At 34.8% G+C, this 288,358-nt stretch overlaps 2 protein-coding genes across 3 annotated transcripts; both read left to right on the forward strand.

Moving 5' to 3' along the window:
• Positions 1-39,193: 39,193 nt before the first annotated feature.
• Positions 39,194-241,514, forward strand: LOC145673391 (pickpocket protein 28-like). The gene is made up of 11 exons (XM_081743049.1): positions 39,194-39,268; positions 180,607-180,797; positions 181,851-182,054; positions 198,925-199,093; positions 200,376-200,521; positions 207,189-207,303; positions 211,235-211,517; positions 217,513-217,563; positions 226,107-226,260; positions 229,842-229,942; positions 238,557-241,514. The coding sequence occupies exons 2-11, from the start codon at positions 180,616-180,618 to the stop codon at positions 238,712-238,714; spliced, it is 1,563 nt and encodes a 520-aa protein (XP_081599175.1). The 5' UTR covers positions 39,194-39,268; positions 180,607-180,615; the 3' UTR covers positions 238,715-241,514.
• LOC145673389 (glutamate receptor 1-like) lies at positions 39,229-73,812 on the forward strand. Of its 2 annotated transcripts, none has more exons than XM_081743048.1 (2): positions 39,229-39,377; positions 70,378-73,812. In XM_081743048.1, exon 2 carries the CDS (start codon positions 70,380-70,382, stop codon positions 72,309-72,311), a length of 1,932 nt encoding a protein of 643 aa, XP_081599174.1. In that variant the 5' UTR covers positions 39,229-39,377; positions 70,378-70,379; the 3' UTR covers positions 72,312-73,812. The 2 variants fall into 2 exon arrangements, with proteins under 2 accessions (XP_081599174.1, XP_081599173.1); XM_081743047.1 differs by lacking the exon at positions 39,229-39,377 and adding an exon at positions 54,630-54,789.
• Positions 241,515-288,358: the final 46,844 nt, after the last annotated feature.

Genomic DNA, 288,358 nt, shown 5'->3' on the forward strand with positions numbered 1-288,358 from the left:
CGGCCCGCCATCTAGGAATTTTAAAACTAAACATATGCCAATCGTTTGTGCTACGTTTGTGCCGGAATGTAATGAAAGAAATTTCGTTTGTACCACTTCCGGTGCGAAGTTATAAGGGTTTCAAAGTGGGGGGCTGGAGAAACGGAAGCCTCCAACCTTGGAATTTCGAAACAAAAACTTAGCAAATCGTTTGTGCTAGGTTTGTGCCTGAATGTACTGCCAAAATTTTCGTTTGTACAACTTTCGGTACGAAGTTATACTAGTTTTAAAATAAGGGGCTGGGGAAACGGCAGCCCCCCACCTAGAAATTTAGAAACGAAACCTATGCCAATCGTTTGTGAGACGTTTGTGCCGGAATGTACCGCAAAAATTTTCGTTTGTACCACTTCCGGTACGAAGTTATAAGGGTTTTAAAGTTAGAGGCTGGGGAAACGGCACCCCCCACCTAGAAATTTCAAAACTAAATCTATGCCAATCGTTTGTGCTACGTTTGTGCCAAAATGAACCGCAAAAATTTTCGTTTGTACCACTCCCGGTAGGAAGTAACAAGAGTTTTAAAGTGGGGGCTGGGGAAACGGCAGCCCCCCACCTAGGAATTTGGAAACGAAACCTATGCCAATCGTTTGTGGGAAGTTTGTGCCGGAATGTACCGCAAAAATTTTCGTTTGTACCACTTCCGGTACGAAGTTATAAGGGTTTTAAAGTTAGGGGCTGGGGAAACGGCACCCCCCACCTAGAAATTTCAAAACTAAATCTATGCCAATCGTTTGTGCTACGTTTGTGCCAAAATGAACCGCAAAAATTTTCGTTTGTACCACTTCCGGTAGGAAGTTACAAGAGTTTTAAAGTGGGGGCTGGGGAAACGGCAGCTCCCCACCTAGGTATTTCCAAACAAAACCATGCCAATCGTTTGTGCTACGTTTTTGCCGGAATGTACCGCAAAAATTTTCGTTTGTACCACTTGCGGTAAAAACATATAAGGGTTTCAAAGTGGGAGGAATGGACAAACGGCAGCCTTCAAATTTGGAATTTCGAAACAAAACCTATGGCAATCGTTTGTGCTACGTTTGTGCCGAAATGTACCGCAAAAATTTTCGTTTGTACCACTTCCGGTACGAAGTTATAAGGGTTTTAAAGTGGGGGGCTGGGGAAACGGCAGCCCCCCACCTAGGTATTTCGAAACAAAACCATGCCAATCGTTTGTGCTAGGTTTGTGCCTGAATGTACTGCCAAAATTTTCGTTTGTACAACTTCCGGTACGAAGTTATACTAGTTTTAAAATAAGGGGCTAGGGAAACGGCAGCCCCCCACCTAGAAATTTAGAAACGAAACCTATGCCAATCGTTTGTGAGACGTTTGTGCCGGAATGTTCCGCAAAAATTTTCGTTTGTACCACTTCCGGTACGAAGTTATAAGGGTTTTAAAGTTAGGGGCTGGGGAAACATCAGCCTTCCATTTAGGAATTTAGAAACGAAACCTACGCCAATCGTTTGTGCGACTTTTGTGCCGGAATGTACCGCAAAAATTTTCGTTTGTACCACTTCCGGTACTAACTTATAAGGGTTTCAAAGTGGGAGGAATGGACAAACGGCAGCCTCCAAATTTGGAATTTCGAAACAAAACCTATGGCAATCGTTTGTGCTACGTTTGTGCCGAAATGTAACGCAAAAATTTTCGTTTGTACCACTTCCGGTACGAAGTTATAATAGTTTTAAAGTCAGAGCCTGGGGAAACATCAGCCTTCCATTTAGGAATTTAGAAACGAAACCTACGCCAATCATTTGTGCGACTTTTGTGCCGGAATGTACCGCAAAAATTTTCGTTTGTACCACTTCCGGTACTAACTTATAAGGGTTTCAAAGTGGAGGTAATGGAGAAACGGCAACCTCCAAATTTGGAATTTCGAAACAAAACCTATTGCAATTGTTTGTGCTACACTTGTACCGAAATGAACCCCAAAATATTTGTTTGTACAACTTCCGGTACGAAGTTATAAGGGTTTTAGAGTGGGGGGGCTGGAGAAACGGAAGCATCCAACCTTGGAATTTCGAAACAAAAACTATGCCAATCGTTTCTGCAACGTTTGTGCCGGAATGTACCGCAAAAATTTTCGTTTGTACTACTCCAGGTACGAAGTTACAAGGGCTTTAAAGTGGGAAGCTGGGGAAACGACAGCCCGGCACCTAAGAATTTCAAAACTAAACCTATGCCAATCGTTTGAGCTACGTTTCTGCCGGAATGTACCGCAAAAATTTTCGTTTGTAACACTTCCGGTACGAAGTTAAAAGGGTTTTGATGTGGGTGCTGGAGAAACGGCAGCCCTCCACCTAGGAATTTCAAAAAAAAAAAACCTATGCCAATCGTTTGTGCTACGTTTGTGCCGGAATGTACCGCAAAAATTTTCGTTTGTACCACTTCCGGTACGAAGTTATAAGGGTTTTGAAGTGGGGGGCTGACGAAACGGCAGCCCCGCTCCTAAAAATTTCAAAACAAAACCTATGCCAATCGTTTGTGCTATTTTTCTGCCGGAATGAACCGCAAAAATTTTTGTTTGTAGCACTTCCGGTACGAAGTTAGAAGGGTTATAAAGTGGGGGGCTGAGGAAACGGCAGCCCCCCTCCTAAAAATTTTAAAACAAAACTTACGGAAATCGTTTGTGCTACGTTTGTGCCGGAATGTACCGCAAAAATTTTTGTTTGTACCACTTCCGGTACGAAATTATGAGTTTTGAAGTGAGGGGCTGGGACACGGCTGCCTCTCACGTAGGAAGTTCAAAACAAAACTTATGTCAATCGTTTGTGCTAGGTATGTGCCTGAAAGTACCGAAAAAATTTTCGTTTGTACCACTTCCGGTACGAAGTTATAAGGGTTTTAAAGTAGGGGGCTAGAGAAACGGGAACCCCCTAAAGTGAAATTTCGAAACAAAACCTATGTCAATCGTTTGTGCTACGTTTGTGCCGGAATGTAGCGCAAAAATTTTCGTTTGTAACACTTCCGGTACGAAGTTAAAAGGGTTTTGATATGGGTGCTGGGGAAACGGCAGCCCCCCACCTAGGAATTTCAAAGAAAACCTATGCCAATCGGTTGTGCTACATTTGTGCCGGAATGTACCGCAAAAATTTTCGTTTGTACTACTTCCGGTACGAAATTATAAGGGTTTTGAAGTGGGGGGCTGAGGAAAGGGCAGCCCCCTCCTAAAAATTTCAAAACAAAACCTATGCCAATCGATTGTGCTATTTTTCTGCCGGAATGAACCGAAAAAAGTTTTGTTTGCACCACTTCCGGTACGAAGTTAGAAGGGTTTTGAAGTGGGGGGCTGAGGAAACGGCAGCCCCCCTCCTAAAAATTTTAAAACAAAACTTACAGGAATCGTTTGTGCTACGTTTGTGCCGGAATGTACCGCAAAAATTTTTGTTTCTACCACTCCCAGTACGAAGTTATAAGGGTTTTGAAGTGGGGGGCTTTAGAAACGAAAGCCCTTCTCTTAAAAATTTCAAAAGAAAACCTATGGAAATCGTTTGTGCAACGTTTGTGCCCGTATGTACCGCAAAATTTTTTGTTTGTACCACTTCCGTAACGAAATTATAAGCGTTTTGAAGTGGGGGGCTGGGACACGGCAGCCTCTCACCTAGGAAGTTCAAAACAAAACTTATGTCAATCGTTTGTGCTACGTTTTTGCCGGAATGTACCGAAAGAAATTTTCGTTCGTACCACTTCCGGTAAAGCTTATAAAAGTTTCAAAGTGGGGGGAATGGAGAAACGGCAGCCTCCAAATTTGGAATTTCGAAACAAAACCTATGGCAATCGTTTGTCCTACGTTGGTGCCGAAATGTAACGCAAAAATTTTCGTTTGTACCACTTCCGGTACGAAGTTATAAGGGTTTTAAAATGTGGTGCTGGAGAAACGGAAGACTACAACCTTGGAATTTCGAAACAGAAACTATGCCAATCGTTTGTGCTACGTTTGTGCCGGAATGTACCGCAATAAATTTTCGTTTGTACCACATCCGGTACGAAATTATAAGAGTTTTGAAGTGGGGGGCTGGGACACGGCAGCCTCTCACCTAGGAAGTTCAAAACAAAACCTATGTCAATCGTTTGTGCTACGTTTGTGCCGGAATGTACCGCAAAAATTTTCGTTTGTAACACTTCCGGTACGAAGTTTTAAAGGTTTTGTTGTGGAGGCTGGGGAAACGGCAGCCCCCCCACCTAGGAATTTCAAAAAAAACCTATGCCAATCATTTTTGCTACGTTTGTGCCGGAAAGTACCGCAAAAATTTTCGTGTCTACCACTTCCGGTACGAAGTTATAAGGGCTTTGAAGTAGGTGGCTGAGGAAACGGCAGAACCCCCTCCTACAAATTTCAAAACAAAACCTATGCCAATCGTTTGTGCTAGGTTTGTGCCTGAATGTACTGCGAAAACTTTCGTTTGTACTACCTCCGGTACGATGTTATAAGGGTTTTAAAGTGGGGAGCTGGAAAAACGGCGGCCCGCCATCTAGGAATTTTAAAACTAAACATATGCCAATCGTTTGTGCTACGTTTGTGCCGGAATGTAATGAAAGAAATTTCGTTTGTACCACTTCCGGTGCGAAGTTATAAGGGTTTTAAAGTGGGGGCTGGAGAAACGGAAGCCTCCAACCTTGGAATTTCGAAACAAAAACTTAGCAAATCGTTTGTGCTAGGTTTGTGCCTGAATGTACTGCCAAAATTTTCGTTTGTACAACTTTCGGTACGAAGTTATACTAGTTTTAAAATAAGGGGCTGGGGAAACGGCAGCCCCCCACCTAGAAATTTAGAAACGAAACCTATGCCAATCGTTTGTGAGACGTTTGTGCCGGAATGTACCGCAAAAATTTTCGTTTGTACCACTTCCGGTACGAAGTTATAAGGGTTTTAAAGTTAGAGGCTGGGGAAACGGCACCCCCCACCTAGAAATTTCAAAACTAAATCTATGCCAATCGTTTGTGCTACGTTTGTGCCAAAATGAACCGCAAAAATTTTCGTTTGTACCACTCCCGGTAGGAAGTAACAAGAGTTTTAAAGTGGGGGCTGGGGAAACGGCAGCCCCCCACCTAGAAATTTGGAAACGAAACCTATGCCAATCGTTTGTGGGAAGTTTGTGCCGGAATGTACCGCAAAAATTTTCGTTTGTACCACTTCCGGTACGAAGTTATAAGGGTTTTAAAGTTAGGGGCTGGGGAAACGGCACCCCCCACCTAGAAATTTCAAAACTAAATCTATGCCAATCGTTTGTGCTACGTTTGTGCCAAAATGAACCGCAAAAATTTTCGTTTGTACCACTTCCGGTAGGAAGTTACAAGAGTTTTAAAGTGGGGGCTGGGGAAACGGCAGCTCCCCACCTAGGTATTTCCAAACAAAACCATGCCAATCGTTTGTGCTACGTTTTTGCCGGAATGTACCGCAAAAATTTTCGTTTGTACCACTTGCGGTAAAAACATATAAGGGTTTCAAAGTGGGAGGAATGGACAAACGGCAGCCTTCAAATTTGGAATTTCGAAACAAAACCTATGGCAATCGTTTGTGCTACGTTTGTGCCGAAATGTACCGCAAAAATTTTCGTTTGTACCACTTCCGGTACGAAGTTATAAGGGTTTTAAAGTGGGGGGCTGGGGAAACGGCAGCCCCCCACCTAGGTATTTCGAAACAAAACCATGCCAATCGTTTGTGCTAGGTTTGTGCCTGAATGTACTGCCAAAATTTTCGTTTGTACAACTTCCGGTACGAAGTTATACTAGTTTTAAAATAAGGGGCTGGGGAAACGGCAGCCCCCCACCTAGAAATTTAGAAACGAAACCTATGCCAATCGTTTGTGAGACGTTTGTGCCGGAATGTACCGCAAAAATTTTCGTTTGTACCACTTCCGGTACGAAGTTATAAGGGTTTTAAAGTTAGGGGCTGGGGAAACGGCACCCCCCACCTAGAAATTTCAAAACTAAATCTATGCCAATCGTTTGTGCTAGGTATGTGCCTGAATGTACTGCAAAAATTTTCGTGTGTACAACTTCCGGTACGAAGTTATAATAGTATTAAAACAAGGGGCTGGGGAAACGACAGCCCCCCACCTAGAAATTTGGAAACGAAACCTATGCCAATCGTTTGTGGGAAGTTTGTGCCGGAATGTACCGCAAAAATTTTCGTTTGTACCACTTCCGGTACGAAGTTATAAGGGTTTTAAAGTTAGGGGCTGGGGAAACGGCACCCCCCACCTAGAAATTTCAAAACTAAATCTATGCCAATCGTTTGTGCTACGTTTGTGCCAAAATGACCCGCAAAAATTTTCGTTTGTACCACTCCCGGTAGGAAGTTACAAGAGTTTTAAAGTGGGGGCTGGGGAAACGGCAGCTCCCCACCTAGGTATTTCCAAGCAAAACCATGCCAATCGTTTGTGCTACGTTTTTGCCGGAATGTACCGCAAAAATTTTCGTTTGTACCACTTGCGGTAAAAACATATAAGGGTTTCAAAGTGGGAGGAATGGACAATCGGCAGCCTTCAAATTTGGAATTTCGAAACAAAACCTATGGCAATCGTTTGTGCTACGTTTGTGCCGAAATGTACCGCAAAAATTTTCGTTCGTACCACTTCCGGTACAAAGTTATAAGGGTTTTAAAGTGGGGTGCTGGGGAAACGGCAGACCCCCACCTAGGTATTTCGAAACAAAACCATGCCAAGCGTTTTTGCTACGTTTTTAGTAGAGTACATATGTAGGTTCTAGGACACTTTTCCCCCTTCCACCCCTAACTAATAAAAATTATGAAACCGCCACTGTGCACTTTAACACAGAGGGATAACCCAAAGTGAGATTGAATATGCTTTTATGACATTTAAAATCATAAAAACTTATATCTAAGAACTTACAACTTATAGTGCTGTCTTTGATTGAAAAAATATTTTTTGTTTGGTATAAATCGGATCATAAATAACTGAATTATAAAAGTTTAAAGTTTAGTATGTTGTATACTACAGATATATGTATATAAACTCCCGCTCAATCGCACATACACATTTACAATATCAGCTGTCGAGCACACATATACATATATAGCAAAGAAAAAGGAGGAAGTTAAACTTGTACGCTTGCCAATTTTTTTCTCTCTCTTATTCTTTCTCTCTTTCTTTCCCATCAGTTCTGAACGACAGAGAGGTTTATGCAATAGAAACAGAGAGAGAATGATTAACGGCGCAGTATGGCTCGCTTCCTATATAGTTAACATTGAAATTAACAGCTAAACATAGCTCGGGCGCTGTATTCTTCGCTAAACTTTTCTCTCCTAACGATCAGAATTCGAGCGAAAAATACAGCGCTGTTACACGGTGGACTTTGGCTGTGATCATCCTTGTCGACAGAGCCACTATTTAGTTCCAAAACGTGCCACATGCACGCGCTAGTTTTCCATATACAAAATGTATTTCTCACATCTTTTTTCTCTCTCTTTCTCCCATACATCTCTAGAGTTGAAGCATTCAGTGATATCAGATTTCGATAACTGAGTTGTATCTGTATATCCAAAGGTCCTAGCTTTTATGGTATTACCATAAAAACACTTATACACTTAGAACATACTTAAAATTACAAGTTCGGATACTGATAATGGAATCTTCTGTTAACCTCGTTCTCTATAGGAAACAATGACTTCTTAAACTCTGTCCACTGATCATAATTCAAGCTGACCGTTAATATCAAAAACTACTTGAACTTCGGTTTGCACATTTTTCACAATTACATTGAAGTTATTAGTAAGAATAAACTTTTTTTGAGGATCCATTTCTAACCACTCCATTTTTTACTTCTAACGACATATTTTTGTTCATTTTTGTTCATTTTTTTGGATTTACATACAGAACTCAACAGTTGGATAGTTTTCTCTTAGACCAGTGTATTTGATTTTTATTTCATCTTTAACGATCTCATCAATCATTTTATTTGTTAAGTGTTTTGTAAATCTAGGTGGAAGAAAAACCTTGAACTTCTCACACTCAACTAATATGCTCTTTCCATACTTAGTTTTAATCTTTTCCATTTTCATAATCTTATATTCTGTATTTAATTCTAATTCTCTTAATCCAATAACCTGTTTTTGTTTAAGACTTCCAAGCTTGTTTAAAAAATCAACGTGTTTTGTCATCGTATTTATTATATAGAAAATCAATGAACATTCTTCAATTTTTATCTTCACCAAAAAATATTTAATCATTTTTATCAATTTCGTTTTATAAAAAAACTTCCATAAAACAATCGTTGATGAAAACAGTTTGAGGATGCAAGGGTATCTTTTCGATACCCTTTAAAGTCGCCTATGGCTAACTGATAAAGAGCCAGTGATACTGATCCTTAGATCCTTGAATTGTTTTTGATATTTTGTTAACTATCTAAAACTCTTCTACCACTTTCTCATTCTTGGGATCATATGTAAAGTTCTTTCGCCCAATTAAAATCGCATAACATATAGTATCAGCAGCCACAGCTTCTGCAAAGTCTACAACAATCTTTATGTTTGTTCTCTCATTTACCGATACATTCTTCCTCTTACTACAATTAATCACATACATTGGTCTGTTATCTATAAACTCTTTAGGGTCATAGTACATTTCGGTGTTGCCACACGTTATTCTCTTAAATGCAGTATAATCTTCATACATCTTAAAATAATCCTTGTTAGCAATATCTAAGTTTCTTGATTCTTTTGGAAATACCTCATTCCTCCCATTCTTAAGATAGATATTCTTTACCTTACAATGATCAAACTTACTTGCATCTGCTGTTTGTTTGCCATTTCTATCAGTTTGGAACATTACAACTACGAAATCAGGCATATCAAATTGTCTAGAATTAAATTGAGTAGTAACATCAAACTTCAAGAAAGAAAATGTAACAGTCTTTTGAACACATTGATAAGTATGGAATGAAAATACGATTTTTGGGCTCTTTAAGAATATTCAACTTTAACTTGTTTTCATAATTAGATTCGTATTCAACAATAGGCATTCTTATCTCCATACTTTTTATTGTTATTTTTCCATCATGACGAGCTGCTCCTGATCCAGTCCATTTGTACAAGACATCGTTATTGTTGTTAGCTTTTGTAAATGTTATTCTCAATCCACCTTTCCACATAACCTCTTTATAATCACTTAAAAAGCCTGGAATTAATCTTAATGGATACAAAACACTAAAGTCCTTTCTTAGACCAAGTTTATCATCTGTTTCAAATCCTGCTTGTTTTAAATATTCAACTTCTGGTTTGGAAATCTTTAATGTTCCGACAGCTGTAGATGTTATTCCTGGTAGCTCAATCTTATCTATAACAACTCCATGCTTTCTAACCTCAATTTGAGAAAAGATGAATGGGAAGAAGTTATCTACAAGTTTTATAGTATCATTTGCACCAAATGTTCCTCCAACTGATGCACCAACAACTTCAAAAGTCATATGACAATCTGCTTTGTGTGGATGTATGAACCCATCACCCACATTGAAATCAAACTCAATATCTTTGTTAGCTTCATTCAAATTATTAAATGTTCTTGTGTTAGCTTTAAAACTCTGTAACTCGTAACTCTCAACACTATCCATTTATTATAAAGAAAATCTTGAAACAATGTCTTTATGGGATATGCCCATAAAAGAATCATTGGCCCTTCACATGTGAAGGGCATATTAACAATCAAAAACTTATAATCCCCATCCCAACTTAACCTTAGCATTCATAGCAGTACCAACCCCAAAAGCAGCTAATCGTTCACCAATTGACGCATCACTACTAAATGCTCTTTTCCATGCTTTAGTTTCTAGTTCCTTATCCGCAATATGTCTTGACTCTGTATCTTTATTGTCTCTGTAGTATATATCGTGTTCTTTACAAGCCTCATCTAATGGGTTAATGCCTTTATCACCTCTTTCTAATCTTTCTTGTAGCTTAGTTCCCGGACCACAATATGAAAATCCTGGAATATGTAATTCAACTGGAAGTTTATTAATCAAATCATTTACTAACCCTTTCCCAAGCTTCTCATCATTCCAGAATCGTGGTGGTAATGTATTTAAGATCTTAATCTAATAACCTATACCTTTTGGATCATTAGGAATAAACTGTGAAAGCTTATTATTAATCATACTCACTATACCTACTTTCTCATTGTAAAAGTTATTATTGCCAGCCTTTTCTTCTCCATCTATAACAATTAGCCTATCTATAAGCTTTCTCACATCATCCATCCATATATATTCTTTAGGTATCTCTGTATATTGTTTAATTCCTTCACCAGTCCTTTTAGGTGTCGTGTTCTTTTTAGGAGTTGGGGGTAAAGTTGGTTTAATATAATTATCCCAAATAGGCTTGATAATATTAATGTACTTTGAACCTCTACTAGATGCTACCTTTTTATCTCGATTATATTTTTGGAAGGAAGCATCTGAGTCTATTATTATTTCCTTGTACTGTTCAAAATCATCATCATCATAATCTTCAATGGTTTTACTAGTATTTGTCGTTAACAATTCCCATAGACCTTCTGTTCCTTTATAAGTTTTACCATTAATTATCAAATCATCACCATTCACTTTAACTTCCAAATTTCCTATCTTGTTTATTATTTTTCCATCTTCTTCTACAGTTCTTATTCCAAACACAGTATCATTTCTTTTACTATCATATTTCGTTGCAATCTTACCAAATGATTGTGCTGTTGTTAAAGGTTCTACTCCTTCCACTTTGTCTTTAATTTGTTTTCTCATTTGTTTTATTTCTCCCGTTATAGGCGTATCACTACTACTTGGGGAACTATCATAAGCTATCTTTTTAGGTGTTTCTAGTAGACTAGGATCTATTGAAGCCGTCTTATGTACAACTGGAACAAGCTCAGTTATTAGATTTTTATTTTGATCTGCTACTTCTTTGATCTCACTTCCCAAGTTTTGAATAGCATCAATTACAGATTGCTCTTGTGTTTTAAATTTATCGTATATACCTGCTCTTTCTTTCTTCCAAGATTTGAAGCCCTTTATCAAGAACTCCTTTAACTTGATATTCTGATTAATTTCTTTCTCATCCATTTATTATATAGCAAACGAACAAACGTCAATAAACGTCAAAGAACGCAATAAACGTGAAGAAACGTCCAACGTTAAAACATCAAACGTTAAAACGTAAAACGTGAAAAAACGTCAAACGTTTAAGAAGTGTTTTATTTGGTTCGAGTTGGAAGTATGTGCACGCTGAAAATGAAGCAACAAAAGAGCCATTAGAAACGCTTTGAAATATGTCGATATTTAAACTTGTTATCAAGAGTTATTAACACTATTAGACGAAGAAGGCAATGTATGGTTCAAAGGTAAAGACGTTGCCACAATGTTAGAGTATACAGATACAAAACAAGCACTGACTAAACACATAGACGAAGATGATAAAACACAACTGTCACATATAAAGGGGGTTGTACAGGAAACGCTACCTGTTAATTCACAGCCTCATACAATCTTCATCAACGAATCTGGTCTGTATTCCTTAGTGTTATCATCAAAGAAGCCCAAAGCTAAAGAGTTTAAGAGATGGATAACAACCGAAGTACTACCATCAATCAGACGAACAGGACAATACAAACTAGATCAACCCAACGACATGCTTCAGCTAGTGTCAAGTTTCAAGAACATGTTAGCAATCCAATCAGATACGATCAACACATTAAGCCACAACTTGTTTAAACGCGAAAGCCTACTTCAAGCCGTAGAGCCCAAGATAGTACCCGACACTCACAATGAGCTCAAGTTACACAAGTTTGTTTTAATCAAGAAGAACTACAAGGATGACGATGATTCAGACGACGAGACAAACCGACGCAACATTGAATTTGAATACTACGCCATTAGAGTCCAAGAACAAAACTTACAATCAAGACTCGACTTAGCACGCAAACGTTACCCACAAATGGAAATCATAATGCAAGTAACAGACCCCAACTCAATCAATCTATTCAATAGGGTTAAAGAGCGCTTACAAGACAAGATAAAAACAAAACAAATGCACTTATCACTTGGTTCAACATTGAGCGAGTCAGATCTAATGATGGAGATACTTAAAGTTCACAAGAACAAGCTTAATCAAGTTGAAGACAGTGCCCAAGACCGTAGCGATGAAGAATAATTCTCATACACAATTGGCTTTATGAACATGTCATCAAGCCTATTAATGAATACGAAGAACGATAGACTCTTATTCAAACGTTTAAGAAGTGTTTTATCTTGTTCCTATACTTACCATTGTTTACCTTCCTTTTCATATCAATTACTATAAAACCATAATCTTCTTGCCAACATTTTGAACATATCTCTTTAAATTTATCATAAGACATATCTCCCCCAACAAACTCATTATACACATGTTTAAGATTAGTATCATCTTGCCTGAATATACATAGGAAGTTGACGTTATCTCTTATAAGCTGTTTAGGTACTTTTGAATATGTTTGTGCAAGATAGAAACAATCTAAATGTCTATGCCTACCTCTTGTAAAGTAATTTCTAACAGTATCTTGATTCTCTAAAATGTAATCATCAAACACAACGACAGAGTATTTTTCACATTCATCAATAGGTACAATAGAATCATTACCGCTTAAGAACGTTGCTATATGCTTATTGAACTTTAGTTCTGCCTTTTTAAATCGATCTTTTAACTGCTCATACTTTGGTTGATTCATGCAATAGAATATATGTAGAAGTAATTATTGTTTAACCAACCTGGCTGTAATAAGAAGTTAAATAGCAAAAAAGTTTTACCACACGCCGACGGACCCACGATAAGGCATCGAACATCATCAGGTATAAGTTCTCCATTTCTTTTCTTAGCTGTTGTTTCTTTTATCATCTCTTTCACATCCCAATTAATAGTTTTCTTACTCATTTATTATAGAGAAAATCATCACCTTTTATGATCTTATTTGTCTTAGAGTATTCACAACCTAGAAACACCATCCAAGATCATGTAGACGAAGAAGATAAGAAAAATTTTTCAGAAGAGCGGCAATTCACCGCCCCACGTTGGGGTCCACCAGCACTGGACCCCTTTCAAACAATTTGAGGATGAACTGTAGGGTGAGCGTTTTGCTCACCCCTAAAATCTCTATATGCCTGTTGATGAAGGTTGTGTGAGGTTGTTCATTTGGAAGGGTGTCAGTAATGCGGACGCCATTTGTAGTTTTCAGGTCTTCAAATCTACTCGTCTCTTTTATGATCTTATATCTTTAAGTTGTTCTCTGATCTTAAGCAACGTATCTTATATATATTCGTTATCCATTTCACCATTTAGTGTTATTATCATCTCTAACTGTTCTTTAAATGAGTTAATACAAGTGACAATGGTTTTATATTCGTCTTTTCTTTTGCTTATGTTTAACTTAGAAGACAAACCTGTTATTATAGCACTTCCAGTTGCAAGAGACGTTGTTAATATTGAGTAAATTGTTACAGGTATAAAAATATTAATAAACCCAGTTGTTGCAGAAAGTATAACCGACAACGTGATCAAAGTGTAGTATGCATATTTAACAATTTGTAGTTTTCCTATTTTTCTTCTTTAAACTGTATTCTAACTTTTGAATGACATCTTCTATTAACTTGATTACTTTCTCTCTTGGAATATCTCTAGGTAAATCAAACTCATTCATTTATTATATAATGAATGGCTAAGGTATTTAAGCTAACGAGTGATACTTCTGTTTTAAAGAAGAAACTCCATTACGAATTAGACAACAGGAACAACTATTTAAGTATAGGACTAGTTGGGTTTTACAGTACATACCTAACTCCAAACATAACAACAACAAAAAACAGTTTCTCATATGGTGATAGACAAGTTTTTATACCAGAAGGGTAATACAACTTAAACAGTCTTAATGAATATTTAAAATCTCAATCCATCAACATAACATTATCAGAAGATCATTTAAGAAATAGAGTTAAAATTGAAACTGATAGTAATGATGTTACAATTGGGAGTATAGGCACTGTTCTCGGGTTTAATGTTTTTGAAGTTTTAGAAAAGAACAAAACCCATATTGGAAGTAAGTTGCCAAAGTTTCATCCGTTTGATACTATAAATGTTCACTGTAATATAGCAGATGGCATGTTTGTTAAAGATACAGAATACACACATAGAGAAACAGGAATTATTGCATCATTCAAAACAGATGCTGAGTTCAAACATAGTATTATTTACGAGCCTACTTATCCATTATTTTTCCCTATATCCAGACAAGGTTGACAATTTTGAGATAAGGATAACAAATCAGAATGATTCCTTAATTGATTTTGGTGGAGCAACAACAACTGTACTTTTGCAAACCAAGATTTTCTCTTAGATAAATAGGAAGATGTGTTCTATTAAAGGTTGTATGTTTAGTGTTCCTTATAACGAACTAAAGGATCTAAATATTGATCATGTATTAACAAAGAAACAACTTAACGATAAATCTAAGAAAATTAAAGAAGGTAAAGGAATGGATTTAACTTTAACTACTGCACAAATGAAAAAGATTAAGAAAGAGCATATTGGCGGTTTTATCTTTACAATTCCAGCCATTCTAGCAGCTTTAGGAGCAGTTGGCTCATTAGCAGGTGGTGCAGCAGCGATTACTAAAACTGTACTTGATGCTAAGAAGAATAAACAAGAACTTGAAGAACAAAAAAGACACAATATGGCTATGGAAGAAAAGCAGGGGGCGGGTAAACCAAAGAAGTCAAAAAACTAAAACCATTGACCAACTTCGATATAGAGAGGTTGGCTAAAGAATTAAAGATAAAACGATTTAGAGGTGTATTTATGAGTGATGAACTTCCACAAAAACCCCATGTACATGAGTGTGGTGTAGTTAACCTTGATAAATCAGAAAACATTGGTACTCATTGGATATGCTATTGGAAAGATAACAACATAAAGTACGTGTTCGATTCTTATGGTGGTGTGCCTCCTAAACAACTGGTACAATATCTTGGTACCGAAAACTTCTTTTACAATGACGAACGAATACAAGACTTTAACTCAGTTATATGTGGTCATCTTTGTGTTAAGGTTTTAAATCTTCTAAATCAAGGGTATTCTTTTAGTGATGTTATGTATATGATTAAAAATGATTAAGTGCTTTTATGGGTTGTATCCATAAAAGTTTCTCTTTAAGATAAATATGGAAGCTATACACAATAGATTTTTAGATTATTTTGAGAAGCATGAGGATGAACTAGATGCACTAGATAAATATTATTTTTATCAGTATTTTCAGGATGTTAGCGAGATAGACTTAAAAGATAAAAACAACGTATATAATGTTATTGATCTATGGAAAAGTTTAATACCAAAATTTTTGTACACGGAAGAAGATTTGGAAAAGTTACGCCCAATAATTACCTTAAAGGACTTGTTGTCAAATTATAGCTCTAGACCATTAGAGTGTAGTAATTGTGGTAGTAAGTCATTAACAAAAGGTATGAGTAGTTACATTTGTGATGATTGCTCTGTAGAGAGTGGTTGGGTTTACAGTAGTTGTGAAGAAACGAAAGCTGCTTGTATAAGAAAACCATGGTATGATACTATAAAAAGATTTAAGTTACAGCTATCTCGTTTGCAAGCTTTACAGGATAGAATTATTCCCGAAGAGGTGCTCAAGGTGTTAAATGATGAACTTAGAGATATACCAAGAGGTTTAATATCAACAAAAGATGTTCTGGAAGTACTAAAGAAAAACAAATATACAAAATATTATGATGATGTCTATTTAATACACTATCACCTTACCGATCAAAAACCATTAAAATTACAACATATGGAGGAAACACTTATAAATGAGTTCGAAAACTTACACGAGGTCTTTAGGGAGCTGTATCCGAAAAGAGTATTGTTTATTAACTTGAAATGTGTATTGTACCATTTGTTGAAAAAGCACGATGTTCATGTTGATATTGATTTTAAACACTCACCTAAACAAATAGAGATGTTAAAGAAATGTTTTGAAAAATTAGGATGGGCATTTTCTGTATAATAAATAAGTATGGATATATTTGGTAATGTTAAAGATAGAAAAGATAATGTTGATATTAGTGAAGAAAAATTAAAATTGTTGGAGAATTTAAATGATGTTGTTAGCATAAGTCAACTTAGGTCAATAGAAGCTCAATTAGAGAACGATAGAAAACGATTTGAAGATGCATTAGAAACGTTACAAGACACATACGTTAAGAAAGAAGATTTTCAAAAGATTAGGATGGATACTACTAAATTGGTTATGCAGAAAGAAACCATGCCTCTACTATATCGATTAAGAGCTAAAAACGTTAAGGAGCCAATCTTTAGAATATTTAATCTCTCTAACGGTTACAAATTTCTCTATAATGGGAAAATAATGCACATGGACTTAAGTTTGGATAAATACTTTCTAGATATATATTTGGGTGATACTTTGATTGAAAATATACCTTTTGACTTTAAGAAGAACGATATAATTACGATTAAACCAAATAAAAATTCTGCTATGGAAGAAGGACAATTATTGTTTGTTGTAATGTACATAGAAAGAGAGCTTTCCTAAAGACGTTTGCTATATAATAAATATGGATATCTTTGGTAATGTTAAAATGACATCAGAGTTAGATAATAATACAGTTGTGAGAAAAGATATTGCTATGTTAAAAGAAGAGCTTAACTTCATCAAACGGAGTTATGTTATAGAGATTCATAGTCGATTGATATCAGAAAATGTTGAAACTCCGTTCTTTTTAATACAAAATCTATCTATCGCATACAAATTTCTTTATAAAGGTAGGTTAATGCATATAGAATCATCTTACAATACGTATTATATAGATATATATTTAAATGATTCTCTAGTTGAAACTTTTCCATTGCACTTTAATACAAATGATAAATTAGCAGTTAGACCATCTAAAGGTTCTGATCTGAAACATGGTAAATTACTATTGCTTCTTATGCATGTAGAAATAGAAGACGAAGATAGTGATGATGATGGTGAGAATGTTGATAGCATAATATTAAACAGCGATAGTTATTGATTTTCTATATAATAAACAGGATGTATTGTGTTAAGTGTAAGAAATTGACAGATACGAAGAAAGATACTATTAGAATTGAACAAACAAAGAATGGAAGATATCTAAAGAAAGGTATTTGTTCTGTATGTGGTGTTACTAAAACTCAATTCGTTAAAAAGTCCGATTGACTAGAAGAAGGTAAAGGTGTTAGAGAAGACATTATAGAAGAAATTCACAAACCATCTAGAAAAAACTTTGACAGATTAAGTGTAGTTATAAAAGGTATCGATGATCTTTGGCAAGCTGATCTTGTAGAAATGGATAGTGGTGTGTTAAAAGGTGTTTCCAAAATAAATAAAGGTTATAAGTATCTGCTAACAATTATAGATGTGTTCTCGAAATATGCGTTTGCTGTTCGTGTTAAAGATAAGAGTGGTAAGAATGTTACAGAAGCATTCGAATCCATATTAAGAACGAGAAAACCTAGTAACTTACAAACTGATCAAGGTAAAGAGTTTTACAATAAAGAGTTTAAGAAGTTGGTGGATGAAAATAAGATTAATCACTACTCAACCTATAGTGGTAAGAAAGCTTCTGTTGTTGAGAGATTTAATCGAACACTTAAGCAGAACATGTGGAAAAGATTCACAACACAAGGGAATTACAAATGGATAGAGATATTACCAACACTAGTTAAAGAGTATAATCATCAAATTCATAGAACAATTGGTTTAAAGCCTATAGAAGTTAATAAGAAGAATGAGCAAACAATATTGGAGAAAGTGTATCAAAAAGAATATAAGCGTGTTAAGCCCAAATACAAGTTAGGTGATCATGTTCGTATAAGTAAATCGAAAGGGTTATTTGAGAAAGGATATACACCTAATTGGTCAACAGAAGTATTTGTTATTAGCGAAGTTATTCCATCTAATCCACCTACCTATAGAATTAAAGATTTAGAAGAAGAGGATGTGCAAGGTAGATTTTACGAACCAGAACTATTAAAGACGAAACACAAAGATAAATACTTAGTAGAAAAGGTGTTGAGAAAGAAAGGTGACAAAGTATATGTTAAATGGTTAGGTTTTGATGATTCGCATAATAGTTGGGTAGATAAAAGTAATGTTGTAGTGTAAATATAAATGATTGTCTTTTATGGTTATTATGCCATAAAAGGTTGGTTTAAATAAGATAAGGGGGTAACGAAACGATACCCCCATAACATATATTTCCAGGGTCGGTATTCCGGCTGTGGAAATTATCAAAAAATAACCGACCCCCAGAATTCTGGGAGTCGCTCCAAAAAACAAAGTTACATACAAACAAATCAAGGTCCCGTTTTCCAGGACATTGTCAAGTGCACATCCTCATACAATCTTCATCAACGAGTCTGGTCTGTATTCCTTAGTGTAGTGTAAATATAAATGTTTAAATGAGATAAGGGTATCGAAACGCTACCCCTCATAGCATATATTTCCAGGGACCGAATTCGGTCCGATGAAATTATCGAAAATTAACAACACAAAAGAATTATTGGAATACTACAATGAAAAATTAGCTTCCTATAATTGTAGGAGGCTAAATTTAACGTATTATATAGAACCAAAAGGTACAAACAATGATCAAAGATTTACAATAACAAACTAAGTGGACCGAATTCGGGCTACTTTGAAAATTCATAAGAACTCATAGCATATATTTCCAGGGACCGAATTCGGGCCGATGAAATTATCAAAGAAAACCAGCTTCCCAGTTTTCCGGGGAGCTACAAAACCCTATATTTCCAGGGCCAGAATTCCAGCTGTAGAAATTATTAGAAATTAACAACATAATGGAAAAAAGCAATGGAGCACTTTTGTTCTGTTGCTCTACATAAAAATTAGCTGGAGCAGATATGCTCCGGCAAAAAATAAAGATTTTCTATATAATAAATATGAGTACTATGGATAGTTCTCTTAGTTTAAACGATATTTGCTACGAACAGATTAAAGACAATTATTGGTATGGTCTGTTTGGAGATTTTAAATTGATTATAGATAAGAACACTGGATACTTTAACGCTACCAAGTTGTGTCAGAGTGGTGGTAAAAGGTTTGATCATTGGTTAGAAAATAAACGATCTAAGAGACGAGTTGAATATTATGAGAAAAAGCATGGCTCCCGGAAAACCGGGAACCATCATCAGCCATTATATGAGATTAGACTTGGCGGTACGGAAGCCAATAATGAAATATCAGGTACATATGTTTACAAAAAGAACTATTACAATAAAAAAGGCGATGGGGACGATTCTACCAACCGCTCTATGTACACAATCAAAGGTGGAGAAAGAGAGACAAATATAAAGTTAACAGGAACATATGTAAGAAAAGAACTAATATTAAGTATTTCGTTTTGGATCTCGAATGAGTTTTACGATAAGTGTTATAATATTATAGAAGATTACTTCACACAAGACTTTAAGCAGATTCAAGAAGATCAAGAAGAGTTGCAAAGAAGAGTAGAATAAATAGAACAACAAATGAATGAATTACGTATAAACAATTAGAAATTAGAAACTGAAAATCAACACCTTAAATCAATCGCAGCTGAACATACAGAAGATCCAGGGAAAGTACACAAACTAAGTTATTATTAAAAAGAACCTCACGGCTGGTCAGCTTCAAGACATAGTAGACAAGTACGACACAGACAAACACGATCAGGTTAGGCGTTACGAGTCATACAAATATTGGGTTGGAAGGGTTCAGCAGCGAAACATCAAAGCAAGACTTCAGTGTCTCAAAGAAAAGTACCCAAGCATGTCAGTGTTATCAGAAACCAAAGACCCAAACTCAGTCAACCTCCTAAACAAAGTCAAAGAAAAATACAGCTGTGTTGTTTCGTATGGTTGTCACGTGGATATTGAAGGAGAAGACGACGATGAGTTTGTTGTTGATTTGTTTTTGAGTATAAGAGACAATTAACAATAAGTTGTGTGTTTAGATATTTGTAAAGGTAACAACTTTTATGGTTTTCTATATAACAAATATGGAGGCACATTTTGATTTATTACATGATAGACTTAAACTAATTCATCATGATCTTAAACTCTTAGCAGCACTACTAGAGAAGCAAATACTGTTAAAGGAAAAAGAGTTATTAGTAATGCAACAAAAAACATCTGATTTGAGTAGTGATGATGAATATAAATATGGTAGTGATGATTATGATGATGATGATGATGATGATGATGATGATGAGTAAGTTTACAAAAATGATTCAGTTTTAAATGTGTATATGTGACTTTGATGGGTCTTCCCATGAAAGTTCTAGACTAACACAACGAGGAAACATATGTAGGCAATGGCAGACGCGTGCAGATGTTTAAACGATGTGTTAGAAAAAATGAAAGTGAACTGAAATAACCCGGTGAAGATAAAAATTGAAGATTTTCTATATAATAAATAAGATGAATAATTATAGTAAATTTACTGTAGTAGAGTTAAGACGACAATGTAAAGAGAGGGGAATCAGAAGATATTCCCGATTAAGAAAAGCAGAACTGATAGACCTTCTTAAACAACATGATGATGAACAAAGCAGAAGGCAGATTAGAGATATATTCCCCTTTAAACAAGAAGTAATTGAAGAACCGAAGCCAGCACGTATACCCATCAAAGTAGAATTAGAAGAAACAGCACTCAAGAAGCGTTTACAAACCATTAAAGTCGAAAACACAGGAGGATATAAAGACCCAATAAAATTTTTAGATACAAGTGGAAGAGTTGCTATTAACAAAATCAAAGAGGAATTAAAATTTCACCCTGTTAAAGTTAATCTTGTTTTCATTTGTGACTATATTAAAGATAAAGAAATACAAGAGCACAATTTCAAAACATCAAACGAGAGAATATTAGAATCAACTGACTTAAGTGAATATATATCTTATGCCAAACAAAGACTTCGTAGAGAAATGGAAGAATTTCAAGGCCGAGGATCAGGATGGACGTTACATCAAATTAAACACCTAGAAATCAGATTAAATAAGTATGTACCATTAAGATATTGAACTTCCAAAGCAGATTAAAGATAAGAAAGCAGTGATAAATATTCAAAATATAGATAATAAATGTTTCTTATATTCTATTGCAAGTTATTTAAAACCTATTGATAGAACCGTTTCAAAAAATCCTCAAAGATCCTCTCATTATAAACAACTTGTTAATGAACTACAAAGGAAATATTGTGATGGTATTGAGTTTCCTGTACAGTTAAAAGATATTCCAAAATTTGAAAGAAGAAGTAATATCTCCATCAATGTTTACGGCTATGACAAGAATTATAATTTGTATCCACTTCAAATCACAAAAAATAAGCAGGAAACTCATATCAATTTATTACATGTAAAAGATGAAAAAAATAGTCATTTTTGTTGGGTAAAAGACTTATCACGATTAATAAGAAGTCAAGTGACAAAACATGAGGAAAAACTATACTTCTGCGACAGATGTTTAACGAGACACTTTCGAAATGAGAAGCAGTTGCAAAACCATGAGCTATATTGTAAAGAGCATGAGGCTGTTAGAATAGAACTTCCAAAACCATACGACAATCAAATAAAGTTTCAAAACTATAATCGATCATTAAGAGTTCCATTTACGATAATTGCTGACTTTGAATGCATCTTATGTAAGTTAAAAATAGAGCATAATTGTAGTAAAACAGTAAAATATCAAAAGCATAAGCCAATGAGTTTTTGTTACTATGTCAAGTATTCAAATGGAGACTACAAAGCCCCTGTTAGTTATATAGGTCCAGATGCTGCGAAAGTATTTATTGAAATGTTACAAAAAGAAGCAATAGAAATTATGGAAATATATAACAGAGTAGTTAATATGACCCCGCTTAGTGAGGAGGAAATAGAAGTTTATAACAGTTCGGATACTTGTCATATATGTGAGAAAAACTTGAATGACTTACCACCAGCTGTTGAGAAAAAAATAAATATACTGAAGAAGAAAATACAGTTCTACAAGGATAAAGATGATATGAGTGAAAAATTAGAAGAATGGAAGCATGACTTAAAAAAATGTTTGTATAAAATAAATAAAAATAAAGCAAACGTAAGAGATCATGATCATTTAACTGGAAAGTTTAGAGGTGCAGCTCACAGTTATTGCAATTTAAACTATAAAAATCCCAACTTTGTTCCTGTATTTCTTCACAACTTAACTGGCTATGATACGCATTTGTTTATTAAGGAGTTAGCTTATGATACACAGAAAATTAAACTGATCGCTAATAATGAGGAAAGGTACATAACATATGAAAAATATGTAAAAGCAGGACCAGAAAAAGATGGAATAAATTTAAGATTTGTTGATTTATTTAGATTTATGTCAAAGAGTTTAGCAGAGCTAACAAAGAATTTAAAGCCAGAACAATTTCGAGAAACATTAAAGTTTTTCCCGATTGATAAACTTGATCTAGTTAATACTAAAGGTGATTATCCATTTGATTATGTTGATTCATTTGAAAAATTGAAAGAACCTGTTCCATTATCTCCAGACAAATTTACAAACAGATTAACAGGAGAAAAAATGAGTCCTGAACGTCATAAGCTTCATGTACGAGTTGGTAAAGAATTCAATCTAGAGTTATTGGAGGACTTAACTGAACATTATAACAAAACAGATGTCCTCCAATTAACAGATATATTTGAAAACTAGAGATGTGTGTTTAAAGGCATATGGATTAGATCCTGCTTGGTATTATACAGCACCAGGTCTATCGTGGGATGCAATGTTAAAGATGACTAAAATTAACTTAGAAATGTTAACTGATTATGATAAAATACTAATGTTAGAAAAGGGTATACGAGGGGGAATCTCACAATGCAGTAAAAGATATGTAAAAGCTAACAACAAATATATGCAAGATTATAATAGGAATGAGTGTTCAACATATCTAGCATATTTAGACGCAAACAACTTATATGGATGGGCGATGAGTCAATACATGTCTTATAAAGACTTTAAGTGGGTTAAACCATATATAGATATAAAGAACATTCCAGATGACTCAGAAACTGGCTACATATTAGAAGTAGATTTAGAATATCCAAAGCATTTACATAACAAGCATTCTGATTTACCATTAGCTCCAGAGAACATGTGTCCACCCGGCTCAAAACAATCGAAATTATTAACAACGCTTTACAATAAGGAAAGATATGTAATTCACTATAGAAACTTAAAACTTTATATGTCACTTGGAATGAGATTGAAGAAAGTGCATAGGGTATTAAAGTTTAAACAATCAAACTGGCTAAAGAAATACATTGATTTAAATACGGAGATGAGGACGCAAGCTAAAAATGAGTTTGAAAAAGATTTTTATAAGCTCATGAATAACTCGGTATTCGGAAAAACAATGGAAAATATTAGAAAGAGGCAGCCCATACAATTAGAATGTGATCCTAAGAGGGTAGAAGCATTAATTGCTAAACCTAACTTTGATTACAGAACAATATTTAGTGAGAACTTGTGTGCTATACATATGACAAAAGAGCGATTAACGTTTAATAAGCCAATATATGTTGGTATGAGTGTATTAGAACTATCAAAACTGTTAATGTATGATTTTCATTATAACACGATGAAGCCGAAATATGGAAACAATATAGATTTATGTTATATGGACACCGATAGCTTTATATATGAGATTGAGACTGAAGACTTTTACAAAGATATAGCAGAAATAATTGACCAGTTTGACCAGTGACAATTGACCAGTGATAATTGACCAGTGAATACAAGGAAAAAAACATATGGACTACCACTAATAAACAAAAAAAGTAATAGGTAAGATGAAAGATGAGAATAAAGGTAAGATAATGACAGAGTTTATTGGATTGAGATCAAAGATGTATGCTCATAGAGTAGAAAATAAAGAAAAGAAAAAAGCTAAAGGAGTAAATAAATGCCTAGTTCCCAAGGAGTTGCAATTTGATGATTATAAAGAAAGCTTATTTAAAAATGTTAAAACGTATAAGAACATAAACCTCATTAGAAGCTATAAGCACGATATATATAGCATAACCGTTCATAAGCTGGCACTAGATTCCTCGGACGATAAAAGATATATAGCGCGAGATGGTATAAATACGTTAGCTTGGGGGCATTATAAGATAGAAGAAAAGTAGATATAATTATATGTAGTGTAGTTTTACTTATAAGTTTTAGATGTAAGTTTTTATGATTTAAATGTCATAAAAGCATATTCAATCTCACTTTGGGGTATCCTTCTGTGTTAAAGTACAATGGTCAGGGGTGGCTTCATTAATTTTTCGGGCAGTTAGGGGGTGGAGAGGGAAAGTGGGGCAGAACCTACATATCTCCCATACTGTTTTGCCGGAATGTACCGCAAAAATTTTCGTTTGTACCACTTCCGGTAAAAACTTATAAGGGTTTCAAAGTGGGGGAAATGGAGAAACGGCAGCCTCCAAATTTGGAATTTCGAAACAAAACCTATGGCAATCGTTTGTGCTACGTTTGTGCCGAAATGTACCGCAAAAATTTTCGTTTGTACTACTTCGGGTACGAAGTTATAAGGGCTTTAAAGTGGGGAGCTGGGGAAACGGCAGCCAGCCACCTAGGAATTTCAAAACTAAACCTATGCCAGTCGTTTGTGCTAGGTTTGTGCCTGAATGTACTGCAAAAATTTTCGTTTGTACTACTTCCGGTACGAAGGTATAAGGGTTTTAAAGTGGGGAGCTGGAGAAACGGCAGCCCGCCATCTAAAAATTTCAAAACTAAACATATGCCAATCGTTTGTGCTACGTTTGTGCCGGAATGTACCGAAAGAAATTTCGTTTGTACCACTTCCGGTACGAACTTATAACGGTTTCAAAGTGGAGGGAATGGAGAAACGGCAGCCTCCAAACTTGGAATTTCGAAACAATACCTATGGCAATCGTTTGTGCTACGTTTGTGCCGGAATGTACCGAAAGAAATTTCGTTTGTACCACTTTCGGTACGAAGTTATAAGGGTTTTAAAGTGGGGGGGCTGGAGAAACGGAAGCCTCCAACCTTGGAATTTCCAAACCAAAACTATGCCAATCGGTTGTGCTACGTTTGTGCCGGAATGTACCAGTAAAATTTTCGTATGTACTACTTCCGGTACGAAGTTATAAGGGTTTTAAAGTGAGGGGGCTGGAGAAACGGCAGCCTCCAAACTTGGAATTTCGAAACAATACCTATGGCAATCGTTTGTGCTACCTTTGTGCCGGAATGTACCGAAAGAAATTTCGTTTGTACCACTTCCGGTAGGAAGTTATAAGGGTTTTAAAGTGGGGGGCTGGAGAAACGGAAGCCTCCAACCTTGGAATTTCGAAAGAAAAACTATGCCAATCGTTTGTGCTAGGTTTGTGCCTGAATGTACTGCAAAAATTTTCCTTTGTACAACTTCCGGTACGAAGTTATAATAGTTTTAAAATAAGGGGCTGGGGAAACGGCAGCCCCCCACCTAGAAATTAAGAAACGAAACCTATGCCAATCGTTTGTGCTACGTTTGTGTCAAAATGAACCGCAAAAATTTTCGTTTGTACCACTTCCGGTAGGAAGTTACAAGAATTTTAAAGTGGGGGCTGGGGAAACGGCAGCCCCCACCTAGGTATTTCGAAACAAAACCATGCCAATCGTTTGTGCTACGTTTTTGCCGGAATGTACCGCAAAAATTTTCGTTTCTACCACTTGCGGTAAAAACTTATAACGGTTTCAAAGTGGAGGGAATGGAGAAACGGCAGCCTCCAAATTTGGAATTTCGAAACAAAACCTATGGCAATCGTTTGTGCTACGTTTGTGCCGAAATGTACCGCAAAAATTTTCGTTTGTACCACTTCCGGTTCGAAGTTATAAGGGTTTTAAAGAGGGGTGCTGGAGAAACGGAAGCCTCCAACCTTGGAATTTCGAAACTAAAACTATGCCAATCGTTTGTGCTACGTTTGTGCCGGAATGTACCGCAAAAATTTTCGTTTGTACCACTTCCGGTACGAAGTTATAAGGGCTTTAAAGTGGGGAGCTGGGGAAACGGCAGCCCGCCACCTAGAAATTTCAAAACTAAACTTATGCCAATCGTTTGTGCTAGGTTTGTGCCGGAATGTTCCGCAAAAATTTTCGTTTGTACCACATCCGGTACGAAGTTATAAGGGTTTTAAAGTGGGAGGCTGGAGAAACGGGAACCCCCTAAAGTGAAATTTCGAAACAAAACCTATGTCAATCGTTTGTGCTACGTTGGTGCCGGAATGTACCGCAAAAATTTTCGTTTGTAACACTTCCGGTACGAAGTTATAAGGGATTTAAAGTGGGGAGCTGAGGAAACGGCAGCCCGCCATCTAGGAATTTCAAAACTAAACATATGCCAATCGTTTGTGCTACGTTTGTGCGGGAATGTACCGAAAGAAATTTCGTTTGTACCACTTCCGGTACGAAGTTATAAGGGTTTTAAAGTGGGGGGGCTGGAGAAACGGCAGCCTCCACACTTGGAATTTCGAAACAATACCTATGGCAATCGTTTGTGCTACGTTTGTGCCGGAATGTACCGAAAGACATTTCGTTTGTACCACTTCCGGTACGAAGTTATAAAGGTCTTAAAGTGGGGGGCTGGAGAAACGGAAGCCTCCAACCTTGGAATTTCGAAACAAAAACTATGCCAATCGGTTGTGTTACGTTTGTGCCGGAATGTACTGCAAAAATTTTCGTTTGTACTACTTCCGGTACGAAGTTATAAGGGTTTTAAAGTGGGTAGCTTGGGAAACGGCAGCCCGCCATCTAGGAATTTCAAAACTAAACATATGCGAACCGTTTGTGCTACGTTTGTGCCGGAATATACCGAAAAAAATTTCGTTTGTACCACTTCCGGTACGAAGTTATAAGGGTTTTAAAGTAGGGGGCTGGAGAAACGGAAGCCTTCAACCTTGGAATTTCGAAACAAAAACTATGCCAATTGGTTGTGTTACGTTTGTGCCGGAATGTACCGGTAATATTTTCGTTTGTACTACTTCCGGTACGAAGTTATAAGGGTTTTAAAGTGAGGGGGCTGGAGAAACGGCAGCCTCCAAACTTGGAATTTCGAAACATTACCTATGGCAATCGTGTGTGCTACGTTTGTGCCGGAATGTACCGATAGAAATTTCGTTTGTGCCGGAATGTACCGAAAGAAATTTCGTTTGTACCACTTCCGGTACGAAGTTATAAGGGTTTTAAAGTGGGGGGCTGGAGAAACGGAAGACTCCAACCTTGGAATTTCGAAACAAAAACTATGCCAATCGTTTTTGCTAGGTTTGTGCCTGAATGTACTGCAAAAATTTTTCGTTTGTACTGCTTCCGGTACGAAGTTATAAGGGTTTTAAAGTGGGGAGCTGGGGAAACGGCAGCCCGCCATCTAGGAATTTCAAAACTAAACATATGCCAATCGTTTGTGCTACATTTGTGCCGGAATGTACCGAAAGAAATTTCGTTTGTACCACTTCCGGTACGAAGTTATAAGGGTTTTAAAGTGGGGGGGCTGGAAAAACGGCAGCCTCCAAACTTGGAATTTCGAAACAATACCTATGGCAATCGTTTGTGCTACGTTTGTTCCGCAATGTACCGAAAGAAATTTCGTTTGTACCACTTCCGGTACGAAGTTACAAGAGTTTTAAAGTGGGGAGTTGGGGAAACGGCAGCCCCCCACCTAGGTATTTCTTAACAAAATCTATGCCATTCGTTTGTGCTAGGTTTGTGCCTGAATGTACTGCAGAAGTTTTCGTTTGTACTACTTCCGGTACGAAGTTATAAGGGTTTTAAGGTGGGGAGCTGGGGAAACGGCAGCCCGCCATCTAGGAATTTTAAAACTAAAAATATGCCAATCGTTTGTGCTACGTTTGTGCCGGAATGTACCGAAAGAAATTTCGTTTGTACCACTTCCGGTATGAAGTTATAAGGGTTTTAAAGTGGGGGGCTGGAGAAACGGCAGCCTCCAAACTTGGAATTTCGAAACAATACCTATGGTAATCGTTTGTGCTACGTTTGTGCCGCAATGTACCGAAAGAAATTTCGTTGGTTCCACTTCGGGTACGAAGTTACAAGAGTTTTAAAGTGGGAAGCTGGGGAAACGGCAGCCCCCCACCTAGGTATTTCTTAACAAAATCTATGCTATTCGTTTGTGCTAGGTTTGTGCCTGAATGTACTGCAAAAATTTTCGTTTTTACTACTTCCGGTACGAAGTTATAAGGGTTTTAAAGTGGGGAACTGGGGAAACGGCAGCCCGCCATCTAGGAATTTGAAAACTAAACATATGCCAATCGTTTGTGCTACGTTTGTGCCGGAATGTACCGAAAGAAATTTCGTTTGTACCACTTCCGGTACGAAGTTATAAGGGTTTTAAAGTGGGGGGCTGGAGAAACGGCAGCCTCCAAACTTGGAATTTCGAAACAATACCTATGCCGATCGTTTGTGCTACGTTTGTGCCGGAATATACCGAAAGAAATTTCGTTTGTACCACTTCCGGTACGAAGTTATAAGGGTTTTAAAGTGGAGGGCTGGAGAAACGGAAGCCTCCAACCTTCGAATTTCGAAACAAAAACTATGCCAATCGGTTGTGCTACGTTTGTGATGAAATGTACCGGTAAAATTTTCGTTTGTACTACTTCCGGTACGAAGTTATAAGGGTTTTAAGGTGGGAAGCTGGGGAAACGGCAGCCCCCCCCACCTAGGAATTTCGAAACGAAACCTATGGAAATCGTTTGTGCAACGTTTGTGAGGGAATGTACCGCAAAAATTTTTGTTTGTACCACTTCCGGTACGAAGTTATAAGGGTTTTAAAGTGAGGGGGCTGGAGAAACGGCAGCCTCCAAACTTGGAACTTCGAAACAATACCTATGGCAATCGTTTGTGCTACGTTTTTGCCGGAATGTACCGAAAGAAATTTCGTTTGTACCACTTCCGGTACGAAGTTATAAGAGTTTTAAAGTGGGGGAGCTGGAGAAACGGAAGCCTCCAACCTTGGAATTTCGAAACAAAAACTATGCCAGTCGGTTGTGCTACGTTTGTGCCGAAATGTACCGGTAAAATTTTCGTTTGTACTACTTCCGGTACGAAGTTATAAGGGTTTTAAAGTGGGGAGCTGGGGAAACGGCAGCCCGCCACCTAGGAATTTCAAAACAAAATCTATTGCAATCGTTTGTGCTACGTTTGTGTTGGAATGTATCGCAAACATTTTTGTTTGTATCACTTCGAGTTAAAAGTATGATAGTTTTAACTAGGGGGCTGCCGTTTTCAGAACCCCCCACCTTGGAGTTTCGAGATAAGGCTATGTCAATCGTTTGTGTTATGTTTTTACCGGAATGTACCGCAAAAGAATTTGCGTGCCTGAAGTTGGCCCCCCACCTCTCCCAAATTACACCAAACTTTGCACATCGTTAATGCATCGTTAGTGCACGTTAGTGCATTTAGAACTAACGTTATTGCTATCAGCGTTTACGAGATATTGAAGATTTTGGTGGGGGACCAACTTCATATGAAGTTAGCCCCCCACCCATCTTTTATGCAGACAGATTTTCACTAAACTTAGCGCATCGTTAGTGCATCGTTAGTGCACTTAAACACACTAAGCACTACCGTAAGTGCTACCATATTTTGGGATTATTCAAGATTTTCGGTGGGGGGGCCAACCTCAGAAATATCAAATTCTATACAAATAGAGGTAGAAACATGGGGTTGAAGGTAATCGTTAGTGCACTTAAACACACTAAGCACTACCGTAATTCCTACCATATTTTGGGATTATTCAAGATTTTCGGTGGGGGGCCCAACTTCAGAAATATCAAATTCCATACAAAGTGTCAGTATTTTCAGGAATCAGTAACGAATGCACTAATTACTTTGTTAGTGCTTGAAGAGGGCGCAAATTCACGCTGACCACCAAAGATATTTTACTTGTAGCACCTACACTAATTAAGCACTAACGTTAGGGGTTGGTGCACGAAGAAGCACTAACGATGCACTAAGGATTGTACTGGAAATGATCATTAGTGCTTTTTAATTTGGCAGAAATTGGACACAGTGAAAAACTCCCCTTAAATTTCTTATGTGAGTTTCCTGAGATGTAACTGGGCATAACTACACTAATAGTGAAGCACTAACGAAAACGGCTCTAATTTTTTCGTTATTGGTTGAAGTGGGGCGCCAAGTTCATGAAAGCTTCCAAAGGTTTTTTTACTTGTAGGACCTACATTAATGAAGAACTAACGTTAGGTGTTAATGCACTAAGAAGCACTAACGATTTCAGTAGAAGAGGTCATTAGTGCTTTTGATTTTGGCGGAAATTTGACGCAATGAAAAATTCCACATAAATCTCTTATGGGATTTTTGTGACATATAATTGGCCATATCTACATCAATAGTTAAGCATTAACGGAACTATGAGTGTTTTGCAGAAGCGCTAACGATACATTAACGAATGGACTTATCTTTCGTTACTGCTTGAAGTGGGAACCAAGTTCACGCTGGCCCGCAAAGGTTTCTTACTTGTAGCACCTACACTAATGAAGCACGAAACTTAGGTGTTGGTGCACTAGGAAGCACTAATGTTACAAGGAAATTATCGTGAACTCAGCCCCCACTACAAGCACCAACGAAAAAATTAGTTTTATACGTTAGTGCATTGTTAGTACTTCTAGAAGATACAAGTAGTTTCGTTAGTGTTTCACCATTAGTGTATAAATGGCCAATTATAAGTCTCAAAACTCCCATTAGAAACACATGGGGAATTATTCATTGTATCAAATTCCCATCGCATTCAAAAGCACTAATTACCTCTGTTAGTGCAATTGTTAGTGCATCGTAATTGCTTCTTAGAGCACAAACACCTAACGTTAGTGCTTCATTAGTGTAGGTGTTACAAGTTAAAAAACTATGGGGAAGTCAGCGTGAATTTCGCACCGACACTTTAAGCACTAACGGAAAAAAGTCCAATTCGTTAGTGCTTCTATAAAGCACTAACAATTACGTTAGTGCTTCACTATTAGTGTAGTTATGGCCAATTACATATCACGAGACTCACAAGAAATTTAGGCAAATTTTTCATTGAACCAAATTTCCGCCAAATTCAAAATCACTAATGATCTCTTCTAGAGCGATCGTTAGTGCATTGTTAGTGCTTCTTAGCGCATCTACACCTAAGGTTAGTGCTTCATTAGTAAATGTGCTACAATTAAAATACCTTTGAGGCCAGAGTGAACTTAGCGCCCCCACTTCAAGCATTAACTAAAAACTTAGTGCCATTCGTTAGTGCATTGGTAGTGCTTCTGGAAAACACTAACAATTTAGTTAGAACTTCAATATTAGTTTAGTTATGGCCAATTACATGTAACGAAACACATAATAAATTTATGGGAAATCTTTCATTGCATCAAATTTCCGTCAAATTCAAGAGTACTAATGATCTATTCTAGTGCAATCGTTAGTGCATCGTTAGTACTTCTAGAAAACACTAACAGTTTCGTTTGCCCTTCAATATTGGTGTAGTTATGGACAATTACGTCACTAAACTCCTATAAGACATTTATTGGGAAGAGGCCGCGGTGGCTCAGTGGTAGAGCGTTCACCTCTGGTGCTAGGGGTCTCGGGTTCAAACCCTGCTCCCGCCAAGTGAACTTTGTGGTGGACAAACACCGTGTGCGTGGGTTTTCTCGGGGTTCTCCCGTTTCCTCCCACTTTCTTCATTCCACCATTTCATTCATTACTCATTATCACCGTCTCCTTTAGCCTAACCGGCATAACCGTGGGACGTAAAACTCAAAATTTCATTTCATTTCATTTATTGGGAATTTTTAATTGCATAATTTTTCCGCCATATTCAAAAGCACTAATGATATCTTCTAGTGCAATTGTTAGTGGTTCTTTGTGCACCAACCCCTAACGTTAGTACTTCATTAGTGTAGGTGCTACAGGTACAATATCTTTGGAGGGCACGGTGAACTTGCGTCAACTTCAAGCACTAACAAAAAATTAATGCCATTCATTAGTGTATCGTTAGTGCTTCTAGAAAGCACTAAATGTTTGTATGGAATTTGATATTTCTCAACTTGGCCTCACCAAAAATCTTGAATAAATCCCAAAATATGGTAATGCTAACCTTAATGCTTAGTGCATTTAAGTGCACTAACGATGCAATAACGATTGTCTTTAACTGCGTGTTTCTACCTCTATTTGTATAGAATTTGATATTTCTGAAGTTGGCCCCCAACCTAAAATCTTGAATAAATCCCAAAATATTGTAGCACTAACGTCAGTGTTTAGTATTTTAAGTGCACTAACGATGCACTAACGATTGCCGTTAACCCTATGTTCCTATCTCTATTTGTATAGAATTTGAAATTACTGAAGTTGCCCATCCCACCGAAAATCTTGAATGAATTCCAAAATATGGTAGCTGCAACGATAGTCCTTAGTGCTTTTAAGTGCACTAACGATTGCCGTTAACTCAATGTTTCTATCTCTATTTGTATAGAATTTGATGTTTCTGAAGTTTGCCCCCACATTAAAACTATTTAACTTCGTACCGGAAGTGGTACAAACGAAAATTTTTGCGGTACATTCCGGCACAAACATAGCACAAACGATTGGCATAGGATTTGTTTCGAAATTCCAAGTAGGGAGGCTGCCGTTTCCCCAGCCCCCCACTTTAAAACTATTATAACTTCGTACCGGAAGTGGTACAAACGAAAATTTTTGCGGTACATTCCGGCACAAACGTAGCACAAACGATTGGCATAAATTTAATTTTGAAATTCCTAGGTGGGGGTGCCGTTTCCCCAGCCCCTCACTTTAAAACCCTTATAACTTCGTACCGGAAGTAGTACAAACGAAAATGTTTGCGGTACATGCCGGCACAAACGATTGGCATAGTTTTTGTTTCGAAATTCCAAGGTTGGAGGCTTCCGTTTCTCCAGCTCCCCCACTTTAAAACCCTTATAACTTCGTACCGGAAGTGATACAAACGAAAATTTTTGCGGTACATTCCGGCACAAACGTAGCACAAACGACTGGCATAGGTTTTGTTTTGAAATTCCTAGGTGGGGGACTGCCGTTTCACTAGCCACCCACTTCAAAACCCTTATAACTTCGTACCGGAAGTGGTACAAACAAAATTTTTGCGGTACATTCCGGCACAAACGTAGCACAAACGAATGGCATAGGTTTTGTTTTGAAATTTTTAGGAGGGGGCTGCCGTTTCCCCAGGCCCCCACTTCAAAACTATTATAACATCGTACCGGAAGTGGTACAAATGAAAATTTTTGCGGTACACTAAGGCGCAAATTTAGCACAAACGATTGGCATAGGTTTCGTTTCGAAATTCCTAGGTGGGGGGCTGCCGTTTCCGCAGCCCCCACTTCAAAACCCTTTAAAATTCGTACCGGAAGTGGTACAAACGAAAATTTTTGCGGTACATTGCGGCACAAACGTAGCACAAACGACTGGCATAGGTTTTGTTTTGAAATTCCTAGGTGGGGGACTGCCGTTTCACTAGCCACCCACTTCAAAACCCTTATAACTTCGTACCGGAAGTGGTACAAACAAAATTTTTGCGGTACATTCCGGCACAAACGTAGCACAAACGATTGGCATAGGTTTTGTGTTGAAATTTTTAGGAGGGGGCTGCCGTTTCCCCAGGCCCCCACTTCAAAACCCTTATAAATTCGTACCGGAAGTGGTACAAACGAAATTTTTTGCGGTACATTCCGGCACAAACGTAGCACAAACTATTTGCATAGGTTCATTTTGAAATTCCTAGGTGGGGGCTGCCGTGTCTCAGCCCCCCCCCCCCCTTCAAAGCTCTTATAATTGCGTACCGGATATGGTACAAACGAAAATTTTTGCGGTACATTCCGGCACAAACCCAGCACAAACGATTGGCATAGATTTTTTTTCGAAACTCCAAGGGGGGGGGGGCTGGCGAAATGCACATATGAAACATGAATTTTTGGATTTCATATCTGCCGTGTCGCGACAAAACGCTGTAACTTGAGTTACATTGTTTTTTCGCTATAAGCACTTTTGAATTTCCCCCCACCGATATTTATGTTCACCAGACCCAGCAATGAGCTGAGTCAAATACTTTTGAAAGTATACCAAAGAGAATTTCGATGTAAGTAGGAAATTAGCCTTTCTGTAGCGACTTTACGGCTCTTTTTCTCAAAACTGCTCCGCCAAAGTTACAGCGTTTTGTCGCGACAGGGCAGAATAATTTTCTTTATATCGATATGGATCATCACTGGATTGTTTCTCGAATTTGAAATAGCGTGTGTTGAAATTGTGCGTTTCAACAATTTTGGACATACCTTGCTCTGAAACTATGAACTTTTCCCCACAGGTTCGTAAGAATTTTTATCTTATTTCGATACGAGAGATCCCTTTTTAGAGTTTGTTAAGGGAAGATTTGGGGGAGTTTTAACCTTCTCCTCCACCCATTTAAGAAGATAATATGGAAAAATAATAATTTACTATATTAAGCTATCTACCTAGGTATACATAAATGGTACCTGTCCCCAAATAATACGAGTTTCAGCACTTGAACACCCTTCTTGTTGAACTACTGTAGCCCATTGCATTATATGTTTCATATAACATTGACGGAGCTATCTGTAATTAAATAAATGAACCTTTCGGTGTTTCATCTGTGTTTGATTTATTTTAACTGACATATCAAACGCGCTGGCTGCACATGTTTTGTAGTTTAAATGAGTGAAGAGTACAACTGTAAATCAATCCGTTTGAAATGTCAGTTAAGGTAAATAAAACACAGATGAAATAACATTCTTTTAAAAATAAAACATTTCTTTATGAAAAATGCTTAAAAGTGCACATTGTCTTCAGTAGAAGATAATCGGACCCAATGAATTAAACATAGGAAATATGATTGAATCGTTTTTACTATGTCCGTGATGTGGGTGTAGCAAATATACATGCAGTGGCGCCGCCTTGTGCAGTTCGCAAGAGCACGTGAACCAACAAATAGTGTGCGCTGTTTGTTGCTCCTTAAGATATTTAATAATATTTAGTATATTATTATATTGTCGTTTCATTTCTACTCTTCTCTTATTTACCCCTTGCGTATATGCATTCCATCATCACACCAAGTTCACAACACAGCAGCGAGCGTGATAGACTCCTCTGTGTGTAATACAGAAGAGAAACACGGGCAGCTGAGGGGAGAAACTGCGGTCTCGACGTTCAAATCAAAATTTTCACGAGCAGCGTTGACAGCTGTAGTTGACTTATTTCCAGTAGTGTGGCGCTTTAAACAGAATCAAAGAATGAACTGCAATTTAAAATAGAAGAAGACAGTAATAGTATATAACTCATTCTTTCAATCAGTTATCTACATTTCTTTTTACGTATCTCAATTTCTTGTAAAGAAAATACACTAATGGAACAAACAAAATTACGGCTTTCCGAGGTCCTACCAAGGAGAATGGGATGTTTAGAAACCTTCCCCAGACATTCTTACATTAACGCAGAACAAAATTAAACGCAGAAATTAACGCAGAACTTAATTTATTTTCAAGACTTTTTTAAATGTGTATAATCTCTGATTTTTCTTTAGGTTACGGTTTTCCTACCTAAATAAACTAAACGTTTGTAAGAAAAGCGAATAGCTTATCAGAACATACCGTACTTGGTAACATTGCTACAATGATTTCTGTATTGTGAGAACCTGGAGGAAATTTCGGAACTGATTTTTTTTTTTTAAACATATATCGTTAACACATGCAAAGTAGAAAAAAACAAGTATTGGTATTTACAGTAACGTACGTTCAGCTGTAACACTTCTAAAAAACGCGGGAAGTGTTTTCTTTGGAGGAGAGGGGACGGAACTTACTTTCTAGATTGTACTTTATGCGCAGAAACATTATTCTCTCAGTGTATTTCAAAGTGGAAAAAGTGAAAACGTGTTGTGTGGTGGTATACTGATTGATTTATAAATGTTTTGCTAAAATCTATTATTTCTTTTCAATAATTTCCATCAGCTATGTACTGCTAGAATTTTTGGTAGATATAGCCTCCTCTCTACCGTTTCTAAGCTATACCTTATATTCATCTTTATACCTCCACTATATCTCTCAATTAAAGTAAATATATGCTGAACTATAAAGATATTAAGGTGGGTATACTCCGTATACTCCCGTATACCCTCCTACATAGGTTTGTAGTGTTAGATTTTCTAAATATTTTCTCAATACTAGTGAATCTAAGGCCTTTTCGATACGGAAGTATTTTTCGGAAGATTTCTGGTAAGAAAAATCTTATCATACCCTATTTTGTAGAGGATTCTGTTGAGTGATTGCATACTCTTGTATATCTTTTAGTCCACTGACGAATTGTGAAAGTTTAGAAAGAAGTTAGAAGATAATCGACCAAAGTTAACCATTATCTGGAGATGAAAACTAAACTGTGTCGAAATTTAAAAGTTAATTGAAACAATAAATGGTTGATAGATTTTGAATTGAAAATATCATTGTCTTGCTTTTCTCGCGTCTTAAATGAAGGAGATTAACAATAGACCTGAATTGTGTAATATATTTGGGATATCTGATTGAAAATGTAAAGAAATATGAGAACTGTAATAAACACATTAAAATTATGCTGTATTGAACTGATGTGAGCACCAGGAGCGCACCTACACGGAGAATCTACCGGGTTGGAATCCCCCCTCAAAACTTCTTAACACGATATACGTTTGTACACTTTCATATTAAAACTATAATTGTTTAATAGAGAAATGACTGATGTAGCCTAAAGATTTCATCTATACTCTTTCTTTTCTGTAAAAATAAGTCTAATTCTATATTTTTTCTTAGAAGATAGATGGCGAAACTTAAAAATTAGATACCATTTCTTGGCTATAGAATTACATTGGATCAGTCGTACATAGATGTAATGTCTTATAGTATTGGACTCTCCAAACTTTGGACTCATCCAACAAAATTTTCTGAGTGCGTGCCTGATAAGTGCGTCAAATATTCTACCACGATTCGTTGGCATGATCTATTAAGTTTCATAATAATTTTGTAGAAAAAGAAGTCATATTCGCTCACTTTTGATTGATTGCATCAGATTTTGGGGTGTTTGATTATGCTGTAAGTTTCCATTAGGAGTCCGATGATTCCAGTAGCTCTGGTGTTTTCCGCGGTTTGGTTGATTTCATGTAGTGTCGTGTCATCCTCATTTGTATAATGACTAGTGTATGTCTTTGGTGGACTGTCCCCAAGTTCAATTCCAGGTGGAACACCATCAAACATATTACAGTAATCACCTTTTTAAACTGTAAATCTCGTCTTATATAGCCTAACCTTTAACAGAGAACGTAAATACAAAATAGATAGTCATGAAGTGTCTTGAAACAACAATGCAAAAGTACATGGACATAGCGTTAGTAATTAAAGATGTCTCTGCAACTATCATAATAATTTGATACATTGTATGTTTCGTGTATACTGTTAACAGTTCACAAAACAGCATACATGGCAATTCAAATATACGAGATAGCAAAAGTTTGCAGTCTAATGGAGGTTCCATTTAGTACATTGTGAAATTGATACTGAGTCTGTAGAAAGAGAATGTCATACAACAAAATTCGTGAAAATCATAGTAGATAATCCGACGTTGATTTCAGAAACTGAAAGTTGTTTTTACCATATTAGATAATATAAAAGCATTTAAAGGAGTACCTCACTCAAAGTAATCTCAGTTCATTAACTATAGTATCAACAGACAAAAACATTGAAAAACAAAACTTCACAAGAGTTATTGACAAGTTGATTGCCTAGAAGAACATTAGAAATGATTACTTTCATTGATTACTGATATATGGTTATTTTCATTAATTTTTATAGTTTTTTCTTATTTACAATACTGAAACAATTCTAGAACGGAACTCTCTAACGACTGTGAACTACTGGTAAATTATGTCACGAGACGCCACTCTATACAGGGTGTTTCAAAACAACACCGACAACGTTTGGGAGATAATTCCTGACACCAAGATAAGACGAAAAGTATAGACCAACCTGAGTGCACAAATGCTTCCTTTAGGAGTCACAGGCTGCCCAGAAACATGGAAAAATGAACTTTAAAGATCCATAGCTCCAAAACTATTGGACATACCGTAGTTGGGTCAAGACTTTACTTAGGCAGCCTATAATTCCGAAAGGAAGCATTTGTGCACGCAGGGTTGTCTGTACTTTTCGTCTTATCTTGGTGTCAGGAATCACCTCCCAAATTTTGTCGGTGTTGTTTTGAGACACCCTGTCTATGATTATTTGGACCAATAGGCATATGTATGTAATATTTTAACCCCGTAATATGTCTTACATGTCAAAATGCCATGTGTCTATTCCTGTATAAAGAAAAGAAGCCATCTTTCTAAGTTAATTATTTCTTATTGATTGTAATGAAAATAATAGGATACACGTAGAACGGAAGTAAGAAATCGATATTGCAAGACAAACATCTCTGAACCGGGTACGAAGTGACGACAAACAATTGAGACAATGGGTAATGATATGTTGGAACTTACACTCACACCAAGAATAATTGACTGTATAAACACAATATTTGTCACAATTTAATTAGTCTTTCGTAAATAACTTTTTCGTTACTCTAGTATTCAACTATATCAATAGTAGTAACTTTAAATTAGAGATCTTCAGGTGAAAATGCTCTCAACTGATAGAAGCTTACTGTTCAAGTGTACTCTTTTCATGGATAGGAGCTGCTAAAACTCATAATATTTTATGGACAAAAGTATTCTTTGAAATGAAGGTAATAGTTTTAATGTTAAAAGTCATATAATATATTGCATTATTACATCAAACAATGAGACAAATGTAGCATTGATGTAAAACACAGAATTTCTCTTTCCCTTTTTCTCTTTCTCTCTCTATCTCTCTCTCTGGGTGTGTGTGTGTGTGTGTATGTGTGTCTGTCTTCAATATGTTGCAAGGTATACAAAGGTTGTCTCTGATTTATGATAACTAAAGCAAACATGCATTATTTTACGTAATATCATGCCACCACTACCAGTGAAGTTCAATTTGATTACCGTGAGTTTAAGCTATCGCACTTCAGTGAAGTTTCTGTTGGAGCAAGGTTATAGTCATATCAAGCTTAGTCCACTCTCATTAGTAAGTTTTTCAAACTGTCCAAGGTTCGATGTTGTCTGAATCAAAATACACTTTTTGAACAACCCAAAGGCACATTTACACATTGCCAAGGCACCAGGTGACTTAACAGGTTTGTAGCTGTATGGGATGACGTATTCCCGTTTCAATCTTCATATCTCTGAAAAGTTGGCCGGTGAAAGTAGATGTATGGCTTGACACTTTATGCTGATGCAGTCGTACCTTACGAGAATCTACACCATAAAGACCTGGAGCTTCTGTAGAAAATAGGGTGGTCAAGATACTCGTCCGATAACACTGCTTGACAGTGATTTTTTTTGCCTGAAACTAGGTATTTCTTATAGTTTTGGCGCTCCTTAGTCTTAGTCCTGCATTCTCAAATTCAGAAATAATGTTGATAATAGTATTAGCCATTCAAAAACACATATTATAAAAAAGTTAAGGCTTTTTACTTAGGAAGCTTTCGCTCTTAACCTAATTAAATTAGATTCATAGTTAGTACATATCTTGTAATCTTTGTAAATGATTAGAGCTTTTACATGATATCGCAGAACGATATATGATTATCCGTAATTTGGAGGAAATCCTGGAAAATTCTAGAAATTATACAGAAAAACATGTTATTTAGTAATCTGTGCATCCCTGGTAGAGCTCCGGTGTTGTATACTTACACCAAATGTACTAAACATTATTACGTATTTTGGACTATATTTCTGCGAAGTTTCATTTGAGTACAGTTTATAGTTTTAAAGATAGGATTTTTTCGGATTATATTACGGCATTTTAAAGTATCAGAAGTGTACTTAATAAGCTCCTGATCGTAGCTTAAGTATCATAGGTTCATGATTTCGGAGATCATGATTTTTAGAATAATGCAGGATTTTCAAATGATATCCCATGAATGACAATTCCCTAAATTTACCTTTTGAAAGGTCTATTTTAATTTAGGTATCATTATCAAAGCCCGGTGTTAGTTGTCCGCACGAGAGGTACTCCAAAAGAATCCTACATGTCCTACACTATATGTTTGTTCACTTGCATTGGACTGTCAGAATTTATAAAGAAGTATGTAATAAGCTTTCGAACCAAGAACAATATTTTTATAGCAAATATGGCTTTTCAGAAAGAGAGAGAAAGAAAGAGAGAGGGAGAGAGGAGAAAGGTAAGTAGGGAAAAGTACTTTTTCTTATGCAAAAAAAAAAAAACATATAGGTCTAAGTTCACATATGTCTAAGTTCATATTGAACAATATAAAATTAATATAGTATGATTTTATCAAGTCATTGTAATTACAAATACTGCTAAATATTGATGTAGCAAGCTTTCCTTGTATTCGAAGCATCATTCGTAAGTAGTTAAATTGTAATACTGTTACTTAACTTAAGGAAGTTAACTGTATTTTACTTAAAAAAGCGTCGTGCATGAAATGTATAATATTTGTGTAATACAGTTTACAAATGCAGAAGACAATCCCTTTTAGAATCAGCTGACCAACACGTGATCAGAATAAGATATTTTCATTCAACTGGTATTTGTATACCATCATTAACATTGTAAATATCTGTTATGCAACCCATGTTACACATTAGATTATCTTTTTTGAATATATGGAAACATGAAACGAACCATTCTGTGTGTCATTACAGCATTTTAGTTATAACGTTTTATTATGCTATTGAAATTTTCTGTTACATAATTTTGTTTTTAATCTACTTTCTCATTAATGATGTTGACAAGCTGGATCTTACTAGTATACTAACTTGCGTGGAAAGGATGAAGAAAATTGTGGCCCAAAAGTAGGTATACAATCCCGTACTGATCAACTCATTGCTTTTAATATCATTTCTTATTGTTATCCATCAGGTGGACTTAGTTTCTTTATTATTTGTCCTTAAAGCCTTTTTACTTATATCTTAAGCTCGGAACAGCCGAAGCAAATAAACTCATACGCTAGAATGTTATACTTGATCAATGTAGGGGTATATCTACTTTTGGGCCACTCTGTATATAATTGTGTGAACCGGAAAACACAAGTTGCTATAAAGATATATATATAACAAATAAAGAGTGAGGTGATATACACAGGATGGGAGTATGTATCGTGATTTGGATTTTGAATTTACAAAGAAAAAAATATAGGTGTTTAATTTTTATTTTTATTTTGAGAGCTCCTCTGTGGCTAAGAAGTTAGCGTACGCGCCTTTGGCGCAGGAGACCTGCGTTCGATTCCCAGCGGGAGCTCATGTGGTTCGGATTCCACGTTAATCAGTAGGTTCACGTCTCGTATAGCCTCACTGCTGAAAAGGGACATTACTCAAAATTAACTTAACTCTTTTTATTTTGGTAATCAGTTACGTAAAACAAATTAAATGCGGTGAAAAAATTATTTTAATATTGAACTGTATAGTAGTGAAATAATTTTATATAACATTTCATTACAAACAACTGACAATCATCCAACTAAACAATTATTTCTACAATAAATACCAATTTAATGTAATCAATTCAATTTATTGATAACAACACGTCAACTAATTATTCAAGACAATGCGACATTATGTTCATACCGAGAAACTGTATAATAATTTGGAAATAATTTATAACTTTACTATTCAAGAATTAAATCCATAACACTTTCATGCAAATGACAGTGGGTTATATTTCGAATCTTAAAGATTTAAAGAGATAAAAATAAGACAATTATAATTAAGGAATAATTTATGGTTGAAGACAATTAAAAGGAAGTTCATTGGGGCCGTCATTATATTATTAATAAGAATAATGGGAACCGGTAAAAACCCCCACAGCCAAAACACCCACACTCAAGAAATGTCAAAACGCCCACAGAAACGGTCATAACTCCCACACAAATGGACAAAACAGCCACACATAGCAACGGTCACAATCCCCACATAAATGGACAAAACCCCCACACAAATGGACAAAACTCCCACATGCAGAAATTGTCACAACTACCACACAAATGGAAAACCCCCCACACAATCGGTCAAATCTCCCACACTCTGAAATGATCCTGGTTGTATTTCTTGCCCTTGTACTTTTTAATAATATTTTTTATTCCACTTAAACTGATATTGCAACTATTCTTCTTTCACTGTTTTGTAATGACAGAAGCACTAAATTGGGCGTCTTAGAGAGCCGCAACAAAGACGTGCAATTACGATAATTTCAGAGTGTGGGGGTTTTGTCCATTTGTGTGGGGGTTTTGTCCATTTATGTGGGGATTGTGACCGTTGCTATGTGTGGCTGTTTTGTCCATTTGTGTGGGAGTTTTGACCGATTTTGTGGGCGTTTTGACATTTCTTGAGTGTGGGGGTTTTGGCTGTGGGGGTTTTGACCGTTCGTGCGTTTGGGAGATTTGTCCATTTGTGTGGGAGCTATGACCGATCGTGTGGTCGTTTTGACATTTCTTGAGTGTGGAGGTTTTGGCTGTGGGGGTTTTGACTGTTCGTGTGTTTGGGGGATTTGTTCATTTGTGTGGGAGTTACGACCGATCGTGTGGGCGTTTTGACATTTCTTTAGTGTGGGGGTTTTGACCTAGACCCAGAATAATTATGTAAAATCTTCAATATTGACGTGAGATAAAATCAATTTCTAGATCGCAGCCTATACGAATGACATATCTGTGACAACACATTATTACCAGTACAGTATATATGAGTAAATGTATCAAGATAACACATTATTTAATATACTTTCTCAGGTGATATAAAATGATATAAAATCCATCGCAATAATTTTAAGAGTTTGTTGAAGAATTATTTAACTATCCAGTTGTTTGTAAGCTGAATTGATAGCTGCACATTCTTCACGAAGGTAACATTTTTGAGTTTCCTTATGGTTGGAAGTAGTAGCAGTGTGTTATGCCAAAAAAGTTTAAAGACTCAGAAAACATGGCTTTTCCAAATCTAAATTCCACCGTCGTTTATTATCCTGAACATCTAGTCTGGTATCCACTGTAACAAAATACACTATAATTCTGTTCCTATAACAATAATAGAAGGCAATGCTTATTACTCAATATCAATGTTAATGCCTGAATCATCTATTTTTAAAAAGCAGTACATATAATGCTGACATTTTTGACTTTGAGTATGTTGTAATCTCTTGACTCTATATCATTTTACCTCATTTCTTTTATAAAACAATAATGTATATTCTATGTATATATTTTCTTCGAGCAATCTGAAAATATAAAGCAACCATATAGTAGCTACGTAAATCTTACTCAAAATCTATGTAATATAATTGAACAAAGTACTCAATAATTCAAATAAATTGATTACCAGAAGGGCCGTGAAATACAATGTAAATTAATTTGATTATTTGAATTAATAATATAACTTTAAGGCATGAATATTTAATAAACATGTGTAATTATAAAATACCACAGTAGAGTAAACTGGTACAAACCATTTTTCATGTTGCTGTTGCGAAAAATACTTTGTTGGATGTCGAAGGAACTGGCGGAAAGCAGAGTACATGATTTTATTAAGGCTCAGGATTCAACAGCTGTTGTTGACATTATTTGTCTGCGTAGTAACGAACCCAGAATTTACATATTCTATGCACTTCTAATAAACTGATTTAATCTAACGCGTAAGATTAAAACTTAACCTAAACAGGTTGTTTCCCGTATTTTAATCAACTCATACGCCCAAATGCAGAATAATTAATTATTTAGACCTGCTCTTTCAATTTAAAACATTTCTGAATTTCAAATGTAAATTATTTGTAACTCGTTCATCAATATCTGAAATTACTCTTCTATAAAGGCTATTTAAGTATCAATGCTACTTTAGGAATCTCATTTTCAGGTTTCCCTGTAGTATTATTTTTTAAATATTATATTTCGTTGCAAACTTCATATATTAATAATAATTATTTAATTTTTCCAGGTTTTCGTTTAAGTCAATTAGTTAATCATGTCATTATTTAACTAGGTTATATGTGAGCGTAATAATACTAATGGTGAAGTTTATTACCGGATTTGTTTGCTTGATACTAATGATAAAATTTAAGAAGGTATATGAACAACAGTAATACAAAATGATTTTATTAAAGGGTTTCGTAAAACATAGTATGTTTCTGGAGCATAAAATAAGGTAACTTATTAAGGTATAAGGTACACGTAAAGAAGGAAAAAAGTAAAGTAGGAAAGTCAGAACGATTGAAAAACTTGAAGTATATTTCATACGTTGCATTTCGTCACATTATTCCAATTTATCAACGTTTGTGTGCGTTGTACAGGATACACATAGGGTATACCTGTAAGGAGTCTCAATGCAAGAAATATTCATCTTTAGCATTTTTACCAGCTTTTTAATTATTTTAGTTTCTGATTGGTTTAACTTTACGTTTTCTTTGGTTGTTTTGCATTCCAGACACTTCACAAGTTTACTCGTGTTCAGGGGCGTAGCCACGGGAGGCCCATTGGGGCCAGGCTCCACAAGTGAGTTCTTGTCCCCCCAAATGACCAGGTTATAAAACATCATCGTAAGATTACCTCGCTTGTCATTTAAAAATAACAAAATTTACATATAATTAATAATTTACGGTAAAATAGTATGGAAAATACTGTTTTAGCATACCAATCGAAAAATAGTGTGGTATCCAGGGGCGTCGTTAAGGGGGGTAAGGATGGAGCTTCGCCCCCAAAGTTCTCAATTTCTTAACAAGTTGGCAAATTAAAATACCTCATTGGCAATTTGAAGAATGCCGCTTTGTTCGTGCTGCAAATCATTATCAGTTCTTTTATAGACTTGGCATAAATTTTGTGTAGTTTCCTATCTTGAAATAAATTGATATATTCGTTGAAAGCTTCTTTACTTGTTGCAAGTGATCAGTGCCAGATTTACATATAAGCTAAACAAGCTATAGCTTAGGGGCCCCGAAAACCTAAAGAAAACTGGATATCCATTTCCAATGTATAAGAAAATCAATCAATAAAATAAAATTTACATATACGTAGGACGTAGCAACAATGCTCCCTGTTGTTTAGGCTACTATGATGTAAGTAATGGTGCCCCTTCTGCTAGCCTGCTTCCTAAAATATCATTAGTTTATCCATTTCTGTATATAGTGTGCCTACGTTCACCTGGATACGTAAAGGGTCCCATTACCTTCAACAGTTTAGATCCCCACTAAACCTAAATTCGACTCTGCAACTGATCACACTTCACTTCTGTTCATTTGATATTCCTAAACATTTTGAAGAATCTTTAATGAAAAATTTGGAAATTGTACCACTGACAAAAGCTGAATAGAGGTGGCATGCAAAATTAAAACAAAGACAGACAGAGAAGTGTTTCGGTTGCAGGTAGAGCATTGGATGCAAAAGCATTTGATACAAGAGCGTATACAAGACAACGCGCAGATTGTGGAGATTAATAAGAGAATAATAAGAATTAATAGAATAATAAGAGAATAATAAAATAAGAACAAGGCAGTGACTGGTTGGTATAAACTTTTACTGTGTATAGTATGTAAATTTGACAAATTTAAGAGTTTTTCCCAATAGTAAAATATCAAAGGGAAGTAGATATTGATACCAGAGAGAATATATTGTGTAACCGTGTCTGCTTTGTGTATGAATAGACCTTTCCCTTTGAACAAAAAGTGATCATATTAATACGGAGGAAAACAATAGATTATTTCAGTTGTTTTGCAGTAAGACTCTATTTACAGGGCTTTTCGACTAGGGAGAATTGAACAAAATGTGTTTTGGGAATGGTATCACAGTTGATTTCTGGGGGTGTTGTTCGGTGGGGAGAGAAGCTACAATGGATGTCAAGCAATGCCGTGCCTTGTGGTTGGGCGACCGACCCGGGTGCAGATGTAAAGGGGCACAAACTTCGGGAGGAAAATGCATGTGCGTACACATGTATAAAATGCAAGGAAAAAAGTAATTAAAAGTGCACAAAATCAAGAGAAAGCAGGGTTTAATTTTGAAAATTTTCTACCGCTTCGCGCCAAGCTTGGTGGCGCTTCGCGGCTAGTCTGTCCATCTTTCACCCATATGTACGGGAACACCGTCGTATACTCTCTCCCCGGGCGCTGAGTTACCACGGCACGAAACTGGAGTAAAGTCATTTCGTCGCTTCCGCTGGGAACCTAAGTGCAAGATTCCAAAAGTCACATTTCGGGGTTCAAAACAATACGTCTGCTGGGTGAAAGTATAGACCGGTGTGTGTTTCACTTCATTTTCATATACAGTAAATGTGTTGCCTTTCCTACCTTATTTTTAATCACGTAATTGCTTCTTTCGAAAGTTAAACAAAAAAAAATGCAATTCTTCCTTCTTCCGCATTTGTAAGTCAAAGCATTACATATACCACTGTATGTTACTTATGTAGCTCACAGGGCCGCAACTATGGAGGAGGAAGCGAGGCACGTGCCCCGGGCGCGTGGTTGGAGGGGCGCCTAAAAGGGAGGTTATATATTAGTATTTTTCCTGTCGGTATTTAATATATTTCATCAGAGTGCGAAATCATGAAATCGAAGTGGGAGGAGACAAGAACTGAAGAGTTAAAAAGAAAAACACACATTTATGCTTTAAAGTTTCGATATAGAAAGTTCACGTATTTGGGCATCCAAAAGTAGTAAACTATACAAAGTTAGATATTACTAGTATACCGCTGATCACTAGTTCATCTAATAATTAAGGGAAATACACTTTGACTACATATGAATTACGGTAATTACTTTGGAAACTTCTGACATTATTTCAGTGTATTATCCCCCCAGCAAGGATTTAGTGAGGGAATTTTGTCCAAAAATATTCAGTGGGTGGAATTCCCGTGTTTCCCAAGGATTTCGCACCCTGTTTTTCACAATTTCACGATTTCAATTCGATAATAAATAATGAATTTAATGTAGAATCAAATCTCATATTATAATGCATTTTCCTCTTCTCTAAGTACATACATTATTCATTTTGGTAGAAAATCATTCTTCAAAGACATTGTCTCAGGCTTTCTCCCACTTCTTTGCCAGAGCCTTTTTCCGTACCCTACCCAACAAGATCCGGCGTTTTACGAAACGTCCTTAAAATATGAAGTAGATGAGCTAAGGAGGTATTTGTGTGCAGGTTAGCCTGGTCTCTCACTGAAACCCTCAATTGAATGTTTATGAAAATTATATGTCCCAAAAATTATATGTCACAAGCAATAAATATAACCTACCTTATTCTAAGTTTTTAAATGTATTTCTGCAACAGATTATAGCTTTAGAGATTCTTGTAAGGATTGGGTGACGCAGATTATCTAACCTAGCCATAAGTTGTCAAATTAGCAGTTGTGCATCGTGCATGGTGATAATGATCCTGAGTTGAGGTGTAAAATTGCACTCGAAAGTGGAGCAAGGGCTGTTCGTATTCGTACCTCAGACGAGGATGGAATGGGACGAATATGAAAATAAGGTTGCTGCAATAGATTTCCACAGCGTAGGTAAAAGTGAGACTAAGATTTTCGAAACACTTTTCATTTTTTTAATAAGACTTGGCAATTTTTAAAATCAAGACTCGGTAATGTAAGTTTCATCTCCCCCCCCCCCCTTCTTCAATCTTGTAATGTTCGCTACACCGCTGATGGTATCTCTTCCTTATACCGATCGGAAAGTAGCATGGTATACTTTTTTTTGTGACAGCAGATTACACAATTTACTGCGATTTATATTTGACAGTTAGATGACAAACGTTTTAAGGTACTATAAATACTACCATAAAACATTGGTACTAAATTAATTTGTAAGTACATTATATTTTTATATGCTCTTTTTCGTGTTTAATAAAACATTTTTTATCATATGGAAAATTAGGTGAAAAGTCAAGTTTTTATTTGATTTTCCAGTTTGGATTTCATTCGTTTTTAAAAAATGCTACTTGATGTAAAACAGGAAGTAAGATATAGTTGTTAATAAAATAATTATGTTTGTTTAGTCACGAATAATAAATAAATATATTTATTAGGAAACCTTAAAAAAATTAAGTGTAATTTCAAAGAAAATCAATCTCATGTAGATAGGTTCTGTGTACAAAGGCTTAAACTGAAATAGTTACGGACAGAGGTATAACATTTGGTCCGGGACAGTAGTTCTGGGTTAAATATAATAAAAACTATCTGGAATATAATTTATGGAGAAAAAGTAAAATAATAATAATAATAATGATAATAATAATAATAATAATAATAATAATAATAATAATAATAATAATAATAATAATAATAATAATAATAATAATAATAAGCTAAAAAGCAGTGGTTTTAGTTTTCCGGAAGGAAACCAAAATTTTCCGGTTTTCTTCAGGCCTTAAAAACACGGGCTGCAACACATTTTTTTTTTTTTTTGGCTTGGCTCCCCTTCAAAAACAACGGACCCCTCCTACATTAACCTGTTGGCTACACCCCTGCTCGTGTTCATTTTCAATCTATGTCCGTGCTTATTTAATGTCGGAATTACTAGTTGTTACTATTCTCTTCTCATCATTACGCCTCTATACTTTACGAATATCACTACATTTTCCTTCTAATGATTGTAAAACAGGTCAATGTACTTTTTTTGAAGTTTAAAGACAATTTCGCAGTCTATTTGACATAAAACAAACTTCAGTGACATTTCTACTCGTCTGTATCGCAGAAAATGTGAACATTGAATGCGTTTAGTGATTTAGAGGCAGACCATGATACGAAAGTTTTAATCTATATATTCTGTTTGGGTGGTCATGAAAGATGTCGCAGCTTGTTTGACAGTTTTTGAATCGCTATCTTAAGATACCCTAACATCTCCATAATTTTCCATTCAAGCATAAACTTTTCAAATAAAATTTCACAACTCTAAAGATCTACTTAAGCAGGTGCACTAAATTCAAGTCCCCACGTGATTCTGACCCCATGAAAATCCCCATCCTTCATAACCTTGTTGTTGCGTGAGAGTGGAAACAAAAGTTTAATCAATCGACAATCTTGTACGGTGAATATACAACGTATTCATAAAAAATATTATAATATTTAAAATTGTTATTATTGGTATTATTGTTGGTAATATGGGTATCACGAAATATACCAATTAAAACATTAATTAAAACATTAAACCGTATTTAAATTAAATTGATCACATTTGAAAGAAAAACTGAAATATTTTTACTATACCTCATAAACACTAAATGCGGGCCGCATGAGTGTCGATGCAGACATCAAGACGTGATTCCCATTCACACCACACACGCTCCAACATATCTGATGAAATGGGCTGTACGGTAGCATTGATACGAACTTGCAGTTCTTGCAGGTTTTGAGGCAATGGAGGTCAATAGACCCAATCCTCTACATAACTGCATAAAAAGAAGTCACAGACCCTACAAGTCAGGCGACCTCGGCAGCCACTTGTAGAAGATATTATCGTCATTTTCAGCACGTCCAATTCATCTTCCGGGAAGCGGCTCATTCAGATGTTCCCAAACAGGTGAATGTCAGTGATGAGGTACTTCATCTTGTTGGAAAATAAAGTCATGACCTTCTTCTTGTTAGAATTGTAGAAATAACCAATTACTGAGCACATAAACACAAATGTACTCATCAAATAGTGAGCACAAGGTAAACATCAGTTAATTTACGTTTTCTGTGATTGATCCCTTCGGTTACTCACATTGTTGTTCATTGTTGACATACACAATTTTTCTTTCAAATATGACCAATTTCACTCAAGTACCACGTAATACCTCTTTAAAGTATGGTAGGATTTTTATGAGAAAACTTTATTATACATGCCTTATATGTATCTTATACAACGTAAAGTCAAACTTATGACCTTTCCAAAGCAGAGTGAGAGAGATAACCAGTAGATGGACTGATGTATCATGAATCATTTGATGCTTCAGCTGATAACCAAGGGTATTTCTTCAGTTGATCCAATTTTCTTCAATAGATCCGATTTATTTATTCTGTTTAATTTTAGCAATAGTGGATAGACAAATCCTACTTCTTCAAGTAGATTGTTAAGGAGCTGTCCACGAGAATTAGCACTACTCTCGCAATGCCTCTACATGGCAACACCGTGTGCGTGGGTTTTCTCGGAGTTCTCCCGTTTCCTCCCACTTTATTCCACCATTTCATTCATTACTCATCACCGTCTCTTTTAGCTTAACCGGCATAACCGTGGGACGTAAAACTCAAAGATTTCATTTTTCAATACAAACAATGAAGATTTGAAAGATAAAACAAGCAAAGTTGTATGGCATCATCAGAAGCACTAACTCCAAAGCACAAGGACAGCGGCTGATACAGTTCTAGACCCACTAGGTCATTAAATAAGCTTGGGGTGATTATTTTTATTTCAAAATTCGAACATATTGATGTATTTTGAAAAGTTGCCAGGACGCATTTTTCAGAAAATATAATAGTAGACGTTTGATAACCCTACCTATCTGCATTTTCTGAGTACTAATCTGAGAAGAAAATTATTATACGAATATTTCTTCTACGTCATCTTGCAAGCATAGTTTATTATTACTATTATTATTATTACTATTATTATTATTATTATTATTATTATTATTATTATTATTATTATTATTATTATTATTATTATTTCATAGTTAGGTTAGTAGTTTGTTTGGCGAGTGATGATTGTAGACAGCAAAACCATGAAATATAGGAAACAGAAAGGATCTGGCATTCGTCATCCTTCTGAAATACTTTAACATTTATTGTTTCTGAAGAAAATTGCTCGCTCATCTTGAAATAATTTCTATTAGTTCTCAGCAAAGGAATGAAACCAGAAGTCTTAGTAAATACAGGACAAGTAATACAATAGAAATCCTCCATGAAATAGCAAAGAAGCTTCAGGAAACGTGTTAAAATAAATTTGAATCTTAATATCTTCAAAACTACTATCCGTACATCTGAGGAAGCAGGATCCATGTTTGAAATATGTAGCTTGGTTTATTTGGTTTACTAAAAATGCGCATTTCACAATCATTCAACGGTAGCGCAAGTAATTTCCTCAAACCGTATGGAATTCTTGATATTAAGTGAAGTAAAAATGAATAAAATTGAGGATCGATGGATCAAGTAACTACGAAAAAGCAACATATTTGTGCTGAGTAATTTAAAATTTGTGCCAAGGTGCCTATTTTTCCAAGAGTTTGGGTCCAACCAACAAATTTACCATTATGTTCCCCAAATGTACCTTTCACCACACAAATTTATCATGTTGTCTTCTAAATGTATTTTATTTTCCTAATTTACCATTCTTTTCCCAGATGTACCTTAAACCCCATAAATTTATCATTTGTCTTCCAAATGCACATTTAATCCCAAATTTACGATTTTGTCCACCAAATGTACCTTTCAGCCCATAAATTTATCAGCTTTTCTTACAAGTATATCTTTATTCCAAATTTAACATTCTGTTCCCCAAATGTACCTTTCAGCCCATAAATTTATCATTTTTTTCTTACAAATATTTCTTTTCCCCAAATTTACATTTCTCTTCCCCAAATGTACCTTTCAGCCCAAAAATGTATAATTTTGTATTCCAAATGTACTTTTATTCCCAAAATTTACCATTCTGTTCCCCAGATTCACCTTTCATGCCCAAATTTGCCATTCTGCGCCTAAATAAATCTTTCTTTCTCCAAATTTGCCATTCTCCAGTTTGTATCAGTTCCAGTGAAAAAATGTCCCACAACTATTATCATAGACGCAACCTGGGCCTTAAAATCCGCTTGTGGGCTCCCTGATTATTACTTTTTCTAATACTTAAAACATGACATAGAATGTACATAAAACTACGAGAATAATACCAGAAAAGTTTGAAGGAAGATGGTGTTTAGTTGCTACTTTTTAAATCATTTTCAGTGTGTAGCCCAAGCGTTTTGGGGTGAAAATTGTATCCGCATAAGAAAAACAAAGTAGCATGGTCTTGCGAAAGCTAAGCACAGCGATACCAAGATTTCGTGTTGGAGTGAAGTTTTTGTGTGTATAAAAATCAATTTTGATACTAGATCAGTTAATATGTTATTGTTATAGACAAAATCCGTATGCGAATGTTTTATTGCAGTTCTTCCATTTTTTAACCAAATTTAATTGATTTCACATTATGTGTCACTATCATTCACTTTCTTCCAGTCGCTATTGTGAGACATTTAAATCAATGGCTTCAGCGGACCCTCACGAAAAGATCTAAATAATATCTACTAAGCAACTTCTCTGCACAACAATGCTTCCCTTAGTTTTATATTTAAAGACACCATCTACTATTTAACAGAGCAGTAAGTCTGTTTCTGAATTTCAAGATGGTGATAATGCTAAACTTTAAATTGAACAAAGTAAATATTTGATCCCAAAAGATGGACATTTCAGAAACTATATTGTTTTCCTGAAATTAGGAAAAACTGCCTTTGGTCTTTCACCTACCAAATTTATCACCTATGTCAAAACATAAAGTCAATAATGCAGAAAATGGTTTGTAGATCGTGCTTATTTATTAAAATAGTTCAATGCATAGAAGTAAAGGAAAAGTTTTTTATCTCCAAGTATGACTTATGATTTTTCATAAAGTAATTTTTTCCTATTTCTGCAGTACTACGAACTTACTTTTTAAATTAATACATGGTTTATATTTGAAATAAGACTTTCTCGGTGCTGCAAACAGGCTCATAATCAAGAAGATTTTAGAGAGAGTACACATTTATTGGTTTCCAGATCACTGAACAATCAACGGCTTAAAAAATCAATACATTCAAATCCATGCATGTATATCAATGTTTTGAAACACAACCTAAGGAAATGTGCTAATAAAATAAAAGTAATTATTACTGATTTCGCTTGACCTTTCTCTAGAAGAGGCTTAAGCTCCGTTATACATGTTCCAAACTTATTAATAAAAAATAAGATGGTATGTATTGGTTAATCATTTTATACCGAACGTTTTAGATACAACGAGCAGTGCTTTTAAATCAGAAACGTTTGGAGATAAAAGGATAAAACAAATTATATAGGAAAGTATTATAGGGTCCATTGTATTGAGTGTTCTATTTGACTCACAGGGTTCCTATTATGAGATCTCGCAGGGTCGCTCGGAAGTCTTAAAGATCAACTTGTGTACATAATTTCTTACATCATTGAAAAGATCAAGAACAAAAAACATTCTCTAGGAGAAAAAAGTGCTATGAAGCATCGTTTACGAAATGGCCACCGCTAACTTGTGAGCTCATATGCAGTCCCATACAAACATTCAGTACTTTTAAATCAAAAACGGTTGGAGATAAAAGAGTGAAACAAGAAAGGTTGTTAAATATCATAGAACGCATCTAGTAAAATGATCTGCTTGAGCCATAAATTCCTCTATCATGAGCTCTTAGTAAGCCACTTGAAAATTTTAATAATAAGGTACACTATTTAATACATTATTGAAAAGACAATGGAAAAATAACTTTCGTAGGAAAATGTTTTTCGTGTGGGTCACCCTTCATGAAATTATCTCCATTAATTGTGAATTTTCTCATAATCAGATAAACTCCATAATAATAATTTAAATACTGTTTATTACCTTAACGGTATTCCACGTGAAAAAGCTTTCTGCTACAAAAAATGTTTGATTAACCATTATCCTTTTAATATGATATAAAATTACATATCTCGCTATTCAAAATTTTCGGAACCAATGATAGGGACCCTGTAGGTAAAGCAGAACGTTCTATTCGATACTCCTATTACAGTTTCCTTCTTAGTTTTCGTTTTAGTCTTTTATATCATTTATAAATGGAAATATCAATTTCACCAATAATGTTGAAAATGTCAGTAAACTTTTATTATGTAGGCAAGATTAACTCAGATTTACAACAAAAGATTTATGGACTGAGTGAACATCGTTAGGGAAAGTATGTGCATAATACAAATGAACTTTCTCTTGTCTTTAGAATCAATACAACTAATCTAAGAGATAGATTTATTAAATTAATCAAGTGGATAGATGAACATGTTTAATAATAATAATGTAATTTTTTCCTGTCTACCCTCGTGTCAATGCTCGTGAAGAGTAGGAATTTACTGACGTAATTTCCACTATGAGACTTTTCGGCAATACAATGAATCTTCAATAGTTGGTTATTAAATGGCATTCTTTAATTGATTGCAACAATTAAATATTATTTTTATTGAACCTTATAGACTATTTTCCTTGGAGACACTAGCACATATTCGAAATATCATTACTACTTATCTTCATTGCATGAGAACTGTCACGTCTTCGAGATATTATCGTTGTCACAGAAACACCATATGATTATATATATTACTATATGTGGTGTAGTATCAATATTATACGTGTTTGCCAAGGGTTCATGTGATATATGTTATCAGGTTTCTTTCGTAAAACAATTCTCTCTTTCCTCCTTTCTGTGAGAGTCCTAAGCCAGGCTGATTGTCTCTTGTTAAGTCCCACAACTGCGACGGAAAGACTTGCCAAACGTCTTGAGAAAGATTTTCCAGCAATTTACACAGGTAATAAAAACTGTACAAAGTAAAATAATAATAAATATGATAAATTAGTAGATTGTACAGTACGTTTAGAAAAAATAAAAATACAATCTGAAATATCAAGGAAATTCAAAGTCAGATAAGAAGTTTTTCCAATGGTAAAACGAAAGCTTAAGTATTCTGGTGAACAAGGGCAAAGTTTGGAAAAATGGAGGAAATGTACAATCTAAAATAATAATGCGGATAAATTATATATGTAAGAAACGTATGAAAATTTGTAATTGCATCGGATAAATTGTGTGAATACATAGTTATAAACTCAACTAAGTAAGATTTGTATTTAACCGCTTTCTTCCATACACGAATGATACCAGTGTCTAACTACGTTCTTCCTATTAAATGTCGCAAATCTTAATCTATACTGAAAAGGAAAAATAATATAGGAAATTTTGGAGCAGGACAAGATTTGAACTGAAAACACCGTTGCTAGATGTATTAATTCATTATTATTCAAGCAACGAGCTTTTCTGATTCTATCAACGCACTTGTAATACAAATTATATATGTATGCTTAACAGGAATCAGAAGACGTAATATTCCAATTTGCTTTTTTTACAATTATCCTATCAATATATATTTGAGTCCCAATATCGTGTTATTAAATACAAAAATTTAATTTATCGCCGGATATGTTGATTACTTACTCCCTTGTTAACATTGCAAATTTATTTTGTTTGTCAATATAAAAATTAAGGATTCAGTATATAAATTAAATTCAAAATGGTGTTTAACGTAATTCGGGAAATTCTTAGAGAAATAATTTTTGTTGTACTTAGAATATTTTATAATTAAATAGAATAGAACATTTTATTGTAATTAGAATATAGAATATTGGTTCACATTCGAAACGACGCCTCAGTGTATCAGTTTATTTTTGCATTGGTAGTTTGTAGAAAGGTTGAATAAGAAGTGCAAATAAATTTACAGCAAAGAAATTGAAAAGTATTGGGTTGTAGACCAGTCGAGTGCGTTTAATATATAATTATTTTAATGCCTCAAGACTCTATAAGAGGCTACACACACATCTATCTATCTATCTACCTATATATATATATATATATATATATATATATATATATATATATATATATATATATATATATATATATATATATATATATATAGGGCGTTTCAAAAGAACACAGACAGTGTTTTGAAATCTTTGAAATCTTTGAGTTTTACGTCCCACATGTTTATGCCGGTTAGGCTAAAGGAGACGGTGATTATGAGAAATGAATGAAATGATGGAATGAAGAAAGTGGGAGGAAACGGGAGAACCCCGAGAAAACCCACGACAGACAGTGTATGGGAGACGATTTCTGACACCAAGATAAGACAAAAAGTATAGACCAACCTGAGTACACAAAAGCTTCCTTTCCGAATTATACGTAGGCTGCCAAAAACACGAAAAAATGAACTTTAAAGGCCAATAGCTCCAAAACTATGGTTGGAAGTAGTAGCAAAGTGTTATGCCAATAAAGTTTAAAGATTCAGAAAACATGGCTTTTCCAAATCTAAATGCCACCGTCATTTTTTATCTTGAACATCCAGTCTGGTATCCACTGTAACAAAATTCACTATAATTCTGTTCCTATAATAACAACAGAAGGCAATGCTTATTACTCAATATCAATTTTAATGCCTGAATCATCTATTTTTAGAAAGCAGTACATAGAATGCTGACATCTTTGACTTTGAGTATGCTGTAATTTCTTGACTCTATATCATCTTACCTCATATCTTTTATAAAACAATAATGTATATTCTATGTATATATTTCCTTCGAGCTATCTGAAAATATAAAGCAACCATATAGTAGTTATGTAAATCTTACTCAAAATCTATGTAATATAATTGAACAAAGTACTCAATAATTCAAATAAATTGATTACCAGAAAGGCCGTGAATACAATGTAAATTAATTTGATTATTTGAATTAGTAATACAACTTTAAGACATGAATATTTAATATAGATGTGTGATTATAAAATACCACAGTAGAGTAAACTGGTACATACCAATTTTGATGTTGCTGTTGCGAAAAATGCCTTGTTGGATGTCGAAGTAATTGGCGGAAAGCAGAGTACATGTTTTTATTAAGACTCAGGATTCAACAGCTGTTGTTGATATTATTTGTGTGCATAATAACGAACCCAGGATTTACATATTCTATGCACTTCTAATAAACTGATTTAATCTAAGATTAAAAATTAACCTAACAAGTTGTTTCCGGTATTTTAATGAACTCATACGCCCAAATGCAGAATAATTAATTATTTAGGCTTGCTCTTTCAATTTAAAATATTTCTAAATTTCAAATGTAAACTATTTGAAACTCACTCATCAATATCTGAAATTACTATTCTATAAAGTCTATTTAAGTATCAATGCTATCTTAGGAATCTCATTTTCAGGTTTTCCTGTAGTATTATTTTTTAAACATTAAATTTTGTTGCATGTTGCAAATTTCATATATTAATAATAATTATTTAATTTTTCCAGGTTTTCGTTTAAGTCAATTAGTTAATCATGTCATTATTTAACTAGGTTATATGTGAGCGTAATAATACTAATGATGAAGTTTATTACCGGATCTGTTTGCTTGATACTAATAATAAAATTTAAGAAGGTCTATGAACAACAGTAATACAAAATGATTTTATTAAAGGGTTTCGTAAAACATAGTATGTTTCTAGAGCATAAAATGAGGTAACTTATTAAGATACACCTAAAGAAGGAAATAATAAAGCAGGAAAGTCAGAACCATTGAAAACTTGAAGTATATTTCATACATTGCATTACGTCACATTCCAATTTATCAACTTTTGTGTGCGTTGTACAGGATACACATACCTCTAAGGAATCTTAATGCAAGAAATATTCATACTTTGGCATTTTTACCTGCTTTTTAATTATTTTAGTTTCTCGTTGGTTTAACTTTGCGTTTGTTTTGTATTCCAGACATTTCACAAGTTTACTCCTGTTCGTTTTCAATGTATGTCCGTGCTTATTTAATGTCGGAATTACTAGTTGTTACTATCCTCTTCTCATCATTACGCCTCTATACTTTATGGATATCACTACATTTTCCTTCTAATGATTGTAAAACAGGTCAATGTACTTTCCTTGAAGTTTAAAGACAATTTTGCAGTCTATTTGATATAAAACAAACTTCAGTGACATTTCTACTCGTCTGTATCGCAGAAAATGTGAACATTGAATGCGTTTAGTGATTTAGAGGCAGACGATGATACGAACGTTTTAATCTATATATTCTGTTTGGGTGGTCATGAAAGATGTCTCAGCTTGTCTGACAGTTTTTGAATCGCTATCTTAAGATGCCCTAACATCTCCTTAATTTTCCATTCAAGCATAAACTTTTCAATTAAGATTTCACAACCCCAAAGATCTAGTTAAGCAAGTGCACTAAATTCAAGTCCCCACTTGATTCTGACCCCATGGAAATTGCCATCCTTCATAAACTTGTTGTTGCATGAGAGTGGAAACAAAATTTCAATCAATCGAAAATCTTGTACGGTGAATATACAATGTATTCATAAAAAATATTATAATATTTGAAATTGTAATTATGTGTATTATTATTGGTAATATTGATATTACGACGTATACCAATTAAACCATTAATTAAAACATTAAACTGTATTTAAATTAAATTGATCATATTAGAAAGAAAAACTGAAATATTTTTACTATACCTCATAAACATTAAATGCAGGCCCCATGAGTGGCGATGCAGACATCAAGACGTAATTCCCATTCACACCACACACGCTCCCACATATCTGATGAAATGGACTGTACAGCAGCATTGATACGAACTTGCAATTCTTGCAGATTTTGAGGCAATGGAGGTCCATAGAACCAATCCTTTACAAAACTGCATAAAAAGAAGTCACAGACCCTACAAGTCAGGCGACCTCGGTGGCCACTTGTAGAAGACATTATCATCATTTTCAGCACGTCCAATTCAGTTCCTGGAAGCGGCTCATTCAGATGATCCCGAACACGTAAATGCCAGTGAGGAGGTACTTCATCTTGTTGGAAAATAAAGTCATGGTCTTCTTCTTGTTCCAATTGTAGAAATAACCAATTACTGAGCACATAAATACAAGTGTACTCACCAACTAGTGAGCACAAGGTAAACATGAGTTAATTTACGTTTTCTGTGATTGATCCCTTCGGTTACTGACATTGTTGTCCATTGTTGACATACACAATTTTTCTTTCAAATATGACCAATTTCATTCAAATACCACGTAATACCTCTTTAAAGTATGGTAACATTTTTATGAGCAAGATTTATTATATATACCTTATATGTATCTTATACAACGTAAAGTCAAACTTTTGGTCTTTCCAAAGCAGAGTGAGAGAGATATTCAGTAGAAGGTATGATGTATCATGAATCATTTGATGCTTCACCTGATAACCAAGGGTATTTCTTCAGTTGATCCAATTGTCTTCAATAGGTCCGATTTATTTATTCTGTTTAATTTTAGCAATAGTGGATAGACAAATCCTACTTCTTCAAATAAGTTGTTAAGGGGCAGTCCACGAGAATTATCACTACTTTTGCAATGCCTCTACATGGCAACCCCGAACTCAATACAAACGCAAACATCGTGTGCGTGGGTTTTCGCTGGGTTCTCCCGTATCCTCCCAATTTATTCCACCATTTCATTCATTACTCTTCATCACATTCTCCTTTAGCATAACCAGCATAACCGTGGGACGTAAAACTCAAAGATTTCATTTTTCAATACAAAATTTGAACATATTGATGTATTTCGAAAAGTCGCCCGGACGCATTTTTCACGAAATATAAAAGTAGACGTTTGATAACCCTACCTATCTGCATTTTCTGAGTACTAACCTGAGAAGAAAATTATTATACAACAAACATTTTGAATATTTCATCTACGTCGTCTTGCAAGCATAGTTTATTATTATTATTATTATTATTATTATTATTATTATTATTATTATTATTATTATTATTATTATTATTATTATTATTATTATTATTATTATTTCATAGTTACGTTAGTAGTTCGTTTGGCGAGTGATGATTGTAGACAGCAAAACCATGAAATATAGAAAACAGAAAGGATCTGACATTCGTCATCCTGATGAAATACTTGAACATTTATTCTTTGTAAAGAAAATTGCTCACTCATTTTGAAAGAATTTCTATTAGTTCTCAGCAAAGGAATGAAACCAGAAGTCTTAGTAAACACAGGACAAGTAATACAATAGAAATCCTCCATGAAATATTATAGCAAAGAAGCTTCAGAAAACCTATTGAAATAAACTTGAAGCTTAATATCTTCAAAACTACCATCCGTACATCTGATGTATGATCCCTGTTTGAAATATGTAGCCTGGTCTACTTAAAATGCGAATTTCAGAATCATACAACGGTAGCGCAAGTAATTTCCTCAAACCGTATGGAATTCTTGATATTAAGTGAAGTAAAAATGAGTAAATTTAAGGATCGATGATTAAGTAATTACAAAAAACCACATATTTGTGCCGAGTAATTTAAAATTTGTGCTATGGTGCCTATTTTTCCAAGAGCTTGGGTCCAACCACCAAATTTACCACTATGTTCCCCAAATGTACCTTTCACCGCACAAATTTATCATTTTGTCTTCTAAATGTATTTTACTTTCCTAATTTACCATTCTTTCCACAGATGTACCGTCTACCCCATAAATTTATCATTTGTCTTCCAAATGCACCTTTAACCCCAAATTTACGATTTTGTTCCCCAAATGCCTTTCAGCCCATAAATTTATCAGTTTTCTTACAAGTATACCTTTATTCCAAATTTACCATTCTGTTCCCTGAATGTATCTTTCAGTCAATAAATTTATATTTTCTTTTACGAATATACCTTTATTCCCAAATTTACCATTCTGTTCCCCAAATGTACCTTTCAGCCCATAAATTTGTCATTTTTTTCTTACAAATATTCCTTTATTCCAAATTTACATTTCTGTTCCCCAAATGTACCTTTCAGACCATAAATTTATCATTTTGTCTTCCAAATGCACTTTAACCCCTTTAACATTCTGTTCCCCAAATGTACCTTTCAGCCCCAAAATTTATCATTTTGTCTTCCAAATGTATTTTTATTCCCAAAATTTACCATTCTGTTCCCCAGATGCACCTTACATGCCCAAATTTACCATTCTGCGCCCAAATAAATCTTTCTTTCTCCAAATTTGCCATTCTCCAGTTTGTATCATTTCCAGTGAAAAAAAATGTCCCACAACTATTATCATAGGCGTAACCTGGGCCTTAAAATCCGCTTATGGGCTCCCTGATTATTACTTTCTCTAATACTTAAAACATGATATAGAATTTACATAAAACTACGAGAATAATACCAGAAGAATTTGAAGGAAGATGGTGTTTAGTTGCTACTTTTTCAATCATTTTCAGTGTGTATCCCAAGCGTTTTGGGGTGAAAATTGTATCCGTATAAACTAAAACAAAGTAGCATGGTCTTGCGAAAGCCAAACAGAGCGATACCAGAATTTCCTGTTGGAGTGAAGTTTTTGTGGGTAGAAAAATCAATTTTAATACTTGATCAGTTAATGTGTTATTGTTATGACAAAAATCCGTATGCGAATGTTTTATTGCAGTTCTTCCATTCTTTTAGCCACTTTTAATTGATTAAACATTATGTGTCACTATCATTCACTTTCTTCCAGTCGCTATTGTGAGACATTTAAATCAGTGGCTTCAGCGGACCCTCACGAAAAGACCTAAATAATATCTAGTAAGCAACTTTTCGGCAAAGGAATGCTTCCCTTAGTTTAATATTTAAAGATACAATCTACTATTTAACAGCGCAGTAAGTCTGTTTCTGAATTTCAAGATGGTGATAACAATTTTTTTTTTCCTGACATTAGGAATAACTGCCTCTGGCCTTTCACCTACCAAATTTATCACCTATGTCAAAATATAGTCAATAATGCAAAAAATGGTTTGTAGATCGTGCTTATTTATTAAAATAGCTCCATACATAGAAGTAAAGGATAAAGTTTTTAATCTCTAAGTATGACTTATGATTTTTCATAAAGTGATTTTTTCCTATTTCTTCAGTACTACGAGCTTACTTTTTAAATTAATACATGGTATATATTTCAAATTAGACTTTCTCGGTCCTGCAAACAGGCTCATAATCAAGAAGATTTTAGAGAGAGAACACATTAATTGGTTTCCAGAGCACTGAACTATTAACGGCTTAAAAAACCAATACATTCTAATACATTCTTGTATAACAATGTTTTGAAACGCAACCCAAGGAAATGTGCTGCTTAAGCTCCGTTATACATGTTCCAAACTTATTAATAAAAAATAAGATGGTATGTATTGGTTAATCATTTTATACCGAACGTTTTAAATGAAACGAACAGTGCTTTTAAATCAGAAACGTTTGGAGATAAAAGGATAAAACAAATTATATAGGAAAGTATCATAGGGTCCATTGTATTGAGTGCTCTATTTGACTCACAGGGTTTCTATTATGAGATCCCGCAGGGTCGCTCGAAAGTCTTAAAGAGCAACTTGTGTACATAATTTCTTACATCATTGAAAAGATCAAGAAAGAACAAACAACTTTTTCTAGGAGAAAAAAGTGCTATGAAGCATCGCTTACGAAATGGCCACCGCTAACTTGTGAGCTCTTATACAGTCCCATACAAACATTCAATACCTTTAAACCAAAAACGGTTGGAGATAAAAGAATGAAACAAGAAAGGTTGTTAAATTTCATAGGACGCATCAAGTAAAATGATCTGCTTGATCCATAAATTCCTTTATCATGGGCTCATAGTAAGCCACTTGAAAATTTTAATAATAAGGTACACTATTTAATACATTATTGAAAAGAAAATGGAAAAACAACTTTTGTAAGAAAACGTTTTTCGTGTGATTCACCCTTCACTAAATTATCTCTATTAATTGTGAATTTTCCCATAATCAGATAAACTCCATAATAATAATAATTTAAATAGTGTTAACGGTATTCCACGTGAAAAAACTTTCTGCTACAAAAATTGTTTGTTTAACCATTATCCTTTTAATATTATATAAAATTACATATCTCGCTATTCAAAATTTTCGGAACCAATGATAGGGACCCTGAAGGTAAAGCAGAACGATCTATTCGATACTCCGATTACAGTTTCCTTCTTAGTTTTCGTTTTAGCTTTTTATATAATTTATAAATGGAAATATCAATTTCACCAATAATGTTGAAAATGTCAGTAAACTTTTATTATGTGAGCAAGATTAACTCAGATTTACAACAAAAGATTTATGCACTGAGTGAAAAGCGTTCGGGAAAGTATGTGCATAATACAAATGAACTTTCTCTTGTCTTTAGAATCAATACAACTAATCTGAGAGATAGATTTATCAAATTAATCAAGTGGATAGATGAAAATAGATAATAATAATAATAATATTTACCGCAGCGGGGAGTAAATTTTTCCTGTCTACCCTCGTGTCAATGCTCGTGAAGAGTAGGAATTTACTGACGTAATTTCCACTATGAGACTTTCAGCAATACAATGAATCTTCAATAGTTGGTTATTAAATGGCATTCTTTAATTGATTGCAACATTTAAATATTACTTTTCTTGAACCTTATAGACTATTTTTCTTGGAGACACTAGCACATGTTCGAAATATCATTACTATTTAGCTTGGGGGTTCGAGATTACATGGCGCCGACAGAGGATGATCCACCTCGAGCCCGGTTTAATACAATTATTATTTTTTTTACAAATGTTATTTTGTAGTTCTTTTTAGTGTGAAACAAATTTTAAATGAGTGTAGACATTTCTGATAACGACAATCTTATTATTTACAATGTTTAAGCTGTGTAACAATTAGTTTAACACGGGCGAAATCGGACAATATGTCTGCGCCATTTTGGTTTAATAACTTAGGTCAGCGTTTTCCAACCGGTGTGCCGCGAATGGACCGCTGGTGTGCCGCGAGGAAATCGAAATAACATTATTAATTCTATAGCAACCAAATTGCAAGACATACAAAAAAATGTATATTTTTGTATTTCACATTACTATGAATTTCTATCATGGAAAAAATTACTGTAATTGTAATATATTATTCTACATCTTTTACTGTGCAGCGGACAGTATTTCGTCTCGCACACAGTTCCACGATTAGCTGCTATGTTACGCTTCAATTGAGGGTCATACTAACACCGAGAAATGGAAGCACTTGTATGGTACGCGTCAAATGAACGTTCGTAGAACACTCATTCGCACGTGAATGACAGAAGAACACTTCCTTCAACAGGTGTGTTTTTAGTTCGACGCATCGCAAGGTGTGTGATTGCAATAATATGCACCGGTTTTGGTTAAAACAGCAAAGTTAAAAGTACAAGACATTTGTTCGTTCGTTATTTAATGATCTTCGTTCTTAGTGAAAGGTTGAATACAGTTTTCGAAAAAGAAAACGTATTTTTAAATACCTGAGTCCTATATTTCATTGTAATTGTTTTCTATTTTAAAATTAGAATAAAAATAAGCATAATGAATTAGCATAGGGGAAAACCAGTGATCGAGCTTTCATCTCTGTGAGAAGATAATCAGTAATCACACACACAAACACACACACACACACATATATATATATATATATATATATATATATATATATATATATATATCATGGTATTTCATATTTGAAAATAATAATAATAATAATATATATGAGTGTGCCGCGAGAATTCAAGTTACACCCGTAGTGTGCCGCAAGTTGAAAAAGGTTGGGAAACGCTGACTTAGGTTATTACCAAGACAATATATAGTGTATATCAATTCGTTTAATTCAATTTTCTACTTCTTATCAATTTAAAATGTAATAGTCGGCATGGCTAATGATTGCGGCATTTAATCAATATATAACCACAAATGTAGTTTTAGAAATCAGAAAATAATAGGCCTATTCATTGCATTATTTTCTTCATTGCATGAGAACTGTCAACTCTTCGAGATATTATCATTGTCACAGAAATCCATATGGTTATATATATATATATATATATATATATATATATTACTATATGTGGTGTAATATCATTATTATAAGCTTTTGCAGATGGTTCATGTGATATATGTTGGTTTCATGTTGGTTGGGTTCATGTCAGGTTTCTTTCGTAAAACAATTCTCTCTTTCCTCCCTTTTGTGAGAGTTCTAAGCCAGACTGATCGTCTTTTGTTAAGTCCCACAACTGCGACGGAAAGACTTGCCAAACGTCTTGAGAAAGATTTCCCAGCAATTTACACAGGTAATAAAAACTGTACAAAGTAAAATAATAATAATAATAATAATAATAATAATAATAATAATAATAATAATAATAATAATAATAATAATAATAATAATAATAATAATAATAATAATAAATATGATAAATTAGTAGATTAAGTTTAGATAGTAAGTTTAGAAAAAAATAAAAATACAATCTGAAACATAAAGGAAATTCAAATTCAGATAAGAAGTTCTTTCAATGATAGAACGAAAGTTTAAGTGTTCTGGTGAACAAGAGCAAAAATTTGGAAAAATGGAGGAAATATACAATCTAAAGTAATAATGTGGATAAATTATATATCTAAGAAACGTATGAAAATTTGTAATTGTATTGGATAAATTGTGTGAATACATAGTTGTAAACTCAAGTAAGTAAGATTCGTATTTAACCGCTTTCTTCCACACACGAATCAAAGCAGTGACTAACTCTGTTCTTCCTATTAATTTGCTAATTAAGGCTACGCTACAAATAGGTATGGTGTGGTTGAAACATTTGTTTGTAAGAATGACGCTGTAGTGACTAAAAAAAGATGAAATTTTATTTGAATGGTAACGCATATCTGTATGGCTGAGTATGATTTGATGCGAAAACAGAACGAACGTTATACGAAAGAAGTTGTCGATTAGTGCAGTTGCTGGAACTTACAAACGTGTGAATTTGCTAATCTGCGTCGCCACAGAAACTTTTATGCAATGCGTGCTGGTTATTCAGAAAGCATTTCGGGGATATACGTACACACGGTTTCGTCCCTCAAGTTCACAATATGACATGAGTGCTAATAGTTAATCAAAATGTAACTGTGGCCATCCGCATTAACTCAGTGCACCAATTCTCTATCCATGAAGTTTGCCTTCCAAACAGCATTGGGTAGGTCAAGTGTACGCCCGAACCGTTGTCCGGTCGGACATTGAAATTTTGAAGTTAGCCCACAAGACCCCTTCAGGGAGGCCACTGGGATCAGAGGGATTACATCATTCGATATGCCTTATGATATTTACGTATTTAAATTTTGTTCCATTCATTTACCTTCCATGGTTTTCATACTACGGGTACTGGAGTTTCCGAACTATATCATGGCGGCCATTTTGAAACTGGTGCACATTATGAAACATCTTTTGGTACAGCGCTACTTAGTTTTCCAAGACCTTTCGAATGAGGTATTACTCGACCCATGTTTCCATTTGACATTTCAAAGTTACCCCCCGTTACCCCCATTTACGGGGGGTGGAGAGGGGTACTTTTGGCGGAATTTGTTTTCCCCCTTAGCAGTATATAAAATGTACTTCAAAAATTTCTTCTATGTTTTATCATTTTTCAGATATTTCCGTGGATTGATTAAAATGGCCCACCCTATATCTATCTATCTATCTATCTATCTATCTATCTATATATATATATATAGGGTGTTTCAAAACAATACAGACAGTGTTTGGGAGATGATTCCTGACACCAAGATAAGACAAAAAGTATAGACCAACCTGGGTGCACAAATGCTTCCTTTCTGAGTTATACGTAGGCTGTCGAAAACACGAAAAAGGGAACTTTAAAGGTCCATAGCTCCAAAACTATGGGACCTACCGTAGTCGGGTCAGGACTTCACTTAGGAACTAATATGTACGCTATCCAAAATTACATGTTTCACAATCCTAAGGTAGTCACACAACAATTTTTATAGAGAGTGTTTGGCTACGGGCATATAATTTGAAGTACTCACCAACTACCTTTATAAACATTATCGTGGAAGAACCGCAGGAATCTGAAACTTGGATATTTGGATAGGGCACATACTAATTCCTAAGTGAAGTCTTGACCCGACTACGGTAAATTCCATAGTTCTGGAACCTTGGATCTTTAAATTCACTTTTCCATGTTTTCGGCAGCCTCTAACTCCGAAAGGAAGCATTTGTGCACCGAGGTTGGTCTATATTTTTTTGTCTTATTTTGGTGTCAGGAATCACCTCTCAAACGTTGTCGGTGTTGTTTTCAAACACCCTATATATATATATATATATATATATATATATATATATATATATATATATATATATATATATATATATATATATATATATATATATTTCGCGGGTGTGCGTTCGCAACACGAACTTAGCTTGTATAAGGGTACCCATATATATATATATATATATATATATATATATATATATATATATATATATATATATATATATATATATATATATATATATATATATGGATACCCTTATATAAGGTAATTTCGTGTTGCGATACGCACACCCGCGAAATGTATTCTATGTGGCAGCGAACATGCATTAGTGGAATGGTAGCTCCCTACGAGAACGTTAACCCATGCCGACTTGACGACACAGTCATGAAATCACGTTTGAGTTGAGTTGATTTTGAGTTTAACGTCCCTTTCACCAGCGAGGCTACATGAGACAGAACCTACTAATTAACGTGGAATCCGAACCACGTGAGCTCCCGCTGGAAATTGAACCCGGGTCTTGCACGCCAGTGGTGTGTACGCTAAGCGCTTAGCCACGAATGAGCTCAAAAAATGACGTTTCCATATTATAATATAATTTAGAAAGTCAAATCGTGATAAGGGAGAAACCAGAAGAGACATAGAAACGAAACTTTGCACGAGGAAACTAGAGAAAAGAGGACACTTGCCCGTGTGTTGATGAACATCACCAGATGAAAAGTGTTGCCAACCCAAGAGAAAGTTATGTTTTTGTAAATCGAATTTCTAAATTGGATATCATCTTTGGAAGCAAGAATGAAAATAAAAACAAGAGAGATTGTTTTGTTAGATTAGAGTTTCAAACTTTTCGAGAAATAACGTGAAACATGTGTTAAATGCAAACGCCGTTGGCGCACACAGGGAGTAAGGTGCTAACGTTTTGTATACTTTAAATTAAAAATTGACAAAAACTGTTTACACTGACTCCAAGTGTATAAGGGTACGTTGAACATTGTTGCTATCAACAGAAGAGAAAAGTTGAGTTTGGAAAAGGTACAATAACTCGGAGAAGGTCTCTAGTGCAGAATTGTTTAAAACCCATAATGCAAGGCGGTAGAGCATGAGGAGCAGTACTTTGGTTATGTGAAATAGATAAGTCACGTACTGACTGAGATATTCGATATCATGTTAAAGCTGAGACGTGTGGTTTGTAAAAGATGACAACGCTGCGTAGCCAACGGCATTTGCATTTAATATGCGTTTCACGTTATTTATCGAAATATTTGAAACACTGATCTGCGTGTACCACTTCCTTTGTCTTTATTTTCATAGTTACTTCCAATGATGATATTCAATTTAGGTCATTCAGTGGTAGAGCGTTCACCTCCGGTGCTTGGGGTCCCTGGTTCGATCCCAGCTCGCGCCATGTGAACTTTATGGTGGACAAACACGGTGCTCGTGGTTTTTCTAGGAGTTCTCCCGTTTCTTCCCACTTTCTTCATTCCACCATTTCATTCATTTCTCATTATCACCGTCTCCTTTAGCCTAACCGGCATAACCGTGGGACGTAAAACTTAAAGATTTCATTTCATTTAATTTTCAATTTAGGTCATTCGATTTACAAAAACAAAACTTTTACTTGGGTTGGCAGCACTGTCCATCCGGTGATATTCGTCAATACACGGGTAGGTCTTTTCTCTACTTGCTTCGTGCAAAGTTTCGTTTCTCTGTTTCTTTTGCTTTTTTTTTCGTTATCACGGTTGGACATCCTAAATTATATTATAATGTGGAAATGTCATTTCATGACTTTGTCGTCAAGTAGGCGCCAATTACCGTTCTTGTAGGGATCTGCCATTGCACTAAGGCGTGTTTACGGCCACATAGAATACATTTCGCGAGTGTGCGTATGGTAACAAGAAATACCTTACCTAAGGGACACCCTAATATATATAGCTCCATGTACTGAAAGGAGCTTCCGATGTGCTATTTGGTTGATTGGATTAGGTTAGCGTCCCTTTCAGAACAAATGCCATATGAGAAGTGGACCTACAGTTTGAGATGAAATATGAACAACTGAAATATTTCAAGTTCTAAAGTTCTTCCTCCGGGAATCGTTTTCTGAACTCCGTACATTAAGAACGCGCGCCTAGCCACTAGACGAGATGGCAGGGCCGGTCTGAAAATTTGTAAATGATTGTTTCATTAATAAAAAAAATATTTATTTGAACCAAAAAATTTCTATCATATAAGCCTTTTTGTTTTGAGAAATCCAACTGCCCATGACAACGAATAAACAGGGTTTAGTTCAAGATGTAAAATGTTATCAAAATTGATACAAAAATTCCCAAATTTTGTTTTTACTTTTCTAAGCTTTCTTCTAATTCTATTTATGCAAAAATGTGTGTGAGCAGATAAAGTTTCATAATTTATTTAAGACTTTGAAAATTGATTAGAGCACAGTTATAGGACAGGTGGTGAATGTTTTCCTGAGTGTGCTAAAGACAAAAAAACAAAAATCTATGTCAATCATAGTATCGTAGTTTTAATAGAAAAGTGATACAACTTTAAATCGTCGACTTTTCAGAAGAATGAGTTGAATAGTGGCACTGTTGAAGGTTAATATGGGTGAACAAATGATATAATTGCTCCCTGCTGGATGGAGGAAAGATGTATATCTTCACCTGCAATTTTTACAAAACCCTTTAAAATCTTTTAAAATTTATATTTCAATGTACGTCATTTTCCAATTGTGCCACTTTTCTCTTAAACATTACATACTAATATATACGTAACATTTTTAAATTAGGTATTTAATAGCATCTGAGGTTCATACACTGCTTTTCCAATGATAACCGACGGAATTTAGTTAGTCCTGTAAATATATTAGTAATTTTTTCTTTGTAGCGTTAAAACTTTATTGTATGCAAAAGACTTATTGTACTGGTAACATTTAACGATAGTACAAATATTGTTATTATATTTAGTACACTAAATTTGCTGTATAGAGTATATTAAAAGTCAAGCAAAAACGTTCTCAGGTAACTTGTTGCATTATGTATACACAACTATGCATTATTTAGGAAGTTATAAATATTATCTAATTAACATATTCTTAATAAATTGTGTAAATGTCTATCAGACCTCTTACATACAAACGAAGTAAACTTAAACATTAGCGTAAAAAATTAGGTGTTTCATTTCAATAAGACAATAAATTAATTTTATTTTATAGGGATGGATATACTGACGATTATAATCCTTGTTATAGTCCACCCATTGGTGAAGTCGGAAGAAAACAATATTAATGATATCTTCAATCTTCAAGACAAATATGCAATCTGCCGTGAAGCATTTGTCGACCAAGTAGTTGATATTTCTTCTACATACTATCATAACCGTGGTTTGGTTGTAATTGCCAGAAATAATCAATACATTACATCTACAGAAGAAAATATCATTCTACACATTCAAAATAAGATTATGACACCCATGATATTAGTAGATATTCAAGGCATATCTCTGTCTAACCTTGAGAGAAGTGTATTGATGTGTGATGATACTGTTGGGAAGGTAAATGCTTTTATAATCTTCATCAAAGATGCCATTGCTTTAGAGAATTGCATCAATAAAATGAAGACTCTTCATTGCTTTAACTCAAAGGCACAATTCTTGGCTATTTTTCAAGATGGTTTTCCCGATAAACAAACCATTGAACGAATATTTCACATAGCTTGGATTAAAAACAAAATTCTAAACTTGCACATAATTGCACACAATAACACACTTTCTTCTAAATACGCTGTAAAGAAATGCACTATAATAATAATAGATCAAAATCCATTTTATCACAGTTCTTCTGAAACGAATTTGAGTAAATATAGAATTATCGATTCCAAATTGGCAGAAAAACAAAAGTTATTTGAAGATAAAACCAGAAACATGTATGGCCATCCAATAAGAATTACGTGGGGTGAATCAATTCCTTATATAACAAGGTCCCATGAAAATTCAAAACTGTTCGAAGGTAATTTTGGAGAAATGTTGGAAACTCTAGGAAAACATATGAATTTTACGATTGTTCCTGAGATACACAGAACTCAAGATATTTTTGGAGTGTACAACCCTCAAAACAACACATGGAGTGGTGGCATAGGAGATGTACTAAGTAGTCGTGTAGATGTTGCTCCAAATTTTTTCACCATTACACTGAGACGAACCAAATTTGTTGATTTCACAATACCAATTATGATAGAACAATTGGCATTTGGTGTTCCACGGGCTGAATTTTTACCATTATGGAAGAATTTAAAACAGCCATTTCCAAATGCGTTGTGGGTTTTACTAGCTATTGCATTTATATTTGCTTCGGCATTTTGTATAACGCATAATCATTTATCAAAACGAAATAATGTTCCTAATGCTGAGTTTTTCAATATCATAATGATATTTTCAATAATTCTTTCCATATCTTTACCAAAACTTCCTAATTCACAGAGGTTGAGACTCTTCGTAATATTATGGTCATATTTTATATTAATCTTGGATACATTATATCGAGGATCATTAATAAGCTATATGACACAACCACAACGTTCGGATGAACTGAACACGATTGAAGATATTGCTAAATCACAACTAAAAATATATATGTTTCCTGCATCTCGGACCATGATTAAACAGTCAGAGAACGTATTCTTAAAATCCCTTTCAACAGAAACTATGATGACGAATAATTTCAGTAATATAGGATTTGTAGGTATGCAATCGCGAAAATTAGGGATTTTAGGTGAGAAAAGCTTAATAGAGTATATGAGGAAAAGTTTATTTGTGGATAAAAATGGACATCCGATTTGTCACATGGCAAAAGAAACATTGAACCTAATTTTGAACTCTTTTGTGGTTCCGAAAAGCTCTCCCTATCTTCCAACATGGAACACTATTATTAGACGCTCAAAAGAAGCTGGTCTCTTAGACAAATGGTTCAACGATTTCGTTTGGAAATCATCTCCTAAATTTCTGTTAACAGAGAAAATACTCACTGTTCTGACAATCAAGCATCTCCAGTCAGCGTTTTATATTGTGATTAGTGGACTTACGCTAAGTATTATTATATTCTTCTTAGAGCTTATGATATTTTCCAAAAACAATGAGGTGTTGCTACGTTAATTATGGAAGTTTCAATTTTCTTCTTTATATTTAATTTCTTGGTAAATATATTAGTTCTACTATTTTTGGAAAATTTTACTCTTCAATAGGAATTCCAACAGGGTCTCCTCAAGCCCCTTAAGGTAGGTCTTATTCAAGAAAATCCAACAAAATGCTATAAGCCAGTTGTTCTATTTAATAGTAGTTACTTAGTCAATTTGACATAGTGGTAGAGAAACTAGTTCATAAATAACTAATAAAATAGTTTACTGGGTTCGGAGACTCCCTTTGGTATTACGTGGAATTATTTCATAAGAATATTATAAAAAAATGTGATTTACGTGTCAGACTAATGTCTAGTCTTAATATCAAAGGTAATTTCATCTTCCATATCTCAGAACTAAATAAAGTATGTACTTTGTCATACTGACCTACTAAGCAACACTTTTGTACTAATATTACCGACTAACTAGTAAGTCTGTTTTTATGAGTCGTAATAGTTAATAAAGAATGTTATAGCTTTCTGTAAAGGAAGCGAAATAAATCTTGTGTTTTGTGTACAAGAACACGTGCACACTTATGAACTAAGTAAATTGTGAAATACTCTTTTTACCTTTAGTTATATAAAACTATTACTGAGTGGGTTCAAGAAGTTTCCTCCCTTTGGGATGACTTGTAACTTAAAATAACTTGGAATTCCTAGGATTGTACTTTATAACAAAATAAAGACATGATCAAATTTTGAAGAGAAGAGACTGAAGTCAGAATAACTATTGTTTGAGAATATAGACAAATTTCGTTTGTTCACTACTTATGGCAGTCATTTCATATTGGTGATGTTTGACGTAGGAGGGCGCTTTTATTATTCGAGAAAATGACAGTGAATAATGGGATGGGATAGGAAAATGAAATAAAACAAGTGTTGGCAGTTTAATAGTACTTATGCATACAGGAGTACCGTATTTGAAAAATTATTAATTACACTATTGACTTTCTTGTTTGCCTGCCACCACTGGCTTTTATCAACATTAGTTTCCTCCCAATTCTTTCTACTTTCCGTGCGGTTTACAGAGAAGCGAAACACCAAACTCTGACTTCACAGAACATTCAGTTGGAAATCATTAGACGCGTATGCACGTTACCTTTTAGATTTATGGAATGTTCGATATTATATATGATGAAAAATAAGATCATGTCCGTCACCTTTACACATAACCACTATGTTTAATATATAGACAATATATACAAAATGTTTTACAAGATATCGTCATTTTAAGTGCATAATGTTGAAAACTGTAAATATATATCGAAAGATGCCTTGAGAATAGTAACCTTTAAAGAATAACATATTAATTTAAAGAATTAAAATTACTATGTTGTATATTAGAGCACACAATAAATATCACATTCCTATGAGTCAATTGAATAGTACAATCTAACGTTTATAAGATTTTAATTAAACCTGTAAAATATTTGCTGCTGAACACTTCTCATCTTATTATAGACTATTATTATATGTAAAGAATGTTGATGAATAAAATATAGTATGAAATGTGTTATTGCTACAATTCATTCTACTCAGATAATGCCATATGGTTTATAAATAAACAGAAGTTCTTCTAAGTTTCTTTTTTCTGTTACCAAAGTGGATCAATAACGTTTCCAATACATTTCGCTTGCAGTATTCTTGGACTATTTCAGTATTCTACTATGGACGCAACTATCTTGATCTCTAGAAATCTATTTAACTATAATAAAATCAGAATTTTTTTGTCGTCATATCTTATCACCATTAATATTTTTATATAACATAAAAATTAAGTGTTATTGCTTATGGTAATTTATTATTAATATTTTGTAACGTGTGTGTAAATGAAATTGCAGATACTGATATTACTAGTTTGTACACTAAAATCTCTTTTACATAAATATGCATGTATACATTTAAATGTTTTCACAATCCAAGATTCTGGAGCGTAAAAATCCGTAACACGCAAATTTGCACGTAAAAAGTATGTCAAACAGTTGTTATATAACTTTCCAACTAAACGTTTAATTTCATATTTACTCAAACTCCAAAATAATAATAAAAATTAGTAATTGGTAAACTTCTAACAATTCTATCGCTACAAAATAATCAAGAAATTTCTCAAAGAAAAAAAGCTGGCTAAATATTAAATTGAAAAACTTAAACACACACAAAAACTATATTTTCGTCCTTAATAATTTACACAAATACTTTATATTCCTACAGTTAACACGTCATTCTATCTTCAATCAGCGTCTGAAATAACTCAATACACATACAGAACATATAGAATTTAGTTCATATTAAAATATAATAAAATTTGTATTACTAAATTTAATTATTTCAATACATATTCTGAAAATAAATTTATCAACATGAGGACATTAAAAATTTAAACCTCTGTTAGTAGTATAACTTCTGACGAGAAACAAAGCTTAATTCCATAAAGTACAAAACAATATCTCAAGGTGGAAGTAATTGGTGATTGTCATTAGTCCAAAGATATAAACTAGTCAACTTTATAAAAATAAGATATATATATTTTTTAAAATTATTGTTATTATTAAGTATTCTACTTGTTAGTAGGTTCTGAGACTAATAAGGTTGTTTTCTTAGGTTCGGGCCAGAAAATGTTTCTTACATGTTTTGCAATTTTCAGCTTTCTCTTGTAACTCATATTTTCATTTATTTTTCAAATCATCGATCGGTTGTGTTCTTCTTCTTCCTACTCCTCGCTTTCCTTCCATCTTTCCCCCTAATGGTGGTATGAACAAAACTTCTTGTTCCTGCAAAATGTGTTCAATCCAATTGGCCTTTCTACGAAAAACGGTGGTTATAAGCGTCCTGTTTTCTCCTATCCATTTTTAAACATCTTCGTTTGTTATTCTGTCCGTCCATTTTATCTTCTCCAACTTCCTCCAACACTACATTTCAAAGCTCTCTAAATATTTCTTCTCTAACTTTCGTAATATCGAAGTCTCAGAATCACACAAACAAATACTGGTATTGCTTATTAGTTTACTATTGTAAACGTACTTCTCAACTAATGAGAACAGAGGTGATCTATACATTATCAATTGAAAACACTTATTCTTTTGAATGTTACTTTAATGTAAGTACTTCTTACATTATAAGCTTGATTATCCTGCAAGGTAAACTTTCAACAATACTTATAAATCTTGATTATTTATTTCCAATGTTCGTATGACATAGATTTTCAATACATCTTTCATATCTTCCATGAATCATAGTTAAAAGACTATCAACCTGGCAACTACTGCGTAACTCGACACGTGTCTTTACTCATCACGATCGCAGCTAACAAAGACAGCCTATTCTAACAACTCCTTACTTTTCACTAACTGAGCATAGCAATATGACTTCTGTCTTGAGATTTAGATTGTCGTCACTCAGATATTTCTATCTCAGTGGGGATAAATGTGACCATCGTAAGTCAACTAATATTTTCAACACAAATGGTTTATTAGTGCATCGTCAGACCCCCATTTACGCTCAGGCTACATTGTAGCAAATTTCCAGGAACATTACATTAAAACCACCGATATTGAAGTATAATATGTATAGAATACGAAGCTGCTAACGAGAGAAAAATTTAGGGATTATCTATACTTAAAAGAACAGTTTTCAGTTTACGTCCCGCGGTTATTTAAAAGAACGTTAGTACCATAAGACAATTGACTTCTCGTTACGACCCTTCTGGCGCTAGAACGAACTAAGTCTGTTGATTATGGGCTGCTAGCGTAATCCGTGCATTTGGTTCTGTGCTTTCTGCCTTGATACTGGTGACTCAATCAAAGCGAACATGGCGATATTATTGATGTCTGCACTGAAGCTACTGACAAGGAGACTTACGAAAGTGTCACTCACCGATTTGAATGAAACTTTGCACACTTGTGGAACATCGAAAAATAATCGACACGTATTTTGTTTTTGTTTGTTGCGAGAATGGTGAAGATTTAAGGGTGGAAACCACCCATTGAAAGTTAGGTGTGGTCTCTAAGCATAGACCAAAAACAACCATTTAATTTAGAAGAAAACATACTGTCAGAGGGGTTTTAGGACAGCTGATTCAGAATCTGACATCAAAATTACAAAATTCAAAATGGCTGATCCAATATAGTGATTACAATTACAAAATGTCTGCTGGTTTGAAATTCTCTGTAGTTAGCCAAGAACAATCACAGTTGGCAGAGATTATTGCGAGCAGGTTGCAGACCAATTTGAAATCCCTTTCTGTACTCATTTTAATAGGATGCTTGATTAAAGTAAGTCTCTACATCTCTCATTATAGCGTTTACAGAGACACAAACAGTAGAAAGTCCAGCACAATCAATAAATTTATGACTCATAGCTACACCATACAGCCTTTAATTTCTGAAAATGGTGTTCTGTTATCACCGTTTTTAATTATTTTGCAGGAAAAGAATGGAACATTTGGCCCTATCGTCTAAAACAAGCTCTTTTAATCTAAAAATGTCCTTGTGAAAGCATCAAATTTAGGAAAATTAACATCAGGTCTTGTGGAATCATGATTTCAATGGGCTTTTCTCCCAGCGTCTAATGCAAAGTCCATTTTGTTATTGGGGCCCGCGGTGGCTCAGTGGTAGAGCATCCACCTCTGGTGCATGGGTTCCAGGGTTCGATCCCAGCTCGCGCCAAGTGCACTTTTGGTGGACAAACACCGTGTGCGTGGGATTCACCAGGGTTCTCCCGTTTCCTCCCACTTTCTTCATTCCACCATTTCATTCATTTCTCATCATCACCGTCTCCTTTATCCCGCCATCTTCTTTATCGTGGGACGTAAAATTCAAACATTTCATTCCATTCTTTTTTCATTTTGTTATTAGACTCGTGGAGTGATCACAATTAGTCAACTGTTTTACGAACGAAAGAGTACCTCAAAATAGAAACGGTTCGACACTAATAACTGGTAGGATTCAGGCTCTTGATGTGTTCGTCTTTATCTCGTGGAAAAACTTAAGACATTTTACTGATGTTGTTCTCTATAACATAAATTTACATCTCCGTAATAATATAATTTAAATCCAAATCACTGATTCATAATCAGTTTTCTGCTCCTAGATTTGCAAATCTTATTAGATATGCGTGATACAAAAACAGTTATTTGGAAGAAGATTGTGTTGCATTTTGAGATTTGTCACAGTTATTGCTGTAATAAGGTGAGCTTGATGTAAACAATGTTTATGTATAGTTATGCCAACTTTTTTTTTTTCGAAATGTTATTACTGTGAAGCGTTTTACAATGCTTATGCCAACTTTTCTTTTACGAAATATCATTACTGTGAAGCGTTTTCTCAATAAATTCATAATTATAACAATTAAGAGTATGTGAAGTTCTGACAAAGTGAGAGGCGAGGGTCTCGCTATACATAAGCTCCCAGAATAGGGAGAGGTACAGAGACTCACTTTAATCAAGCATTCCGTTAAAATAAAGGAGTTTCAAATCAATAGAAAGGGATTTCAAACCGGTCTGCAACCTTCTCGTAGTAACCCCTGCCAACTATAATTGTTCTTGGCTAGGTGCAGAGAATTTCAAACCAGAAGATATTTTGTAATTGTAATCACTATATTGGATCCGCCATTTTGAATTTTGTAATTTTGACGTCAGATTCTGAATCATCTGTCCTAAAACGCCCCGGGCAATATGGTTACTTCTATTTTAAATGGTTGTTTTCTGTCTATGCTTGGAGATCACCCCTATAAGGTTGTTTCTACCCTTAAGTCTTCACCATTGCCGAAACAAAAAAATACGTGTCGATTATTTTTCGATGTTCTACAAGTATGCAAAGTTACATTCAAATCGGTGAGTGACACTTCTGTAAGTCTCCTTGTGAGAAACAAAAACTTTTCTTGGACTCAAGGGTGTAAAGTAACTAAACTACGTGTCTACCTATACCATAATGTACAGAAGACTAACTAATTGATATAAAAGAATAGTTCCAAAACCTGATGTGAGTCCTAGAAACTATGGTACTAGAAACTGGCATTATATATTTCAGTCACAGGGATATTCAAAATATTTTCTTAAGTCCAAGGGAGAGGATCGGAAAATTTTCTAGGGTTTAGGGGCGTAAAATGCCTAAATATGCGCCTGGTCATCGCAAAAGGCCTTTTTCTTATTTTGTTTGAAGTAATATTGAATAAATACTGAATATTAGTTCAAGTGTTGTATGCCACTCCAAAATTGCATACTTTTGAAAGGTACCTTAAGGTATGTAAGTTTCAAAGAAAATCAGAAAAAAATATAAATAACTGATACATGGAATACGGGCATTAATTGCTATTCAAATTATTTACCTACATATTTCCTTACCTACTAATCTACGTATTTCCCAATCTCATTTACATTAGTTTATATTGTAGCATATACCGCTTGAAGGTCGGGGATGTAACGAGAGGCCCACCAAAAGTGTGGGAGAACTATGACAATTGTAATTAAATAAAATTCATAATTTAAATTGCTAAATAATGGTAGGAACGGGAATGAGGTAGAGCAAAAGGATAAAACATTTAAGCAACTTATAATGGTTTTGTCTCTCCGCAATCGTTGTTGAGTTGATTTTGAGTTTAATGTCCCTTTCAGCAGCGAGGCTATATAAGACGGAACCTATTGATTAACGTAGAATCTGAACTACATGAGTTCCCACCGGGAATCGAACCCGGGTCTCCCACGTCAAAGGCGCGTGTGCTAACCGCTTAGCCACGAGCTATCGCTGTTGAAGTTGTTTCTTCTAGTACAATGGTAGACGGTGCAATCCCAAGAACTCTGGGACAGATGATATTAAGTTGAATATGACGTTTACGGAAAAGAGCAGCTTCTGCCTGAGGCTGATGGTTTTGAGCTGGAACTCTTTGATCAATCCTCTTCGAATCATCGAACACAAAGTCTCTATCAAGCTATCTCAATTTATTTTGTTCCAACTGTCCCTCTGACGTCATGAATGACCACGGAAAGGTAACTCCCACAAAATGGCAAGGAAGGCTTCAATTACTCAGAATTGACACAAACAATATCTCGATTTCCTCATGCCGCAGATACAACACAGAAAGTCGAGACCTACTCAGCTGCAAACATATGTAAAACGGCGCGGACTCAATAGAATCAAAGTACTTACTCCAAGTACTCTCTTCTTCCTGGTGGTTGTGTTGTGTGGCAGGTAAATGCTAGAAGCGTACATTGTCAGGATATCGCCTTATGACTACGAGGGCCAGCCAGGCCAATTTTATTGAGAAAGCAACTGACCTCAACAAAAAATGAACTAAAAGGAGCGCTTTTAAAGCAATTACAAAGTAAAGAGGAAAGATGACAGAGGGTAAGGTGCAACCTAGTTTATTACAATTATTCTACATACAAAGATATCCTTGTAGAAATGCAATCAACAGAGAACTTAATTTATTTCTTTGATATTGACAATTACCGACGTCCTGGTAACTGATCGGTGTCAAGAAACGCTCGAAGGTGAAGAACTCCATCTACGAAGGTTGTTAAGTTCTTGAAAGATGAATGATAATTTTCATCTTGAATAAATTTTGTAGGTCCTAACTTCTTATTCCTCAACATCATCCGCCTCCAAAAAAAGTAGAGACGAAAGGGGTCAAATCCTTGGTGACCGCTGATGTTTTGACGGCAAAGATCTGTTGAAGCTTGGAGAAAAAAAAGATAAATTGTCTGTAGGGAAGGATACTGTAAGATAAAACTCCTTACCACAGGGCCTGAGAGAAATGCTTGGAAAACCGGTAACTAATGTCCAAGCTGCCAGTAGATAGTGTAAGCGTGTTTTATCAGTTGATGGATGCATTATCGAAAAACATATCAGGCTGCAGCTGACGTCAGTAGAACTCGTAAACAGTAATCATGGCAGATAGTGTGTGAACGGTGGTGTAGAACTAAGTTGGTCAAAATCGTCAATAGCAATTCCTTAAAGAAAAAAGAAGGTAAGTTCACAGTTTCAAGGTTTTAAAATAAATAAAAAATAAAATAAAATAAAATAAAGAGCCAAATCGCTATTATATATCACAGTGTCTTAACAACCACAGTCATTTATAATAATCCAGAATAATGATGGTGAGACCAATACAACTGATGACAGTCTATTAAGCTGTTTATAAGAAAACGGAATGAAAGGGTAAGCTGCCAAATATATTACAAATTTATGCAATAGAACCAAATAGAAACCACATTTGAAAAAAAAAAAAACAGAAGGCAAAGATAATTTGCAAACCAATAAAATGTACGAATAAAATTAATATATATATATATATATATATATATATATATAGGAATCGAACCGAACGGTATATCTGCAAGAGCAGAAAATGTAGAATAATACCAGATAAGGTACCAGAGTGACCAAGGTTCTAACCAATGATTTAATACTAAAATCAAAATAAATAATACACGTGAGTCACAAGCTCAAGCGATGAAATGTAGGTCACTAAATCCGAATAATCGCTGTGATGTCCGCAACTAAACCACAAACAAAAACCTAAAGAAAGAAAAAAAAAGGTAGTACCTGAAAAAAAATAAAACAAGACGAGCAAAAACTCCAAGAAACAAGATAAGGTATGCATAAACGAACCCAACTAAAGAATCGAACAATCGAAAATAATCATACAATAACCAAAACAATAACAAAAAAGGGGGATTTTAAACTACCCAAAAGAATAAAAGGTCTATACAATACAGAAGGGTTTAGAAAGTAATTATTTTTGAAAATGAATTAAACTTGTTTCACATTTCTGCAAAACAAGAAAGGCACCGTAGAAGCTTACGTTGAATAATCCGGCGCCCTCTCCTCGCCGAAAAAAAAAAAACTACAAGGGACGTGATGAGAGAATACATTACACTAGACAAAAATTGGTCAACTTGAGAATCAGAGTAACAGAACAATATAATGATAAAAGCAAAATTAAATTTCCAAATTTAAATATTAAAGAACAAGAGTAAATTCCTTGAAAATTAATTAAATTAACAGCAGAAATATGACTGAATGACTGCAAAATTTAATGATAACTTTAAAAAGCAAACATTGAACAAAATAAAGAATTAAATAATATTTTTAAGAAATAAAAACACAAAGAATATCAAAAATGGAAGCCAAAATAGCAAGTAATTAATAAAAATCAAAGCATAAATGTATGTGCAACCGTCGACATAAGGCTTGAAAAATATAAATACATTCGTCAAAGTTAGAAAATTATATATATAAAACCATAGTGCATAAAGTCAAGTCTAATAAGGGAAAAAACCGACAAATCAAATAAGTCAAAAATCAGAGTTACCAGAATTTGGCCGAATCCTGACAAAGTTACAAAATCTAGGTTCTTGACAATAGCTATCATAAGTAAAAAGAATATGAAGATTAAATAAAAGTAGTCTCTTCCGGATAAAACATACAATAATATCCATATTGAGGTAAGAGTCAACCCCAGTAAACATGAATACACATTTCGAAAAATACCTAGCTTAAGGTGATATAAGATGTTCAAAAAAATTCAAGGTAGAATAAATAGAATGGTGCACCCTAAATATGCATGCAGAAAAAAGTAAACAGAAAATATATGACCTCAAAATTTTCAGAGGAAATGAAATTAATATTAATATAAGTGGCGTTATAAAGTTACGCAGAAGTGTAGGTACCAACTAACTAACTAATTAACTCTATGGCCTAACGAACCCGGAGGTTCGATGCCGCGTTCGCAAAAGCTCTCCACTGACTTCTATCCATAGCTAACTGCATTTACTTATTTAGTTTTCTCTGCATTTACTTCTAAATCCATGTCCCTGCAAAAGTTTAATAAGATCTCTCCATTTATTTCTATTGTTCTCCTATCATCCCGTATTACCTTTACATCATCAGCATATGCCATAACCTGGTGAATACCGTTCAACTCTAGGCCCTGGTTGCTATCTTTGATTTTCCTTATAGCGTATTTCAGAACGAAGTTAAATAATAATGGCGACAACGCATCTCCTTGTCTCAGGCCATTTTCGACATGAAAGCTCGTGGACAAATATTTTCCTATCCGGACTTTACTCTGAGATTCTTTTAAACATATCTTAATTAATCTAATTAGCTTTCTCGGTATTCCAAGTTCTGTAAGAACGTTGTATAATGTTTCTCTCCTAACCGGGTCGTACGCCTTTCTAAAATCAATAAATAGTTGATGTATCGGGGTATTGTATTCCCACCTTTTTTGGAGTATTTGGCGAATGGTAAATATTTGGTCGATAGTTGATCGATTCCGTCTAAATCCGCACTGATAATCTCCAATAATTTGATCTGTGTATGGGGTCAGTCTTGCTAATAGAATATTTGAAAGGATTTTATAGGATGCTGACAGAAGAGAAATACCTGGATAATTATTACAGTAAGTTTTGTCCCGTTTCTTGTGAATTGGAACAATGATTGATTCTTTTCACTCTTGTGGCAATTCTTCCTTGTTCCAGATAAGGAGAATGAGTTTGTGTATCTTGTTCCACAATTTTTCGCCTCCAGCTAAAATTAACTCAGCCGGAATTTCATCTACACCCGGAGATTTGTGTTTCTTTAATTTCTTTATAGCGGTTTCTACTTCTATTTGGTTGGGTTCTGGAATATACGTTTCTGCGGTGTGTATCTCCTTTTCTCCACGCACACTAGTTTTTGGTAAGCAAATCGTCAAAGAAAACTTTCCATCTATTTAAGATGCTATCCGTATCAGTGAGAACTGTACCGTCAGATTTCTTTAATATATAAGCACGAAATTGATAGCCTTTTTTAAATTCGTTGATTCCCTTATACATGTCCCGGATGTTTTAATTTTACTATTATCTTCAAGTCCCTTAATTTTAGCTTTCAGAAAATCGCGTTTCTTTGTTCTAAAAGTTTTGGAAGTTTCCCGCCTGATATCTGCGAAATTTTGTGTAGTTATTTCATTCGGATTTTGTAGCCAGCGTAATTTTACCTGATCTTCTCTGCTAGTTTTATGCATTCCTGGTCGAACCATGATTTGTTCCTACGAATTTCCGCGTGTCCCAATTTTTCTTTTGCTGAAATTTTAATGCTATCTCTAATTTCAATCCAGGTATCCTCAACACTAGTGCACTCCGAATCTTCTAAAGGCGAGAATCTATTTGAGACTTCAATATGGTATTTCTCTCTTACCTGACTCTCTTCTAATTTCTTTAAATTGAATCTCTCTGTTTTCGGACAATGAATATTACCTTTATTCAACGATAGCCTCTCTCGTATTATCGCTGCTACCAGGTAGTGGTCAGTGTCACAATCAGCCCTTCTAAACGGCCGGACATCAATTATGCTAGATTGCCTTCTTCTATCTACTAAAACGTGATCAATTTGATTATGTGTTTTTCCGTCTGGTGATGTCCAAGTGTATTTATGAACGTCGCGATGTGGGAATTTTGTACTCTTCACGATTAGGTTTTTGGATGTTGCAAAGTTCACGAGTCTAACACCGTTGTCATTACTTTCCTTATGCAGACTTTCGTTCCCTATAATCGGTTTGAAAGTATCCTCTCGTCCTACCTTCGCATTGAAATCCCCTAATAGAATTTTCATATGGTATCGCGGGAGTTGGTCAAATATCCGTTCCACTTCTTCGTAAAAACTTTTTTTTTATCGTCATCCATATCTTCAGTTGGGGCATATACATTTAAAACAATAATATCACACCAATATCGGCCCTTTAGAGTAATAAAAGAAAGTTTGTCAGTAACAAATTCAATCCGTTTAATTGCTGGTAATATACGTTTATGAACGAAAAACCCTGTTCCTAACTGGTGATTTTTATTTCCTTTCCCGTAAAAGAACGTAAAATTTCAGAATTCACATATCCATTTCCTTCCCACCTAACTTCCTGATCTCCTACTAGGTCCATCCTGTATTTCTCTAACTCACTCGTTACGGATTTTAAGGCGCCTGCCTCCTAATAAAGACTCCTAATATTCCATGTTCCAAATCTCATGTCCATTTTCTTTTGTTGAGGTCGTGCCAAGTTACCAGTCCTTGTCCGAGGCTTTTGTGAATATTTCTGAACAAGTTTTTTTTTTTTTTTTTTTTTTTTTTTTTTTTTTTTTTTTTTTACAGGATGAGGAGTTAGTCCTACCCAAACCCTCAAGCTGGAGGACCACTCCTAGTCGGCTGTCCGCGACTGCTTATTCAGTATATTCGCAGCTAACCTCTATATCTAGAGGCCTTCTCCTCGATCCGCAACCTGAGGACGCGCCATACCGTGGTGACAGGAACCCACGTTACACGGGAAGTGTAGGCACCACCAATTAAAAAAAAAATCATCCAATAATGAAAAAATATCTATACCCTTACACATAATCTCATATTTCTCGGGCTACGGTAGCTATGTGGTAAAGAGTTCACCTTTGGTGCATGGGGTTCTTGGTTCAATTTCAGCTCGCGCCAAGTGAACTTTGTGGTGGACAAACACCGTGTGAGTGGGTTTTCTCAGGATTCTTCCATGTCCTGCCACTTTCTTCATTCCACCATTTTCTTCATTTCTCATCATCACCGTCTCCTTTAGCCTAGCCGGCACCATCGTGGGACGTAAAATTTAAAGATTTCATTTCTCATTTTCTGATATTTCTCCATGCAAGAAAAACACAAAACATCCTCAAAACATCGTAAATCATCAATGATTATCTATATTCAGATTACTCAGATATCATTATCATGATAATTCGAAGATATGTACACTTATCCCAGCTCATATGTTCCCTCAACATTTACTAAATCTGATCATTTGTTTGTTTACAAATTTGTCTCTTTTTTTTTTAAGTTATGGTTTTCATTTGATTCTATTTCATAAATTTATATATATATATATATATTTCATTTTTCTAGTAGCATAACCTTTTATCCCGTTTCCTTTTAAACAACTTAATAGACAATTACCTGTTGAATTGGTCTCACCACCATCATTTTGGAGTATTATAAGTAACTGTATTTGTTAAGACACTGTGATATAGTAATAGTAGTTTGATTTTTTACTGTTTGTTGGAAACTTTGAAACTGTGAACTTACCTTTTACCTTTTTCTTTAAGGATTTGTTATTGACGATTTTTATTAACTTAATTATTTAGAAGCATTAAAAATACCATTGAAAAATGCTGTTATGCTTTGCTATTGAAATGATATTAACCATATTCAATTAGAATTTTGGTAATATTGATTTTTGGATCAAAAGACCCAACATATTTCAATCAAAAATGTTCTTGTACGCCTTATATGTGGAGAATTACATATAGTGGAGCCGAACCCAAACTATCAGTTAATTCAGTATAATGTGCTAATACCGTAGAAAATAAGAAAACTCGACTTAGGGGCCGTTCAAAAATTTTGTGGCACCTGACACCAAACCTAATTATTGGTCAAGACCGCATTTGTTTTTCCTAGAATACTTGTTTATTTTATATATTTATAGACATTGTTTCACAAATTAGATTTTTTAGTATGTGTTTTGAGTGTAGAGATTTCTTCATCCAAGTTGTCCTAAACACATATGAATCCATTATTTCAATCATATGTACAGGCATGGGTGAAGTGCTCTTGCCTTAACTCGAACTCCGTCGCGGGCCGCTAGCTAATTCTTGCAGCTAGGACACACATCACCAGAATAAGTGTATTTATTGACGAACAAGTTAATATAAAAATAATATATCAAATAAATAACGGAGGTCTAACCTGGGCAAACAATATGTTAACATAAATGAATTTTATACGAAATTTAGGTTATATAGAAATATTACACGTGAGTTTAATCAACGAAATGGTAAAAGGAAAATATATTTTTGTAACTTTTATAAAGTAATCAAAAGTGAACTTATGGAACATGAATAGTCCTCAAATACAAACAACTTAACAATTAAATGATATTCCTTGGTTCTGACCGTAAAATAGAACTGGAAATTAATAGTAATCTATTCAACAAATTCTATCACAGCAACAAACCTACCCTTATTCATATAAGGCTGCCGATACAATTAACTTCTGTTTCTTACAGTATACAATTACAGTTTCTATATTAAAGCTTTCATTAATTTCCATAAATTAACAGCTTTTATATTAATAAAAATTGACCACTAACCTTCAGCAAATGAAGTATACAGCATAAACAGTTGACGTAAAGAGGATTAATAACCTTATAATTTTGATACCTCATGAATGATACTTGTTTCCCGGTGGGAGCTCATGTGGTTCCGATTCCACGTTAATCAGTAGATCCCGTCTCATATACAGGGGACCTCACTGCTCGCTGTAGCCTCGCTGCTGAAAGGGACCTTCAACTTGAAAAGGGAAAGAAAAAAAAGAAAAAAGAAAACTCTGTAACAAATAAAATGCATGGAGATAGTCGTGATTGGGAACCCTTCACCCCTGGTGGGGATATTCATGAAGCTATAGGCTTATGTCTAATTATATTTGAATATATTATCCATTTCTTAAGTTCGAACATACTAGATTCGATCGAAATGAGAAAACTTTTTATCGGACTTCTGAAGAAAATAAAATAAAATAAAATAAATACATGACCGTGTTTATTATATATGGAATTCCCAGTCACGACCCCCTTTTCAGTTTTATTAAAAAATAGAAGAAGTAAAGAAGAGAAAAGAAAGTTGGAATAAGAAGAAAAATAGGGAAAGTAAGAAGATGAAAAAAAGGGAACTGATACTGGATATTTTTGAGAAATATGGTAAAGGAAAGTGAATAATTATCGAATTGGGATCATTTCCAATAGCTATTGGGTGAATATTTGGTATTAAGGTAATCGAAGGTAGACACATGTCAACCCATACTTCTCAGACCTAGATCCATTTAACTCCAACTACCGAATTATCCCAATCTAGCTCTGAGATAGATGAGAAAGTTTAATTTAACAGTTTATTAAATATTTCCAAAATTCTTGACTAATATCCAATATTTGAAAAATAAACGACGAAGTTGATGGCATGTTAGAATCGACCACAGAAAAAAAATATATCAGAGTAACACATCTATTTGTCGAAGATTTTGATTCTTGAAGTTCTCCTATGATGATCATTCGTTCAGGTTACTTCGGTCCTTTTTGCTTCCTTCATAGAGCCAACTTAAATTAAGTTAGTATTGACATTAGCAGCATATGGACTTTACCTCTATTAAGAAAATAGGCATTCTTTATTTCAGTGGATATTTCGATTGCTACTTGACCTAGCAAGCTGTAATTTTCAGAACAGTAAGATTTCATGCTATCTTATATGAATGTATACTCATCTGAACCGAAAACCATGTCCACGGGATGTAATTTGAGAATAAATGGCCAAAATCAAACAACTTACAAGGGAACCTTCCGAAAATGATAGTTGCAGTGAAAGATGTGGCCTATGCCAATTGAAAAAGCTGTAACAGAGATGTTCATTCCCAAAAAATTAGCTGCCCATAGCAATAGGTTCAAGACGTATAAGGGGTGGAAGTTCGGGAAACAGCAAAATTCTACAAGGGGGGAAAAGTGCAAATTCCGCAAAAAAGGAGAGACGGCAAAATACAATGCTGACAAGTGATGTATAGAAAGAGAATTGCCACAATAGGGAACAAATGAAGGCTACCAGTGGGGTTAACAGTGTTGCCAACTGCAATGAAAAGTACATGTTTTGCAAAGAGCACTATATGAAGTGAGTGAAATATTCAGTGTCAACCTGTCATGTAGAGCATAAGATCTGGAGTGTATAATCAGTGGTACAATCTAACAAAAGAAAATATAAAAAACAGAAGTACGAAAAATACGGAAAAGACAGAGTTGGCCATTATGCGCCACATTTGATCACGAGCTGTGCATATTAGAATGAACAAAACAAGAAGCACCGACTATGCAGGAAACCGACGTATTTAGAATCGAAAAGAAAAACGAGTTCTAAAGTTGGCAACACTGGCCATGAACATCTAGACAAGTCTAATATAGTTAGGCTACTCGCTTCACAAAAGGAAAATTCCGGCAACAGGCATCACTCGGAATGCATCAATGTTAGAGTGATTGAGGCAATGTCAAATCGGGGAACATGATATGGTTGGGTTGAGCCAACAACCGATAATAGAAGTAGTGAACATTATGTGATGGTTGGGTCGCCACCAAAGATTCCGACATCTCTAGAGTACTGTTTCGAGACATTCACAGGCGATCATTGTACCATGTGTGACGGATTGGCAGTATTCCGCTGTGCTTACTGCAAATGTATCTTCTGTTTGGACGATTGTCTCATCGAACAATTGCACGTACAATGTTGACGAGCATGTACAAATGATGTGAAGGCTAATGCCTGTTGCCGGAATTTTCTTTTTATGAAGCGAGTGGCCTAACTATATTAGAATTGTCTGGATTTTCATGGCCAGTGCTACCAACTTTGGAACTCGTTTTTCTTTTCGACTCTAGGTACGTCGGTTTCCTGCATAGTTGGTGCTTTCTTTGTTTTGTTCATTCTAATATGCACAGCTCGTGATCAAATGTGGCGCATTATGGCCAACTCCGTCTTTTCCGTCTTTTTCGTACTTCTGTTTTTTTCTATTCTCTTTTTTTAGATGGTACCACTGATTATACACGTCATATCTTATGTTCTACATGACAGATTGACACTGAATATTGCGCTCACTTCATATAGTGCTCTTTGCAAAACATGTACTTTTCATTGCAGTTGGCAACACTGTTAACCCCAATGGTGGCCTTCATTTGTTCCCTATTGTGGCAATTCTCTTTCTATACATCACTTGTCAACATTGTATTTTTCCGTCCCCCCTTTTTTTAATTTTTGCGGAATTTGCACTTTTCCCCCCTTGTAGAATTTTGCTGTTTCTCGAACTTCCAACCCTTATATTTCTTGAACCTATTGCTATGGGCAGCTAATTTTTGGGGAGTGAACATCTCTGTTACAGCTCTTTCAATTGGCATAGGTTACATCTTTCACTGCAACTATCATTTTCGGAAGGTTCCCTTGTTAGATCACTAAGTCATGCGATGTCGTAATGTCAACAAACAATTGACTACCGAAAACGGGCACGATGGCACTGTAGTAGAGGCATAATTTACCGTGTACTGAAATATATACTTGTACTTATGAATCAGAAATCTAATATTTACTCTCGTTTAGTGTGCTTTGAGTTAGACAACTGGTATTAAACTGACGCATATTTAATACACTGTCCATGCAGTAAAATCACGCACTCATACAGAACTACGAACTACACACCACTATAAATACTACACATAAATACTATTAACTAAACAAGCACCATTTAATTACATGCGTATTGAGGAAAAATACTCCCTTGTTGGTATATAGAGTTGGCTCTATTAAACTTTATGGGGCAAAATGAGAAGAGTTAACCCTAGGTCTAACTGACCTGACCTTTACAACAGGTTTACTAAAGATTGATGCCCTGGGGGCACCTTAACGAGGTTTATTAAGGGACCCTTCCCCTGGAAGGGGAAAAGGCCCTAATACAAACAATAACTAACCCATCCCCCGCTAGAAATGGTTCAATTTGGAAAGGGAAATAGGAGCCTTTTAGTTAACTTAAGCTGCCATTCTGATGATTAGTGTCACACTACGAAACCTACCATGTACATGCACTTACTGAATAATAATAAAAAAAATCACACTATCAGATACACGAATAAAATGCACAAAACAGGTCGTATTTCCCTAATCCGTAACTGAGTTTTAAAATATCAAAAATCTTACAAACTGTCTATGCTTCGGCTTGAATGACGAGCAATATGGCGTCTGAAAAGCTGGTTCCTATTTCTCCTTTATTTTACAGTTCACTTAACGAAAAATGGAAGTTTGTCAGCTCCTAAATCATCATACGGCGTTTACTATGGCAGAGAAACTAAAATTTTACCTTATTTTTCTGGAAGTTAGGTTTCTTCCGGTAAATATGTCCTAGTAACTATTACGAGCAGTTCTTGTTAACTCCTCTGTGTTGGGAATGAAAACATTGCGCCGAAAACAACAGGGGTAGGAGAATTCCCCCAATCAGGACGAAAACTTTAGCCGCGGAAATTACAAAACAAATAGAAATTTGTCAAATCCAGATATAACCGGATATGAAAGTGACTATGGACTAGTGAGAGAGAGTGAGGGAAAGTTTAGGTACCTGGCCAAAATCTACATTGGTCTGAAATTAAGAAAATTTATATCCAATGACGGAACTATGTTTCGGTATGACGTCAGAATGGTAAACCTTGTAACTATTCAACTTGTATATGCGAAAATGGGATTTACAATTAATCAAAATATAAATAAATATATTATTCAGTTAAAATATGATTACTAACGAAACCTTTCGATTCATTACATTTAATTTGAAGTAAGGAAAATAAATAAATTGTGTAATTAAACCGAAATCGAAGTAAAAAAAATTGCTAGGTACAGGGTGCGTAAAAAATGTTACCATTACTTTCAACTGTAATGGTACATTACAAACTCAAAATCAACTCAACGACTGATACTTTTGAATATTTTCTGTAAATATAATAATACTGCACACTTCTTTTAAAAGGTAATAATACTCCTAACTCCTTTCACTATTACAAAACCTTGAAACGGTTATAAATTCTTTGAAACTCATGGTGCTATAGAAAAAGCCAATATTTACTCACTCGTATACTTGCGATATTCCTGCTTCCACTATGAGTGGTGTCGAAGTCATTCAGAGATTGCCAATTGGAAACATGGTTCCAACATTCGCCAGATACAGTACTACTAAAATGATAAGCAGGTTGCATAAGAACCCAAAACTTTCTATACGACATCAATACGGTATACATGAAATAATTCTTTAATATCTCTAAGCTTACAAGATCAATTTACCTGCTGAACTGCGTAATCAGTTCAGAAATGTTTGTTTTTCTTCTGATAATTGTGAGTAAATATCGAGTTATAATTATAAAAGATTATATTTTTCGTAAAAATAAATTCTTTCGGCTGAAATCTGTTATGAAGTTTCAATTTGTACATAATCGGTTTCAACTTTTTGCATTAAATTGTTTGTAGTAATATTTTAATCATCTTTTTCCTAGAGTACTGAGCTCAGTTTTATGATACGGATCCATGACCCTGCCACGTGTAACTCTGCATGTTTCAGAAAAACATATATGCCTGAGTTAAACAGATAACTTACTATAATAATAACAATAAAGAAAATAAATAATAAATTGCGAAAATTATTGACTGAAGTTCAGTAGTGCACAGGTAGAGAATATAGAAACACTACATGTTGTACAAATAAATTGTGTGTGTCATCAGTAGGGTGACCAGACATACTGATTTTTGCAGTACAGTACTGTTTTTCAAAGAGCTGTCTTGCGTGTTGTGAAGATGCCTAGAAAATTGAGAAATGTCTTATTTTTTTTAAAATATCCTGTGAAATGTCCTGAATTAACTTATTTGCAATATTTTAATATTTCATTGTTTATTCACAACCTTTTGAATCACAGGCACACTTTTCCTGAGTGATGAACTGCTATGTTTTTTAACACTCCTCAAGTGATTAGGAAAGAAAACAATCATGAAACCATTACTTTGCAATACATTGTTTTTATTGAGAATGAATTTTCGAGATATTGGTAAATTAGGAAAGGTTTCTTTTTCAACTTGCAACAATGATGCTAACCAAGTTAACTAGAAGTACCCTCGTCCTGGTCTAAATTTTCTCTTCATTCCTTAAAATAGTCCCATGAAATCGATTTTAAAACAGTTTTTAGCCCTACACAAAGCTTCACTGTACGTTCATAAAAATAAACTACTTTGCCATTCATCAAAGCATCTGGAATTGTGTTGAATTCTTTCAGTACTTTTCTTTTTAACCAAAAAAAAAAAAAAAGGTTAAGGTTAAATGAAATAAGGACATGCGTATTGGCGATGCAGTAAACTGTCATATACTATCATATTTGTGTCCTACTTTCGCTTGTCAGAATCTCTTCACCTTTGTCGTCAGTTCAGTTAATTTTCAGAGAGACCTCATAAGTGTATTAGGTCTCTCTGTTCATATTAGTTTTGAGTCTGCCTATAGCTAACAATAAATAATCTTCTTTTTCACCTCAACCATAGGTTGATGGGCAACATGGAAATTTTAAAACTTTTCTCTCCTTTGGGAGAGCTGTTTTATTCTTTGATAAGGTCTCTTAATAAATAATAATAAAAACAATAAATAATAAAAACAATAAATTTATGGGGATAATGGTGCCATAGTTTCTGTAGTTTTTTGTTGCTCTCGTTAGACATCAGAAAATAATATGTCTAATGAAGACAGTGATAAGTTGTCGAAACTAACGAAGGAGTTGTTTCTTTGTTTGTAGATATACTATCAACTAATGAAATCAGTACGTGCTTAAAATATTACCTATAAATGTCCTATAAATTCATAGAAAGCTACAAAATGGTTTTGTTGAGCCACTATTGACTTTCCAGTGTGATTGAAAAGGCAGAGCTAATTAATCAGTAAGATTTTATCAATTAATAAAAAAATTATACTGAATTAAAAGAGGAATAGTAGTTTAGGAAATATTTATCAGGTGAAACCCAGTTTACTTTTTGTTTCAGTTTGCTTCGCTTTGGATAGTTCCATTGTTTTTATTAGACTTGTTACTCAGGTGCTTCGATCAACAGTTCTGGAGATTTTTCCATGTTTTGTTTGCGCTCAGAAAGCTTAAATTTACTATATGTTTTTTATTGAACATTACGCGTAAGCCAAAGAGGTTTCTTGGAAACTTTTTTTTTTATTATTTTTAATAAAAGTAAGTGTTGTTTAATAACTGTAAGTAATAATTTTTTAAATAAAAGTAAGTAAAAAAATAAAGTCTGTTTCCTTGTTAAGCGATTACTCATAGTAGACATATAGACTTAACAGTGTAAGCCCTACATGTTACACACACACACACGCTGTCTTTTACGTTAGAATTTTTTCCAATGGGATGTATAACTAGTTTTCTCATGTAATGCTTTCCTCTTCGTGCAAGTTTTATCACATGTTTACTTTCCTTCGTTTCAGGACTAAACTAGGGAAACATTTTTTCAATATATAGTGTATCAAGGATTCATCCAACGCATTTTAGGATTTAGGATTTAGATTTCTGGGCTTTCGGCATCTAAGGCCATTTAGCCCGTCACGTTTTGAGGGATGACGTCCCTCTGCGAGCACACCATCCAAGGAAAGAGAAGGAAGAAAGGATTGGGAAAAGAAGGAAGCGGCCTGGGGCATATATGTGAAGTACCATCACGGCATTTGCCTGGTGTGAATGAGGAAAACCTCATTCAGGGTGGCTGGCCTGAAAAAGCGTTTAACACTTTTTCGATCAAGTGCCCCCACCGGGAATCGAACCTGGGACCGCTCGCACCAAAGGCGAGAGCGTTAGCGATTACGCTACGCGGGGCCAATCCAACACATTTTAATGTAATTTATCATCATCTCTTGTTTAGAGGTAACTAGGTAATGTGACGGGTTAAATAGCTTTGGTTTTTCTCTCACACTGAAGAAGTCGATTGTGATTACAAGAAAATGTTTGTAGATTTCTACAAATTTTCAGGATGCTCACAAGTAATGTCTATTACATAATATGTGTTCAACAGTATTTACAAGTCAAGTTCAATTTGTATTTTAGTGAAATGTAGAATGAAATATAATATTCTATATAATAAGTAGCATATTTTTAGTAATAGCTTATAGTATAAGGCATAAAAGTAAGTACCTCCTCCTGTATAAGTGATGTGTAGTATATTTTTCTTTTTTAATCTAGTGACGTTAAAGTGTTTTGGTAACTCTGAAACTACTTTACTCATATTTTTGGTGGCCGTGACGTGTTTATTATTATTATTATTATTATTATTATTATTATTATTATTATTATTATTATTATTATTATTATTATTATTATTATTATTATTATTATTATTATTATTTTTAATTTTTTAATCTTAGTTTCCTATTCCCTTTTGTCATTTTGACATGTTTGATTGCAATCACATACTACCTCGTATGCGTTCGTATTTACTTTCTCATCCACATTAATTCCTGTAGTATGTTAACGATTTCTCAACTCTTATTGGGGATTTAAAGCCATCTTTAGCTCAGATTTGTATGTTATTCTTAGCTGTCTAAATGATAAGCCTGACCATAACCGGAATAAAATCCTTTTAATTTTAAATGTTTGTAATTTTTATTTTTATTTTTTCAATTTCTTAATGTTTGTGAGTCCTGATTATATATTCCTAGTGCTTTTTTCTTCAATGTGACATTGACTTCTTGTAGCTATTTTGAGCTTCTAGTTTGTATATATATTCCGTCTTTTTTCCTTAATTATTTTAAATACTACGTTGTAAATTCTTAACAAGAATCTTATCCACATGACTTAACTCTGAGCTAGATTTAAATACAAGATATACCAAGATAGATCATTGAAGCTAAATTTAGTTATTCTGTGGAAAGGTCTTTCCCTCTCTCTTTATTGTGCGACAGTCAGATTGGTTTAAAAGGAACTTAAAATTTGAATTTTAAAGTTAAAGAGATTTTTTCAGTTATAGCATTCTTCTTCTTCTTCTTCTTGTTATTATTATTATTATTATTATTATTATTATTATTATTATTATTATTATTATTATTATTATTATTATTATTATTATTATTATTGTTATTATTATTATTATTATTATTATTATTATTTTCTTGATATTTTTTCAGATATAAATATGTTCTCGGATTGCGCAATTATAATAAATCATATTATATATTTTTGTCGAGAGAATGAATGTTATTTCTAGTTATGTAATTTTTGAAGACGTGACACTCTTTTTCGAACATAATTGTATAGCAGTGCTACGTATAATTAGATATGAAAGGGCTCAAAATTAAATGATTTTATAAAATATCTACACACTTTTTTCCTGGGAACTTTTTTCTTTGTTGTCAAAGTTTTGTTTTTCTTTTTCTTTCTTTCTTTCTTTCTTTCTTTCTTTCTTTCTTTCTTTCTTTCTTTTTTTTAAAGTAAAATGAAAACTGAAAATTAAAGAACATTAGCATTCCATAGGAAGGAAAAAATAAATCATATATGCAGTTGGTTATCCAATTCGAGCGAATAGTTTGCAGAGCAATGTTTAACGATAAAAATATTTCTGTAAAAGGATTAAATATTTTCAGTTAGAAATTTACTGAGAAGTTATGTTATATGGAATAATCATTTAAATTAAATACAAACTAAAACTAGATGTAGTTTCTTATTTTAAGAGCTACGGCAATGTTTTATGTAGGAACATAGTTCAGACAAGTATTTCTTTCGCATCTTTACAATTTCAAAGAGAAAGTTATGTTTACTATACTTCCTACTTTTATTATTTTATTAGTAATGACAGAATGTGAATATAAAGAACATTTACTATCATGGTAGGCCTACACATATTCAAAACATCAGTTCGTTCCTTTAATTTTTCAAACAGAACTCATATTAGGTTTTTCATACAATAGAAGCTCATAGGAAAGTGTTTTTCGAGCTGAGGACGTGATGGATATGTATTTTCAAACCTAAACAGAAAAATGCTTTAGTTCTGTTTGTCTAAAGTTACATGCAAATTGGCGTTTAATTAATCCGCAAATCCGAAACGACAACTTTTGTAACTTCAGGTACTGATAAGGTGGTTCTTCCTCTAGGATCAACAACATTTAAATTGTTTTGACACAGGCTTGCATTCATACCTGTCATCGACCGCATGATTTACTTCCATGTATGTCTCCTTCCCTACAACTTGTGTTATTTGATTTATGTATTTTAATTCCAGCCTTTCTCCAGATAATTGTCCCTCTGTCATTCTCTACATAGCGAATAGTGTGATTCCTCCATGTCTCATAATGTGTTAATCATCATTTCTCTTCTTTTCTGAATAGTCTCTTCTTTTCTTCTTATATCATTTCCAACATTCTTTCATTTGATACTTTTCCATTCATTTATTTTCACCACATCCTTCTATAGAACCTTACTTCAAAGTTTCCTGTTCTCCGTTTTTCATCTTCATCTACAGTCCATATCTTACATCTCTAAAACACCTCACTTAATACATATACTTTCATTAGTCTGTTCTTCCATTGGTGTACATGTTACCGGTTGAGAGCTTTCGTTTTTTTTTTTTTTCGAATTCATTCATCACCTTGGCTATTCTGAATTTTTTTTATCTTTTTTGTATCTATTATTACTTGTTATTAACTAACTAACTAACTCTATGACCTAAGAAATCCGGAGATTCAATGCTGCGTTCACAAAAGCTCTCCACTGACTTCTATCCTTAGCCAACTGGATCCAATTTCTACTTTGTACCTCCACTTCTGCGAGATCCATCTTAATATTATCTTCCCGTCTACGTCTAGGTCTTCCTAATGGTCGTTTTCCGATTGGTCTTCCTGTTAATACTTTGAAAGCGCTCCTACTTTCTTCCATTCTAGCTACATGACCTGCCCACCTGAGCCTCCTAGATTTGATGACTCTAACAATGTTTGGTAAATCGTATAATTTCTGTAGTTCCTCGTTATAATATTTCCGCCATTCCTCATTCCCGTTCCTCTTGGGTCCGAATATTCGTCTCAGTATCTTGTTCTCAAATACTTTCAGTCTACGTTCTTCCCTCAGAGTAAGCGACCATGTTTCGCAACCATACAGAACAACAGGCATGATTATCGTTTTATATATTTTAAGCTTCAAATTCCTCCAGAGAATTCTCGACGACAAGAGATTTTTTACTCAATAATAACACAAATTCCCTGCTTTCAATTGACATTTAATTTCTTCGTGAATATGGTTTTCGTCTTTTAATATTGATTCTAGATATTTGAAAGTGTCCACTTTATCAAAAGTATTATTTGATATTTTAACGCATCCATAATTTGCCGTATTACGATCCCGACGAACTTCCATGTATTTAGTTTTCTCTGCATTTACTTCTAAACCCATGTCTCTGCAAGCGTTTAATAAGACCTCTGCATTTCTTTCTATTGTTCTCTTATCATCCCCTATTAAATTTACATCATCAGCGTACGCCGTAACCTAGTGAATACCATTCAACTCTAGGCCTTGGTAGCTATCTTTGATTTTCCTTATAGCGTATTCCAGGACAAAGTTGAATAATAATGGCGACAGCGCGTCTCCTTGTTTCAGGCTATTCTCCACGTGAAAGCTCGTGGACAAAAATTTTCCTACCCGGACTTTATTTTGGGATTCATTTAAACATGTCTTAATTAATCTAATTAGCTTTCTCGGTATTTCAAATTCTGTAAGAATGTCATACAATGTTCCTCTCCTAAGCGAGTCGCAAACCTTCCTAAAATCAATAAATAGTTGATGTACCGGGGTATTGTATTCCCACTTCTTTTTGAGTATTTGGCGAATGGTAAATATTTGGTCGATAGTTGATCGATTTCGTCTAAATGCACACTGATAATCTCCAATAATTTCATCTGCATATAGGATCAGTCTTGCTAGTAGAATCTTTGAAAGGATTTTATAGGATGTTGACAGAAGAGAAATGCCTTGATAATTATTACAGTCAGTTTTATCGCCCTTCTTGTAAATTGGAACAATGATTGATTCTTTCCACTCTTGTGGCAATTCTTCCTTGTTCCAGATAAGGAGAATGAGTTTGTGTAGCTTGTTCCACAATTTTTTGCCTCCAGCTAAAATTAACTCAGCCGGAATTTCGTATAGATCCACAGATTTGTGTTCCTTTAATTTCTTTATAGCGATTTCTACTTCTATCCGGCTAGGTTCTGGGATGTATGGTTCTGCGATGTGTATTTACCTTTCTCCACGCACATTTGTTTTTGGCAGCGTGTTAAGCAAATCGACAAAGAAATCTTTCTATCTATTCAAGATGCTATCTGTATCAGAGAGAACTGTTCCGTCAGCTTTCTTTAATATATAAGCACGAGGTTGATAGCCTTTCTTAAATTCGTTGATCCCCTTGTACATATCCCGAATATTTTTATTTTTACTACTATCTTCAAGTTCCTTAACTTTAGCTTTCGAAACATCGCGTTTCTTGTTCTAAAAGATTTGAAAGTTTCTCGCCTGATGTCTACGAAATTTTGTGTAGTTATTTCATTCGAATTTTGTATCCAACGTAATTTTGCTTCTTTCCTCTTCTCTGCTAATTTAGTGCATTCTTGGTCGAACCATGGTTTGTTTCTACATATTTCCGCGTGTCCCAGTTTTTCTTTTGCTGAAATTTTAATGTTATCTTTAATTTCAACCCAAGTGTCCTCAACACTAGTGCACTCCAATTCTTCTAAAACTGAGAATCTATTCGAAACTTCAATCTGGTATTTCTCTCTTACTTGGCTCTCTTCTAATTTTTTTAAAAAATTAAATCTCAATCTCTCTCTTATATCGCTACTATCAGGTAGTGATCAGTGTCACAATCAGCCCCTCTAAACGACCGAACGTCAATTATGCTAGATTGTCTTCTTCTATCTACTAAAACGTGATCAATTTGATTGTATGTTCTTTTCCGTCTGGTGAGGTTGAAGTGTATTTATGAACGTCGCGGTGTGAAAATGTTGTACTCTTCTCAGTAAGGGTTTTGGATGTTGCAAAGTTCACGAGTCTAATACCGTTGTCATTTTTTCCTTATATAGACTTTCGAGCTCCCTCGTAACTAAGCAGTTAGCTTACGCGCCTTTGGCGTGGGAGACCCGGGTTCGATTCCCGGCGGGAGCTCATGTGGTTTGGATTCCACGTTAATCAGCAGGTCCACGTCGCATATAGCCTCGCTGCTGAAAGGGAAGCTAAACTAAAATCAACTCAACTCAATTCGTTTCCTATAATCGGTTTGAAAATACCCTCTCGTCTACCTTCGCATTGAAATCCCCTAATAGAATTTTCATATGGCTGGAGTTGGTCAAATATCCGTTCCACTTCCTCGTAAAAATTGTCTTTTATATCATCATCTGTACTTCTCAAATGCTTATTGATCATTCAGACACTCAAGATGATTAAGCAACCAAAATAATATTACTGATAATTGGGTTCCATAAAATTAGAGGCGAGTAAGGTAAAACTCATCTTTACTTGCTCTATATCAATATTTTGTTGCTTATAATTTCGATGACTTGATTAATTTTGCCATACTCCTCACTGCACTTAAAAAGAATGAATTAGGATTTTTTAGGTATTAGAAAAGGTAAAAGGAAACAATTTCCTACGTGACATACAGCAAGTGTTGCATTCTGAACTGAGAACTTCATTTTATGAACTGGTAATATATTTGTTCAATGTACAAATCTGTAAAAAATGTGGGACACTAGGAATAGTTTAATATATAGCTATTAGCTTGAAATTAAATTCAATAATTTTTCTTATTATATACGTGTGTGAGCCGTTAATCTTCCTGGGTTATCAGTTTGGTATGATGTCTGTCAGTGGACTTGTTGGATTTTTTTTTTTTTTTTTTTTTTTTTTTTGTTTTCAAGGAACAGTGATAGGTATAGAGTACCTAAACTTGTTGCAGGTAAAAAATGTGCTACCTATTGGTCAACTGTATCTAGATGATTTTTTTTTTTTTTTTTTTTTTAATAAGATGGAGCACCGCAACATTACCATCGAGATGTACGGCAATTTCTGCATGAAACATTCGTTGAGAGGTGGATAGGCCAACGAGGAAGTGTCGAGTATCTACCCAGATCTCCCGATCTAACACCGTTAGACTTCTTTCTATGAGGAATTCTGAATGCCATGAGAGAGGCTATTGAGACTGCCTGTGAATTCGTTCCAATATAAACCGTATCACATGTTTGTCAGTCTGTTCCACATCTCTGCTGACGACGATGTATTCCTGCCAATGTAGGAGATTTTGAGCATATTCCACATTAGAACATCATCAGTAATGTTTTGAACATATTTATGGCTTTTAAAAAAATCATATTCTGTTCATTTTGTTTCGACTTCAGACACTATAAACCCCTTTGTGGGACACACTTATATAGCAATCTGTATTTCTGTAGTTATTATGAAGCACGTATATAATAGAATAGTAACATATCTGCATTCTATAAATTACTTTTTAAAACAGTATAGTTTTATTTTTTTAAAAAAGTGTTTTGAGTGCTCTAACTGATATACTAGTAGAAATACAAGAGAAAACTGTTACGTATTAAATTAAACTTCAATAAAAAATAAAAATACATACTCTGATCAGAAAAATATTAATTATTTAAAAGTAATAATTTCAGAGTCATTATGGATGGAGTTATAAGAGTATCTGAAAAACAATTAATTTGCATCAGGACTATTTATTAATGTGAAGAACTCTTTGATACGCTCAAGCATAACATATTGCTACAAAAGCTAGATAATAGAGATTCAGAGGCACATCTGATTGTTGGTTTAAAAAGTATCTGATAAGTCACAATATGTCTTAAACAAATGGGAACTTTATCATTGGTTATACATAAATTTCTTATTTTTACATTTTGAAAAATCAAATTATATAATTTTTCACAAGCTGTTGTCAAAACTAATTTTGATCAATAAAATTGGTATTACGAGGTTGGAGGTGAAAAAAGTTGAATGTACAACATATTTATGGATAGTAACAGATCAGCTTCTGACTTGGGAACCGCATATTAAAAGTTTAGAAAAGAAGACGGCTCCTGTATTAAGTATTATGTTTAGCTTTAGAACAGACCTAACTACCAATTTAAAAAGATTTGTGTATAATACGTACATACAAAGTCATCTGATATATTTGTATATTATTTGAAAACACAATAATAAATCGAAAATACAAACACGTTTCATATTACAAAAGAAAGCCATGAGAGCAATGTATGGTTGTCCTATGTACTAGTCAAGTAAGAGTTTGTTTATGGAATCAATTATACTGCCATCCAATTTATTAATAAAAGTTAATTCTTATATGTACGTGTATAATGTACGTAAACGTAATATACATACTAATATACTTCTAATAAAGAGGAACGATGTCCATAGTTACACTACGAGGGAAAAAAAAAAGAATGAAATTGACATAGATAATACAAACTTCTAGTATAGTGTTAAGTATAATATCACTTAGACTTATAAAAGACTGTCCAAACTTATGAGGATATAATATCAATTCAATTACTCATTAAACAAATTAAAAATATATTTTTGAATCTGGGTAAAATGTTTGGATGTTGGGTAAAATTTATATTATAAAATTGAAAGTGGGTATGATTGTAACTCTTAATCTCTTGGACCACCCGACCAATCCCGATCAAATTTTACATATAGGTTAGGTTCCGGCCTAGGATGGATTTTATTATTTCACTTTGACGGTGCAACGTAGGGAAGGGAAAGGACGGGGAGATATAGAAAAATCAATATATATAAATATGAAAGTGACTTAATAATTCTTGAATCATCCGACCAGTCTCAACCCAAATTTTCAATATAGATAAGGCTCTGAACTGGGAAGTTCTTTATATTTTCACTTTGACGGTAGAACTTAGGAGAGGTGGAGGAAAGTAGGGATAGGGATATATATATATATATATATATATATATAAACCTTAATAACTCTTGAACCACCCGACCGATCTCGATCAAATTTTCAAAATGCCTGAGTTTCTGACCTGGAATGGTTTTTACTAGTTTACTTGACGGTGCAACGTAGGGAAGGAGAAGGAGATATATATATATTTAAAAAAAATGAAAATGAAAGTGACTCTCTTTGTGACTTGATCACCCTTGAACCACCCGACTGATCTCGATCAAATTTTCCACATACATGAGGTTCGGACCTGGGATGGTTTCTATTATATCTCTTTGACGTAACTTAGGAGGAGAGGGGGGGAAGAGACATTTAAAAATGATAGAAAATGACCGATATTAATGCCGAATCTATAATTTTCGGGGCCCCTGAGATAAACAGTGATACTTCCGATGCTGTTTAAATCCAATCTCAGCCCCGCAGCTTTGAGGAGGAAGGAGGAGGAGATATATAAAAATAAAAATGATAAAAAATGATCGATGTCAGAGAGAGCTTCAGTAATAGTAAAAAGTGACTGACTAACGGAGCACATTATTATTATTATTATTATTATTATTATTATTATTATTATTATTATTATTATTATTATTATTATTATTATTATTATTATTATTATTATTTAATTAATTAACCCAGCGAAGCGAGTAATTGATGATCGTAAAGTTTACAAAATGGACAAGTAAGACGTTGAGATATTGTCACAAAAATACAAAATATATTACAAGATAGAAATATTTAGTTCTTTAACCCTGCAATACGCGCGCGGGCTACTATTGTAGCCCAGCGTTTTTGTTTTCCTTGCCGTAAAGTAGTTCGAGATGCTAACAGAAAGGGTGTCTGTGTACCTTTCTATCAACTATCATTCTATGTGTTTAGTGTGTGGTCGAACGTAAAATCGAAAGGGGCTTATTGTTATTCTGCTTGAAAGTTTCGTGGGCTACATCTGAAGCCCGCGCGACTATCGCCGTCATGAGTGTTTCAAAACGTCGAAAGTTTTTTCATCATAATTTGAGTGCTACTCAGATGGTCAATGAGTTTGCAAAATGCCAGTTCTGAGGATGAATGTTTTCTAGATGTCGGTAGTGATGGAGAAGAACATTTTGAACCCGATGAACTGCATTTGTCGGACACAGAAGTAGTGAAAATTCAGAAGATGTGACTGAGAATTTCGGGCAGCAGGAATCACTGATACCTGTTGATGATAGTGGTAGTAAAGACAGTCGTAAAGTAAATCATTATGTAGCAAAAGAGAATTTCAAATGAAAAAAAAAAAAAAAACACTACTACTCGTAATATTCACACTCATGCTCATAATATTGTGCTTGCTGTCCAGGATCTAAAGATGAGGCTAAGTCTGCGTTGTCGCATCTTGAATGTCTAGAACTGCTTTTAGATACAAACATGTTCCGACTTATAGTTGATTGTACCAATATTTACATTGACCGTGTTAGAAAGAGATTTGTACGTCGCCGTGATGCAAAACTTACAGGTGAGACTGAAATACGTACCCTTCTTGCCAATTTTATGCTTCTGATGAGTGGTCAATGCTTGAAGGAAAGTGTGCATTACCACTCAATTACTTGTGTGCAGAACATGCTTTGAAGAACATGAATAGGAAAACAGAAAAAAGAAAAAATATGAGTGTAAATAGCATATGTATAATTATGCAAAATCGTAATTAAACTTTTGATAGCAATAAATCATAAAAAAATATTTCTCTGAAAAGGTATATGTTTTGTCGATAATATGTTTATCTGTAAGCTTTGTTTGTAAAATTTTTGTAAAATTATACATATTTTTAAAAGAATTCCGACATATATGTTTACGATGAAGAAAAGTTCAAAATGCGTCAGATTGGTGCATTTATTGCTAAATATAAATAACTTCTACAGTCCTATTCGTGTATTACCGGTACTTTTGAAAAATGAATGGTGTTAATCTTCTGTGTATATGCATAGCTTTCAAAATAAGCATATTTCTCAAATTGTATGTAAAACCCTTAAAACAGTTTATAAATATATTTCTCTACAAGAAATATAAAAATATCAACAAAGCAAGGCAATATAAAAAGAAAAACAACTGGGCTACAGTGGTAGTCCGCGCGACTATCCATGTCACAAAAATCCACGCGCGTATTGCGGGGTTAATGTGAGCTAGTGCTCTTTTAGGAAAACCAAATTGTCATTCTTTACTTTTCATATTTTCGATACCTGTCAATATATCACAGAAATTTTGAATTAAAAAAAATCTCTTAATTAACTGAACAAATAGGAAGTATGGGAAATTTCGATGCTATCAATTTTTCTTCAAAAAATAGTTGTCAAATATAAAGTAGAGGGAATTTGAATATCCAACTTCCATTGGGTACTTTTGCTTCCTTGTCCCTCTCCCTTTTAACTTGTTATTTTACTGAACCTACTAATGAATTTAAATTTTGTTACAATACATCATCTGTAGATTCCTACTTTCTGTTGAATTAATTTTATGTAATTAGAAGTCGAATATAATGTGACTATTCTATATTCCTTTCTTTTAATAAACTTTAAACTTAAGAAAAGTATAAAGGTGTTCAGTATTCAGTCATGGAACTTCAGAGAAATCACTATTAGAGTTTCACTATGAATCCTCGAACTATCGAATGTCCATAAATTATCTTTGCAGCTTTAGACTTCAATAACTTTAAAACTATATTAGATAATAACAAATGGTTTTCAACATTTTACAAGATAACTTATATATATATATATATATTAATTTTCCAAGTGACGTAGATTTAACAAAAAATGTGGACACCATAGGAGAAAGCTCTATGTCATAGGTTTCGAATCATACCGCAAATCATCACTACGTTTCTGTCAGGAAATGGAAGAGGAATTAGGAAGACATTCCTGTGAAAATTATGTATGAAGACAGATGCCAGTCTAATGGAGTTTTGCGCATTTGTATTGTTCAAATGTCGTCTTTAACATCGCCGACTGCCCTGCATCCTGGATGTTCTATGGAAAGCTTGTAGGGAGGAGTGGGGCAGAATTCCCATGCTTGTCTTGCGTCAGAGCTTGCTGCAATGAAAATTAAAATGTCGTGTGATAGTCCAGAACATGATTGGTGGAGATCCAATAGAACATGATTGGTGGTGGTGGCGCGTCAAAAATGTTGGGATACAAAGTGAACAACCTTCTGTATTTAATGAGTTTAAGTGTTTTGATGGTGTTACGGTTCCTTCCTTTTTAATCAGCGATTGTGTCTACGACATTGAAGAACCGTATATTTAAAAATCTTTCAGTATTAATATTTATCTGGTTAAGGAATTCCACATGAAATAAAAACACGATGAAATATGTATTCTACATATGATTGAATAAACCTTGTTCTTCCGATGAAGGATAAACAGATCGTCATTCGAAATATTTAGCAACAATTGATGAAATTAATCATTTTAGTGTTATTTGGGAATATAAGAGTTGGCAATATTAAAGGTAATTAAATATTATTATTATTGAATTTGCTTTAATAGTACTTATAGCTTACATAATTTATATTGTTTTCTAAAAACGAAACATTTTACATACCACGTTGAATACAATACCGGGAGTGACGGACAAAACAGGACGGACCTATCCGTTGCAGTGGATTCTTGAAAAATTTAGAGGTTCTGTATTCATGGGAGATATTAGAAGCTATGATTCTGGAAAGATATTAGAGAATATAGTTACCAGAGATGATATAACTACAATGACTACGTAACTTTTCTGTAACTGGATACTAAAATTATCACATTGTATCAATGTACTACCTTCACTCATATACGTAATTTGAATCAACATTTTTACGCTAAAATAAATTTTTAAAAAATCTGCATGTTACACTTCAGATTTTTGGACATAATTGGGGACAATCATATGCGGAGACTGAATTTCTGAACTTCACAAATCCATAGAGACCCGTTAATCTAATAATTTTTCATTTTAGCTGGCATAATGGCGCAACCGGGTATGAAATGTCTTAAATTTGGTTACTAATTTTTCAAATTAATTTGGTTAAATTAATTTCACTTAAATTTTGTTTCTTGTTTGTATATAAGGCTGCACATTTCCCATGTATTTCATAGTGTCTGATGAAGTCAAAGTGTTAGTTGGCGAAACTGTAACACGTATGTAGTTTTTTATGTGAATATATTGTTTTGCTCAGCAAATAGTTTGTTTGTGCTTAACTAATTTTTCAGTTTTCTGCTTGATATAGCCTTGAATGGAGGTAACTAACAATTTCAAAATTCACATTCAAAATTCAGACTTCTTTGTTGTAGATTCTAAAGATTCGGTAACGATAGCTTTTGGAGTAAGATAAATGATTAAATTCTATTTGAATAATAATAATAATAATAATAATAATAATAATAATAATAATAATAATAATAATAATAATAATAATAATAATAATAATAATTATTATTATTATTATTATTATTATTATTATTATTATTATTATTATTATTATTATTATTATAATTATTATTATTATTATTATTATTATTATTATTATTATTATTATTATTATTATTATTATTATTATTATTATTATTATTATTATTATTATTATTATTATTATAGAAAATACTTTAAACACTCGGAACGAAAGTATTGACTGCTCTGTTTTATTGAATAGGGTTTCGAAGTATCTACAATTGAGCTTTTTAGTGAAGCAACATTGCCATATATATTTATTGAACATAAGACTATGATATTTCTATATTTTTAAAGAAGCTAGTAATTCTAACTTTACTTAAACTTTACTTAAAAAGAAAATAAGAAAAATGTCATTATATGTGAAGATTTTAATGTTAATTTCAAAATCGACACACGAAACTTTCAATATTTATTAACGTCCATTTTATTTACTTCTCACAATTCATTAATTACAAAGAATAACCAGAGTTTCTGAATCACTAATTGATTAAATAATTATATCTGGAACTGAGAATAACTTTGTGTTAAATAATATCTATATGAGTTTATCGGATCATGAAGATCAATACTTAAATTTAAAATTAAGATGTTCCAAAACAAAAGGTCAATTATCTTGCAATTGGTACTTGCCTGTATTTAATGAGTTTAATTCTTATTTTAATTCTGTGGCTTGGGTCTTACAGGATCAATGTCACTTTTTGGGAAAAATGAGACACTCTTCAATTTTAACATTTGTAAATGGATGTTTTCTTGTGGAAGAAGAGCAAATGTCAACACTAAATAGTTTGGAATATATAACATTCACATTAACATTTGCTTTCCTTGCACAAGAAAATATCCATTTATATTCGTTAAAATTTGACGAACATCTCATTTTTGCCAAAACGTGAAATTGGTCCCTGTAGACTCAAGCCACAGAATTATCTGCTTAGAAGTTAGCTGTATAGCGAGATGTATTCAGTGTTTGATGTGGCCAAAAAGTTCGTTATATTTATTTATTATTTTGATGTGGCTTTTTCCTTAAGATCAGTAAAAAACGAACAACTTAAATATAAAAATAAATGGTTTGTAAAGTAAATAGAATTAAGTAAAGACGTGCATTTTATGAATATCAGAAACATCATTACTGTTCTCCTGATATGAATGTACACATTATAACACCAAAATATTAAATGTCGTTAAATATTAAAACACAGTCAATAAACTCACTGAAAAAAGATGTGGACGATAGCGATAGCGAAGAATATTTTATTAGATATTTCATTAGATCAATAATTAAATTATAAACAGTGACAAAACATGTATTACATTAGACAATAAGCGTATTCCTGTTTATAGAAGAATGCTATTTGTAGAAAAGGTAAAGCAGTTTGAAATGAAAAGTATTATTAGAAATCCATAAAATGCAAATACTTGCTATGTAGATAATATGCCTCTATCAAAAAACAAAAAGTTCTTGTTTTCGAATCAAGCCAATGTTGCATCTTTGTAATGATTCATTTACGCAGGACAATAATTGTAAAGCTGTTATATAAGATAGGTAGCAAATATGTATACAAAACTTATTTCTACAGAACCAATTTCTACAGAATCTGTATTCTACAAATTATTTTAAAAAAATCATGTGGAAAGGTTTAGTTATTTTTTAAATAAATATATATTTTTTATGGTCTTTCCCCCTATGACTTTAGGAAAGAAAATAGTACTCTAACAGTTATCTTCTGTTTGTTAAAGAATGTGATTTGATGTTATTTATTGAAGTTTAGCATCCATTTTCAGGACCGAGTCTATATGAGAATCTAGTTTATACTGGAATCCAAACCATTATAATGTGATTAAATTACAATGTTCTTCCACAAGGAATCCAACCCAGGACCCCGTGCGAAAAGGCGCGCACTGACCATTACACTAATGGTGAGGGTATGAAATATGGTGTCGTTCTTAGTAAGCAAGTAATTCTTATTATAGTAAATCATAATATGTTGCTGGGCACATTACTCACATAGCACAAGAATATTTTTTGATAGTTGGATAAAAAATTATTTGCAGAACAGACAAGTTTATACAGTCAGAAACAATATTAAATATAGGTTGGTGGTATAAGAAATGATAGCTCCAACCTATACTTAATGTTGTTTCTGACTGTACAGACATGAGAACTTACGAAGAACATCCTAACTCATATAGTAGTACTGTGCAGCATCTCTACCATGTGCAGCTGCCATTTATTACCTTAGAAAGCTCAGACAAAACGTTAATTAACAGAAACATTTGGGATATATGAATTGACAAGTCGTGCCGAGGTTTTTGAAATCAAATTTGATAGAGATAAAGATATTGGGATTGGACCTGGGTTTCTTTTTAATGAAGCAGGACACATGTAAAATTGAAACAGATTGTGATACTAAGGGGAAAAAAATGGTACAGAAAAGAAACAGCTTTCGGGATAGAAGATAGCTTACTTGCACTTATTTGAAGATTTTTGTTTCTTTTTTTTTTTCAGTCGGTTGTCGTTTTTTTTATTTTTATTTTTTTCTTGTTGACTGATGGTAAAAAAGGTGCGACTTGAAATCTAGCGCGGTTTATGTATCAATATGAATGTTTTTGCGGCGATGAGCTTTTGCTAAGATTGGGATGCTAATGATATTGATGAAACGTGATTGTGAATACTAGATGACATGATAAATGGATAATGCTTTCTTATTTTTACTTTTATTTTTTTTAATTAGAGCAAAATACTGACTTCTAAAACTTGTATCTGTGATTCCGCGCGACTATAAGTTCGTTGATTTAAAATCTAAATTTTTTTTGGTAAGGCATTTTTCCCAGTTTTGTTTAACGTCTCTGAGGTTATCTGAGGCCATTTTCTGGTTGATTGATGATTTCTTGCGTTCAGGATGAAATGTGCAGAGAACATAGATTTACTGAGAATAAGGTACTGAAGAAGTATGAACAAAGGAAACAATTTGCAGTTTTATTGATTAACAAATGCACATGTAGAAACAAGCAAACAAAAAATGGAAAAGCATTTATGTCTGAAAAGTAAATAAACTAGTAAATGAACTAAAAAAAGTAAATAAAATGAAATAAATGCAACTTTAGCATTGACTTGACGATGATAAATCAAAGTTTGTAATTTTAAATGAATAGAAATTATAATTTTCACTAACGAGTAAGTCTAATTTAATATATAATATCTCAAAATTTGTAATAAAAATAATACATAATGTATCGTGAATACATAACATCTTTACATCTCTTCACAGTACTAATGCAATCCGTAAATCAAATTACAGGAAACTAGTATACTTTTCCGTGTGTACATAAATTATTTCTTTTATTTACCTACATCCTGTGCCAAGTTTCCTTTATTCCAATGGCATTTAAATTTTTTCACATGGTAAAAGGGTAAATGAATGAAGTGAAACTTTGTTTTTAATCATAAAAAACATAGAAGCTGGATTATCGGTAACGAATGAAAAGTAAATAGATTTAAATTAAATGAGAAAAAGGAAACAGGCTATTACTCACCGCAAAAAATATGTAGCAGAATTTTCTTCTACATTGAGGGTGGCCTGCCAGTTGACCTGCTGAAAAGGAAAGCAATGTTGCAATTTTCACCCTCTTGCTTACTGATTCTTCAGTAGTCTTCGCAGAAAGACAGACTTATCTAGTTTTTTTTTTTCGTTACTTTTGTTTTCGTTGCATCCTCCTCCTTCCGTCTCCTTTAGTTTGAAGGGCATAATTGTGGGACGTTAAACTGAAATATTTTATTTAATTTGAATTCAATTTGGATATGTTGTAATGAAGAGAAAAAAGAAATCAATCATTAGTTTTATGAAATGTGCTTATGTTACTCTTAAATATAGCATATTGTTAATTTTATGTAACTTCCATATCAATAACGCTTGTACGAACCAAACATGTTAAGTAGTTCACCCCTGCCCCCACCCCCCGCAAGGCAGTGCCGCAAAAGTCTGATGAGAAAAAAAATACAATCTTTTTTTGCCACTCCCAGAAATCCGTCCTTGACCGCTCCTGTCCATACTATTATACTGAATTCCTTTAATGATTGTTGTGTTATTATTATTATTATTATTATTATTATTATATAATGTATCCATCAATAATAAAAGTTTAGCGATGGCAACAACGTATTACTTCGACACCGAACACGTGCCGTTTATGGCTTATTTGGAGTGTTATTTATGAGAGCGGTTAGGGTAAATATTCTGATTGAGTACAAAGGAAGCCGGTTGGGGACCAATAGAACGTCTCGACTATATCAGGTAGCGCTTTCGGAAGATGCTACTTCCTTCTTCAGCCTGTGGTAGATTCCAAGAAAGATTAAAAAAAAAATGAAGGAAGGGTAAAAATGGTTAAGGGTTTATCCTTGCTACATTTTCTTTTTTTTCTTTTTTCTTTTTTTTGGGGGGTTGGGGGGTCAGGAAACAAGAGATTATTCATTGTTATACTTAGATACTTGGTGAAAAATCTTTCGTATGATGGACAAAGCTCAATTATTAACAAGGAATATCCTTGAGTCTGAGATCGCGACCAAACGAAATTGTTTGTGGCCCGTGAAACTACAGTCTACTTAATAACAAATGGAGGCGGGGATTCAAGCCATGGAATTGCATCATGCGGAAAAAAGTCACACAAATTGCAACAATCTCCAGCGGAGATCAACATCGCATAACTGTAGTGTGTAATGTGTACCATTTGATTGTTACAGCACGAATAATGAATAAAGAGGGCCATGAGTATCTCAAAGAAGGAAAGTCAAGGTCTTATTGTTGGTACAAAACCATATCGCCTAACGGAACTATATGTGTTGCACGTCACAAAATGGACATCTTCATGGTCATAAAATAGACATCTCTACGCTTACAAAATGGTCGAAACAAACTGTCTTCTTTCACCGTGAGCAACAAATATACAATGATGAGTCCATTGATTATAGAAAGTAGCTTCGGCAAATTCTTTGGGAGTTTTAGAGCATCCAGGAAGATCACATAGGTTACCACTCATTCGAAATGCATACATAGTCACTCTTGCATAACGTGGTGATAAAAACTTACAAAATATGTAACCGAAAGTATTTTATGCAACTGAATGCAAAAAAGTGTATGGTGCAGTTTTCCAATCAAATGATAATCACTAATAACATAGCAACAAATTATGCGAAATTATGTGTTGTTTGGTTCCAGGAGGAATGAATTGCAAGGTCACACAGTTTCCAACAGTGATCCAAATTATCATGATTTATATACGCAGGTCAAGTGTTCAGAAGAAGCAGCTTATTGTCATAAACTATGGATTATATCAGCTGTGTTTATATTATAAGTGCATTTCTGGTAGCCCCATTTTATCACTCTTACTGACTGTAATATACTTATTTCCTAATGTATGTGTAAATTGGTTAACACGAGACAAAATGAGAAACGGTGGAGAACTTCTTACCTCACACAGGAAAATAATAACAAATTGCAAGCTAATTTCCCATTCAAGCTAACAATGAGCATAATAGTATAAGAGTGGGCTAGGACATGCATGTTTGTTAATCGTGCCACAAATGTCTTGTTGCCAGGAGTAGCCAGGTTGCCTTTATGCATTTCCTCTTCGAATCATGATTGGGTTGAATTGAAGACACATTATTTCCTGCTAATTTTTAGCATTAGTTGTACCTTACAACATCTAACCATAAAGATAATATTTAGGCCTACTTTTCAGTAGTTGTGATTCTTAGTTGGTTGGTTATATTGTAGTTAGTTATATTGTTATATCTTTTCAGCAACGAAGCCATATGAGCTGTGAGCCCACGTGTTCACCTGAACCACCGTAACACGTTCAAATTTCAATACTCTTCAACCAGGAATCTATCCCTTAACCACATGCACCAAAAGCGAATGTAATTGTAGAAACAGGTCGTTCCTTGTTGACTTCTGCAGTCAGTTATGCTGCCTTATCACCAATGTTCTATTCGACAATTCTCTTTCAATTATAAACAATTCCTGTAAATAAAGTTTGGGTTCTGTCCATTATTTTTCATCTCTGATGAACTTCTACTCCCAGTCGTGTGTGCTTGGACACACTGTTGCTCTAAATACCTACCTAATACACCTAACACACTGGCAGTCTTGGATAAATTTGTTTTAAATTAACCACAGATTCACAATTTGCTCCTTGTGATAATCGGAGCGATTTCCCATACTGCACTACCAACATTTGGGCTATTACATACAAGAATCCTTACAACTTATTGTGTATTATTCACTATCACTTAACGAAGCACTAATTCACGACAGCCGCAGTGCGCGAATTCTGAGTGTTAATAACTCAAAACTCTTCTTTTTTCTGGGGTAGGGGGGGGGCTCATGTCCCACGATTATGCATGAAAGCTCAGAGAGACGGTGATGATGAGATACATGATAATGAGAAAATGACGAAAGAGATACGAAAACGGGAGAAACCCGAGAAAACCCACACACATGGCGTATAAGGTTTCATTTCACAAATTCCAGTTAGTGAGGAGCTGGGATCGAACCAGAGCCTTCATACGCAGGAAGTGAGCACTCTACCACTGAACCACGTGACCCCACTAACTCAAAATGTGGCAGTCCATTTGTACAAACATACATACAAACACACACACACTCACACACGCATATATATAGGGATGTTCATTTATTATGTAGCCAGAATCCACTGGTGAAATCCTCACACCTAAACAATAAAAATATTCCGTATGAACATAAAGCGAAAAACGCGTTGTTTCAAAGTTACTAGATGCCGAAATCGAGAAAATTGTAACTTTGTGGCTGCCTAGCTCGAAAAGTATGAGAGATATCAAAGGCGATTAAATAACTGTTAGAGGAACTAGTATATTCTATATTTAAATGCCTATGTTTCAGAGTTGAGTTGTACCAGTGCACATGATTTTAGAGAGAGAGATTGAAGAGCGGAGCTTATACCGCAGCTTCCTCTTTAAAATCCATTGCGCCTATGTGTCCCAACTCTGAAACATGGTTATTTAGATAGACAGTGTACTAGTTTCTCTAATATTTCTTTTACCGCGTTTGATATCTCTTATAACTTCCGAACTAGGCAGCCTCAATGTTACAATTTTCTCGATTTCCTCATCTCGTAACTTCGAAACAACGCGTTTTTCGCCTTATGTTCATATGGACTTTTTTAATGTTTAGGTGTGAGGATTTCACCAGTGGATTTTGGCTACATAATAAATGAACGCCCTGTATATATATATATATATATATCGAATCTATCTAATCTAATCTAATCTAATATAAATAAAATAAAGAGTTTGTCTGTGTACGGTCTGGGAACCAGACGAGTGGACCGAGAATTACCTAATTTTGGTCACGGGTATCTTGGTCCAGGTCCGAGATTAAAACGAAGCTTTTTTTTTTTTTAAATCGAACAAGGGGTTCTCAGGGGGGTGTTTACCGGGACATGTAAAAGTAATCCAAAATGACCAATATTAGTGTCAAATCCGAAGTTTTCGCGGTCGTTGAGATCAATGGTGACACTTCCATTAGCGATGACTTGCAAATCCAGCTACCATTGTGTGGTCCCGCGTAGCGTAGTCGCTAACTTTCTCGCCTTCGGTGCGAGAGGTCCCGGGTTCGATTCCCGGTGGGAGCACTCGGTCAAAACAGCGTAAAATCCTTTTTCAGGCCAGCCACCCTGAATGAGGTTTTTCTGGGTTTTCCTCATTCACACAAGACAAATGCCGGGGTGGTACCTAACTTATAGGTCCCAGGCCGCTTCCTTCCTTTCCCAATCCTTTCTTCCTTCCCTTTCCCCAAATGGTGTGATCGCTGAGGGACGCCATCCCTCAAACGTGACGGGCTAAATGGCCATAGATGCCGAAAGCCCAGAAATCTAAATCCTAAATCCTAAATAAGCTATCATTGTATGCGGACCGGGAGTCATCTGCGGAGGACAGGGGGGAGGGGGTACGGAGACATGTAAAAATACTCCAAAATGATCGATATTAGTGTCAAATCCGTAGTTTTCGTGGTCGCTCAGATCAATGGTGATACTCTCACAGGCGTTGACTTCCAACTACAGCCCCCATGCGTATTGGTATTTCAGCTAATATATATATGCAGGACATTCGGAAACAAAACCAAAGAACTTTGGGAAATGAAACCTTATACGAAAACATCGGGAAAGTACAAACAGACGAAAATGAGTTAAAAAATACGACGTTTTCAAGATATAACTCACCTAAGATTGGTCGAAACGATGTGAAAAATTTCATAACCTGGGAACGAAATGTTAGATAAAGATTGGATCAGAGAACAGATTATTTTGTGCTTAGCTTCCATTAACCAGTCAGTAGATATGAAATGTGCCAGTTTCAGTCTCTGTCCTATCATTATTTGTTTCTAGGAGACCTTATGAACCTCTTTCTACGAGGTTTAAGGATAAGCATACTGTCTCTCATGTCTCACATGGACTGGTGCATTAACGGAATCTAGACTCGAAGTAAACACTAACTTCTTTTATTCATCCTTCATCAAATGTTTAGTTCTTGAGTTATGACCTTTCATTTGGTCGTCCCAACCAGTTTTCTCAGGCTGTAGCTTCGAAATAGCGCATTTGTTCATTCATATTAGTACATAAGTTTTCGTGACACTCAGAGGCATCCCACATATAATTCTATCCATAACTTTTCTGAAATTTATTAGATAAACAGCTAACACCTTGTGACCAGACTAATACACTTATTCATTATAGCTAACATTAATTTTAATTTTTAAAAATAAGTGTATTACTATGATTAGAAAGAGTGAGTTATGTTTTTTTTTTAATGATTTTGTGTGAAGATTCATTTCCAAAGTTTTTGGTGTTGTTAGCGAACGCTGAATGTATGTATATATAGACATGTGGTTTTAAAAAGGGAACTTTGAAAAGGAAATTACTTAGTGGAAAATAGTGAAAGTATAATGGCAACAACACAAAGGAAGTATAAATGCTTTCGCTATATGCTTCATCAGGTAGGAGGAAAGCAGAAACGAAAAGAAAAATTAAAGTTCAGAACTAAGACTGTACTTTGATAGAGTTCAGTGGAGAAAGTTAAAGTGAATGAGGATAATGGATAAATCAGTAAGAGTGTAGGAGAGCGAAGGTGGAATTAATAAAGTGAAAACCAACTGAAAAGGTAAAATTAATAATCAATAATAAAATTTGAAAGCAATTAAAAATTACGATAGTAAAAATGAAAAATATTGAAATATAGTATTAACTAAAATAAATCATAAGACACAAAGAAACACAAAGAAAAGTAATGTAAATAACAATAGTAAAAATAATAAATTTCCTTATTTCTTCTCCTTGGTACTGTTGGCAATTTATCAAAAGAGCCTTAAGTATACTATTTAGTGTTATGTATGTTTTCACACTTTTCTCTTTCCTTCATGAATTTCTTATGAGGTTCTGGGCCATCAAAAAAATTGTCGAAAAATAAATAATTACTACTAGACAGTATAGAGAATCACCAAATAGTCGTTTGAATTTCGTCCAATAGATGTCAACCGCTGGAGGATATTTGCTGCCATCAAGCGGCAATATGTGCAACTTCTGCTACCTTTGTTTCAATAGTAGAAATGGCATATAGATAGGTACTGTTAGTAACCGTTACTCGTGAAGATGTTAATTTTACTGGCTCCGTTAATGAACTCGCCGTGATAATCACTATAACACTCTATTGCAGAAAGCAGAATTCACAAATTCGCTTTCTTTCAAGAGTTATCGTGTAGATGAATGAATGGATGTAAGTCACCGTTACTCGTTAGGATATTAACGGATTGAATTCATTAGCAAACTCAGCCAACATGATCATTTTAGCTTTCTATTGCGAAAAAAGAATTTTAAAAAATCTCTTCCATTCAATAGTTAGAGATTGAAGTAACGGCCGTGCTTAGGGACCTACTAACATTATGATATTCCACTATTGTGACCCTAATAAATTCAATTCATCGAATCTGGGCATGGGGATAAACCTTGACCTTCTATACAAGTGTGTGGAATATTATGGTATGCAGGCGTTTTGTTCCCGAGCTATGGGCCATCAAATTTGAGGTTTCAAGTTTTCACGAACAGGAAAACAATTACCAAACTCATCCGATCTAAATCAAATTTGACTTGGTGACAACGAGATAGGTACTTGTCAAACGTGAAAGGATTGGTGGAATTATAATGGAAAACCCGTAATGGGTAGGTGATACAATATTGTCCATTACAAACTCACATGATCTGGGATTGAACTAGGGACTTTCCGCACCCAGGAGGGACCATTTCGTCACTCAGTCACGTGTCTCTCACATCAAGCGCTGGGTGTTCACAGCAATGACTGCTATGCGTTGGGAACCACTAAAGAGTGATACCGACCAACGTATAAACACCTTTGAAACCTGAATAGCTGATCACCGTACAATGCTTGAAGTCTTCTGTAAATACTTGGGAGTTAATGCGTTTGCTTAGAAAAAAAAATAAATAAATAAAAAAATCACCCTTTGTTTCATGCAGACATTAACAATGTTGTCTATCATCTTAATTACTGGTCTCTCAACTCGTCCATGTATAATGACATACAGCTTATAAACATAATACGACAAGTAAATACGTATGAATAATTAGTAATCAGCAGAATTATTATATTAGCAGATTAATAAATCCTTTTCGAGGGTAACTATATTTTTTACCTTTTTTTATTTCCAAAAGAAGTCTCACCACATTACATTTCAATAATCGTTACTTCACACATATCTATTTATTATTTCTACCTAGCAACCTCAAGACATTTCTTTTTTTTTTCTTTTCGCATAGCTGCTCAACTATGACGCCTCTGATCCTTTACATAAAACAGGTACAGATTGACAATGACAGGGGCGTACAGACAATGACAGTACAACGATACCGTTGTATATGTCGCCATGGACGGGAATTCCGCAGTAGCTTTACTACGAAGGAAAGAACCCTGGATTAATCATTACAGAACATTCACTTTTGGAATAGACCTCGTATTAAATAACGTTACATTGCCACGAATATTTACTTCTCATACCATATTACAATGTTATATTCTTTTATATTTACAATTATTCATATATCCATATATATATAAAAAGTCGATGGATCTATTCAATAGGGTTCTGCAAATTTACTAGTTAACTATTCCTTTCTGCAATATGCGAAAACATCCATGTACAATCGATATTGTTTACAAATAAAGATCATTATCATATTAAAGGTTAACAAAATCAGAAGGCAATATAGCATGCAAACATACTAGCGATCACTATTTAGTACATTAGTAATTGAGGTTGATAATACACATATCAAAGGAAACACATAACGTTAACACATATGTTGATATAAGTTGAATAATTACGATCATAAACATGAAGTTCAAGATAAAATAACATAAAATAAGATACAATAAACCGATTCACATATCCATAAAGTATGTTCATCTTTCCTCAACGCAGATTCAATCCATTTCACATCAATACAATCTATCCTAGGTCACGGTGTCTCATAACTTCCATTAGATCACATTGTATACCACATTCTTGGGTACTTTCTCGATATTGTGTAGGTGTGTGTTCTCTGGCACCAAAGTTATTTCTATTACGAAAGAAATTAGATCTATTGCCTACATTACTATTATTATTTGCACTATTCCAACGATTTTGCCTGGCCATAAAATTTCGTCTATTATTATAAAATCGAGTACCACTGTTTCTAGACTGAGTTTGAGTTCCATTGGTGCTATTAGATCTCCTGTTAAATTGAGCACCATCTGTCTTTTCATTTCTCATATTTACATTTCTGATTGTTAGCTGATTTGGATTACTTTGGTTACGATTGTAGTTTCCTGGTCCACGATTGTTATTATTATTACTATTACAATTCAGTACCTGAAATTGGTTCTCAAAATGTTGGACTAGCATGATCAAATGGTTGAAACTAACGCATTGAGTTGATAATAAAACCTGCTGTAACTTGAACGGTAGTAAAATACGTATAGAAGCTATAATTCTGGATTCTGGCTGTAACGGATTTATATTTTTCAACTCGTTATATGTACTCACTACAAAGTCTGTTACAGATCTATCAATTCGGGAGTTATAAGGTCGATTTCTAATCACCGCGTCTCTATTTGCGAGCATAAAATCATTCTCATAATTTGCAAGTAAAGCTCTTTTGAAATCGGCATAATTACTTATTCTATTACGTACGGCTTCGTACCAAGTGTAACATGGTGGAAGCAGAACATGGGGCAATAATTTCAGGTATTTAGATTGATCGATTCCCATTAGATTACACTCATCTTCAAAACGTTTTAAGAAAGAGCTGGCCGTCATTTCATTACATTTCCCACTGAATTTGGTCATCGCCTTGATTTCACTTACTTTAAAACAAACCTTAGACTCCCCAATATCTCGTTTCCGTTGCCGTTTAACATACCGTACTGCTGGCATTCGTGGATCCTGTCTCCTTTCATGTATGTGCCTTCGTGAGCTTACTCCGGCTGTTTCATTAGCATCTTGTACTATATTATCTTCAGACGAATAAACTGAAGGAGATGTAGAATCACACTCAATAATTGGGATTTCTCGTTGATGAAGCGTCTCCTCATTATTAGAAGGAACTGAGGCATTACTCCTGTTACTTAGCCTTTGTTGCATCGATCTGATTTCCTCCTGCATATCCTGTATCAAACAACTATGGTTGTGAATTTTAGATATATTATCCTTTATTTGAGTCGCTTGTTGTGTAGTAACAGACTCCAAAACTTCTATTTGTAGACTATGATTATTAATTTTAGAAGGCGTGTCTTTCATTTGTGATGCTTGTTGAGTTATAGCGGATTCCAAAACTTCTATAGATCTTTTCAAAGTATTGATATCTTGTGACGATTTATCAGCAAACTGTTGAAATTTTTCATCTAATTTCTCATCAATTTCCTGAGAAATTTGCTGTATTTGTTGATTTGTATTTTGTTTAATTTCATCAACTTTCAGTGCAATAATTTCATCAACTTTCAGTGCAATATCGTTAGATATTTGTTGTACCTGCTGATCAATTTTCATCGAAACATCATTAGTTTGTTGATCAACTTTCACTGCAACATCATTAATTTGTTGTATCAAGTTATCGTCCCTCGATTGCATGGATTGACTTAATTGTTGGATCATATCTAAGATCTGCTTAGTATTTATTATTTCAGACCTAGGTTCTTCTGAGTTACAAATTACGGACATATCTTCACTGCGTATACTAGTCATAGTTGACTGACGTATAATTTTTCTCCCACTACGCAAAAAGGTACATTCAATATTCATACGTCCCTTTTTATAAAAAAATAAGACCCTATCTTTACTCTACTTCAAGATTTGTACAGGGTCCCGGGTTTCGTTGCACCAAAAAGATATAATGACATACAGCTTATAAACATAATACGACAAGTAAATACGTATGAATAATTAGTAATCAGCAGAATTATTATATTAGCAGATTAATAAATCCTTTTCGAGGGTAACTATATTTTTTACCTTTTTTTATTTCCAAAAGAAGTCTCACCACATTACATTTCAATAATCGTTACTTCACACATATCTATTTATTATTTCTACCTAGCAACCTCAAGACATTTCTTTTTTTTTTCTTTTCGCATAGCTGCTCAACTATGACGCCTCTGATCCTTTACATAAAACAGGTACAGATTGACAATGACAGGGGCGTACAGACAATGACAGTACAACGATACCGTTGTACATGGTAAGCGTTTGCCACTTACTACTTCCTGTATTACTCCTTTAAATATCTTAAAATTGGTAGTCCTAGTTTGATACGAGCATCCCTCGTATTACTACCTTATATCTTTAAAAATAAATCATAGCAGTTTGAACGCTTGTATTAACGTCTCATTCAATGTACTAACAAATTAGTAGTAAAATACGAGGACTGTTTGAGTTAATGATGATTAAGCTTTATTGACGACGTCACCACCAAGACTATTTGAACCTGTCACAAAAGGACTAGTAATCGATACATGCATTTTTTTTTCAAAAGAACCGCCAACACAATAACAATAACAAAAGACATGATTTCGACAATATAGCCAAAAGCGAACACAATTTCAGTAAAATTAAAATCAAATCAAATGTAGAAACTTTTCAAGTATTAAACAGTGGATGTAAAAAAGCTATAAGGATAAGTAAGAACATATAAAACGTATATATATATATATATATATATATATATATGTGTGTGTGTGTGTACAGTATATATACAGTATATATATATATATATATATATATATATATATATATATATATATATATATATATATATATTTAAAGAATGAAACGAACCAAATTAATCCCGGTCGTTAACAGCAGATTATTGTCCAAAACCTGACTAATATTATTAGTAAATCTTAAACGAAGAACGTTTGAATTAGAACCGAACTTCTCAATTTTTTAGGTATACTGAAAGGAATGCCTGTTCTTCACATGAGTAAAATATGTTAAGGAAAATATGTGAATCTCCTCCTCCCTTTGGATATCATTTTGCACATTTTATGTTTTCAGCCTCCATGCTGGTGGAGGCTGAACTTGGATTTAAACGGCATCGAAATGTCACTATTCATCTTAGGATCCCGAAATTTATGTGCTCGACACCTATATCGATCGTTTTCGATTATCTTTTCATGGGGCACTTTCCCATCCAAATCTGTAGAAATGCTAGTTGTGTCCTGCACCTACAATAGTTTTTCAGATTATAAGCCATATGTGTACAAACCGTGTCTAGGCATTCTTGGGAGGTAGGTAATTCCTGACACCAAGATAAGACAAAAAGTATAACAAACCTGGGTGCACGAATGCTTCCTTTTGGAGTTATAGCCTGCCGAAAACATGAAAAAATGAACATTAAAAAATGAACAAAACTATGGGACCTACCGCAGTCAGGTCAAGATTTCACTTAGGAACTAGTATTGTGCCCTATCCAGATATGAATGTTTCAGAATCCTGTGGTACTTAAGCAACAATTTTTATAGAGGTAGTTTGTAAGTACTTCAAATTATAAGTCTGTAGTCAAACTCTCTCTATAAAAATTGTTGTGTAAGTACCTTAGGAATCTGAAACATGGATTTTTGGGTAGGGCGCATATTAGTTTCTTACCGAAGTCTTGAGCCGACTACAGTAAGCCCTATAGTTTTGGAGCTATGGACTTTTACAATTCATTTTTTCATGTTTTCGGCAGCCTATAAGGAAGCATTTGTATACCCAGGTTGGTCTATAGTTTTTGTCTTATCTTGGTGTCAGGAATCAGCTCCAAAACGTTGTCGCTGTTGTTTTGAAACACCCTGTATATATATATATATATATATATATATATATATATATATATATATATATATATATAGAGAGAGAGAGAGAGAGAGAGAGAGAGTTAATACATTAATTATTGACTATTTACTTATTTTTGAAAACCGAAAATATTGTCAAACAACACCGAAAAAATACTATTGACATATTCGCTAAATACTTCATCAGATAGGAAGTGAAAAAATCAGAGAGGAAGAAAAGAGAAGAAAAATTGAATTTAAAATTTAAAAATAGCGGTGAAACAATCAGGTGACTACCATAAAATATTGAGATCAAATGACAGTGTATAACGATTATATATGCCACAGTTGGAATATTTACTTATTTCAAGATTTATCGTAGTATATACTTATATATAATATTGTTGCTACTTACTACAATGAATGTTCAATGATTAGACACTATTTTCGATCACTTAATGCACTATATTTCAAAATAATTATTAATTGTTTGACAGCAATTCAATACGCTTCTTGATTATATGGCGTCCTGCTGCATTATATATTGACAATTATTTATAAACCACTGATTACTCTAATGAACCACTCACTATATTCCTAATGAAAATGCAAATCATTCCCACAATGCAACGAAAGTGATTCTGCGACACTACCGGCTAGAGTTGTAACTAACTGCATCGTCTGCTACTGGCTGCTAAGTGTATCATTGGCTAATTCTATCAGGCTCACTCGCTCGGAATGATTTGATTCGTTCTTGCTTTTAGTAGTTCGTGGTACCAAACTTCCTTACGTGGCAGCGCCACCGTCTCCACAGTTTCAGTGGGAAGAGCAGTTGAAACCTCTTGTACTATATTGTTACTCTATTTAATAAACAAATCTTTGCTAACGAAAACTGTTACAATAGCAACCGGATTACTGTCCTTACAACAAGTAAACAACATGTGTATCTAGTGACAGAAACATAAAACATTTAGAAATCATGATTATCCATGATATTTTTATAATATTTCTTCTTCTTCTTCCAATTTGTAGCTATTGCCAGATAAAATAGCACTTTTGCCCTGAATATTAAATACGATGAAAGATGTAAATACATGTTATTGTTGTGAGTGTTACCATAATAAAGATAGAGAGAGTTTAGTGGAGGAACTGTATCTGTTCTGTTATTTGCCTATTACATTTATCTTTCAACAATAGCCTGAAGCCCCTCTCGTCTGCATTCTTCCACCAGGGACAATATCCAATATTATCTGCGAGCTATTCAATCGTAAAAGAAGTCCATTCAAGATTTAGAATTTAAAAAAAAAAAAAAAAAACTGTCAAAGAACACCCTTATTCCGAACTTCCTTTCTAAATACAATCCATCCTAACGAAAGTTATGAATCTAACTTATCTTACACTTACTATCTCACTTGAAACAAAATAACTTCTTTCTTCCAACCTGAAAGTCATTGCTAAAAGCTTCATAACCAGTGATGTCCATTTTAAGTTCCGGGTTTCTCACAGAAACCTCTGTCTCCTATCTGAGATCAGATTGCGTATGTAGTGGTTTAGCATTGATGATGTGCATTTAAATTGCTACTGTTTCAATCTCAAACAGGTATCTGTGGTCAAGGGCAGTGATGCTGTGGACACGATGGAATTTAGTTCTCGTTTGTGATATCAGGAAATAGAATCAAAAATATAATTTATCCCCAAAAGAGAGGAGGAGGAAGATATTTTTAGCACATTGTGCTATTTTATACGAGGGTAATAAGGTGGGTCATTCTTGTATATTAATGCGTTAGGCGGTTAAATGGCACACATGAATACATAATTGACCAGAATGATAGAAGTAAACAGAAGCTAAAAGAGGTCGGCAAGCGCAGTGACGTAACTAGGAGGGGTAAACGGGAGTTGTGACGCGGGCGCCGGATCGGGAGGGCGCAAAATTGGGCAAATATTTGGTGGAGCGTTTTGGTTTGATTGGTCAGGGGGCGCTAAGGCGAGTTCTTGCCCCGGGCGACAACTAGCGTAGTTGTGTCGCTGGGGAAAAGACTAGAACACCACCAAATTTGTCAACTTTTGTACTTACAGGAAGGAAGAAGCTAGAGAATGGTTGTGAAGTCAAGTTTTATTTTTTATAATGTTTTTATTTGTATTTTTGTATGGCAGAAACTATATTAGTGTCCTTAAACAATTAATACTTTTCTGAGCACAGTATTATAAAAATTAAGATACGTCGTAACAATAACTTAACGTTATCTTAATCTGATGTTAACTAGCAGAAATGTTTTCTTAACATTAAATTAATATTGTTGTATAATTTTAATTGTTTTTAATGTGTAGCAATCAGGCATTGTTATATTTTACTGTTTCATTTTAAATGTTTAGTATAACTATTTTTTTTACAATCATTAATATTTTCACTTTTCTTTATTATTATTATTATTATTATTATTATTATTATTATTATTATTATTATTATTATTATTATTATTATTATTATTATTATTATTATTATTATTATTCCACATATCAGTTAATTTTGAAGTTTCTCCTCAATTCCATGTTCTACCGTATAATTTAATGTTATGAAGATATTTCTGCTAATTAACGTCTGATGAAGATAACGTTAAGTTATTGAAACTGTTACGACTTATTTTAATTTTAATAAATAACTACATACTCTGGTCAGAAAAGTATTAAATATTTACGTAATAGATTCAGAGTCAAAATGGATGAAGTTAGTGTGTTTAGGGTTTTTTTTTTCTTTGAGGAACAAAAGTAATGCTATTTTTGTTTTATTAGTAATATTTACGCTTAAGGATTAGTGGATCTAAAGAAAGCGGGAACAGTACTGCTTTTGCTCCTTGGACTCAGTTGTTGTTGGCTAGGCTGCAATTTTTAGTGACGAATGTTTGTCTTGTATTTCCTTGACGTAATTCTTGTTTAATCTTTCTCTTTAAGTGATGAGAGCCTAAGGTAATTGTGTAGTGTTTTGATTTCAATAGTAGAACCTTTCTGGATAGTTCATATTCAAAATATTTGTGTCCGAGCAACGTTCATAATTCTTTATGCTTTTAATATCAAAAGTAGGGTAACCACATACTAGAGAAGGTATCGAAATTGTTTTATAGTTGTGAAGTTTGTTCTTAATGCTGAGTTTCCCACCTTCTGTATACTTTTCAGTGTCAAGAGTAGTCCTTTTAGCTTTCTTGTTAACCTCTTTTATGTGTGTTTTAAAATTTAACCTCAGCTACTTCGTTTTTATGTACGAGGGGTGTCCGAGAAGTATCTTTTTTTTTAAAAAAAAAAGGTTTGTTTAAGCCAAAAAATATTTTTTACATGAAAGAGCACACCTTCAACTATCTTTCGACATAATTTCCACCAATGTTGAAACACTTATCATAATGGGTGATCAATTTATCCAAACTTTCCTCAAAGAAACATCCCACCAATGAAGACAACCATAACTCCAGATCATGTTTTCCACTCCACACAAGATAACCACACCTCAACCGTACTGGCGTCAGTAAAGAGGCAATGAACCAGTGAAACTAGCGCGCATGCGCGGAGAACCGATACTAGCGCTGCGGTGGCGTTAAATAAAAACGGTGGGTACTTGCCGGACAATGGGGGGGATTATTCGTTGAGGAGAGGAGAGCTTGGATAAATTAGTCATTTGCTATGACAAGTGTTTGAACATTGGTGGAAACTATGTCGAAAAATAGTTTAAGGTGTGCTCTTACATGTTAAAATAAATTAGGCTTGAATGAACCTGTTTTAGTATTTTTTTTTTCAAAACGGTACTTAATTCCCAGACACGCCTCGTATACTGTTTTTCGTTAGCTGATTGGTTAATTACTACGGTCAATGATGTATTGCCATGTGGGATTATAAACACAATGAACTATGTGGATACGAACTATTTATGGAATTCGTTTACTGCAATATGAGGAACAGTAGTGTAATTTCATAACATGAGTAGCGTTTTAGAAGGAAAAAAATCAAAGGTGAAATATATACCAAATGATATATATACCACATGAGCTGAGGAAAATTGTATGAGTAAGTGTAAATCCACATAAGTTTTAGAGAAATTTGAGTAAAAACTATTTTTGCTGAAAAAAGAAATAACTTAAAAATTTATGCTGTACAAGTACAACGCCACCTTCAAAGATAAAACATACTGAAATATTCGCTAATCAAGATTTTCATTATGTCACTAGTAAGAGGACAGTACACAGTATGTTTCTTGAGTTATAACTCAAAATTATGAGTAAGTCTTAAACTTCAAGTTTTGTATAAATATAATATTGTCTAGAAATACGATCAGTCAATAGATTACACGAATATGAACATGGATGAGGATAAATTCTTGTATGCAGATTTTTTTTTTTAAAGAAAAGCAACTTTATTTCTAAAAAAAAAAATTATACAACTTACATTATTAATCTGAATTAGCAATTTCACAACATTCATTCAACAAACGGTAAAAATCCACGATGCTGTAACATAAAATTTGTATACATTAGTAAATTACGAAAAGATGACTAACTTACTAACTGTATAGTATATGGAACTCGGAGATTCAATGCCACGTTTCCAAAAGCTCTCCATTTACTTCTGTTCTTAGTCAATTAGATCCAGTTTCTACATTGTATTGCTATTTCTGCGAGATCCATCTTAATATTGTCCTCCCATCTGCGCCTAGATCTTCCTAACGGACGTTTTCCGATTGGGTTTCCAGTTAAAACTCTGAAAGCGTTTCTACTTTCTTCCATTCTGGTTACATGACCTGCCCACCTAAGCCTCCTAGACTTGATGACCCTAACAATGTTTGGTAATGGTATAAATAATGCAATTCTTCCTTATGAAGTTTCCGCTATCCTCCATTTCCGTTACTCTTAGAACGGTTCTTCTTAAATTATTGAGCCATTAAAATACCAACTCTGTTGAATAAAAAAATCCATTTATTTATCTCTTGTAGTCCTGACAACGACATTCCAAAATTCTATTATTTAAAACATATAAAACATGTGAACATCTTTTTATATCGATGTATAATTAACATATTTCTTTTTCTTTTTCTTCTTCTTCGACTTATATAATCAGCCTAGTACATATTTTAAAATATCTTACGCCCTAATAAATAAGGATTTAGAAGTAGTAAAAATATACAAATATACAACGTACTGTTGTATATTATGGTGCTCGACGGACTTTTCTTTTTATTTATTTATTCAATAAAAAGAAAAAGAATTCTGGACCGTTTACCTTTACATGTTAATCATTCGAGTTTTCGAATGCACCTCATATACTTGAAAATTACAATTCATATAAATATACATATATATCATATTTAATTTTATAACAATATTATCATATTTATTTTAACTTTTTTCATCATCTTCATTTGTTTATACGTTTCAACGACAATAAGGCACATTCGAAATTTGATTTGCAAGTTATTTGATTTTAAGTCCTCTTTTTTTCTCTCTCTCTCTCTCTTTGGGTCTATTAAATGATTGTTACAATTTAATAATTATTTCCTTAGGCATCATGAAGAAGCTTTTGGAAAAGATGTATGTGATATTTATATAGTTGTTCTTTGAACGTAAAATGATCGGATATAAGATATAGTTAAACAAAATATAGATTAAGATTGAAATATGATAATAATCAGAACATAACATAATAATTAACGTCTTCTTTACATCGTTTCGTTTCGTTTGTAGTGGCGGTTTTGAGTGAACGAAGTTCCGGGCATGTGCCCTTGTCTTCCATCTGTTTTGAATTGTCTTTCTGACTTTTGATTTCACTCGTATTATCGTTGGAGAACCGCAACTATTGCTGGCTCTGTTGTCTTATTTGTATTGTTGTTGTTTTACGGCGGGCGCGGCATTCTGTAGACTCGTCGTCGCGGGTCTCCAGTGCCTATGTTTGCCACTAGCTGGTTGTCGTGTTGTTGTACTGCATGCCAGAATCGTCTGGATAGTACGTCTCTTGTTTCACTGTGAAGTGGTAGTTCCAGGTCTTCGTGGATTTGGCTTTCCTCGTAAAAAAAAAAAATACGAATAACAAACGAAATCATAATGATATTTCAAGTGAAATAAAGCAAAAATCATTTGAATACGGTTTTCTCAGACGCCGTAACTTTAGTTTAAGTCACATGACCAACGACTTCATTTAAGTTGCATTGAAAGTCATAAACAGAAATACGGTATTGTGCATTATTTACTTCTACAGTTCTTCGTTTCTTTGAGAATTTTCGCCATCTATGAGATTTCTACGAAGTCCCCATCGAACGAAATTAGATCTAACGCTTACATGCTTCTTAGGTGTACGTAATCGTACTACTTTAGGATTAGGTTGATTTACACAATCACTATTACTGTTACTACTAAGGTTCGGTTCGGTTATCTTACCGGTAAAATTAGGTTCGGTTCTCATTCGTTTTGCTGGTGGCAAGGTATCGTGTCTGTACCTATTCTTTCTACAATATTCACGGTAATCTGTCCTACCACAGTTTCTCTTCCTATTGTAATTAGGTTCGGTTACGTTACCGTTACTCGTTAATTTAACATCATCTTGTACATTGGGATCACACTTTAATCTCACATGAATGTATCGAATTTGGTTTCGATTAAGGTTCGTTTGGTTCAGGTTATTACTGTATTGCACGATCGATGGATTTTCAAACTTTTCCAATATCACACTTGGATGATGGAAACCAACGCACTATATCACGTTCAGTGAAAGCATCATCGGATTGTCTGTTAACATCATTTTGGTCTTTTCGTTGACAGATTCAACTCAATCGGCCAATCACTACAAACATTGGTGGGAACACACGTTTTCTTTCTGAATTTCACGAATACTGGAATCAACTTTCTTCCTGCTACATGAACCAAAGTCGTGTACATATCATTAAATGATTCTATTACCATTACTTCATCTTCAGAATTAGTATCATGGCATGATATATACTCAACATGATACTGTGAGTTCAAGTAATCAATAGCATTCACTAGACGAAAACGATCGTAACTTTTCGCACATTGATACATACCAAAATAATCATTACACGCAGCATCCATAAGACAATCAAAAATATTCGACTGAAAAGAAAAGTTAGGATAGTCTGTTCCAACCAGTACGGCAGTATGCTTTTGTAAAAACTCCGTAAATTTCACTAATGTAAATTCAAAATTTGCTTTCTCCGTTGTTTCTATAATGTCTACAGAGTCCTGAACCTCGTTGAATCTCTGTACTATCTTGCCCATTTCTTCATCGTAACGCTCAAATCTAACTGTAATTTGCTGATTCATTTGACTTGACTGTCTTGGTATTTGGTCCCATTTGCCATCGTTACATTGCTGTAATTGCTCTAACTTTTCGTCAAAATGTTGTGCTTGCTCTCTAATTTGTTGATTCATCTTTTGGTCTAACCTTTCAAATTGTTGATTCATTTTTCGGCATAATTTTTCAAACTGTTCATCGCTTCGTCTAGCTTGATCTCGAGCTTGATCCTTAATCTGTTGATTCACCTTTTGGTCTAATTTCTCAAACTGTTCGTCACTTTGTCGAGCTTGTTCTTCAAACTGTTTGTCACTTCGTCAAGTTTGTTCCTTAATTTGTTCCGATATTACCTTTAAAACATCCATTATGTTTCTGGAAAATTCATGTTAGTATCTTGGCTATCCGTAGCACTCATGATATTTCGAGATATTATTTTGCCACTTCTTAAGATGGTACAATTAATATCAGGCTCAATGTTGCTCGTTTTTACTTTTACTTCTAAACGATACAACCTATTCTTGGGTTTCCGGCACCAATTTTAGAACGGTTTTTCTTTAAATTATTGAGCCATTAAAATACCAACTCCGTTGAATAAAAAAATCCATTTATTTTGAAAGAAAACGTAAAAAAAAAAAAAAGTTTTAAACGAAGAAAAGAGCAATGTAGAGGAGTCGCTAAAATTAATTCTCTTTGAACGAGGGCGATTACGAAACATCACCTACTAATTGAAATCCAGATTATTCTCCAATAAAGTAAATTCCAATAAACTTTCTTGTTATTGTTCGTCCCTCAATGCATACTCATCTCATTGTTAATTATCCCATATCGGACTCCCGAAGAAAACTCATCGAAACAACTTATTGACCGTGCCAATAGCGACTACTCTCAGTCATGACTCCGTTTTCTTTCATTCAGAAATAGAAAAGAAAGAGAAGAAAGTAGAAGGGTAAAAGAAGGAGGTAGAAAAAGAAGAAAGAAAAAGAAATAGGGTATTGTAATAAGAAACAGATTACTGGATAATTCCGGAAATATAGTAAGGATTCGAGAAAGTCCTTGAAAGATGAATCATTCTAAATGTTATTAACGACTAATCAATTTTGGAATGCTTCGGAATAGACACATGTTCCCTCATACCACCCAGACCTAGCTCCAGGCACCACGATCGTGGGGTTGCCCAGACCTAGACCTGGAAATGAGAAAAGTGAAATCATTCTTTGTACTGTTATTCTAACCGGTGATTGATAACCATCCAGCATCTGAACTCTGTTCTCTAGGATCAACCACACATATGAATTAGCCAAGAAAGAAAAAAAAAATCAAACTTATAAATTCAATATAAATTTATGTATCGTATCAATAAGAGTCTCAACTTTCTGGAAGAAAGATGTCGTATTTAGGCTTCTCCTGCTATTTTTGTTTCACTCCTAGAGCCGATTTAAACCATTAGTAGCGGTCCTTCATGACCTAGGTTATTTACCTTAACACATCTATTAAAACATGTCACATATATTACAGATGTTAATATGACAAAGGATATCACTAAAATTACCTAAATTAAATCTATCATGCATTCACACGCTCACTATATGTTTAAAGGAAAATCAACTAGCTACAAGGGTACAAATAGTTTATTACATTCATAGTGAAAAGAAAAGACAAAACAAGTAATTATGAAGAAAATATTAAAAGCACAAGTTCTTGGTGATATATTAATAGAGTACATAGTGTTATATTTTAGTAAATTTTTGTATATTCAATCATATTGGTAAATGGAAAGAAAAGAGAAAAAAATATAATTACATGTATCATATCTTAGGCATGCTAAAGCAAAATTATGATTTGCGACATACGCAAAAAAGACACTTATTTCACTTTAAAAAAAAAATTGGACAAAGAGGAAAGAAAAGAGAAAAAAAAAACTTTTAGATGTATTAGAACTTATATGAGTCTCTACCTCACATTGATCAATAAAATATTAATAATTTTGAGCGTTCAAATCACAAATCACGCACTAGTCGTAGTGTTCAAAACATTTCGCTCCATTTAACTTAGTTTGTGTTTATATATATATATATAAATATATATCTAGTGGTTTACAAAAACCATTCATCGACTATATTTGGTTTGTAACTCTTAACAGTTTATATCTGCAATCGCACACTGCTACGTTTATACCCCTCTAGGGATTTCGAGAAAATCACTTACACCAGAGGATGTTTCTCCTCTTAGACGGTCTATTTCCAACCTTATTAATTGAATAATTTCAAGTTATTTATCCAACACTGGGACACGTCACGAGACCTTTCCTTTAGATCACTTTTATATATCTGTATACATGGTTCGGATTTAAAAAAAAAGAAAAACAATCTTCCACAGGTGTACGGAGTATGATGGTTCAAATTGAGGATGAAAAAAAACTGGTCAAGTCACAGGATACATATGCAGGTGAGAAGGATTCAAGGTGCACTTTCCACAATGATTTTAGGTTAGTAGTTCAGGGATAATATTCGTTATGATGTGGGTTACGTTTAGACCTGCCGTTACTTCTCAATACATGCCATTACATAATTACAGAGGTTATCATTTACATTGATTCAGAAGAAAAGGAAAATTACTTGAGTGCACGGCGGTATTCTTGACAAAATCTACATTCTTAAATTCGTCGGAAAACTCACTGGTAAACTATAGCAACCAATACACGTTTAGGGGGACAGACACGAGCGCTCTTACATATATTCATAATACATTTAATATCATACTTTTACTTTAAAATCATATTTACATACTAATTACATATACATTTCGACGTATTCATTTCTCTCTCTATACATATATATTTATAATAAATGCGCACACATTTAAATTAATCACCCCAACAATAATTTTTGAAAAGGTTGCAACATTGTCCAAGAAAACAAATGACTTCCAACATTACATTTGGAAAAGAATTGAATTTTTTATTTGATACCGCGCGTCTATAACTTTTTAACTTTTATATAATCAATTCGTGCTTAAATAATGAAAAAAAAAACTTTGTGAGGTAGGCACGTGACACAGAGCATTTCTAAAGATATAACTAGATAAACCAAAATACAATTTCTGGGCCCAGGTTAACTACAAGGTAATCGAAAACCAAAACAGAAAGGAAAGTGACCAATGGATTAAAAAAAACTTAAAGGGACGACGGTGAAAAAACGTAATTGAAGTGTCGTCAAATATGGAGTCTTTATTCATTTCGGCGATAGGTCAAAATGTGATGGAGGACCCAATCATTATCTACTTTATCCATGAATCGTGTCTTGCAACGTCTCAGCTGGTAATTTCAGATCAGAGTTATACGTTAAATAAATCGTAAGCAACAAGTTCAAAAAAATCGGGGGGGGGGGGAGGTTGAAATTAAAAAAAAATTCTAGAGAAGAAGTAGAAGTATAGGTAAAAAGAAAAGAGACAGAACACTACAACTACGAAAGATAAGTGGTCGAATTTAAATATATAACAACTCATAGCCAAAATATTCTCTTTCATGCCAAAAAGGGTTCGGCTTACCAAATAAATAGCCGAAAAGGCTGTCTGCGAAGATGAGACAAGTCTGTGTCCACGATGGGATTTTCGGAAAGACAAAGGCTTTAGGGAAATCCCACCACTCACCGTATCCGGTCAACACCCTTGCAGACCCCGGAAATCCTCCGGAAGGTTAGAGACGGCGTTAATTTAGAATTTCAAAAGAAAAAAAAATTATCCGACCTCTCGAAACTAAAAGATTCCAGAATAGTAATGAAACTAGAGTAATAGCTAAGATATCCCTAATGAGAATTTGCCAAAATAAAAAAAAATTAAATAAACTGAATTTCGGATCGGTGATTTCTATGGCCAAACCTCACCGATAGCTCCCCTTCGCAGAATGCGCTAAATTCTGAGGCATCGATTAATTTCCATCACTATCTAGTTTGGAAACTAAGAAAAGAAAAAGAAAATATTCAAGGGGGGAGAGGTCGATGCCCGGGTACGGTAAATAAATTTCAATAATTAATCGTTTTGATTCTGTAACCCTATCAGAGCTGTCGCCTCCATGAACATCGTAAGCTAGCCCGAGTAGGTGACGTGAAAAAAAAAATCTCACGGAGCAGGATATTCTATTTTTAAAACCGACCAGAAAATATAATTCACTACAGCCCTGTGGTATAACTACTACTGTCTTTCCATGAATTTATTATTCAATATGTCTAGTCAGCGATTATATGATGCTACCCATGCTATCAGATGGTATTACTATGGTTGATTATTACTATAACGAATTAAACTACAAAGTATTACCATAGTCCGACTATATATCGTCCTCCGGTCCACGTGATATTATGGTGCAGGGGTCAGAACCTGAGATGTTTGTAGCTACACGTATCTATTCAATATATATATATACATCAACACGTGACGAAGTATTTACTGGGCTACTATATATTTAACTATATGGGTGTCCTATCTTCTATATTCATTTACTACAATATTCAAATACTTTCATATTCATATTCGTATTAATATTCATATTATATTCATATCATCATTCTTTTCATTTATTACGACGCTATATTTTACAAACACCCTGTCTCCTCTATCTACGCCCAGCCTATATACACATTTCATCATAACACTTTAAAATCTATAATCACTACAAACATTTCCCATTCCGATCACCGCACGACAACCTCACTCGAACTCAAGACTCTTTCACCACACACACAATACTATGTAATACCTGGTAGCTTTATTAGGAACGAAAAAAAAAATCCCACGTATGTTCACTGAAAATAGAATTATCTGCGATAATATTTAATGTTTATGAAATTCTGCAGCAACAATGAAATTATTCTGCAGCCACAAAGAAAAAATGAACATTTAATATAATTTCAAAGCGAAGAACTAGCATCATATCGCCCGACTTCTGTTAAAAAAATTACGTATTGTTAGTTACTTAGATATTTCGATTTCTAGACTAAGCAGAATGTTGAAATTTTCAGGATATATTAATTTTGGGTCACTTGACCTAACTGTACATCCATATAGGCTGTGAATTATACCTTCTAGGTTTTATTTCGAAAAGAAAGGTCAATTTCACGGAAACTAAATCACTAAGAATATCGACATGCGAATGGCGGTTAGTACTGACTTTTGACACTAGGGGCTAGCGACGATATAATCAACCCTTGAACAACTGAATGTGACCTTGTACGCGGAATTACTGTACTATATTACGTTCACTTTTAAATATTGTATATGAGTTCACTTAATGACGGAATAATAAAAAATTTATCGCATAGTAAATACTACACTGTCCATATTTAATTATCTCACACACTCTTTCATCGCTTAACTACCACTACCACTGATACTACATTACAAATATACACATACTACTCAAACTACAAGACACATCATGCCAATACACACCAACATCACTATCATTAATACATGTTATACTAATAAATATACACAGAAAACATTCATATTTTACCATTTTAAATCGGCTCGAAAGGAAAAGGAAAGAAAGGGACAGGGCCAACTGGCCCTTGTATTCACTGAATCACATTCTTAAGAGTTTAATCAATGCCCCGAGGGGACGTATCGAAGTATTAACTAACAATAGGACCCCTGCCCTGAAGGGGCAGGAACCCGGAACAAACTACATGTTCAACTCATCCCGCTGGAAGCCGTACTCCCAATTTGGGAGTCAGATAGGAGCCCTTACTGTAAATTTACACGTGCATTGTGATTACTATACTAACTACAACAAAACTAAATGCCACCATGTATGTTAAAAAAAAAAATCACTCGCTACCTACATAAACAAATCTATAATGGACAGGTCTTGTAACCCTCAATTAGCAGGAAAATTGGAAGGTGAAAAATATCAGGGGAAAACACTGATCTTCAGAACCGGTTTTAGGAAAAGGAAAACGGAAATCACACTACTTCGGAATCCTGTCCATAGCGATCGGTGGATGCAATCATGGCGTCACTATATTGCAATTACTATTTCAGCTTTTTAGTCCAGTTTTACTATGAAATTTAATAGTTCATAGCTCCTCAAGACTTCCAGTGGTTATACATGTTAATAAAATCCCAAATATTACCTTGTTTGCAGCTTTTCTAGCTCCTTTTCGACTTTTTAAGCTAGACGATCAGAATCTAGTGTCTTCAGTAACACTTCCCGGCATGGAATGGAAATAATTGCGCCCTAATATCATAGCGTGGGTTTATCATCCAATCAAAACAAAGCATTTTTGGCGGTGGGGCTTTGAAACGAATAAAATTTGGTAAAATCTGGATTAAACTAGTTTTTAGAGGGACCTAGGTATCTAAAAGAGAGGTGAAGGGTGGTCCTGAAAATTCTGTCGAATTTTAGATTGGTTATTTAATCTGAAAGTTCCGTCCAATAGTGGACCTATGTTTTCAAATAGCACTGACACCGTAAGAATTGTAATAATCCATTTACACATCCATATACAAGACTTATAACTGATTTAGATATAAATAAAGATATTGATTCCCAAAACTATAATTCCTAATGAATTTTTTTTACAGTTTTTTTTCATGTTAATTTGAAATAGAATAACGAACAATATTACGAATTATATGAACAGCCAGAAATTTTTTGTTAAACGTCAGGTACAGTCGGTGCAAAAAATTTCGGGCACCCTCCTATTAAAAACATCATCACATTAGACTGTAATGGCATATTAGAGTTCCCCGGCGTCGTTAAAAAAAATTTGTTTGAATAACAAAATTTTGTTGAACAGAATTAACATGTATTAATACTAATAAACTAACTACTCACTCATACTCTCATACACTCAAATGAGACAGTGTAACATTCACTTTGGGTATTGAGATAGAAGTTCCCGTTTTTTGTCGTCGGTACAGTTGAAAAGCTTAAGATTCTGGAAATTGTTAGTTCACCTTTTAGGTCGCAGGAAAACACGAGGTAACCAGTTAGCAATGTTCCCATCGAAAGTGAGAAAATGTTCGATGTCCCTCAGTGAAACCTTGGAACTCATGCTAACATAAGCAGGGGAATAGTTACTGGGAATTAACATATTATCCTGTACAATCGGGGTCGTCACCGGATTTACCACCGACGACGTCGTAGCGGTGTTATAATTACCCATATAATTAAAAGGGATTCTGTTGGTCGTATTAACTATGTTGGGCTCCATCCCCGGACCAATCGCACCCGTGAACAACGACTCAGAATGGCACCCATCTCCTCTTCCCGGCAACACGCTATGTGATTGTAGACCTCCATGTAAGGAGGGAGCACTCACGCTAGGGACCGTAGTCGTCACAACACTCGACTGATTCGGCACACTATTGGAATTAAACCATGACTTTGGTTCTGACCGATGCATGGGGTAGTGCGTCGCAATATCCCGTGCATCAACTGACACTAAATTTTCTTTTCCTGCGCTACAGGTAGTTGTTATAGCCGGTAATATTTCTGAGGAATCGCTACCGGGGAAAGGATAGGTTATCTCTGATTTTCCGCGACTAGGTTTCGTTATTTCTTTTTGAATATTTACTATTTCGTTCTGAATTTTCGAAATTTTTTGATCAGTTTCTTCCAGTTTGGTTTCCAATGATAAATCTGACAAGGTTGACTTTAAACTATCAATTTCGGCCTGCTGTGTTTCTAGTTTATTGTTGATTTTATGCAATTTGGTATCTATTTGTTCAATTTCAGAATTTACATTATCTAATTTACGCTCAGTCTCCTGCTGAAGTTGCTTTAGAGACTGCTGAGCCTCGCATCTGACCAAATCAATTTCAGTAGACGTTTGCTCCCTAAATGTGGTTATTGAGGAAGCAAAGTCCGAACATATGTTGTCGATTTTCTGGGTTAGTACCTCGAATCGAGATTCGGTTTCTCGTTTCGAGGTATCAAATTTCTCATTTATTTCGCGTCTCATCTCCAGGCTATTTTCATTTATTTCGCGTCTCATCTCCCGGCTATTCTCATTCATTTCATACCTCATCTGTTGATTATCCCGATCTATTTTCTGTAACATCTGTTGTAATGAAAGGAAGAGAGCGTCATTATTAGATGACACAGTCTTCCTTTGCTCTTCTTTGGTTTTATCACCACTTGAATCCCCATCTTTTTCATCATCATCGAGGTCAGATATCTCCACTGGAGATATTTGGCCTCGGTTCTTCGGGGTACTATACCCTCGCTCACCGTCTGAATCGGGATGTTCATTTTCTTTCTCAGAGGATAAGCTCATGGGTTCACGCGACTGGTGGAGTTTCCCCTCACATTCTTTACAATATTTAACTATCTCACCAGCCCGGACCTTTTCTGCATTTTCAGCAGTATCCTCTAAATTGATACAACTGAAATGAATCCATTTCAGCCCACACTCGTGACACCTCACTAGCCTGCGGGAGACGCGAGCTCTTTTCTCTTTACTTTCTAATGTACATTGTGTACATGAGACTTCCACGTTTTCGTGTGATACAACCTCTCTATTGGTTGCCATAGTTTCCATACAAAAAGACACAATATAAACACATGCAATTATATACTTATAGACTAACAATACTTATTATTCAGGTACTGTTCATAAATTAAAGGACTCCTATCTAATTCCCTCCTTGGGTCAACTTCCAGCATTTTCAAATTTTAGAATTCACTTTGACAAATTCCTTCATTCCCCCTTTCTACAGAGAGAGACAAAGATAGCAGAACAGCCAATGACTATGATTATTTAATCTCACTGTGACTTTTTTTAATTATTCACCTTTTGTGGCCAAGTCAATATGTGCTCGATCCTAACCAGCGTTTAATAAATAATTTCAGATTCGTTACCAGGGAAAACAATTGTTTCCATGGTAACTGTCCGATGTCAACGGTCGCCAATTGAAAGAAAACGTAAAAAAAAATAGTTTTAAACGAAGAAAAGAGCAATGTAGAGGAGTCGCTAAAATTAATTCTCTTTGAACAAGGGCGATTACGAAACATCACCTACTAATTGAAATCCAGATTATTCTCCAATAAAGTAAATTCCAATAAACTTTCTTGTTATTGTTCGTCCCTCAATGCATACTCATCTCATTGTTAATTATCCCATATCGGACTCACGAAGAAAACTCATCGAAACAACTTATTGACCGTGCCAATAGCGACTACTCTCAGTCATGACTCCGTTTTCTTTCATTCAGAAATAGAAAAGAAAGAGAAGAAAGTAGAAGGGTAAAAGAAGGAGGTAGAAAAAGAAGAAAGAAAAAGAAATAGGGTATTGTAATAAGAAACAGATTACTGGATAATTCCGGGAATATAGTAAGGATTCGAGAAAGTCCTTGAAAGATGAATCATTCTAAATGTTATTAACGACTAATCAATTTTGGAATGCTTCGGAATAGACACATGTTCCCTCATACCACCCAGACCTAGCTCCAGGCACCACGATCGTGGGGTTGCCCAGACCTAGACCTGGAAATGAGAAAAGTGAAATCATTCTTTGTACTGTTATTCTAACCGGTGATTGATAACCATCCAGCATCTGAACTCTGTTCTCTAGGATCAACCACACATACGAATTAGCCAAGAAAGAAAAAAAAATCAAACTTATAAACTCAATATAAATTTATGTATCGTATCAATAAGAGTCTCAACTTTCTGGAAGAAAGATGTCGTATTTAGGCTTCTCCTGCTATTTTTGTTTCACTCCTAGAGCCGATTTAAACCATTAGTAGCGGTCCTTCATGACCTAGGTTATTTACCTTAACACATCTATTAAAACATGTCACATATATTACAGATGTTAATATGACAAAGGATATCACTAAAATTACCTAAATTAAATCTATCATGCATTCACACGCTCACTATATGTTTAAAGGAAAATCAACTAGCTACAAGGGTACAAATAGTTTATTACATTCATAGTGAAAAGAAAAGACAAAACAAGTAATTATGAAGAAAATATTAAAAGCACAAGTTCTTGGTGATATATTAATAGAGTACATAGTGTTATATTTTAGTAAATTTTTGTATATTCAATCATATTGATAAATGGAAAGAAAAGAAAAAAAAATATAATTACATGTATCATATCTTAGGCATGCTAAAGCAAAATTATGATTTGCGACATACGCAAAAAAGACACTTATTTCACTTTTAAAAAAATTGGACAAAGAGGAAAGAAAAGAGAAAAAAAAACTTTTAGATGTATTAGAACTTATATGAGTCTCTACCTCACATTGATCAATAAAATATTAATAATTTTGAGCGTTCAAATCACAAATCACGCACTAGTCGTAGTGTTCAAAACATTTCGCTCCATTTAACTTAGTTTGTGTTTATATATATATATCTATATATATATATATATATATATATATATATATATATATATATATATATATATAGTGGTTTACAAAAACCATTCATCGACAATATTTGGTTTGTAACTCTTAACAGTTTATATCTGCAATCGCACACTGCTACGTTTATACCCCTCTAGGGATTTCGAGAAAATCACTTACACCAGAGGATGTTTCTCCTCTTAGACGGTCTATTTCCAACCTTATTAATTGAATAATTTCAAGTTATTTATCCAACACTGGGACACGTCACGAGACCTTTCCTTTAGATCACTTTTATATATCTGTATACATGGTTCGGATTAAAAAAAAAGAAAAACAATCTTCCACAGGTGTACGGAGTATGATGGTTCAAATTGAGGATGAAAAAAAAACTGGTCAAGTCACAGGATACATATGCAGGTGAGAAGGATTCAAGGTGCACTTTCCACAATGATTTTAGGTTAGTAGTTCAGGGATAATATTCGTTATGATGTGGGTTACGTTTAGACCTGCCGTTACTTTTCAATACATGCCATTACATAATTACAGAGGTTATCATTTACATTGATTCAGAAGAAAAGGAAAATTACTTGAGTGCACGGCGGTATTCTTGACAAAATCTACATTCTTAAATTCGTCGGAAAACTCACTGGTAAACTATAGCAACCAATACACGTTTAGGGGGACAGACACGAGCGCTCTTACATATATTCATAATACATTTAATATCATACTTTTACTTTAAAATCATATTTACATACTAATTACATATACATTTCGACGTATTCATTTCTCTCTCTATACATATATATTTATAATAAATGCGCACACATTTAAATTAATCACCCCAACAATAATTTTTGAAAAGGTTGCAACATTGTCCAAGAAAACAAATGACTTCCAACATTACATTTGGAAAAGAATTGAATTTTTTATTTGATACCGCGCGTCTATAACTTTTTAACTTTTATATAATCAATTCGTGCTTAAATAATGAAAAAAAAAACTTTGTGAGGTAGGCACGTGACACAGAGCATTTCTAAAGATATAACTAGATAAACCAAAATACAATTTCTGGGCCCAGGTTAACTACAAGGTAATCGAAAACCAAAACAGAAAGGAAAGTGACCAATGGATTAAAAAAAACTTAAAGGGACGACGGTGAAAAAACGTAATTGAAGTGTCGTCAAATATGGAGTCTTTATTCATTTCGGCGATAGGTCAAAATGTGATGGAGGACCCAATCATTATCTACTTTATCCATGAATCGTGTCTTGCAACGTCTCAGCTGGTAATTTCAGATCAGAGTTATACGTTAAATAAATCGTAAGCAACAAGTTCAAAAAAATCGGGGGGGAGGTTGAAATTAAAAGAAAATTCTAGAGAAGAAGTAGAAGTATAGGTAAAAAGAAAAGAGACAGAACACTACAACTACGAAAGATAAGTGGTCGAATTTAAATATATAACAACTCATAGCCAAAATATTCTCTTTCATGCCAAAAAGGGTTCGGCTTACCAAATAAATAGCCGAAAAGGCTGTCTGCGAAGATGAGACAAGTCTGTGTCCACGATGGGATTTTCGGAAAGACAAAGGCTTTAGGGAAATCCCACCACTCACCGTATCCGGTCAACACCCTTGCAGACCCCGGAAATCCTCCGGAAGGTTAGAGACGGCGTTAATTTAGAATTTCAAAAGAAAAAAAAATTATCCGACCTCTCGAAACTAAAAGATTCCAGAATAGTAATGAAACTAGAGTAATAGCTAAGATATCCCTAATGAGAATTTGCCAAAATAAAAAAAAAATTAAATAAACTGAATTTCGGATCGGTGATTTCTATGGCCAAACCTCACCGATAGCTCCCCTTCGCAGAATGCGCTAAATTCTGAGGCATCGATTAATTTCCATCACTATCTAGTTTGGAAACTAAGAAAAGAAAAAGAAAATATTCAAGGGGGGAGAGGTCGATGCCCGGGTACGGTAAATAAATTTCAATAATTAATCGTTTTGATTCTGTAACCCTATCAGAGCTGTCGCCTCCATGAACATCGTAAGCTAGCCCGAGTAGGTGACGTGAAAAAAAATCTCACGGAGCAGGATATTCTATTTTTAAAACCGACCAGAAAATATAATTCACTACAGCCCTGTGGTATAACTACTACTGTCTTTCCATGAATTTATTATTCAATATGTCTAGTCAGCGATTATATGATGCTACCCATGCTATCAGATGGTATTACTATGGTTGATTATTACTATAACGAATTAAACTACAAAGTATTACCATAGTCCGACTATATATCGTCCTCCGGTCCACGTGATATTATGGTGCAGGGGTCAGAACCTGAGATGTTTGTAGCTACACGTATCTATTCAATATATATATATATACATCAACACGTGACGAAGTATTCACTGGGCTACTATATATTTAACTATATGGGTGTCGTATCTTCTATATTCATTTACTACAATATTCATATACTTTCATATTCATATTCGTATTAATATTCATATTATATTCATATCATCATTCTTTTCATTTATTACGACGCTATATTTTACAAACACCCTGTCTCCTCTATCTACGCCCAGCCTATATACACATTTCATCATGACACTTTAAAATCTATAATCACTACAAACATTTCCCATTCCGATCACCGCACGACAACCTCACTCGAACTCAAGACTCTTTCACCACACACACAATACTATGTAATACCTGGTAGCTTTATTAAGAACGAAAAAAAATCCCACGTATGTTCACTGAAAATAGAATTATCTGCGATAATATTTAATGTTTATGAAATTCTGCAGCAACAATGAAATTATTCTGCAGCCACAAAAAAAATGAACATTTAATATAATTTCAAAGCGAAGAACTAGCATCATATCGCCCGACTTCTGTTAAAAAAATTACGTATTGTTTAGTTACTTAGATATTTCGATTTCTAGACTAAGCAGAATGTTGAAATTTTCAGGATATATTAATTTTGGGTCACTTGACCTAACTGTACATCCATATAGGCTGTGAATTATACCTTCTAGGTTTTATTTCAAAAAGAAAGGTCAATTTCACGGAAACTAAATCACTAAGAATATCGACATGCGAATGGCGGTTAGTACTGACTTTTGACACTAGGGGCTAGCGACGATATAATCAACCCTTGAACAACTGAATGTGACCTTGTACGCGGAATTACTGTACTATATTACGTTCACTTTTAAATATTGTATATGAGTTCACTTAATGACGGAATAATAAAAAATTTATCGCATAGTAAATACTAAACTGTCCATATTTAATTATCTCACACACTCTTTCATCGCTTAACTACCACTACCACTGATACTACATTACAAATATACACATACTACTCAAACTACAAGACACATCATGCCAATACACACCAACATCACTATCATTAATACATGTTATACTAATAAATATACACAGAAAACATTCATATTTTACCATTTTAAATCGGCTCGAAAGGAAAAGGAAAGAAAGGGACAGGGCCAACTGGCCCTTGTATTCACTGAATCACATTCTTAAGAGTTTAATCAATGCCCCGAGGGGACGTATCGAAGTATTAACTAACAATAGGACCCCTGCCCTGAAGGGGCAGGAACCCGGAACAAACTACATGTTCAACTCATCCCGCTGGAAGCCGTACTCCCAATTTGGGAGTCAGATAGGAGCCCTTACTGTAAATTTACACGTGCATTGTGATTACTATACTAACTACAACAAAATTAAATGCCGCCATGTATGTTAAAAAAAAATCACTCGCTACCTACATAAACAAATCTATAATGGACAGGTCTTGTAACCCTCAATTAGCAGGAAAATTGGAAGGTGAAAAATATCAGGGGAAAACACTGATCTTCAGAACCGGTTTTAGGAAAAGGAAAACGGAAATCACACTACTTCGGAATCCTGTCCATAGCGATCGGTGGATGCAATCATGGCGTCACTATATTGCAATTACTATTTCAGCTTTTTAGTCCAGTTTTACTATGAAATTTAATAGTTCATGGCTCCTCAAGACTTCCAGTGGTTATACATGTTAATAAAATCCCAAATATTACCTTGTTTGCAGCTTTTCTAGCTCCTTTTCGACTTTTTAAGCTAGACGATCAGAATCTAGTGTCTTCAGTAACACTTCCCGGCATGGAATGGAAATAATTGCGCCCTAATATCATAGCGTGGGTTTATCATCCAATCAAAACAAAGCATTTTTGGCGGTGGGGCTTTGAAACGAATAAAATTTGGTAAAATCTGGATTAAACTAGTTTTTAGAGGGACCTAGGTATCTAAAAGAGAGGTGAAGGGTGGTCCTGAAAATTCTGTCGAATTTTAGATTGGTTATTTAATCTGAAAGTTCCGTCCAATAGTGGACCTATGTTTTCAAATAGCACTGACACCGTAAGAATTGTAATAATCCATTTACACATCCATATACAAGACTTATAACTGATTTAGATATAAATAAAGATATTGATTCCCAAAACTATAATTCCTAATGATTTTTTTACAGTTTTTTCATGTTAATTTGAAATAGAATAACGAACAATATTACGAATTATATGAACAGCCAGAAATTTTTTGTTAAACGTCAGGTACAGTCGGTGCAAAAAATTTCGGGCACCCTCCTATTAAAAACATCATCACATTAGACTGTAATGGCATATTACAATTTATCTCTTGTTGTCCTGACAACGACATTCCAAAATCCTATTATTTAAAACAAAATATATGAATATCTTTTTATATCGATACATAATTAACATATTTCTTTTTCTTCTTCGACTTACATAATCAGCCTAGTACATATTTTAAAATATCTTACGGCCTAATAAATAAGGATTTAGAAGTAGTAAAAATATACAAATATACAACGTACTGTTGCACTCTTGTGTTCGAATATTCGTCTCAGGATATTATTCTCAAGTACTTTCAGTCTGTGTTATTCCCTCACAGTAAGCGACCATACTTCGCAACCATACAACACAACAGGCATAATTATCGATCTATGTAATTTAAGCTTCAAATTCCTTGACAGAATTTTCGATGACAAAAGATATACAGTAATACGAAACAATTATGAAAAGGAGAGAGGTAAAAAAGGGGAAAAGAGGCGAAAATTTTGAGGAAAGCGAAATTTTATTGGTTTAAAATGTATAACGTTAGTTGACAATAATAATGGATAGTTATTATTTTAATGTAACAGGTTCTTTGTTGTACAGTCAGAGACAGAAGTTTATAATTTCGTAAATAACTTGAGAATGGAAGGATAATTTGAGTTTAGTTTTCAGTAAATTAAAAAAGAATGTAATTTTCTGTACCTTTCAGCCATACCACAATTGTACGTTCGAGCCATACCACAGTTATTTCCAAAACAAATTTTACCAAACGGAAAGAACTTTTGTCGCTGACTGTACATGTAATAAAAAAAGCAATTATTGAATAGGTAGTTTTATCTATCATTGCTTTTTTTCTAATAATAACATTAAACATGCAAGGGGTTGGAGGAAAAATAACTTTTTAAGGAGTGTTCTTTTTTTCCTACGGCCTGTATGCCGGGGAAATTTCGAGCCTTTTTCAACATTTAATCTTTAAAAGATAAAAAAAGTACGTTTCACTTTTCTTTTTCTATTACAACACGTAAAAGCATTTAATTACTGCGTTCTGAAGATAAAATATGATAAGTTTCAGATTCTATAATAATTAGAGATGCAAGGGCTCGGAAAAATCCGGCTTTTTTGGAAAGAAAAACTCGGTTTTTTCTGCTTGGTAAATTTTGGGCTTTTTTCAAAATTCTGCTTTAAATTGATAAAGCAGACTTTGTTTCGCTTCTCTATAACACAAAAAGTCATTTAATTAGTGGTTGATGCTGACAATAATATAAAACCTCGAAAATAAACGATGAATTTTGAAAAGATATTTCAAACAATTTTACTTCAACATATTTACATTACGAATTTCAAAGGATTAACCAATGTATATAATAAGAATTTTTAAACATCCTATATACAAAAATAAGCAGAGTTGGCAAGAACCATGATTGTTTTTGAAAATGCCAAAAACCCTTTTTTTTTGGGGGGGGGGATGTTTAAACCAGGTTTTTTTGGTTTAAACCAGGTTTTTTGATTTAGATATTTTGCTTTATGTATTTATATTACATATTCACAGAAATAAGTTTTTGTTTCGCCTTGGTGTTGTTATGCAACAGCGGGGTTATGATGGAAGAAGTCCCATAAGCTTAAAGAAGTCCGGTCAGTAAATTTCTTAAATTGAGAAACTCCCGCCCTAGCCATCGGGAAAATCCCGTCATTACTTGAAATGTAAAACATTAACGGGGAAATCCTGTTATTGCTTTGCATGTAAAATTTAAAGGTCAACGTATCATAATCAGTACGCTAAACCTGAGGTATTAAATTAAAAATTTAGTACGTAGATAAAATTGGAAGTCCAGTCCAAGCTAATGTGGGAAGCTACGTAGGCAATCGATAAATTTAAAACAACAGGCATTTAGGCATGCGGAAATATACAATTTGGTTTCGTTTCGTATGTTTAGGCTTAACATCCTTACGTAATACCGAGGTTATCAAGGAGAAGACTTTCGCTTAAAGTGACATCCGAACCCCTACTTGGTTTACGCATGAAAGAAGGGTTGTGGTTCGACGGAGAATTGAACATGGGACATCTTGATTAAAAGGTGAAAGGGAAATAAAACTATTGCAGGTGGTTTGATATGTGGAAATGCCACCATGAAGTTCACACGATTCGCATTTTTCTTCTTTTTTTTATTTTTTTGGTTTAAACCAGTTATTAAAAAAAAGTTGGTGTAAACCAGCCAACCCTAAAAGTAAAGACTTCTTTTTAAAAAGTACACAAATAACTAGCAAAATTGTATGTATTATTTTTACTTCAAAATATTCCATACCCTCTTTTTGAAACAAAATAAAATTAAAATAAAACATAAGAGAAATACTTAGATTTATATAATACACTTAAAGGCTGCACATCTAGAGCTTTTGGTTCTGTACATTCTTGAAATTCTACAGTTAAGTTCTATATAACCATCATCACGGTTTATCCAATCCTCAAGTTTTCTTAATTTTTAACAAGAGGGATTCAACATATCATTACGGAAACCCCCCCTTCCCCCCCCAAGGACTACGGAATATATTTAAGTTAAGCTAAGTACAACTGCACAACAAATATGACTGAGTGGCTTGCTTTTGCGCTTCTATCGGTAAGTCAGGGATTCAACCCAGCATTCGACCATTCTGACAAAGCTTTTCTTCATTTCATGTGTGAATGTAGAAATAGTGCGTGTACTGTGAGTTGGCCGACTTCCTTTCTTATTGTTTTTAAATCGTTATTATTACTAATTACCAGCAGTGACGGTTTTGCAAAGGTTAGGGAGGCGTTTTTTTGGACTGAAGCCTGTTCCTCAAAGTTACGGAATGTCTGCAAAAAACGAAATATCTATTAGTTATGCCTTTACTCATAAACTTTAAGCTCCCGTCAAATAATCACGAATGTTTAGAAAAACTAAACATTAGTAAGAAAAACCCTTCCCAAAATACTTTTCTAAATCCGCCACTGATTCTCAGTATAAAATGATCTTTAAGGTTGTATCCGGAAGATTATTGCTAAACATATAAACGAAACGAAATATTAGTTATGCCTGTACTCATAAACTTCAAGCACCTTCCAAATAAAATTAGGACTTCCAGAAAACGAAACAATCAGAGAAACCCCTCCTAAAGTACTTCTCTAAATCCGCTACTGATTATTTGTATAAATTGGTATTCAAGGTTGTGTCTGGAAAATTATTGCTAAATCACGGCACAGCTACAATATAACAGAAATGTGGAAGTACGGTTTGACGGATATATTGAAAACGCACCGTACGCTTTGACGGATATATTGAAAACGTACCGTACGCTCTGACGGATATATAGAAAAACGTAAGTTTAACTTTTGCGCTAGGAGCTAGAGTACTAAGCTCTTAGAAATGAAACACGGATGACAAATTAAAATGATCTAGAGAAGAAAAAAAAATGTCGATAACTCAAAAGTTAAAATACAGTTAAATAGCCTCTAAAATTGCCCATCAAATACTACATTCTTCACGTTAGCTTTAATTCGTAAAACATGTGCTCCATCCATCTTGATGGTGAATTTCAGAGCGAAATATGGCATTTAGGTCATGGAATTCTTATCTAAGTATAGAATATACTATAAGAAAGCTATTTAGATAGAAAAATCATGAAAATGAAAAAAGCCAAAATTTCCAAAATTCTCGTTTTTTTCCCAAAAAAGCCGGCTTTTTATGTGAAAAAAAACATCGATTCAAAAAAGCCGGCTTTTTTGCATCTCTAATAATAATAGATCATCCGATAGGAAAGATAAAAAGCAAACTGATAGATGCAATGGATTTTCAAGTTCCAACGAATTGATTTTATAGAGCTATTAGGGAAACGTTCTACGACATAAATGTTTTAGTGAAAATTAATCAGTGTTAATAATAACTGTTCTGAAAACCCATACAGTGTTAGACTTAGTGGAACAGAATTATTAAACTTTGCTCTTAGGTACTCTCACGTTCAAAATTATTGTAGCATGTCTATAAATATGTTGTTATAGGAACATAATTTGATAACGAATTCGCCTGGTATTTCTTATAATGTTAGTATGTGTATAATCGACAAAGATATGTATGTGGCAAATTTCATGTCAAAAGAGTCGTAAATAACAACAAAACGAAAATAAAACTTTCTTTTCCATTTAGCAACATTTTGTTTTACTCATTCTAATTTTCGTATTTATAATTCTTTTCCTATAAAATTTACCACAAATATACATTTCCCGATTATATACATAGTAACAGTATTAAAAGTACCCTGCAAAGTCATTATCAAATTAAATTCTTACAAGAAGATATTTATAGATATGGGACAATCAGTTTGGACATGAGTGTACATATTAACTCAAAATGCTACCATGTACTCCTAACTTGCATTCGTTTTTAGGTCATTAGCTTCACAATATTACGGTTCTCTCTTGAATCACTTTCATGTGCAGACGCTATGCTAGCCAGATTGACTAATTTTTTGATTTCATTATTGTATTTCTTCGAACTTTGTAAAGAGAAAAATCGACACCAAAATGTTTCATGGCACATTTCCGTAATTCTATTCACTACTTTCGAGCTTTTATATAAACAAATCTGTTGCCTTAGTTTCTGTGATTTCTTTTAATCCACCGCTGTAAGTTATTTAAACGTACTTACAGGCTTGGAAAATAATGAAAAAAATATCACTTACCCTTTGTGCACCCAGAGCGTTGAAAATGTTAATTGATTTTTAAAAAATATTTTATACAATTTTTACACATGATCCTTACTACTTTGTTATTTTAATTAACAGTCATCTTGTTGATTTCGACATTATTTTTTCCTATAATTTGAGGGGGACGTGGTGGCTCAGTGGTAGAGCGTTCACCTCTGGTGCTTGATGTCCCTGGTTCGATCCCAGCTCGCACCGTGTGGACTTTGTGGTGGACAATCACCGTGCTCGTGGGTTTTCTCGGGGTTCTCCCGTTTCCTCCCACTTTTTTCATTCCACCATTTCACTCATCTCTCATCATCACCGTCTCATTTAGCCTCACCGGCATAACCGTGGGACGTAAAACTTAAAGATTTCATTTCATTTTTTCTTTTAATTTGCTATTTTAGTTTAATAGTTAAACTAATTTTAATTCGTTTTCTATTTATTGTCGAACACGCCTTCTCAAAGCATGACTTCTATACTTGTCATGATGATCAATGTTGCCACTTCAATGTTGATATTTTTTTTCTGTGTGAAAAATCATTGTGTTCATTAAATGTTAAAAAATGTCTATTTACATTACATTTAAACTTTAAAAAAGTTAACAATAAAATAAAATTACTTATATTCAGTTGAAATTAAGTAGTTTATTACATTGTTCCACCTGTGATGTAGTTTTGTGCTATCCAAGTTCAATTCGGATTTTCCTGTTCTAATGCAGAACAATGCAAAAACTTTGTTAACAATGTTTTCTTAGCAAGAGTATAGGTAGATTACTTTTGGAACAGCTATGACTTTTGGCTCGAAGCTAGTCAGCGCGCCGGAACACGGGAGAGTGATGAGCTACGCGCAATGAAAGCGCTGTGATCAGTATCTGTAAGCTGTTACGCAATTGTTTTCGCGCTGTTGTAGAAACGTCATGCTGTGCGACTGGATTCAGAGCTCACAGCTATTCCAAAAATAATCTACCTAATATAAGACTTCGAGTTTGCCTGCCTTATGGTCTGTTGTTTGAAGGATTCTGGACAGTCCTGTCGTTGGAAGGAGGAGGGGTCTTCACTTTTCGCATCTCTTATGTATTCTCTAATCCTCGCATTAAGAAGTAGAGAAGCAAGAAATATTAAAACGGGGATTCTAGAGAACATAACGATGCGAGAAGTGAAGGGCTTCCACATTAGAGCTGTTCAGACACCTTCAAACATCAGACCATGAAGTAGACAGAGGCACGACCTTACACTCTTGCTCAAACAAAATTGATAGCAATGTTTCTAAATCTTTCTTCATTGGAGCAAGAAGATCCGAATTGAACTTGGATAGCGGAAATCTGCACGATAAGTGCAACAATGTTATAAACTACTTAACTTCAACAGAATGTAAGTAATTTATACTTATATATATTTAAGTTTAAATAATATAAATAGAGAATTTTTGAACAGGTAACGAACACACTGATTTTTCATAAAGAAAACAAACATCAAAATTGATGGGGTAATTGATCTTCATAACCAGTACGGTAGTCATACTAGTGCAATCAAAAACAAGGTTTGAGGTAGAGATTTAAAAAAAAATTAAGAAAATGGGAACTTCTGGAATTTGTTCGTGATCTCTTCCTCATTAAATCCCAAAAAATCCAGTTGTGGGTTTTCCACCATTTTGAATAAATTGTCTGCCATCTGGGACTTCTTACATGCACTTAGTTTATGCCACATAACTTCTAAACTAATTAACGTAGAAGGATCATTCTTTCTTTATTACACTTTTAATATTATAGGCAATGTAACAGGTTGTTATCACTTTTCTCAGAGTAACCATTTTTCTATGACTTTAGGATAAAATGAAAACTTGGGATTTTAGGGGACATATTCTTTTCATTGCCTCATACAACTTAACTGAGTAGAAATATGAAAAAAAGTGCTCGAATAAAAGTTGTTGGAAATTTCATAAGCTTTAGAACGATGTATATATTGTCAATATATACAATGTCAGAGGTGCGCAATGAAGCTTCAAACGTCATCGGACTGCACACAATTTCTGTAGAAATATATGAATGAATCATTTAACATGAAGAAAAAGATATTTAGTGATTTGAGACGGCTTTTCATTGCAATTTCCGGTAAGTATCAACAGGTTTGGAACTCCGGCTAGTTTAATAAATACTTCGTAAACAGTGGCGTTGGCAGGAAGTGCGCAAGAACCTTGAAAGTTGACTTTCGCACTATCTTTCTGTATGTAGGCCTATGTGTTCATTAAAATTAGTGTTTGAGATAAACGTTTTAAAAAGAAGATGAAATCTATTGAAATATGTTTTACTGATGTTGTTATCCTGGAAAAAAATCTAGTTATGGGTTTTCCGCCTTTTTGAATAAATAGCTCTAGTCCAGTCCAGACAAAAATCGATTAAACTTATTATTTTTTTTTTAAGAGATTAAACCTGTCAGAATATGATCTATGTATTGGTATTATACTAAAACAGTCCCAAAACTCTAGTCGTTGGTTTTCCATAATTTTTGCGGCCAATTATATGAGCAATTTATGGGGTTTATCACAAAACACTATGGTAAATAGTGTTTTGTATTTGATGGTTGTAATGGTGGACCTAGCATAAAGGATATAGAACATTGGACATGAACAAAGAAACCATGAATACGCGTAATCAATTTGTTGGTTTATCTCAACAGGAATTTCTTTCTAACACAAAGAAACGTCCGAATTGATATCACTTCTGGTGAAATTATCTCGAGAAATCAGGTTGTACCGTATATCAATCACCTGGAGATGCAGACACATTAGTTGTCTTAATCGCAACAAATCTTGCAAAAGCTGGCTCGTCAGTAATAGTGGAAGAAGATTCAGATGTTTTGGTTCTGATGGTAGCACTCGCAACAGCTGAGACTTACATGTTTATTCCTGGCTTGAAGCCATCACATAAGATATAGGGCAGTACCAAACTTCAAGGATCATTGGGAGATATGGTGAGCTGCATTTTATTTCTGCATGCCTTCACTGGTTGTGATACAACTTCTGCTCCGCACAGTAAAGGGAAGAAAGTTGCGTACAAAATACTGGAAAAGATGAAGAAATTCGTCGAGAAATGGATGTTTTCAACAACCTAACATCATCTGCTGATGATGTGGCAGCTACTGGAGAAAAATGTTCTTAGCGTCAATAGATGTGCAGAGAAAGAAAATCTGGATTGTACAAGATTCTGCTTGTATAAAAAGATTGTATCCAAACAACACATTAGTGACACTTTCAACTTAGCAGTACTATCTCCAACAACAGCTGCTGCAAATCAGCATGGTCTCTATGTGTTCTATTGAGTTCAGCAGTAGAAAAATCAAGAGATGACTCCAACTGAATGGAGCTGGAGAATTTGTGGTGATTGCCTTCTTCCTATTACAACATTTGAACAACCTCTCCAGAAGATTTGTTAAAGTACATAGCATGCAACTGCCAGGCGAACTACGGAAACAATTGTGGATGCAAAATAAGAGAGCTAGATTGTACGTCACTTTGTGGGCAGAGTAGTGGACATGGATGTGGCAGTAGCACTACTTTAATTGAAGATGCAGATTAAGGAAGTAATGATGAAGCTGTCACCAAAAACCAACTTCTTTGAGAAGGAAGATAACGAAAACTGTGAACATTCAACTGCAAAACACCATCGAGAAAAGTAAGTCTTAAAGTACACTGGTATATTTAGCACTTTTATTTAAGTTCATTTATTATAGCAAAACTTTTTTACGGTGCCATGTGATCAGCAGTTAAATTAGAGACAACACGACAGTTGCAGAAACCGCCCTGCAGACTCCACCAGTGCATGTGAATGAAATGCATCGCGAAGGTACTGCTACCGCGTACTTCCTCTCTCAGTTTCCGTGTCAGTACAGTGTGTGATGGGCAGACGAAGGATCTGAGTGCACTTGACCTTGGTCAAATCCTAGGGGCAATATGACTGGGTAGCTCGATTTCGGAAGTGGCGTCGGCACTCGGATATTCAAAGGCAACTGTGTCAAGGGTGTATCGTGAGTACCTGGTTTCCGGTAAAACCGCACCCACACGGGCAAACTGCCGTTGTTACCGGCGTGTCGACGACAAGGGTAGACGCAGAGTGGCTCTCATCGTAACAGCTGATATACGAGCCACAGTGCATCAAATCGCGGAGAGGTTCAATGTAAGACAACAACGCCGTGTCAGCAGCAACACACTTCGCAACCACTTCCCGCCATGGGGTACAGAAGCCATCGACCCACGCGAGTATCCTTTCTAATAGGACAACACAGGAAAGAACGTCTATCATGGGCAAAGGAACACTGCCTCTGGACCGTGGAAATGTGGAAAAAGGTTGCCTGGAGTTTCACATTGGTACATTCTGATGAACCGGTAAGGGTGATTCGCCAACCGCAAGAGGAAATGGATCCATCGTGACAGCAGGGAACTGTGCAGGCCGGTGGTGGTAGTATTCTCAGTTGCGGTATGTTTAGGTGGTCATAAATAGGTCCCTTAACACGTGTAACACAGTCCCTCACAGATAAATGCTACCGCGATATTCTAGACGACAATGTCGTGTTATTTGCTCGTAATTGTTGGACTAGAGCTATTTATTCAAAAGGGCGGAAAACCCGCAACTGGATTTTTTTTTTCAGGATAACAACATCAGTAAAACATATTTCAATAGATTTCATCTTTTTAAAACGTTTATCTCAAACACAAATTGGACACATAGGCCTACATACAGAAAGATAGTGCGAAAATATACTTTCAGGGTTCTTGCGCACCCCCTACCAACGCCACTGTTTACGAGCTATTTATTAAACTTGCTGTACTTTCAAACCTGTTGATACTTACCAGAAATTGCAATGAAAAGCCGTCTCAAATCACTAAATATCCTTTTCTTCATGTTAAATGATTCATTCATATGTTTCTACAGAAATTGTGCTCAGTTCAATGACATTTGAAGCCTCATTGCGCATCTCTGACATTGTATACACTGGCAATATATACACATTGTTTTAAAACTTATGAAATTTCCAACAACTTTTATTCGAGCACTTTTTTTCATATTTCTACTTAGTTAAGTTGTATGAGGCAATGAAAAGAATATATCCCCTAAAATCCCAAGTTTTCACTTTATTTTTATTTTTATTTATTTTTTTTATTATTATCCTAAAGTCATGCAAAAATGGTTACTCGGAGAAAAGTGACAATAACTTGTTACATTGCCTATAATATTAGAAGTATAATAAAGAAAGAATGATCCTTCTATGTTAATTAGTTTAGAAGTTATGTGGCATAAACTAAGTGCATGTAAGAAATCCCAGATGGCAGACTATTTATTCAAAATGGTGAAACACCCACAACTGGATCTTTTGGAACTTTCTGGATGTTAATGAGGAAGAGATCACGAACAATTTTCAGGTCTTATCTTTTTATTCTAAATGTCTAGGTTTGGCCCGTTTTTGATGTAATTTGACTGGACTATACTTTGAGAAGACGTGTTTGAGAATAACATAGAAAAGGAATTATAGTAAGTGTAACAATTAAACTCAAACACAAAATTAAAACACGAATCAACACTCTCAGTTTTAAAATTAATAAGAAGACTATTAAAAAGAAGGAAGAATCAAGTACGAATATTGTATATAAGTGGTTTAAATTATAAAAATTATTCAATTGACATTTTCAGCGCTCTGAGTACACAAAGGGTAAGTGGCATTTATATCATTATTTAGCAAGTCTACAGTAAATAAGTTTAAATAACTTACAGCAGTAGACGAAAATAAGTTACAGAAGTTAAGGTAACAGGTTCGTTTGCCTAAAATCTCAGAAGTGGTGAATAAAATTACAGAAGTGTAACGTAGAACATTTGATGCCGATTTTTTCTGTTTACACGTTTTGAAGAGATGTAATAATGTAATAAACAATAGATTGCGGCTAGCTTCACGTGTGCACTATAGAATGATTTCAGAAAATATCGAAATATTGTGAAGATAATGATTTAAGCACGAATGGGAATTAGGGATACAAGATAGGATTTTGAATTAATGGATCAGAATTATCACTTAGAATTTATGCATAAACTAAGATTTCAATTAAAGATGGCTTTTTTCGAGTTAAGGATATCTTTTATATAAGAGAGTACGTGAAATAATTATATCTAACTATGTATATAGCATTTATTGAGGCTGCTAAAATTCGATGCGGAAAGGTTAAAAAAACGCTAAAGCTAAATTTCCTATTTCAAATATATTACAATATATAAAGAGAGAAAGAAAATATTCTGTAAATATTTTTAACACCTTAAAACTAATATCATATCCAAAATGGCCGTTTATGGCTTTATGTTTATATACTGAATTTATATGAGGTTCTATAGAATATCGGCTCACAATAAAATGTTTTTCGACCGGAGAACGAGTTGTAAGCAAAATTCTATTCCAAAATAAACAAGAGATTTTTATTTTCTTGGCGTACATACATTTTCCTTCTCTGCCAATTTGAGTTTAGGTAACTCGTACAACACACGCGAAAGGATATATAATTTTCATGAACTAGATAAGGTGATTAGGCAACCAGCATGGCTATTGTGATCTGCTGAGTTGTATAACTTAAAGTTGTTGGTCAACAATTCAGCAATGAAATGCCAGTTCGAAACCAAGAAAGAATCAGACTGAATATAGAACTTACAAGTAGTAAATATTGTATAGGTACTTCTACTAGTTGTAGAATCCACTACAGATAAAAAAAAAGCAAACTTGAATAAGAAAATTATAAAAAAATAAAAAATACTTATTTTCCTTTCTACTCCCCCCCCTCCAAAAAAGTACCCATTTTTTACATCTCTATTTGATAAATGTACTGCCTGTAAATTATTGCAGTTTAATTTCCGTATTTTACTTCTGAGCGCCCAGAGAAGTAAACAAAATAACGCTGAATAATGTCAATTGAGATATAAGTTGTCTTAGGCGTTTTGAAACAGGAAAATGAAGACCATTTTCGTTATTTCATCTATCTGTATCTACAAAGCCTCATTGGACAGACCGTTCAACAACCATAACAAAATAGTAAATTTGCTATCATACGAGATTTTTATTTAAATTTGTACTTTTTCTCTACTTTTGTTGGTGAATAAAAGTAGAAAATTTTGTTTGACCATCAAAATGCAGCAGTGATTTAATTTTCATATCATAAATCACATTACAATATATCGAAACCAGGTCCGATCTATATATGTCGAGGATTTCTGGTACTGATAGCCGCTTGACATTCCTTTCCCATCCATTGTAACGTTATCTTAAATTTAAATATTAAATCATCTTAGAAAAACAGTACGAAAAGCATTACATAGTGCAGTAGTTAACTTTCTTTAGTGATTTATATTACGGCTTCAAACAATATTACAATGAGAGTTTAAAGTACTAGGTTTAAAATATTGTAGTTTTATTGCACAAACCAAAGTAGTCCAGCTAATGCTATTCATGTTATGGAAATGGTTTCAGAAATTTAAAATTCACATTCTGTGTTCATTTTTTAAAAAAACTTTTCAGTCTTTCCTGATTGCCAGGTAATTCATTTCTCGAGAAACAGTCTTTAAAGGGTAGTTGATTATAGTGCTGCCAAAATGTCTTGAGCCGTGGCAATAATGCGAACTAAAATTCACACCCTCACACGCCCACTCGTTTAGCCAATGAGGGTTCAGTTATTGTTAAGCGAGAGAGCGGATGACGAAAGAGAGTGGAATTCCTTTAGCCGATAGCAGCACTTGGAATGGAAGACTAGGTGTCAAGTCAATGTGGTATATCTTTAGTCGGTTTTACTGAAAACTTGTATAAAGGAAGAATCTCTATAAAGGAAGGAGACTATGAAGAACTAAACCTATTACGTATTTAGCAAGGCAGCAAAATACTCCCAGACTGCTACAGAACTATGCGCAGGTCTAAGCTCTGTTGATGATTAATGAATAATGTTATCAGTTGACTCATCAACAAATAAAATTCATACTTCACAATGAATTCTTTATTAAGTTTCCTGAAAAAGATTAAGGAGAAACTAGTTGATAGGTGAGAGTTAGTCGCATTTTTAGATGAATTTCCTTCCACAACCAAAGAATCTCCCTAGATACAGTTCGTGGCATAGAAAAGTTACAAAAAGTTTAAGTCCGATTACCAACAAACTCTTGCGTCATGTGCTTATGCATTCAGAAAAACGCGTCTCGATAGATTATTTGCTACTGGTATTCAATGCAATTCCTTCCCTTCCTCCTCCTTTTCTTGTCTAAAGCAGTCTATGTGACGTAATATACTGTTTCCATTCAGACTGAAAAACAGGGACCGCGTTCACAAGCTTTATAGCTCTAAAACCGTCTCTTTCATTCATTTGTTATGAAATGCCTTTGTAGTGCATAAATAAATAAATAAATACAAAATGTCACAAAATATTCCATAGTTTCATAAATGCCTCCATTTCCATTCTTTCTCTTTTTCAAAGACTATATATCACATCAAGTTAGGAAGGTGCTTTTTGTGAAATCTATAGAAATTGTCAATTTCGACAGTAGGTTCTGTGCTTCCCAAAGTCTATAATGGGGGCGCAGAGCTCTAAAAACTACTGACAGAAATGAGTGTTATCCAATGATTAATTTCATGTTGTTTCCCATAATTGTAAACAGATGCTTCAGGGCCTTCATTTGGGCAGAACAGGAGGGTGTAATTTCTCCCTCCCATGAGTGTGATAAACACATAATGCTTAATTAAATATATAGTAAAACACTGATATAAAAAACGAAAATATTATGTCGGCGGAGAAAACTCCCCGAACAAAATCTCAAATGATGCTGCTTTTAGCAACAAACCTACAGAGTTACGATAACACATTGTTAGAGCACTTTCATTTGGTTTCAAGAGTTGAAAGTTTCATCCCAAGTCATGTGCGTTCATAGTAGAAGACATTGAGAGAGAAATTCAAATATGGAGATACAGAGAGATCATTTACATATGCAAGTTTAGGATTGGAGAAAAAGAAAAGATCTGACAGCATCCATATTATGACGAAATTAATGATTTTGTGAAACAAAAGAAGGAAAGTTTCCGAACTGCGAGGATCACATCAGGTAGTTGTCGAATTAAGGTGGAGAACTCTTTTTTAGAGCATCAGATGATTGTGAAGGTAGAGAAAGATCTCACGATATGGGAAATTAAGAATTTTAACCCACAAACGCCCAAGACCAGTTTTATTCGTTAGCAACTGCCTGAACAATACCGTGTTACATCGAAAACCTGAGAAGAAAACTGAACGAAATTCCTACAACAAGAGAACGGAGAGTATGCCTGAAGTGGAACAACGGGGGTTTGGCTAACTGAATGATATAGCCCATGTAACGTAGTGAAAAATAAAATGGGTCACTGGCGGCACAAGGGGCGTTTGTGGGTTAAAAAAATCTTCTGCTTCCGAAATGAGTTTCGAACAAATTAGTTATCGAACTGTGACTTTATCCATTCAGCCACGGAGAACGCTACACATTCATTCATATACTTCTCCTTTAGCTACGTTGATAAACCAATAGAAAGGAATATTCCAAAATTTCACTTGATGGGTACGCCGTTAATATTGAACGTAATAGACCTCTTGTATTCCATTTATGCATGGCGAAAAAAAAAAGCGCTCAGAGTGCCACTATTCATCTCTTCGAACCCAAAAACTATGAATTCGACACTATTATCTTTCGAATTCTATTAATTTTACATGTCACCCCTTCCTCTCCTAAGAATAGTTTCAGCATTACCCCTCAACTCCCCTCCCTCCAACACAGTATATTTTTCAGATGGTAATTTATACGCATACTAAATTCGTTTGAAATTCCTCCAGGAGTTCATGCTGCATCGTACGGTACACTGTACGTCTTTTTGTGACTCGGAATAAGTTATTTCCAGCAGATGTTGGAAGAAACTATGGCGACGGAGTATTTTGAAGACAATAGTGGTTGAAAGTTTATATGGTGAGTAATGGAACAAGAACAGCAGAAGTTTGGACCTTTCTTGAACATATTAATTTTTGTAGGGGAATTGAAAGCTAACACGCACTAGGAATGTACTTGAACCTGAACCCACAAACTGTGGATGATATATATACTTCCTGAAAGCTTGGGTCAAGGTAAGATCAAAACCGGTTACCAAAATTGGGGAGGTCTCAAGCATTCCGCTTGAGGACAGCACTTTACTCATTGCTATTAAAATCTTTAAGTGTGTCCATAAAGTCCGTTGCAACCCCGAAAAATCTGAAACGCTGAGACAGATATGAAAACAAAAAAAACATGTCTCTCAGCATTTCAAAAGTACAACACATCAAAGTAAAATAAATTGTCCCAGGGTCCCCCGCAGGGTCCCAGAGGGAGTCCAACTCAAAAATTTTAAATGGAAAGGTGGATCAACTTGCATATTGTGTGAAAGTTGGTGTTAAACGAAAGAAGTCTCGACTCTTGATGATAAGCCTGTGCAAAATGGCGGTGGGTCAAAATGTCAACATAAGCGTATCGAAACATTTTTTTTACACCTGTCTCACCTTTTGAGATTAATAGGAGTGGGCATAGATTTTTCAATGACGCTTATGTTGACATTTTCATTATCTTTTACTTAACATCAACTTTCATACGATACTCGACTTGAACTCCTTTCCCATTTCGACAGTTTGAGTTGGATCTCGTCTGGAACCCTGCGAGAGACACTGGAACATTTATTTACTTTGAATCATTATACTTTTGAAATAAAGACATATCCATGTTTTTGTTTTTACACCTATCCCACCGTTTGAGATTCAAACAAGTGGCCATAAACTTTGCAATGAAGATTGTGTTGATATTTTGACCCACACCTATTGTGCATAGACTTATCGTAGAGAGTCTAGACTTGTCTCTCTCTTCATTCTCCCTCTTCATTTATCTTCTTTCATTTAACACCAAGTTTCATACGATATGCAAGCTGATCCCCCTTTCCATTTAAAAATTTTGCGTTGGACCCCGCCTGGGACAATTTATTTTATTTTGGTATGTTGTACTTTTGAAATGATGAAAGACATGTTTTTCTGTTTTCATATCTCTCTCACCGTTTCAGATTTTTCGGGGTTGCAACGGACTTCATACACAAGCTTAAAGATTTTAATAAAAATGAGTGAAGTGCTGCCCCCAGGCAGAATGTATGAGACCCCCCAATTTTGGTAACAGGTTTTGATCTTACCTTGGCCCAAGCTTTCAGGAAATATAGACATCACCCCCATTTTGTGGGTTCATGTTCAAGTACATCAGATCACTTTTTACACATCTTTCTGCTCCGATGAAGATATCTCAAACGCAATAGTATACATCATTACTACGCTTTTTCGTTTCCTTTTTTATGAAGCGTATTTGTGTTTTGTCAACTATTCCTGTTCTTTGTACAAGTTATTGGGATTCACCTGCTTCGTCACTTTCCAATAAGAAGTAGTCAAGCCAATTGATGGTAAGCGTGGAAATTTGTAATTATGAAAATAATCTGGCAGTTGTCAAGGACTGGAATCATAAAATCGGACAGTTTTCTGCTTCATTTTTCTTAAATTGAATTCGTGAGAGATATGTCAACATTATCTAGCTATCAAGAGCAGTCTTAAAAAATACCTCCGACTGGTGTTAAGAATATCTGCCAAGTATTATACGTCTTAGGAATTGGGTCTCTACATTTTTTGACAAAATGTATATGTCTCGACCTCTTCTAAACATACTAAGTCGTGCTACTCTTTGAACTGTTCTCCAATCGCAAAGCAGTAAAGTCTACAACAGAAGACAGCGTCAGACAGTGCATTTGACATTGGCTGCAGATGAACAGTGTTGCCAACAATCCCTGAAGAAAATAGGGTAGATGGTCCTCAATTGCTTGATTTTGAACTGCTAACCTATAACCCACATTGTAGATTTTAAACCCCTTTCTTGCGTAGAATTATAAGTGAGTTATAGTAAAATTTGAAATGTTGAATTTTATTCGCTGAAGACTAACAAGTAACATACATGACTTGAAATTACCATAAAATCCATAAGTCATCTCATTTGTGAAATTCAACGGCCATCGATGACGTCACAACAAGCCGAGGCACTGGAACTGGATTCATCATCGTTGTATTGTGGATTGGATGTGTTTATGTATAATATACTGCGATTGTCCCAATTTTGAGTAGTACTTTTTTCAGCAAGTCATAGTCCTTACAAACATTTCTTATTTTTCCGTACACACACATGAATCATCATGATTCAGGGGCGGATCCAGGTTGGACTTCTCGGGGGCGATGGGTTGTAATACTGCTATTTAGAGCTTCTTTTAAGAGCTACAAAGTCTGGGATGTGTTTTGTATATATAAAATAAGAAAGCTTCCTCTTCTCGGAAGGGGTGATTGTCCCGATCGTCCCCTGGATCCGCCCCTGTCATGATTGCATTCAGAGTTTTCTAGCAAATTAGATATCCTATTTTTTTCGGTTAATAAACAAAAGCGATGTCTGTGGCTTGCAGAACAGATCAACTTACTAAATTTACATTAGAAAACTTTCGTTCTTGTAATGAAATGCGAAAATTAAAATAAATAAATTAACATACGGCCCGTTATGGGAGTGACATTATTTCTGAATCGATAAGTATTGTCAGTGGCGTATTTACGATTTTGTTTCAAGGGGGACTTTGCTAACTTTATTCCTGGAAATGTGAAAATGCTGCAAGATATTTCATTTACTTTAATATGGTAAATAACATTTCGGGAGGGCTTAAGCCCGGAAGTCCCCCTTAAATACGCCACTGAATATTGTTAGGTACTTTTGTTAAGTAGTTGTAAGCCTGTGGTAGGGGAGAGAGAAGAATGGAAAGCAAATGTTTGTTGAGTAATATAACTTTCCCTCTATCGAGAGAAATCAATTAATACGATAATTTATAATGACTATTTTTTAAAATTATACTTTGTTTACATAGAAAAAGTATTTTACGAATTGAAGTGCTTGGAGGATAAAGGTGGTATATAACTAATTGAATATGATGGGAAAATTGACTTTCACAACTTTGTCCCTTAACATACCACCTTCATCGTTTCTAAATATCTGCACTAGGACGAGGACTCACAAAATAATGTGTTAGGTAGCATGAGTAGCATATAACACGTGCATGAACAGCCAGAATGCAACATTTCGAAAAATGTAACATAACATCTTTATCCTCCAAGCGCTTCAACTAATTTAACAGCTGTTTCATAAAATAAACCATATTTAAGGCTATAAACATTTCGTAGATTTGTAGTCTATAGCTAAATTCGTTTCCAAATAGGCTAGATTTGGCCAAATAAGGGCGAATTTGGCATCACTGCTGATGACAACATGTCCTTGAAAGCACTCGACTATTGACACGTCACACCAATAAGAAAAAAACATACAGTTGGGGAAGTTCAGGAGTGTGGGTTAAATTACAACTCAGCATAAAGCTTGTCTCAGACGGACCTGAAGTAAGGATACGACTCACGATCTAAACCTCACGACCTTATTTGACGATCATGTGAGAAGTAACTTGTCCTTAGTCCAGGTTGAAATTTTCTGCTATCCTTACTTGGAACCTGGCTTGGAAGAAATAGAAGCAGTTTCTATTTTCTCCTGGACTTGCATGCAACTAGCAATCATAAGAGAGTAGCGCTTGACGGCATTCAACTTTATTTCTCACTGTCATTTCAAACCATGGGTACCTGGACAAGGGATGAGGCTTTATGCAGAGTCGTTCTGACGCCTGATTAATGCCATGCTAGAGTTCGATTAACATAAGTTTCCTACAGTAGTCAGGCCTTTAGTATGACTCTAATCATACTTCAAAACGACTCTGCATAAGGCCCATGATTTTTTGCATAACTTGTAGCAGTGGCGGCGTAAAGCAAACTGGAGCCCGAGGCCAGTGAAGTTGATCGGAGCCCCTTTTCAAACAATCATTATTTATACCTTCTATTTTTGACATTCATTTGCATATTCATTCTTTCTGTTTACTCTTCCCCCTTTCCCGTTGATGTGTGTGTGTTTAGGGTATCTTAATCTGGGCTAGACCAGGACTATCATTGCATATTTTTTCTTTCTTTTTGTTCATTTTTAAACAAAGGACACGATAGAGAAAGGATTAAGGATATAAATGTAACGGAAACTATGACCTACGACAAAAATAACGTAATCTCAAGAACAAACAAAATGACAATAAAGAATCCTGATTTATCCTACACCTATACTATCCTAGTTTAAACGCGTACTGTAATTAGATGGAATAGGGGAAGTAATGCTCCTAATAATACATTTAGAGGCAAATTTACGTACGAAACGTAACAACGAGCTGATATTGAAAAGAATTGCAAGTAATGATATAACCAACGCAATTTCTAAATGTAAGCTCTATGTTTTCTAGAATTTTCTTGTTCGGTTCTCGCCTTTGGTATTTCTTCTTTACAATTTCTGATATGGTTAAGTTTATTCATGGTACATCACCTGTCTGAGTTTACGCTACATAGGTTTTATTTGATTAGACTTTTCTCCTACAATAAGCCTCATTCACTTAACATTCGGTTTCTCTCCAGTGATCATACACAATACTTAAACACTTTTTTTTTCTTTTTTTACCGAACTATCAGTAAATAATGGCAAGAATAGACTTCTCTCCTGCGTCTTTTTCATTTTTTTAATTATGTTTTTATGTTTCTCTCCAGTGATAACATACGATCTATTTAGACCCATTGCTTTTGCCGAAGTATCAATGAATAGTTAAGCATTAGAATGCTTCTCTCCTGTTCGTCTGTTTTACTATTGTTTCCAGATTTCACACTCGATTTATGATTATATTATTTTGTATTTAATAATTCAGTTATGTTTATATTCTGTCACTTATGACTATTTCCACTACAACTTACTAACATACTTATATTAGAATAACAGAAATTCCTGAATATATTGAATAATTGGAGATAGATCGTAGAATAAATATGTGAACACAGAATTCTACTGCGGGTTGTATCATCATACTTTTCATTACAGTCAATTGACAGATCTTGACGGCTTTGTATTACTCTTTTGGTACTTTTGTATTTTTATTGTCTTAAGTTGAAACATGAAACTACTTTCGACAATAGTTCCACTACCATATTAGTCTGTGTTACACCAACATTCAGAATGATACCTTCCTTGCTTAGGTAGCAGCGGAAGCCTCAACTATATTATCAAAATCCAAAGTGGATGCTAGTTCATTTTCGATAGAAACAATGTCCAGATTCGTGAGTCTTTCTTGACTCATTGTGGAGCGCAAGTATGATTTTAATTTCATTTTGCTGAAAGACTTTTCACAGGATGCGATAGATACGGGCAGTGTTATCAAAATCTGAAGAGCGGTTGGCAAACTTTAGTAAATTTCAAGCACCATTCAAGATACATATTTCAGTATGCCTTGTGGGGAAAAGTCAAGCTGTTCTTTAGCTTTCTGGGCACACCTTAGTGAACGAACTGTATCCTTACAATCCTCAAATAATTCTACGCCATCCAGGTCATTTGGGTAGAATAAAGCCAGATCAGAGCAACATGCTTTTAGCCTTTTCTCGCTCTCATCATCTAGCTGCTACACAGAGTTGGCGAAAGGACACAGGAATCCAAATCTGTCGTTCAGGTCACACATCTGAGTAAAACGGTCATACATTTGTTGTCACATCTCATCTAGAATTTCATTGATATAGCTCCTCACCGCGGCCTGTGCAGTCAGATGTTCATCCTTTGCTTCTTCTCTAGGCATGCATCTCCTTCTCCTACTGCGTGTACCCATAGTTATGTTCCAATCTCTGCAACTTCCTTCGGCTACGGATATAATTTTCTTGGCCATCTCAAGTCTCCAGGTATCAATGGTGTCAACCAGGCTCTGTAACTGAATAAGAGTTTGATTGAAACTCATATCCTGTGATTGAAGGCATTTTTGGATCCGATTAATATATGAGAGAACTGCAGACCGGAAATACAGTAAAGCGATGAAGTTAAATGACTGGATACTTGCAAGAATAAGACAAGCATCTCCTCGAGTATTAAGCGTTTCAGCCGAAATGTCACGCAGTTCTTCCAACACATCAAGTACTTCATCCACTTAACTAGAAAGTGCCTTTACAGCTTCTGCTTTTGAACTCCATCTGGTGTCACTTTTACGTTTCAGACCAATCTTTACGTGCTTTTGCAGCACATTCCATCGGAGAGTAGATCTAGAAAAGAATACAAACAAACGTTCCATTGCTCCAAACAGTGACCGCCAGAACGTTAATGTGCGCAGCATGTACGCCACAATGTTCAGTGAATTATTATTACAAGGAATGAAAATGGCCAAAGGACTTATATTCCGTATCAAAGTTTGAACTCCAGAATATTGCCCGGCCATTGTAGTCTGATTATTATAAGACTGGTCTTTGTAATCTTAATATCAAGCCTATTACGATGAAGTTTCTTCAGTATTTCAGCAGAAATACTCTCAGCAGTCTTTCCTTCGACAGAGATGAAATCAATAAATGCTTCCCGAACTTGAACAGAAACACGTTGCATGTCAATAAATCGAATGATTTGTGGCAGCTGTTCCACATGAGAACTATCAGGAGTTGGATCAATTATAATGCTGGAATATTTTGAATATTTGAATATTTGGATACTTGTTTTCTTATTGAACATTTTCCTCAATCTAAAATTGTGGGCTGAAGTGTACATTCGTACTTTACAAGACAAGAGCAAAAATGCTAAAACCAGCTAAGCAAAAGGGTTTCGCTCGCAGAAAATTCGACTTGTAAAGGTAAAAAAAAGAAGAAAACAAGTGAATCAGCGACTATAGCGACTGCACCAAACAGCTTTTAGTTAGCACAGTACCCTAATAAAGCATTATGTACGTTGGTGCCCTTTAATTGAACTGATAAATAAATAGTGATATTTTAGGAAGCAGGCTAGCAGACGGGGCCCCATTACTTGCATCATAAGACCTTAAAATGTAAATAACACAATATACTTCGACTTTCTTTATTATATTTTAATCTACACTCAGGTTTTTCCTTTAAATTTCTCTGAAGCTATTGAATAGAGTGAAATTTTATTTTATTCATATTTTAATCCACATACATTTTTTCTTTGGGGCCCCAAGATAGTGAAACTTTTATTTTATTTTATTTATTTTCCACCTACATTCATTTTTTTCTTTATTTTTTTTGGGGGGGGGCAAGGGAGTGAAACGTTTACTTATTATTTTTTTCACCTACATTCAGCCTTTTCCTTTAAATTCTTTTGGGGCCCCCGAAGAGCGTGAAACGTTTACTTTATCTATTTTTCACCTATATTCAGAACTCTTTCCTTTAAATTTCTATGGGAGGCCCCATGATAATGAAACTTTTACTTTATTTATTTTTAATCTACATTCAGTTTATCTTTAAATTTCTTTGCGGATCCCCAAGAGAGTGAGGCCCGAAGCTATAGCTTTTTTTTTTTTTTTTTTAGTTTATACGGAAATCCGGGACTGATTAGTTTTATTAGACAGACTTTTCTGTTGTTTCATCCGTTATTTGGTGTAATATTTGCATTTACTTTTTGGAAAGGTGTGGATTATAAATCTTGACGGCCCTTGTACGGCTTATGCTAACAAGGTTCTTTACTAATTATTTTTCACCTACCGTTCGGGGCCCCCACAAAGTGGGGGCCCGGGGCGGGAGCACCGCTCACCCCGCCCTTACGCCGCCACTGACTTGTAGCACGATTTATATTATAAAATAACTGCAAGAATAGAGGCATTAGAAAAGGTACGCAGTGAAGTAATGAGTGTCCTCCCGAACACTACAGATATGAAAAAATGTAATTACATCTTTTAAAAGATTAAAAATAGGCGATTTAAGTATATTGTGTAATTTGTGTACCAAATGATAATGCAATATGAAAAAAAAAATAGAAATAATGAGAGTTAATTGTCACCAGTGTTGTTTCGCCTTCGTGCAATTTTAGGGAATGGTTCTAGAATGAATGCGCAATGCAAAACGTCCTGCTGTAGTGCATGAGAGGGGCCCCCGGCGCGGTATAAGTTTACTTTTTGTGGGTATGTGGGTAGAAAGCTCAGCGGATACCCTCAGTACCTAAACTAGAAAATTGCTCTTCCTCCTTTATTTTATCTTTCCGAGCCTGATAACTGCCCTCATTTACATATTTGGCCAAGTCGTATTGCGAAATAGAAGAACAATAATATTTACGTTTACGATAGCTGATTGCCCTGTACGTAACACATTCTTCAAGTGTTTCTCGTCTGTTTCATACAGTGGCAAACGAGAGGCTCTGGTGGTAAAACCTACCTAGTTTTAAGGATCGTCTTAGACCCCCTACATCATCTCAGAATAAAAGAAATTACATGGAAGTTTGAGTTAAACAACACTGTCAAATTGTAACCTGGGTTGAGGCCTGAGTGTATGTCCACGTGAGAAGTGCTTAAGTCCACGTGCTTCCAGGTCAGCGAGAATAAACAAGTGGGTTGGGCGAGGGTGGAGTAACTGCGGTGGAAGTATGTTTACTTAATTTATTTGAATGTGCTCTTCATTTCATGCAATAATGAATTATTGCCAATTGTTACAACCTTTCAAGCGATTACAATTGTTATTCGTACCTACTTTAATCTCATTATCTATAATTATATATTAATTTAATCGAATTGAAATGGCAGTAACAATCAATAGAGAATCAACAATCCATTTTTCGTGACAGAAAGAAAAATGTGTTGTGGGATAGATGAAGAAATATATATCTATACATATCGTCTTAAATAATAGAAAAATGGAGTGGAATAGCTACAGGAAATCTTGTGCAAATACAATGTCACAAAGCAAATAATCTAATTGCTAGTTTCAAATTAAATTAACCACATCACAATTTATGTTAGCTTTGAACGAAATGGCAAGAGGGTAAATCATGTTATGGTACTATACGTTCTTGCTCTAGTAGTAGTAGTTGACGAATATGGCGACTATGATGATATATGGGTTAGAAATAGGTGATTGCTTTTACAGTGGGATTTTTCAGCAAATTAGGACTATCAAAATAGAATAATTATTGTTAGGCTAATATTATTACATCCTTCAAAGCATTATTCTTACATATATTCTAATTTATGGGCCTAAGTAACTAATAATTCTGTTCTAGAATAAGTTATTTTCCTTAGTGACATATCTTTACGTGGAGGACGTTAGTAGTGAAATAACGTAATTATATTTGTGAAATGAAATTTTGAAGAAGTAATGGTCCCATTGTTTGCTGTTCTGACACCTCTGCATATAATATTTTTTTCTCACAAATTTTGTTCTATATTCACAAACAAAGACATAAATCATTTTTTTCAAGCAAATGAGAATATCGCTTAGTATAGACGTAATGGGTTTTTAATGGACTGTCACCGAAGGAGAAAGGTAAGTCTTAATTTACGTCAGTTGTTAATATCTATAAAACCATGAAAACGTATTCATTATCACCATTAGGAACCAGTAGAAGAATTAGTTACTTTTCTTGCATGAATATGATCATATCTTTGTTTTACATATAGAGATATTTAATATTGGTATTCAAGTAGTTTATTAGTCGATATGTTTATCCAATGTACACTGGTACTAGGTACACGCACAAGTCAGCAGTTTAGATCTTTGAATAATAGTACACTCAGGTCAAAAAGAAAATTTGCTTTACTTCAAGGCTAAATGTTCAAACCACAAAATTTAAGAGTTAAATAACAGTTTAAATTTGCCGCCAGAACTGAGGTAAATACTCAATGTTTTCGTTCTAATATAAAGGTACGTAAACGTTTCTGTATTTGGTAAAATTTAGTCAAGCAGAAAGTGTAAAAGTAAATGCTGTATCGATGTCGATTCCGTTTCCAAAATGAATTCCTGAACCGCAGTTATAGTGAAATTTTATGCTGATAATTCTTTATTTTTATTGTTAATCAATGCAATAAAAAATAGCACTGTACAGCTCAGTAATCAAGCGTACTCTTTCTAGAGAGTTTTGGGGACATATAGCCTCTGTGTTGACGTTCCCATTAATCAACATATTCTATTCTAGAGAGTTTTGCTAAACTCTAATTTCTATCAATCTATCTATATGAATCTTTGGCTTGGGAGACTCGGGTTCGATTCCCGGTGGGAGCTCATGTGGTTCGAATTCCAAGTTAATCAGTAGGTCCACGTCTCATATAGCCTCCCTGCTGAAAGGAACGTTAAATTCAAAATCAACTCAACTAAATTGTTATCAACAATAGTAGTAACAATCCAAAATTATTACCTATTTTAAAACTAATAGCATTCTCGTATTTTGTTTATTTGTAATTAGTAATATTCTTGATGCTACATTTTAGAGGGATCCGTTGTTGCCAACGAAAATCATGCCTTCTCTTTTTACCAACCTTTTTTTTTCAAGGAAATAAGGAAGTTACAAAGATATAATCTGCTACTTAAGCTTTTGTTTCTTTCCGTATATGTAGTGGCGTATTTAGGGGGCTATCAGGCTCAAGCTGCCCCGAAATAAATTTGTTAGTTCCATGCAGTGTTGGGTAAGTTACTTGTAAAAATGTAACGCGTTACAAGTTACTTTACTTTCTCTTAAAATGTAACGCGTTAGTAACGCGTTACTTGCCCCCCAAAAGTAACTGTTATTTTACTTCGAAAGTAACGCGTTACTAACGCGTTACTTTTATGTCCGAAACTTTAAAAATGTGAAAAAAGTATGGCTTCAATTTTCCGTACTATTATTACTATTCTATTATTATTATTATTATTATTATTATTATTATTATTATTATTATTATTATTATTATTACTGCACGTTCTGAATCGCACTATGTAAATGCAAGGACAAATGTTTATTGATATATGAATATTTTCATATAATATAACATTGATAAAATGCCATACTGCGTTACTCGTAGGGATGGACACGAGCGAGTTTTCTTTGACACTGGATTCGACTAGAAACAGACATTGTTGAACTCGACCCGAGGATTCGACTCGAAACATTTCCTCCAGCTCGACTTGAATTGGAGTCGAGTTTCGAGTCTACTCGAGCCAAATCCGGTGTGTAGTTTCGAGTACATTCTTCAAGTATATTACATAGACAGTATAATTATTATCAATTATACTACTACAACTTATTATTATTATTATTATTATTATTATTATTATTATTATTATTATTATTATTATTATTATTATTATTATTATTATTATTATTATTATAACAACATTGTATATAAAAAGAAAGATAAGCGGATTGTATTTGAATACTAAAAAACTAGTTGATTGCCAACCTCGGAAGCCGTGAAGGCTAGGAGTCAAGGACATTGTTCACAAGCTTCTGAATTTGGGTTGAGAGTTTTGAGTATTCGGGCTCGAGCCAAACACTGTTAAAAGTTATAGGGTACTGGCCAAATATCTTCAAAACTGCTCGGCCTGGGTTTAGAATTGTCAACGACTCGAGCAGCTCGGTTCACAGCTCATTTACTATCGACCCGAACCGAGAAGTGAGCCGAGCCAACAGCTCACAAAACCGACTCGACTAGAGCCCTCGGCTGAGTTGAGCCGAACCGAGCAGATGGATCATCCCAACCAAGCCAGTTCGAGTCGATGGTTCACCCCAAGCGAGCCGGCTCGAGCTATCTTCTCAGTTGAGCCGAGCTTGTTATAAAAAATCTCTTGTGGTCTCGCTATCGAGACGAGAGGAGATGCGATCAGTGTCCCCTCACGTGAGCAACACTAAAAGTATTCCATATTACTGCTTAGCTTACATTTCTCATGGCTTTCGTTTTCCAGTGTAATCAGGCCATGATTTCAAGACGACTTAAAACGAACGAGCCATTTATCAAACTCGACTGGACTCGAAACTCGACGCAAAAAGCTGAATCGGCTCGGAACTCGACTCGAGGATATTACCCTTGACTTGACTCGAAACTCGACTTGAATTCTTGTCGAGTCGAGTTTTAGCTTGACTCGTGCTCATCCCTTAGCGTTAGAAAAAAATTGTTGCTTATTATTATTCTGCTAAACTAATTATATAATAATAACAATGTTATGTAAAATTAAAAATACAGAATATAGAGAAACATTACACTACTCTATAATCAACGGGACTCTAGGATAAGCAAACTGCTCTGAAAAAACTCCAATATTACATACCATCAGCAAACTATTTTCTAGTAATAAAGTAGGCCTGCTCATCAGAACACAGTTTATTCATATTAACCCCTTACTGTAAATCGTTAATTATGGTACCCTAGTTGTTGATAAATATTTTCCGCCGGGGCACTTCAGACACTTTACTTTTAAATTCTGTCCACCATCATCCTCAGCTCTTAAGAAAAATGAATTCTTAAGAGCTGAGTAAAATGTTCGAACGGCAAAATATTTTCGTTCTCCATCTTTATAAAAACAACACCAACCAAAGTAAAATAGACTACCGGTATCATCGCACTCCTAGTTCAGTCACTGAATGTATTGATTTGGAGCTGTCAAAATCTACGACAAAATCTTCCGGGTGCTTGCAATCAGTACACGTGATTTCCCCAAGATTGTCCTCATCTTCAAAAAACAGCAAGTGGCACTACGAACTTATCTGTTTCTCTGTGTGTCTGTGACTGTTGGTCACTGACATACGTAGTTCAAGCTCGATTGTTTCATTCTGAGAAATTCACTTACAGGAAAGAAACATTTGTTTCCGAAAAAAAATATACATATATTGTAGTTACTCATCCGAAATGTAACCCGAAAAAAGTAACGGAAACTAGGTGCGTTACTTAAGAATTTGTAACGCGTTACCGTTACAGTTACTTTGGAAAAAATGTAACGCGTTACTAGAAAACGTTACTTAAAAAGTAACGCGTTACTTGCGTTACGTTACTTCCCAACACTGGTTCCATGTACAAAAATTTCTTTTTTGTATTTCTAAGAATTTCATTGACTTTCCGTCTTTTTATGCTCTTTGTTCAGAAATAATACTGTATTTGTTAAATTTCATTCCATGTAAGAACTGTGTTCTTTTTCTCTTTCTTCCATCTATTCTGCTCTTTTGTTTCTTTTTCTTAGTTGTTACTTTCTTTTGTTTCTCCTCCGTCGTCATTAACACCAAAACTAAAAGGAACTGATAACCGAAACTGGCGTTTCACACCAACTTGCACGGATATCAACATAACGAGACTTCAATTATTATAGCAAAGAAATATTTACATCGTTTAGTTGAAAAGAAAGGTAAATGTTTGAATAAAGAAAATCAAGAGGTGGGAATAGGTAGCCCGAGAAATTAGGTAGGCCAAGAGGATGCTTCCTTTTACTTCTATGAATAGAATTAAAGGTTACATTCGCTGCTAAAATTTTGTGTGTATCACATCACACGAGATTCACTAGTCTACAATTCTTGTCATTAAAACTTCAATTTATGCATGCATTAAAATATATTTAATTCTCAAACACAAGTGGGCAATTGCCACCCTGCTTGCCCGTGTTGTGCATAGCTCCGCGAAACAAAATCCTAAATACGCCACTGTGTATATGTATTACAAAAATAGTTAAACAAACAGTTTCAGCAAAGTTAAAGCTATACAAATTAATATTGACATCGAAAGACAATTTTTATAACTCATAAAATATCTAATTTTCTCGAAAACAACAACGAGTTTTTTAATCCTAAAATATATCATTTTCTTCAGCTCTGTCCTCTATCGAGTTATGCATCATCTTATATAGTACTTTAAAAAACTTGAAGCGCTAATCATAATTACGGGCAACATCTAATTGACATCTTGTTAGTGTTAACAATAAAAAGCTTGATGATGGTGTACTTCAGAACCAGATTTATCTTTAAAAAGTGTCTTTTTATTTGCCAATTCTTCTAGTCAGCATAGAAGTCAGTCAAATACCTAAATGGTTCATATTAGCTTTACCACCCAAAATAACTTGAACTAGAAAAAATACCAAAAAAAAAAACTGAACAAAACAACGTTTATTTATTTTTTTAAAGTAACAACCGTGTAGCAGTTTTGCTAACTACACAATAAAAATGAGGTGTTGAAACAACACACAATGACCACCACTTTAGCGTGCTACTTGTGTGTCAATTCAACACCAAGACATCGCCTTCAAAGCATATCAGAAATACCTTGTTATTGGCTGTGAGTATTTGCATCGTTTTTTATTGTTTGGTATGAGTAAAGCTTTGCGAAATATATTTTGCATGTATGGGAACTGACTAATAACATTCTATAAATTTTTTTTGAGTGGTAGGTAGTAACAGTACTTTACTTATTGAGTTGGAAGGTGATGGACATCAATTTAAGTAAAACATTTGTTTATTGGTGAAGAACTTGGAATCAATGGGTGTAAAGAAACGGCAATTAGAGGGTTTCGCCCTCTCTCTTGGCCAGGGGTGTGGGAGCATCAATTATTCTTTATTAAACTCATAGTTGGTTAAGGAGCTGTGAAACAATCGTTGTTATTATACACTAACAAAAAATAAAAAAATAAAAATATTAAACAACAATAACATTAATAATATATCAATAATAACAAACTAGTAATGAAAGGTGCACATAGAAAAAGATAACAAAAAGGTGCGGAAAAAATGAAACTAATGAATAACGTAGAAAATGCATAAATGGATAAATGATGATGAGTGAGGTGCTCGTAACGTCACAACACAACATATAGATGTTAGTACAAACAAATGCAGATTAATCTTCTGTCCTGGAGCGTCTCAGGACTGATGAGAAACATGGGGTAAGCCTAGATTAGTGTTGTAGAGAGACAAGTGCTATGATGGAAAAAGATGCGGGAGATGTTGACGGATGAGTTGGTGACGGAAAAAGATGGCATGATGGTGATCTGCTGGAAGGGTGCGGATGTATATGGAAAGCAAAACGCTGAGTGGTGTATAGCAGTACTTAGATTGAGATTCTTGTTGTAAATCAGTAAATATGCGGTCAAGAAAGATATCTTTACGATCATGGAGACTGGTAGTTATGAACTTATGACGCAATTGTGCTATGTGTTGAACAAGCGGAGGAAAGGTAATTTTTTCATACAAGTCAGTATTATGATACGGAAGTTTGATCCTAAATGCAAGACGAATGGCATGTCTCTCTAGAATTTCAAGCCTATTGTAAAATTTCGGAGGCGCTGAACACCAGGCTATGTGTCCAAATGTAAGTATACTCCGCATAAATGCTTTGTATGTGTTAAGCAATAATTAGGAATTTAGACCCCAGGTCTGGCCAACCAGACGACGAAGAAGTTGTAAGCGATTCTTTGCTTTGATAGCAAGTTTCTGAAGGTGGGGTGTCCATCGCAACTTATTGTCAAAAATGATTCCTAAGTATGTGACAGTTTTTGCTGGCTGAAGAAAGTGATCTCCCACACGTATCTGTAGTAAATTTGAATTTCGTCTAACTTTGCTGCGGCATTTAGGAGGTAAAATAACAAGTGATTGTGTTTGTCTTCATTAACTGAAAGTCTCCATTTACTACACCAATTCAGAAAGCTAGTAATTGTTGTTTGTAAGTTTGTATTAATCTGCTGTATCGTGTTTTCCAGTGTAAGAAAAGCTGTATCTTCAGCATATTGAAAGAGATAAGTGTTCGGTGATGGAGATGGTAAATCGGAAGCATAAAGTATGTACAAAAGAGGAGATAGACTAGAGCCTTGCGGTTCTCCTGTGTATGGGAAGACTGGATGTGATAATGAGTTGTTTATGCTGACATAGGCTATTCGGTTGAGTAGAAAAGAAAATATGACTCGGAGGTATGTAACAGGAAGACCCAGTTTAAGAAGTTTATAAAATAATCCATAATGCCAAATCCGATCAAAAGCTTTTTCCAGATCCATTAAAACGAGACATGACGGAAGAGACTTATTATAATGATTGTTAATAGTGGTAGTTAGACGAAGTAGTTGATCATTTATGCTATAATGAGGTCGCAATCCAGTTTTATGGAGAGGTAGAAGTTGTAGATCCATAATGTATGGGTGTAAACGAGATACGAGTATTTTTTCAAAGACTTTACCTAACGTGGAAGTTAACTGAATTGGACGATAGGACTGTACGGAATGCGATGGTTTGTTGGGTTTCAGAAACATACAGACTTTAAATACCTTCCACTCAAGAGGATAGAAACCAGTTCTAAGCATAAATGTATATATCTATGCTAGAAATATGAAAAAAAAATTGACCGAACATTCCTTAAGTAATCTGTAAGTTATTTGGTCAAAGCCTGGGGCAGTACTACGTTTCCGCTTGATGATGGACTGTATCTCCGCGGAGGTGATTTCACGAGTTAATGGATTATCCGCTTCTAAAGTGTGCTGGATGGAAGGTTGAAGTAATTGTGCAATTGCCTCTTCAGAAACTCTAGGGCTGAATTGATGTGTGCAAGGCGGAGGTGTAAATACTAACTGAAGATGTGTGGCTAAAGCGTCTGCTTTATCTTGATCTGTATCTAGAGATTGATTATCCTGTATGAGAGGATAAGATGAACTAACTGTCTGTCCAGTTAGAAGATGAAATGTTTTCCAGTATTTCGTGGGATGTGACTCTGTATTCAATTGATTGCATGCTTTGCTCCAGGTAAGCCGTTTATGAGCAACAATATAGTTATGAACTGTCCTTTGCCATCGTCTTGCTTGAGTCAAATACTCTGGATTCCGTGCTTGTTCGTATTTTCGAAAGTAAGTGCGAGACTTTTTGACGAGAGCCAAGTACTGCGGAGGTAGCATAGGTTGGTATGTTTTGCCTCGATATGTAGGTATGTTTTTGTTGGCGCTACTGGTGATAGCTGTGCTAATGCTATGGACGGTATTATTAAGGTCGGTCTCTGAGGTCGGTGGTACAAAGGAGGCAAGAGCAATATCTATATCAGTACGAAACTGATCCCAGTTCGCCTTGTCGTATAACATGATAGTTCTCATAGTTGATTCAGATAGTTGTTTCTGATGGTTGATAACGACTTTCACCGGAAGATGGTCGCTGCCGATACAATCTAGTACATGTATATTACATTTATCGACCATAGAGGCAATGCTAATAACAACATCGGGTGTAGTCTGACTGCTTGGTCGCGTATGTTTGGGCAATTGATGGACATGCCCATTTAAATTAAGAGTTATATGATCGAAAAACTCAGCTTTATCACTGGCAGAGCGACTATGAATATTAACGTCGGCTAATATGACAAGATGTTTAAAGTGGTGAAACAAATAGGTGAAGAAGGCAAGAGGAATGATATGACCTGGTCGAACATATATTGTAGCTACAGTTAATATAAGCTGAGGAACGTAAAATGTTGTCACTAGGTGTTCCGGTAACTGCATATGCTGCGGAACAGAGTTGCATCTATAAGTGAGTTTATTACGAACTCCAATTGCAGCGCCACCTTGGGCTCGTAGGTTATTGTCTGCGTAATCGCAGCGAAGAAATTGATATCGAGGAAATCAGACATAAGTACCAGGTTTGAGTGCAGTCTCATTTAGTACAAATAAATCGATATTTTCCTCCAAAAGTAACTACTCAAATAGTATTCGGTGTTGCGCTAAAGAACGAATGTTCAGAAAAAGAAGTGTAAGAGCCATATTCATACACAAAATTACGGAGTTAAACTGCTGTGTCTCGTGGAGCAATATGGAAATGAACGTATGGTCCAGAATATGTAGCATATAAGTTAACTTGAAATATAGCGGAGGCTGCTGCAATAACATGGTCTAGTATAAGTTGACGTTGGAATGGGAAAATATTTTGTAATATGAGTGTTATGTAGCGGAGGAAGTTTTCCACAATAAGAGGAGACGTTAGAATCTATGGTACGTAGCGGTACCGTCATCTCCGGGTGATCAGGAGTTGGGTTCGGTTTGCCTTTAGATTTATAACTATACGTTGGGTGCTTGTCACTGGAACAGGTCGAGCATAGAGGTGGTTTTCCCGTATTCGGACACTCTTTAGTATCATGGTTGCCAGCACAGTAGCCGCATTTTACGACATTTGGACACTTAACCGTTATATACCTACCTGTTGGTTATATACCTGGCACCTTTCACATCTAATGGGAAGAGGGAGGCTTGTTCGGGATGGTTCCACCCTATGACGTTTCTTAAATATGTATGCGCCATCTTGTAACAAGGCATCGATGGAGGATTGAGAAGTAGTCAGGACTCTCACCATATATGTTGGACCGTTATTATTTCTGATACGAATACATTTGGTCACTTCAATTCCCTCTGCTTTTAGCTCCTCAAGCACCTCATCATCTGTTATTTCAGGTAAAACTCCGCGAATAACTACGGACATCATTGGTGTTCTCGAAGGTGGAGGAGTTTGCTTGATTTTGTCAGGAAGCTTAGACAGTTGTACAGCTTTGCCAAAAATCTCGTAACTGGCCTTATTACGTAGAGTAATGCCAAAATTTTCGTCCTGAGATTTAATAATAACACCGCCCCTGGTGAAAACTATCTGTTGGATACTAGCCCTTGGAAGATATTTAATAATCTGATTAAAGATATGGCGGATGTTAGTGTACTTTGGGTCGAAGTTAGTAAGAAGAAAAGAATGCAATTTAGGACGAGCAAGAGTGGCTGCATATGACGGTTGTAATACAGCAGTAGATGTGCTAGGATCCCCAGTGGCCGTCTGCATTGGTTCCGATTCTTCCGGCTTGCGAATGTAGGTAGGAGAGCGAGATCTGGAACGCTTATCAGCCGACTCTAAACTACCCTCCGAGAGCTGACGGGTACGTCGATTGGTTCGCGGATCGCGTTTGGCATCAACCACTGCTTTATTTGTGGGACCTTGAACTAATCCCGGTAGCTTATGCATGGTGCGATACAAATATGCACCTCATAAACTGATGTAAACAGCAGCCCTTTCAGATAGTGCTACAGGTAGCCCTAACAAAGCGACAAAAGAGTTGGTCAAAGTGTGATAACAAACAATGACCTTCAAAATTTAAGTTAAACCCTCCAGAAGATGAAAATCCTCTAATCTCCTATGTAAGGTATCTTCACTGATCTCACAAGTACGTTTGCAATACTTGATCAATGCTTAGTACAGTAACTAACTACAAGAGGAGTTAGGTTCGTAGTAAGTATGTGCAACTCCATGATTTCTGTAATCGGTCACAATAATATTGTTGTTAACCTGTGAATCATCTCACAACAGTTACACAGATAGCAGTACTTCCATCTATTTTCTTTATCTGTTATTCTTGTGTCTTTGCACGTATGAACAGAAGATGGCAGAACTGTCGACTATGTAACTGTTGTCAGACGATTCACATGTTTACAAAGATGTTATTGTGATTGATTACAGAAAACATAGAACATTATTCGTTACTTGGCATAAGTACCAAATGAAATTTGCAAAGCTTTGCTCATGTTAAGCGATAAATAACAATGCAAATTCTCTCACTTAGTAACGAGTTATTTCTGATATGCTCGGAAAGCGATGCGCTTGGTGCTGAATTAACACATAAGTAACACGCTAAAGTGGTAGTCATTTTGTGTTGTTTCAACACTTCATTTTTTACAGTAACTGAACATATTGGCGAAATTATTACACAGTTATTATTTTTGGAAATAAATTGTTCTGTTCAATGATTTGTATTTCTAGTTTAACTTAAAAAGTTGTGTGGTTGTTGCATAGCATAAACTTTTAAGCAGCTTCGTTGACCAAAACTCCTTTGTATGTTTATCATGTTCTTCTGTCCAGGATACAAAAGAATCTCGACAAGTACTTGATCAATCATTACCACATTTTGTTCAGACTTGAAGATCGAATGTTACGAATCGAGTTCGTTTCTGGACCCGATAAGCAAACCAGAATTAACCATTTCCGGTCTTGACGTTGATAGCTGTAGAGCAAGAACGAAAAAATATATAGAGAGGATGTAGTTTATCGCATGCATGATTAAGCATGACAAAAATATCCTTAACGATGTATTAATACCGGAAATGGTTAAAATCCACAACAACTTCCGGTTTCGACGTTGTTCCACATAGAACGAAAATAATACCATAGCGAAAAGTGGATTTTTGATCGATTTAGCTTTCTAAGAATAGATACCTGTTTTCTCTTAACCCTCTATTCAAACCGGAAGTGTCAGAAATCAACCATTTCCTGCTTTAACATTGATCACCATAGAGCAGAAAGAGTAATAGATAGGAACAAGTTGTTTTCATATAATCAATCAATGAAGCGTCATAGTCCTATCTTTACTATACGTCTAATCTCTTTCTACTAAAATCGAAAGTGACAGAAATGAACCACTTCCGGGTTTAACGTTGACCGTTTATGACATTCAGGAGTATTGATTCCAGTGAAGGTATGCTATTTTATAACGTTACCTTGGTTCGAACCATGTTAATTTCCTTTTAGGAATTAACAGTAATTTAACACTGATTAGTCTCAGTATTGGCTCTGAAGTACCAACTAGGCAGAGTATATAGCTACTGTAGTAAACTATTCAAAGTACAGAGTTCGGATGAAAACACTTGACCAACATACGCTAATGACATATTCTAATTTTTCCGTTAGTGTCAATACAGCTCAACATTATAAATATTGTTGAGTTGTATGAGCACTAATTTAAGTGTGCTGAAATACTAACAACATTAATTTCATGCCTCAAAATATGAATTCGAAATATTTAATTATATGATTTTCAAAGGATATGTGAAACTTGTATTTTATCATTTTAATTCACAACACTTAAAATTCACTACACAAAACACTTTACATTTTGAATTACAAATTTGAATATATCAATTTAGATATGAATTTCATTACCTTTATTGTAGTGAAAAGTTTTCTAAGCCCGAATATTATGTATCGTAATTTACTCACGAAAGATGCGGTTGACCGAGTTGACCGATCTATAATCACATAGTCAGTGTTCTGTTATTGCTTGTTCTCTCACTTATATTTCTTTTTACGAAGGGGTTCCTTGGCATCCCATATGACGTATTTAGAAGGAGGAGTTATATCTGGCGTACCCTTTTGTGTTGAAATGTGCACGTTTACTGCCTTTCTTCTTTATATGATTAAACGAAACTTAATTATTAATGATAAGGACATCTTCACGATATTCTCATTGTGGAAGTTGACTGACTTGTTTCTTCAGGCGCACTGTCGTGCTTCAACCAAAACGATATTCCCGATTTTCCTATGACGCGAGCTGAATAACTAACTCACTGGTGTAATTGTTAAATTTAGCTCTGATTTCACCAGTTGGTATATATATATTATAAAGTAATCTTTTCTTGCTTATCTATTAATCTATACTTTTATTTTTAGAACAGAAATCGAAAAGATGATACGGTTATTCTTGACGTTTGTTAGAAGTGTAAAATTTAAAGGTGCATTTCTTAATCCAATCTCACTCATTACTCACGTATGGATTTGTATTATACATGTGTATGCATGTTTAGTTTAACGCAAATTTTAACATTTATAGTAGTAAAACTAGCTTTGATTTGCTAGACATTTACAGCCTCGTAATTGATCTTCAGACCTATACTTGAAATTTAGAGTAAGCGTGGTCATAATATTCAAAATATTTGATGTTTTTGTTTCTTTCCTTTCGTAGTAGTTGATTAACGAACATTGAAATAAGAAAGTAGTTCAAACTGAGAATTTCGTACTCTTTTCTGAAAAGAGGAAATGAATTAATTTTAGATTTACAGTTGAGTATAAATAAATAAATAAATAAATAAATAAAATAAATATAAAAACAGTAAAATATTTAATATAACTGGTGTACTATCGTAATCTCGTAAAACATTTAGTCTACAGGCATGTTTGACTTCTCGAAGCGCTCAGTTCCTAATTTATCAAAAATCTGGATACCTCGAATATCTACATTTGAACAACAGTCCATAGAAAAAAGAAGGTGGGAAATATTCAGAGAATATATGGATAATACAACATTGCATGGTTTCCGATACGTAACAGCAAGAGGTTTGCCTCTTATCCACAGGTAAAATATTACGTTTCTAAGGGTTTAGTTGTAAATATCTTTAGCTTTAATTCTAATCCATGGTTGCGTAAAGCAGGTAAAGAAAACCAGATTTAAACATCAGAAAATAAAAGTAAATTCCAAAAGTATAAAATGGAATATTTAGTTTTAGATTTGTGAATACGCCCTTTATTTTAATAGAAGTATATTATAAATAAAATAAAACTAATAGACCTCTAAATAGGAGAATTATTTAATCAAGACAAAGAAATAGAAATTTAAAAAGTATGAACAAAAATTTTAGGAATGATTAAAAAAATAGATCAAAGGATTGCGATCTTGGCTAAGAATTTTAAGAATGATCAAAAATGCGTCAAAAGATCGCTATCTTGGCCAATAATTAGTTTTTCGATCAGGGTTCCACAAAAGTTTTGAACGACCCCTAAATCGAGTGTTCATATTTTTGCAAAATAAGCACATCATACTGAATTAAGTGATAGTTTGGGTTTGGCTACACTCCAGACAGTTCTCCAGATATAAGACTTACGAGAACATTTTTCACTAAAATATATTGGATCTTTGATCCAAAAAAGACATGAAATTCATTATTGTGCAGTACAAACCTCATTGATCTCAGATCGAAACATAGATGTTCCATGCCAAATTTGAGTATTCTATCACTTAGGCTATAGTTCTTAGAAGTAAATTCGGAAATGAGTAGTTAAACTTAGTAGTGGCAGACATGTATTAGCAAGAATAACAATTTCCATGATTTATAGCCTATAATTTTTTTTTAAGTGATCATATGTTGTTTTTGTTAATAATCAATGAATTAGTGTACAGATTCTGTGAATTCTGTAAACTCATGTAGAAACATGAAAAGTCAAAATTATTTATTCGAGAATTATTTCACTCAGGTACTGAACAAGTGTTAGATATTCAATAAACAGATGTTAGAACTTCTGTAAATTCTTTCTGCTCAATTTGCTTTGTGTTAATACGTGTTGTGTAACCCAAATAGTGTAACACTGCTCTTAATTGATTTATTTTAATAAATTTAATATATTGTTTTAGATTGCTTTGGATATTGATATGTATATTGGCTATAGCTGGAGCGACATATATGATAAATTCAGTCTGGGTCAAATATGTTACTAGTCCTACAGTAACATCTGTTTTAGATACAGATTTCCCCGTATATAGAATTCCCTTTCCAGCAGTAACTGTGTGCAATCTTAATAAAGTGAGCCAAGCCAAAGCACACGAATTTTTCAGAAGGTACGTAATACTTAAATTTGAATTAAGATATATTATATAGTCACTTATTTATAGTCTTTTTCTTATGATTGACTGACTGGGGAAGAGCTCCTTGATGCGAATATTTAATTTAAGATAAAATAATCATACACATGCGTATGTAAATTTTATGTCATTAAATTACATGAGTAAACATGTAATCCAACATTAAAAATACTTTTCTACTATTAGATGATAAGATTCTGCATATGTTTTGGAGAAAGAATGGTTGATTGAAATATTGGGTCTTAATGAAAAGCTCAGCAGAGGGCGAGATTATTTATCCTCGCTTCATAAGGCTAATTACTGAAAGAAAAGCGTAAACTGAACATAATTCTGTCAAAGAATAGAATGAAAGGTACACACACACACACACACACACACACACACACACACACACACATATATATATATATATATATATATATATATATATATATATATGTGTGTGTGTGTGTGTGTGTACCTTTCATTCTATTCTTTCAAGGCTTTCTAGTATTTTTTATATTTAACGTACAATTATAAATAATGCATCAATGAAAAAAATAACTGAAACAGTTTTTGCTATAAGTGTTCAATGTGAGCACCATTCGTCACATGTGTAACCATTTCCTCTCTCCATCCCCACAACCCACCCAAGACAAAATTGAATAAATCCAAACATGTACTAGAAAGCAGGCTGTAAGGCCAGAGAGACAAAACAGCCACACATCTGGATGAGTAAATTAACTTCCCGAGAATGTAATTTGGTTTCTGGCCAAAATACATATATGAATTCTATATGCTATTGAGGTTATACTGCTGGTTTTGGAAATATAAAAGTCAAAAATTAACAATTGTACATATATTTTTTAATAATCAAAAATATTCAACAAGAAACTAAACGCAATTTAGTCCAATACTTGTCTACTCCAAGTTGTGTATGTAATTTTTTGTTTTGTTCAAAATTACCTTAACCACGAGGACACAATTGTCCTTCTTTTTGTTACAAAAATGGCGTCAGCCACAAGATAAAAAATGACAAATAATTATAATTATTATGTATGAAAATGTATGGACTAATACTCGTAAGATTCACATAAATATATATATGTATTTATATATATATATAAACTTATCTGCAATACGTATATTACTGGCAAGACTCAATTATATTGTCGCAAAACTATAGAAAATTGATAAGCCAAAAAAAAAAATGAAGTTAAACTTACCAGGCAATTACGTCAACTGAAGCATCTGAGAATTTTTACATGGCAAGCCAGCAAACTCCCAGCATGCTCCAGTTGATAACAAATGAATGAAAATTAAATTCGTAAAACATAACTACAATGCCGTGAAGTAAAAATAGTGACCAAAGCAAGGGAGCAATAACATAATAATAATAATAATAATAATAATAATAATAATAATAATAATAATAATAATAATAATAATAATAATAATAATAATAATAATATTTTATAAATGACTAGATCCTGAATACATTACATATCACCCTCCTTCGTCTGAAAAAGTTCAGGTGATCAGGCTGAACTTTTTCAGTCCCAGAATGATACCAACCTTATTCAGAAAATAGACCATTAAAATATATAAACCATAAATACATATATTTGGTCTAGGAATTAATTCGTGCGGTTGGTACGCACACATTGAAGCTGTAGTACAAACACAAAATACATAAATACCTTAAGAAAAATATTGTCCATCGCTAGCCACCACTTTCGTCCATCTGTCAAGCAATGTACGGATTTCGTGGCGAAAGAAGTCCTCATCCTTGGAAGCGATCCAGTCAGAGACCCATGTTTCGATATCTTCTGAAGAAGTAAACCGCTGTCCAATCAAATCGTTGTTCATGCAATCGAACAAGTAGTAGTCCGAAGGAGCAACGTCTGGTGAATACGCCGGGTGGGGTAAAACTTTCCATCCGACATTTTCTAAATAGGTTTTGACCGGTTTTGCGACATGTGGGCGAGCGTTATTATGTTGAACAATAAGTTTATCATGTCTGTTCTCCCATTCTGGTCGTGTTCTGGCCAGAGCTTGCTTCAAACGCATTAATTGTCGTCGATAACGTTCTCCATTCATAGTTTCACCCGGTTGCAGCAGCTCATAGTACACCACACCTTTCATATCCCACCATATGCACAGCATAACCTTTGCACAGTGAATACCTCGTTTTGGTTGTGATGGACCTGGTTCACCTGGTTTCACCCAGGCCTTTTTTCGTTTAGGGTTCTCGTAATGGATCCACTTCTCATCACCCGTAATAATTCGATGCAGAAACCCCTTTCTGCTCTGTCGTTGAAGCAGCAATTCGCAAATGGTTTTTCGTCTTTCAATGTCTCTGTCTTTCAATTCATGTGGAACCCAATGTGACATCTTTTGAATCATTCCCATGGCTTTCAAGCGTTTGGAGACTGTTGTTTGATCAACGCCTAATGCTGCTGCAAGTTGTTCCTGCGTTTGACACGAATCCTGCTCGGGCAATGCTGTCAATTCTTCGTCTTGAAATTTTTTTGGCTGTCCAGCTCGCTCTTGGTCTGCCAAGCCGAAATCACCACTTCTAAACCGTGCAAACCACTTCTGACACGTTCGCTCAGCTAGAGCATGGTCACCATACACTTCCACCAAAATACGATGACTTTCAGTCGCACTTTTCTGCATGTTAAAGTAATGCAGCAGGACACCCCGCAAAAACACTTTATCAGGCACAAATTGCGCCATGTTCACTTAACTACAAACTGGTGTTGTTGACGCTTTAATCCACTGCCCTATACTACGAACGATACGCGATGACAGGGGTTTGCAACACATGTGTGGATACACGGAACTGTGGGACGCTCCGTTCGTTACTCCATCTCTTGTCCATCCGCGCGAATTAATTCCTAGACCAAATATATAGTAAATGAAACAACTACCAAATATATACAAATGAAATAAGTATTACATATAGGTAATTTTTGACGTTTTTGTGGCCACAAAAACAAATTATAAAGTGCAATTAACACAACAAAACCAGAGAAACATATTTACATGTATTTTTTATATATCTAGAAGTCATGCCAGACCTTCTTAAACCTTAAGGATCATTAACATGCATCCGAGGTAAGTAGCGTTTTAATAACTATACATGATAAGGAAACTTCCTATTTTGAGATTCATTGAATAACAAAGCTGTATTTTTACTCAAAAACGACTCAATAACCATCGGGCCCAACCCATGAGGGCGACAAGGATTTATTAATCGCATCTTTCTTAAACGACAGAATATGAGAGCGATACAGCACTCTATCCCCTTCTGAGAATGTTACTGGAGTTACTCGTTTATTATAAATACGTCTTCGTTCATTCCATACTTTTTCCATATTTTGAAATACCTTAGACAAACTATCCTGGGCCTCTTCAGCTACAATATCGTTATCAGAAATATCCCACCTAGCAATCAAGGGATCAATGGGTTCTCTTCCCATATACAAACGAAACGGGCTATATTTAAGTTCTGAATGGACTGCAGCATTAATGCCAAATTGTAATTCTTTTAAATAACTCGACCACTTGTCTTGTTTGTCATGAAAATAACTTCTGATAGCCGTTTTCAAAACCTGCACGTATCGTTCCACGGCGTTTCCACCAGGAAAATAGGGTGAACTACCTATGTGCTTAATACCTAAGCCATGCAGGAAAGACCTGAAGGTATAACTTGTAAAATAAAAAGCCTGTCTGTAGTGAGAGAAAACGCGAAACCAAATTTATAAAAAATGTTATATAATTCGCGTGTAATAGTAGTGCTATTGGCCTTCCGCAATGGAATTAAATGCAAAAAACGTGTACAGTTATCAAGTACCAATAACACATAAGAATAGCCAGAACTAGTTGGGAGAGGACCAGCCAAATCGGCAAATAGATGCCCATTAGGAATCTTATTATATTTAGATATTAATTCCCCTTGAGGTTTGGCTAGTCTAGGTTTCGAAATTTGACAAGTATGGCAAGTGGTTACAAAAGACTTGATATCAGTTATCATATTCGGCCAAGTGAAAAGAATACGAATTTTACACAAAGTTTTAAAATAACCAATATGATTGCCGGTTAGCTTAAATTCATGATAGTAACTCATGATTATATTTCTCAAAAACAAGGGTAAAAATATTTGATACTGAACATTACGAGCTTTAGTTCGCTGGTAAAGAATACCATTTTATATTCTATAATCACCTAACTTATTTCCATTATTAGCCACTTGTTGATATAAGTCTTTGGTGTCAGATTCAGTTTTTTGATAATTCCTAATATCACCATAGGCCAAAGGCAAATCTCGCAAACTACATATAAAATTCTTAGCATAAACATCTTCATCCAATGGTTCATCTAACACATCATACAAACTGGTGTCATATATACGGGTGAGAAAATCCGGTATTAAATTCTGTCCCGAGGTAATATGTTCAATTTTAAAATTGAACTCAAAAAGTCTCTGAATTATGTTATCATAACGAGATACTTTCTTAGGATTGCGTAACATATGTACCAAACTCATATTGTCAGTAAGGATAGTAAATTCATTTACCAAGAACTGCTTAAATCTAATCACCGCATTAAAGATACTAAGCAGTTCCTGTTTAAAAATTGTACGATTAGCATCAGCCTTCTTTAAACGTTTAGAGTAGAAAGCAACAGGGACCATTGAACCATCAGTTGTCTTTTGTGAGATTGTCACAGCCAGGCATTTTAGAGATGCATCTGCCCGAAGATAAAATCTCTTATTAAAATCAGGAACATTTAGTATTATATTTTCTTCAAAGGCTTCCTTTATTCTTTTAAATGCATCGACCTGCCTAGGCCCCCACTCAAATTTTTGCTTAGGAGATTTTAACTCAGTAATAGGCGACATTATTTTCGCATAATTAGGACAATGTTTAGCATAATACCCCAGAGCTCCCAATAATTTCTGAACTCCTCTTCTACAACGAGGGGGGGGGGGTGGCAATCGACGGATCGCCTCAATACGCTCAGGGAGTAATGAAACATTACCATCAGAAAACAAGAAACCCAAATACTGAATAGAAGTTTGAAACAGCTTACACTTTTGAGGCGAGACCGTTATCCCTCTAGAACGCAATCTAGAAAATACTTCAAGCAATAAATTCTTGTGAGATTCCACATCAGAACAAGTTAGGACAATATCGTAAATATAGAAATCGACACCCTTTCCTTTTAGATCACCCAGCACATCATACAAAACACGAGTAATTGCTTGACTTCCTATCTTTATTCCCATAGGGATTCTATTCCACACATAGGTTTTTCCCTCAAAAGCAAAGGCCGTGTAGGCCCTACTACTTTCTGCAAGGACAATTTGATGAAAACTCCGTTTGGCATCAATATGTGATATTATTTTAGCGTTAGCTAGTGAATCATACACTCTTCTACATTAGGACAGATCATATTGCCACCCATTAAATGCTGATTTTATTTCGCGTAATTTAAAACTACTCTACCTTCACCTTTGGAATTTTTAACAATGAAACAAGGAGATCGGTAATTAGAATTCGCTTCTTGAATGACCCCATTACGCTTATATTCTTCTATAAATTTTCTCATCTCATTTCTGTGAGCTTTCGATAACGGATACTGTTTTTCACAAACAACAGTGTTATCCTTTAATTTTAAGTGATATTCAAAATTGGTAACCTTATCTATTTTATCTGTAAGAAGTTCCTTAAATTCCTCACACATATATTGAACAAACGAACTTAATGTAGGATTTGAAACAAGCAACTTTTTATCAACACCATTTACTATTCATATCAACTCTAGGAGCCAAGTTGGCTGCATTATCAACACTACAACAGTACATTTCATATTCCACTGGTTGAATGTCTGGCACAAACAGGTGTATAGGAAAACAGCTGTTATTTTTCTTTTGTCTTTTTGTTGATAAGCATTCATTTTTCTCTGGCAAATGATAAGCACTCGCTGAACGTGTGGACTCTCGATTCTCATAATTATTAATAGATAAAGACCTCACCTGCTGTTTTTGAATGTCAGTGGCGTATCTTACCGGGACATCCACCTCACCAGAAACGCCAGGAATCAGGTTCCCCTCAGATAGCCGAGAATGTAAATCCTTCCACTGTGCCCCAGCATAAGAATAAACCGTTGTAGCCTTAGATCGAAGATCCTCTGCATTGCTAAACATTCGAACAGCGCAGGAAGTATCTGAGGTGACAGCATCCCCAAAAAGAGCGTGTATTGGGTGCCCTTTTTCGACAGACTTCCTACAAGTATAATCAAAGGCACCAGTATCCATGTTGGAAAAATATCCAGGGGAGGGTGGAGGGAGTTGAGTTGTTATTCCCGTAAGTAGGGGAATAGATAGTTGATAACGTTGAAGTTTAAAAGATTTACTCTTAAAGTCCATGTAGCACTGAGCATTATTCAAAAATTCCAAACCCAATAAAACAGGAAATTCAAGTTCTGGATAGACAAATGAGCACACACTAATAAGTTTGTTTTGTATTTTAAAACTGAATCGTACACACTTGTCTAACACAAGTTCGGTATTATTAACTGCCTTTCCTTTAAATGTTTTGGGAATAATGTTTAAGTTCATTTTTTTTTCAAAAACTGAAACACCTCATTATTTATTAAATTGATAGAAGATGCTGAGTCTATACAAGCATGATATTGTTTACTAAACACCTTAATTAACACATAAACACTTTTATTAGTCTCTTGTGAAATTGTACTGAAGCGTCCCTGGCCTTCGGTATTATACGAATGTCCTTTTGTGTTCATAGAATTAAAGGAAGACGAAGGGAAGCGCGCAGCACTATCTTTATTGTGAAAAGTTCTACCACCTTTTGGAGAAAAATAATGCCCGAATCTAGATTTATGAAACGAGGGGGAAGCACTATTTGTAGCAGTTCTCGTAGAAGACAATGTGGGTTGAAACGAATTATTGAATTGCAAAGAATAAAGTTCATGCTTCATATACTGTTCCAATAATTGTTCAAAGTCTCTCATGGATTTAGGCATTCCAGCATAGAATAATTTCTCCCTAACACTGGGAGTAACACCCGAAGCAATTGCACGCAATATACTTTCTTCACCCACTATAAGATCTAAAATTTTTACACTAGTACACACCCTCTTTACATAATCCTTAATATGTTCACGTGGAGCTTGGGGACGATAAAAGTTAGTAACCATAAGGTAATGCTGCGCACAGTCAGAAATTAACTGCCGAACAACGTGCCTACATACAGGGTCCCAAGTGCTAGCTAAAGAACAGGCTTCAGTAAAAATATCACTAAGAGGATTTCTCATCCTGGATCTCATTCGCTGATCCCCTTAAGGAACTTGAAGATAATAGTAAAAATAAAAATATTCGGGACATGTATAAGGGGATCAGCGAATTTAAGAAAGGCTATCAACCACGTGCTTATATATTAAAGAAATCTGACGGAACAGTTCTCACTGATACGGATAGCCTCTTAAATAGATGGAAAGATTTCTTTGACGATTTGATGAACACGCAGCCAAAAACTAATGTGCGTGGAGAAAAGGAGATACACACCGCAGAACCGTATATTCCAGAACCCAATCGAATAGAAGTGGAAGCCGCTATAAAGAAATTAAAGAAACACAAATCTCCGGGTGTAGATGAAATTCCGGCTGAGTTAATTTTAGCTGGAGGCGAAAAATTGTGGAACAAGATACACAAACTCATTCTCCTTATCTGGAACAAGGAAGAATTGCCACAAGAGTGGAAAGAGTCAATCATTGTTCCAATTCACAAGAAAGGAGACAAAACTGACTGTAATAATTATCGAGGCATTTCTCTTCTGTCAACATCCTATAAAATCCTTTCAAATATTCTGTTAGCAAGATTGACCCCATACGCAGATGAAATTATTGGAGATTATCAGTGCGGATTTAGACGAAATCGATCAACTATCGACCAAATACTTACCATTCGCCAAATACTCGAAAAGAAGTGGGAATACAATACCCCGGTACATCAACTATTTATTGATTTTAGAAAGGCTTACGACTCGGTTAGGAGAGAAACATTATACAACGTTCTTACAGAGCTTGGAATACCGAGAAAGCTAATTAGATTAATTAAGATATGTTTAAGTGAATCCCAAAGTAAAGTCCGGGTAGGAAAATTTTTGTCCGCGAGCTTCCACGTCGAAAATGGCCTGAAACAAGGAGATGGGTTGTCGCCATTATTATTTAACTTTGTGCTGGAATACGCCATTAGGAAAATCAAAGATAGCAACCAGGGCCTAGAGTTGAACGGCATTCACCAGGTTATGGCATATGCTGATGATGTAAATTTAATAGGGGATGATAGGAGAACAGTAGAAATAAATGCAGAGATATTATTAAACGCTTGCAGGGACATGGGTTTAGAAGTAAATGCAGAGAAAACTAAATACATGGAAGTGTGTCGGGACCGTAATACGGCAAATTGTGGAGGCGTTGAAATATTAAATAATACTTTTGATAAAGTGGATACTTTCAAATATTTAGGATCAATATTAACAGACGAAAATCATATTCACGAAGAAATTATATGTCGACTAAAAGCAGGGAATTCGTGTTACTATTCGGTTCAAAATCTCTTGTCGTCGCGAGTTCTGTCGAGGAATTTGAAGCTTAAAATATATAAAACGATAATCATGCCTGTTGTTCTGTATGGTTGCGAAACATGGTCACTTACTCTGAGGGAAGAACATAGACTGAAAGTATTTGAGAACAGGATCCTGAGAAGAATATTCGGACCCAAGAGGAACGAGAATGGGGAATGGCGGAAGCTTCATAACGAGGAACTACATAGTTTATACGGTTTACCCAACATTGTTAGGGTCGTCAAGTCTAGGAGGCTTAGGTGGGCAGGTCATGTAGCTAGAATGGAAGAAAGTAGAAACGCTTTCAAAGTCTTGACTGGTAGACCCATAGGAAAACGACCATTAGGAAGACCTAGGCGCAGATGGGAGGATAATATTAAGATGGATCTCGCGGAGATAGGAATACAAAGTAGAAACTGGATGCAATTAGCTAAGGATAGAAGTCAGTGGAGAGCTTTTGTGAACGCGGCACTGAACCTCCGGGTTCCATAGGCCATAGAGTTAGTTAGTTAGTTAGTTAGTTTGGATCTCACTGCCAACATTAAACATTCGAAAGGAAAAATGTTCAACTCGTCCAATTTACTCAATTGGACTAAAAAGGTATACAATTTGTCGGGCACTGTACTATCGCACATCGGAAGTTGATTCACATACATATCAATAAGCTTCACTTGTACATTTTGTTCTAATTTGCTATGAGGGATTGAACCCGAACTCTCATTCATATGAGGTAGCGTTTGTCCGAATTTCATATGTTTACTAGTCCCACTATCACCTCCTGACTCAAAGTCGGTTTGAGTAACTTGTGACTTCGCCTCGGGATTTGAATCCCATACCTTTCCGGAACGAGTAAGGTGCAAGTCCTTATCTTCTTCAGATTCTGACATTATGAATTATTACAAGTAAATAAAGTTTGTAAGACCTTAACAGAATATAACTGTCCTTTTTTCCTATTAAATAATAGCACGTACCTGTATTCGTAAGTTCAAGGCTACACACCAGCAATCTACACCTGTTGTTTATAATCCCATTGATAACACGAGAAACAAACAGGTTTCTTTCACTATCAAGCAAATACAAGTAATAGCAAAGACTACATGCCCCCGAGCTACTTCGATTAAAGGCCACAAACAAAAACATACGAGAGGGAGTTGACGTAATCTATTATATGTAACCATTTCCTCTCCCCATCCCCACAACCCACCCAAGACAAAATTGAATAAATCCAAACATGTACTAGAAAGCAGGCTGTAAGGCCAGAGAGACAAAAACAGCCACACATCTGGATGAGTAAATTAACTTCCCGAGAATGTAATTTGGTTTCTGGCCAAAATACATATATGAATTCTATATGGTATTGAGGTTATACTGCTGGTTTTAGAAATATAAAAGTCAAAAATTAACAATTGTACATATATTTTTTAATAATCAAAAATATTCAACAAGAAACTAAACGCAATTTAGTCCAATACTTGTCTACTCCAAGTAGTGTATGTAATTTTTTGTTTTGTTCAAAATTACCTTAACCACGAGGACACAATTGTCCTTCTTCTTTTTGTTACAAAAATGGCGTCAGCCACAAGATAAAAAATGACAAATAATTATAATTATTATGTATGAAAATGTATGAACTAATACTCGTAAGATTCACATAAATATGTATATGTATTTATATATATATAAACTTATCTGCAATACGTATATTACTGGCAACACTCAATTATATTGTCGCAAAACTATAGAAAATTGATAAGCCAAAAAAAATGAAGTTAAACTCACCAGGCAATTACGTCAACTGAAGCATCTGAGAATTTTTACATGGCAAGCCAGCAAACTCCCAGCATGCTCCAGTTGATAACAAATGAAAAATTAAATTCGTAAAACAAAACTACAATGCCGTGAATTAAAAATAATGACCAAAGCAAGGGAGCAATAACATAATAATAATAATAATAATAATAATAATAATAATAATAATAATAATAATAATAATAATAATAATAATAATAATAATAATAATAATAATAATAAAATTTTATAAATGACTGGATTCTGAATACATTACACACGACACACATCGAGTAGATAGGCAGGTTCTTTCTAGACCGTGATCCGTGTGTTTGGAATAATTGCTGCAAGAACTGCTTCAATCCTCTTTCTTAAGTCAGGTAGATCAGCTGGTACCGGAGGCACAAACACATGATCTTTTATGAATCCTCAATGGTAAAAATCGCATGGCGGCAGATCTGGTGACCGTGGAGGCCCATAAACTTTCAACCGGGATATGAAACAAAACACATTCAATTTAGGAGAGTCTCGTTGCAACTGTACCATCTAGTGGGGATTTGCTGTCTCCCAGACGAGAACATTATGAGTGTTCACATCGCTACTTAGGTGAAATGTCGATTCATCACTGAAGATGACACGATCCAGGAAATCTTGATCGTAATGCAGCAACTAGTCGCCGCCTTTCCTACTAGTACTTTCTAACGATCTTCAAAAGTAACAGTGCATGTGTATGTGCACGTACAAAACTGTTTGAGTTGCCTTTTCATTTTATGTATTATTTAGAATTGTATTTTAATTGTAATAAATACTACACAACCTTAAATCCCTGATATTCATTTTGAAACACCAAAGCTAAAATGTAGAAAGTAGTTGTACATATAACACAAATAAAAAGAAAAATATAGAAAAAAGATAATAATTAGTCAAAGCAGGTAAATGCTAAAATGAAAAGCCTCAGAAAATATTAACTACTTCAATCTGAAGAATAAAAGTGAGAGTGCGGTTACCGATAGTAGGACTATCCGCCAAAATCCAACTAATATTGAACAGTATTACATAATCTCTAAAGCGTGAGTATTCCAGATATTCTACAAGAATGCTACAAAGACTCTATAGGATGATATAATCTTTGCAATACGGACGGTCAACGTCACACGCTAAATAGGAATGAGTGAAGTGAGTGTGTTTCATATACAAATGTGTCAATATAACTTCATTTTTTCTTAGTGTTCGATGATGTATGCTAATTACAAGAAATATGTTTTAGGAAATAAAGATTATTTTCATTGGCGAGATTTCAATTCGCCTACCAGTGAAAGCTTATTCCTTGGCAGAAATAACTGTAAAAATCAGAGAAGTTAAAAGTGCTCCACTGCAACATCTGTCACTGAGGCGTTCTTCGCCCCTGCATTGCCACACTTGTTTTTCCGAACGCCAATATGACCCAGCATTCAGCAGGCATCCACGACTTAGGTTTCTCCACCTGATGATATCTCACAAGAATGTCTTGCAGAAGAGCGGGTAATTTAAGGTACTCTGCTGACATAGTAACTTTAGTGAATCAGTGCTGATAAACAACGACGCAGTTAGAGCTGAAGTCTATGGTTGTGGACAAAGTTAGCTGCTGTTAGTTCAAGAATTAATAATGAATACATACATACAAACTAAATTATGAGTAGTTGTTGTTCGTGGCGAAGATAGAGGCAAAATAAAGTCTCACTTTTCGAATTGGCAGTATACAGCAGATAAAAATCGAGGTATTATAATATTAGTATAATACCTGGGTTACTCGTATTTTTAGCAACATTCCAAATGCAGACTGGTATTCTTCGTGCTGGTGTACTGTTTGGCATATGCCGACAAGATAAGTTGAGTCTTGATAAAATCAATAGCCATGTGGAAGGCAGAAACCTATAGCATACAAAGAGAAGAACACAACAATTGGTCTGTGATTAAAGTCGCAAAGCCACGAACGTATCTTACAGCCTAAGGAAATTCTACACACATTTGGTAAATCTGGCCTCGTCGTAGGGCAAATCTACAGGGGTGGTCAGAATTGTAACTCGCAGGAGTTGTATAAGTTCTCAGGAATCTTTCACAGCGATAGGCTAAAGGAGATTTGTCTGTTTCTACATGAAGACTAACACCATTCTTAGTATAGAGAGCAACAAAAGGTAGCCGAATGTACAAGTGATAAATAGCATAAAATTGCTTTATGAAGGAGTAGGAAGCAAACAAGTAAGCAATATAACTACAGTCTAATTTGGACAGGACTAAATTCGGTATAATAGTACCAAAAGAATAGGATCAATATCACAGTTATGGACAAATTCATAGCTCGGAGACAAAACTGTTTACAATTACGAGTATGTGATACTTATAAGTGGCGGTTAAATGTCAAACCAAGAAATAGCAACTTATGAACAAATGAGAGACGAGTCCCACTGAGATGCATGTTTGGATCAACAAGTCAATTCGTTTGGTGGCAAAAACATACACACTCAGGTTTTTAACTAGGAAACCAAAAATATGTTCCTTACGATTAGGGAACAATACGATTTAATGTTATAGTGCTGCCAAAATGTCTTGAGCCGTGGCAAAAATGTGAACTAAAGCTCACACCCGCTACATACCCACGCGTTGACCCAATAAGGGTTAAGCTATTGCTAAGCGAGAGAGCCTTAGCGAAAGGGAGTGGAATTCCTTCAGCCGATAGCAGTTCCTGGAGTAGAAGACTAGGTGTCAAGTCAATGCGCTTTATCTATATTCGAGACTATTAAATTATATCGCAAAGGTTAGAGGGACAATAAATAACAAGATTGTCAAGGTACAACGGAACACGGACAGAAACTTGAATCTAGGACATAACACTTGACGGTAAATAAAAACATTAACTTGTGACCGTGACGCAAGAACATTAACTTGTGACAATATTTTTCTGTAGAAATAGTTCTAAGAGACTGGAACCCACTACTCCAAATAACGCTCATCCAGGAAATCTTTATTAACTGTTTCATGTGATCACAAAGTACACAGTCACGAAACTTTTTTAAAATTTCGTAACGACAAGTTGTGTTACCAGCCTTTCCTAAATCGAAGAATGTAGCAAAGGGCTGACGATGGACAATGATTTTCTTGAATCTGACTTTGATATTAGGTGATATTAGGTTGTCAATATTCAAATGAGCAAGATTTTCAGTAGTGAACCTGAATGAAAGAAACGTACGTTGGAATTTGCTGAACAGAGAGAGTGATTCTAACTAACACGCCACTTGCATGTTGAGCTTAAGTTCAAAAATTCTTGTCACACTCCTAAAATTAATAGGTCTTAACCTCGTGACTGTTGTTGTTCATTCCTGAGGTATCAAGACTAGAACACCAGAACCTCACGCTACCAAGATGAGTAATTTTCTTCCAAGCAGATGCTGTTAAACAGTTGTAATAATGAAATCCTGAATGACAGGAGACGTTACGAACATATTCTAAGATATACACTGAATTCCTGTGTTAAGGCTAATTCTTTGTTTCTGTGTGTATATCTTAATAAATAACTTCCACTGAACTAGACCAACATAAACCAGCAGGAGTGACGATGTCTCAAATATTTTCTTCTTCAATATATTACTGTCGGTAATGCTATTTAGCATATTATAAAAGTAATTTACTGCTAGATAAACATCCTTTATCGCAAGTAACCATGCGAGGTTCTATTGTTTCAAAGAACTATATAAATTGAGAAAATTAGCTTTATTAAAATTATGTACTTTACTAGTAGTATGCTTAATATGGGAGATAGTGTTATTAAGATACAACTGACACTTTAATGACCGATGATGTTTATTTTTTTTAAAATAAAGGACACATATTTTTAGATGCGCTAACGTACAAGTCAACATTAGAGAAAAAAAGTCGAGAGCTTGACTGAATACAATGATCTTAAGTTATGAAATGAAATAGAGTTTACCAAGATCTTACAAATAACGTCAACAATAAACAATTAAATAAGAAGTTTGTAATAGAGGGATTATTAAAATCAACAACCATAATGATATTATAAAATTGTACAGTATATCGTCTATTTCTTCAATTTGTTGAACAAAATCAAGATATTTCCTCACCTGGGTATTCGGCAGAAAGTATAAAACAATGACATATAGAAATTAGTTGTTATTTGAACTTTTATACATCATGTTTCAGTACAATTAAATCATAATATATAACTCATGCTCCAGTCTTTTATTAGAGTTCTTAATTTCGCCAATTTTCTTTTTAATTGATAGTAAAAAAATTAGATACTTCGGACAAAGTTTTTTCAGCAAAATCCATAGAACTATCATGAATTTCTGTCCAACCTTCTTAAAATCTTTACATCACTGTACATTTATCTGAGGATTTCAGAAATTTCACATGTCCTTCCCTTAAGTCAACATAGATACTACTATAAATATTTCTACACTTCGTACACTGAATATTTGAATTTACATCCAGTCATCCACTGATTTTAAACACTTACGGCAGATTTCTATGATGTATCAATCAGGTAGAAAAGAAAAAAGTGAAAAAAGCAGAAAAACGACGTACATCTGATGCTCCCAAACAATTCTTTTATTTAAATGACATATTTCCTGACAGGGAGTAAGGCTCTAACCTTCACGTTAATGTTGGTAATATGCAAATTATGTAATGCCGTATATTTCACCAGTTTTTATTCGTTTCTAATTAACTCAACAATTTTTAACCTGCATATGACTTTGTACTGTACCCTCGCGAGAATCACCTAGCGTAAGTTAGTAATACTGAACAGTTTGTTTACATTTGATGCTAGAATAATTGGATTTTGTAACGACCAGTGAAAGAAAATGACTGCATATCACATTTGTCGATGGCACTGGTACCTACTTGTCAATGCAAGCACATCATGTCCCTTCCATATGCATGGAAACCACTGAAACACATAGTTGATATTTTAGACGACTATGGGCGACTCACGTAAGACAGAGTTGAACTCGAGAATCGTATAGGCTATGACGTAATCCTCTAAATTGGCACTAGGGAAATTTAAAGATTATACTCGATACGAGCACGAAACCAACCAAATTCGTGTAAATAGTGTATGGAGTGAAATATAAAAGAAAAGCCTAAGGTCAAAATACTAGCTAAGTCTGTAGGGTTAGTGTTTGCTAAGACCCTGTTTGCTGATAGAACAGAGAAACTAATAGTAGAACCGTGGATACTTATTGAGTGTACCCGGCGCCAAATAAATCACAGCCGTTTGACTACTGAGAGAAGTTATACAATCTTTCCATTATTTCATGGTTCGAAGTTTTAATTATATGTCTAGCACGAACGCACAGAATACTAGATTGTAGGAGATTTTCAGCCGTTGAATATCTTATCAAAGTAGCAAGGGCGTTCTAACTAGCCAGAGCAGTCTCACGGATTTCCACAGAGCAGTATGGAATCACTGTTACAGACCGTTGCCTCCGGAATCTGGAATGAAACTACATGCAAAAGTGTAACAATTTCTCTGAATAGGTCTAAAACAGCATATATACAGAAAACATCATAAGGATCAATCTCACTGAGCTTCCGATATGTTTGCCAGTTAGCACTCTTCAAGTTGAAGAGTGGAAGATAAGATGAATTCCAAATTAGTAGGCCCTCAGTGATCAGTGGAAAATGGAACAAATCAGTGGAATCAGTGGATGCACGTTTCATCAAGTTGCATGTCATCGAAAGTACAAGGGAAACACTATACAGGAAGTGATCAAGGCACGTAGATTTAGAAAAGTTGAATAGGACTACGGTCATTAAGGGCAAGACTACCATTTTCATCGAGGAATTCCATTATCTGATGACAAAGACCATCTGTTCAGATTAAGGTCCATAGGCGATGGTAAGTATCAAGATCTCTAAAATCAACACGGTTCGCAGCAGGATTATGTTTTTAGAACAGAGTCTATATGAGACATAAACCTGCAGTTTAAAGTGAATCTGAACCTTATGTTGCTACTAGAGTCTAATATAGATGTCTTGAATGTAAAAGGATGTCATATCTTATAGAAAATATACGAGTGTATCTGAAGCTGTTTGTAACAATCAGGTTCATTGATATAACCGTCTAAAATAAATAGTAAAAAATATGTTTTTATTATTTTCAAAGAAAATAAATAAAAAAAAACGATTAGACATATGCAATTTACTTAATAACAACGAAGGGCCAATACATACTAGGTGAAGTTATTTTTTGATTATAATTTGTGAAAAAATGACACATCAATTTATGCATTGAATTTAAACTGCTACTCGTACCTAAACGAATATTTAAAATTTTCAAATTGATATCAGGGTCATGAAATATTTTGTTTCAAAGAACGCTTGAGTGTTTTATGAATAATATTGATGTAATATTTGTTTTCGAATAGACGTCTGAAGACTGACAATTCGATGACTCTGAAGCCTTACATGAATGCCATGTTGATTTTAAATTACTTTTATTACCCACATTATAATCTGGCTACTTTCCATCGAGAACAATTGAAAGTACCTGTTGATATTCTGGATGCCGTTAATATCACAGAACTCATGTTAGAGGTAAGTTAATATGATAAATGTGTTCGTTTATATTTCTAATTGGTGGAAAATTCTACAATTCTGGATTAGTGGTAAACGAAAATATGTTCAAATATCATACATATGGCAATCGATAAATTTTATGCTCATGAATACTTTTCGAGGAAGTTGAGAAAAGCTACTTTTTAAGCTTAAAATTTGACACTATATGATAATCATATTAGATCTTAAGATTAAAATGATACTAAAGTGCCATTATCAACCATTTCATAATGATATTGACATGACAACATACTATAGATAATGATATCCTTGCCCAATTATAATTAACTTTTAACCCTTTTAGGATTTCCACTTTTTGATTTAAATTTTAGATTTTCAGTCAAACATCTACTGCTTCCTCACTATTTATCGTAGCATCATAGTTCATACTTCGTTTCTTTTCAGAATAAAGCATTCTTTCCAACGATGCCACTCGCATGTCAGTATTATACACCAAAAATGGAAAAATCGGGGAAAACCGGAAGTTTTTTCGATTTTCTCAAAATGTTGCTCCCTCTGTCCCGGTCCTGGGTTCACGCAGAAATCAGAAAATCTCTTGAGAAAATATGTAGTAATGTACACAATGCTTGTGCAAAGTTTCAATCTTGTAGCTTGAAAAGAAAGGGTGGGAAAAAATCCTGAAAATCTTGTTCTAAAAATTTACTGCGTCATTACTATTGGTCTAGGGTCATGCTTCAAACGCCATTTTCTTCAGTGTAACGCACCCTTTCCAACGGTACCACTCACATGTCCATAGCATAACCTTAGCCGGGAAAATCGGGAAAACCGGATTTTTTTTCTGAAAAATCATCCCTAGGAACGTTTCGCCCCTCTGGCCCGGTGTAGAACTATTCAGATTATGTCATTTATTTTATTGTCGAAAGATACGAGATATTATCACTCAACGCGTCACATCAAGCTGAACAAAATGACTCGATTAAGGATAAATTATCAAGTACAGTTTTCCAGAAAACAAAGGGAAATTATCACTTAAATACATGCAATTCATTCCCAATAATAATTGAATATTATTCAGTCGGCTGAGAGAGAAGGTATTTTTTTATTTATGTTTTGCGTAGCAGATTTTATTTATTGTTTGTTTTCTAACAGTGGTACCCATATTCCTAATAGCGAAGAGTATACTACTTGTAATTAGACTGTGAAACAACGTGCAGCTACATTACCGCTACAGTTTAATTTTTAATTATAATCTATTAAATGCTTTATGAAGTTTTTCAAACTATGGTTATTTCTATGTCAGGTTATGCCAACTTGTGAGGAAATACTTCAAACTTGCTTCTGGAAAGGGACTTCTAGGAATTGCTGCTCATTATTTGAACTTCAAGCAACGGAAGAAGGTTTCTGCTATTCCTTTAATTCAAGAGTATCCTTGAACCAGTCAAGTCAGTGAGTTCATTTCATTTTCTCGTTTTAAACGTGTAAAATAAATTAAAATTAGATAGATGAGTAGATTTCACGTGTTCTAAATATTACCACCACGTTACTCCAATGATTTAAAGTTGCCTTGCGTTGGTTGTTCTTTTATGTTTATATTATAATGGTAAATGTTTCATTTAGTAAGAATATCAAACACCAAGTCATTTATGATATACTAGTTCGATTAATATTAATTACATCTCTCATTTTAATGGTTTAGTATAATAATGCGTAATAAATACAGGTAGCAGTATTGCTCTGTATTTGAAGATTAATCAATTCTGAAGGTTTGCTTTAAAATATTTGCAAGTAACCACACCAAACAAGGACGTTTTATTGGATTTAAACATAGTTGAAAGTAATAAAAATTAAATACAACTTTACTTTCTTGAAGAATATAAGCATTAATGAAGACGTCCCTACTGATTACTGGAAATATGCTATATTTAACAATAAGATAAAGCACAATAGGAGCACCGTAGCTGGGCATTTTCACTTGTATTTGTAGAATTTTAAAAGAAGCAATGATGGGTAATTTTACTCTTTCTTCATTTTGTAAAACGCGTTGCTGCCAAACGCACATCTAGAAATTATTGTCAAGAGCCGTCTACAATACTACAAAATCTTACACCTATGTAGTATCGAACTGGTATTATTCTACACTTCAAAAAAGGGTCCGCAATTTTCAATTGTTTCTCAAAAACGATAAAAACTAGTTGTTTTTGTAAGAAACATAGTACAGATGAAAAATAAGATAAAATCTTTAGGCCACACCAATCATTTCTCTGCTAAAGAACTATAGGTTTGCTAAAGGTCGACCTAAGAAGTTCCTTGTATGGAAGGGGAGGTTTGGACCCTGTGTTCGTCAAACCTTGCTTTTTGCTATAACTCTAAAAAGTTTAGTTACTCTATGCTTGTAGTACTTTTTCTAATGCGGCGGTGAAGGTGAATTAACCATACAGTATGATGCCAACTCTATGATGATTTATTAGTAGAGCTGGATTTTCAACTTATCTACTGATGTTCTTTTAATAAATATATATCCTCATAATTTACATTAAGCAGTAATATAAATAGTACTTTTATCTGTATTTCAATTACTAGGATAAATCTTCTGACATACCTCACACTATCACCACATGATTAACAGTGTTTGTTGTCAACCCAACACAAAGTTAATTTTATTTTCTGTAAAATTTAATTTTCTTCAAAAGGATTGATTTCGAGAGTTTGCGTAGATAAATAACACTTTTTAAGGACTTATACGGTTTTTAATAGCCGTGAAGATTATAACTCCGTTTAAAGGACGTAGTTGTTCCCGATAAGCCTTTGGCAAGCTGTATATGATAGGTAAAAATCGTCCCAATTTAAAAATTATTATGTGGAATTTATGGTGGATAAACACCATGTACGAAGCTTTTCTGGAAAGAGAAGAGAAAATGAGACAAGAGCCTATTCTTCAAAGAATCGTTCACGAGATTGAAGCCGTATAATGTATGTGTGCGTGGGGCTGCAAGTAGAGGAGCATACTCATATTATTGTTCGATAAAGTGACAACTATACAATGAAAGTTAAACTTTCTTCTTTTTTTTTTATTATTATTAATATACTTATACGCATACCTTTGAACTTGCACGGTGAAATTTCTGCGTAATGTGTTATTATTTCCGTAATATTTCCTGAATTGTCTGTTATTTCGTTTATTAGTGGGCATTAATTTGTTTACACGTCGTCGAATAAATGAATAAATGAATTTGTTGTAAATAACCTCACAGGAAGAAGCCGGTTCGTTCTAGAGGTAAGCTCCGAATTTACTAATATTAGACTTATAGTTTTAGGCATCAAGATAGTGTAGGGATAATCTTTGAGTAGTACAGTAGCCAACATCTGTTCAAGCCGAAGTTCCTTTTAGAAAGCAATAGTGAAGAATCACAGAATGACTAATCATACGAAATGGCAATCCTTAGGAATGTGGAAGCAAACCGCTGCATCACGATAGAGACGTTTCATAAATGTTGATTTGGAAAGGGCAAATAAAGTCTATAGGGGCAGTTGGAAATAGGTCATTGATCTGAAACATCTGCTTTAAATATTTTCGCTCTTAGATAGAAACACTATGCCATTTGTTAAAGAAAATTTAGGCAGAGTAACATTTCGAGTATCGCTAGGTTTCCAAATGGAAAATCTCGGTTCGATTTCCCACCAGAAAGTATTTTCCTCACACAATAATGGCTGCAAATTGAGATTCATCTGCGGTTGGAGAACTTACATGGCATCTCTGGCAAGAATCCAAGTAAACAGTGCCTGCGTTCTTTGTAATACAGTGCACTGATAAGTAATAATACAGTGTAATCTTAATATTTATATTCATCTCTCTCTCTCTCTCTTTCTTTCTTTCTTTATTTCTTTCTTGACGTCTCCTTATCATGCTTTTGCATCTTTTTCTTCTTCTCTCTCTTTTTGGTCATCTTTATCTTCGTCTTATTACTTTTCTCTCTCTCTCTCTCTCTCTCTCTCTCACGCACACACCCTAAGACACGTTTCGTGCATGTGCGTATCCAAGAGATAAAACTGAGCCACTTTTGATTGCCTGGTTACTAGCCCTAACCCGAACAGAAGAGTTCCCGTTCAAAATGACTCAAATGTCTCGAATACGACCAATCTTTTGTGTTCTGGGGATAAAATCTCCAATCCTGGTTACCTCTAAAAGAAATACTGTTTAGAAATAAGTAAAATATCTTCTTTATCGTCCGGGTTACCGCGTCTCAATCAAATCACAGGGTCAGTACAGGTCCAAATCCTCGACCCAGTGGTGGTCCACCACCTAACCCGCATCACCTGATTGACACAACGACCCGTTTTAGCTCTGGCCTCTTCATTCTCTCTGTGTCAATTCGCAATAGATGAAATCGAAACTTGATGCTCGGAACAGAAAACATTTAGATATGACTCCTTTTTTCTTGTTATTTCAAGATAAGTTTTTATTTATTTGACACAAAATTCGTTTTCATTCTATAATTTGTCTCAACATCCTACAATTCAATGTGGTTTATTCATGGTGCTAATGTGAAACATACAAGGTTTGCTATATCTTTAACGAACTTTTGAACAATTGTCACTTTTCCTTAACATACAGTTTGGACTTCTAATATTGTCCCTTTCTGATAGACATTTAGCAGAAAATAGCACTCATTCGTTTCTTGTATTCAGTTTACATTAATAGTCTGGAATAAAAGTATTACCTACACTACCTGCTGGGTATATTATAATGTATTTCGGATCAGTACGTTCAATGCACAGCATCACATTTGCAACCAAAACACGTACAAACAAGGCATGTGTGTTGTACTTTCGACATTATCCTACATGTGTCTCAGAACTCCACAGTTCAACTGGAAATTGCGTATTTAATTTGACTGTCAAGTTTGGTCTTCGGTTTGAAAGTGACTAATGAATGTTTGAAGCATCCTCTATATATTCGAATAACCCTGGAATAAAATAAAATCCAAACGTTACTTCTATGTTGCTTTTGAATTTCTGGGAACGAAACGGTTCTTTTTCCTTACTACATTTCAATTCCATATTATATGTGCTCCCTTTCTGCTTCTTCTTCCCCTTCTATTCCATTTTCTGTCACTGTCTCAATATGTATCTCTATCTAACAGACATCCATCGATTTCAAATTTTCAATGTGTGTGTATAAATTTTGTTTCTTCATCGATTCATAAATCTTGTTTCGTCTGGCATTTATTCTTTCATTTTATCGATACTAATATATGTATTTTTTGAAATTAAAATTTTGTTCATGTGTTCATGTGGTATGAAGCACTAAATGTCACAGACGTGTACAGAGAAAATGAACACCTTATTTACAGCATAAAAGCTTAAAAGAAATAAAAAGGTGCTTATTTTCAGTTCAATGCACAAAACTACAAAATATTGGAAAATAGAAAGAAACTGAAAACAAGAACATATTATAACAGGTTGACTATCATGAGCATCATATGTGGTGCTCACCTCATTTTTCTGTGGGGCCATGAGCACCATATATGATGCTCATGCTCGATATCACAAATTACTAACTTATACAGGTTCTTGAGCATCATATATGATGCTCATTGTCACAAATTACTGTGAGATCATGATCATGACATACGCTGGTCGACTCCCATTGGTACATTTTCGGGAGAAGCAAAATATCGCGACATAAATGCGACATGACTATCCATAATTGAGACAAACGTAAGAAGAAATTTATGGTCTTCTGGTAGCAGTACCGTCAAATCAACTTGGCAGTCAACCTGCAACACGATATATAGCGTAAATGCTGCTGCCAAATACTTAGGAATACATGAGAAGAGCACTATGCTTATTTGATGCGTAAAATGCTTGACATAGGGTGCTTCGATATTTGAGTGATGATATTTGGAATACCCAGCTGTAAAATAAGTCGAACAAAAGTTCTTGAGAAATATCGCTATGGAACTGCAAAACTCCTTTTCATAGCAAAATCGAGTCTCATAATTTGTTAGTAGACAGTCAATTTCAGAGGAAAAGACAAGCCAAGCTCGGTTATGCAACAAGAACAAAATTACTGATGTATGCAAAGAATACAAAAAGCGAGTCTGGGGTGAGTTTGCGGTAACTACACAGAAGAAAGTGATGAAACAAATTATCTGCAAGAAATCAAGTGCAGTTTTTTTCTATTTTATACCACACTCTAAATATAGTTAATTGATTCAATGGCTTGATGCTTTATTTTGCTTAGAAAACCTTCAATAAGACAACATTGAGCAACGAGCAAAAAATATCGACTCAATATTCGTATGTATTGAGTTTCTATACTTATGGTGTAGATCTAAATTTTGGGACATACTTCTGTATCTTATAATACAAACATTGTAAAGAATCATTATCAATATCATACAATATTCCATTGAACGTTTTTCATGCTTTGTTAATAAGGTCATCACATAATTCGCTATGCACATGGTTATTAATAACTGCGCATTTTCATGGGTGGTCTAATAAACAGTATGCCCTTCTGAGGATAAATATTCCCGGTACTTCTAGTGCTAAGTAAAACTTTGTCTACTCTATAACATTTCTTGACTTCTTAGAACTCATATTACTATAAAAATGATATTTAAAACACAATAAAGTATACAGAATAACAATTTGTTTACATATTACTACACGGATATAATACTTTCGAAATAAATATACGGTCAAGCGATCTTAATAATTCATTTTATTAATTTAAAACATTGTTCATTTTAATTTTAAATTGTAAGAATTCTCAAAGATTATTTGTTTCGGTTATAATATGTGTAATGTCTAAAACATAATTTGCGAATGTAAATGATCTAATTGTCTGTGATTGTAAGCATTTTTGTAATTTCATGTTTCACAGGAACACATTGATCGGACAGCGTTATGCAAGTTATGTAAATGAAGAGTGCTGAAATGACGCTTCATTTTAAGAGGAATTGGTTAACGCAAATTTCTTCAGAAAAATCTCATATGCACGTGTATGATTTTTTTGACCCGAATTTTGAAAGCCATCAGCTGTAATGCACGCATCTTTGGATGTATAAATAATCCAGTCTTTTGGCCAAAAGTCAGTGAGGAGTGAGGAGTGAAGGAGTTTGTAGACATTCAACAGTCAGGAGACTGAACAGCGATAACAGTTATTGTCGAACAATTAGCGAGGTAGTAGAACTCCAAGAATAACTTAACAATCGTGTCGCTGACAATTAATAACCTGGACTTGATACTGAAATACGCCAAAGACTGCAGCATTACGCAGAGAGGATCTTTCGTAAATTGGAGGTCAAAAGTCATCAAGTTGCAGGTATGAACCAGTTAACCTTTCCTACTTATACACTGAGAATTGATCACTCACCTAAATTTACATAACGTATATTTTCGCTACACAAACACACACTTCACACACTAAATTTTAAACAGAATACATGTTATCTCTTGTAATAATAAGTCTCTTTTATTTAACTTTACGGTTCTGTTTTGCCGTCTAAAAATAGTGGTGGAGAATCCCCATACCCTATGTCCTAAGCACATTAGAGGTGCGTTCTTAGACAAGGTAATTTAGGATGTACCTTAGACTAATGTTACCAATCTGGGTTCGCTCAAATTCGTTCCACCAAAATTAAGGCTACATTCCACTCAGGTGTTAAAGGAGTAACAACCCAGGTTGACAATACTGAACCTTAGTACTTTAAAAACGGTGTTAACTATTGAAATAGTAACACTAATTGTGTTGTTTTACTATAGAAAGAGTTGATTTCAAATTGATACGGTAAATGTAAGATTAGATGTTCTGTCTATTGCATTTGTATCAGAGTGTCCATAGAAACTGTAAACGATACTGAAGGTTTCTCGCTCTTTGCGTCACGACAGCCATACGTTGTGCTTAAGAGCATACGAGGCAAATCTATAACAAATGAGTAGTGCCATATTGTTTAGCACAACAAACTTTGACCTATTTATTTTCATTCAAATTCTGCGGAAAGGATTCAAAGCCTTCCCGTGTAAGTCTCAAAGTAGTTACATTATAAACTTGATTTTGTATGGAACCTTATTAAAATTAATTCTTTCTATTGTCCATAAATTGCAGCCATAAAACACCGCTTCGTAACTTTGCGAAAGGAAGTTGCACAGGTCTCGAGATACTCTTCAGAAATTCCACTGGAGAAATCCTACCAGGAAGTGTCAAACCACGAGGATACATGGTGAGTAATGTAGAGTATATCCAAACTGATAATCGACTTATCCATATAGCCATATAACCATACGTATAACCGTATAAGTATAATCGACTTATTTGAAAAGATTATGTCTCATCTTACTTATTTTTCAAACAAATAGATAAATACTGTCTGCGTGTACCCAGATAGACACTTTCTTCAATTTTAATTTTAATTTTAATTTCATATTTTACTAAGTTCTTACTATGTAGTTTTAATTGATTGTTCCAAAAAGTTTTCTTGGGAATGGTATTAGTGTCCCTGGTATACGTTATTATTCATATTTAGTTACATGTGACGGCATGGTACAATTCCTGGTAAACGGAAACAACTTTCCCTGTAGTTACCTTCCCAGAAAACTAATTTTAAAAACTTGCTTAGTAGGTGTATTCATTTCTTATAAAAAGACAATGAAGAACTCCGACACACGTTCCTAATCTACTTCAAGTACAACCACTAGAAGTACAAATATGATTAATGGCTATTCTCAAGCAAAATATTACGATAGTATAAAATGAAGCAAACGGAAATAGATAAATACTAGCAAAATATTCATTCAATATAATACGATATCAAATTTATATTATGAATTTTGAATAGATTTTGTTATAACAAATGACAGCATGACAATTTTAACTTCACAAAGGGCAACGGTACTTACAAGGAACGTACATGAACGTGATATCCGGACATCCCAATCAAACCTTACCCGTTCGATAAACCTAACAAAGATATGTTCATGCCCCAAAAATAAGGTGGCATGGACAATGGGAAAAGTTAATGGACAACGGAATGGTTCACATTAACCCTGTTAGTATCAAGAAAATCGTAGACTCGCAGTGAAATAGCTATTGCATCAATACTGTTAATTGGAATGTCAGGATTTATAGTTCATTCTCTTTAGCATATACCAAGCTTTCCAGAGGTACTATGTATTGGTGCCCATATCGTACATGAATAGGGAAAATTGGGAAAATGGCGCGTAAATTCGCTCCAGAAATCCCCCATTAACCTTGATTCAACTCTAGAGTGGTCCCGGATAAAAGAATACAATCCAAATATGTCTCGAAAAATACTACAAGCAATAAGAAATGAGTGTACCAAGTTTTGTTTTGATGAACGGAATATATATATGAGGAAAAAGGTTGTATACCAATACGCTCTGTACATACAAAACCGAACCTATGATCTGATGAACGGATTTTTTTTTTTTTTTTACGAAACAGGAAATGTGGTGTCAAAAACAACTCCCTGAGGTAACCACTTGGATGCGCTGTTTTTTCTTGTCTTGTTTTACTATCCGCGCACGACTATTGTAGTACTCACCCAAAGGGCTGAGACTTCCTTAAAGGATGAGAGAGAAAGGTAAATCTTATAGTTTAAAGAGACATATAAATGGTAGAAACGTGATCTTATGTAATAAGATGTCAAAATCTTGGAATCTTTTAAGGTTAGAGACATAAAATTCACTATTTACATTATATAGGGTGTTTCGAAACAACACCAGCAACGTTTGGTAGGTGATTGCTGACACTAAGATAAGAAAAAAAGTTACAGACCAACCTGGGTGCACAAATACTTCCGTTCAGAGTTACAGCCGGCCAGAAACATGAAAAAATGAACTTTAAAAGTTTTAGCTCCAAGACTATGGAACCTACCGTAGTTGGGTCAAGACTTCAATTACGAACTGGTATGTGCCCTATTCAAATATCCAAGTTTCATAATGCTGCGGTAATTTCGCAATAATTTTTATAGAGGTAGTTGTACATAAATTAAACATAACTTTCTTACAAGGCTGTCTGTATTCTTTATTATAAATTAACGAGAAATGTAACAGTTTCGGAAGTATGAAGAAGGAAGTGATATACTTCCGAAACTGTTATATTTCTCGTTAATTTATAATAAAGAATACAGACAGCCTTGTAAGAAAGTTATGTTTAATTTATGTTTAAGATGGACACGAGGCCTTTTTATAAAAATATCTAAAGAGGTAGTTGGTGAGTACTTCATATTACGCGTATATGCCCGTAGTCAAATTTCCTCTATAAAAATTTTTGCGTGAGTACCTTAGCATTCTAAAACATGTATTTTTGGAAAGCGCACATATTAGTTTCTAAGTGAAGTCTTGACCCGACTACGGTGGATTCCCTAGTTTTGGAGCTATGGACCTTTACAGTTCATTTTTTCATGTTTTCGGCAGTCTATAACTTCTTAAGGAAGCATTTGTGCTCCCAGGTTGGTCTATACTTCCTGTCCTACCTTGACGTCAGGGATCACCTCCAAGACGTCGGTGTTGTTTTAAAACACTCTGTATATTTGAAACACCTAAACAAGTGTTTCAACTTCCTTTCAAAACACTTAAATATGTCTTCCAGTGTTCTTTTATTGTAATCGAATTCGTTTTCTGTTAGTTATTTTAACCATTTTACTTAGAAGGGAAGAAAACCGCAGTAGGTAGTTCACTAAGATCTCTGCAAGACTTTGAGTTCAGACGATTTCTGTACGAATGATACAGAGAAAAGGTGAACATATTGCCTGCGGTAACACATGAATATAATATCGTGGAATAAAATATCATTAAATAACTACTTTGGTAAGCTTTAAAAAATCTTGTATTTACTTTCAGTTCTGAGCTACTTATTAATATCGTTTTCCATCATTATTAGCACGTCAATTGGAGAAAACTAAGAAACTTCCATGCTTCACGATTTTCAGCTAACTTCTTCGTCTTCACGTATAAACATTCTGTTGCACTACTGTTCATAAACTGTAGCCTCTTTCTCCGTTCATTCTTTTCCCTATCACAATGTCCTCTAAGCACGTCTCTCGTGCCACAGTTTCTTCTCAACCACAGTTTCCCTACCTCCTCTCAACTACATCTAAAATTGATCATTCCATCATTCCATCATTTCATCCTTCCATCATTTGTAACACCTCATATTCCTTTTTCTAGCTACCTTTTTCCAATCGTATTCACAACCACAGTTTGCAGGGTTCCTACTGATCTACAGAAATCTATTTCCCTGAGTTCACCCTGACCTTCCCTTAGTTTCATGACATGTGTCGGATGACGTTAACATATAAATAGGGAATAAAGAACGGTGACTATTTATATATGAAAACATTTATTTTATAGAGGCAAATAATAATCAATTGCTCATACGTACATTCCACTTATCATCCATAAAAATCTGAGCGAAGTTCCATTTTGCGATCGTTAATTGTTGGTTAAGCTGAAATTGGTGTACAATTTATGTTAAAAAAAAACATTTTTTAAAAAAATTTCCCTGATTTCTCCTGATTTCCAGTCTATTTCTCTGAGTTTTTCTGACCAGCAATATTTTCCCTGACTTCCCTGATTTCCCTGACCAATAGAAACCATGGTTTGAAACCTAACTTAATTAACAAATGCAAATTACCATTTGACTAACGGTTAAGTTTTAGCTTTTGCAGGTAAGGCTGAATTGAGGAAATAATTATAGTTATTCTGTCTCTGTCGTGCCCTATCTTGCGCAGATAGTAAAAGAATTATGTTTTATATGCTTAAGTCAAAATAACTATAAATAAATATTTCGCCAACCCCGGTTTATCTGAAAAAGTCTAAATTTCGGCAACTAAATGTTAATGTTGTGACGCGACTGTTTTCATAAGTTCATAAACATTTATACGCACATTCACCTCGCAGTGCGTACTTGTTCACTGAACTATCAAAAATATGTCATTACATAACAGCTTTAATAATAGTCATCTTTTCAATTATTCATGTGTCATTGAAGTTTAACCAATACAATATTTTAACCATAGTTAAATACTTCTTAGTTATCCGTGTAAAAGTAAAATATGAGTATTTCATGCTAATATTCCATTCAGTGGTCAGACATAAAACTAATTTTCGTACATTCTGTTTTTGTTTCAGGTTTATGTTCATAATCCAGATTCCTTTCCTGATGCTTCTTCAGAAGGATACTTTGTCCCTGTAATAGAGAAGAAACTACTGCAACTGCAACTATCTCCTGTTATTACTGAAACATCAGAAGAGGTGAAAAGAGTTTCCAAAGAAATTAGACGTTGTTTCTTTCAGGGAGAATCCGAATTGTCAATCACAAAACATTATAGCCGAGTAAATTGCTACATTGAGTGCCGACTAAACTTCATCATGGATAACTGTGATTGCACGCCATATTTCTTCCCTATACCAAGTACGAAATTTAAGTTATTCGACATAATATTAGTGTTACTTTTTGGTTATACAAGGTGTTAAAAAATGTGTCACAGTATTTTGCGAACATATGCCTCACATCAAAGAATACAAAAGATCCTCTTGCATATTATTGAATTCCGCGTCGTGTAAGAGTGACAGAGGTGTCAATTTGGATTTGAAACTCCAATAATGAGAATTGGAACGGAACAGAAAGATTTGCACATACTTCGGGAAGTGATTTATCACATCAAAAGACGACAGAACGTCCTCTTGTATTTTGTCGAATTCGGCCTCTTGTACGAGTAACAGGGTGTGTCACCTTGGAATCGAAACTCCAATCGTGACTATTGCAACGGAAAGAAAGATGTGCACATCAATGCAAAATGCAAGAAGATTTTTTGTCTTCTTTTGATATTACAAGTCTCCTATCAAAGTATTGCACATCTTTCCGTTCCGTTCCAATTGCCATGATTCGATTTTCGTTTCCAAGTTGGTAACCCTCTCACTCTTACACGACGCGAAATTCGACAATATGCAAGAGGACTTTTTGTCTTATTTTGATGTGAGAAACCTGTTCTCAAAATATTGCACATGTTTTTGTAACACCTTGTATATGGTAACTATAAACTTAAATCATAATTACAGAATCACATATTCTGAATAGTTACTAAACGAAAAACATCTTTTCTGTCCATCGACTCCATGAAAAGAGAGAATAAGATAGACGGTTATGATGAAATGGATGGTGATTGTGGAATCAACAAAATGAGAGGAAAGAGTAGATACTTGGAAGACCCGCTCTGGAGAGTAATACTCTCGGAAGTAAGGTTTTGCTCGCGCTACGCAAGCCAGCTGTTCTAAGTTAGTCACATTTTTATCATGAGGGTCAAGGTGGAACAAAACGAGCCTGCAGGGCTTCTAACCCGCTCCTCCTACTACTACTAACACTACCACTCCTCCTCCTCCTACTACTACTCCTATTACCCCTTCTCCTCCTCCTCCTCCTACTACTACTACTAGTACTACTGCTACTACTACTACTATCACTACTACTAATTATCTGCACAAAAGTAAGTAAATCACTTTTTTTGAGTATTATTTTCAGTTTAGTTTAATGCAAAAAAGTGTTATGAAAATTAAAAAAAAAAATCTTTCCTTGGGCCGGGATTGAACTCACGCCAAAAGCAATTTTTATTACTAGCTGGTAGCGCTAACATGCTCGACCACGAGGGCTGACAGCAGCAAGCGTATGATTTCTGCTATATGTAAGCTACGTGGCAAGAAACGAATAACACCAACCAATCAAAACAGTGTATTTAGTTCTCACTTCCGGAAATATTACTCTCCAGAGCTGGTCCTATACTTGGCACGAACGATTAAGAGACTTTATATTCCCTAAGAGTTAATATCTAAATCTTATTGCAGTCAAAACATTCAGATCAAATTATACTACTTTCACATACACAAGAAATTCGTTAAAATTCATACCTAAACAAAAGCAACCTTTTTTCCTTGAAGGTCAAGATCTGCTGTTTAAATTGGTCAAGCTTCTTGTTTGTCCTGGGAACAATGGCAAGTGACTATTCCTTTGTAATGATAACAACATTTGACTCACTGATTCTCTGTACGTGGCTATAACGTCCTCTTCGCAGTTCTATTGCTGATAAGAGAAGTTGGTTTAGTGTGTTGTTCTAGTATACCTAACTGGCTACGTAACCAGAATCCATCCACATGCAAATGGAACACAAAGTAAGAAGCTGGGTAGTCTCTCTTTTACTACGACTTTTATTTCGCTAAATTCTGTCATTAACAGTTACTAATGATTGTGATACTCCCTTTATAATAATTTTAACAAGTATTTGTACATATCTTGCGACTAATCCATTAATAGGTTATTTCGTCCATTGTGGATATTCCGCTCCATGGCTGTTAATCACTACTTTATCACTGAAGATTCATGGATTGTCTTCTTTTACAAAGTAACATTAAAGATGGTGGTTTGAAAAGTTATGAGTAATTTGACATAACCGGAACGCTCAAGATTGTGTTTTGAATGCTTTCATATGATTGCTTTCCATTCAAAATATACCGTAAGACGGGGTTACTTTGCACAAGATTTAAGCAATTTTAAAGAAAATCGCGTGTAACTTACAAACGTAATGATTTAAAACACTGTATTTTAACATATAATAGCTAGATATATAAGGAAAACATTAATGGAAGTTCATTAGTGAACATTCAGTATGACCATAGTTATTTAAATATAAACTTTGGTGCAAAGCAACCCCATAAATGGGGTTACTTTGCACAACAAAAGGTATGTTCAACATACGAACATAACGTTTCTATGCAATGTTTTCACTTCAGTATTTACACATTTTACTTTCTACACAAAACTGCATTCAGTCTACAAATATTGATATGAAAATGATGGTACTGGTATCAGTACTTAGTTTGAATTATCGATATTTGTAAGGAAAATTATGTCTTTTCTGGTCCCTGCACAGGAACCACATTCTAATAGTTCAGCATATGTCCCACAAAAATGCTAACTCAGGAACAGAAATAAAAAAGCCCCGTGAACTGATTTACCTTGGTTGTTTCTTATCTCCAAAAATATCATCCTAACCGTAATCAGTGGAAAATTTACAGGGTTTGGGACTTCCAGGTTGAAGTCCAACCAAATTGCATGATTTAACTTTTTTTAAAAAATCTAATGTTAGTCATTGATATAGTATAAGATGCAAGCCCCTCCATAAGTCTAGTGATTTCTAAGGAAAAACGAAGCCTTTGTGAGTGAAGCCCCTCTCAAACTACTTTTCTGGATCCGCCAGTGTTCATAATTTATTTTATAACAAGAAATTCATTCTAGCATCTACCTAAATAGGAAATTTACCTAAAATGAGAATGTAGGAAGTTCCAGTAGTGATAATTTCCTATCCAAGGAGTATTTTGGACTGGTGCAAAGTAACTTCGAGTAGAAGCTAAAACCGCCTTTTCCCAGTTTTACTTTTTTATGACTTTAAAACGTTTCACATTTCAATTTCAACTATTGCATCAAAATCTCATTATACAAAGTAGTATTCTACGAAACTGACTTAACTTTGACGGAAATTCTTGTCGGTGATATCTTTCAAATTTTGGCCGTCTTTAAAGTGACTGCTTTCCATACCTTTACAACAAAGAACCCACCCGGTAATTAGAACTGATGTTAACAGCCAACATTATATCCAAAATATAATTAGATGTTCTATCTTACGATGGCAGTTGAAATTTCGTCTTTACAGTTCATGGTTTTGCCGACAGAGAACTGTGAAACTCTTCATATTTTGTGCAAAGTAACCCCATCTTACGGTACCTCAAATAGAGTGAAATGATCAAAATATACTTCAACATATACACCGAAGTACTTAGTAAAATATTCACTTGCTATACTGTGCCATAATCACTTGGAAAAGTCATGTGGCTAGTTTATGAGGTCAAATTGCACTATGACTATATAAGGCAAACTGCAATTCTTCATTTAACTATAAATGTATTGTTTATACATATTCATGAAGTTACATATTCAAACAGGAGCTTTGATAGTTAAAAACTTGATATGTTCGCAAGCCGTAATAATTTGTACACATTCCACTTTTACGACAATTAAACATTTTTTGAAGGAATTTGACACACTGCGTGAAGAATAGTTTTTCTTTCCACGAGGACTTGTAATTTCAATAAAAAAGGATTGCAAATAAAGCTGGTGATCAGCTTTGGATGGTCACATGACCATAGTTCTTAGTGTATGAAGTAACTGGAAAGAAAGTCAGATCTTGTTCCTCACATAATTAAATACTTTCCTTGTTTCAAACTAAAGCGCACCTGCATCTGAAAATCTCAGTTCTTCGTTTTGGGAAAGAAATGTCGCAGTTAGTGTAACAACTTTCTTAACTTGATGCAGTAAATCATGAATGCCTATGAACAGAAATAAAGTTAGAAATGATACCTTTCTCCCGAAAAAGTAAGGGTTTAATTTAGCGAAAGTAACCTCGAGAAAACCATCTCATTCGATGTTTGTCCATCATAGTCATTCGGCATGGCGTAGAATCGAACTGGGGACCCCACGCAAAAGAGGTGAGTTCTACCTACCTAACTACTTCTATGTTCTACGGAACCCGGAGTTTCAATGCCGTGTTTAGAAAAGCTCTTCATTGATTTCTGTCCGTAGCCAACTGGATCCAGTTTCTACTTTGTAGTTCAGTTTCTGCAAAACCCATCTTAATATTGTCCTCCCATCTGCGCATAGGTTTACCTAGATGTGTTCCGATTGGATTTACACTCAAACGTTTAAAAGCGTTCCTACTATCTTCAATTCTGGTTACATGACCTGCCTACCTGAGCCTTCTAGACTGGATGACCCTAACAATGTTTGGTAAACGGTATGAATTATGTAATTCCTCGTTATGAAGTTCCTGCCATCCACCTCCATTACCGTTCCTCTTGGGTCTGAATATTCTTCTTAGGATGATTCTCAAATACTTTCAGTCAACGTTCTTAACTCAGAGTAAGCGATTCTGTTTCGTAAACCACACAGCACAACAGGCATGATTATAGTTTTATAACTTTGAAGCTTCAAATTCCTCGACAAGATTTTCGACAACAAATGATTTTAAACTGAATAATAACACGAATTCCCTGCTTTCAGTCGACATTCAGCTTCTTTGTGGACATGATTTTCGTCTGTTAATATTATTCCTAGATAATTGGAAGTATCAGAGTCAGAGTTCTACCACTGAAACTTAAATATTATACGATTTTAGTTTAATTATTTAAAAGCAAGTTAAGTTTCCTCACCATATTTAGATTTTAAGCATTAACATGTGTGTTTTTCCATATATTTTGAAGATTTAATTGCAATTACATTGTTTCAGTTTAGTTATTTGAAAATGGATTCTGATGGCATTGAACATCAACGTGCTTGGCTGTTTATTATAAGAGGACAAGGGTCATAATATTTATGTAACCGCATATTAGGTATGCAAAGCAGTAAAAGAATGAATAATACAAAATGTAAAGAAATAAATATTTTTTAATTAAGCATAATTTGAACATATGGCGCAAAACGAACTGAAGGCTTGAGCGCAAAAACTAGTACTAATAATCCTTTCTACTCGGATTATAGTTGCCAATTATTCGATATATCAAAGTGTATGGTTTGCTTTTCTAAAGTCAAACAATCTCCCGGAAAATAATTTGCTAGATTCGAAGGATCTTCACTGATTTCCATCTCCCGGAAAATAATTTGCTAGATTCGAAGGATCTTCACTGATTTCCCGAGGGTCATCACCTGAAATAATCAGTAACAACTCAGGCGGGTGATGTTTAACGAACTGTCTAAGGCATTAAGATATCCATCTCAAAACATGCTTCGAACCATACTCAAGGCATGGGTGTTACAGAATATCAGCATTCGTATCTAACGTCCCGTTTAGCCTAAATACAGTGATGAAATGCAAAACTAAGTATTACAATATAAGACACCATTTTCACGTGTACTAGTGCCTAATTCGTGCATCTTCGGTGTACATGGTTTCGGATTAAATTCCAGCTGGGAGAACATTGGGAACTTTATCGTGGTTCACATACCACATTAAACTGTAAGTTGTATACAGTTCCCGTGCTATAAGGAGCCTCTAAGCTTCAAGGAACATCACAATATAATTCAATACTTATAGTTTAAATATTTTTAAGGATATTCATAACATACCTGGTTGTCACACTGAGAAATGTCTTCATGTATGATTTCCATACAATGAACGTTATTTATTAGATAGTCATCATAATTTCATATTTGGACTTCTGGCACGTGTACATCGTAGAGAATTGCTTTAATTCGAAGTTGAAGTAAGATATGGATAACTCAAGAACAATATATATATATATATTTCAAATTTCTATGTAACATTTGCTTGAAAGTTATTATCAATATTATTTATTATTTTTTTCAGACAAACGAGTCTGTGGATTACGCGACTTTCAATGCATTTCAACATTTGCTGGTACGTATAAGGTCTGGTCAGTGTAACAGTGTTTTAGCTTGTTATGTATAGAGTACTGTGACAAAATATTTTAACTTGTGGAAGGTAACAAATTGGATTCTTTCACCAATCTTTCACAATGAAAGCAGACGAAAGAATACTTGATAATTTTTGTTGGACACAGGTTCAACATTATTTATAATTTATATATATTTGCTTTGTTATGTGCATGTATCTCACAAGGAATCATGATTGAAAATAACATTGAAATTTTAAGAAGTAATGAGATTATGAGAAAAGTAATAAGAAAGTATTTGAGATAATATAATGTTATAAACAACTGTTTAGCACTTTATAATTTAAATTAGAAAAATACTTGAACCAAAGCTTTAGTCGACAGGAACAAAGACGATCAGAATTTTTGAATTATTTTAGAAGTCGTAATTGTTTTTGGTGGAGAAGCGAGTAGAAGAATACTTCGATATAGTCCAGACGTTCTATTGGTCCCCAACCGGCTTCCTTTGTACTCAAGCAGAAAATTTATCCTAACCATCTTCATAAATAACACTCCAAATAAGCCATAAACGGCACGTGTTTCGTGTCGAGGTTATACGTTGTTGCCATCGCCCAACATATTATTGATGGATTTATTCTGTAATAATAATAATAATAATAATAATAATAATAATATCACTAACACAACAATCATTAAAGATAATTAATGTAGTAGTATGTACAAGGGTGGTCGATGACGGATTTCTGGGGGTGGCAAAGAAAGGTTGTATTTTTCTTAGTGGTGGGCACAAAAACCGTTTTTTCGGTTTTTAGAAAAACCGAAACCGGTTTTTGAAAATTTTCAAAAAACCTCTTTCGGTTTTCACCGAAACCGGTTTCGGTTTTCTTCAAAACCGGTTATCGGTTTTCTTCAAAACCGGTTCGATCTTTCACCTGATCCGGTTTCGGTTTTCAACAAAAAGGATTGCGTTTTTTTTCAAAATTTGTTCTATTTCTGACCAGAATGGTGTTTCGTTGTTCTCCGGAAACCGAATCCGTTTCCACAGAAATAGTCTTATGTGTTTTCGAAAAGTTTTCACCGAAACTAGTTTCGGTGAAAACCGAACCGGTTTTTGGAGAAAACCGAAACCGGTTTGGGTGAAAAACTGAACCGGTTTTTGGAGAAAACCGAAATGTCGGTTTTTCGGTTTTTATAAAAACCGGTTTTCGGTTTTTATAAAACCGGTTTTGCCCATCCCTAATTTTTCTCTCATCGGCTTTTGCGGCACTGATTCCTTACGTAGGGGGGAATGAAAGGGACGAACCACTTAACATGTTTGGTTCATACAAGCGTTATCGATATGGAAGTTATCCAATATTAACACTATGCTATATTTAAGAGTAAAATGAGCACATATCATGAAAGTAATGGTTGATTTCTTTTTTCTCTTCATTACAACATATCCAAATTGAATTCAAATTAAATGAAATATTTCAGTTTAACGTTCCATAACTATGCCCTTGAAGGTAAGGGAGACGGAAGGAGGAGGATGCAACAAAAACAAAAGTAGCGAAAAACTAGATAAAACTTTCTTCGAAGACTACTGAAGATCAGTAAGCAAGATGGTGAAAATTGCAACATCGCTTTCTTTCTCAGCAAGTCAACTGGAAGGTCACCCTCATCTGGAAGGACTTGTTGAATTGTCCCTCCCATGTAAAAAAGAAACATTTGGTTTTCTTCAATGGTGTTCTGCTTCCTTTGAAGCCACCTGGGGGCGGTTTGAGTGATTTTACTTTACTTCTTAGATGTTGAGTGGGATGTTCAGCCCTGACAAACATGTTTACGCGTTTTTGTGTGCCTACAGAAATGTGAATAAACTTATGAAGAATACCTACGATTGAAACATGATTCCTAATCTTATATTCAATCTGAATGCTTCTTTGCTTGTATCTCACTCCTGTATACAAATGTATACCGTTGCCTTCACAATATCTACAGTGCACTATCACTACCGAGAAAAGACAATAAGTAATTTATAATTATTTAAAATATATTCTAAGTTCAAAGTTTACATCAAAAAGAATATTCACAAATTTCTTGAGATGCGCAAATGAAATTTCGCATGTAAAATCCTTACCTAAAATAAGTTGAAACGTATTCAATCATTGCAAAAAAGATCTACTTCTAAAGGAAAACAAGAGCCAATTTCAATAATATTTTAATTTTACATTTTGTATTCATAAAATCATAAAAATAATGAAAATGTTAAAGTGCTTAAAATAAATTTTTGAATATATTTAGCACTTGAACTTCGATTCTTATAATTACACTTTGATTGAAATGGGAATCTATGAGTGAACCCTTTGAGTGAAAGAAGTTTTTAAAGTTTTTCATAAACAACAATGACTGCACTTCTTGAATCAATTTTTCAAGGTAGTTAGCATTTGGGTCAAGCTGAGATTCTAGCATATCACTTTGAATTACACAACATCCTAAGTTTAGAAAGGAGGTAGGGTATTTCATGAACTTATTCTTTTCGTGGAAAGCCGCTATTTTAGCTAGTAGTTAATATTATGAAAAATAAAACCCTTCCTTCTAATACATTCTCGATTTCCGATCTTGAATGAATAATAATACCAAAACATTAACGCTTGCAGGGACATGGGTTTAGAAATAAATGCCGATAAAACTAAATACATGGAAGTGCGTCGGGACCGGAATACAGCAAATTATGGATGCGTTAAAATATTAAATAATACTTTTGATAAAGTGGATAGTTTCAAATACCTAGGATCAATATTAACAGAGGAAAATCATATTCACGGGGAAATTAAATGTCGATTAAAAGCAGGGAGTTCGTGTTACTATTCAAAATCTCTTGTCGTCGCGAATTCTGTCAAGGGATTTGAAGCTTAAAATATACAAAACAGTAATCATGCCTGTTGTTTTGTATGGCTGCGAAACATGGTCACTTAGTCTGAGGGAAGAACATAGACTGAAAGTATTTGAGAACAAGATCCTGAGACGAATATTCGGACCCAAGAGGAACGGGAATGGGGAATGGCGGAAACTTCATAACGAGGAACTACATAATTTATATGGTTTACTCAACATTGTTAAGGTCGTGAAGTCTAGGAGGCTTAGGTGGGCGGGTCATGTAGCTAGAATGGAAGAAAGTAGAAACGCTTTCAAAATTTTGACAGGAAGACCAATTGGAAAACGACCATTAGGAAGACCTAGGCGCAGATGGGAGGACAATATTAAGGTGGATCTCGCAGAGATTGGAATACAAAGTAGAAACTGGATGCAGTTAGCTAAGGATAAAAGTCAGTGGAGAGCTTTTGTGAACGCGGCATTGAACCTCCGGGTTCCATAGGCCATAGAGTTAGTTAGTTAGTTAACTTTGACTATTTGATAGTATGGGATATGTTCTAAGGATGCTGTCTAATTTATGTGACAATAAACATCCAATTTGTTTCAGCTTTAGGACGCGTTGGCGAATCTCATATTTATTTTGCAAAAATTTTACAGTACATACGTATATTCGTATTGTTAAGGCAATGAGAAATTCCCCTGAGTTTCTGGACAGAATGATCCATAGCAAATTTACAATTAAAACTGCTTTATATTTACAAACCCAACATCTGAATTCTTGCCGCAATTTCGTGCTAAAAAATATGGGTTCATCTTGCTTTCGCGACATATGAGGTAGTATTGACGTCATATTCTGTAGAAAGGAATCCAAGGTCACTATGACACTTGCAGTAACGCTGAAGACTAGGTGGACCCTTCCATTGAGGGAGGCTAAAGAAAATCTGTACTTCATTTGATTGTTAGTGTAGTTTTATTGCAAGTTTTGGTTTAAAAATATACCCAGTATGTATTGTAGTTTTATAAAATTCTTTGTTAAGAAAGGATATAGAATCTTATCTTATTGGATAAAGGATCGTCCTGGATTCAGAAATATACAACAAACAGCAGAACTATTACTACCTTTTGAGGAAGTAGATAACTCACTTCTGAAGAGGGTTAATTGGATCAGTGTTGTTAACCATTTTATTGCTACTGATTAGCAAGTAAAATACGTTTTAGCTGTTACCTATAATGTTATTCAAGTTTACCCCCATAAATGCCTATTTCCAAGTTTTTTTTTGGGAGTAGTTGAACCCTTTTATCAATCGGGGCCGCGATGGCTCAGTGGTAGAGAGTTCACCTCTGGTGCTTGGGGTCCCGGGTTCGATCCCAGCCCCCGCCAAGTGAACTTTGTGGTGGACAAACACCGTGTGCGTGGGTTTCCTCGGGGTACTCCCGTTTCCTCCCACTTTATTCGTTCCACCATTTTATTCATTACCCATTGTCACCGTCTCCTTTAGGCTAATTGGCATAATCGTAGGACGTAAAACTTAAAGATTTCATTTCATTTTTCTCTTTTATCAATCAAAATTTTCCTTTTCAAAAACATGAATTGAATCAAAGTGTAGCTTGCTATTTTTCTAATACTTCTATTTCTCTCAGCATATAAGTATATTCTGACATTATATTACTAGTAACATTCTTGTATACGTATCATGGTCTCACGGCAAATCGTGGATCTAGAAGCTTTTGTGTTAGCAGAGTTAATTTTAATGCGTTGTTATTTACTATATGATGTTTCGAATGTGTTTTCGACTTGGGCTGTGTACTTTTGTGTTAGCTCACTAAAGAAAATAGCCATCTTTAACACAAAAGCTGGAAACAAAGAAAGTAATTGAAGGAATGTTAGCATTTCTCGTCAATGGCGGACCAAAACGTATTGTACACATTTTACTAATAGAAAAGTAAATAATAAAATAAAGTTGATATTCAGTATATCACGAACAATATTATATTAAAGTTAGTACAGTAAAGTTAGGAAGTGTTTATATTGTTATATTCTTTTAACCACATCTTTAGGTAAGTTTAGGCAAATTTGACTAGATTCTTTGCGACACTTAGCTGTTCCCTGAAGGTATCTTTTGGCAACACTCGATGCGAACACTCATTACCGAGCAGACCGTGAGCTATCTCTTAATTATACCAGGGCGCTTTAACTTACAAGTGGGAAGTACAATGTTTCTGCCGCTTGGTAATGCTAGTGCTGTTTGGAAACTGAGAACATATCAAAAAATGCATTGCTTAGCTCAAGAAAAACACATAAATATTTTTGCCCACATGCACACACTAGATGAAAAAAAGCAAATAGTAATCATAATAATTCATTTACACTTTTCGAAATAACAAACTGATGCTCAGTGTGTACAAAATGAAATTTTAAATTTAATTGTGAAAAGTCAAATGTTTTAAGATATTCTACTTACCCTAGCTGGAGGAAAGTTTTGTCAATTTTCTCGCCGATTTTGCAACTGACGCAGATATTCTTTCCCTTGACATTTCTTTCGCGCGAGAAATGAAACGACACTTAATATAGCAGAATACTAACTTTGGTAAGTACATAAACATGTAATCCTCTGAACAACATATATTTCGGAACACTGGTATTTCGTACATATCCAAACAATCAGAAAATACGTTACCCCAAATTGCATCTTATTTTTGTAGTTTCTGTTTCAACACCTCGTCGGCGTGTCTTGTCACATCATAAAGTGCTATAGAGGGGTATTTGAGATAACTATGGTCGTTGCTCCCAAAGTCCTTTAACCGAGTAAGAATATGAACAACATTTGTATCGCTTGAAGTCACTTTGCAAGGATGCCAAGCAATTTTTGGACGAAACAAATTGTTTACTTGCACTGTGAAGCAAGTAGACACACAAATAATAAGTTACATTATTCCCCGTTATGGTTGTGCTCTGATCACTAGCGGATAAATTAAGAGGGTGTAATTCCGGTTCAATGTCAATTAGTGTAATTGATTTTTTTATTTGATATTGAATGCCATCCTTTATCTCCTAGCCTTGGTTTTTCTTCATTTGAGCCATAAATCTTATGTGATGCGTAAAGGATGTTAACTTTGCGTCAACGGTATCTTCAGTTTGCTTTTGAAGAAAGTGCTCCTTTCACGGGTACGTATATGGACTGAAGCAGGTGAAGATGAAAGAAATCAATTGATGTTGGATGATCATCACTACTCAAACCACGTATAAGACCAAAATGTCTTTCAGCAGGATCTTGGTTAAATTTAGCTGTTAAAACATATTTGTAGCTTGAAGACCAAAGCAATTCACATAATTCAATAGTGCATTTAACTGTCACTCGAAGAGATTTTAAAGTTTGTTTGGATGCAAAGGTGTTGTCTGAACGCTGAAGAAATTCAAGGAAACGTATCAATACATTGTGAAGTTTGTCTCCTTTCCGAAGTCCTTCTATTGGGCGTTTAAAATTCAATGCGTCAAAAACTTGATTTTGTCTTGCGTAAATAACTCTGTTTTTTCGCTGCTTTCGAAGCCGGGCATTCCAAGTTCTCGGTAAAATTTTATACCTGTTGCAACTGTTCTACTGGAAAGCTGTGTGGCTAATTTTACACTCATGCCTTTTTTTGAAATGCCTTAGGACTTACGTGAGAGGAAGTTAATCTCGAAACTACTCTCTTACTAGTGTGTGATTTGGTCTCGGAATCATATAGTTTTCTGTAGTAATCAAACCTCACAGAACGACCATTGTAAATTACACTTTCCAGTTTTTGAAAATTATTTCTAATACATTTGATGATATGACAAATGTCTCCCATAGCAAAAATTTGTCTATTGTCATCGCAAGGATCGGAAATGAAACTTCTTATATTGCCTAAACTTCCTGATATTCCTAAATTTTTCCAAGCCTTTTTGTTTGGTTGACTACCATCGCATGTAAAAGCCACTACCCTGAAGTTATTACTTTCTAATTGGATAATAACTTGCAAAATGACTTTTGCAAGTGTATAGCCATCAGTGGCATTCCTGCTTAAGTAAATTGCGATGGGTTGTACCCACGATTTCATAAGAGGAGCGAAAAAAGAATACTAAAGCATGGTCGCCTGAAACATTCTTATCTTCTTCTTACGTGAATTCACCCATGTCACGAAACCATCTAAACTACATTTGCTGGAATTGTATCGAATATCCTCACGTAATTTTACTTCATCAAAAATCAGAACACAATCACGACCATTTTCGTCACTATCTTCTATGTCCTTAACTATAGCTGAGAGAGTATGAGGATTTATGCCATAATTACACTTGAGACCGCGCAATAATTTGTGTATTAAAGAAACGGAAGGCAACGGTAACAATTGATGATTCGCACAATGTTCATACCCTTTTCTTAATTTTATTAAAAAGAGCAAACTTTCCAACATAAATTCTGATTCATAGCGCATTCCGCATTTCTTTGATTCATTCTTCTTTGTCATGGTACGAACGATTAGTTCTTGTTTGTCCGGTAGTCTTTCCCTTTTGTATTGTCTTATAATAGTTCGTAATGTTTCAATTTCTTTGACGTGATCACGTAGCTTCTTCTGATTTCGAGTGAGCATGTGTTTCAATCGTTTTACTTCTCTACGAAGACGTATTACTTCATTTGCAAGGTTATTTGAATTACTCGCACTTGAGCTATCTTCAGCACTATAAACTATTGCTATCGCACTAACTGATTCTGGGTTCGAAATTTCTTCCGATTTCTTTTTCTTCCGGGGAGAAGAGGGAAACCGACGTTTAGATGGGATTTTTCGTTTACACGGATTGAAACTTAAATAGCTTGGAATCCCGGGAAAATTATGTAGCACAGCATTTCGGGTTAGTTTCCACTTGTCACGCTTTATTCCATTAGTTTCCCACCTACTGTAAAAGAATCAACTTCCACTAACATGTCATCAGTGAAATATATCACAGACGGGATCATTCAGGGTTAACACACGGTCACTTCTAGGAATCTTTCTATTCCACTCGTCTAAACAATCTTTTGTAGGTTTAAAAAATGCCTACCATCGCCTTTAGTACGTTCTGGCTTACTACCTAGCACAAAACAACCTGGTATGATTAAAAAAGACTTATTTGAAATGATTTAAAAAACTCACACAAGAACCTCACCGGCACTAAAATTACACGTAGATATTTACTTTGTTTGACCTCCGTTTTCACCAAACTAACGGCGCATCTCATGGTGTTGGAATTTGGAACTATTTGAGTTTAACTACGGGATCTTATGGAAGGTCCACCACTTCTAATTAAAGCGCCCTGGTTATACTTACTGGCGAAGTGAACTCTCTTAATGAGAAGAAATGTACCAACTTGTTCGGCGTCGGCTAAGGCAAGCTCACTTTCCATAATGGTTTCCGGAGACGTCCCGATATTATCAGGCATCGAACACAGTATGACCACAACTCATGAACCACGAGCTTAAAGACCAACTCATGAATTGGAAACCTACTGTAAACCAGGGAATGGTTACAATCTCAGTTTTGCATGTATCACATTATGGGTTACTGCAACCAGTTAGTCGTGCAAGTAATACATTAGGGAATAGAACAAACCTGTTCATAACAAACGTATTCTGTTAATGTATTCTCTAACTTTATTTCTAATTTAAAATAAATAAATGCAATCCTATCTTCACAGAACGATTAGGAATCAATCAACCGCCTCCAAATACACCAGGATTTGAAGAAACCAACGAGACATCCGTCAGCTGTGACTGTCTCAGACCTTGTTCATTCTTGGAATATGATGTGGAACAAACATTAACTGACACAGAAACTACAATAATTGACAGGTAGTTATCACTGTAAAGCATAAATATGATAGAATTAAATTAAAGTCATTCGTCGGGAGGTAATTCAGATCGATAGAGATTATTGTTAGAGATAAGTAAATCTGAATTCAAGTTTTTCCCTCCTGTTTCTAAAATTTATGAACACTTTCTAGTGTGTATTTAAGGTTGATCCTATTACTAACAAAAAGGCTTATAACGTTTCTAAGTACAACAGTTACTATAAAGTAGTTTTTCGTTCTCTTAGTGTTAAACACATATTAAATTGAATAAAATTTCATACATTAAAAAAAATAAGACCTATGTTACTTGTAGAAAAAGCAGTTGTAAACTTAAAAATAATATGTATTTATTTGCTTTTACAGCTTGTGGAATAATGAATAGTCTAAACTAGTAACCAAAAATCCCTGTATCTCTTACTAGTATAATATTAAATTTTTTATAGTGTGGTTCATGATTAGGAGCAAGTAGACATTAGTCATTTGTTGTTGTTATTTATTTTTAATTATAATATAATTTATTTCTTATGATCATATTCAAGGTGACATAAATAGCCAAAGATTATCTAAACAATTATATAAAAGAGAAGTAACTTTGTTCATTCTACTGTTGGTGGAAAACCAAAGTTTGGAAAGAAAATGTATTTTATTACAAAAACAAGTAACAAGAAGTGATTTTTGGAATGATGTATCAAATTATTTGCCAAGAATAATGCATCTCACAAATTCCTGATGTTAGGAAGATGAACTTGCTATGTTTACTTTTCACTAAAAGTAATTGAAATATGTATTTTTATTAGCGTTTTGTAATATTCCGTACCTGGAGGCGCAGTCTATATAGAATATTAAAATTTTCTTACATTTATTCAAAAAACATCCAATGTAAGGATTCGCATAATGTCAAAATTTAAAATTCGGTATAAAACTCTTAAATCATATAAAAATATAAGATATATGTATTGAGGCGTTTTTCAAAATTCCACATCAGAGGGATAAGAAGGCTATTTCTATATACTTTTTTAAAATTATTTTTGAAATACTTTCCTTCCCTTTCCATCAATACGTTCTATTTCTCTTGATTTCGATATTGAATACGTACAAGTGCCAGTTTCAACGTTATGCACGCGATTGTATCGAAGACCTGGAGCACAGAAAGAGAATTGTAAACTCTTATTTCCTTTTTGAAACCACTTTTAATCTACATCCTAGGCTGCAAGAAGACTATTTACATGAAATTAAGGTAACGTAAACACTCTACCACTCCTCCCCTAAGGATTGTATTTCGCAAAATCCTGTCACATCTGCACCCTTGGGTACACGAAGAATATTTAAGTAAACGACATTTCAAGGTTCTATGTTGACAACCCAGCCACTCAGTGCCTGATTTGGGGATGCAATTTGAGTGAAACTGAGTGCCTTCCACTCACCATCTAGAATGAGTGGGAATGATATAATATTCATATGCGAGAGGTTTACCAAATGGGGATTAATACAAATAAGAAAACATTAACTTCATTCAAGTAATAACAGTTATATTTCTCATAAATAAGATTTTGTGGCTGTAAGTGTTTGTGATGCGTTAATAACGGATAATCGGAACATTTGCCAGACGAGTATTGCTATGATCGAGTATTGAGTCTTTGAGCCCTGAGTAGGAGTAACACATACCTGATGGTTCTGATGTTGCTCCAGCTCCAATGATGACCTCGGTGTTGAATGTAGATCCTCCAAGTTGACGCTCCCAATTACTGGTTGGTGTGGACGAGCATTGAGTTGTGGAATTCTCCCGAATGCTTATGTTGACTCGACGTTCTACGTGGATCGAATAATGTATTCTATGATGACTGTCATTTGACTGTCCGGCTATCTTTGACTAAACTCTCAAAGACTTAATCATGAAGACTACTAACAATTACTTGTAACTGATTCTAAAAGCTGTTTCAAGACTCTCGAAGACTGATCTCCTAGGAACTGATCCTCTAAACTGCTTTTCGGAACTCCTCAGAACTGCCCCTGAAGCTCTCTCGTCCTCCAGTTTTGTTCAACCTGGTCCAACTCCTGTCGTCTGCTGGACGGCACGTGCGACCCCTTTTCACTTGGAAAAACAACATCTTTCCATGTGTCAAGACTCAAAAACTGCAACTCTCGACACACTCTGATTTCTCGATTCTAAGCAATTTCCTCATATCCGTGATTTTGTGAAATGTGTGAAAGCTTACAGTTTCTCTTTTTACAATGTACAGAATTTGGCCAATGCACGGATTGACGCATTGTCTGCATTACCTTCCTGCATTGCCAGACTCTCAACGAAGACATTTTATTAACATTCTATTTACAACATTATGCTGACTCTTGAATAATAACATTCTGCAGCTTGCATTATATCTGATTCGTAACACTTAATTACCTTAACCTTAATATGCGATCCTTGCAACATAAACATTGATTAAAAATAAAATTGAAATTATACATAATTATTAACTTGAAAAACGAGTACTGCCACAATGTCTAATAATTTCGAAGATTTGATGAAGGGCAAGAAACATTTAAGCGAATTCCCCTCTGCTCCTTAGGAAATGCATTTCGCAAAACCCCGATTCATCTACAGCTTAAAGTGCACGGAAAACACCTTTTAAAAAATTTCAAGTTTCTACACTTAACAGTTTATTAGATGCTTGATAAGAGAGCAGTGAGTCAGTGAATTTCCTCATTCTATAAATGTAAATTAAAATATAATCTTATGTAAATTTACGACAAATTCAAATCGAAAAAAGAAGAGGGGCAGATACTCATCATAAGTATATTATCATACCAACTTTCACACTTAAATTATTCCGCGGTACACCCTGGTCATCTTTAAGTCACTTTTTGTTTTCCAATATTAGCTGGAAAATGATAACATCGCAGCGGCCATGAATCCACATGTTATCTAATATTAAACTCTGCGATTATAGTTCAACTATCACGATGAACATCAATGCAGAAATTGTCTGTACAACTAGAATGATGCCCTAGATGAAGTTGCTATAACAATCATGTGATAGAAAACCATTTCACATTCGCTGAAAGATATTGCAATAATGCACAAAATGTGCTTTATAGGAGGAAGCGTGTTGAAGATCTTATTTTTTGAAGGTTTTAGGGAAAACTTGCGTGCTAACTTTCTAACCTTGATTTCACAAAACCTGTTGTTTTTCTTTTGGAATTCTCGGAACTTATAATCGGAATTCACGGAACATATTGTCTCAAATGAGCATCTCCGGCATCAAGCAAATTTTACAAAATTAAAATACATTTGGTTTAATCTTCAAACCGATTGAAATTGAAGAACAACTTCCAAAAGACGAAATAATTGAAAAAAGTCCAAAGAAAAGATGATTTTTAAATAACTTTAGAAAAAATACCGGTACAACATGTGTTACAGTTGGGTACCACATAATAATAATAATAATAATAATAATAATAATAATAATAATAATAATAAAAATAGAGCATAAAATTATATTTTTAATTAGATGATTCATGCTTCTATCAAACTTTATATGGATGTAATACTTGAAAAAGTATTTCCTTGTCTACTTTCAGCTATGGAGTTCCAAATCTTGGGTATGTAGATATTTTCTACAAAAGTCTTGGTGGAGTCTGCTACAGAACTGACGTTATGTTTGGGTGGATTGACCTTGTAGGTAAAGTGCTGATTAATTAAAATAAAATATTGCAATCGGTCATAATTGCTACATTCACAAAATGTAGAAATGCCCTCAGAAACAAATATAAGCTCTAAACAAATGGAGAAATTGAGAAAAATCACGAAAAGGTAAACCACCTACACTCAGAGGTTTGTGCGAGAATTTTCGCTCATTCCTTGGTCGTTTTGACATTTTCCTTGTATTGATTATATTGGTGTAGGGGCTGTCGCCTTTTTTGCATTTTGGGATTTTTTCCGTTTGTGTGGGGGTTTGGCTGTTTTTATAGACCTTTTGGCATATTGTGAGAGTGGATCCTTCAAGAAGACTCCTATTGCTACTAATTACTTGAGCATGGTGAAAGTGGTATTTGAAGTAATGCAGTCTACATAGTAAGCGGACCTAGGTTCAGTGGCCACTTTAGCCTACTAACGTATTTCTGATGTGCACGCCTCTGATGAGAACGTAACATAGGATTACATCCGTTAAACACCAGAGAAAGTGATCAGTATAACAGTGTTGGATTGATGGAGTGTTGGAGGAATACCTGGGAATCAATTTCTATACCTGCTTGTATTCCGTTGAGGTTTGTTCTCTGACCGTGCATATATGAGATACTCGATTGGATGAACTACTGATTTGAGATGTTGTTAGTAACGAATTCGTTCTTACGGACTATACAACACAGCATTAGATGGGTGGATAGATTTCACAATACTTAAGGAAGTTAAAGATATTTATTCCGAAAGAATAGTATTTGCTGTGCACGATAACTTAAATTCCAGTAGGGATTACTGTCCTTGAGACTGCTTTGCAGTTTAGAGTTGTTATATTCCTTATTTCCTGTATCTTACGCGATTTCCAACATAAGTGTTGTTTGGTAAAATTGCATAACTCTTGTCAGAAAAGTTCCAAGATTTATTTTTCTAAAAGAATCTTAAATTGTGATACTTAAAGAATGAAGGGATGAACCTTCCTCGTACCATGCATAGAAGCCATCTCCATTATTTACACTTAACCGATCTTTGTAGTTTTTCAACCACCTAACAAAACTGGGTACGATATATAAATGTTTCATCTTTGTAGTATTTCAACCACTAAACAAAAAATAGTACAATGTTACAACTTTCTTGTCATTGGGCAGGATTAAATTTTAACTATGGTTTATCAATTTTGCAAGTCAATTTTTATTTTTTGATAAAGAACTTTCTCTGGAAGGTTTTGGAAAATACGAGGGGAGGCTGGAAAGTTAATGAAATCACTAAGAAGAAACTTACCTGGAAGAAGCCTTTTAATACACTATTCAACGTATTCTACCCGAAGCTCAATACACTTTTCACAACGATGTTGCAAAATTTCTAACCCTTTCAAATAGGAGGTCTTGTCCTGCTGTATAAACCAGCCCTACACCTCCCCAATGAGAGTCTCATCGAATGGAAAATGTTTGCCTTTGAAATGTTTTCTGAGATGGAGGAAGCGTTGATAGTCGGAGGATGGCAGATCAGGTGAGTAGAGTGGGTGAAGTACATAGGTGAAGCCCAGATCCACCAGCAATTGCATGGTTTGATGAGCCTTGTGAGAGAGTGCATTGTCCTGGAGAAACTGAACACCACTGCTCACTTTTCCCCGACGTTTTTCTTCAGAGCCTCCTTCAGCTCAATCAAATAGTTGGAACAAACCCCAGCATTGATGGTTTCACCTTTTTTAAGAAATTAGAAAAAGATGAAACCGTCCTTACCCGAAAACACAGATGCAAGCACCTTCCCAGCTGACCTTTGGCTTCGGAACTTGTTCGGTTGAGGAGATCCACTGTGGCGCCAGTCCATGGATTGCTGTTTAGTCTCTGGATCATAGTAGTGCAGCCATGTTTTATCTTGTGTCACCAGACTGCGCAAGAATTCACCAGGATTTTGAAACTTTTACAAAATTGTCTGTGGCATCTGCACCCGTGTTCTCTTCTGGTCAGCATTCAAACATTTTGGGATCCATTTGGTACTGACCTTCCGCATGTCCAAATATTCTGCTATTATGACACCCATACGCTCACGCGATATCCACACACACGCAGCAATGTGTAATCGAAGTTTTCGTGTGGTTAGAATTTCGTACAAATACAAACAAATCATTACTCGTCTTCCTTCCTTTTTCCCTCTCTCTCTCTTTTTCCCAGCTGTACCACAACGAAACTCGATTTGTCCAATACTTATATTTTATCGCGTCCGAAGCTGGGAAGTGGTGGTAAAATATAAATACAATGAAAATGTAAAATGACTGAATATTTAAATATATGCCTGTGCTTAAATCAAACGTAAACAACAAGTTCAAAACCAATCCTACGAGCAATCCAAAGAAAATTTCAAGTTTTGAGATATATTACGTGTAATGACACTTAATACGGATTATGATACATACAAAATGACATTAAACATACAACCAAACAGATCCCTAATTATGACGTTTACGACTATTTGTTTCTAACCTTTGGTGGCTCGGTCGCAGTATTAAAGCGCAGTATCGTACTCACTGTGGTCTTCGACCGGTCAATCTATTCGGAGTGGTCGTGACCCTGGTGCCGAGTTCTAATTAGATGCAGGGGCCCACAGAAAGGTTCCTGTGCCACAGATTGGACAGTCCCAAAAGTATGTTGTCAGATTCCGTAAGCGATAATTAAAATTTCTCCGCACTGAAGTGTTACTACTCTCCCATTCAGCAATTCAGGTCTGACTTGGATGAATTCTCGTTTGCACACGGTTATTCAAAACATGACAATACGAAATAACACCAACACGTTTACAAGTATCACACAGTCACTGATACTAAACTGAAAAGTTCACTCTCACATATACAAAATAGCAATTTAACTTGCGAAGCTCAACCCGTACAGGGAAGCGCGTATGGAGAAATAATGTGTCAACTTTAGAACAATGCACCCACGTACTGTCGTGGATGCTTTTCCGAACGACGCGACGACCGCAATGGGTCTTGCGCCCAAGAGCTCGCGCACAGCACTTAGGGTTCTTTTAGTTAACTATGGCTTGTATATGGTCAGCCGGGAAAATCCAGATTTTCACTCGTAACATTAGGACCAGAGTTATTGTCCAATCAACTCCTAAGTATAACAGTGCATGGACGACAAAAGAATCCCGAAAATCAAATATAGAGAGACAGTCACCAAAGTGCAGCAATCACGTGATCAGTTCCTCTGCCGTTTAACCATATATGGCCACAGAATTAGAACCAAGTCTACTAACACAGACTCATAACATGCCAAACTGAAGAGAAAAGGCTTCGAGACGTTTCCTTCGTGTACGAGGGTTGGTCAATTAACTTCAGAATTAGCATTGTCGTTTCCATTTTCCTTAGGTGCGATAAATGAGCTTGGGGGTTGGTGATAAATGCTTTTGATCGATATGCTCCTATCCTCCATGATCATGTTATGCACTTTGTGGATGTTTTCCGTGGTCACTGCACTTGAAGACCTGTCTGAGCGAGGTTTATTTTCAGTCTCACGATGACCAGTCTTAAAAAGACTCACCCACTTCGCTACTGCTGTAAATCCAGGAGCGTGTTCCCCCAAAGTATCCTGCAAAGTTTATGAATTTCCATAGAGGATTTGTCTTGCAGCACAAAAAACTTGACACCGCGAAGATCATTCTTCTCGAATGTCCTTAGATCCTCCACCATATCTTCTTACAGAGCCTGTAACAAAGGAAATAACAATGATAAAGTGATCATATTCGAGATGAAAGGTTAACAATATATGACCTTTTTAATGACTACAATGATATGTTTCAATTTTTATTTCTTCTTGGTGATTTCATGAATTTTTTAGCTCCCTCCCTCGTATTGAGCATCATGTAATTGAACAAAGTGTTATAAGTGAGTTTTTAAAAATGACAAATATACATTAACTGAGAGTCTGATGGGCTTCTTTTTAATTTTAATATTGATTTTCCTTTCCAAAATATTGCAATAACAGAAAGATAAATCAAAATTTTATAATGTAATTTCGTAATAAGTTAAACTAACCAATGCTTTGAAGTTGGTGTTTTCATTTTAAAACAATAATCTAAAAGTATAGTAGACTCAAAATTAACTTACAGATACTGATCAGAAATGAGAAATTTCTTGGAAATTCTTAACCATCCTAGATTCTTGTATGTACTATAACATCCGAAAGCTTCAACATGCTATTCGACTTCGTAGATTCTGTTTGAGAACGATTTAAAACAAGGAAATATACAGATATTTCAATAGATAACCAAAGTTTCATCTTCGCCGTAATTTATTATTACAAGTATTAATTACATGGTGTTTCTCTAAGAAATTTAAGGTTATTATAAATTTCTTTACCATCTTTGTAAAATATTTACGACTCTTGCGATAAAATTGTGATTGAAAACTCACAGATTGACATGGAGGTTCACAGAATTTTTCGCAAATGTTGGTACCAGAAAATAGAATGATAAAATTTAAAGTTATGCTTAGTATTTCTTTATGTTTCATGGGGGCTCTGTGGTTTAGTGTAGAGCACTTACCTTTGGTGCGTGGGGTTCCCGATTCGATCCCGGCCAAGTAAGTTTGTGGTGGAAGAGATTGTGTCCATGAGTTTTATCGGGGTACTCCTATTTCCTCCCACACTATCATTCCACCAATTATTACATCATCATTCGCTTGTCTTAATCATTAACTTCCTTAGCCTAAAGGGCATAAACGTGGGGGGTTAAACTGAGAAATTTTATTTTGTCATTTTTTTTCATATTTACATAAGAAACTAATTTTAGAGTATAAATAGACATGTAAGCTAATTAACAATCTTTACAAACAGTATTGTCACTAAAGTACGGTATGTGGGTATCTTTTAAAAGACATGAACTGATAGTTTTCAGTTTTTTGTATACATATACAGTATATAAATATATAACATTCTACTCCAGCAAAACTATTAATTGCTATTGGCAATTGATTAATATGTCTTGACTGATATCCTTGAACAATATTTTAGTCAATTAGAAATTAAAACATAAGTGTTAACCATATTAACCATACTACGTAATGTTGTCTTGCTAGAGTCATAAGAATAGCTTCATGATGGTATACTTTCGTGTCATTCTCAACTTAGTTGATAGCGTGATTCTTGTTCAACTATTTCCTATTTCAATTTTTACCATTAGGATTATTTAATTATGGATTAGATTTCTGGACTATGTTAGCTCGTTATGTATGAGGGGTGACATCCTTTGGCTATCTAACTATTCCACGAAATGGAAGGAAGAAAGCAGCTTGGGACTGTAGTCTATGTTATTTAGCGTCCCATGATTTGAAATGAAATGAAATGAAATCTTTTCGTTTTACGTCTCACCGTTATGCCGGTTAGGCTAAAGGAGACGGTGATGATGAGTAATGAATGAAATGGTGGAATGAAGAAAGTAGGAGGAAACGGGAGAACCCCGAGAAAACCCACGCCACGGTGTTTGTCCACCACAAAGCGTCCCATGATTTGCTTGTGTGAATGAGAGAAACCCTGGAAAATCTCACTCAGGGTGACTGGCCTGAAAAAGTTTGCATATTGTTTCGACCGAGTGTGTCAATTTTCTTTAAAACAAGATATAAATTATTACACTGATCCGTATCATTTTATTGTATTCAGCGCGATCTATTGAGTGAGTGTTATATGTCTAATCTGTATATACATTTATTTCGTAAAGCACTGATTATATTGTAGAATCTAAAAACAATATTTGCAAATACTGTATTTGTAACTTATTTTCGTTTTGAAGTAGAAAGTGAATGAAGGTTAGGAATGCAATATTAATAACAAGAAGAATATTTTCGTAATATAAAATATAAGTAGAGTAAGTTTGGGTGAATCCGAACAGTTAGCTGTTTCTTTCTTTTACTGCTACCCCACTAAACAAAAATATTCAATACTTTTTCCTATTATTTAATGGTATGTTGGTATACATGTACAACTGAAATAGTTTTCCTCGAATGTTAAGCTAAGAAATAAAAAAAAATAATAATTTTCTGGTTTGCCAAATATTTGATTTGAAAATTTGGAATGGTGAATCCGAACAGTAGGTTGGCGATTCCGGACACTGAACCTTGAAGGTGGATATATACATGATAGCTGTATTTTAGCTTACTATCTTGCTACAGTAACATTCTAATGTGATAAGTACAGAATATGAATACAAATACATGATAAATACATACAAATAACTGACAGTAATTTCTATGCTAATTTCTTTGGTGCAGAAATTGGAAGCTAAATGCACAGTAGTTTAACTATCACTATAGCGTTTAGTCATTATATATTACAATCAAATATGTTTCCATGAGAACTACATTTTACTACTATTTTTTGCACGTAATAACTAAATTATTAGTAAAATGTATGTGTGCACTGAGACTAGCATTTATTTTTCTTGCGTTAATCACGTCTGCCAGTTTCATGAAGCAGTAGTTATAATTCAGACACATCGTCCACAGACAAAATACGTTTCCTTGCACTGCTCACACATCTTTCATGAAACCATGTCTTACAAACAGTACAGGGCACCCAGGAACCGTATTTGCTTGATGACGGTGCACAATAATTCATCCCACAAAATCCAGAGTTGTTTTCATCCATACCTTCGATTGTGTTAACGAGACATTTTGAAACAAACTGCGTTGCCTGACACTTAATCTTTTAACAACGCCTGACCTCTGGGATGTGGATTTGCGAGAAGCAATAGCAGGAGAAAATAGAAACTGTTTAACGGAGGAATTTGAAGGAGATTAAGAAGTATTTTGAGATGAGTCTAATGACACAGAAAACGAATTGTTTCCACTGGTGGATCAGGTTCATTCGACAAAGAAAATCATTATCCCGAACTTGTGGATAGAATGGGAATATACTGGAGAAATGGATTCCATTCACAGCAGCATCAATATTTGCAGCAAGATACCAGGCTTTCCGGAACAGTTCACCGAAGATCATTTTAGTCAGAGATTCTGTTAGATGTGCGTTCTTGCATGAATTTTCGCAATGTCCACCTTTAGCGTTTTAAAGAATGTCAAATCCAAAGATTGAAGAGGGTGGCTCGTGTATGAAGGTAAAGAGATTGATTAATGTTATGTTCATCATAAAATTGACACGCCAACACTGAAATGTGTGAGACGTATGACCGGCTAAAATCAACAAAACCGGAGAGTGTTGCAAGTAGGAATGCGTGAAGCGAAATGTTCTAATCAGGTAAGAAAACACTCTTCATTACTCAAACCATTTACTCGTGAGAACTTTACAACGGTTTGGCATACTTTGCTCGAACTCCTACTTCTATTTGACACTCATAAACGTGAAAAGCGAGGGTGTGTTCTGAATTCTCTTAGTTGATTAATCACACTGTCCGGATTCACCTTAACGTAGTAAACGTGTCCGGATTCACCCTTCCCTAAAGGACTAGAGTCGCCTATTTTGAGCACCGTAAACTTGTGCACGCGTTGTGCAGGTGTGCGCAAAGTCATGGAATTATTCCAACTTGCAACGAGAAAAGTAGGGTCTTAGCTTCGGTATATATCTTACTTAACCATTTGCTGACAACCAGTTCTGTATAAAACCTTAACGTATTCCACTAAAAAGTTACAACAGGTCAAAAAACGTGCATGAACATATCTTATTCTTCTTCTTTCCTACAACGTCGAAACTACGTGTAACACTCTTTGCACTTCGTATTCAGCACTGAACTATAGGAAGATACGGTGCTTCAAATGGGCTTCACAATAAGTCTCCACATTACACGTGCGAAGAACAGTATTACCGTAAGCTTAGGATGTTTAGTACCCTTAGGAAAATGTATGATTTATGACGGCTTTAACACAAATACTATATAAGATTTAATAACTAATAAACAAATTCATAAACGTAAATCATTAAGTCATGATACTTACATTGTAAAGTTTCAAAAATATTTAATGTAAGAGTACGCGTCTCAGATAAGTTTGAGATTGGTTAGGATGCGGTTTACATGATAAAGCTTGTTTACCCAATATCCTTGGATAGGAAAGAAGATTGCTTTTGGTTCATACCTTTACCCGGGTTATCTGCAGTGTACCCAACACTTGTCATTTTATTCATAATACCTCTCACAGAAAATGATATACTGTATGCACATAATGTACGTAACATAATTAATGAAACTGGAATCCAGACACGTGTAAAGTGAAGAGATATTCATTTAATATAAGTTCGTAATACTTCATTTTTATTTTTATACTAATTTCTGTTACTATTTCAAACTTAGACAATATTAGGTTAAGTAGGATTAAACTTCACACGTCTAAATGTTCAAGAGATATGGACCATAATTCAATTGTAAACGTATATGAACTATATTACCTAACACACTTTCTTATTTTATAAGAATTTGAAATGAGAAATATTGAGTGATATTGAATGGATAGAAAAATGAATGGACATTTACATCATTATAAAATTATTATCTTATTTAACTTTATCATGTGGCATTTAAGTCAATATATAAATGCCAATGTATGTTTTAGAACTATGGTATAGATACTTCAAATAAATCTACTCTACCAATACAATTTTGTTGATTTTTCTTTTCAGTTTCCTTTGGTGGGATTTGTGGATTGTTTTTGGGATTCAGTATGGTCAGCGGCATAGAACTCCTTTACTGGGTAACATTAAGAATAGCCTGCAAGTATAATCCTTCCGACAAGATTAAACCCTGTTCTATTTCTGAAAGGTGTTCTGCAAAGAGATAAACAAAGATGGGCCAACAAAAATGGAAGCGTTCACTTTAAACTCCACAGACTAACATTTTAAAAATGGATTATATATCATTATGAGAAGATTTGCAGTTGTAGTTACTCTTTAATTCTTTCTCATATTTTGTGGGATTAAGATCACGAAGCTTCAGAAAGCTAATATATTATAACACAGGTTGATGAAAAAGTCACGAACCTTATGAAGGTACTATAGTACAAGTTGAAAATATACACAATTTACAGCTTCACAGCATCCTTCTGATTATGTTCTTAAACACAATAAGGAGCGTTTCACGTTATATGTTCTTCATAGTTTATTGATGTTTATCTTCAGTTTTCCTGAGTATTTGGATAGATGCTTAAGTTGCTAACTTGTGATATCCTAATAAGGAAAATTTTAATGGAATGTGCTGCTGTAGTATCAACACCTGTCGTCTATAACACAATAAAAACAATATTTTCAGTAAAAATTATGTGTTGCTTGACGATAGGATTGCTCTTTATAACTATCTCTTTAAATTGCTCTAGTACTTTAAGGTAAGAACCGAGTTGAAATTCTGCATTGTTATTCTGTTTATAGCAGTTTGTTCAGTCGCACTCTTGCATGCGTCAACTCAATCGTACTGTTATCCTGAGAAGAGTCCTTGCTTAGATCTTAGGCCAAGTGTGTGTGGTGGGAATAATTTTGTTCATGAATGTTCTTGATACTGCCCCGTTTTCTCTCATTGTCTTCACTCCACAAAAAGATCGTAATCATTCATTACCAGTAAAGCTTCCTTAGCGTATGGGCATAAAGATAGAGAGATTAAATTAAGAACATCACTGAATCGAATGATGCTCCAACGATTTTAAAAATAACCTTTAACTTAGTAAGATTTGATTATGGTTTTGATATCCAACATATTTTGATATTATATTTATTATTAGGTTAAACATTCTTAATTATTCTTAAGATAATTTATATGAGAATATGATTTAAAATAAGATGTGTACTGATTCATAATTTATCTTTGGAAGCATATATTCTGCATGTATATATTATTTATATTACTTTCCGCTGAAACTGATATACCGATAGAAGTAACATTTTTAAAAAATAATGTGAATAAATAAAGTAAAATCCCCATGTAAATTAAATATATACATAGTGTTTACCCCTCCTTAAAAGCATTAAATGCCAGCTAGAGATAGAAAATGAACCTTCCTATAATCAGGGCTTTTTGCTATATATTTACCCAAGAACCGAACCCAAGAAGTGATCGAAACAACAGACAAGTGATGGTCAATGGGAGAAATGTTGGGAAAATACGGTGAGTGAGAAAGTATTTTACACTGCAACTCATAGACAATCTGCAAGTCCTCTGTGCGACATGTGGACAAGCTGGGTCATGAATATGAGAATATCTTATCTTTCGATTATTACTGGATGCATGAGAACAAGTTTGAAGTACATTAAATGTACTTCAGAACTATAACAATCTGCATTCCTGGTTTTATGATTTCTGAAAGACCACATGATATCACACTCTCATTTATCAACATACCAGCAACAACACTTTCTGTGGGTGGCTACGTAGTTTGGAAAACCTCCTTTACGTTTATCAATCAGAGAATTAACCTCACGATTTACGATTGACATAACAGATCCATTTTTCTTCTGAAGTAGCAATTCGATGCAAGAAAAATTTCCCGGTCATTCCTTATAGTCCATACGACGATTTTTCGACCACTCCACACTTCCATACGACGATTGTTTGACCGGTATTAACTCATGTTGCACCATAAGTCAATCTTTTTAACTTTACTGATTACTTGGAGTTCAAACAACAGTAGTATGGAGCATTCCTAACTTGCTTCGCACAATTCGCTTTCAAGATGTTCAGTTGGGAGCTTATTGGAGATGATGTTGGTCGGTGCCCATGTGGCTAAGTTTTCAATATAGTGTAACCGGAACGAAATTTGACAAAACGACGTAGAATAATGCGTTCATTCACTATTTCTGACCGAAAGACAGTCGTTGAAGATGTTTCTTCTACTTGCTGTGTCAATTGTCACGGTTTGAATTCATAAAGGGAAACGATAAAAGAAAACGAATAAAGGGAAATGGAAGAAAAAGAAGACAAAGAGGTTAAGTATAGTATAAGAACGATAATACAATAATGTTGAAAATCCAAAAAGAACTCAAAAATATTTAAATATATTGCCATAAATAAATCGTTTAATGTTTTCGCGTATCTTACAACAAATAGCAAGAGAGGCTTACGTTAATTAGGTACAGCTTATAGGACTAAAAGTAATTAGCTAAAATAACTAGGTTTAGCAAATATTATGAAAAACGTATTCACGTAAGTCAATTTGTGAGATACTTTCTAAATAAGCGGTATTATTCCGATTTAAGAATAGACCTCTATGATGATAATTCGAATGCTTGGATATGCCAAGACAAAAACTGGTTGCCGTTATTCAAGTGGAATCCAATGAATGAATGAAGTCATGGAATTATCTAAGGAATAATGCCAAAATATTTACCTTGGATATACCATAAGTTCTCGGAAGCCCCGACAATATTTTAATATTACTAACTATACTTGTAATATATGTCTGAGATATGAGTATAGAGAAAACGTGTCATGATATTAGTAACAACTATAAAATATTCTTACTTATTGTCTTCTTCAAGGATTATCTTCGTCAATATCAAATACCTCTTATTCTGCCTCTGCGAATCCAAGTTGAGTATAAGGACTTGGCAGCAACTTAAATCATTGATTTAGTTATTAATGCGTTATTATCAGAAATGTACCTTATTAAAGTTTTGTAGAGCGTTTATTATACTATGATGTCAGTATGTGCAGTGTAAAATTATGTCAATTGTATTTGAACTATAATGCTAATAAATAATATTTATATTACCAGTACTACTTTTTCAAAATAGTATACTGAGAAAATCTTAGTGCAATGGAGAATGCTCAGTGTACCGCCAGCCACAAAAGTATTTTGCTACAACTTCATTAAGTTCGGTCCAGTACTTATGCTGGTATCACATGCACCTGGTGAGATTCAATACAGATTGCGCAACGAATGCACAAAGAATTCAATATTAAAATTAATATCTATTGTTTGAAGCGTGTTGCCCAATGGGTACCATATGAAAAAAAAACATTAAAACTTGTTGGGTATTGTAACGTTAATTCTTCCGTTTTGAATATTTATAAAGCCCACGAGATTACATTGAATTACACCACAGTTATGCACTTTAGAATATATATATTTTTCAACATATACCGTATTTTTCACATTAAAATAACATACATCCAATTCTAACAATTTAGTTCTTCGTTCTATATATTTCTACACTACCATACCAACCAGATAAACAATTTGTCATAGGAAGGAACACAAGAAATATCTCGATATAATACAAATATTCAAATTATTTCTTTATATACTTTCTTCTGCTTCTTCTTCGTAATAGCTTGTGCCTTTTAAATAGCATTTTGGTCCGTAAATAGAAACGGTACTTAGAAGTGCATATGAAATAACATTATCATTGTATAATGGCTCCCGAACTACAGGACTTCTTTAAATTGATTACTATTAAAGAAAGAATCCTGGACCGTTCAACATTTCATATACATAGTTACCTTACTTTTTGAATAGCCTTTATATATATAAAATTACAATTCATAAAACAATATATTTTTATCTTATCTCAATACTATTCTTATGTTTGTCCAATAATCAATTTTATTTTAATTTTATAAAATTATTGATGAGAAAACATTTTCAAAATGTTTTAAGTTTGTTGATTATTTAGGTTCTAAATAGATTCCTTAACTCAATACCATTTAGGTTTGATAACAATAAAGTTGGTGTAAGTTAAAATACAACATAACCTATTTCATTTATTCGTGCACAGTTAGCATAAATTTGATAGACAATATTTGCATTGATGCATAGATGTGATTGCATAGAATGTAGACGAAGTAAGAATTATAATGAAATCATAACCTAAATAGATTTTAATAGATTTGCGTATAGATTGAAAATTATGCATAATTTTCATGCATTTCTTGGAATCATTAATATATTAGAATTGAAACAAAATACGAATTACAAATAAAATCATAACAATATTCAAAATGAAACAAAACAAAAACTAATTGGATATGTTTTGACGGATGCCATAACTTTAACTCAAGTTACATTACCAAAATACTTGATTAAGTTGCATTGAATGGCACAATCTTGAGTACAGTCCTGTATGTTATTTTCTTCACCAGTTCTTTGATTTTCTATTTTGAAAATTTCTGCTACCTATGTAATTACTACGAAATCTGGGAGTACGTGGAAAATTAGATCGATTGTTTGCATTATTCCTAAAAGCGGTACGATTATTGTTTCTGTTTCTTCTAAAATTAGGTTTGGTCGCATTGCTATTATGAGAAAATCCAACATTACCTCTCATATTACGACTACAACCTTCTCTAACATTGATATTTCGTACGGGAATATGATTAGCTTGATTTCTGTTAGTACTACCTTGCAATCTAGACTGACTCATAATTTTGGACTATCATTATTAGTGATTGAAATTAATACTCTGTGAAGAGATCAGTACTTCTGTAGCCTAAACGTTAATAACATTCTTATTGATGCAATAATGCGTGATTCTTGCTGATATGGATTGATCTGCTTCAAGTCATTATGTGCTGAAATTACAAAATCTGTAAGACTTTTGTCCACTTTTTAATCGAAAAGTCGGTTTGTAATTTGAGCATACGGTCTGCTAACATAAAATCGTTTTCAAAATTTGCTAACAGCGCATTTTTAAAATTTGAATAATTACGCAGACTGCTTATTATGCTTTATACCATACCAAACAAGGTGGTAACAATATATGTGGCAATATTTTGAGGAAATTAACCTTATCTATACTTAGTTCACATTCTTCTTCAAATTTTTTTAAAAGAGTACTCGTTGGGATGTCCTCAATTCGACCGCTGAATTTAGTTAAGAATTTTATTTCACTAAATTTCACGAGATTTCATTTAGTTCTAATATACCTTAGATATCTAGGTTTTAGGTGTATATGGTTCCTTCAACGTGGTCTTATTTCTTCGTCCTCGATATTAGAGATGGTGTCCTCCCTTTCAGAATAACCTTCTGATGGCTTTTATCTTCTTGACAGGTCTTGATTCATTTCTCCTATGTTCCTCATACACTTTAAGGGCAGGATCAGGATTACACTTTGCAGTACTGATTTTCTCTTTAATGGCCTGCACCTCTTCTTGCAGTCTCCGAATTTGATTTGTATGTTCGTTGACTTGCGTTTCTACTACATCAACGGTACTCTCACCACTGCGTTACTTGCTCCAATTTAGAATCCATCTGCTGTCCTATTTGTAGATTCAATTGTTCCAATCTAGAATCCATCTGTCCTATTTGTTTGGTTGCTTGTTCCAGTCTGGAATCTAAATTTTGTGATCCTTGTTCCAATCTCGAATCCAAATTTTGTGTTACTTGTTCCAATTTGGAATCCATCTGTTGTGTCATGGAATTCATCTGCTGTCCTAGCTGTCGAAAAGATCAATTACATCCGTTGAAGTCTCAGTTGCTGAATTATTGACATCTTCAACTACTGTACTGGTATTCATTTTAGTTCCTCGATATATTGTTCTTTCATTACGTAGTAAAATGTAATCCGTGATGTTGAGAGAGTTTACTAAAACTTCTGACTAATCTCAAGGTTCCACGATTTCGGCATCATATAGCTATGTAACGTTTATTCTTCCGTTACATTCCCTGATTTAAATATATTTTGAATATTTATAAAGTCCGCGAGATTACATTGAATTACACCACACTTATGCACTTTTGAATATATATATATATTTTAACATATACCGTAGTTTTAACATTAAGATAATATACATCCAATTCTAACAATTTAGTTCTTCGTTCTATATATTTCTACATTACCATATCGACCAGATAAGCAAATTGTCATAGGAACGAAAGCAAGAAATATCTCGATATAATACAAATATTTAAATTATTTCTTTATATACTTTCTTCTTCTTCTTCTTAATAGATTGTGCCTTTTAAATAGCATTTTGCCCGTAAATAGAAACGATACTTAGAAGTACATACGGAATACACATTATCGTTGTAGTGTATAATGTATTATTTCACTAAATACTGCACCCATAACTTCCCAGCGTGTCCATATGGACACGCAAATAGGGATAACTTTTTATGCCTGTGAGATTTTGTGTGTGGAATTTTGTGACACGGCTCACAGTGAACACATTACAACAATAACAACAAAAATTTCGTTGTTTTCACATTTACTACGATCATATGGAACAAACGCAACTGAAAATATTATAAAATCAGGAAAAAATTAATTCGGGCAGTTATGGGTTTAAAAAAAGAAAGAAATGGTGATGATCATATATAAGTTTAAAAATGGTTGAAATAAAATAAAAATATCATATGTAGGAAAACTAAAGAAAATAACTTCGTAAATACCTGTCACCTTGCAAAGTCCTACTCAAAATCTTCGCCATTATCTTCATTCCAACACCTCTTTCTTTCTCCACAAAGTATCATCTTGCTTGTCATATTAAGTGTGGATAGAAATTGAAATTGAAGTAGGTTGAAAAGTTCGGACCTACTGCAATTCAAACCCGTACCTTCTGCTTGCAAACCCAATGATTTAACCACTCATTATGCTAATCAGTTCCTTGAGTTTATGCAAAAACTGATAGCTGACTAAAATCCTTTCATATTGAGCTAGACGAGCTGCTAAGATTAATGAAAATATGACCATTAGTTGAACTGGTTAATTTTCTGCCTCAAATTTTATTGTTGAGGTAATTGTTATAACAATTACATGATTGACTTATTATTATTAACGATCATTACAACTACTATCGTTTCTCACATTCATCCTGTTTCTATGTAAGTTATTGTAACGAAAAAGAAAATGTTACTTTTTTGAAAAATACGTTTATAGGTTGTAAGAGATCTAATTTCTAATTATTCGTCGCAAACTCTGTGTCGAACAGAAAACCATTTAACGTAAAACAAATTTGAAGTAGCGGGTCAAATAGTCCTTCGATTTGGGTTAATAATTAGTTAGTCATGTATTCTTGTGTCCAAATCGTTCAGCAGGTTATATTTTTTTCTCTTAACGTACTCGGAGATGGGGAACATTGCTATGAATAAACATTTATCAATCCTTTTCTCTTGTAATTCGACTAGAAATATCCGTCACCATTTTGTTTACTTCAGGCAGCACATAAGGCTTATTTTGCTGTATTCACTTTCTAAATTTATTGTTTCAAACTAGTTATTGATATTTGAATTACGATCATTTGGTTTATTATTACACTGTGTAACAAATTTTAACTTTCGTTTTGTCCTTGGATTCTTATGGCCATTTTCCTATTCATATTTTCTGACTATGACAGAAAATGGTATTTGTTTGCCTGAAACTTTGGTTATGTACAGACAGCCTTAAAACCATGCTATTTTAAAAGAAAAAATGATGCCTTTTAGTTACAAACACATAACTCTATTGTATTTTATACAAATAAACTATTTGAACCTTGTTGTATTAGGAAATAAACAAGGTTTTAATTGGTGTATATTATCTTCCAATATTTTACACAAGGGGAAAACTAGAGCTAAATGATTTATGAAAATTGCGTTATTTTTTCAAAATTCTCATTTAAACTTTTGGTATACTAGCAACCCTGATGTTTTGTGAGATTAGTCGACGTCGCCTAATCACCTTTTTTGAAGTCGACTAGTGACTCAAAGTTCACATTTAGGGTACCGTGGTAAAATTTTTCGTAGTGGCAAACCATTCTTGCTCTAATGTGTGTTGGTGTCCTTGCTATCCCAGAGGCAAAGATGGCAAAGGAGCTTTGTAAAAATCTCCCTGCAGACCTTTTAGGATTGCAACAACTTTAGTCTCCGATCACCTTTCATCCACACTTGTCATAAGAAAAGGCCTGCAGTACTGTCTTTACGTTGTTGTACTCCTCCTTCAGATAAACAGAGGGAGCCAACGAAAGAAATGGATACCTATTCCCATTCTGAAACAGTGCAGTTTTGATTTTAGAGAAACTACCAATGAACATGTTTCACCCTTTAGGGTTAAAGTGGATTTCAATGTATTCTAACTTCTCGGCGATAATCATTATAGAACCACAGTACATCTTGCACAGAGAAAAACAAAACGCGAAAAAACGCTTGTGCTGTGATCTCTGAAGTGACATATTTACCGACTCATGTAATAAATTCCACTGTTTCAGCCTAAAAGTTATAAGTTAGCAGTGGAGCTTAATGAGTTCTATGTCTCTGAACAAATTATTCTTATCATTTTGATTGGGATAATATTTTGTTTTTTTCTTCGGATCACCCCTGTAATCAACATTTTGTGTACAGTCCGCGGCTTAGAAATTTTTACAAAAATTCTAAGTCCAAATTAATAACAAACTTATGCAATCCAGAAATACATGTCTCGATCGATTAGTAATTTCTTGTCTTCAATCCAACTCCCTCCTTCCTCTACCTCTCCTTGTCTAAAGCAGTGTGTGTGACGTAGTACACACTTTCCATTCAGACGAAAAAAACACACACACAGGAATCAAGTTTACAATGTTATAGCTCTAAGACAATCTTTTTCATTCGTTTGTTCTGAAATATCTTTTAAGAGCCAATTTTTTTTTTAAGTCACACAATCTTACCATAGCTTCAATAATACCTTTAGTTTCATTCTTTCCCTTTTTTAAAGACTGCAAGCTAGTAAGATGCTCCCTAAGAAATCTATAGAAATTGCCAATAACGGCAGTAAGGTTTGTGCTTCCTAAAGTCTGTAATGCACGCACAGAGCACGAGAATATTTACTGACAGAAATGAGTTATTCAATGATTCATTTAATTTCGTTTCAGTAATTGCAAGCAAATGTTCTAAGAGCGTCATTTGGGCAGGACAAAAGCGTGTAATTTCCCCTCCATTGAGCTTCATAAATACATATTGTTTGAGCAAATATATAGTAATACACTAATAAAATAGTGAAAAATTTTCGTAGGCGGAGATTCTCCCCACCACCGAATAAAATCTAAAATGACCCTGCTTTTAGCAGCAAACCTATAGAGTTACGATATCACATTGCTAGAGAGCTTACATAAGGTTTGATCTCAAGCCGTATGAGTTCCTTGGCGACATTGAGAGAGAGATTGAAATATGGAGACAGAGAGGAATGATTTATATACACTGATTTAGAACTGGGGAAAAATTATTGGACAGCATTCTTATTATGCCGAAAATTGTGATTTTGTGATACAGAAGAAGGGAAGGTTTCGAACTGCGAGGATCACATTAGGCAGTTGTCGAATTAAGGTGGAGAACACTTTTGAGAGCATCAGATGATTACGAATGGAGAGAAAGATCTTGAGAACTGAGTAAATAAGAATTTAAAAAATCTGAAGCTTCCGAGACAGGTTTCGAACCGTGAACCTTGCAGTTATCGAACCATGACTTTATCTATTCTGCTACGGAGAACTCTGTACTCATGCTTTTCCTTTAGCTACGTTGAAAGCTAACTTAATGGAATATTCCAAAAGTTGACTTGGTGGATGCGCTGTTCTGATAGGATATAAACCTCTTGTAACTTGGTTACAATGTGCATAATGAACTTCTCCTTGTTCAGAACACTTTTTAGGGCAGTAAAATTTGTTAATATTGTGTTAATTAGATTACATTGGATAGAACCATCTTATAAAGTAGTACCAAACCCTGTGCGTCATTGTCTGTTAGATGAATGGTTAATGTAAGTTACTCCTACGTGTATGGTCCGAGCGTCGAATCAAGACCATTCTTATTCATGATTTTCTTTGAGCTACGCTCATACTGTTCGTTCTACAAGTTCAATTTTGAAGTAATGTAGTCACAGCTAGTTTAATTCGAAATTATTTTCAAATATGATATTTGTTATTCCATGCGTTTCTTTAGCTTGCGATGTTTCAAACTTGGTATTAAATCTTACAACCTTAATGCAACTCATTTCCCTACGGCATATCATCATGAATGTTTGCACAACGACGACAATCAGGAGTTAATACAAAATTCAGTTCTTACTGTAATGTATGTATATATATTTAGGGAGTTTGAAGCGGAAAAAAACGTACAGTGCAACATTGACTCTTGGAGGAATTTGAAACGAATTTACTATACGTATAAATTACCATCACAACAATCTACTGTAGGGGCTAAGACGCTGAAACCACTCCAAGGAGGGAAAGGGGTTATAAGTAAAAAAAAAGTAATAGAATACGATAAATATTGGTGTCAAATTCATAGTTTTCTGATTCAGAGCGATGAATTGTGGCTACCAGATGGCACCCCTCACTTGTTTGTAGCCTTGCATAAATGGAAAATTGTTTTAAAAGTATATTTTACATTCAAGTATGATTGTTTAAAAAAAAGCTTGTCCTTCAACATTATGTTTTATAATTATTTTCTACTGTATTTCTTATTTATAATAACATATTTTCTATATATGTTGTATTCTATGTTACACGTTTCTTAATTACATTTTAGTCTTACAATTGAAGAGGAGCTTATGACAATTCAGAGCAGCAGGGACATACACAGAATGCAGGCCTTGGCAATCCAGAGCTCCTGCCCCACGAAATTACTACTTTTCTGTAAGTTATATCTAATTTTAGAGATGATGATAGACATTTTAGTATAACATGTCCTCAAAAAGGCTTGTCTGCGTCCCTGCAAAGCAGTGAAAATTTTAGAAAGTGAGCAGTTAGTAATGTTTCCCCAGAAGTTATATCTCCGATAATTCCGAGTGTGATATCATTATTTGTGCTTTATCACTTTTCACCCGCAGTGCATTGAAACGCACTAAAAAGGAACAGTTCTGAATTCTTCACTGGTTCCCCCTATGACCTCATGCTAATAGGGTCAACCTTGCACATATCCACATCTGAAATATCACGTTTCATTTCAGTGATTCCGAAAACTATCCATTCGACACAAATATAGGATATTTTCGATTCTTTTTGCCTGTCACTCTCCCATTGTCAACTCTATGCCAACCAAGGCTTGATTTGGACTTACACAGCATCCACAATGTCACTATTCATCTTTGCACATGAATTAGACATTAATATCGTTCGTATTTGATGTCTTTTACATGTCATCTCACCTTTTGATAGGGGTGGTTTCAGTGTCTCGGAGAAATGGAGAAATTTCAACCAACGTAAGTAAAATTATAAATTACCATTTGAAAAATAAGTGTACAGGTGATCTTTGTCGGAGAGGAATTCGTTAACTACTTTTTCGATATCAATGTATTGCCTTTTTTTGCTTTCCATGGTAAAAATTACCAAAGGGCTCAACTTCATCTGCACAATTGTGCTATGAATATAGGTTTTAGTGATTTAATTCACTGAATGCTCGCTCAGATGTTGCTCTCGTCACAGGAAAAGTGAGATACAGTTATAAAAGAAAAATGAAATGAAATATTTAAGTTTTGCATCCCACGTTTATTCCGATTACGCTAATGGTGACATTGATGCTGAGAAATGAATTAAATCGTGGAATGAAGAAGTGGGAGGAAACAGGAGAAGCTCGGGAAAACTCATGCACACAGTGTTTGTCCATAATAAAGTTCATTCGTCGCTAGCGGGGATAGAACCAAGGACCCTATGCACCATAGGTAAAGTTATAAAAGAATAGGCGTCTAAACAAATACGGAACATTACTATCAATGAGAGTTATATAAGATTAGATCTTTAGCTATTTCATCCTAAGGTAAACTTTCAATCAACCTTGTCCTTCATTACTGTTCGAAAACGTAAAGTTGTTGCTGCAAGGACGTGATATATCTTTTAAGTAGACTTCACAGTCTGTAGCTCCTTCACAACTTCTTTTTCATCTAAGGCCAAAGTAGTTGCAATTTAGACATTGAGGAAAAAGTGTGAAATTATACAAAAACCTAAAAAGTGGAATTACGAAATTTCAGTGAGCCCCTTTTCGCTGTAAGACTCCCTCACCACACTCCCGTTAGTTACTCCGGGTGCATGATACAGTTTCGCCCTTTTAGGAATATTTTCTAAGACAGTACGAGTTTTTCTACTGCCGTGTGAATTGAGTTGTATTTGTTAGAACTGTTTTTAAAGCAGACGAAAGATCCTATACTCAAACACAAATCATGTCTTTGAAAGCTCTAATGGAAAATTAAACCTATAAAATTTATAACCTATAAAACGTATTGGCTTGTTAAATGAGGGGTTGGTAAACGATATTCTTCTGCTGGTGGTCCTACCTTTGAATCTCGTCCATTCTTGTTGGGTTTTTCTTTTAGCTACACTGAGTTTGTGCATTCCAGAGCTTCAAGCTTGAACCAAATTTGATACCAGTTAGTGAATTAAAAGTAGCTGACATAATTTTCAAATACAAGACGTTATTACATGCTTTTCATTAGCTTACAGTACTCAACTTTGATATCAACTCCTCTATCCTTCATTTAACTCATTTCTTGACGTGTTTTGTTACAAAATTGATGAATCCTGACGGAAAAATTGCTTTACTACTTAATGGTGACTGCTTTGAAAGCAAGTGCAAAATATGAGAATTAAATGTCATATCTGTAGTTGCGTGTGGGGAAGAAACAAACTTGTGAACCAAAGGTTTAAGAACAAATCAAGTTATTAATATGAACTTTGCCGAAGATTATTCACTTATATCATCATAAAACAAATACGAAAGACGTTCTGAAACGAAGAAATATAATATATGACTTTGCAAGAGGAGGCAAAGAAACCTAACGTAACAAGACTAAAGACGGTTGATTTGCGGCGTAGTGATCGTAGTTGAGTGGTCAAGGCCCTCAATTAGTAATCTTGAGTTTCGTGGTTCGAATCCGCGTCGGGCACTTTTTTTACTTTAGGATTTTTGATGGCGATTGATCGACGATGACACACGTTTTATTATATTCATATATTTGTATACTCGAATGTTTCAATACTTGAACTATCAATTCTTCAGGGATAATAATTCTAATAATAATACTTATTATTATCTAGTAGAAGATTAAAAGCTAGGAGCTAATTCTCGCTCCGGTCATACCGTTACAAGCAGAAACGTGATATCTGGCAAGAATATTTCTGTTTTGTTTAATGTTGCTCACGAGAAGAGAAATTTCTCATCTTGTTTCTAAAACAAACAAAATAACATGAGAATTAACATTTTACATTCGAGACGGGATAAGGGTAACTCAAATTATCATGTCGCTTTAGAGATGAGAATCGAGACGAGATGAAAATTATCGTAAACATTTCACGTCTTGTTACGATTCTCGAAATAGTGCATGTCCATTGTTTAAGTAACAATTACTCTGTATGACGTGCAGGGTTGAGCACTACGTTATCAGATGGCTCTATCAAATGTAACTTAATTAACACAATATTAACAAATTTTACTGCCCTAAAATGTTCTGAATAAGGAGAAGTTTATTATGCACATTGTAACTAAGTTACAAGAGGTTTATATCCTATCAGAACGGCGCATCCACCAAGCCAACTTTTGGAATACTCCATTAAGTTAGCTTTCAATGTAGCTAACGGAAACGTATGTGCATGAGTACAGAGTTCTTTGTAGTAGAATGGATAAAGTCATGGTTCGTTAACTATAAGGTTCGTGGTTCGAAACCCATCTCGGAAGCTTCAGATTTTTAAAATTCTTAATTTCTCAGTTCTCAAGACCTTTCTCTCCATTACTAATCATCTGATGCTCTCGAAAGTGTTCTCCATCCTAATTCGACAACTGCCTAATGTGATCCTCGCAGTTCGAAACCTTCCCTTCTTCTGTATCACAAAATCACAATTTTCGTCATAATACGAATGCTGTCCGATCATTTTTCCCCAGTTCTAAATCAGTGTATATAAATCATTCCTCTCTGTCTCCATATTTCAATCTCTCTCTCTGTATGTCTCTCTCAATGTCGCCAAGGAACTTATATGGCTTGAGATCGAACCTTCGACTCTTAAAACCAAATGTAAGCTCTCTACCATTGTGCTATCATAACTCTATAAATTTCTTGCTAAAAGCAGGGTCATTTTAGATTTTATTCGGGTGCGGGGTCGGGGGAGAGTCTCCGCCTACAAAAATTTTTCACTTTTTTATTAGTGTATTACTATACATTTGCTCAAACAATAAGTATTCATGAAGCTCAAGGTAGAGGAAATTACACGCTTTTGTCCTGCTCAAATGACGCTCTTGGAACATTTGCTTGCAATTACTGAAAAGAAATGAAACGAATCATTGAATAACATTCATTTCTGTCAGTAGATATTCTCGAGCTCTGTGCGTGCATTACAGACTTTAGGAAGCATAAAACTTACTGCTGTTATTGGCAATTTCCATAGATTTCTTAGGGGGCATCTTACTAGCTTGCAGTCCTTAAAGAAGGGAAAGAATGAAGCTAAAGGTATTAATGAAGCTACAGGAAGATTGTGTGACTTTTTTAAAAAAATAGGCTCTTAAAAGATATTTCAGAACAAACGAATGAAAAAGACTGTTTTAGAGCTATAACATCGTAAACTTGATTCCATTTTTTTCGTCTGAATGGAAGGAGTGTATTCCGTCACACACACTGTTTTAGACAAGGAGAGGTGGAGGATTGTGGGAGTTGGATTGAAGACAAGAAATAACTAATCGATCGAGACATGTATTTCTGGATTGCATAAAAAACGGGGCAAGAGGTTTTTATTAATTTGGACTTAGAATTTTTGTAACAATTTCTAAGCCGCGGACTGTACCTTCATCAGTCTGTGAAGATTCTTGTCCTTCTGATGTTTTCTGCCACTCAGATGAAGAGAGTATAGTTTACAGAGAACTGTATGGAGCGGGAGTCATGGATGAAGGATATATCTATAACTGGCGGTTCATTCTTGCTATGCCGTCGTTTGATTAGGTTTTCCATACAGAAATAGCAATTAGTAGGGCCTATTGTGGTTTGTGGGTTGTCGCCAAATTCGTAGTATTGCAAGTCTCATTGGTTCTTCTCTCTGTTCAGTTGTGTCAATATAGAAGAAACATTATATAAAATAACGTTCAAATTATATTTCTAAGGTATAGGAAATAAACTTTAGAGACAACAACTATATAAACATTGAGGAATGAAAAAATATAGTGATATAGGAGACAAGCTTGGATTATATTATTTTAATAGAGACATTTAACAGTTATCTTCCAAGGTTCTTCTGAAGTATTCACGCAATACATAAGTGGTTATAGTTTGTTCAGATCACTAACAGACATTCTAAAATAGGCTTGCTTGCCTCACACATCTTAGAACATGATTGTAATGTGAAATGGTTTCTCCTGCATTTTATGGAATCGCCACAAGCGTAGCGAAATGAGTTAGGAGTATGCTTCAACTTTGATGTTATCTCTGTAAAAGAGAACAAAAGTACACGTTTGTCATTTGATACTGTCCTTGTACCTTGAACATGTACATACTTCCATATAATTTCGCAAGTGCTCTAATGAAAAAATAAGAAACAGAGTTCACCATACATTTGCCATACAGAAAATTAACAATAATTGAAAACAGATAGTTCAATGGTTGGCAAACTCATATATACATTTTGTTACTAGTAAACCTACTGCGGAACAGATCTAGACTTCCAAAGTGATTTGCAAAAGCTTCAACAGATTAAACTAGCATTTCTTTCTTGCTAAATAAAAACGTACAATACTTGTTTCATACATAAGCATGGCAATATAACTGACTGTCTGAGGAAAGAAAACAATTTCATATACCTGAAGACCTGACATTCTCGCTAAAGTTCTTGCTTCGATGGTTCATTCGTATGTCACAGTAATCATCCAGTTCCAAGGTATAGCCAATTGAGATGAAAAAAATATCCGAAGTATCACCTCAAAGACCCGTCATATAGCTACACAGCCCTTATAGCTAATTTAAAACACATTTCGCCGTGCAAGTCGCAAAACCAAAGTTTATTAGTTAAAATATCGTATTTTTGTCTTCGTTCATCACACATTATTGGAAAATAACGTTTACAACCAAAAGACAAAATGTGTGTTATATAGTGTTATCATTGAGATAATTGATGAAAGCTAAAATGGACAAAGATAGCCACTTTCATATAAATCTGCAATTCCTAAAATATGAAATATAAACACGGAAAAGTTAACGTTTGCTAACATAGAATCGATATTTCAGTAGAACCATATTTTATTAAAATTTGGCAGTTATGTTATCTCTGACGAGGAATAAAGCTAGTGAAAATAATTACTATCTATCTACTCTATGAAAAAATCTACTATTATGGTGTTTTGAGCATCAAACACACAAAGCGGATTGAAATATACAAATAAGAATCTATAAAAGGAAGATAATCTAAGGTTTGCAACTCTGATTTTGGTTGTTGCGGTATATATGATTGTTCTAAAATCTCTAAGTTTTACGTCTCTCGGATATGAGGGTTCTTGTATCAAAACCTACTATATTCATTTTTCACTTTTTGAGAAAATGAGGAAAACATGTTACTATGTTATAACCAGCGACTTTAATTTTTGTTCTTTCAGCAATAAAATCTGTTCATTGTTGTCTACAAAAATGTTCACACGCACAAAATTGAGCACTGATAATAATAACGCTTTTTTACACAATACACGTAAGATATGGAAGTGGAGTTGAAAAACGGATATGGTATGTTTCGATATTAGACCCCTCATATAATAGATTTAGTTATGTACTGGTAATTTAAGTTTTCAGAATACGAAAGAAATTCCCTCTTCCTTTTTCTCGCCGTCAAATACTATAAAATGTTTACGTTATATCAGTTAATTGAGAGGACATTATGAAAATTCTATAGCGCGTCCCACCCTTAGATTGCAGTACAGGAGTAAATGGCAATGCTTTTCCTTATGCCCATTGTTGCCAAACTTAGCCTGAAATTTAGAAATAGTTTATTTTACTAGGTATGAATAAATTATTGTAGAACATTGTATTCTCTATCAAATAATCTGTTTTTCTCACATCAAGAAGAATTTTCAAGTATTGAAATAAATTGAAAGAGTGAAATCTTGCTAATGGCAAATTCTAACGTCGCGTTAAATATATCACGTCATAAGTTCGGAACTCTAAGAGATACAACGATGAAACTTATACACCTATTAATACCATATTTGGTGCCAATGTTGGAAAAGTTTGCATTCAAAAAAACTTTTTGGATTTTAAAATAAAAAATAAAATGTAAGAGAAAGTGCATATACTATTCCAATGCAATATCTAAAAAGTTAACTAGTGAGAAACTTTTTTATTTTTCAGGTTAGATGGGGGTGCAAAGCGAGAAAAATATTGGGAAAAGATTGAAATTATTTTTAAAACAATTCGCAGGTCAATATCTTTCTTCATTTAGATTTTATGACTTTTAGTGTTAAGCATCAACTTTCCAAAGCACGCGCATCTGACCAGAAGAAAAGCAGTGATAAATCTCGCCGATGCTATTTTTCTTATAATGTTTGTTTTAAAGTTACTGATGTAGAGTATTGTGCTATACCGATGAGTGTTTACTGATGATACTATGCGAGCACGAATCTACTGCTTAACGGAAGCATATTCGCAAAATCGAATCCTGGACCTCACGTACGATAAACATTGCGTCAACTCCACTCAATCTTACTTCCACTACTTACTTCGCTTGTTTTCCTTGAGTTGCACGCATGCTAGCACACACACACACACACACACACACACACACACACACACATATATATATATATATATATATATATATATATATATATATATATATATATATATATATATATATATGTATATATATATATATATGACAAATATCTATTAATAATAAATCTCCTCATTCCTGGTGATAGAAAATTATTAGTTTTGTAATTGATTCATTTATGGTTCGCATGTAGTCCTTATGCTGTTTCAGATGCTGACAATTTTGACAATAAAAGTTGGTTTCGTTTGCAATTCCACTTGTCTTATTTACTTTGAATACACAGATGAAAATGACAAAAGCGTTCATAACAAATAACTTTATGAGCTCACAAAGCAGAATGAAAGTCCTCTTTATTCCCCCCCCCCATGCTTTTTTAGGAAGCAGAGTTTGATAATTCTGTATGGTTTTGTTTCCTCGCCCAATGATTTGTATCTTGTTGGCTGTCACTATACGTGATTTAAACTCACAACTTGCGCGTTTGTTTAGAACGGATATAATGGAGTTTATTTTCATTCTTCTTCTGTTTCCAGACTGATATTGTGTGTCTGAGGTGTCAGAAGTGAATATAGAAACTAGGGAGGTTCAGTTCCCATTTCACCATTGCATTTGTCATCATCATCATCCTATTTTATTGGCAGACCACTTGCTGCAGCTCAGAAGCTTCCATGATCCACGGTCTTCGGTTAACTTTTTCGTCTTCACGCATGATTTTTCTATGTTGATATCGTCCAGTAATTGTAGTCTCTTTCGTCCCCTCCCTCTTTTCCCTGCCACCATATCCTCTAGCACGTCCTTCATGATACAGTCTTAAACATCGGAAGTGGGGAGAAGCCGCCTTCACAATATACTTTATGATGTAGCTTGTTTGACAAACGGAATTGGATTAGCGAATATTTTGCGTACACAGACGAATGAGCGTTCTCGTACGTCACATTTTCTCGTCACTTATGATTATCACCGTACTCCAGTTTGCACTCTTATCCAACTTCAGTATCAGTATCAGTATCCAACTTCAGTAGGAGTATCTTACCCATTGCTATTCCTTATTTTGTCGCACAATCGGTGCAGGAAATTTGTGTTTAGAACTGTTTAGCCTGCCATTTATTTCAATCATATGTTTTCTATTCGTTTCATATGTTCTCTCGATTTCGTATTGCTTCCATCAAAATTTCATTACAACGATTTATAAACCATCATTAAAAAAAAAAATTCTAACACACAATTGTTAGACTGTTATTTCCTACCCTCCAATTCGCCGTTCTAAATGAATTTGCGCGATTAGAATGACAAAAGAATTGAAAATATATGAATTTAAGAAGAATTTATTTCAGACTTATCACTCTTTCTTTCTTGTTCTTTCTTCGAAAGAAAACATACGGCGGTAGAAATGTGGCAACAGCGCGCTCCATTTACTCTGTACTGCAATCTAAGAGTGGGACGCTCTATAGTACTGCAACAAAGTGGTTATGGGAATTGCATTCTTATACTTATAAGGGATTTCGAAATAAATTTCAGTAATTATCTTTTAATTTGGTTTTAATAGCACTTGCGTATTTATATACTTAACGCACACATTTCTGATATAATATAATAGATGGTATATCTAGTAATACTTAGCGTAAATAAAATTCCTTGAGAATAACGATATAGTCACCATTAAAAATTCCAATATAATACGCAATAATGTACCAAGGACACCGACTAGCACAGCGGTAGTGAAGAGCTTTATGAAATGAAGTACGTTTACATTTGGTCCTAAAAATAGAAATTATATGTATAATTAGCAATGTAATGCTATAATTAATGATATAATTATATAAGAAATACAAATAAATAGAGATATAAATAGAATGTGGAACTAATTTTACGTAGAAGGAGGATAATAATATAAACTACATTATGTTACGTATATTACGGATATAAATTAATAAGTATCATGTTGCGAATAAACTAAAATATACAAACATGACATAATGTATACTGTAATCAGGAATATTTTTATTTACATCATAACTGGAACAGAAATCGTGGACACCTAAAGGAAACGAGTAAAATCGTTAGTAATTCCACGGTAGAGTCAATCCATTCTAAGTGATCAAGCATATGCCGCTCGACCATCTTTAAAAATTCTAATCTTCTCATGAATGTTTATCATGTATCAGGGTACTTCAAAACCACAATTAATTATTTTTACAACATCTCATGGCGACGCAGCGGCTACCGCCATTTTGCGTTTTATTGATTTTAGGTGCTTACGTTGTTTTGAATATCTCAGCATCTATTTGTCCTACCAAACAGAAAAATGCTGGACGTCTCCAACTCGTGCAGAGCTAAAACTTTGATCTCTTAACATTTTTGCCTGAAACCTATGGAAGGGAATTAAATCGGGGTGTACAGTAGCAACATTTTTGGACATTGAAGACATCTTTGGGAAGAGCAAAAAATTGACGTAGAGGTCTAAATTTGTGTGTGCATGTAGTGGGGGTCATAAATTTATACACAAAAATTTGCAGACCTTTAGTTACACCCAGCGCTCTGAAAAAAATCGTAAAGTTGTGGAATCATGCCAATTCGGCATGTTTCACTATCCAATATCTCCAATGGGCCTGGAGAAAAAATCTGAAATTTTGGGAATGCTTAATGCTTTATTGAGCTGAGCGAAGCGAAGCTCTTATACTCGGGTTAGCCGTTTGGTTGTCCGCGAACTCCTCCTAGACCGTTTGGCCGATCTCAACCAAACTTAGCACGCTGATAGAGTATGTCGTGCTGAGTGACAACATAGGTCGAAATCAAAAATCCGATGTACCATCGAAGAATAATCACCGAAAAACGCTTCCTCCTAGACCGTTTGGCCGATCTCAACCAAACTTAGTACGCTGATAGAGTATGTCGTGCTGAGTGAGAACATAGGTCGAAATCAAAAATCCGATGTACCATCGAGGAATAATCACCGAAAAACGCTTCCTCCTAGACCGTTTGGCCGATCTCAACCAAACTTAGCACGCTGATAGAGTATGTCGTGCTGAGTGAGAACATAGGTCGAAATAAAAAATCCGATGTACCATCGAGGAATAATCACCGAAAAACGCTTCCATAGACTTAACATGGGGAAAAAGTCATGATTACGTAGTTTAAGCTCGCTCAGCCCATTTCATTGCAATCGGGTATATCCATTGCATTCCTAGTTATACAATAACACACAACAAAGCGCGTTCTGCGCTTTTGACCAGAAGGGGTCAAAGTATTAAGAAATGACGTCATATCCTAGAAGATGTTTTGTCCATAAATACAACTGGAAATTTGTTGTTGTGAAACAATAATGTTATATATACTCTTCAAACAATCCTCGTATATAGAAGAGTATTTATTAGAATCAGCATGCAGCGAAACAAAATTCTTGCAAATCAAAGGCTGCGAAATCAAAAGCTTGGAAAGCAAAAGCTTCGATCACAAGCTTCCTATGTGTATGTGTGGTTGTTGCCCACTTCTCTCTTCGTACAGCCTAATCTGGAGGAAGAATTGTTCTAAGCTTAGTTTTTGCCCATCTCTGTACAAGCTGAATTGCGAAGCAAAGGCGCAACACCGGACTATATGCTATAATTTGCATATTTTGTGATAAATAGTGATTATTTATGTGTCATTTGATTAAATGTGATTAATATGCTTTCAATAATACAACTAATCAGTCGATTCCTATCAAAGAAGCAAATATTTAAAAACTTAACGTTTTGTGGGAAATAATTTTTGTTCTGATAGTGTATTCATACGCCTTCATTGTGTGAGGAAACACTGAAGCTCAGACAATGCGCAAACAGTGGGTTTTAAAATACAATGAGATAGAGAACATTGTGCTATGTGTCTTAAGTGAAACCCATTAGTAATATTTACAGTGCAACAAAATACCAGAACCGATGTTGTTAACATTTTAAAATTGTGGTATTTTATTTACTATCGTCAGTTTAGTTCTAAAAATTCATCCTGGAGAAATTAACATCTGAAAAGTGGAAAAGAAAGATGGTATGCCTTATAAACCTGTACATACCCGACCATTGGTAGAACGATAATCCAGAAGGAGAATCCAGCAATAAGAAGAATGGAATCTAAATTTCTCACCATGAAAGGACAAGTGGATTGTGCCTAAATTTTTTGGATCATCGACTCACAATTCCGCTATTACTTGCGTCACGCGGACAGTGTGACCGATAAAAATATTTGCGCGCGATCGACAATCTCGAAAATGGTCAGTAGCAATACCCACATAGTAAATGAGTAGAAATACCCACATAGTGCATATTTCTAGTGTAAATCATTTGTGTTTATAAATTAAAAGTGCTTACAATAAAATGATACAATTTACAGCAGTTAAATTTTTCTTTGGTTCTATTGAAATCAATACTTATGGTAAAAATCAACTAGGTTAAATTCATTATGTGAATAGTGTTACTGCTGTGTTTAATATGTGATCTATCATTGTTTATTATCGAAATATGTTCATGAGGTTTTATTAATAAAAGTATAAACCAGGTAAGATTTAAATATGTTTGTGTGAATTCCATATCAATTCGTCTATTATATACTTGATGTAGTACAGTACAAGGACTTACATTCTGCCTATACAAACATTGAGTGTTCAAGTTAATTAATTTTAATTCTTTGGATTTCGCCCCGAGGTTTGAAAGACATGATCATTGCCCGGACGAATGCTATATGACACTATTGAACAATTAAATTTGATGTTCAACCGTAACTATTCCGTGAAGTCCCCTCAGTGACGGTGGGTACACGGAGAACCTTGTCTTCTTCATGTCTTGACATTCCCACACCGGAACATATTGGTTTAAACCCCTGTTTTTTTAGTATAACTTGACACCCGAACCCGAGCTACCGCCGTATCTTGGCGCTTCTTCACATGGACCTTTTTCCACTAGGAGAAGATGAATCGTTGTAGTGTGCTAGTGTATCTTTGATGCCTCAATTAGTGTATATTATATTTCCATAGTGTGATATATAATTTCATAATGGCAACAACGCATGTGTTAGAAAAAATGCTTGAAGCAATGAAAAAGTTATCTGCAGAGCTATATGAAACTAATGCAGGTATTCAATGCAATCATGTTGATTTTGGAAAACAAGTCGATATTCTGAAAAGGGAAGTAACCGAATTACGTGAAAAAATATGATGCATCAGTTCAAGAAATTGCTAATGGTATCCAAGGAATACAAACAGACTTTAATGCTTTCAAATTAGAAGTTAGAAAGGAAATTAAAAATGTGAAACAAGAACTTAGGGAATTTAAAAAGGGAAATAGATAATCGATTCAGTGAAAAGAAAGCACAAACTTCTGATCAGCTGATAGAGACACGGGATAAGTTGTCAATCGGGATTAAGCAAGTTGAAATCCAAAGTAGTAACTGTTTAACGCAAGCAATGCATGAATTCCAACAAACCTTTGAAATGCATGACCATAAAATCATAAATATTGAAAAGGAGACATGTAACAATCAAAACATGTTGGCAGATACTGAGGGTAGAATTCAACTCAATAAATCACAGGTAGTCGAGTGAATGCAAAAGGTAACATATCTGCCTACATGTTACCTTTTGTAGGTACTCATAATGAAAGAAGCATAAACAATAGTGGCATGGAAATTGATCGCATTAATCAATCGTTGTTTTTTCTCAAAAATATTGTAGATCGCTATAATAATAGTGTAGTAGAAGTAACTAGAGATAGAGAAAAAGAATCAAAACCGTATGTACAAATTCAGATTACTATTTTGGAGGTTAAGAACGATATTGGTAACCTCAGACATGAATTACAAATGCTACAAACGCAATTAGCATTGATGCAGAATCAAATCTTAAATTTGCATTCTGAATCCAGACCTGGTAGTGTTAGCAATACTCATAGCGTTACTAATTCACTGTATGATAGTGTAGCAAGTACTCCAAGAACTCGTAGTTCCAATAGTTGTAGTAATAGTGAGAGTACTAACCGTAGTTATGAGACTAGAGTTAAACAAAAATCTAAAAGTTAAAACCGTAATCGTATTCATCATAGGGAATCAGTGAAGATTGAGAATGCTAGGCTCATTGAGCGTAGTGATATTGAGTCTTTTGAAAAATTCTTGGTTATGAAAGCGAGATTACTGCATCTAATTTTCTGGAATTATTTGAAAAAAATGTCAAATTAATGCAAATCCCAGAAACGCAGTATTTAGATATTCTCGATTTTCTAATGCAAGGGTCCTACAAATCTTGGTCTATTACCCGTATATCTGATTTTAAATCGTACAATGATTTAGTACATGGTTTGAAACAACAGTTCGAGTTTCCTCAAGTTGTACCAGGAAAAATGTCTGTGTTACAATCCAAAAGCTATGATCCCAAAATTGACGATAGAGTTTACCAATTTGTAGCTGATCGTTATCATAAAATTAGGGAATTGAATGAAAACGTTAGTGATGCATTCATATTGAATACAATTTAATTGTTGCTACCAAAATATTTTCAAAAACAGTTAGTTTTGTTGGCATCACTTGACTATATTAAATGTAGTTCACAATCTTGAAAAGTTGTCAAAAAGCAATGAAAATTCTAAAACAAATACTGTATTTTATAAGAAATCAATGCGTGTGAATCAAGTTAATGTTTGCGAGAATCAATACAATGAAAAGCAGACGAATCATTCGCAGGATCATACTAAAAAGAAAACAAAAAAGAAATTCAACCTAAAAATAAAAATAAAAATTCTGAGCATAAGGATAAACCTAGAAACACCTATTCCGAACAGCATTCTGAAAGTGAAGGTACTCATAAGTCGTATAGAGCTCAGGAAAATATAAAGTATACTAACAAAGGGCGCGTAGGTGATGGTGGGCATACGTCTGAACATTTTTCAATGTCTCAATTTGGTAACCAACCACCGTTTGTTCCAAATTTTAGTCAACCCATTGCCTTTCTTCCTCCTTCACCACCGGGGGATCATAACAGACAAACACCGTTAAACTAAAAACGCTCTTCCGAGAGAGTACTTCTGGTAGAACTAATGAAATTGTTGTTAATGTTCAAAATTTTTCTGATTAAAGCGCATTCACGCCAACTTTTCTTTTAGAATACGTAGTACTAAGTAGACATATCAATAATATAATTATTTGCGACATAGAAATTTTCGAAGCTGAAATTGAAATATCTGATGACATGAGAAATAGTAATGATATTCGAAGTGCAGAAATTTATTGCAATATATTGAATACACAATTAAGAGCGTTGTGCGATACAGGTGCCTTTCTCTCTTCTTAGTTTTTAGTCTTGGAAATGTATTTCTTCCGTAATTTCCCACCCGCAGTTAAAACCTGCACCTAATATTCTCTTGGTAAATTATTCAGGTAAACGAAAAAAGCAGGTGAAGTGCGAAATAAATGATTGTGTGGAAATACAGCATGTGTGGAAATACAGCAGAGTTTTGGTTGTATCTGAATTGAATGTTGAATGTCTTTTAGGAAGTAATTTCCACACATCTGCCCAGGACATGATAGATTTTTCGAAAAACGTGGTTTGTTTTTCCAACGGAAAGGAAGTAGTTGTTCCAATGCTCACTGAAAAGTTGTGTAATAGAGAAATTAGGCAGAGTCAACCTAAGAAAATTTTGACAAGCTAACACGAATGTGTTTTACGTTGACTAGAACCATTATATTTCTTGCATTTAGATATTCCTAGTGCTATTTTGGTTGACAATGGTAACTGTTTCACTTGTTGAACATTTATAGAAAAGAATGTTGGAATATGGGATTAAGATACATTATGTAAAACTTTACCATGCTTCTTCTAATCCAGTTGAAAGGATCCATCGTGCAACTAATCGTTTGTTCAAATTATTCTGTAGTGAAGATCACAGAGCCTGGAAAAAGTTCATTCCTCAAATCGTAATTTTACCAAATTATTCAATTTCTAGTAGTCTATGCGTAAGTCCCGGTAGTTTGCATTTAAACAAAATCATCTATATCAATATTCAAACACTTTTGCATTGTTGTAAATGAAAACTTTGAAGATGAACATGTGTCATGGGAAAATAAATTAGTCGTGGCAGACTTGAAAAGAAATGTGATTATTCGTAAACGAAACGTTAAGCATGACGAGAAAGAAGAAACTAAGCACAAGTTAAAAGAAAATGACCTTGTTTTCCTAAAGCAAACGAATTTGAGTTCAGCAATAAATAAACGAATCTCAAAATTTCTTCATTTGTATAAAGGGCCCATGTTGTGTTCTAAAAAGGTTTCTGAGAACGCATTTGAACTAACTAATCCACTCAGAGGTAAATGATTAGGATTGCATTCTGTAGACAGGTTAAATATTGGAAATCAACTAAGGAGACTAAGAATATTTTGCTTAATTTGGCTACTAAACGTTGTGGGAGTAAAAGCGGTGAAATTCTAAAAGAACAAAGTAAAAGTTCAGAGTTAAATAGTTGCATTGAGGAGGTTACGTATGATGCTACTAATTCTGTAATTGTAAATCTTTCAAACCAATGTGATTCGAAAATCGATGAGAAGAGAATTTACAAAATTCTTGGTGAAATTTTGGAATTAGACTTGTATTTGAAATATCTTACCGAATCTTTATGGTGCAATGTTGACAATATGGAATTTGAACCAGTGAACTTCATTAATCTCTACATTTTCGTTTAATTAGCACTCTGGTAAGATCACAGAGATCAACTTAATGTGAACGACCCCTACTTGCGTGGTGGTCTATCGTAGCCTTGTTTTACATCTAAACACGCTTACATGGAGAACCACTAGTTCACAAACGAGAGTAAACAAAACAAATGGTAATGAGAAACTTCAAATAAAACTAGATACAATGTAAGACACATATATGCTTATTGTAGGCGATTCTTACTGCACATATAGGTTGCGTTAATATTTTCCTTTAATACGAAAAACACAACAAGTTGAATATTAAGTTCGGAAGCAGTTTCGCCAAGTTGTGGGTTTAATTATATTATATAATGTGTTAGACACACAATTTTCTTATTAGTGCCATCCATATTAGTTTTATCAATTAACCTTATAATGTGTTCCTTCTACTTTGCTTCGGGGACGGGAAAGGTAAATAGATTGTTGGTGTAGGGTCTTCCACACGTCACGCAGACGGCATATACGCTTCGAATGTGACGTGCTCGCGTTAGCCTAGTGATATTTCATTTTAGATAAATGAAATATTATTTCTTACAATAATAATATGTCTAAATATGTGTTATAGTTTGTAATTTTTATGAAGGTTAAAATAAGTGAGCTTATATTATGTGCTGTGCCTTAGTTATATTGAATTGCATTGCATATGTAAAATTTAAATATTAATCTTAAATATATTATATTAAGAGGAGAAGGATATTGCCACTCTGAATTTTTATGAATAGTATAGATATTTTGAATATTTTGTTTGTATTAAATATAACTACATATTTTTCTTTATGTGTTGAATAAAAGAAGCACTTTAGTTTACTTACGACGGTAGCTCAGGTTCGGGTGCCGAGTTATGTAAAAACAAACTTGGATTCAAACCAATATGTTCCAGTGCGAGAATGTCAAGGCAAGAAGACAAGGTTCTTCTCCATGTACCCACTGTCACTGACGGGACTTCACGGTATAGCAACGGTTGGACATTGAACTTCATTGTGAATTCACACAAACATATTTAAATCTTACCTGGTTTATACTTTTATCAATAAAACCTCACGAACATATTTCGATAATAAACGATAAATCACATATTAAACACAGCAGTAACACTATTCACATAATGAACTTAACCTAGTTGATTTTTTACCGTAAATATTGATTTCAATAGGATCAAAGAAAAATTTACCTGCTATAAAAACTATCGATTTATTGTAAGCACTTTGAATTTATAAGCACAAATGATTTACATTAGAAATATGCACTATGTGGGTATTGCTACTCATTTGGCCATTTTCGAGATTGTCAATCGCGTGCGAATATTTTTATCGGCCACACTGTCCTCGTCGCACAAGCAATAGCGGAATTTTGAGTCGATGATCCATCAGAACAAAAAATATTTCCCATAAAACGTTAAGTTTTCAAATATTTGCTTCTTTGATAGGAATCGACTGATTAGTTATTGCATTATTGAAAGCATATTAATTGCATTTAATCAAATGACAATATAAATAATCACTATTTATCACAAAGTATGCAAATTATAGCATATAGGCCGGTGTTGCGTCTTTGCTTCACAATTCAGCTTGTATAGAGTAGGGAGAAAAGTAAGGTGAGAGCAATTTTTCTTCCAATTTAGGCTGTGCGAAGACAGAAGTGGACAAGCAAGCACATACAGACATAGAAACACTTGTGAGCGTAAAACTTCGCAGCTTTATGATTTCCAAGAATGTTGTTTCGCTGCATGCTGATTCTAAGATATTCGTTTGTTTATACTATAGTTGTTTGAAGAGTATATATAACATTATTGTTATAAATGTTCACTGATGGTATTCAAAAAGTGGACAAGAACCTTGATTTCTATTCTTCAAGATTCACACTTTCCCATGAGAACACAATGACATAGCTGTTGGGTTATGTTTTCTGGTAGTTCACGAAGGATTAAACGTCACGTTCACTAAAGTATTACAGTTCGTAATTTCACTCACTAATGTGGAATCACGAAATTTCGTATGGTAATAAACACGAGGGACCTTTACGATAACGTATTTCATTAACGTCTTTAGGTGCACTGTAGATTATCCACATTTTCTTTTTATTTTAATTGTCTGATAATGTGTAAATACAAGCATAATTCTTAATATTCAAATACAAAATAATTCTATTGTAATTGACACAACATATTATTAAACTCAGGTGAGCAATTTAATGCCAATATTATGGCTTAGAAGCTTAATATAAATAAAATTTGCACAACTGATAGAAAATATTACTAGCGTATGTTTAATGCCATTTTATAACTAACAGTACACAATAAAATGTGATATGAACCAAATATACTGTTGTAATTCTGGATCTAACGATAAATAACACAATGCTTTATTACAGGGTTGAAAAAAACATTGAAAAAACAAACAAAAAACGTTTTTATTTTTAAAACAATTTTTTGTTTAAAACGTTTTTAACGTTTAAAACAAAGTACTTTGTTCTAAACAAAAAACGTTTAAAATGTTGTTTTTTTTTTTAAAAAAACAATAATCTAAATAGGCATATATATTACATTTTTACACTCTTAGGTACTGCTTCCCATCTATATTCAACCGCTAGATCAAATTTCGGGAACTTCCCTAATCTTGATCCGCCCAAATGTTCAATTCCGGAAAAAAAAATCGGGATTTTCCCGATCTCCGTTCAGAGAATATGTAGTTTAGTTTCTTTGTGCTACGTTCTACTGGTTGTCTACATTCTTAATCTTTAACTCCCATTGACGCAACTGCTGTGTCAGGGCTTAAAATCTCAATAGCTCAGTTTTAAACCTCAAATTAAGACTGGAAGATGGTTTTGGTACCAATTTATTCCTGAAAGATGCAGCTTTGCTGGTGTGTATTTTACGTATTTGGGAGGAGGGTAAATATCGTGTTTTTTGTTTCGTTTCTTCAACAGTTTTTGGGGGGCCATTCCACCTCTTGGTGGATAGATTCATAAAAATTATGTGAAGCAATGAAGTAGGTTACTACATGGTAATATCGTGTGTTTGTACTTCTTGCTTATATGGAGGAGCAGGGAGGGGGCAAACTTACCAATTTTTTGAGTTTACGTTTTTTGACGTAAATTACATTTATTTTTACAGCAAACATTTATAGCTCAGTCCTTAATTAAGCTAGAAAGATGATTTTGTACCAAAGTATTTTTGAGGGATAAAGCTTTCCGTCAGTTGCATTTTATGTATATAGGGGGTACGTATGTACGGCCGAGAGGGAGGATGAAGTTTTTTTTAATCAAATTTTTTTCATCAGGTTTTGGCGGGTATTCCTCCCCCCTTTGTGGTACATCCATAAAAATTGGTATGTGAAGCAATGAAGTAGTCCCCTCCATGATAGTAACCTGTATGTGTACTTGTTGTTTATAGAGGAAGAGGGAGTCAAATTTGGTTAATTTACATTTATTTTCGGGACGGTCCCATATAACACAAGATATATTTCACTGAAGGGGTCTAGAAGCATAATTCTTGTTCGTGTACATGATGTGTGCAGCAAAAATGATTTGCATATGGACATGGTATTATACTGGGGGAGGGGAGACAATGTCTAATTCAATGAATGTTTTTCTTCGCATATATTTTTTAAACATTTCCTACATAAAACGAATTCATTACGCAATGGCAGCAATGGCTACCATTTCTTATATTATTTTCACAAGTGTGTGGCCTACACATTAGCATCATTTTGTCAGCATAGGGTGGCTGCAACCGTTGCCAGGGCCCCGCAAAGTCAACATTTTCATATTTTTAATGATTTTTATGTCTGTTCTTTTTCTACGAATACGGCGGGAATTTGACGAATGCTACCTCGTTGGAATTTATGGTCTATAAGCTTTCCAATGGTGTATAACTCATGACTCTGTGATAATAAGGGGGGTTACCAGAGCCCCGAACGTGAGAGTCTATCATTTTGTTATAATCCCTGGCGGGTGTATAGAGTTACTTGTGTTATTATGCCGTAGACACTAATCATTATTAGCTACCCATGTTACAGATAGAGATGTATCTTGAAAATTGTTTAGTTAAAATGTCATTTGCTCCTTGTAGCCTAGTCACTGCTGTTTTCTATGAGTTGTATTGTATTTGTCAGAGCATTTCTTCTAGCTTATGACGTGAGAACTGTCATTATTATGAAAATGATAGTGATCAAAAAATACCCAAGTTTTGAATTTGTGAATTTGGATCTTAGAATAGTGTATAGTGTGTTTAACCTCCGTTATTCTTGGAAATTAAGAAATGTTCAAATACTTCACTTGAATTTATGTTGGTTTAGTTATACGCATACTGATGTGCAGAATTTCGTTCAGTAATTGCTGTTATAATAAGAATATAACTCTGCTTGTAATTTACTCCATGCACAAATCCTGCGGAGGATGGGTTGTTTGTTAGAAAATTAAATTAGTTTCTTCAATCTGATATTGTAGTTGTTTTAAACATGTCTAACCAGTAACGAAAAAAACACGTTTAAACAAACTGAATAAAACAACAGAACTCGTTTTAAACTTGTTTTAAACACTTGTTTTAAACATTTTGTTTTAAACATATCAACCATGCTTTATTATAGAATAATATTTACTTTTTCGAAAGTAAAATATGATTATACCCGTTGATTTTTTTTTTGAAAAGTTATGGTTCAACTGTTTCACGAATGCTGTAAAATTTATTAGTAAATGGTCCATAATTACTTATTATCATTTTGCACTTCATAAAAGTAAGTATGCTTCTTTTATTCAACACATAAAGAAAAATATGTAGTTATATTTAATACAAACAAAATATTCAAAATATCTATACTATTCATAAAAATTCAGAGTGGCAATATCCTTCTCCTCTTAATATAATACATTTAAGAAGAATATTTAAATTTTACATATGCAATGCAATTCAATATAACTAAGGCACAGCACATAATATAAGCTCACTTATTTTAACCTTCATAAAAATTACAAACTATAACACATATTTAGACATATTATTATTGTAAGAAATAATATTTCATTTATCTAAAATGAAATATCACTAGGCTAACGCGAGTACGTCACATTCGAAGCATATATGCCGCCTGCGTGACGTGTGGAAGACCCTACACCAACAATCTATTTACCTTTCCCGTCCCCGAAGCAAAGTAGAAGGATCACATTATAAGGTTAATTGATAAAACTAATATGGATGGGACTAATAAGAAAATTGCGTGTCTAACACGTTACATAATATAATTAAACCCATAACTTGGGGGAACTTTGCTTCCGAACTTAATATTCAACTTGTTGTGTTTTTCGTAGTAAAGGAGAAGATTAACACAACCTATATGTTTAGTAAGAATCGCTTACAATAAGCATATATGTGTCTTACATTGTATCTAGTTTCATTTGAAGTTTCTCATTACCATTTGTTTTGTTTACTCTCGTTTGTGAATTAGTGGTTCTCCATGTAAGCGTGTTTAGATGTAAAACAAGGCTACGATAGACCACCACGCAAGTAGTGGTCGTTCACATTAAGTTGATCTTTGTGATCTTACCAGAGTGCTAATTAAACGAAAATGTAGAGATTAATGAAGTTCACTGGTTCAAATTCCAAAATGTCAACATTGCACCATAAAGATTCGGTAAGATATTTCAAATACAAGTCTAATTCCAAAATTTCACCAAGAATTTTGTAAATTCTCTTCTCATCGATTTTCGAATCACATTGGTTTGAAAGATTTACAATTACAGAATTAGTAGCATCATACGTAACCTCCTCAATGCAACTATTTAACTCTGAACTTTTACTTTGTTCTTTTAGAAATTCACCGCTTTTACTCCCACAACATTTAGTAGCCAAATTAAGAAGAATATTCTTAGTCTCCTTAGTTGGTTTCCAAACATTTAACCTTTCTACAGAATGCAATCCTAAACATTTACCTGTGAGTGGATTTGTTAGTTCAAATGCCTTCTCAGAAACCTTTTTAGAACACAACATGGGCCCTTTATACAAATGAAGAAATTTTGAGATTCGTTTATTTATTGCTGAACTCAAATTCGTTTGCTTCAGGAAAACAAGGTCATTTTCTTTTACCTTGTGCTTAGTTTCTTCTTTCTGGTCATGCTTAACGTTTCGTTTACGAATAATCACATTTCTTTTCAAGTCTGCCACGACTAATTTATTTTCCCATGATACATGTTCATCTTCAAAGTTTTCATTTACAACAATGCAAAATTGTTTGAATATTGAGGATTTGATTTTATTAAATGGAATTCAAGCGATTGAAGGAAAAAGACGTCAGAAACCTTAGCACAGACTAAACCTTAGCACTATGTGGGATATTTGTAAAGCAATCTCTGCTGGTGAGTTTTCACCGAACTTTGTATCAAGAAATTCGGGAAAATTATTCTATGCCAGATGGATAACTACTGCAAACCAGGTTTTAACTTGTAGGGGAACTACCCCCAAGGAAGCTCATAGCCGTTCGAGGGCTCCCATTTTAAGACAAAATTTTCTTAGTTCATATACGATACGAACGTGAAATTATAAATGAAACATCAAACAGGTTCACTACATTACATAAACAAAACATCACAGGAAAGATACATAAAACAAAAATACGTCGTGAGCCTATTTCAGTAAAAAATATCTACTGTTAGGGACCATAGAAACAATATTTATTCGTATGGCTTTGAAATGTGTCAATATTGTCCTCCTAATTAATTTGTTATCTATGGAACAGTTCAGAGGCGTAATAAACCACCCCGCAGACTTCGCCATGCAGGAGGGCCTACAGGCTCCGAGAGTCACATAAAGAGTAAGAGAAAGGCGGAAAGAGGGTTCCCAAGAATTAGAGGAACAACTTTTCTAGGGGCCCAAATACGCGTATTAATACTTGCTGCCCCCCCAGAAAAAATCTTAGTTACGGCGCTGCTGCAAACAGTGCTTAGAGTGTACATAAACACTACTAACCCATCTTCGAACTTGAAGGAGCTGGTTACACTCATCATGAAAGTGTATGTTCCGATGTGGTTTTACAATAAATGTAAACCTGCTATCAAGGATGCTCCTCTGAACTTATATAGTGCTATAGGCTTTTCACGGTACTTAAAAAATGCACTTCAGCTCATTGGAGCTAGAAAATTCATCTTAATGTTTTCTTTGCGCATCCGGAGAATTTACTGGTATCTATGGTCGCCGGTGATCGAAAGCATATTCGAGAACTAGCTATGTGTAGGATCCTTGACACAAGGTCGAGAATCTCAAACCAAACAACTCCTGTACGTAAGTTCAGTATTCCAGCAATACACACTGAGAAAAAAATGTACTTAAAAGATAGTTTACACGCGTAATTCCTGTAGATTTTGGACTTAACGTACAGCAGACGTATAACTGAAAACGCATGTTTTGTAATACTTTCTGTATAAGTGTTCAATCTATACATACTTTCCGTATGAAACAATGTAGGCGGTCAGGATCTCACATACAAATGGACGTATATAACATAGCTGACGAAGGAAACATAAGTATATGCATGTGATATAAGGAAAACTGTTAGATGTCAGACATCCTGCAACGGCATGATGTAACACCTAAGGGCAGTGCCTCTGTAGCATACGGATAACGTATGCTTGATACTGATTTCTATAGTAAGTAAGAGGATACCGTATATTTGTACAATATACCGCTGTCCGGAGAACGGATTTTTCTCTGTGCACTTTAGTGCTCAGGACTACACTGACCTAATCAACTGGAAGGAACGCGAAGTAACCGAGCCATTCCTGACGTGACATTTGTTGGAGGAGGATCTACAGAAATGTGAAACGGATGATCCTTCTGTCCTTCCGTCTGTTTGCCATTTGCCATGTCATACCCAAGCAATCGAGGAGTGCGTTAAAACTGTTACCGAAGCTTCGTCTGAAGTGTGAAACCTTTGTGTGAAGGTGTTTTAGCTCGTGATGCTCGTGATCAGAGTAATACTTTTTGATAGGTCAATTATGCTCACATTCGAAACAAAATCTGAATATAAACCAAAGAGTTAAAGAGATAATTTCCAAAGGTAGGGTGGATGGGCGGAACTCTACATGCAGCCACCTCCTCGTGCTGAGTTCTGGGAACCAGCAAAGAGCTGCATATCAAACATAAGTTCAATGCAAAATTGTTAAATTTATGTAATGTATCTTAATATTATGCTCAATGTATTTTTAGATATTAGTGTAAACCTCATTTTAAAACTTGTTGGAGATAACGAAGACAAAGAAAAATATTTTTAAAATCATCGAAATTGTACTATCACGCACAAGACTTTACATCTAGCAGATTTTATCTGACAGTTCTTGAAAATTGTCAGTGTCATCAATGAATTTTCAGATTTACCGTATACATTCCAAACTTTTAAGGTTCCTGCAGGCAATAAAATAAAGCATGAACATTATTTTAATACCATGGGTGTTATGGTAGTGAACACAATTCTTCCTTAAACTAGTGTGAAATAATTTGGCGGGTTTTAAAACTTTTATAATATTTTAAGTGAAATTTCGAAATTTACCATGAAAACTATAATATTTCAGGCGCATGCGGGGAATGAACGTGAAAATTATTTTTAAAAAATCATGAACAGTGTAGTTAGTCTAGTCATTATGCAACTTCTGCCACCTAGTTCGATTTCATTAGGCAGCTTTAAAAAAATAATATTTTCAAAAAATATCAAATTTTGATAAAAATTGCAAAATTTTAAGGCCTTTGCGGGGAATGAAGATAAAGTTAAAAAATTATGAAAAAAATCACGAATGTTATACTAGTCAATATACAACTTTTGACGCCTAGTGCTATTTTGTTGGACAACTTTTGATAATCGACCCCCATTTCGTTCCACCCTAATATGCATGTCATATTCATTCAGATCAATTTTTCATTAAATGAGCATTTATAATTCGAGAGCGTACACGTATGTCAAATGTTAGACTGTATTATAATTGTTCTCTTGCACTTAAAATTTCAAACAAAGGAAATTCCTTGTGTCTCTTCTCCAGCCACGTAAAATGTACAACCAGCTTCCCTTCGAACAGTATATCAAAGAAAGGTGTATTAATATCAAATATAGGCCTACCATCACTCAGGACTGGTCTCTTTCCTTATACTGTGTTGAAATATTTAGTTTCTTCCATTACTTAGTGTAATGTTAGTTTCAGAGCAGAATCGTACCATCAAGTTTGTTTAGTTAAAGAAAATACATATATGTTTTAACCCAAAGAAAATCGTAGAAACAACGGTGGTTTTAAGGATTTCCGACGCTATCAACAAAACTGAAATGTAGCTCAATAATATGTTTCGATAGCCGTGCGTGTTTAATTCTTTCATTCTGTTGAGTCCCACAACTTCTCAACCTGGTTCGAATCCCAATGGGTATATTCGTTTATTTTTAAAAAGGATGTTTTCTGCTGTTCTTAATTTACAATTTCTGATTTTACGATTCACTTCCTTTCTCCGCTCACTTCATCCATGACATGGTAAATTTCCCTGCTCCTTCTAGAATGTTTTTCGAATCTTCATAGGATAGAAATACCTTTTATTTTGTAAGGAAATGAACCGTAATTAATAAAATTGTAATTAAGGAGATTGGTTTACCAAAACTCCGTTAAATATTTACCCTGTCCATGTGTTCGTTCTTTAGGTAGACGGAACATCTCAAGTAGTATTACTTGATTAATCCCCACCAAATTTACTCAGTACGTAGCAAGTCAAATCCATTGATGTTTTCGTATTTTCTTCTTTAGAATATAATAAAGGAAACTTTGCGTTATAACGGAAAAAGAAAAAGCAGATCTTGTTGTTATTTCATAATTAAAGTCAACAAAAAATCCAAGGCAAAAAGGAGTGAAAAATCCCTTTTATTTGGAGGCCTTGCTTCTCTATCAATATGATTCTATTACTTACATTGATGTATCTTATATTTTTTGTGAAATAAAACTGATTGTTTGGTATCATATAATGTTTAGATAATTTGTAAAATTTCTCATTTTCTTCTTCCTCTAATAAATCAAAAGAAATTGAACATTGCATGAAAAACAGGTCCTATGAAGAACTAGAAGAAGCTGTACCGCCCCATCCACCAGAATTCCGAGTGAATGTAAGGCAATCAAACCAAAACAAATTACTAAGTTGGGTTATCGCGGGCTCCACCCAGAAACTCCCATGTAGAAGAGACCATGGAGAGTAGCTCCGACGGGAATTAATTCTCGCTCAGCAGGACTGTCGACAATCCAATATTCAGAAAGGTTAATTACACAGCAAAAAATAATATAATAATAAATTAAAAAACAGAAATCAGGTCAAATAACAAATTTATTACGTTAAAGTGGAGGCGAATATGATTATTCGTTAGATAACCACATGCTCACCAATTGGAAAATATAAATATCAAAGGTAATAGCAAATCTCTCTTTGAGAAGCTCTGATCCTTTTCCTGAAAATCCTAGCCCTAATGAAAGACTCAAAATATCAACTCACTTATGATTTTTCATAAATGAAATCAAAGTATCAAATAATTCTCGTTCCAATCGATACTTCATGACAAAATTGAAATTTTAGCTAACCTCTAGCATAGTCGATTCTGATTTTTAACAAATGCATTGATTATTCCGAAATTACTTAAACTTGATCAAACGTTTAAAGATACTCTAAAACATTAATATTTAAATACAAATCAATAAATAAGACGTAAATTCCTAATTTACTGAAATACTAATCCAAATTCACACATGGGCAAAAAATTCTCAAAAATATAATGAACTCATAAATAATCTCAATATTTAGTAACAACTTTCAAATCTATTTTAATTTTCAAAAGATTCGCAATAACCGTTTCAATGCAATTTAAATTCTTTTCTCTGAGAATTAAATTTGAAGTTGAACATTGGGTCTTCGACTTCTGTCAAGATATCAAGTAATTCCAATATATAAAACTAGTTTATAGTTTACTATGAGGGAGGGGAAATAAAGTTAGTATCAGCAAGATTTTTTAAAAACAAATCCTGGAAGCAAAAGAATTAAACGAAACGAACTTGTTCTTTTGAGGCGAAAATCAAAACCGCACTCCCGCCACCAAACATTAGACAAAACAGACACTACACATTTAATCTAATTGGAACTCATCTTAAATTGTTCAAATTTTCCTTCTCTTGCATATCTTTATCATATCTTTACCTTGTTTTTGGTTTATCTATGGCTGCTTGTCCTCGTTTGTTTTCTAAACTGGGACTATTAACTAACCAACGAATGTAATAGTTAAGAAGTGAATGAGCCACTTTGACTCTCCGTGGTAACCAGAAATCACTTTCAAACAAAGCGATTCTGGTTTAAATCCACTAAACGTAATACGAACTTTAATTCCACTGCAAAAATAAGCTCATTAAAGGAGCGGTCACTCAATTTGACCTCCCACAAGTGGCCACCGACACTACAAACTTGGTCTACATTCAAAGGTGCGAAATTCAGAAAGAATTTCCACTATTTCACTGAGCGTAGAAAAATATATCCACACAACAGAGAAAGCACTATAACACAAACCATAACCACCTTTTAACACAACTTTTGCGGCCGCAGTAGTTTCAATGAAATTAGGTTACATTATTTATTCTAATTACGAATATGACAGCAATTGTCCTAGATTGGCTCTAGTTTATCTGCATAAATAGTCACTATAGGAATACAAACACTACATATAGAGACACATAAGGCAAACACATAGTTGTGCGCCAAATAACTTTTAATTTGTGCCAAAGAACATTAAATCACATGGAAATATTCATAGATCATGAAGAGTGAGAGAAAAGAATATGCACCTGGTTGCAAGTAACACAAGAATAAATTTAACACATACAAAAGTTCATTTTGCTGGAGTTTCGTCTATATTCATCAGTAGGACAATCATGCTGTAGCGTCCAGCAGCAACCAGCCACCATATGCGTGTTTCCCTGGCCTTGATATCATCCTTCCATCACTTTTATATCTCGGTGGAACTGCTCACCATGTTCCTCATTGTAATCACCAAGGTCTGTCCGAGTGGCTATGGAGGTATAGTGCGGTCTGTAAGTGCAATAATTTGTATGGATCGTGCATTTCTGGTTACCAGCACGAAATTTGATCAGAGGGTTTAACGCGACATGTAAATGAGAAAAAAGCCGGGAGAAAGCTTCTCAATATGTTTCGTGTGACTCTGGGCGCCATCTTGAAAAATGGCATACTTTTCACAAGTTCCCCAAATTTTATCCGATTTACACCGTCTTTGGGCTCAAATTCACAGGCAAAACGACTATAGAAGACTGTGAACTGCTAGACAATAACGGCAATATCTTTAATTTCTTGAGGGGGCTAGTGAAAGAGTACAGGTATTCTGGGGGGCAGTTATTTTGTGTACATCAAAAATAAGACTATTGTGTTACTTGACCTATATATCAAGTCAACATCTTTGGGAAGGCTGCTCACGACAGGCCTGTATCCACGAGGGTCATGGGGGCAACTCCCTAAATTTCTACTGCTCCCCTAAAGTTTTCACGGTATGCTTGCAAGAGAAGATATTACAGTTAATATGGTTGGATCGGGCCCCCTAACTTCTACCGCCCACCCGCACCCTACATTTTTGCGATGTCTATGAGCCTCGCTCATGATGCCTCCAGAGGGCACTTGTTCCCTTTCCCCATCTAGCGTTGTCACAGTGCTGCCATTATTTGCAACATGTATCGAGTATTAATACATGTTTCTGCTCCATTCAGTAATATTTTGTTGGAAATAGCAGTCATCTCGAAAACGTTTTATTATTCTGCAATGTACCTATAATGAAATATTCAAATAATACATTTCTTTATGACCTTGTTCGTACATTAAGTGCGTAGGAGTATCATTTAAATTTTGCGTGTGTGATTATAATGTAACACACAACCGTAATTACTAGAAAAAGTAATTACTAGATGTCTCTTAAAGCTTATGCACAAAAGAAAACTGCAGTTTCAGAAGCGTAAAACAATTATATTAACAAGTTTTTGTTTTATTTCTTTGCCGTAATTGTTTTCGTTTCTCAAAAGTAGTTTGAAGATATTTTATTGGAATATAAGTGTGCCAATTAGTGCCATATAACAGTAATAGCAGTAATAATACTGCACTACCTGTTCATATTATGTAATGCAAAGTATTTGGCTATCCTTTTTCCTTCGGGTGACATAGCAGCATTCGCTGTGTGTATGTTTTGAAAGCCTCATCTACGACAATTCAGCCCATACCTACTCAGAGAACCGAGTGTATCACTTTTACCGATCGACTATCCAAACGGGTCAAACTTATCTATTACCTACCCATCTTGGAACATAACTTACCTTGGGATGGAGGTATTTCTTCCCAACATAGGACCAAACGGTTGGGAGAAAACAAACACATTCCCGCATAGTTACTGGCAATAAAACCAGTGCTGCTACATCGTCCGAGGTTAACTCTGACAAAGGGAAAACACGAATCGAGATCCACGGACTCGCTCTCGAATATTTTGGTAGTTTGTGGTTACGAGATTTGTCGAAGTACGAATACTTTTATTTGCGAGAGATACCTTAGTGAACCATGTAAGAAGATTGCGAAAGGCCAAAGAAGAAGCGCTTGCACCTCGTGGAAAGTATTCTGCAAAATTCTTCAGTTGATTGGACGAAATGTATTTTGTGCCAAGAGGACAATCAGGAACGGCTCATAAACCCCTTGAGTGATGGATATAAATCCCTTGCAGACAATTTGTTTCATTCAAGGAGCATAATTCTCTACCTGCCCATATACAGGCTAGTGGTGTGAACAACAGCCACGACTTCTTTGCACAATTATTGTCACACGAAGCAACATATCCTAAAACTTGCCGAGCAAAATTCAATACCCAGAAGGTTAAACGTCTGCAGCGGATGTCTCCCACACAATCAGCACCAGAAGAATCTGCTTTTACTACTTCATTCTCCGATATACTGCCACCGAGACCAGTACTTCGTTCTTCAGTATCATGGACGGATTTGAAAAATACCTGTTTGTTTTGTGACGAGGACTCAACTGTTGCTCCTTTGGTTTCTGTGTGTACCCTAGGAATTGGGCCAAAGATACATGCCTTGGCTGTGGAGTTGAGAGAAGACAGGTTGTTACAAAAATTAACATCCACTGACATGGTTGCGCTTGAGGCGAAGTACCATAAACGTTGTTACGTCGATTTCCTTAGTAAAGGGAGGAGCCGCGCCCGGAGTCAAGTTAAGGTTGACGATGATCCGTAGAACATTGCGTATGGATCAGTGATTCAAGAGGTAATAAGATACATAGAGAACCTTTATCTAAACAGCGAGATCGCTCCTGTGTTTAAACTCTCCACGTTGAGCCAAAAAATTACTGAGCGACTTGAAAAGCTTGGACACAATGATTTTTATACACACTCTACAAGACTTAAAGAGCAACTAATAGCTCTAATTCCAGGTCTTCGGGAGGATACGATTGGGAGGGATATAATCTTAACATTTGAAGGTGACGTCAGAAATGCGACCAGGACAGCTTGTGAGGTCAACTCTTTCAGTGATGGCATTTGTCTAGCCCAAGCTGCCAAAATACTGCGGAAAACTTACTGAAGGAATATGCGAAGTTTAATAGTTCGCTAGATGACGATTTCACTTCCTCAGAGAACATTCCTAAAACTGTTGTAATGTTCATGAGAATGCTTTTGGAAGGAGGGGCGGATGATTCCCGAGCAAATGTGAAATAAACATTTTCAAGTTTGCCAAGAACATCACAGATATAATAAGGTTCAACGTAGTGAAACGACCGCGATCAAAATATTCTAAATTCCAAAACACTCCATCGAGAAGGAAACTCTACTATCTCTGTACGTTGGATTGTTGGTGCACGCACACACAGGACAGAAGGAGTTAGTTGATACATTACATTATTTGGGTTTGTCTGTGTCGTACAACCGTCTCCAAGAAATAGAAGCGACATTAACCAACAAGATTTGTAATATGTTTTCTGAAAAAGATGGCATTGTGTATCCACCTACTCTTCAAGAGAATCTCTTCACCACAACAGCAATTGCCAACATTGACCATAACCATTCCTCTAATACCTCATAACAATTGTTTCACGGGACGAGAATTTCAATAATTCAACACACCACGCAACCAACTATGAAAAGAGCTTCCATCAAGCTGTATCAAGAAGAGTTTACGAACAAAGTATCTACATCGTTTCCATCGTCTTATTTGGAACTACTCCAACTCCTGTATGTCGAAGTGACCTCGCAGTAGCTACCGTTTGTTACGGTATAGACCCTCCACCAGTGCAACCACTGCCAGCCATTGAACAATGGCTCTCTCAAACTAACAATACTGCAAACGGCTTGTCGTGGTCTGCTTACAATTCGAGAAAAACTGAACAGAACGTTGCTTATTTGAAGGGCCTTTCAGCAGTGTTACCTTTCCTGCCCCAAAACATAAATTCACCTGGTACAGTACGACATTGTATGGACATTATTATACAAACTATTAAGAAATTAAATCCTTTGCAAGCCCCTGTCATTACTGATGATCAGCCTGTGTACGCCATTGCTAAACAAATACAATGGAAATATCCAGAGTGGTATAATGAGGATAAGGTTATATTAATGCTAGGTGGATTACACATCGAAATGTTGTTCGAATCTGTCATAGGCACATGGTTAACTGGTAGCGGATGTACTGATGTACTTGTTTAAGTTGGAGTAACAACGCCCGGTTGAGCTGATGCGCTCCTTACAGCATCTTACGTGAAACGTGCCAGGTACACCCATGAAGTCACAATTGCTGCGCTACGCACCCTACTGTATGAGGCCTGCGAGTTTTCCAATCATGAAGCTTTCGAAACTAGTAATATTGCAATGTGGATATCCCAGCAGAGGCAGCACTCGGCTCAATTTCAATACTGGGTTACAGTTATGGAGCTAGAAGCACTGTTGTTACTGTTTGTGGAAAGTATGAGTGATGGTAATTTCATGCTTTATGTAGAAGTACTTCAGTCCATGTGTCCTTGGTACTTTGCTTTGGACCACATACACTACGGGCGATGGTTACCAGTCTTTCTGCATACTCTGAAGCAACTTCCAGTTCGTCATCCTGATGTATTTAAGGAATTCTCTAAGGAACATTTCCCCAGTAGGAAATCTTACCGGCACTTTTCAATATGCTAGACGACCAGGTTCACGAATAGAACAAGAAACTGACAAAAGAAAGTGGTTCTCTATGGGGAGCTTCCGATAACCCATTTACTCTTTTGAAGAAAATAGTCAGTTGTCCCGAAATCTCTCGTTTACTGGCTGAGTATGGAGACAACTACTCTGCTAAGTTGCACGTATCGAGATCACATCACGAGGACACGGATGCATTCCAAAGCAATTACATGACACATGTGAAGAACCTAATTGATGTACTTCGTGATACTCGTAATCCTTTTGAAGAGCATCTGTCTACAGTTGGGTTCACCAGACGTCTAGTGCCAGAAGATTCGTGCCAGTCTGTCTGCATTGCAGCTACCACAGGAACCAAAATGTATGAGGACTTCGTTTATAACGGTCTAATGACATGCAAGCAGCCCATACACGATGTTATAATGAAAGTTAATATGCAGCTTTTCAACTGTAGCTCGTTGAAAGTTCGTTGAAAAGATAAGATGAAACTAGCTAGTGCACACAAAGATTCTAATCTGTTATGCAAGATGTTCACAGCATGTCAGGAAAGGGAGGGCGATATCAGATAATTCTTTTCTCAAGAGAACACAACTTATTCTCCATTAATATCTGAATTTGGAGATCTCAGACTTCCTTCCTCTAAATCAGATATTTTGAAATGTTTTGAAAACAAGTGCTATCATTCCCCATTCCTCTTGTCTTGTCGTCGATGGAGGGATGCTAGTACATCAACTGCAACCAGGAGCAGTGAAAACATTTGCAGGATATGCCGCAGTTGTCGATAACTGGGTTTCTTTCACACTTCGAGACACTAAACGCTTAGACGTGGTCTTTGACCGCAACATTGAAAAGAGCTTAAAATCACAGACGCGTCAGAAGCGTGGGCAGGGCGACCGCTTTCTTGTCAAGCCAAAGAGACCGGTTCTAAAAAATTTCCGAAGTTCCTTGCAAACGATGACAACAAGGCTATTTCATTACCTCGCCGAAACAATAACTGCAGCTGATATTTCAGAAAGAGAAATATTCTGCACAAGACGAAATCAAATCTTATCCTCTTCCTCAGACTTAGATATTACTGGTATTTCTCCCTCGTCCCACATAGAAGCTGATGGAAGAATCCTGCACGTCCGTCATGAAGCCGAGAAGGGACACAAAATATTACAGTTCGTACAGTTGACTCCGATGTTGTTGTTATCCTTCTCCTTGCGCTTCTGCATCTGTCACCCACTCGGGAGAAACTATGGATTGATTTTGGTTCTGCAAAAATGCGATGTTTCATTCGTATACACACTATGTGCACGAACTTACCTTCTGGAACGATAGATTTGCTGCCGTTTTTCACAGTTTTACGGTCCGTGACACAATGTCAGCCTTCCTTGGCGTTGGCAAAACAAGTGCATGGAATACGTGGATGGCGTTTAAAGAAGCGGATACAGCTTTCCAGGAACTGTCAGTCGTTCATTCTCACGATGTTGTAATCTCGCATGCTAATCCAGCGATTTGTTATGCTCATGTACGACAGATCAATACTTGCGAGAAAATCAACGAAAAAAAGACATTCTATTCAGCAAGAAAAATCGCACAATAGACAGAATACCTCAAACCAAAGACGCATTGAATATGCATATAAGAAGAGCAACTCTTCAGTACAAGATCTGGCGACAGTGCCTCGAAAAGGATGTGCATGATGTTGAACCTCTGAACTAGGGTTGGAAGGAAACAGATGACGGACTCGGTTACCAACCTGTGTGGACTACGTTGAGGAGTATGTCTGATAACAGTCGACAACTAGTGACATCCCGTTGCAAACTACGCTGTACTAGGAAATGTACTTGTATTAAGAACGGCCTCGTCTGTACGTCGCTTTGCGAATGTGAAGGACAATGTTCAAAGTGATATCAGTATGAACACAGCAGCTGAACTTTTTTTAAAATGTAAAAGTGTATATGAGTTATGTAGATATGTAACATTGTAGCAAACGTATTAAAGTTGTAGAATAATAAACTGTATTAGTTTGTACTTGATATACAACACCTCTACAATAAAAACTCACAGTGAGGTCGGGTGACCGGGGAGGCCATTCATGTAGTTAACCCTTTTGGGACCTTGCCTTTTTAGGTAAATTTTAGAGTTTCAGTCAAGCAGCTATTACAACAAGACTATTTATAGTAGGATCATGGTTCATACCTTGTTTCTTGCAATGAAGCTGCGTTTCCAACTGTACTTGTCAAATTTCCTTATTTTGTACTTAAGGTGGGAAATCCCCGCCCAATGTATGAAAAACGGAAATTACAAAAAAATGGCACCAATATCTCCCCTCGAACATGCAAGTGGTACATGACACGAACATGCAAGTGGTACCGAAAAGAACTTTGCTTTATAGTGAATAGAATGAGGTATGAAGAATGGTCTCCCAAAACTTAGTGTAGATGCTCCAGCCGATTTACCAATTTCCCCCAATAATACATTGTCAGTCAATTGTTTTTCAATGAGCTTCAGCATAGACTATTCTTCGTAGGAACATGAATCGTACCTTGTCTTTCAAATGAATCAATCTCTCGAGTGGTACCACTCGCATGTGGGTACCATGTGCCTGTGGACGGAAAATTACGTCCAATTGGAAATTTTGTCAGAAATATCACTCTTTTTCAAGTTTGGGTCCCTCTCACCCCTGTGTTAACGCTTGGATCTCAAAATAGCCTAAAACATACTACATGGTGTATATAATATCTGTGGAAAATATCAATCTCATATCTTGAAAACTAAGGGCGGTAAAGAAAATTCATCCACGTGGAAAGCATAACCAATACTACTTTAAGGGAAAAACAAAAAAATCCCTGACAGGTTCATATTTATCCGACGATCATAATACGCAAACGATTTCATGTCAAATTAGGTTAGCATTCAAATGGTACAACTCACATGTCCCTATCGTGTCCCAGGGGGGAAAATCCCGAAAAAGGGAATTTTTATGAAAAAACTCATTTTTTTCAATTTGGACGCGATTTTCTCGCTTCTGACACACAACAGGGAAATTGTAATAGTACGGCTGGAAACAGTGCTTCATTACGAACACAAGGAGGTACGAACGATGATCCTAGAATAAGTAGGAATGTTTCAAAAAATTCCCAATTTTTTTCTTCAATGTTCGTGACGTCATCACCCGTAGGCATCGCACGCGTGACTGCGAAATGCCCATGAAACACGTTCTTTGATGCTTCCACGCTCGAATACATGCAAAAGAACCCGGTGTGAAAAGCTTAACTAGAGATTTATAAGTCAAATTCCAAAGGTCGTCGCTATTGTACAGATCTGTCCCCAAAGGGTTAAATGACTAAAATCGGAAAATTTTTGCTATTAACTGTTTCTTATTCTGTTTGGCAGCAGACTGGAGAAGGAGAAAAGTGTTTTCTAAAGTTTTCATGTAAATATTTAGATTCAGTTGCTAGAAGTTAGCCATTTTCCAATATGGCGTACAGTGTCGACCATAATGATCTTCCGAACTGTCTCCCAGTAATTTTCCAACCTTGATTGGATATGCTGGATACTTACGCTAACATACCACACTAGTAATGTAACATGGTACTTATATTAACACATACGTTTCAGAGAGCTGTAAGCATATTTATTACTAGTTGCTCATAGTTGTATGATTTGTGGTTCCCGAAGTTCTTCACTACAGAAACGAAAGTGCACCATGCAGCGCCTTCCGTATCGTTCATGACATTTACAAATTTTGCATCACGCATAAGCTTATAGATGTCAGAGCCTCAAATATTCCTGCCTTTAGTTTTTCCATACTTTTACCTGGGAAGGATGTACAAATGTATCTGGAACATTTGCCATCCTTGTCCGAAGCCCAAACATATTGTTTCATAACTCCCAACTTCATATGTAAAAGTGGGAGAATAATTCTGTTCCTTGCAACTAACGGCTCGTTAATGGTGTTCCTTCCACCTACTGACATATTTTCTTTTAATGGTCATGTGTCCTGCTCCAAATGTAGCTTTTTATCTCGACTATCCCACATGCAGATAAAACAAGGATACTTGGTGTACCCACTTTGCTGCCCTGACAGTAAAATTAGCATGTTAAGGTCTACACAAATATAGCATCGGTGTTCATTATAACGTAGCATCTGTAAGATCTGCTTACTCTTCTTTAAAATTTGTCGAATACCAAAGAGGAACAGATGTCGGTTGCCATTGTGCAATAACACATTTGAAGCTTCTTGAGGGACTGTCTAGACTTCTGGTGGATATTCTGGTAATCCTAATAGAAGAAGAAGCTGTGGAATGTTGTTACAGTACACTACGTCTTCATCGTTTATGAAATATGGGAGGAAGTCTGCTTCTCTTGTTCGATAAATTGTTATTTTAGTTTCAGGGCTCAGACAGTTTTTTTCTTCAGCCTAAATGCAAGAAGTTCAGATTGCTGTTTTGATAGACTGAGTTCTCGTATAAGATCATTCAGTTCATTTTCCGAGGACAGTCCATTTCGCACCTTTCCATCATCAAATTCACTTTCACTGGTGTTACTTACTGACTGGCTTTCTTTAACATAAGACAATGCAAGTAGAGGTAAACACCGGCACTGGAATGTCTCACTGTGAGGCACTGGTCTTTTCACTGATTCTAAGACAGGCTATTCCCACTTGTGTGTGTGTGTTTTTGTAACGATTTCACGTTTATAACAGAAAAATAATAATCATCATGGTGATTCTTCTGTTCTCCCCATACGATAGACACACCGAATTTCAACCCCATTCTTCCACATTTTGTTCAATACCCAAAGCACTCAACTCAAGTCTTGCAAATCTTATGGGGCACCCAACTTTGTCTTGGGTTTAAACTTAGCGAAATCGAGAAATTTAACTAAAACGCGTTAGACTAAACTCAACCGATCTTGTTGAAAATTGACATAGTAGTAGACTTCATGCTCAATATATATGTAAAATATAATGGTGTTGAACTTTTCGAATAATTGGCCATTTCAGTTTGGTTTTGACTAAAATGTGATTGATGTAACACATCTAATCTTTACCAAATTTGTTATGGTCAGAAGATCTTTACACGCTTAGCATGCATGCGAGTTTAGTATGAAATATTAGGTGAAAGTTATTTGGTTCCCAAGACATTGGTCACCAAAATTAGGTTTGAATTCAGTGAAATCAAGAAATTTCATATTAACATCAAAAATGAAATTTATGCAATGGTAGCTTACAAGCGAATCAAAAGTAGGGCATATGTGTTGTTTTATATGGACCAACGTGGGTGGGTGGGGGGGAAATGAGATAAACACTCCCTAAAATGCGAACGTAGGACAATATGACAGCTTTTAGCAAGCCATAACTAACAGCGCGCAATGGGAAATTGATGGAAATTACTGGAGTGAATAAAGGAATCAAAAGTAGGACAGACGTGTTGTTTCATATGCGCCAACATTGGGGATGAATGGGATAAACACCTCCTAAAGTTCGAACAGAGGCCAATATGACAACTTTTTGCAAGGCATAACTAGCAAAGCAAAATGCACATTTGTTTGAAATTCCTGGAGTGAATAAATGAATCAAAAGTAGGAGATACGTGTTTTTTATATCGGTCAACATATGGGATGAAGGGGATAAGCAGCCCTCTAAAGTGCGAACATATAGCAATATGACACCTGGTAGGAAGGCCACAACTAGCAACGCACTTTGTCGATTCGATAGAGGCTTTTAAAATTTGTAGAGAAAGAAACAATAAGGGTAAAACATTGTAATAGTAGTCGATACGTCTGGGAAATGGCGAATCAGTTAGGGACATTGTGTCATCTTCTGCATGCAATGTCAGAAGTGCTATGTATTCCCTCACGATACATACACACGTCTGATTGTCTTGAAACTATTGCTGTGAAGAGATTTAAGAAAAACAACAGATGAATCTCTTGTAAGTATTGGTCAAGTCGAGAGATAAGGTTGGAGTTCGTTACTGCAGTTTGAATTGTCGTTTGTATCTGTTTCAGAAAGCAATATCTTGAGTGTTTAGAACATGGTTAAATCACACGGTACTAGAAATTAAATGATAATTAGGAACAATTCATAAAACAATTGGACATTGAACTTAATTCGTTTTATCTTTGATAAGCGTGTTATGATTGTAATCTTATCTCGTATTAATAAAAGTACAATCATGCCAGAGTAAAGCGTCTATCAGAGCAATATCTTCAAGTTAAAGTGTGTCGATAAGTACCAGTTAACTATGGTCAATATGTTAATCGTATGCTTTTTGTTCTATATATCATCGATGATGTGAACTGAACGGTATATATATATATATATATATATATATATATATATATATATATATATATATATATATATATATATATATATATACTGAACGGTATATATACAATAAGGCATACTTATCATTATATTTATGGTGCCTTAATAAGTCAAACCCAAAATGGGTGTAAACCTATTAAATGTCATTCGTCTAGTTGCAGCCTATTTTGCAACTGTAGACATTCCAGAACCACCTTCAAACAGGGCAGAGACAGATATTTCAAACGATTTCCGGGAATGGATCAATGGCACTGCAGATAGAGCCATGCCAATATACAACGAAGACATTACTCTTCACTTTGATTTGGATGAGAATGTGATGGAACCAAATGTCATCACTAACTCTGGAGAAGTGGATGAACTTACGAGGAATATGTGCGAAGGAAAGAATCGGGAACCTGAGGTGATACAACTTGTGAGCCTGTGGACTTGGAATACAAGAGGAAACCAGTTGAATTATCGAAGAGTGGAAAACGAAAACGATTGTCGTTACAGTCCGTTATGCGGCACTAGAAGAGAATAACGTCCCGGAAACAGTCGTATAGTTAGGAAAAGCAAGTATCTTCAAGTAGAATATGCAAAGACGTTTGTGTGA

This window comes from Thermobia domestica, chromosome 16 (assembly GCF_964235325.1).
Source record: "Thermobia domestica chromosome 16, izTheDome1.hap1.1, whole genome shotgun sequence".
Classification (NCBI taxonomy): domain Eukaryota; kingdom Metazoa; phylum Arthropoda; class Insecta; order Zygentoma; family Lepismatidae; genus Thermobia; species Thermobia domestica.

Excerpts from the sequence above, each read along its gene's own strand:
- LOC145673389 (XM_081743047.1), top strand. The coding sequence starts at position 54,639 with ATGTTATCAGGTTTCTTTCGTAAAACAATTCTCTCTTTCCTCCTTTCT. Across the intron at positions 54,790-70,377 it reads TTTTCCAGCAATTTACACAG|GGATGGATATACTGACGATT; the intron begins GTAATAAAAACT and ends TTTATTTTATAG.
- LOC145673391 (XM_081743049.1), top strand. The coding sequence starts at position 180,616 with ATGTTTGACTTCTCGAAGCGCTCAGTTCCTAATTTATCAAAAATCTGG. Across the intron at positions 180,798-181,850 it reads GGTTTGCCTCTTATCCACAG|ATTGCTTTGGATATTGATAT; the intron begins GTAAAATATTAC and ends ATATTGTTTTAG. Across the intron at positions 207,304-211,234 it reads TCAAACCACGAGGATACATG|GTTTATGTTCATAATCCAGA; the intron begins GTGAGTAATGTA and ends TTTTTGTTTCAG.